At 33.8% G+C, this 288358-nt stretch overlaps 20 protein-coding genes and 1 pseudogene across 38 annotated transcripts; 14 read left to right on the forward strand and 7 right to left on the reverse strand.

The window, feature by feature from the left end:
• Positions 1–2754: 2754 nt before the first annotated feature.
• On the reverse strand, positions 2755–7751 carry LOC130629928 (TNF receptor-associated factor 4-like). Of its 2 annotated transcripts, none has more exons than XM_057443305.1 (6): positions 7628–7751; positions 7330–7554; positions 7148–7199; positions 6971–7075; positions 5883–6010; positions 2755–4125 (listed from the first exon to the last, which is right to left on the reverse strand). In XM_057443305.1, exons 2-6 carry the CDS (start codon positions 7485–7487, stop codon positions 4092–4094), a joined length of 477 nt encoding a protein of 158 aa, XP_057299288.1. In that variant the 5' UTR covers positions 7488–7554; positions 7628–7751; the 3' UTR covers positions 2755–4091. The 2 variants fall into 2 exon arrangements, with proteins under 2 accessions (XP_057299288.1, XP_057299289.1); XM_057443306.1 differs by having other exon boundaries at positions 2755–3982; positions 4048–4125; positions 7330–7717.
• Positions 7752–8584: 833 nt separating this feature from the next.
• Positions 8585–10190, reverse strand: LOC130629896 (uncharacterized). The gene is made up of 2 exons (XM_057443273.1): positions 9879–10190; positions 8585–9820 (listed from the first exon to the last, which is right to left on the reverse strand). The coding sequence occupies exons 1-2, from the start codon at positions 10188–10190 to the stop codon at positions 8585–8587; spliced, it is 1548 nt and encodes a 515-aa protein (XP_057299256.1).
• Positions 10191–23121: 12931 nt separating this feature from the next.
• On the forward strand, positions 23122–30626 carry LOC130629932 (venom allergen 5 2-like). Its single transcript, XM_057443310.1, has 7 exons — positions 23122–23282; positions 27026–27130; positions 27250–27282; positions 28038–28085; positions 29685–29901; positions 30010–30239; positions 30363–30626. Exons 1-7 carry the CDS (start codon positions 23267–23269, stop codon positions 30455–30457), a joined length of 744 nt encoding a protein of 247 aa, XP_057299293.1. The 5' UTR covers positions 23122–23266; the 3' UTR covers positions 30458–30626.
• A 5171-nt stretch (positions 30627–35797) lies between these two features.
• Positions 35798–42514, forward strand: LOC130626997 (uncharacterized). Its single transcript, XM_057441354.1, has 2 exons — positions 35798–36454; positions 41393–42514. The coding sequence occupies exons 1-2, from the start codon at positions 36389–36391 to the stop codon at positions 42134–42136; spliced, it is 810 nt and encodes a 269-aa protein (XP_057297337.1). The 5' UTR covers positions 35798–36388; the 3' UTR covers positions 42137–42514.
• A 13792-nt stretch (positions 42515–56306) lies between these two features.
• LOC130629940 (uncharacterized) lies at positions 56307–93355 on the reverse strand. 8 transcript variants are annotated; one of them, XR_008982029.1, is made up of 12 exons: positions 93203–93355; positions 70075–70294; positions 69819–69908; positions 69592–69645; positions 69478–69507; positions 67087–67140; positions 66689–66751; positions 66145–66331; positions 65975–66055; positions 63652–63762; positions 59197–59303; positions 57312–58704 (listed from the first exon to the last, which is right to left on the reverse strand). XR_008982029.1 is itself a non-coding variant. In XM_057443319.1 (11 exons), the coding sequence occupies exons 1-11, from the start codon at positions 93204–93206 to the stop codon at positions 57013–57015; spliced, it is 1167 nt and encodes a 388-aa protein (XP_057299302.1). In that variant the 5' UTR covers positions 93207–93355; the 3' UTR covers positions 56307–57012. The 8 variants fall into 8 exon arrangements, 6 of the variants coding, with proteins under 6 accessions (XP_057299302.1, XP_057299300.1, XP_057299304.1 ...); XR_008982028.1 differs by having other exon boundaries at positions 59170–59303; XM_057443319.1 differs by lacking the exons at positions 57312–58704; positions 59197–59303 and adding an exon at positions 56307–57285.
• A 150-nt stretch (positions 93356–93505) lies between these two features.
• LOC130629939 (heat shock 70 kDa protein 12A-like) lies at positions 93506–100735 on the forward strand. Its single transcript, XM_057443316.1, has 4 exons — positions 93506–93831; positions 98966–99190; positions 99297–99438; positions 99556–100735. The coding sequence occupies exons 1-4, from the start codon at positions 93547–93549 to the stop codon at positions 100647–100649; spliced, it is 1746 nt and encodes a 581-aa protein (XP_057299299.1). The 5' UTR covers positions 93506–93546; the 3' UTR covers positions 100650–100735.
• A 3778-nt stretch (positions 100736–104513) lies between these two features.
• On the reverse strand, positions 104514–109713 carry LOC130629898 (uncharacterized; annotated as a pseudogene).
• Positions 109714–111475: 1762 nt separating this feature from the next.
• LOC130629899 (zinc finger protein 534-like) lies at positions 111476–111853 on the forward strand. The gene has a single exon (XM_057443276.1). The coding sequence runs from the start codon at positions 111476–111478 to the stop codon at positions 111851–111853; it is 378 nt and encodes a 125-aa protein (XP_057299259.1).
• A 3357-nt stretch (positions 111854–115210) lies between these two features.
• LOC130629943 (heat shock 70 kDa protein 12B-like) lies at positions 115211–119429 on the reverse strand. 3 transcript variants are annotated; one of them, XM_057443326.1, is made up of 4 exons: positions 119157–119429; positions 118240–118464; positions 118016–118157; positions 115211–116422 (listed from the first exon to the last, which is right to left on the reverse strand). In XM_057443326.1, exons 1-4 carry the CDS (start codon positions 119427–119429, stop codon positions 115353–115355), a joined length of 1710 nt encoding a protein of 569 aa, XP_057299309.1. In that variant the 3' UTR covers positions 115211–115352. The 3 variants fall into 3 exon arrangements, with proteins under 3 accessions (XP_057299309.1, XP_057299310.1, XP_057299311.1); XM_057443327.1 differs by lacking the exon at positions 119157–119429 and adding an exon at positions 118627–119061; XM_057443328.1 differs by lacking the exon at positions 119157–119429 and adding an exon at positions 118623–119061.
• A 59-nt stretch (positions 119430–119488) lies between these two features.
• Positions 119489–185462, forward strand: LOC130629944 (uncharacterized). 4 transcript variants are annotated; one of them, XM_057443332.1, is made up of 13 exons: positions 119489–119618; positions 119789–119871; positions 132910–133129; positions 133305–133394; positions 146471–146524; positions 147080–147109; positions 147253–147306; positions 152000–152077; positions 152221–152283; positions 152581–152767; positions 166812–166892; positions 181245–181355; positions 184393–185462. In XM_057443332.1, the coding sequence occupies exons 2-13, from the start codon at positions 119838–119840 to the stop codon at positions 184666–184668; spliced, it is 1278 nt and encodes a 425-aa protein (XP_057299315.1). In that variant the 5' UTR covers positions 119489–119618; positions 119789–119837; the 3' UTR covers positions 184669–185462. The 4 variants fall into 4 exon arrangements, with proteins under 4 accessions (XP_057299315.1, XP_057299314.1, XP_057299312.1 ...); XM_057443331.1 differs by lacking the exon at positions 119489–119618 and adding an exon at positions 119632–119685; XM_057443329.1 differs by lacking the exon at positions 119489–119618 and having other exon boundaries at positions 119709–119871.
• Positions 127224–129362, forward strand: LOC130629945 (uncharacterized). Its single transcript, XM_057443334.1, has 2 exons — positions 127224–128021; positions 128095–129362. Exons 1-2 carry the CDS (start codon positions 127333–127335, stop codon positions 128534–128536), a joined length of 1131 nt encoding a protein of 376 aa, XP_057299317.1. The 5' UTR covers positions 127224–127332; the 3' UTR covers positions 128537–129362.
• LOC130629946 (uncharacterized) lies at positions 129279–130350 on the reverse strand. Its single transcript, XM_057443335.1, has 3 exons — positions 129984–130350; positions 129815–129844; positions 129279–129631 (listed from the first exon to the last, which is right to left on the reverse strand). The coding sequence occupies exons 1-3, from the start codon at positions 130333–130335 to the stop codon at positions 129411–129413; spliced, it is 603 nt and encodes a 200-aa protein (XP_057299318.1). The 5' UTR covers positions 130336–130350; the 3' UTR covers positions 129279–129410.
• An 8806-nt stretch (positions 185463–194268) lies between the features above and the next one.
• LOC130629947 (uncharacterized) lies at positions 194269–199118 on the forward strand. Of its 6 annotated transcripts, none has more exons than XR_008982031.1 (8): positions 194269–194342; positions 195295–195489; positions 195561–195605; positions 196016–196054; positions 196245–196275; positions 196348–196387; positions 196543–197538; positions 198768–199118. XR_008982031.1 is itself a non-coding variant. In XM_057443338.1 (8 exons), the coding sequence occupies exons 2-8, from the start codon at positions 195469–195471 to the stop codon at positions 198777–198779; spliced, it is 261 nt and encodes an 86-aa protein (XP_057299321.1). In that variant the 5' UTR covers positions 194269–194342; positions 195295–195468; the 3' UTR covers positions 198780–199118. The 6 variants fall into 6 exon arrangements, 4 of the variants coding, with proteins under 4 accessions (XP_057299321.1, XP_057299322.1, XP_057299319.1 ...); XM_057443338.1 differs by having other exon boundaries at positions 197466–197538; XM_057443339.1 differs by having other exon boundaries at positions 197466–197532.
• Positions 199119–199667: 549 nt separating this feature from the next.
• Positions 199668–201536, forward strand: LOC130629949 (uncharacterized). Its single transcript, XM_057443340.1, has 3 exons — positions 199668–200241; positions 200569–200619; positions 200757–201536. The coding sequence occupies exons 1-3, from the start codon at positions 200206–200208 to the stop codon at positions 200997–200999; spliced, it is 330 nt and encodes a 109-aa protein (XP_057299323.1). The 5' UTR covers positions 199668–200205; the 3' UTR covers positions 201000–201536.
• A 19025-nt stretch (positions 201537–220561) lies between these two features.
• On the forward strand, positions 220562–221341 carry LOC130629900 (uncharacterized). The gene has a single exon (XM_057443277.1). The coding sequence runs from the start codon at positions 220562–220564 to the stop codon at positions 221339–221341; it is 780 nt and encodes a 259-aa protein (XP_057299260.1).
• Positions 221342–224732: 3391 nt separating this feature from the next.
• On the forward strand, positions 224733–228360 carry LOC130627013 (uncharacterized). Its single transcript, XM_057441356.1, has 6 exons — positions 224733–224806; positions 225319–225470; positions 225828–226069; positions 226994–227197; positions 227555–227702; positions 227941–228360. The coding sequence occupies exons 2-6, from the start codon at positions 225343–225345 to the stop codon at positions 228191–228193; spliced, it is 975 nt and encodes a 324-aa protein (XP_057297339.1). The 5' UTR covers positions 224733–224806; positions 225319–225342; the 3' UTR covers positions 228194–228360.
• A 4255-nt stretch (positions 228361–232615) lies between these two features.
• On the forward strand, positions 232616–239162 carry LOC130629952 (uncharacterized). The gene is made up of 5 exons (XM_057443344.1): positions 232616–232916; positions 233369–233507; positions 235817–236006; positions 236163–236377; positions 238220–239162. Exons 1-5 carry the CDS (start codon positions 232699–232701, stop codon positions 238967–238969), a joined length of 1512 nt encoding a protein of 503 aa, XP_057299327.1. The 5' UTR covers positions 232616–232698; the 3' UTR covers positions 238970–239162.
• A 6285-nt stretch (positions 239163–245447) lies between these two features.
• LOC130627029 (uncharacterized) lies at positions 245448–249787 on the forward strand. The gene is made up of 2 exons (XM_057441357.1): positions 245448–245888; positions 247863–249787. The coding sequence occupies exon 2, from the start codon at positions 248047–248049 to the stop codon at positions 248899–248901; it is 855 nt and encodes a 284-aa protein (XP_057297340.1). The 5' UTR covers positions 245448–245888; positions 247863–248046; the 3' UTR covers positions 248902–249787.
• A 6655-nt stretch (positions 249788–256442) lies between these two features.
• On the reverse strand, positions 256443–257414 carry LOC130629902 (uncharacterized). The gene has a single exon (XM_057443278.1). It carries the CDS (start codon positions 257412–257414, stop codon positions 256443–256445), a length of 972 nt encoding a protein of 323 aa, XP_057299261.1.
• A 13176-nt stretch (positions 257415–270590) lies between these two features.
• LOC130629959 (uncharacterized) lies at positions 270591–274245 on the forward strand. Its single transcript, XM_057443350.1, has 6 exons — positions 270591–270707; positions 271147–271188; positions 271906–272052; positions 272811–272915; positions 273046–273235; positions 273981–274245. Exons 1-6 carry the CDS (start codon positions 270705–270707, stop codon positions 274220–274222), a joined length of 729 nt encoding a protein of 242 aa, XP_057299333.1. The 5' UTR covers positions 270591–270704; the 3' UTR covers positions 274223–274245.
• A 6216-nt stretch (positions 274246–280461) lies between these two features.
• Positions 280462–286273, forward strand: LOC130629966 (lipopolysaccharide-binding protein-like). The gene is made up of 10 exons (XM_057443358.1): positions 280462–280597; positions 281242–281341; positions 281954–282085; positions 282342–282415; positions 282798–282885; positions 283642–283705; positions 285129–285192; positions 285712–285800; positions 285943–286131; positions 286214–286273. The coding sequence occupies exons 1-9, from the start codon at positions 280480–280482 to the stop codon at positions 286036–286038; spliced, it is 825 nt and encodes a 274-aa protein (XP_057299341.1). The 5' UTR covers positions 280462–280479; the 3' UTR covers positions 286039–286131; positions 286214–286273.
• The last annotated feature ends 2085 nt before the right edge of the window (positions 286274–288358 follow it).

Genomic DNA, 288358 nt, shown 5'->3' on the forward strand with positions numbered 1-288358 from the left:
TTTCCAATTTAAGTTTGTTTATAAACATGACAAATTTGAAATTTCCCTAAAAAAGAAAAAGGCATGTAATGTTTAATCTACTTGCCAGTCGCCTTCATATAAAAAGTCAGAAAAATGTTAACAAAGTTGCTGCAGTAAAATTTTCATTTGTGAAATTTGTAATCGTTATCTGCTAAAACGGTCACTTTTATTTTTTATAAAAAGCCAAATATTGTCAACTTGATCTGTAAACTGTAAATTAAATAGAATCTTATGATGGTCAATTTTATATTTGCAAGTCCTGTGACAAGAATATAAAAAAGGTATATTAAACCTTACCAGGCTGTATGTACTATACCAGAAATTTATGAATTCCGAAAATACTTTATAATATTCAAAGATTATAGAAAGTTCTTACAGCTCAGTGGTTACTTTTTAAAAAATGCGCATAATGCAAAAAAGTCAATCACCCTAGAGTTGAAATAAGTATTACACTTTTACAACAAGCACACATTAATGGTCTTGTGGTCTTGCGTAAGTTCGAATATAAATAGCATGTGCACTTTGAGTCTGTGCGTGCCAATATATTTAGACATTTAATATCCGCGGTATGCAGATAACCTGTCTCGTATCCATTTTTAATTTGATTTGATTGTCATTTACCATGTAATCGCAATAGAAATTGACAAGCGAGGACAAGCGAAATATTTGCCCCTATAAACAAAAGCAAATTCTGATTCTAACACAGGTCTGAAATTATTAATTACATGTATCTTCGTTACCAGGCGGTTACCAGTGTTGCTAGATATATGGATCCGAGGGATGAAATACAGACTGAACTTTAAGAAAATATTATTATATTATTATATGGTAATCTTTGAAATTCAAAAAAAAAAAGTAAAGATTGAATTTCTTTCTTCTTTTATTTGTCCCCAAAATATATGAGGTCTATGTTTTAATTGATCACTTTTAATTCTTTACCTTCTTATTGTACCTACTCTTGCTGAAACATCTAGTGATATAACGCAATTTGTTTCAGCGGAGAGTGAAAACAAGTCACTCGATCCGTTTGTTTGTAAATTTTATATTTCCATGCTTGGGCTGCTTTTAAATCTTTTTATGAAAATTAGATTTAAAATTTATGTGAACAAGTTGACTCTGAAAATTGAGACAATATTATTTCGCAAAACTAAATTTAAAAAATAGCTAATTCACGAAATACTTTTTTTGCTACGAGAAATTAATTCTATGCGAAAATTATTCCCCTTAAAGTATATCACATATGATAATAAGTAAGCAGTATTTTTGAGGGTTGCTGGCGGATTTAGTCCTTCCTGTACAACTTTTATTAAACACTTTTTTATATATTTTATAGTTACACTTTGATATTATAGTTAATGTTACAAAAAAGTGTTTCCATGTTTTTAAGTAAAGTTAAATCGTGTAAAATACAAAAATATTCTTAAACTTTAGAGAACATTTTTAATATATAGTTGCATTATTTAATTGTATACAGGGCATACTAACGATGTTATGCAAATCAACGATCCAGTGAAAGTGAATGTTAATTTAACTGTTGTGCATAGTTCCTTTAAATTTAATAGCAAGTCAAATGTACAGGTTATCTCCTTATTATCTCCTACTGAACTTATAGATAATACATTGGCAAAATTTCGTTCAAATGTGCACAATAATCCTGATGTTTTCTCAGACCTAGGAAATGATGGAGTGCAACAGCAAATGGTTGAGGCATGAATTGATTTTAGACCCCTCTAAAGAAACTGTGATGCTTGTGTCTTGAATCAACACTAGTGTTCTGTGCAACCAAAATTTTTATCTTTTGACCAACAAAAATCTTAAGTCAGTGAACTTTAATCTCAGTTAAATCATCAGTGCTGTGTTCTGCACGAATTTGAATTATACCCGAAACATCTTTAGGTTGTTGATGAAAGTGTTTTTGTTCTTTATGAATTTTAAAATTTATAAAATACGAATGCTCTAATACTTAAGTTTTATACTGGTCATAGATTGCCGTATCAAGAGCACGGAAACAATCTTTTGCAAAGACGTGATTTTTTTGACGCACAGCCTTTGCTGTTGTTTGCGACATGAGCGTGGCTATATGTTAAGCAATTACACACAATGTTAAAGAATAATAAATCTCAGGTAATTTCCTGATACCCCCAAATTAATGACATCATTGGCAAAAATGCTAACATTTTTTTGACTCAGTTCTTGCATAATAGCCCCACAATAGAAACAGGGTTACGGAAAGGTTAAGGGTAAAGTTTTAAGGTAAACCAGCGAAAAATTCATTTTTCTTGTATCACTTTTATCCGTAATGTTTAAGGTTTCGTGTCACAATTTTTTAGCCAATTCCTTAATTAGAATCCCAATCATGTGGCTTTTGTTTATCATTGATAAAACGTTAACTTTACACGCCAATTCAACACCTTGAATATGTAACAACCAATAGTTATGCCTATCATGGAAGTTAATTATCGCAAAATATCATTGAAATGATCATTCTTGAGAAATTTCTCGCAAAAACTTTTTTAAAAGAGGACACCCACAGAATTAATTACTCTTCATTTCGTGTTTTTTTTTGACTTGCAAAATGTTCTTTCGCAAAACTTTCTTCCCTTTAAAGCAAGGTCTTAAATAGGCTTAACGTTATAGCCAGCGTGTTCGTTCAGTTTTTACAAACAGTATGACAGTTAACGCTTCAAATCTTTTCTTTTTAATTTTATTTTTAAGTAACAAAAAAAAAAAATGTTTCTCTAAACTATTATTATTACTACGTTTGATAAAAAATTAAGAAAAGTTCAAAAATCTGAAAAGTACTTTACAATCAACACGATCAAAAACATTCGACACATCATATGTTATCTTGTCATCCTTGATATCTAATGCGTATGCAATATTTTTTTTGTAATAAAGGCATTCAGCAACTTCCACCCACTTTTTCACTTTCAAGTAAATAATGGGTCCATCGTTAGAAAACGTAACAAACTCGTCATCCACAATTATGCCGCTCCCAATCTTCTTACGTTTAAATGCTATTTTGTAGAAACAGCTTTCTGCTTGATGGTACTGCGTGTTAATTTGCATTATGTTTAATAAGGCTTCGAATCTTTTTTTAGGAGATAAAATACTTTCAAAATATTCTTCCTTTGCGTCAGCAATTAAAATTTTTAATGATTTTCTCACCTCAACTTCAACATTTATCCACATTATATCAGTTAGGAAAACTTCCTTCTTCATAACAGACACGCAGTCTATAAAAATACGTTCAATTTCTGCTAAAACAATTTTTGTATCCACTTGAACCAACTTTGATCTTAAAGAAGGAAGTTCTTCGTCAAAAATCCAAAATTGATATCGAACTCGTGTACAATGTCTTTGCAACACTGTTCAATTGCGCTGTATCTGCCCGAGTTTGATGATTCTTTAATCATGAGACCAAGTTTCTCTGCGTGCCAATTTGTTTCATCGACAGTTTTCTTTTTTTCTTGGAATTGCATATTTTCAATTTCTTTTTTCATCGCGGTAATTTCACCCAAAGTAAGGGATAAATGATGATGTGAAGAATCACGATAATGCTCTGACAAGCTTTTTCTGGGAGACTCAAATTATTTATATTTAAGACAGGAAAGAGTGAAGGTAGTTAATATAAAACGTATTTACTACTAAGCATACACTTGTTCTTGCAGACATGCGAACAGCACACAAGAAATAAAAGAACTATTCCTTACTAGAAGCTACAAAAAGTTAAAATATGTGGCTGAATGTTACTACATATTATATTTTTAAAACCTCTTTGGACCAGTTGTGTGTTTCAGATGCGGATAAGACGTAGTTATTATTAGGTACCCACACCCATCTGCTACAATACGTAAATGGTTTGAAACAAGAAACTAGATCATACCATAACTTTACAGCCAAACGAAGAAAATTCACATACAGTAGGTTCTTCCTGGCAAAAATTGCGGTGATCCCCTACCTATAAAGATGTCGGGTACATTTGGTATAAAGTTATAATATAGTACAAAAAACATCATAACTTACCACTTGTCTCTCCATCAAATCGTTTGAGCAGTTGTTTGGACATTTTACAGGGTATCTTCCACATACGCGATAATGCAACTATAATCAAGGAAATTTAGGGTAATTTAGTGAAAGCTAATCCGTAAATGATTTACAACCATTGTTAGTTAGATTTTAGTGCGTTCCAGATTAATGATGAGGTAACAAAACTAGTAGTTAGATCTTTTTTCGTCATTTTTAGCTATGAACTAAGAAGTCTATCGGTCAATGCTCTGCGACCGACAGGCTTTTGCACATACGTAGGTATGGAATAGAGTGTTTAAAGTTTATTAGCCGCATTCACTAGCACGCCTACACGACGAAATAATTCATGCCGTGGCCCCCAAAGACACAAAAAATCAATATGTTAACGAAAGCAACGGTCAGCACATCCCCCCTCCCCCCACAGCATTACACCTGTCAAAAAAGGCTAGGTATAAAAAAGATTAATTGCGTAAATCTGATGTAGAATTAGCCTATGCAATTTCTTGGAGATTAACTGTCCTGTCTCAACATATTTTACCAGCATTATAACTGAAATAACTTCTAATGGCAGAGGTTGTAACCTTTTATGTAACGGTTTTTAAAAATTTTTGACTGTAAATTTAATAATCTTGATCTGAAAACAGATGGTTTACAAATCGATAAATGTGAATATCAATGTGATAGAATCAGCTATCACAGGAACAAATAAAAATTTGACTACATGTGATTGTGCTGGTTCATTCTTTATTTCTGGTCCGCTGTTAAGTTCATTCTTACTACAAAGCGTTTAACAATTAAGTACGTTTAGTTCTATAACTGCTAGTTAGGTGGCCAAATCAAATATGCGGCGGTGTATTAAAATTATCTTGTAATTGTTTTCCAGCCATTATTTACATAATTAGTGTTTCTATCAAACGCTATTGTTGTAACAAAAAGCGCTTTTTTATTGCGCATTTTCGCTTGATTTTCTGACGTAGAAAAAAAAGAAAAGACCACATAACGTTTAAAATGATTTCCCATGGCTCATATAGTTGTTTTGTCCATAGATCCATGCTTTGTCTAATTATCATTGTCTGATCATGTAAGGCAAGAAAATTACTTTAGTGGAATGTGTCTACTAGTATCACAATGGTCCTTAATAGAAGCCCAGTAATGGCGAGATGTTAACATTCCCATCTGATTGATGGTTTCGATCGAGTTGTACTTGTTGTTGCTTCTTAGATGAAAAACTCCAAAACAAAAGTTTATGTTATTTCTTTAAAATTCTAAACTTTTAAATGGAAAAGATATTCAAAAATATATTTTCTCTTCCAGGAAACCCACCATGAGTGTTTGTGTAAAACTTGAAACAAAAATTGACGTTGGAGTTTAAAAGAAAACAACTTGTAATACAAACCCGGCTTCAAGTAAGGTCATATTCTAAGGCGTGAGTGTTGTGAAAATATTTTTTAACGTTATTAATTTCTGACTTGATTTCGTAGAAGAAGGATGTTTAATATATTAGGATCATTCTAAAAAACCATATTTTTCATAATAAAAAAGCATTCAACAGAATCTCTTGGCATTTTGTCAGCAAGGATGTGCCGAAAAAGGGCCTAAATATGACCGCTTCCAATTACTTTTTCCACTGAGGCAGCCTTTGTTTTTGTTTTCATGGTTGATTGAAAAAAAAAGTCACATTCTTTATTAACCATAACATTTATTTAAACTGTCAATGGTATATTTTTTTTATTTTTATAAAATAAGAACTAGTTAGTGAATTTCACAATTTTTACAATAATACCCAAATAATATACAGCATTCCTAAATACAAATACGAACTTGATACATACCTGGATTTCTGAGCATAAGAATAGTCCTTTGCAATATTGGCATGCTTCCGGCTTGTACGCACATTTCTCCATGTGGTCTGTGAGCTCGCGCCGTTCAAACGTTCTGTCACAATTCTTAAAATCACAACCTACAATTTGGAATTGGCATAGCTTTTGCAAATGCTCCTGTAATGAATAAAACCTCCTTGGTCAAACATTTTTAAGTTTTCATAGGTGACTTTATTGAAACATTTTTTTTCACTTTTTACTTTACGCAACACTCGTGAGCTTGATAGTCTTTTAAGATGGAAACCACTTCTTAAGAATTCCATATTTGTGCAATAAGGGAATGCGATGCAAAAGTCAGTTTGAATGCCGCATTTTCAAAGGCCCCTTTTCGAAGCTAACTATGTAATGAATTTCATGACAATAGCAAATTCTGCACTATTGTCTTGTGGTTTTTAGTCACTCTGTCTGTGTTCAACTTAAAATGAAATTCCACGTTAAGTAAACCAAATTGAACGAAGTGGCAAGTAGCTACAAAGCAGAATTTTTATTTGGTTTGCCTTAAAAGTCAAATGGACAGAATTTACTCATCATTTTTGCATATCTTAGTATTATAGATTTAGGTGCAAATGTGCTGCAAAAGGCAAATTAACGACGTCAGACTTGCCTAATTGCGCTATTCGCTTTTCCCAAAACGAATTTTGGGAGTAGCCCAGAAGGATATTTCATGAAACATTTGAATGTTTTACTTCCAATGGCATAGGTCCTTTGAGATAGACAGAGTAATTTTTCTTTTTATTGAAAAAAAGATGTTGCCACTCACAATATGAAATTCTTATGGTTTTCCAAAAATGACAACCTGGAACCCAAACAAAGTTTTACAAATTCTCCCTATCAAATAATTTGTGATAAAAGTTTCAAACGCAATATTGCTGCTGTATATTTCCAAACAAATTGAACTGTTTGGTAACCCTTTGGATTAAGGCAGGCAATTATTGGTTATATATATGTTAGGAACGTGTCTACAAACACTATTTTCTAGGTTACCTTGGCAATAAGCCACGGCTTTTGAATTTCCTAAATTAAACAACTATATATCATACCTCCAAATTACCGAGCTCACCAATCCACTCGCAGCCTTTCTCTAAATGTTCACATTTAACTTTCACTGATGAAATGAATGTGTCCATTATCGGGACTGGGTGCACCTGTAAATGCGATATACATGAAGGTGATTTTGTGTATATAGAATGTTAAGTAAGCCGTTATTCTATACTCACATTGTTGTTATTTATTAATTTTCGACATGTTGGACAAACAAAATCCAAACCCCTAAAAAAGTCAAGATAAAGTCATTCCGATACCCTTTGTCTACTGGTTCCAGAATTTCCAACTAAGAAGGAGTTGTTTTTCGTCATAGGACGAAAAATTAACCAATAAAAATCTGCTACAATAGTAGTACCTTTCCCTGCTACTTGTCTCTAGATCTTCTAAACAGATCTTGCACATTCCATGACCGCATTGTAGCTGCATAACATTTTTCATTAAGTTCAGACAGATGACACAATACAGATCTTGTTTCACATCTTCAGCAACTTCAACATTGAACCCTCCAGGCATACTGAAATTCTCCCTTTTAGACCGCCAACTTTAACCGCAATAGAAAATGGATCAAGTTTTTTTTATACTAAAAAAAGGTGAAATGAGGTTTAGGTTTATAAACCTGTTCCTCAGCATTTAGTGTTACACGATATAGAGACCTTGTGACAGAATAATTTCACAAAAGCAGCGTCTTGTTTCTGTTTATAGTTAACTGACGTCGTGAACTCATTGGAAAGGCATGTAAAATATTAAATAAAATCTGTAATTAAAGATCCTTTTACAGCCTTACAGAGCTTTCATTTTAAAGTTTTGTTATTAAAAGATTTCAGAGAGATAAAGAGGCAATTTTTTAATTAAAATCACACAGCAGTAACTGTTCACCCTTCCCCACAATTAAAAGAGTACGAATTGAGACTAGTATACACAATAACATTAGCGTGATAAGGTGAATAACTCATATTCATGTGGTCTTAACTTTCAAGATATCGGTGAATTAGTTGTAAAGCTTGAATTTGTAAAGATGGAGTATCGCCTAAAACTCTTTTTATATCTATCTTATATACACGCGGCAAAAATTGATTACAAAATGTTAGACAAAAGCGACGAGGTGGAAATAATCAAGACAAATAGGCTTACTGACAAAATTAAAAAATAAATGAGAAACCGACAAAAAAATTGGCGACAAGTCTTAACCACACAAAACTTAGAAAAAACCATATATCTGTTTATTATTAAGCAAATATACTTTTATCTTTCCCAATAATATTTTTACTTCATTAAATATCCGACATTCTAACCATATCCTCAAAATGGCATTTTCTAAATCGAAGGGAGAATGGCAACTTTGTTTTTGGTATGCCCATGCGCCTTGAAAAATAATAATATCTCTTCGGTCCCAGACGCCCACTTCTTTTTTCGTAAGGACGCTATGGACACTCTTCGAGGTTTCAAATAAGCCTATGTGCAACCATTTTGAATATACAGAATGCGGCTGTTATTAAATAAGTTCTTATTTTCTTATTCACTTTGTTCAACCGAAAATAAGAGCCTTATTGTCTACGTAATCTCTTCAAGACTTAGGACGCTATTCGAGAAATAAAACTTAGTGAGTGGAGTCATTTTCGGTATTCTAACTTATTAATACAATCTAAGATGGAGTTAACTCGTATTTGAGGGATAGTGAAAACATTTCTATGCAAATCTGCTTTAACGCCTAACCAGATTACTTCTTTTTGTGGATTCCAGACACTTTTATCGTTGTTAACAACGAATCCGCTTTTAAATAAAGTCTCTTGAACAAAATCCGACTGTTTTAAACATGTTTCGTATGAGCTTGCGACTCCTAAACCATAATCAAGGTACACAGAAATACAAATCGCGCTTTTCCTCCAATATTTAACCAGACAACGCATTACTTTTGTAAAAATAAATGGGGCAGAAGTTAAGCCAAAAGGTAGAACAGTGAATACGAAATGTTTTGTTATCCCTTCAAATTTCCAAGAAAATCCAAGATAAGTTTGATGTTCTTCAAACATATCAATACGGTGATAACCTTGCTTCAGATTAAAATGAAACATAAAACTATCCATCTTTAAGTATTCTTCCATGACTCTCCAGTCATCAAATTTTACTTTGTCTTTATATATATGCTTATTTACATGTCTTAAATCCAAGATAAGGCGTTTTTTACCATTACCTTGAGTAGAAACGGATAATGGGTTTACCACGTGAGGAGTGAATGCAGTTTCCCGAATCCTTCCACTCTCAAGCAGTTCTTTTATTGAAGCAGTAACGAATTCTTTTTCCATGAGAGCTGATCTATTATTTTCAAAATGCGCTTTTTCCGGGGTTGAGAAAAATGGAATTTTATAGCCATGTTTTAGGATATCTATAATTGTTCTGTTCGCTTTTATGGATTCCCAAAAGGGAATTTTGTTTTTTAAATTGCCTTTTACACTTTCAAATTTATTATTGGATTTTGATTTACATGTTTTAGACGAAATTAAAGGAAATATTAACTTATCTTTAAATGTACTTTTATCTTTTAGCTTCGGGGCAGTATTTTCGCCAGTGTCCGTTTTTTCCGCAGCTGAAGCAAGCTCCTGTTGGCTTGAAGCTAGTCGCACTGGGGTGAACAACTCGTCTGAAGTCTGATTCAGCATTCCGAAACTGGATTTTATCTGGAGCTTTGGAGATCGTTGACGATACATCCGAAAACTTTGATTTCCTGGTGCGATTAAATGTGTTTTGCTTTTCTCTGATGTCACGATTTTCAGGAGCTTTAATTTTTCGCTCGTCTGCGGAGTCGCTAGCCAGGTCATCTGAGATGTATTCGTCGACGGTACTCCACCCTACAATAGATCTGTCAGCAATTTTAATTAATTTGTTCCTTTTTTCATTATTCGAAACTATCTCCTGTAACATTTTTGTAGATCTGTGCTTTGAGCCTTGTTTTATCAGATCTTCCAACGTCTCAAGGTCACGTCGAATAGATTCATTAAACTCGTATTGTTTTTTGTTCCCCTTAAACTTAAAAGAAAGTTCTGGTTCCTTTTTGAATTTCTTTGCTAGTTTGTGATTATCCTTTTCAAACTTTGTTTGGATATCTTCAAACCTTTTGTCAAAATAATTTTTAATACTAGAAAGAGAAAGACTTTCCTGAGCAGATCTGTCTTCTCTCCGTCTTTTCTGACCTCTTGATACACTTTCGCCACTAGACATGATTTCTTCTCTGTGAATCGTCTAACCCGTACGAATAGAATTGACTTGTGAGTAAAAAAGGGTGGGAAAGTTCTATTCAAGCATGCGCTATCAGGCGCATGCGTAACTTGCCTCGATTACTACGAAAATAAGTTACATTAATGCGGTAGAAAAAAGCTTTTGCAATTTATTGTCCTTCTTGTCATAAACCTCTTGTTGTCATTTTTATTGAAAAAGCTCGCACAATTAATTAAAACTTATGAACGAAATGGACAACAACACAACAAAGGTAAATTGCCCGTAAAGCGATTTTCCACGTCAACAGTAATTTAGGATTTGCCAACCTTAGTCAGGGTGACTATGCCAACCAATATAGCTTTATACCCAGCTATATATAGATATTTTTATTTGACATGTTGCAAACTGTAGGTGTTGGAGAATTTAGTGATCAACCCTTTTTTGTGTTAGACGTAATGAAATATGTAGAAATAACCTTCTTTGTGATTTAGTGGGTGGGATGTATTTTGAAATGATTTGATTAACTTTATTTTCTTATTAAATTTTCACATTGTCAGAGCAGGTAATTTTAGTAGATTTAGCTTTTTAATGTCACTTATACTGCAGTTGTTTGACACTTCGTGAACAGTTTTGAGTTTTTATTTTTTTGATGCGCGTGATTAGGTAGTAATATTGAATAGGGCAGATTATAAAATTCACACTGCTGTGCTGTGTGCTTTTTGATGCATGTTTTTCTGTTGCATGGATTAAAAGAAAAAAAAACAGTAAATTTCTTTCACGGGCATATAGCTAGTTATTACATAATTAATTAAAGACCCAATAGTAAAGTGGTTAACATGAAAAGCGTACACAATTTCTACATGTTAAATTAAAGTTTTGACGATGGCGTAAAAATGTGTTACCAACTATATCTATTTTATGTAAACAAATCGCTGGCTATACAAAATAGCTTTTTAACCCTCTTCGAGAAGAGGAAGATTAAAGTGGATTTTTAATGGCCAAAAAATATTCTGTAGATGACAAAGGTTTAGTCCAACATTTGTTTTGTCACATACTGTATTTTTAATAAAATACACTGAACGTTATAATTCCAAATCCTTGATCATCTGTCTCTACTGGAAATTATGATCACTTGCCGTGTTTACTTGTCAATAATGCCGTTCTTTTCAAAAGCACGAGCTCCAGGGCGCAGAGAATGTAACCCAGTCGGTAAAAGTTCGTCCTAAAAAATCCGGAGGACGACAGTTTTTGTATCCCCTGGACATCCCCTGTTGGCCGCATGTGCAATACTTAATTCTTGTCCTAAGGTTGTCTTTTGACGACGTCCTGTGCGTTATTTAATAAGATCTCTGGAGGAAGTTTGTATTGTATAATCTGATGATATTCCTCATGATACTGCCAAGGGACGTCTTCTATGCGGCAAAAATGTAATATCACAGGCTGTGAGTAACTAACATCCTCAGGATGTTCATAATAGGACCATAATGTATGAAAGTAAAAAAAGTTGAATTTGAAATAAGCATCTAAAAATATTTACAATAAATTTACATAATAAAGAGTATGAATAAATATAGAAATATAATTAGTTCTAACAAATGTTTGAAATCCTAAATTAGATACACATCTGGCTAAAATAAGGTTCCGGGCGCACAGACATCATAAAAACGTTAGTTAAAAATCTTTATAAATTTTACGAAAAAACCTAAAATACGGTTATTTTGTAACAACTTAAAAGTTTTGGATTGCAGAAAATCTATATCAAAATTGCGACAATATATATTATATCATTGGAACGTTTTTTACGTTTTACGTTTTTTTCAAAAATTTGTTGGTGAAATATATCGTAGCATAGGAAACTGAGACACGTAATTTTCCAATTTTAATATCGATGTTGTCAGTGTCGTTGTTGTAACTTTTTATCAACTAGATTTTGCACCTTGGAAGCTATTCTTTTTTTATTTTGTGTAAGATTTGACATTTGACATTTTGTGTAAGATTTTAAGAACATTTTTTTGTATATGCACTGCTGACGTCAGCAAAACATCTAAAGCAACCTATTTTTTCAATGACCTTTTGCCTAAGTGGATTTTTCAACGCACCTTATGGTCTAGTAGTTATATATTGGAAGGATTGTTTGTTAGCTGTGCTAAACATTTCTTTGCTGTGTATTCAACGTGAGGCCTTTTATTACCATTATGATAATAACCCTAGGGTTGCCCAACTAAGAAAAGTGATTTCTGGCAATTGCTAATCACAGATTATTGTAAAAATCTCTGATATAATGTTGGGTAGTTGCGCACTAGACAAGCTTTTATCTGCATTATGTGTTTTAAACAATTACAAATTGTGATTCGTCTCACTAAAGCAGCTCGCAAGTGAGTAAAATGTTACCATATTCATAATAATAACAATCCCATTATGATATAGTGTAAATATAATGCTCTTAATAAACTCCTTACAGAAGTTACTGAGTGTGTTTTTAATAAGACATAAAGGTACATGCAAAAACATGTTGTATTTAAAGTCACTCGGAGAAGTATCTCCAACAAAGAACAGATGCAACAATTGTGATACAATTAAGAAATTATTTAAACCAAAATAATTTTTGATCGTTAAAGCACCTCTTTGAATATTGTATAGGACTTAAAACAAATACTAAACCACTACTTTAAAGGCTGTGCAAAAAAAGCGACGAAAAAACGATTTATTCACATTTTTAGGTGGATGTATTAGTTAAGGTAAGAAGATGAAGTAAGGATCGATAACGAAATGTCTGCTGGAAGATTGTCAAGTACTCAAAGGCACACAATAATACGCATGTGTCTTATTTGCGCTGGAAAACACATTTTTTACTTCAAACATGTCGCTAAAATTCCGAACTATACTGAAATTTTCCACAAAACTTTCTTCATCAAACATTTTTGGTTTTTAATGTACTATTATATAATGTTCTTTTATTCTGTTGTTCATGTAAATATTATTACTTTTTACTGCGTCCATATATTTACTGTGCTACAGTCTTTGTTTAACTAAAACTTTTTGTAAAAAAGTCAAACTTCGTTACAATGCCGAATATTTAGAGGGTTGAACCTTGAAACAATACTATCGTTTATCATTAGACTATCATTAGACTATCATTTATCATTAGAAAACCGTAAATCGTCCTTTGACAGTGGTTTTTAATTTTCGAGAGGCAGATATCAGCCACATCAAGTTTTATGAATTATATTCCAACACAAGGAGAGTTATGGTGGTAGAGGTATGGTGGTAGAGTATATTTTATACCCCTTCCCCACAGAAACCCGTTTGCTACACACACGCGATACCCCTGCTTGAACAGGGGTAAAATGTTAAAACATAGAGCGAGCGATTTATTTCCATGAAATTAATTTATTGCACAGAAATTGTGTGATGCGTTTCTTTATGCCAAACATTTGACTAATGTGGTCGATCTACAATTATTCAAATATTTATTGATAAAGTAACTGTGCTCTCTATTTTGTCAATTTTTAAGGACATAAATTATTCCGAACATTTAAAATTCTGGCATTAATTATTGCGGACGTAAGTTATTGCGTTTCTGTCGACCCTTATGTGTCTAAGCGCGTTCCCGATTTAAAGGCTGGAAATGGCAATTTAGTGAAGCAGTTCTTTAGGCTGATAGTCAGCTCAATTTTAAAAATATTTTTGGTTTGCATCAGACTTGCTGGGCTGGCTTAGGGCTTTTAGGCCACAAAAGTATACCACCAAAAGGCACTTATGTTTACCGAAAGCTTGTTTCAAATATCGTTGAAGAAAATGAAGAAGATTCTGTGCAAAAAACCATCTTCAAATGTCTCTCACATTTTGTGTGCCTGTAGGATCTCCCTTATGCAAGGCAGATACACATACCGACATGACCCTGTGTTAATTGTTTTGGTTAACGCATTAAAACAGTTTTTGTCATCATATGAACCACTTTATATGAACCAGGTTTCCAAGTGCAACAAAATTAATTTCATTCCGACCGGTCAATCACCATTTAAGAAGAGGAATACAAAATGTCCAGGCCTTGTTCACCTTGCTTCCAATTGGGAAATACTGTCGGATTTAGCTTCAGTTTTAGTTGTTCCACCATGCATTGCAATAACGCAACTACGTTCAGACGTGTTATTAATATCTAGTTCTTCCAGGACTGACCTTTCCATGTGAAGAGAACACAAATATTGGCACAAACAAAAGCTTAAAAAATATTCTTCACTTTGTTATTCTCTGAAAAACAATGCCTGGTTCGTGAATATTTTTGCCATTGAGGTGGGTGCAAGGGGTTTCTGTTCCGAGTCAGTATAACACTGTCTTCCTTGCCTTGGTATCCTTAACAATTCCTTACCTTCCCTAATAAAATCTCTAATTTTTGCATACACGAGTGCTTCTTTTTACATCTGGATGTCTCGATACATGTAGTATTACCAGCTTCTCAGAAGTTATGGCACTATGCATCCAACTCTCTCTGCACCCTACGTTACAATCTTCATTAGATAATTTCTTTGAAAGCGAGTAATTGCGAGAGACTAATGGCTACTTCTCCCATATTTGCAACGCTCGTCAAACCGCTCCAGTTGAAAGAAGATGATGTCGTACGGTTCTCATTCATTTTGCAGCTAAAACGTTTTGCTAGTGGCAACGGACATGTGTCGAAAATTACCTCCCGTATTACTGCTTACCGTGGTACCATTTCCATACCTTTAACCGTAGATGGAGAAGTGAATTTTCGTAAATATTTTCAATTAGAAGCTGTTATCAATCATTAACCGGCAACTTAAATAATGGTCACTACACAACCATTGCCTTCGACCAAAAGGTTCACAGGTAGATATATTGCATCGATAGAGCGGTAATTTTCAGTGATAACCACCTTATTAACGGTAACGAATCATGCAGTTTCTTTTTAGAATAGCTGAGGTAAGAGTATTTTAACTAAAATGGGTCAGCAAAGGGGCTTGACTGCACTCAGTCTTGTCTTTGAAGAGTGACGACTACACCTAACAAGTTGAGTTCATCATTGCGGTGGGTAGCCACCTCTTTTTAAATTATTTTCTTATCTTCCGCTACATTATTTTTAATTTGGATGGTAAAGTTATGAATGTCATAAATGTGATATAAGAGTTATTTTTGACTTAATATAGGCATCTTTAAGTAGAAGTTTTTTTTAAACAATTAACCTATTTGCTTTTTTGCTGAGACTGCTCGTTATTTTCAATTTGCAGGGATTTTCTAAGGTCAATAAAAAATGTCACGCTTCTTTCCTGTAAAGTTTTTGAGGCAATCAATGTGCACACATTTTAAAAGAAACTTTTCTTTACCTCGTGGTAGGCCTTGGATTCTAACTGTAAAGGGCCTTTTGGTATTTGCGATTCTTAGCCGGCTACAGTACTGTCATTGTGTACACTAATGATCACGACCCTCCAATTTATGACTTAGCAGAAATAATTTTTGGTTCTAAAATAATCCGTACTCATGTTAAATATGTTGCAGATTGTCACTATTACTATTGCATAAGCATTCCAATGTCCCTGAAACTTCTTCTATTGTAAAACATGAACATTCAATATATTCCCAGAAAGAATTCACGTGTTAGAGATCTTGCTGGTAAAAGATTTTATATCGTTGATAAACACATGAAGCTACACTTGTTTGTTAAAGAAAAACAATTGATTTTATATACTTAATTAACATTTCCTACAGCGATGGTTGCATCACCATAAGTCCTTAACAATGTTTCCCTACACAAAAACAAACTTGAGGAAAATAACCTTACAACCTTTACACAATTGTTTTTAGTTTATGCAAAACATTTATATTCAATTAAAATTTATTTGCTACTTTTTCAACGTGACAGCTCTCGGATACCAAAAAATAGGAAAATAACCCCAAGATATGTCATCTAAGAAAAAAGTCTTCTTTTTCCATGAAGACGTAGTCATAGGAACTTCAGACGCCAATTTGTTGCACAAATTTTCGCTATAAAAACAAATTAGACATTGTACGGACTGTAAACAAACATAAAAGTTTCTAAAGAAGGCAGTCATAATGAAAACGTTCTACATTGCAGTGTATTTTCTTTATATGAAGGTGAACCTTATGATACTGTCTAGCTAATGGTGTACTTTAATTAACATTTTTAACTGAAATAAAGAAGTTTTGTATGGAAGTACTGAGATACGATCTTTCTATCGTGTATATATTTTTTTCTTTTTAGAATTTGGTGGCAAGTGAATTATGCCAAGTTTTATTTCGTAATGGGTTTGAAATTCAACTTTGTAAGTATAATGACAATCACAAGAAGATTTTAATTTTTACAAATCAGACATATGGAAACAATCTGAATGTTGAGGCAGACATCGATGCTAATTACATTCGTCATACAGGAGAAATCGAAATATTACAAACAGGTGTGATCTTATTAAATAACTCTATTAATTGCTGCATATCCGATAGAGAATCTGCTTGTAACAAGAAAAATATTTGCAAAAAAGATAACGCGTTTCAACTTAATCTAATACGAAACAATGTCGCATTTAAAATCACTCGAACGACTGTCTCTAGAAACGAACAAACACAAAGAAAACCATTCCTTTTACGAATTGTAATCAAACTTAAGAACTTCATGCCAGTAAAAAGCAGTACTGTCTGCAACACTAAACCACTTCTTCAAACTTTAATTCGTACATCACAACCAAAGCTAACTCACTGCTTCAAGCACCTGTGCAATAAACCCTTACCAAGAATATCCAGGACGAACAGTTTATGCAAAGTACCAGATGGATGTATCACTCAGGGCAAGCTAAAGAACTCACGATCAAAACCAAAATGTCTGCTAGGACGTTGTCAAGGAATCAAAAAGACAGACACAATCGATAGCGATGTTTTCGACAAAAGTAGAAATTGCGTGGATTCTTCTTTAAAGAATTTACTTTTGCAACTTGAACAGTTAAAGATCTAAATTGAGAAATCATAGTAGCTATATTTATTTGTACTAATATATTCATAGAACCTTTAGATATATATGCAAATAAAAAATTAGGAGTAACATATTGCCCACTATGTCATGTGTCATGATTTAAATCATATGTTCTTTAAAAAAAGAAATTTGCAATGATAAATTTGAAGCGACACAACTAAACAATAAATCAAATAACCATTTACAATGCCTTAACACTAATAAGGAATTCCATTATTCCTGGTTTGAAAAGTATTTTAGGGTTTTACGTATTTTGATGTAAATGTACAGCTGCTTTCTCATCACTACAGTTTTTTTTTTAAAGTTGTAGTTTAATTTGATTCATGATAGTTTGCTCATGTTAAAGGAAAGTTAAAAAGGCGCGAAAAGCTAAAACAATAGACAAGTTACGAGTTTCAATCATTTGTTAAAAATTTATATCGTAAACGGTTTACGGCTATTTTGTACAAAGTAAACAGATCTTTTATTTGCAACAATGGATAATCAAAGTTTAGTAAATATTAACGCTAGTTTTGCTTCACCCTATGGAAGTGGAAAACTCTCTTTTTTTCCAATGAAGTCATTCCTATGGAAGTGGAAAAAGAATCTCTTTCTTTGTCCATTAAAATCATCCGCGATGCGATCAATTGAAAACTTATTCATCTCGTCTTTTTAACTTTAGCACGTGTCAGTTTGTTTTGAATTACATTGGTCGAAGAAACAATTGATATGCTAATTATTATACGTTGCATATTTTATTAGCATGAAGGGAGAGGAAAAACAACACGCAGCTCCTAAATTTTATCGCAAATAAAAGGCCTGCTAATGGATTGTGTAATGCTTTTGTTGTAAAATTCGAGTGAAATTTTAAGAGGTCACAAAAGAGCAATATTTGAATGAAATATTATGTTTTTTACTTTTGATTTTCTTTGTGACATGATTCGCATATCCCCTGTCATCAATACATTATGTGTGTTAGCTCGACATTGTCTCATAGAGCTCGACAAGAAATCGATCACGTTAGTTTATTTCTTTTGTGTCCAACTTGCTGTAGATAATCAGTTTTGATTTGCCTTGTAGGTCTTGCTTTTCTTTTTTTTTGGATTTCAAAATCGAAGTGCTGAAGGAAAAAAAAAGAGAAATAAAAAAACAAAAGACCTTCCACAAAAAAATAAATACATCAAAAAAACTTTTTCAGAAATTGTCAGAGAAACAACATGAAATTGAATTGTTATAAATAGAATGTGAAACATAAACAAACCGCAGGTCATACCAGAGGAAACACATCGCACTTTATTTTCTGTGTTGTTGTGAAATGACATGGAAATTATACTAAATCTCGTGACTTTATTTTTTTTTAAATTTCTATTCCAACATTTTGTCCGACCAACTGTGAATTATATATTAATGCTTTGATCATAGGATCAGGACAATTTGGTGACACCACAAAATTTGTTCAAATAAAAGGCAAGAATCTAACAGTTGCTGTAAAGATACCCGAAAAGCAAGGCTTACTAAAAACTATGTTCAAATAAGGTAATCAACTCGTTTAGGGAAATATACATTTTCCATTTTGGTTTGAACTCTACGAAAAAATGTTGCTCTTATGGATTCCAGGGTGCACCCCTGGAATCCGACACGCCCTGACAATTTTTGTTTAAAAGAAGTTCACTTTTCCAGCTATCAAATTTGTTTGCAAAGGTGTTTGGTAGCTGTGCTAAACATGCACCAAAAGGCATATTGCATAACAATATAAATTATGACAATGTTATTTTTAGATACAAAATGCTTCTCCTTCATTTTACATCAGTTTTTGAAAGTAAAAAACCAATAATTCATGACTTATTCAAATAATGTGTATGCCTAAAAAACAAAAACGTCCTTACGTCAAACATGCTACAGACCCTTTAAAAGATATTGCATGAACGTTTAAGTATCTATTCGTCAGTATATCCTATTTTGTAAAAATAAAGTTTAATATTTTCCGTAAAAAAGTTGCTGGTAAAAAAATTTGTGTGCGATGAATGTAATTTAAACACATGAAGCCATGCATTCTTCGTTTTAAAGAAGAAACATTGAGTCTGTCTACTTAATTGACATTTCCTATAGAGAAAAATACGTGGTCTCCTACATCAAAATCTTAAGGAAAATGACCTTGTAACCTTGTATATATATTAGAACAATTATGTTTAGCTTGTGCAAGCATTCATTTGTCATTTATTTTTATTTTCTACGTGTTCAACATTCTGGCATAGCAAAATTTGGAAAACAAACCCTAAGTATGCCATCTGAAGCTTAGTTTTCATTGGTTGTTAAAATGACCTGCATTTGTCGCACGATTGTTGGGCAACAATATGGAAACACTTTCGTGCGATTGTTGACAACAGAAAAGTTGTTGACAACACATTTTGACGTTTTCAAAGTGAAGGCTACGCCGCGACTCTTGTACAACAAATGTGTTCGGTAAAATAGGTGGCACACCAATTCTGCAAGGAAAACTTCAATAATAAAGTGCAAAAATGTCCAGTTCTATATGAAACATTTGATGCAGAATTTAAGGATAAATAGAAAGAGCAAAACGTTGGTGATTTATTGAATTTATCTTTTAAGCAAGCTAAATCGAAAAAGACTATTTCATAAAGTTCTGCAAGAAACGCTATTCCACCACAATTAAAGAATTCAATATTTCCACAAGGCAAACCATTTAGTCGGAAATATGTCAAAATGACATTTAAAAATAGCCTAAAAACATCGTCCCCAAAACATATTCTTGATTTGTATCCTTTGAGTCTTTCAATTTCAAATATAACACCAAATCCTTCAACGACGCATTCGCGCAATTCCTGCTTTTATTCAAAAACATTGTCGCCCAATTCTTCTATTAACTCCTTGAAAACGTTTTCAGCTGACAACTTCAGCTTACACTAAAAGATATATCATCGACTATTCTTTGTCGATGCCGGTAGCATAGGTGTTTAGAGCAGTAGTTTATTAAAAGTGCTAAACAAAATTTGAAGAGCTGTTTAATGTTACAGACAGTATTACTTTCCCCACATGCGTTTTTTGTTAGAAATAACTCATCGAGTGATTTTAAATTTAACATGGTTTCGCTTTAAATTCAATGCAAAGGTGTTATCTTCTAATAACGCATTTTTCTTGTTACAAATAGATGCTCTTTAGATATGCAGCAATTAATTGCGTTTCGCAACAAGACACAGTACAGTCTGTATTTACAGAAATTAGAAGCCACTGGTTTTAAATGGTTGTTGTACAATAGTCACTAGATTGCTCTTGGCTTCGGAAATGTAGGGAATTTTATTTCTACAATGTGCGCGAAAATTCAAAATTTCTTTAAAATGGCTTCGCTCTGAAACTTAGAAAAGTGTAGAAAAATTAATAAGCAACGTAAACCTATATATTGGGCGGGATAACTATATCTACAATACCCACAATCAAGGGCACAGACCTCGCAAGCTCGGTCTGTACTTTTGATTTCGGGCTTTTTATTTTACAGTACAACATCAAAACCGGTCAGTATCCGTTTTATTAACTGACTGTATCTGATCCGTATCACGTATACAAACAAAGCTATATTTAAGTTGCTATTCTCAAGTCACCAAAGAAGAAAAAACGCATGTTCGATTTTGATACTTTTCGAATTCAAGATCGTTTGATTTTAAAAATTTTAAGTACACAAAACAAATTTGAATTATTGTTTATGTGAATTGAAACGAAAAGATGGTTTTAAGTGAGCCATATTTAAATTTTTGTGTGCTATAAAAATGTTTTTTATTTGTTTACGTTTTCATGTTACCATTTTAATAATGGCTTCCAAAACCGGTTAGTATTGCTTCATACAAAGACCTGTTAAAATAACCCGTAAACAAATTTTTTGTGTCAGTCAGGTAATAAAGTACCATATTAAATTTCTGTTGTCAATTGATTGTTTCAACAATTATAAAGAAAAGAAACATGACGTTTTTCACATTGAGTTTATCACACCCCCTGCAGATGATGAAAACATCAAAGAATTACAAATTATTAATAAATAACTACAATCAATTTAAGAATAACGTAACGGAAATATTCAAACTCTACTCAATTAAGTTAAAAGAAAGCGTCCTATTTTATGATAACAAATGACATTTAAAACTTTTATGCAAGCTCATTCAATGTTAAAATATAATATGCGTTTAGAATACACCATTGTGCTACACCAACAGCAACTTGCGGTTGGGAGTACGACCTTAAGCTCATCACGTATTTTGGTGCAAACATTTACAGTGAATTCAATGGTTAATAATTGCGTGACAACCATTACATGCATACGTGTAAATGGTCTTCACAATATAAATGTGCTTATGATGCAAAAGCTAGGCTTGGTATTGAATTATAAAAATATTTGATATTTAGTCGTAAATAAAACGTTTACGAAATTTTAACAGCTCCGTGATCATGTGCGTTTGTGTCGAATACCATTGTGATATATATTGTACCGACCGGAAATTAAAATGTTAAAATTCAGCGTTAGGTCTTTCTTCTTCCGTCTTAAACACACTTATATTGTAAAGATTATTTGTAAATGGAAAGGCAAAGGTTTTTCTGCAAATATACACCATAGATTCCACTTTAAATTTTTTTCACGAAATGTTCAGGCTATAAGGTCACACTTCAAAATTACAATTTGCTGTTGGTATAGCACAGTGTTGAAGATATTGAATTTTCTCGTATATAAAAAGGTTACACCTACCTGCTTTTTGCTAACGTTTAATGTTGAACAGAAATCGTTTTTAAGGTCAATGTATAAATGTCACGTTTCTCTTGGTTAAACTTTTTGAGGGAATCGATTTGTCATTTTGTTCACTTTTTACCCTGAACCTTCGGATGGTACATTCTATAACACTCCTGTTAGGAAACTCTACTTCATGGAAAATCTGTTATCAAATTAAAGGCTGTTCTATCGACAACAATGACACATGTGTGAGTGGATGACGAATATTTAAGTATATACTTTATACCTTTGACGTTAATTAATTTCATCCAGTCTAACCTTGCAGTAGGAGTTGTTGCAAATCATTTTTGGTATATCAAAATAGATTCCAAACTTTTTTATAATAGCTTCAAATTGCTTTATTTAAGGTACGGGGGAATTTTTTTATTACATAATCACTTAATGAAGCAAAGAAAAAACTGTAAAGTGTGCAGTGAAATATTTTTGCTATTTGGAGTTTTAGTACCAAGCGAGATATGTTACCTTTGTCTGTTTCGTAAGGATTGTATTGGGAAGGGCAAAATAGAGCCCGGATCCACTACCACAATGTTTAGATTATATTTTTAATACCCTCTACTTTTTGGACATAATCAAGTCTCGACTGTTTCCCTAGCAATATTCCCTCAACAACAATTTTATCCACTATTGTACTATTGTACACCTAAGTTTTATATTTTATTACACTTATATTTTATTTTGTACCGTTGAGAATTATAAAATTTTAATTGAGCTTATAAAAACCTTTAAATTTTTCTGATGACCATTGTTCATGCAATAAAAAAACATGTAATTATTATTATTATTATTAAAATGTTTACCCACTATTATCAACATGGGTCCTGCGAAGGGGGTCCTAATGCATTTAAAGCTCTCATTTGAGCTACGAAAGTCGTGAAAGAACAGCCATCGCTCAACTAGACAACTGCTTATGATACCAATCCTATTTTCATTCTGAACGCTAAACAGAAAAGGTAGATTCACACTTATATAGTCTCCGGCATGACTCGGCGGGGCTTGAACCTAAGACATCTCGCACTGGAAGCGAACGCTGTACCACAAAGCTACAAGTGAATAATAAATTTTTATAAAAATGAAGTTTGTGATCTTTTCTTTTTAAGAAAGAAGTTAATCCATTTATATTAAAAATTGCTCTACTTATATCGTCATTATTTCTGTTATCAATCTTTGTGTACCATTTTACGTTGTCATTATCATAATTCAAGGGAACAGTTATTCAATATAATTTTTAGTTTAATTAACAAGCTGCTTGGTTAAAGTTTACATTGAGTAAAGTTGATTGAGTTGTAGGCAAGACACGATTTATTCGAAATGATTTCTTCACCAGGTACGTGACATATTGTTGATTTCTAGTAACAATATAAAGTAATGCTTTTGTTATTCTAACGTACTTACGGTAATTCCGAAAAAAGATGCGTGCGCATTTCTTATGGCTACACAACTCAGGGAAAGTAAACAAACCTTAAATATGTCCGAGTTGCAATGTTATTAATGGGAGTTATGTTAGAAACAATGTTTTTCTACCTATTTAAAAGTTTTCTAAACTTTTTCGTTTCTTCACTGAATAATTGTAATTTGAGGAAACAACACGCAGCAAGACAGACATGTCTTTCCCCACGTTATTGTAGTTAATGCGAAAAAAAAAAATGGCCCAAAAATGTTTAGACATCGACGAAATCCATGTCAGTGCAACATTTTTAATTGATGTCGGCGGATAAGCTGAGAGTGTTCTTATCACTACGTAACAAATCTCTGTAGGGCGATTTTGATACTTTAGTTTCACATTCATATATGTTATTTAAATACATCTTTTATTGCCCTAACATTTTCAAAACAGGCTTTGGCATTCTATCATGAACGTATTTACCTGCTGGGAAAGCCAAGTACCGATTAATGATGAAGCTGAAAAGCAACATTTACTGTCACGAGACGAATATAGAAAAAAGCTTATAGCTAACGAAACTGTTTAGGCGAATCCTTAAACAATTTCACAAAAGTGTATTAAAGAACAAATCTCTTCGCGAAAGTGGCCACCCGTATGTTATAATTACATTGCTAGGTTTCAAACTAATTGCCGCCCCATAAGCAGGCGTAAATAAAAAGATTTTTTTGCTGAGCGAAGTCTTGCGTTTCGTGCTGTCCTACTTAAAAACCAAACAACAGGCATACAGTACTACATGGGCTTTGCTAAGAAAAGGAAGGATAACTTTGTCTAAATTTTAACATGTTTTTACATGAACTAATGCGCTGAAAAACAATGCTCTAGAAAATTCGATTATAAGTAAACCGTCTGAAACTTTAGCGACCAAACATGAAGTTGCATAAAAGTTCAAATCTTAAAGGATGTTGTAAGTGTTGCGGGATTTTGTTGCAGAAATTGAATGGCCCTATTCCATTTGTCACCCTATGCCAAAATATTCTTCCATATCACTGCTGTCAAATTGAATGTTGGACCAAACAGACATAATTTTTAAAACGCACCACCAATACGATTGCAAAATTAAAAAATCAACTCAAAAAAGATTTTGCCTTCTTGTTTGTGTACAAAAAAGTGAAAAAATAAAAATTTACCCTGAAATATGGGAAAAGATTTGGAATAATTTGGTCTTTTTTGGTTCAACAAATTATATCTTGCTTGATAACAGACAAAACTCAATCTTCTAAAATTACAGAAGATCATATTAAAGATGAAGATATTACCACACAAATACACTAATTTGTACCTGCCACACAAAATGAACCATTTTGTACTAAAATGGCAAATCTTAACACAGATGGTCTTCTAAAACAAAATCCATTGGCAGGACAGAAACAAAAAGAAAAACAAAAAGAATCAACGTACAATGGTGTACTCATGTCCATCATGCAAAACGGAGAATGTCGGCCAATCTCAATTGTTTCATGACAATAGTATTGGTTGTAATATTTGCCATATGTTGTTACACGATAAATGTGCACAAATAACTGATAAAAAGAGATTCCACAAAGAAATTCCGAATGGTTATGTATAACCTGCAAGTAATTTTTCTTACGAGCATTTTTTATTCTTCTATATGCATGCTTTAAAATGTTTTTTTAAAGCAAATTTAAAGAGCATATTTGCGAGTTCAATTCATTTTTAAGTTCATAGGTAAGCCTGAACAAAAATAATTTTTATGGTTATAGGAAACTATGCATATTACATACTAATTGCAACTTTAATCATTAAAAAGGGAATTTTTCAGATTTGTCCGGGCTGAAAATATTTTAACAACATTATCAATATTTTTAGGAAATCTTATTGGGAATTCGCACGTATGACTTGGTCGATTAGAATGCGCAAACTTGCAACTCTTTTTGCTTTTGCGACTTCTGATGGGAGAATTTGGTACGCTTCCCTTTTTCCTGCTGCAGTATATAAGATGATATGACGAGCAAGGTATTCCTGCTAAACATTAACTTTCCCATTACATATTTATATGGTGGGACAGAATCTTAAAAGTTGAATGCACGAGCATTTTTTTATCGGATATGCAACATGAGTAGGACAGTAAAACAAATGAAACAAAGGAGTTGGAGTACAGGCAATCAGCACATTTACAATATTGTTGTGTTTATTTTTAAACCAAGTACGTTTTGCAAGTCAGGGTTCTTTTTAATATCCCTGATGTGGTTAAATCTGTTCTGTCTTGTGAGATTCAAACTTTGTCGGGAATAAATGTAAAAAATGTACTTGCACTGCAGAGAATACCTTAAAACGGTGTTCCAGATCTGTTTTTATCAATCAAGGTTTTATTTTCATTAGCATCTTCATAAGCGCACCTTCGCTTGATATTTTCATTCTTCTCCCTAACTTCTTTGGTATGTTACTTCTCCACATCCTTTTATGGTAAGCTAAATCATCAATATGTATAACGCGTCTTTTCTTCCACTATAGCATCGGACTCGGATGGTAGCGACTTTGCCACCGACACTTCTGGTGTAAAACTAGCAATTGCTTCAGCTGATTAACTCCGAAATAATATTATCTAAGTCTTGCAAACCTTCGGATTTTCTAAAATAACAATTATTCATTTACTGAAATATCCAGGGAACAACCTACCCATTTTTAACAGCACTTGAATAGCAAAGGTTGCGAATATGGTACATAAAGTCTGCTTTGAAATGATCTGAACTCACCCTTGACTACACACCAGGACTGCGCAGCATTGTCGTTCTTATGCTTGTGCGGTTAATTAGGCCGATCAGTAAGGGAAAATTTCTAACTTAGCAAACACTGCTATTGTGACATACTACTTCTAATCAGCAGAGTTATAGAGCCTTCGCTAGATGACCAAAGACTAACTAAGCTACACAAAAACATCATCATAGATTAAACTAAAAAGATCCGTAGCAGAGTTAAGTAAACAACTTCATAATGGATCTAAATTTAGCTAAAAAAAAAGTCCTTCTTTGGCGAATTACGTCCGTTTTTCCATTTTGAAAGCCTGTGAGGCTTGCATTGCTTAATTAATAAAAATCTATTTAAATAGACCTTAAACAAACAAACTTCATCAATTTGGTGGCTCGACGTTGATCTAAAGAGGTTGAACTTGGCTCTCAAAACGTTGTTTATCCTAAATATGTGCAGGTGCTTCGTTACTCTCCCATTTTATTCGTCATTTAAAAAATCACCTAATTAGCAGTACGTGCATAGTTAGCAATTTTCGCTGGCAGTAGCTTTAATTAAACAAGAATTAAAATAACAGCCTTACAATGTTTTCAGTTACGTTGCGTCTCTTTAAAATAAAAAAGATTAAAAAAAAGACGTTGGGAAACTCATTGTCTTTTTATTAAAGCCGACCGTAATGCACCAATATCTTTATGAGTTCGTGAAGAAGGCAGCAGGTAGAATATCCGCTTGCAAACATCAACTCTGTGAAATGCTCACGTACATGCGTCCTACATTTTCTTAGTGTATTATTTCGCCTAGGGATGTTTAATCGCGTTAACCATTCCTTTAAAGTATTTGTTAATAACGACGATACATTTTTAAGACTTCTGATTAAAATAACGTGTGAACTATGAGAGCAAACTTTGTTTTTAATTTAGAACGACCAATGAAACGTCGCACCGGCGGATTGTACCATGGAGCTCATGCTCCTAAAGTTACCCTGACTGAGGATCAAGTAGAAGAGATTCACGATGCCTATATCGGTAAACTTACATTAATATTTTTAAAATATGTGTAAGAAAACAAAGGAATGCTTTATTCTTAACCAGTAAAAGAATGTTCATTAAGCACTAACACAATTATAACTTTTATTTCCTTTTAGCTAATCCTCATACATACCTCCCGAAGTATTCAGGTTTGTGTTTTGGATAAATAAGAGTTCCTTTGGTTGCAACTTTTGTGAAAAACCATTTAGATGGTATTATGTAATTTCTACTATGTTCTTGAACATCTGTTTTATGTCTGGTTTGTAAAAAAAAGTTTACTGTTTTTACAGCGGAACCTTTAGAGGAACCAAACGTCCACATATATAGAACCATTTAGCAGGTGGAGTATATCATTTTAGCTTTGTCACATTGTGGACTTTTCCCCCTATTTTATTATTGATTGTATATGATAGATAAGATTGGTTGGATAATTTTAATAGTTTTATCAAAATACTTTCGGGTAATATTCCCATATTTATGTCGAATAACTTGTTGGATATGTAAAGCATGTACTGCACATTATAAGATTGTATTGACTGCTTGAATCCATTGTATTTACTTTATTGTTGAAGAATCCCTTGTTGTTCTTGTAATTTAGTAGAACCTCAGCCTTGGTTTGTTCCTGGTATATTTTTAAAAGTTGCCGAAATGAATGCTCGCCATTTTGTTAAATGTACAGTTGTTCTAGTAAAAATAAAAGAGTGCATGTTCCGCACTTGGTGTTCAGCACACTGTACTTTACCTGTTATCGCCACACAAAATATAATTGTATCATCAAAATTATAATTAGGGAATTTAACTTTAAATATTCCATAAGCTAAATGTTTCTCGATACACGATAATATAATAGCAAGGGACTTGGGAAATATAATTATTTTCATGGAATATTAATATTTTCTCGCAGCTCAGAGGATACCAGTGACAAAACCCATCTACGTATGTGAAGATAAAGGTAACTGACTTCATTCTTTGTTTTTCAAAACATTACATCACGAAGTTTTTTTCTTGGTGTTGGTTTCTTACAAAATAGAGCACACCTCTCCCAGTTAACGTAAAAAAAATCGTATTTTTCTACACCCGTTTTTAAGTTTTTGTTCCTTCTTTGTCCGTACCGATAATTTTCAAGTGTTTCTTCTCCTTTCTTTCTTTTTCTTATTTATCCTGTGCCAAGACCTGTAGCATTTTTAACATCAAGATGAAACACGAACAGACTCCTAATACGACAGACATAATCTTTGAAAGTTGTGGGCTTAGTGGCAGCACCATATAATATCAAAACGGCAATACAGATATTTGTCCTATTTTTAAACTGTGTCTAAAACTCTGGAGAATGAGCATATGAATTATTGTAGAACTGGTAAAAAAAAGTACACAAAAAGATATACAAGTTTATATAGTTTAATGTCAGATTAAGCAATAAATAACGAAGCAGCTTATCCGTATTATAAAGACTCAATTAACCTGAACCTTTTTAATTATCAATTTTTGGTTTTAAATTGCGAGTTCCTAAATGAAATAAAATGCCTAAATTTTAAGACATGGGTTATAGATATGATGAAAATATATGTCGTTGTAATGAGATTAGATTGCTCAGCAAGGCTCCTATAGCATGTTTCATCATCCAGCTACATCATTGGTATTTCATATATGTAATCGCACGTTTACGAGTTCAATTAGGAAATAATCGAACTAGTATTTTTTTTTTGCTTTTAATTTTCCGAGTCCGTTAGGACGAGCATAAATTTATAAAGCAAAAAAATTACAAGTTCGATTATTTCCAATTGCACGAGTAAACGTTCGATTACGAGCTAATCACACAATTTGTAAGAGTAGCACAGGATGTCAATTTCAATGTTTTGATTTTTTTATTACCCGATTTATAATTAGTTCGATTCATTGTAAAGATATCTTTTTTTGACTTATCATAAAACGCGAGAAAATAAATATTTAAATTATCGGCGCTCCTTAAAGAGGAGTGCAATTAAGATATAATAGCACTCCGCACAGTGCAATTACGATATAATTTGCACTGTAGAAGAAGCGCCAAACGCATCGTGTGATTATTATCAGTTATTGCACTTTTTAATAATAAAAAAGTGTTTCGCTACACAAGAAGAGTATTAAAGCTGCAATGGCATAGTATATAGAAATGTATATCTATTTCTTTATTGTTCATTCATGTATTTTTTGTAGTTTGCCAATTTGTTTTAAGGTGATTTACCATATCGTTTACTGAGTCATTTTTACACGTCTCCAAGCACTGTGATCATCATTTTGTTCCGTTTTTGGCAGAATGCCTCATCAAACATACGATTTTGTATTTTATGAGAAGTGCTTTCTAAGAACTATAATAACGAAATATTAAAAAAAATCTGCTTTAAAGTTAAGAAACATCAAATATCAAGGCTGGACTCAAAAGTAAAGTTACTTTTTTTAAAAAAATTACATGACCCAATTGTGGTGATGGATATTGGAACGGGCTTTGAGATTGGGCATGTATTTTACACCTAATTTAGTTAAGGTGTTTATATGCAGCGTTTTTAAAATTTAGAAGCTTGTCTGTATGCTCATAACAAATTACGATCGTACCACAGCGTTGAAACATTAGCTTGGGATGAAAGACTGGTGAAAGACTCGAAGAATTGGGCAATTTATTTACTGGAGAATGATTATTTTGAACATGATAGCTGTTACCCTGATGGTGAGAATTTGTATTTAATGCCATCAGATCCTAATTGGAATCGCATCTATCAAGCTGTTCAAATGTTGTAAGTGCCTTTTTATGACAAAAAGTAAGAAGAGCGCACACTTAAAACAACTGTTTCGTTCCTATGTTAAGTTTATTTTTTTTATTTTATTTTATTACATTCTGCTAGTTACGAAGAAATTGCGAAGTACAATTTTGAACATCCTGAAATTTATGAAACAAACGAACAAGCATTTAAACAGATTGGTCATTTTTCCCAAATTGTTTGGAAGGAAACAAACAAAATTGGATCTTGCGTGGCTTTTGATAATGCATCAAAGAAGACCATAATTGTTTGTAGATATAATATTGGACAGAGTTATGACTTTTCCACTCAAGTTCCGCAGCAAGTTGTAAATGGTGAGAATGTTGTTGTTTTTTATTATTACATTTTAGCAGTAGGCTATAGGTAAGGCAGGGAAATGTAAAGAAAGTTTTTGTTAAAAAAATGTTCGATTGTAAAAAGATTTAACTTGCATCTAGATAATGGCGAATTATTCATTCCACAATGCGAAGATCTTATCTGGGAAAACGATGTTAAGCCAACCTTGCATCGAGTGGATCACTACATGATGTAACAACCTTGCATCAAGTGGATCACTACATGATGTAACTTGTTTGTTAAGTATACCATATTGATACAATAAGTTGGTTCTAAACACTAAATGATAATGGCAATTTTTGAAAATACAAACATGTACAACCCACTTTATTAATTTTTGAAAAAAAGATAAAATTTCCCTTGCTTGTGATATTTGAACATGTTCGAATAGAGTTACATCTGTTGCTGGTGAATATGGAGTCATTTTTATTAAAAACACGACGAAGCTAGACAACTTGTGTATTTACGCAGACCTGCCTACCTATAAATATTTAATTATGAGTAAAAACATTGTATGATACACATGTCTTAATCCTACAATAACAAGACAGCACTGATTGAAATTTTGATTGAAATATTTGTGTACCTTTTACCTACAATAATTTTGTTTCCTGCTCTCGTTATCAACAAATTCTGGAATTTACCTCCATTCCTCAGTCTCCACTCTGTTCGACTTGTACAAGCAAACCAGTGAAAGTCGATTTTGCAACGTTCGCGTTATTGATAACATATAAGAAAAAACATTGAAATTATTATATAAATACAAACTAAAACTGAAAATATTTACCCATTTTGTGGCATTATCATATTTTTATATTCTTTAGACACTTGTCTATATTTAAGCGTGCTTAATATGGGTCACTTATAACTTGAAAAAAGCATAAGGTAATTTTAGTTGAGCATGGGTCATACCTTTCTTATGCCGTATGTTACATGTTATTTTTATAAAAATGACGTTTATAAGCATGTACATGCTCAGGGAAAATTTTAAGCAGGGTTTAAGTGTATTGGTTGGCTTTGGCGGACCCTTTTGATGTTTGTTTTGTGTTATGATTATTTTCATTAGACAGTTTTTTTATGTACAAATAAAAGTTACTACTATACTGTCTGAACTCGCCTCTTGTGATGAAACACAATTGTAGTTGTAATTATTTATAAGTATAACGTAAGCAAACTCTAAGCCTGATTTTGTTACTTTTTACATATTCATAACAATAAAATAGAACAGAAAAAGAATGTTGGAGTAATTTGGCATATTGGTAGTACATTAAATTTATATATTTTGTACTTATCGCATGGCACATAAGTGTTTTCCAAACTCGACGTATTTAAAACGACCGACCTATGGCCACCAACTGGATTAAAAAACCTATCAGTATCCACAGCCACAATGTGAATTGCATCTTTTGTGCGTATTTTCAAGGAACGAAAACTGTGAAGCTAGTCACCTTGATATAAGTTACCCTGCACATTATCTTCCCAATGCTGCAAAAGTAATGGATTGAGTGAAACTTGAACCCAGGATCTCTTGTTCTAGTCACACTGGATCCATCATCTTTGCAGCACTTAGGAAGATAATGTGCAGAGTCACCTATATCTATATATATATATCACATATGCACCGTTGTTTCTATAACATTGTTACTTTGCAGTTGCCAATCTCATTCTGTTGTTCTCCATGTCAACTTTTTCTCCATTATTTGCTCGTTGAGGTTCATAAAACCGAAATTACAGTAATTTTGTTTTAATAAAAAATGAAGTTTGCAATGCTTTCATGCATTTAAAGACCAAGGCTTGTCCGAGGACACAACACAGGTGTTCATAATATTCTAATACGCATGCGCATAACCAGACAACGCATATTACATTATAGTGCAGAATCCGAATAGAAACTTCATTCCCACTTATCGCACATTTTCAGGAACAGCGCTTCTTCTCATATCTTCTCAACAATAGATTAGAACAAAAAAACAACAGTATTGAAGTATTTTGATATATTGGTATGGTGAGATAAAAAAAAAGGTTGCAATCTCGTGGCACTCCCAAGTACTTTGTCACGGAAAAGCATTGACAACAGAAATTTGTTACCTTTTACATATCTGTTCCCACTGGAATTTGATGATCATCTGCCGTGTTTAGATGGCAGTGATGCCATTATTCGCAGCAACACCAGCTCTATACCGCATATAATTTGCAGCAGCACCAGTTCGGAGCGCACAGAATGAAAGCCAAACCTTTGCGATAGCTTTTGCATCGCATTCAAGGTCGTGAAATGATTTCCTTGCAGTTTCTTAGTATATGGCAAAGTTCCCTAAAACGTTGTGGCTTTTATTTATTTTCGCTAAAAGACAAATTAATTATGAATCGGGTTAAAATCTTAAATTAATTGTGCACAAAGTCTTTCGTAATCATGTTACTGGACATTTAGAATTACCAGTGGAGTTATATACACAATATCAACTTCTCTTAAGGCTAACTTTCAATGCTACTAACTAGCTGATGCGAAACAATCCTACCACGCAAACAATATAAACCGTGTGTTCATGAAGTTTAAACTGTCTCCGTAAAATGCAATTATCTCTTTAATTTTGTCTACTGTGAATTATTCTTTCTTAGTGCTCGTTTTTTCAACTAATCTCTTTGCGCCTGTAAAAGCTAACTTAACAATTGAGTGATCTGTTGGCGACAAAAGACCTGCATTATTGTGTCTCTAGCGTATCACGCAAAGTGTAGTAATTATTGTACTTATTAAACAGCCTGCAATTACCAAGTCGTTAAAATAAAGGCACACAAAAAAGGGGTCAGCAGGACAATGTTTAACAGCCGTATATTTAGAGCTACAAACTACCCACTTCTGCCTAGCTCTCCTTTACTTAGAAAGTTTTTAACACTGCTTTTTTACTCCAATTTAACTAACAAAGTCATATTTTAAGATAAAATTGTCAACTTTCTTGTTTATGTCATCGGCAAAACGATAGATTATAAACGTGCTGAACTTCTGTTGAATGTAATTAAATGACTCGTAATCTATCCCCCAGCTGTCAGAATTAGTTATTTTATTCTGTACCCCGCTCCGCAACCTATGCTATGTTGATTTATACTCCAGGAAAACACTAAAAAAATATCATAAATAAACGGTACGTCTCCTTAAAAAACCGTAAAAATAGTTAGAATATTCTGCAAAGCATTAAGCAATGTTTAATGAATTTTAGTATAAACTAGCCGGGGTCAATATTTAAGTACTGTGTATAAAAAATAAACCCACAATATTAGAATAAAAAGTGTTACCTTTTGCAGTGCTTTGTTAATGTAGGGGCGTTAAAGATGAAAGGAAAGATGTATGAATGGTGTACCTACAGGAATAAAGAAACATTGAATAAGAGTGTAGTTGACACTACAAATAAAACTCTTTACTGAGTTAATGCCTGCTGGTCCCCCAGACATTTGTTATTGTCCGTATTAGCTGTGATGCACAGGGGTATCAGTTTTGCCAAAAGGTTATCCAAAGATAAATTTTCTGAATAAACTTAAACCTCATTGTCGCCAGTTTTAAACTGAAGCATTACTCTCTAAGTGGTTAACGTGCATCCCTGAGTATTTATAATTGGTTTTAATAAGAAGAACAAAACAAATAAAAATATAAACAACACGGTGTTTAATATCGACCACCTAAACCAAGAAAAGGAAGTGGTTTTGTCCAAATGACAATTAATAGTATTTCATTACAGTTACGCACTTCCCATCCTGGTAGATGTGGGTAGCCGATTTCAACCCTCTTTTCCTCGGCTTTTTTTCCCGCCAAACGAAGTCAGCACGGTCACAGAGTGAGTAGTAAGAATATGAATGAAACACATAAGCACAAAACAGAAATTACATTTTTATTAAAGAGATATTAAACACAGTAGGTGATGGATGATTAAAAAGAATGATAAAAATTATAAAATGGCAGCTTTGGGAAGTTCCACCACCAACTGTGAGTAATAACCTTGGCTTTTAGTTTGTGAACTTTAACTACATACGGGTATTATAATATAGAAGTCGTTAACCCGTGGAAAAATCGACTGGGTAAGTCACAAGTCAAGGTGTGACCCGCCATTGAGCCGTAAACTGTGTCACACAATTAGGTGGAGCGCTTTAGTACAGGTATACAGTATGTCGTAAATCAAGTGAAGCGCATACACCATTATAGTTTTTCGATTGTAACATATTTTTTAAAAAATAACCTTCCCGCAACGATAGCTGAAATAAAACAGAGTTTACATACCGTTGTTACCCCGTCATAATTTTATTTCGCAGAATAAGTGTATGTGAAAGTTAAAAAATTAATTATGACACTGGGCTGAGCATTTAGTACAGTCAAACAGTGTTGCACAGGCGCTTAGGAAAATGAAACGGTACATTGTAACACAGGGCTGAGCAGTATTAGTACAGTAAACTGAGTTGAAGAGGCGTATAGATAGCGGTAATATCCAGTAAAACTTCATTGCAACTACGGTTTAAATAAAAATACGGGGAACAGCCTGCCATTTTATTTGCAGAAAATTTTTTCAGGAAAATAAAAAAAGATGTTGCCACCTATAGCTATAACCATTTCGCATAAAAATTATATACTGCTTAAGAATATTTTTGTATAGCCAAACTGCATTTTTATATATACTTTCACTTTTTAAGTAGAGATATAGCTAGCTACATGGCTACATTATCAACATAAAAATAAATGTTGGTTAGGATAAAAAGCTCTTATACCATACAGAGTAGTAATAAGGCAGTCTCTAGCTAGCTAGCTAGGTAGCTAACTTCCAAAATCTTCGTTCCTAGCCAAACATCCTAAAACTGGTGCGTTTAAGATCTGTATGTGGCCAAAAAACGTGATAATATATTTATCCTAACATTGAAAACAAACAGAACACAAATATTACAAAAATTTAAAGCTTTCAGAAGATAAAAAGTCAAACAAACCTCATTGCCTGACCATACACGACCATTTTTAAAATCAAAATGGCCTTCGTTCCATCAGCCGCGAAAATCTATTGAATAATAATATAGCGAAAATCTTGGATTCTTTTTGGTCGCGAAAATCTTGGATTGTTTTTTAAAGAATCAAGCGTCGTGATTAGTATACTACGCGCAAGCGATGAAAACAAAGTCGGCAAAAATATATCGCATTTGGTATTGGTGCGCATTTTAAAATTTCGTGTTTCCTCCACGGGACACGGCTTTCGCAGACAGACAGACAGACAGACGACGGATATTATTAAAGAAATACATTATGGGACAAAAAATGTTGGACATAACTTTCGTCGCACAAAACTTTCGTCATCTGCAGACAATTTTTTGGCCATAAATACCGCTCGCGGCTTCCCCTGCCTGCGTATGTTTAAAAAGCTATTTGACATAGCGAGCGATTTTTTTACACAAAATAGATTTATTTGGCAACACATTTTTACACCATCGCCAAAACTTCTCATTTTATATTTAGAAATTGTGTAATGCGTTTTTATGTCAAGCACATTATTATTGGGTCTTTAATTACTTCATCAAACCTACTATACCTAAAAGCTTACACTTGCGAAAAAAATCTTTGACAAAAGTTTAATCGTCAAAAAAGCGACACAAAAAGCTGGATCAATTTTTTTAACAAGCTGTACATCATAGTAAAGATCTTAGAAAATGCATAACGAAGGACTAACTCATTAGTATTTCGTTGCAACGCATGATGACGGATGATAACGAAGTCGTAATGAGTGCCTTGAAGACATTTTGATTTCAAACAATTCTTTTCTTAACACTCAAATGCTCACAGTTCAGAAACATTTGGAATATTTTTTATTTGAGAAATAAAGATCAAATTGCTAAACTTAGACGAAGGTTTCATTTTTACAAATTAGGTTTTATTTTTAAATACATTTATTAATTAATTTATTAATTATCAAGTTCGTTATTCAACGGATATTATAATTAACCTTGGGAACACAAATCGCATCAACAGTTTGAAAACAACGTTCTTACGTTAATTTGAAACTTTCTTTCAAAACGTTGTAAATACAGTTTTAAATGGAACATTTATAGATCGATGATATGTGTATTGAGGAAGATTTAGTTGATAGATAAATTGCGATTGAATTAGATGTGTGCCGTATGGACACTAATGGCATATGTGTGGGTGGATGGATGGGTCAAACAGGACGAACACGTAAGGTTCAACTTTAAACCTTTTAACCTTTATTTTTTCCAGCCATTTCAAATTTGCAGTAAGAGGCGTTGTAATTCCTTTCTGGTATTTCGAAATAAAATAAAACTTCTGAAAGCAATTAATTAAGCCAAGGAAAACCTATAAACTTTATAATGGGGATTTTCTCCTGTTTTATTATGATTTCCGAGCAATATATACATATATATATATATATAAGTTTACAAACACTTTCTCGTAAAATGTAATAGTTATTTCACGACAATAGTGTAAACCTATATAAGAGCGGCAACTAAATGGCTACATGTACTATGTTACATATTGCAATACTTTGTGTAGTAATGATCCAGGTATTTTTCATTTTATTTTTTCGTTTTACTAAAAAAGGTTATTGGATTAAGTAAATGCCATCAAAAAAGGGATGGTTTACCTTTCCCGTCTGTAACTTTTTGCAGTCATTAGTGATGCGTATATTATTGCGGTAGTGTAACGGCTGATTTCTCTATTGTATTTAAATTGCATTGTTATTAGGAAAAAAATTCGGCAGTCCTGAATCTTGCATTTATAATAAGCCGTATGTTTTTTCTTATATGTGGAACTTTGAATTTTATAATAGTTTTTCATGTGGAATAAAATCCAAACATGTTGAAAAGGAAAAAAGACCAACTGAAAATGTAATCATAAAAAAATCACCAATTAATCAAATCACAATTACCCTTCACTGAACAGTCTGTCTTAAAGATAGAGACGAGCAGACTTCATATGGCAAAGCACTTCTCATTTTGTTCTTTCTATTATCATGTCTTGCCAGAAATAAGTTATTAGATGTTTGTGGTATATTGCTTTTCCGTTAACATAAGAAGTATAATGAGCCATGCTCGTTCTTCATAACTCGATGGTTATATTACCGTTTTATATCATTTTCAAGTTTCTTTTATCTCGGAATTTTCCATAGCTTTTAATATGTTTTCGTTCTTGTTATAAACTGTTTTTACTATGCTTGTAGCAACTTCACGGCTTCAGCTGGTGTCGAAGTAATAGATATTAGCGAAATAATAAATTTTAAATGGACATTGTTAAATTGTTTTTATTGTCATTCATTGTTTTTATATAATTTTTTTTGAAACTAGAGAATCAAGACTTCTCATGTTAAATATGCTGAAGGCGGTGTCATAGACAAGACCTTGTATAAAAATTGAACAAACATATACTATTGCATAAGTTTTTATATATTCCTATATCGGATAAATTCTTTTTAATTTCAATGACAAAAGTAGTTTTCGAATATTCCATTTCTACTCGAAAAGCTTTCAAAGGCATCAAACCCTCGAGATCACCTCAATATTTACACAGGCTTTATCATTTACATAACAATTTTCTTTGAAAGTTTTTTACCAGATAATTTTAATAAAATCAAATCGTAATGCTTAAATAATTCTAAAGGCATGGATGATTTACTCAGCGCAGATCTGTTTAATTAGCAAGCTCTCTTTTAACTAATGACTTAGCCACAAACCAAAACATAAAAATCAAGGAAGCTAGGGGAAGACTTCTGCGAAACAGCGTATGTTCAAAAATCGCTGTAAACTTTGTAATTATTGCATCCAATCTATACCGAGAGAGAATTCGTTTACTAAGAAGACCTGCTTTTTGAAGAATTTGTATGCACAAAATATTGTAAATTAAACACATAGCTATGAAGTCATAATTTAAAATATCTAATTGATTTTCTATACTCAATTATCTATTCATATAGCGGTTTATTATCTTTACAAGTGGTTTCCTATGCAAATACAACCTTTAGGAAAACAACGTTATTACCCCTGTTCAGATTTTCTATAGTTATATATTAGAGCGATTGTTTGTTAGCTGTGCTAAAAATTATATTCAACGTGACACCTTTTATTACCATTATGATAATAAACCTAGGGTAGGCCATCTAAGAAAAGTGATTTCTGGTAATTAATGCTAAGCTATATGTTGGGTAGTTGCGCAGTAGAGAAGCTTTCGTTTGCAATATGTGTTTTCACCAATTACAATTTGCGACTCGTCTCACTAACGCAGCTCGCAAGTGAGTAAAATGTTACGGTACATATGCAGTAACAACGAATTCCCTAATTGCATTGAAAGGTCCTTTCTAAATAATGATATAGTCTAAATATAATCCTCTTAATGAACATTCAAAGTTTAAAACTAACGCAATCACGTGCATATGACGTGTATTTTTCGTGTAAAAATCTCATATATAAAATTAATGATCGCATTCTGAAGAAGGTAAACAAACATAAAAATCTCAAGAGATGGAATCGAAAATGATATATTGCAATGTATTTTTGGAAAATGAAAGTAGGTTATGAACATTAATTTTAATTTCAATTTGATTAAGATTTTCAAATAATAGGAAATGGATCTATTGTGCAAAGATTGTGTGACGCGTTTTTTATGTCAAACAATGGATTAATGAGTTCGTCTTTAATTACTTTCATAATTAATTTTGGATGAGTAACTGTGCGCTCTGTTTCGACAGTTTTTAAGAACATTAATTGTTGCGGTCATTTGTAATTTTGGCATTAATTATTGCGGACGTAAGGTATTGCGCTTGTGTAATAATTTGTATCGCAAAATGCAATCTACCTTTGTGAATCTTTATCTTCTGCAATAATTTATGTCGCAATAATTTTTGTCTTCAAAAATTTTTGAAGACAAAAATTATTGCGACATAAGAAAATTCGCAAAAATCTATGCTTTGTTTAAAAAGAGAAGAAAAAACTGGTTCTGTATTTTTTAATGGCCGCATGAGAACGACTAACTCTTTGGTATTTCGTTCCAATGCATGACGGCGTGTAGTTATAAATTTGTAATGTTATATGGGGTGTAAACCTCGTGACATTAAGAATTTCTTAACTGAAACCTCTACAGCTCAGAAACCCTCTGCAGGTATGAAGCACGGTACAATTATCAAAACTATTTTTTTAGGCAAAAAATTTCCGCATAAGTGTCCTTAAGATCTTAGCCATTACAACTCAGAAACTTTTACAGATTAGAAACTATATATTGCTAAGACACGTGTTATGATTACCGAACTATTTCTAATTTGATGGGTTTTTCTTTAGCCAAAACTATGAATCTGATAAAATAAAGATTCAATTGCTCAACAGTTTTCCTCCAACAAAGGTCCCTTTTTCTTTCGGTAAAGCGCGTTAACGACCAATAAACTTAAAATAACTCAGTTCTTAATATCACAGGACCTGCATCCTTCTTAATGTCGGTTTAATTTTAAATACATTTCTTATTTTTTGAGTCACAGCCTTTTGAATTTAGGCTATTTTCCATTTGCACTATATTATTGAATTATCCAATTTTGCCTATCAAATAAAATCAATACTATAAACCTATACATTGCGTGTATATTGGTACGTAATCTTTTAGAAAAGTATTCGCAAGTACACATTTAAGGTACAATACAATATAGTACTCTTTCATTTTATTTTTGTTTAGATTTTTAACGCTCGATCGGTCCAGTATAAATAAAAACGGTGTGGTAAAACTGTTGAAACGCCTTGAACATGTTAATTAAGATTAAATAATATATATTTTTTATTTAGCTCATTGCTTTTTTGCTTCTCAATCACCCTCTTGAGTGTAGATCATTTGTCCATTTATTTCACTGTAAATGCCTTTTCAAACATATGTAATGAGGTTATAAGGTCGTACTCCAACTGCAAGTTGCTGTTGGTGTCGCACAGTAGTGTTGAATAGATAATATAATTTAAAATGTGCTGGCTATGAATGCTATATGTTATCATAAAATAATTTACTTTCTTTTTAATTATTTAAGCCTGCAATTTAGGTATTTCCGCTACATTATTTTTAAATCAATTGTGGTGAATGTCATAAATGTGATATCAGAGTTATTTTTGACTTAATATATTTATCTTTAAGTAGAAGTTTTTTTTAAACAATTAACGTAATTGCTTTTTTGCTGAGACTACCCGTTAACTTCAGTTTGCAGGGATTTTCTTCCTATAAAGTTTTTGAGGCAATCAATGATGTACACACTTTAAAAGCAACTTTTTCACTGCAAAACTTAGATTCTAATTGTAAAGGGCCTCTTGGTACTTGCGTTTCGTACACTACTGATCAAGAGCCTTCACTTTACGACTTAGTAGAAATAATTTTTGTGTCTAACAATAATCCGTTTTTATGTTAAATATGTTGCAGATCGTTCATATGCTATTGCATAAGCATTCCAATCTCTGTTTGTCGGTAAAACATGTACATTCAATATATTTCAAGAAAAATTCATGTAATAGAATCGCTGTTGGTAAAAGATTTTATATCTAACAAATATTGTTGTTAAAACACATAAAGCTATGTACTCTTCCTTCTTAAAGAAAATCAATTGATTTTATATACTTAATTAACATTTCCTGCAGCGGTGGTCGCATCACTATAAGTCTTTAACGACATTTCCCTACACAAAAACAAACTTGAGGAAAATAACCTTACAACCTTATATACGATTGTTTTTAGCTTGCGTAAAACATTCCTTTGCAATTGAAATTTATTCGCTACTTATTTAACGTACCAGCTCTTGGATACAAAAAAATAGGAAAATAACCCTCAGATATGTCAACTAAGAAGAGTGTTTTCTTTTTCCATGAAAACGGATTGTAGTCATAGGAATTTCAGACGCAAATTGCACAAATTTTCGCTATAAAAACGAATTAGACATTGTACAGACTGTGAACAACCATAAAAGTCTCTAAAGAAACCAGTCACAATGAAAACGTTCTATATTGCAGTGTATTTTCTCTACATGAAGGTGAACTAGCTAATGGTGTACTTGGACTAAGATTTTCAACTGAAATTAAGAACAAGTTTTGTATGGAAGTACTGAGATACCAACTTTCTATCGTGTATATATTTTTTTCTTCTTAGAATTTGGTGGCAAGTGAATTATGCCAAGTTTTATTTCGTAATGGGTTTGAAATTCAACTTTGTAAGTATAATGACAATCACAAGAAGATTTTAATTTTTACAAATCAGACATATGGAAACAACTTGAATGTTGAGGCATATATCAATTCTAATTACATTCGTCATACAAGAGAAAACGACATTATACAAACAGGCGTGTTCTTGTTAAAGAACTCTATGAATTGCTGTATATCCGATAGAGAATCTGTTTGTAACAAGAAAAATGTTTGTAAAAAAGATAACGCGTTTCAACTGAATCTAATGCGAAGCAATGTCTCATTTAAAATCACTCGAACGGCTGTCTCTAGACACGAACAAACACAAAAAAACCCATTTCTTTTACGAATTGTAATCAAAGTTAAGGACTTCATGCCAGGAAAAAGCAGTACTGTCTGCAACACTAAACCACCTCTTCAAACTTTATTTCGTACATCACAACCACAGCTAACTCACTGCTTCAAGCACCGGTGCAATAAACCGATGCCCAAAGTATCAACGAAGAAAAGTTTATGCAATCCACCAGATGGATGTATCACTCAGGGCAAGCTAAAGAACTCACGATCAAAAACAAAATGTCTGCTAGGACGTTGTCAAGGAATCAAAAAGACAGACCCAATCGATGATGATGTTTTCGACAAAAGTAGAAATTGCGTGGATTCGTCTTTAAAGAATTTACTTTTGCAACTTAAACAGTTAAAGATCTAAATTGAGAAATCATAGTAGCTATATTTTTTTGTACTAATATATTCATAGAACCTTTAGATATATATGCAAATAAAAAATTAGGAGTAACATATTGCCCACTATGTCATCTGTCATGATTTAAATCATATGTCCTTTAAAGAGAGAAATTTGTAATGATGAATTTGAAGCAACACAACTGAACAGTAAATCAAATATGAACTCTTTCTTTGTCCATTAAAATTATCTGCGATGCGATCAATTGAGGAGTTATTAATCTCGTCTTTTTAACTTTAGCACGTATCAGTTTGTTTTGAATTACATTGGTCAAAGAAACAATTGATATTCTAATTAGTATACGTGAGATAATTCATTAAGAAAGACGAAAAAAACACAACAGCTCCTGAGTTGTCAGCGTTTCTTAAAAAATTGTAACTTTTATCGCAAATAAAAGGCCAGCTAATGGTTTCAGAAGAGTGCCATAATAATAGCCATTTTAATGAACTCTGATTGTGCATTAAAATTGAGTTTAATCACCTTTTTCTATCTTTATGTCTATCCTAAATCTATTTGAAAAATTTTTTCGTCTCCAACTCAGTTTCCGAAACCAAAGTGGGATTGTACAACATAAACAGTACTATTTGACGGCACAGGTATCAACATACGACGTTTAGCTGGTATTAATCAATTTTTAGAGGTACTGCATCATGTCTTTAGTTATTGAACAGTCTTGCTGGTATTCAAAATTGATTTTTGAGGACTAAGGTTGAATTCTAAGTTATTTAGGCTAATCTAAATTCCTAAGCTGTGCGAATTATTGTGTCAATTATTTGAACAAACTATGCTTATGCAAATAACTGTAACTTCCTACACCTAGCAAGCTTCATTTATTGCCTTATTGTCTTATAGAGCTAGACAAGAAATCGGTGAATTTAGTTTTTTTTTTTGTATCCAACTTGGTGTAGATGATTAGTTTTGATTTGCTTTGTGGCATGACTTCCATAGTCTGGATTAATTTTAATTCTAGTTTAGTTTTAATTATTTTTTTTTAATTAATTCCTTAAGAAGGGGACAATTATGCGTCTACAGGCATATTCTGTAGAAGACTATACCTCTAGTTTGTTTCTAAACACCTAACAGGTTGATTTTATCATTGCGGTGGCTAGCAAACTCCTTGTACATTACTTTCTTTGGAAGCTGTGCTAAACATGCATAGAAAAGGCATATTGCATGACATTATAAATTCTGACATTTTCATTTTGGAATACTAAGTGCTTCTCCTTCTTGTTACATCATTTTTAGGAATCTGAAAACCGATACTTCATGACTTATTCAAATAATGTGCATGCGTAGAAAACAAAAACGTCCTTCTGTTAAACATGTTACAGACACTTTCTATCATATTTCGTTTAACTATCCGTTCGTTGGTATATCTTATTTTGTAAAAATAAAGTTTAATATTTGCCGTAAAAGAGTTGCTGGTAAAATAATTTGTGTGCGATGGATGTAATTTAAACACACGAAGCCATGCATTCTTTGTGTTAAAGAAGAAACATTAAATCTGTATTTTTATTTAACATTTAGCGGAGAATGCGTTGTCTCCTACACCAAATCAATCTTTAGGAAAATGACATTGTAACCTTGTATATTTATATACTAGAACAATTATGTTTAGCTTGCGCAAGCATTCTTTTGCCATTTATGGTAATTTGCTCCGTGTTTAACCCTATTATACCTGGGGGGGGTGCCCGCGGCCTCTTTGACTAGGCATAACTTTGGATACACATGCCATTAAGTGCTAAAATTTTGTGACTATTCCTAACATTTATTAGGGCTTTTAATAAAAAAATTTTTGGAAAATTTGGAACTTTGCTAGGGGTATTGCATTTTTTGGACGGGGGTAAATTTTTAAAATTTTGAAAACCGTTGACATTCATGTAAGAATGTTATAAGATGTTGTATTGGGTATATAAATATTTATTTCATGTATGTTGGTTACTAAGTGGTAACCAAGGTGTTGATAAGGTGATATATGGTTACTAGGGACAAAAAGCAGACCAGATTTAAAGGAAATATCGATGCAGCAAATTGACATCATTTCGGATCCCAATGACATTATTATATTGTTTTCCTTACCTCAATTATCTTTAAATGTCCTGTTCTACATATGTGCCAAGTTTAATGACATGAACATCAATATTTCTGGTAGAACGGTTCTTTGTATCTATATCGTTAAAATAACGAATTTTTTTGGCCGAAATGACGTCATTATTTATCCCAATTTTTCATGTGAAACATATATTTTGGTATTCGTTCCACAAATTTAGCAATAATAAAGGCCGTATCATTAGTAACACGCTAGAAATTAAAACGTACTGAAAATTGGGAAGTGACCATTCTTTACATGTGTGACGTCATTTCTAATCCCTATGACGTTATCAAATAAATTTTTACCTTGATTGAGTTTGTACTAACACATTCTCCAACTGAGCCTAGTTTCATCACTTAAGTACAAGTGGTTCAGGATTTATGTTCCGCGGGAACTTTGTGCCCCCCCCGCCCCTTGAGGGTTACAAGGGTCAAAAAAGCTTAGGTATAATAGGGTTAAGTCTCTCGCATATAATGCAAGTATACTATCTAAAGCTTGGCTTCCAATGGTTGCAAAAATGTTGTTCAACTGTTGCACGATTTTTGCGCAACACTAATGAAACACTTTCGTGTGATTGTTGAACAATGGAAAAGTTTATATATATATATATTTCTTTACATATATTGAGTGTACAATAATTGTTTTAGGTAGTGAAAAAATGTTGAAAATATCGAAGACAACAAATGCGTACAACAAATGTGTTCGGTAAAATACAAACTATTTGTTTTTTTAACATGGTAGCGAATTTAGAAGCACAGAAATTATTCAAGGAAAACTTCATAAATAAATTGCAAAATATCCAATTCTATACGACAAATTTTATGAAGAATTTAAGGATAAATGGAAAAAGCAAATTGCATGGAATGCAATTGGTGACTAATTCAATTTATCGTTCAAACAAGCAGAGGATAAATACAAGAGTTTTAGAACCACTTATGGCCGATGGTATAAATCTAAAAAAATGATGCAATTAACGAAATAAATATTTCCACAAGACAAACCATTTAGTAGAAAAAAATGTTAAAAAAATGACTCAAAAATATTGTTTTCAAAACATCTTTTTGATTTGTATCCTTTAAGTCTTTCAATTTCAATTATAACAGCAACGCCTTTAACGACACATTCACGCAACTCCTGCTTTAATCCAAAAACGTTCCAGCTGACAATTCGATTTAAATCGTAACTACTTTAACTTGCCTTAAGAGAATTATCATTGACTATTATTTTTCGATGCCGGCAGCACGGGTTATTTGCATAGGTGGTTAAAGCAGTTATTCAGAGCACTAATGTTTTAAGAGTGCATGCAGAATTCGAAGAGCTGTTTAGTGTTTAGTGTTTTTACTTTGAAAATTTCTTGATTTTGATTACGACCTGTCAAAGGAATTGCTTTCCCAACATTCGTTCTTTGTTAGCTAGAAGTAATTTTTCGAGTGATTTTAAATTTTACATTGTTTTGCTTTAAATTCAATGCAAACGTGTTATCTTCTAATAATGCATTTTACTTGTTACAAATAGATACTCTATTAGATATGCAGCAATTAATTGCGTTTCGCAACAAGACAAGGCCTGTTTGCAATTTCCATGACTGCAACCAGTATTTACAAAAATTAGAAACCGCATTTCTTAACCCTGCATTTCAATGGTTGTCGTACAACAGTCACTAGATAGCTGCACGCTTCGGGAATGTAAGAAATTGTATTTCTATAATGTGCTCGAAAATCCAAAATTTGATTAAAATGTCTCAGCTCTGAAACTTAGAAAAGTGTAGATAAATTAATAAGCAGCGAACACTTCGTTACCTAGCCAAAGGAGAATTGCAGCAAAAATAGCGTTTTACACAGACCAACTGTATGCAAAGTAGTTTAAGAAACCTGTTGTGCTAATGTTTTGAAATTAAGAAACCTAAAACACCTAACAATATTACAGATTGGCACAGCATATGTAGTGGATTTAATTAAAAATGGAATTTTCCACGATGAATAGAAAACATGTATGTATTGAAGCTCTTGCCGACATGGATTCGTCTTATTACATCTACAAACGCTTCCATAGCATGGTTTTGTTAGCTATTTGCGATAGAAAATATTATTTCAGTATTGTTATGGTATAGATAATGATGCTGCATTATTTAATGAAAGTGTGCTTGGTAAAGCTAGTAGTAGAAATGATTGGATTTACCAAAAGTGTTCAGCAGTAACCCAAGGGTAGCACCAGCTCTAATTGGAGATACTGAATTTTCCTCAAAAAATGGTTAAATGGGTCATCTGGCCAATATATTAATTTATTAAGTATTTTTACGCCTCAGGATTAATATTATAACCTGTTTTTTGCATGTGTATTAATCTCAAACAACCTAACTTTAAGATTTGGTAACACACGTAAATATTGAGGAAGCATCCTCAATTGCCACCTACACAGTTAATTAGCTAGGTTCAGTATTCAGTTTCATATAAGGGCCCTTAATCCTAGTCAGCATTACTTCTTTTTCTGAAATAATGCTGACATCAAATAGTTTAATGGTTTTTACTGAATAGAGCCTGCAGTTCCAATAATTTTGCTACATTATCTTTAAGTTGATTGCAGTGGCATGAATGTCATGAATGTCATGTGACTATTATCTTGCCTAACATATGCATCTTTCATCTTGTTTTTTTAAAGGTTAGACCTACCTGGTTTAATGTTAACTACAAACGGATATCGTTTATAAGGTCACTGTATAAATGTCACTTTTCTCTTGTTTATACCTTTTGAGGAAGTCGAAAGAATTTGCACGTTGTTTCATAAGCACGTTATTTTTGTTCGAGGTCCTAGCTTTGTAAGTAAAAAGAGTATTTTTGACGCTTGAGTTGCTTAACTGGTTAAAGTATTCTCATGTTGTACACTGCTTGCACTAAACCTTCGCTTGGAGCATTTGTAGTTGTTGTTAGTAAACTTTACTTCATAGAAAAATTGTTATTAAAATAAGGGCCATTCAATCGATAGAAGTGACACATGTGTCATTGGATTATTCAAACATTTACGATGACGAACATTTAACTTCCAACTTTATACATTTTGACATTCATTAATTTTAGCCGGTCTAATCTTGCAGTAGGACGTGTTAGGACGAGAAAAAAATTTTTTATTACTTAATCATTTAATAAAGCAAAGAAAAAATTGTATTTAAAAAGGGCAAAATAGAGGCAAGATTTATTCCTGGATATAACATGCATAAGTTCACTACAATTGCTTGACAGGTTTCAGGTTTTTTTGAAAATAGGGAGATCCTACCTACTGTGATTTAATACATAAAAGACTTTCTGCAGATCTACAAGATTAGAACATTTTAAAAATATAATTTTTAAAATTTTCAGATACTACTTAAAACGAGTGTTAAAACCGAGGGGCTTTTTACTTTTGCTTTGTCTAGTTATGGTACAGGTATTCCAATTTGTCTTGTATCTTAAGGATTTCATTAAAAGAAATTTCCGCATGCCCTTAAAGAAATCAATACATTCCTCATAAAGGAAAAAAATGTAATTGGCGGCTGATTAATGTTCTATCCGTTGTTTTTGCACAGAACGCTGAGAAAAAAGTTAAACTCGGATTAGACTCTCTGTCGGATACACAAAGTGATTGATTTAACCAATGACATATGCGTGGGTAGGCGGTTAAATCAGCATGAACATCTAAGGGTCAACTTTACCTTCTGACATCAATTATTTTGAGCTTTTTTAGAGTGAAACGCGTAGTAACTAATGTTTGGTATCTCCAAACTGGAAAAAGATAAATTGTGCCATCCATTAATAAAGCAAGGGAAAAAACAAAAATTTCCTATTTGTAATTTGATTACGAAGCAAGATATCTCTATAAGTACGAAGACTTTCTTGTAAACTATAATAGTTGACAGAAGTGCGGGTTAGCATAAACGTAGGCTAAAAACAGTGACTAAATGGCTCAATATACTATGTTACGTAATGTATTACTTTGTTTAGTAATGACAAAGGTATTTTAAGTTGTATTTTCATTTACTTGAAAGATTTTTGTTTTAGCTAAATGTTTTCACTAAATGTTTTTCACTTTCTAATGTCAGGAATTTTGTTCCATATTTATTCCAGTATACTTGGATACAAATATTGCTTCTAGCCCACTAGGAACAAATGATCTGCAAAGAACCTAGAACAACGTTGCAAGTTGCTTCAGCGAACATTGGAAAAAATATGCAGTCAAAAACAGGGAACAGCTAATTTGACTGTGATCCAGGATGTTAAATCTACGACTAGACTGACCTCCATCCCTATATATTTTACCAGAAATCCAATTAGATAAACTATCCTTTAATGCTTGATCTAAATTATTTTTTAAGTACGCTTGGTGTGATTCTAGCTACATTGGTTAGACCCCTTATAACGTAAACAAAAAGACGACCTCAAAAGGGGCACTAATTCACATATTTTAAACATCTTCATTCGAACAAGTCATGTTTCTCAGCTTATAATACAAATAGAAAACCAAGTACTTCATGACTTATTAGCAAAAATCTTTTGTGCCTAAAAAAGCAAGATTGTGCTTATACTAAATGTGATGCAGACCTTTTATGTCTTGTTTATCATTATCACACAAACGTTCAGATATTCCGACGTCGGCACAACTTCTTGTTTTGTAGTAGCTGCATGCAATATCTTCCGAGAAATAATTCGCGCACTTAAATAACTTACTGGTAAAATAATTTGTATACACAAGATATTGTATCAAACACATGCTGCCATGAACTATTCAAGTATCTTTAATTAACTTTTCCTATAGCGAAGTTACATGGTTTAAAAATACCAAATTTAGGAAAATAACTTTTTAGCCTGTTATAGCTATATATAAGAACGACTATTTTAGCTTTCGGTAAATGTACTTTTGCCATTTAATTTCATTTGCTGCAAATTCAATCTATTGACTGTTACCAAAAATAGAAAAATAAACACTAGGGTATGTCATGTAAGAAAAGTGATGTATTGGTAATTGCAGTGCAAGTGTCTCTGTACAGATTTTTGCTGTAAAAACATCGAAGACGTTCTAGAGACGGTATACAAACATGAAAAGGGAAGCCAGTTGCAATGAACACCTTCTATATTGTAGTGTATTTTCTCTATATAAAGGTAAACGTTATAATAGTGTCTTGAGAGACGAATGGTTTACTTTGTCCAAAATTTTTAACTAACATTATAAAGTGTGCGTATGCACGTACTGAAAGTTTTTTCTTCTTTTTAGATTTTGGTGGCAAGTGAAATATGCCAAGTTATGTTTCGTACGGGTTTGGAAGTTCAACAATGTACGTTTCATGGCAATCACACAAAGATTTTAGTGTTCACAAATCAGACATTTGGGACTACTCTGAACGTGGAAGCATACATCGATGCTGAGCTAATTCATAATGCAGCGAAAAGCGACATATTACAAACAGGGGTGGTCTTGCTGGAGAACTCTATAGATTGCTGTATATCTGATAGAGAATCTGTTTGTAACAGAAAAATGAATGCAAAGATGATAAAGCATTCGAATTAAATCTAATGCGAAGCAATGCCGCATTCAAAATCACTCAAAAAATTAGCCCCAATCAAAAACATTTGCAACGGAAATCGATTCTTCTGCGGATCGTTATCAAAATTAAAACTTTGTTAAAAGAAAAAGGCAGTACTGTCTGTGATGTTAAAACACGACCTCAGATTTTGTTTCTTACTTCAAAACCAATACAAAATCAATGCTTCAAACATCTATGCAGTAAACCTTTCCCGCCTGTGTCAAAAAAGAATAGTTTATGCAAACTACCAGGTCGATGTATTCCCCAAGGTAAGCCGAAAAAGTCAAGATCAAAAATAAAGTGTCTACTGAAACGATGCCAAGGAGTGAAACAGGCAGACAAAATCGATGAAGATGTTGTGGGTAAAAGTAAGAATTGCGTGGATTTGTCGTTGAAAGAGTTGCTTTTACAACTAAAAGCCTTAAAGAGATAAACTATTATATACGAAAGATATAAAATAAAAATAGAATATTTTTTGTATCAATATATGAATAAAGCCAATATATCTATTATATGCAAGTCAAGAGTTAAGAATAGTGTATTGCCCTGTGAGTCATGTAGAACACATGAAAAGATATGTCCTTTAAAATCAGATACCTGTTTTATAATAAAGAATGTTATTATTCGTGATTATTTCTTAATACAAAATACATTACAGGTAAAAACATTTAGCTGATGGCGTCATAGGGAACGGAGAATACTTTAATTTTTCACGTGTTACTGATATTACGACTGTGTACCAACAAATTTATATTATCGATATGATTTTAATGGCGTCATTGTAATCAAAATGACGTCATATCTGCGAGTAGGTTTGCTATGTTAGCAATCCATTTTTTCAGAAATTTCATTTAACTTGCTACGTTTGTAGAATATTGCATATGAAAATGGTCAAAGGAACGAAAAAAATATAACAACGTGATTGAGATAAAAAATGACGTCATTCTAAGGGGATCAATATTTCCTTTATATCTGGTCTATTTTTTTGGCCCTAGTTATCATGTTGTGTTTGCAACCCCTTGGTACTTATTTGATGTGAAAAATGCATGTTCTAATTTTTGATAGAACAAATACTCTATTTTACAACGCATTATGTTAACACTTTCCAAATTTAAATAACATTACTCTAAGCCCAAGAATGCAGTGCTCCTCACAAAGTATAAAATTTATCTATTTTTTAAAATTTATTTTAATCCCTCATCAAAGTTTACAAATGCTTTAAAATGTCAGCTCTCAATCACGTGCCCAACACAAGTTATGCCCAGTCACTTTGTGCCTACTATATCGAGATTCGTATTGTTAGCAGGCTTATTATTAGCGAGATTATTGTCAACTGGACGAAATGTCTAGATTAGACTGATTGAGGACGTACAGTCGACTATACGGGCTAGTGATAATTTGTATTACAGGCTAGTGTTTCGTACTTAGTTTAAGGTCAACACATGGAGTTATATATGGGACAATATTCGTACATGGTTTTCGTCGCGTCGTAAATGCTTTTCGTCGTGTCATATCTTTCTTCGTGGTGTAGTTTTTGTCGCGTTGTATCATTCTTTGTGGGGTGGTTTTACGTTTCGTTGAGTCGTATTTGTTTTCGTCGAGGCGTATTTCACCTTGTGGCGTATTTCACTTCGTAGCGAAAATGTTTATGCTTTTTTAACACGAAATTACTAAATTCGTGTAGCGCTTAAAAGAAATCCACTAGAAAGAAAGTAAAATATATTGCGTAAAAGCTTCACGAAATTAGTAATTCCGTGTTAAAAAGCATAACTATTTCGCCACGAAGTGAAATACCCCACGAAGTGACATACGACACGACGAAACATGAGATCACTCCAAGAAGAGTAATACGCCACGACGAAAACCAATACCCTGCGAAGAAAACCACACCACGTAGACAGATACGACACGACCAAAACTATTACGAGTCGAATAAAACCACGCCACGAAAAAAGATACGACACGGCGAAAAGCATTACGACGCGACGAAAACCATACACGAATATTGTCCCACATATAACTCCATATCAACATGCTGACTCGTGTCTGTTTGGAATCGTTTACTGTACTGCACACTGTAATTAATTTGCCGTGCGATTTTACTAGTGACAGTCATTGTGTATTTGTTATCCGTGATGACGATGGGCGCAATAGTTTTTTGGTTATCATTAACATAAAGAAGTACAGTAGTACATCCCGAATATACGGGATTACTGCGTGAGTATAGCAATTTATTTAAGTAATTTGAATGTGAAGAATGAAAGGAGATGTAAACAGGAGTAGTACAAAAAATCACACGGATGAACTTGGTGCTGCAGATATAATTTTTGCTGATGAGATAATTCGAGCCACTTTCATGTGGATTAAGGACAACAAATTTTTCCTTCTAAAAGAATCACACTCTTCATGAAATCAAATAATTATTAAATGTCTTCACAGACTTCAATGGTTTCTTGTGTTGCGAAGGGAGGATTGCGAACGGGTCTCTTTTTTATTATACCATCAATTTGTGCGTCACAGAAAAACGACAGTTATGCTATACGCATGCTAGTGTGGGACACAACAAAGTTCGCAAATCATATTTGCATTGGATTGGATTTACGGATTGGATTCCACAAGGAAGAAGCGTTATCATATCATATCATGGCTGTCGACTCTACCGAATCATACGTTTTTTTTTTTTTGCTTCGAAATGAAATATTTGTGACTGTTAAATTTGTCAGCTGCGCCTAGGAATTGTGGCTTTCTCAAATGATTAATGCAATCTGTTAAAAGGTGCCTGTAAATTGTTGCAAAAGTCTCGATTAACATAGAAAGAAATGTCAACATTATTGGTAAAAATCAAGAGTAGTATTAATACTCTACCAATCAGGTTCTTATAATTGGTAAAAAACTCGAAACTAATATTCAACACACAAGTGTTATATTTAGATACTATATTTCGAAGATTATTTCGTTTTGCAGTGAAGAAAAGCATAAAAAACGGAAAGCTTAGCTATATTTTCAGTTTCCGTTAATCAAAAGCTACAAGATTGTCATGTTTTCCAAGAAGGGCTAAGGGTTTATTAACTATATAATAGCTATTTTCAACCGTTTTATGCAGGAAATCTGCATGATTGCCTAAGAAGCCTTTACGACGGCTTTATATAGCACGGTATAACTTTTAACCTCATAGCAACCATATTAGTATTAAAAATTAGTTTTAAAAACATTGCTGGAGAATCGTTAAAACATAACTACATATATGCAACTTAAATCTATTATTAGATCTATTAAATCTATTACGCTTTTTAGATAAACATTCATCAGCACAATGACAACAAGCAAAACAGCATCGAATTTGTAGACTTAGCGTATTGACCTTGCAAGCCCGGTCTATACTTTTGACCTCGAGTAATATTTGTCGGTATAGATAGACAAAACAGTTTAATTGTATTAAAAGTATATTGTGCACAATTTGTACAAAAAATTGGAAAGTAAAGCTTGGTTCCCACTGTGATTTAAAAGCAACAGCATGCACAATAATTACTGATTAATATTGTGAAAGAGATACAAACTCCAAGTATGGATAGGGAAATATTAGGAAAAAGATTGCGTCTTTTGAAGTGCAAAACAACAAGAGTGCGAAGAAGGTGGTGTTGCGTAGGGGAAATTCTTTCGAAATCGTGGCAAGCATGGTTTCACACTTTGTTTCAGGGACTTTGTAACAACCGAGACTTTTTTTTTGCTATGTTTGACTGAGTCCGCAGACGTCTGACCATCTCTTGAGTCTTATCAGAGAAAGCATTGAAAAGGAAGACACCCGCCTGCGAAAATCAATTCCTGTTGATGTTCACCTCGCTATAACGAGTTGGGTTTTATTTTATCTGTGGCATAGGTTTTATGCCGGAAATTTTAAAACACGAACACGTTCACATATTGCTTTAACTTTAAAATCTCATTTAAAACCTACTTAAAGCACACTTCCAATTTTACTGTTGATTCCACTTTGGCATATATTTTATTTTGTGTGTATACCATCCAGAAATGTATTGAAACGCCTTTTCCAACGCAGATAATATTTAATTTGCTACATTCTTAAAATATAATATGCGATTATATAAGGAAAAAGCAAAGAGTGACTCAGCTATGTTTCCCGCTGAATATCCACAGCTTATTTTGATTAAACCAAGCGCGTTACCCGCAACAAATCCTTTCAAAAAAAGACGCAAAATGGCATACACTGGTGAGCAAGTCATAATGTATGCTAGCTTTTTATATGAACAATGAATGAAAACATATCCTACATGACCAGTATTAAGTCAAAAGTTAGTTCAGCATAACCTTCAGTATAACGTAACAAAATGATTTTTAAAACTCCGTTTATCATATACATATACATGCCATATTCATAGTTATATTACGTTGATAATGTGATACTTTTCTGTTTTCTTTGTGATTGCTAAAAATATAAGCTGTAAAACCAATTTATTTCTCCCTGTTCCGTCTCGTCTTTGTTTGCAGCATGCCGTCATTTTTAAATTCCTAACGCTCGCCTCAGATCACGTGACTATAACCATTGTTTATTAAGAGATTCCCGCTGCTGACATCAGCATGCTGAGACCTTCATCGCTATATATCATGGCATATTATCTTTAACCAACACATGGTGAGTTTTCGTAAACAAAAAATTTTGAAGAGCTAGACATGTCAAATAAGATCCAATCCTGGTAATGCATTCCCTTCTTCACACGAATCTTCATTTTTCTTGAAAATTATGGTTGGTTCAGGACATTATGTGCATATTATTAATTTTAAATACATTATGTGAACATTTAAACATTTACAACGCTTATTACTCCTACAAAACCTGTAACTCATTTATGTGCGCAGTTGATTGCTAGCGAAAGTTTAACCCTATTTGGTGCGGGGTGTTTCGAACCTATTATGGCCGGGCGGAGGGGGTTGGCGGATTTCGCCCCAACCCCCTTCCTCCATAACATCACTGACTTGTCTAAACTGAATCAAACTTGGCACACTAATAGTACGTCATTAAAGATACCAAATGGCAGCGATAAATTTTTGCTTATGTCAGCACTTTTTCTGAGACGTCATCGAAAACTTGCAATTTGTCTAATACACCACTATTTACTTAAAACTCAAATAATTACGTTCTAGAGTACATTTTTTACACTCTGTTTAAAATCTTGGCCGCCCAATAAAAGTTATTTAACATATTTCTGCTGTTTACATAGTTCGAATGAATAAGGCTTAAAAATTGCGCGAAGAAAACAGGTAATCATATTATTCACGTGACCAAAATTTAGACAAAGATTCCCCTCGACCAAATAAAGGGTAATCCAAACGAAAGTTGTTATATTTTCCCTATTATAAGGATTCCATAGAGATTTTTAGGGGTAGTTTCAAGTAATGGCCAATATCTAAATCTCTGAGAGTTAGGGGACCTAAACGTTCGGTATACAGGTGCCAAAAAAATAAATATAAAATATATCATAACCATCAAGCATAGCAATAAAGAATTAATAAAAAAACACGGCAGTGGGCGCCCTAAACCTAATAGGGTTAAGACTATTTAGTTAGCACGTCACAACCAACATGTCTCCACAGTATCCGCACTTATAAAAAACTTTAGTCATGGTTTCCAAATATAGAAACAAGTAGAAAATATAGAAAAAAAAATACAAAAATATTTTTTGCAGATTTTTTAATGCTGAATCTGATTACTAGTGTCGAAAAATCAAATTTTTCACTGGGCTACTTCTTTAAGTATCGTTTTAACCACTTTACTATTATTTAATGCATTTTAATCCATACATGGCATTTCCTGAAAGCGCTGTGACAAAATATTTTGTCAGAAATTCTAAATTTCATTATGCCACAGTTGGCTATAAAGTAGACACTATGGTGTGCCTTAAAATGTGAATTTACTTCACATTTCTGAGACTTAAGACTTACGGTATTTATGTGTTTAGTGGTTTACAGATCGAATTAATGCTAGCATACTTCCATTGTTGATCCACAAATTAAGAATTTCACATGTAAAACCTTTAAATCTTTAAAAATCTTCAAATTTTTTGCCGTTTAAATTTGGAAACCACGTAAAATAGAAAATCTCAAAATTAATGTCTTCGTAGGTATTAGTGCCAGCTAATCTTCAAGCAAAACCAAGTTTTTCCTCTGAGTTTTTCTGCCGACAAATTACTAGTTTTGTTTAATTTTAGCGTGATTTTTTAGGTGAGACACGCTTTGACTAGACGTTGAGCGTTTTAATGTACAACACCGCAAACTAAGAGCACAGACCTACGAAGGCTGTGATATGATCTTTTGCATATCTTGCTTCCATGTGCACCATAAAAATCGAACGGAATGATGATGTCATTAAAAAAGTATTAAATACAGAGAATATTCTTTGTAGTATCTTCTTAAAATCACGTCATCTGTGGATCGTTTCGATCAGCGTTTTAGGCCAAACAAAATTGAATAAGCAAGTTAGATACCACCTAGTCATTAATTATCTCATCAAAAATAACTGTTTGCCTCCAAAACTAAATAATTTTTTAAGTACCATTTAACTAATTTGTCCCGTGACTACAATTTGCAAACATATTTGTTATCTGACTTCCGCCTGCATACTGTAGCTATTAATAGGAAGCACATGTTTCTTCTGTATATCAATATAAGCAGATCATTAAGAGAAGAAAACCTTAATAAAATATTGAACGTGTACAAATTTATTCAAATAAATATATTGGAGAACTAACTTTTTGGTAAGAGTAGGTTTCTCGTGTTAAATAACATTTACTTGAAAAAAATATTTGCGTACCTCTTTAACACGCTGTTTAATAATGATGCATTTTGAAACTTTGAAGAAAAACAGGGTTCACTGTATTTTATTTTAGTGTTTTGCCTTCATGGAAACAGATACTTTTGTTTTTCTGTAAGCGTCGACACGACTCATTCGAGTGACTGTTAACTAATTCAGTTAGAGTAACGTAACATTCAGCTAAGGCATTGAGCTACTTTCGTTTACAAAAAAAAAAAATGTTTTTTGGAAGAAATCATATTGAGCAAGGTTATATCGATCAGCTAGCTTAATACACTAGACTCTCTCTGTCTTGAAATCGCTATCTAAGCAGATAAGTGCAGATATCCAAACAAAAGCATAAACATTGCTTTCAAAATTAAATAAGGAGTGAATTATTAATCTGTGACAACTACTCCCATTACCATAACGTCTTCGCCATTACAATAGGCTTCTTTTGAAAAATATATGCAAGGCCATATCCAATATCTTATCTTGTCTCCAGTACCATCCCGTACTTCGTACTTTTCACTGCAAACACTTTGGTCGTCAAATGATGCATACATTGGTGGAGAGCTTGCATTCATTAACCACGTAACTTGAACACATTCTTCCACATAACGTCTGACACACTTATCACTAGCATCAAAATGATGATAAGGCTTCATCAGCTTCTAATTAAAAATGAAATAATCATAGAACTCTTTTTGTTTAGTGTGTAATTAAAATTCTTCTAAAATAGAACAGAAAAACAAATTTAATCCAACAATAAGAAAAACTGGAGTTAAATAATTCTATACTGTTTACTTATTTTACACGGAGAGAGTAAAAACATTTTAACTTTTTTTTGTCGTACTCACGCTTCAAAGCTTTTTAAGTGTTAGCTCGATAAAAATGTGGTTGCTGAGGGGTGGGGGGCGGGAGGGTGGTTTTGCCTCACAACTATTTTTCCAATGGGAGTAGGAGAGATTATTTTCATGTAATTCTGTTGAAAATTAAAATTACAGTGTGACGTTATAGACACTTGCGTGCGTATGGAATAATCTATTTTGTTTTTTTCGGCATGATTTTTTTAACTTTACTTTTTCAAAAGCTCAAAGTATTTCTAACGGATAAGGGATGAATTTGTGTGCATCTATTTCTGTCAGGTGGTCATTGTCCCAGTATTTAAAAATGATAATTCGACTAAAGTTAATGGCGAAATACTAGGATATCAAAAGTTTTACTCAACTCTGATGTACATAGATACTATAATATATAAGTATAATATATACCTTGCGACAAATGATAATTATAATTATGTCTTTAATAAACATTTATTAACAAAAAAAAAGTTTGTAGTTAATTGAAACACGCTTAATTTAAATAACTGGTGTTGTTTTTTAGACCAGTTATTTTCTACATCTTTTAAATTCCGGTCTGCAGAATATACCACTACTATTTTATGCTACACAATAAATACAAAACCTAAAGATTCTGGCAAATAATCAATTTACATATAAAATAGTCTACATGAAAAAATAGACGCCTTTTTAAAAGAAATGGTCCAACAATATGCCGGTCAACCTTATATGTTAGGATAATTTGCCAAGGTAATATTTTCGTCACACAGCTCCAGTTATTACACTATATTTTATAGAAGCAATTTTATAAGAGCAAAGAATTAAATAAGCACGAAGTAATATCAATTTTTACTGATTTTGTCATTTCTTTGAGCAATACAACAAACCTGGAAAAATTCTTGTTAATTGTTACAGTCGCAATAATATGTAATGTACCGCTAACAAAATACGAACATTTTCAGTCTGAAAAAACGACAAAAATAAGAACACCTCAGACTGACGGAAAATTTTCAACTTTTCAAAAAAAAAAACAACCTCATAAGCCCTGGGACGAGGTGGGGCTATTATTTATTGTTTTTTTTAAAGCTAGACTCACAACAATGCAAGTAACGTTATGCCTATGTTCATTATTTGTCTTATAAATTAAATAAGAATTGTCAAGCGGATAAATATGAAACCTTTCTGATATTATAGATCCTACTAACAGTCGAGTAAATATAGTTTTCCATATATTCAAATCAAATGTATCTAAAGAGAAGTAAAATTTCCAATAACAAGGAAGGAAGAAAAAAGATTTAAAAATTTCCATCATCCTGCTGATTAAAAGTGATCTTAGATTATAACATATTATCGCGGAAGTTAACTACGTTTTATTTGAGAAGGTTCTTTTTATCATCTTGATTTTTCACCTTTGCTGGTCAATTATTTTACTTCCACTTCATTTAAAACGGGCGACGCATTTTTTATCAATACTTGAGAAAAGAAAAGTTTAAGTGGATACTTACTGTTTTAGCTAGACTATTTCTTTCCCTGCAAGCATACGCACTTTGATAAGCAGAAAAAATTTGGTTAAGGCTTAATGGTGCTTGGGTTTTTCTATTTTTACAGGCTAGAGAGTTACTGACTTGTGGCTTTGACTAGCTACTCGTTTAGGCATGTGCGCCTATCGAAAATAAACTTGTGTTTTAGTCATGTTTGTCGTATAAAACTTACGTATCTTTTACTTCCGAAAGGTCTTACTGTTTCTATACTCCTTTCTCTTCTATTTTTCTTTTCTGTCTTTTTCTTACTCTAGGCTTGTTACTTATCGGTTGCCTTCAATATAAAGGATTTGAGCCTTTCGTTGCCTAAAAAAGGTGTCAAATTGTTGGTGTATACAAATTGTTGAATATTTTTAATATTTAAACATCTTTCTAAAACTTTTTCGCTCGTTCATTTGGCACTAGAATAAAAATAAAGATGTAGATCAGGATAAGATAACATCTTCTTAAGCAGGTCCGGTGTCGCGGAAAATAAGTACTCCCCTAAAAAAGTACTCCCCATATTTATTTCCGGGAAAAAGGTACTCCCAAGTATATATTTCCCAGGAAATTGATACTCCCGGGAGTACTCTTATCCTAGGAAATAAAGACTCCTTCGGGAAATAAGTACTTCCGGGAGTATAAATTTCCTAGGAAATAAGCACGCTTAAGACATGAAATAGAAATTGAGGGAATTAATTTTCGCTTATTTGCGGGTTTTCTTTGCCAAGATTTGAACCAGCGAAGTATATTATTTCGAAAAGTTCTTGAAAATTCTTCACAAACCCCTAGGAAAATAAAAGAAACTCGTCCCCAATAGGTCAAAACCAGGAAAATTAGCTCACGCAAAATGCAATTTTTCTGATTTTATTTTTTGACCGGGAAAATGGATTCCCCCTCTTAAGTCAGATTTTGTCAGACTTTTAGACCCCCCTCCCCTATGAAGGCTGCCGTCATATGTGAACGATCCCTAAGTACGAGGGTAAACTGAGCCTTGAAGTATAGTTTTGACAATAATTATGAATTGTTATGAAAGCTATCACGTGATGTAAAAAAAATCGAAATTTTTTTGATGACGTCCCGATTTGGGGAATTTTTGGTACTGGGAGAACAATTCGCGATAACTTTTGATTGGAGGAACCGATTCGCATGAAATTTTGCACAAAGGATCTTTGTTATGAAAACTAACACGTGATGTAAAAAAATCGAAATTTTTTTGATGACGTCACGATTTGGGGAATTTTTGGTACTGGGAGAAAAATTCGCGATAACTTTTGATCGGATGAAGCAATTCGCATGAAATTTTGCACAAAGGATCTTTGTTATGAAAGGTAACACGTGATGTAAAAAAAATTCGAAATTTTTTTGATGACGTCACAATTTGGGGAATTTTTGGTACTGGGAGAACAATTCGCGATAACTTTTGATTGGATGAACCGATTCGCATGAAATTTTGCACAAAGTTTCTTTGTTATGAAAGCTATCACGCGATGTAAAAATATTTCGAAATTTTTTTGATGACGTCACGATTTGGGGAATTTTTGGTACTGGGAGAAAAATTCGCGATAACTTTTGATCGGATGAAGCAATTCGCATGAAATTTTGCACAAAGGATCTTTGTTATGAAAGGTAACACGTGATGTAAAAAAAATTCGAAATTTTTTTGATGACGTCACAATTTGGGGAATTTTTGGTACTGGGAGAACAATTCGCGATAACTTTTGATTGGATGAACCGATTCGCATGAAATTTTGCACAAAGGATCTTTGTTATGAAAGCTATCACGCGATGTAAAAATATTTCGAAATTTTTTTGATGACGTCACGATTTGGGGAATTTTTGGTACTGGGAGAAAAATTCGCGATAACTTTTGATCGGATATAAGCCGTCATTATTAATTTCTAGCGAAATTTTCGACTTTTCAGTCGTCTTGTTAATTAACGTATCTTTAATAGTCCGATTCTGCCGTTCGCACAATCCATTGGCCTGAGAGTGGTAAGCTGAGGTCACCCTTTGGTCTGTCCCTGTCAGTTTAAGCAAGGCATCAGATACTTGGTTCACAAATTCTCTCCCTTGGTTGTTAATTTGTGTCTTAAAACAGCCATGACGACAGATCATTTCGTACAAAAATCTTGCTACAGTTGGGGCAGTTTTGTCTTGAACAGGTTTGGCTTCTGACCATTTTGAAAAATAGTCAATCAATACAATCAAGTGTTTGTAGCCATTCATTTCGGGTAGATTGCATATATCCACCCCAACTTGTTGCATAACATTTGAATCGACATGGATACTTTGAAGTTCAGGTGAGATCTTCTTGACTATTTTCCCTTGTTTTTGGCATTTTTGATAAGTTCGAATATAGTTTTTAACATCATCGACCATACCATGCCAATAAAATCTCTCGGATACTTTTTGGTAGGTCGAGTCGCGTCCTCTATGACCACTCATTGCCACTGACTCGACAGTTTCATTGATGCCCTCGTGTATGTCGTGAATGATGGCATTCTTTCTTTGATTTTCAAAAATAACTCTTCTGGTCCCTTTAAACGTCAGATGACCATCAACAATTGAAAAGTTTTTACTCGATTTCCTAAAGTTACTTTTGTCTCCTTTTTTTTTTATATGAGCAGGGTACTGCCCATTTCTAATATAATCTCTTTAATAATAGCCGTATTCCGTCTGTCTGTCTGTGTGTCCGCGAAAGACGCGTCCCGTAACGGAAACACGAAATTTTGTAAATTACGCGCCGATACCAAATGCGATATATTTTTACCGACTTTGTTTTGACCGCTCGCACGTGGAATACCATTCACAACGCCTGATTCTTTAAAAAAAACCAAGATTGTCGCGACCAGAAAGAATCCAAGATTTTCGCAGAACGAAGGCCATTTTGTTAATGGTCGTGTTTGTGGTCAGTGTGTGAGGTTTGTAGGCCTGTTTGACTTTTTTATCTTCTAAAAGCCTTATATATTTGTAATATTTGTTTTCTGTTTGTTTTCAATGTTAGGATAAATATATTGTCACGTTTTTTAGCCACGTACAGATCTTAAACTCACCAGTTTTAGGATGTTTGGCTAGGAACGAAGATTAGCTAGCTATAGCTACTAGCTGGCTAGAGCCTCACTTATTGCTATTCTGTTTGGTATAAGAGCTTTTTATCCTAGCCAACATTTATTTTTATGTTGAGGCTGTGGCTATTTAGCTAGCTCCTTAAAAAGTGAAAGTATAAAAATGCAGTTTTGCTACAACAATATTCTTAAGCAATATATAATTTTTATGCTAAATGCAGTTAGCTAGATAGATATAGCTACATATTTTATTATTTTTCTGCAAACTTTTTCTGCAAATGAAATGGCTGAGCGATTGTTTTGGCTGGACGAGTAACGACAGGCTGTTCCCTGTGTTTTTATTTAAACCGAAGTTGCAATGAACATTTTTGGAAAAGGGTAATACGCCTTATGCGCCTGTTCAACTGTGTTTAACTGTACTAAGCGGTTAGCCCAGTGTTAAAAACAGACTGTTTTTTGTAAAAGGCAGTTACGCCTATGGGCATGTGCAACACCGTTTACCTGTATATACTAAGGTCAGCCCACCACTGTGACAATTAATTTTTAAACTTTCTTGGGAATCACGCCTGGACTAACCGCTCAGCCCTGTGTCTGCGAGAAAGTTTTTTTCAAAAGGGTATTATTCCTATATGCTGTACAACACGGTTTAACTGTACTAAGCGCTCAGCCCAGTGTCACGATTAATTTTTTAACTTTTAAAAAGACTTATTCCACAAAATAAAATAATATTGACCGATTGTTTTTGCTATGACAGGGTAACAACGGTTTGTAAACTCTGTTTTTATATCAGTTATCGTTGCGGGAAAGTTATTTTTTGAAAAATATGTTACAGTCGCACACTATAATGGTGTATGCGCTTCAAATGATTAACGACATACTGTATACCTGTACTAAAGCGCTCCACCTGATCGTGTGGGACAGTTTACGGCTCTTATTAAGCGCTCCACAGAGTGTTCAATGCCGGATCACACCTTTACTTGTGGCTTAACCTGGCGTTTCGACGCCGGGTTTCCCGGCTAGTTCTCAATATCTTGCAATTTCACATGCTTATTCGTCGACATGTTGATTAAAATTAAGAAGCTTGAATAACATAAACATTCGAATTTTTTCATACACATGCAATGGAGAGTCTTCTTCTAGGAGTGCTTTTTTCCTAGGAAAAAAGTACTCCGTAGCTTTAATCGGGGGAGTACTTATTTCCTAGAGGGAGTACTTTTTTACCAGGATAAAAGTACTCCGGGAGTACTTTTTTTCAGGGAGTACTTATTTTCTGCTACACCGGCATGACAATATAATGTTTAAAAAGACGACATAAAGACGTCCTGAATACGTTTTGATACCTGCAAGGATGTCTTCAATACTTAAGGCGTCATTAAAAGACATCTTTTTCTCGTGTTTTAAAGACGTTTTTATGCTTTACATTTTTGGACGGGTAGAATACGCGTTGAAGAAATTTCTACTTGTCTTTAAAATATTTTTAAATGTTTGCTGGAACTCTGTTTATAGCTACAATTGTCGGTAAACAACATGTTTCTTTAATAACATTTTGTCTAGATCGACAAATCATATATCTGCGCTTCTTTTTATTCTTAGAAATATTGAGTTACCTCAATCAAACATTCTTGTTGTTCTTTACTAGGATATTGTCGAAGTCGTCGAGAGAATTCCCTTTCCATCTCCTGTGGTAAGTTTTTGTCATCATTTTTCTCGAAATATTTCTTTAAAATATAAAAAAATATTAGTGATGTAGGATTTGCAATTGCAGTTGTGGCTTTCACAGAACTTCATCCCTAATTTATCAGATCTTGCATTGGTATTAACAAAAAATAAATATAAAAAAACTGAAAGTAAAACTAACAAAATGCAGAATTGTCGTCATAAAATAAAGAAATTGTTGAAATTCTTATTAGAACCTTGTGTAAAAACAAAGATTACGATGGATAATTTTTGTCAAGACAATTTTTTAATTAACATCACTTTAATAATTTTTTTTTAAATCTTGAAGCTAAATACAGTCTAAACAGTGTCAGACGACCATTCTAAGGACTTTGAGGTCACCCTTGGACAGGTGATCGTCTTTTACATGTAACTCCTTTACGTGAATTTTTAGTATTCGGAAAGCGGATTTTCCCCCAAAAAAGGGTCAAATAAGCGTAAAGGCAGTAGGCATTCACATTTTATAAATTGTAAAACTGCATCTCTTTACAAAGATAGATTATTGTTTAGCGTATTAAAATACTTGTTTGGTTAACGTTTCTCAGAAAATTTGGTTGTCTCCATTAATTTTTGAAGACCATGCTTGAATTTTTAAAAACTAAATCTCCAGTATCTCTGAATGGTTAGTTATGTGAATACGCTTTGGGCACGTACTTCACATGGGTGATCTGTTTAACATAATTTAGAGAAAAAAAAACTGCTAAATTACGCTGTATGTACAGCAGTCATCTGTTGTGGTCAGTTTTTTTTTGCATTTTCACGTTGACAACGCTTCATTTTCGGCGATTCTCTTTTGATTAGCATCATTCATACAAACATATTGCGTATTAATTTTCACAAACACAGTAGCTGTACTTCTTTAAGTCTGTCATGTAGATTTTGCTACCTTCGCAATTTTTCAATTTATTTTTCAGTTTTCCACTAAATTTGTTCTGTCATGGTTGTGAGTGGACGGACGAGATTTATAGATTAAATTGTCACGTGTTATTACATGGTGTGTTACGTGTTGTCATTAAGTTATTTTTGATAATACCTCCATCAAAGTGCTTCTCAAAAATTCATTTCGGCGCCATGGTTTCTCCTTTTTTGACGGAAAACATTTACTTAACGTCAGTTTTTATTTGAAAATTCAGAATTCCATGTCTTTGTTTTAGTTTTGTGCAAAAGATTCTGTTTTTCATAAAAAACACATGACTTATATGAGATGAATATTGTTCCTGGTAATGTCACAATTTGTTTTAGCACAGAGTGAACAAAAGACACTACATTACAAATTTTACTTTCTCGCTGGTTCCAATTTTGTTTCTTTTTATGAAAAATAAATTGGAAATTTATTTGAACAGATTCGACTCACGAAAGACTTTTTTCTTCTTTCTGAAGAAATTCCACATGAAAATTAATACCCTTAAAATATCTAAAAATCACTTTTCTACAATTAATTATGAAGTCATAGTCTGCGGACGAAAAAAAATTTTTCTTCTTAATTTCAAATTACACTGAATTTACAACCCTTTTTTTTTGCTTGTATTATTAAAATGCTTTCAATCTTTTGTTAACTCCTAGTTAAATTTTATGTTTTCGGCGGCACAAAAGTTTCATTTTGCAGTTATAAAAAGCGTTACAAAAAACTGTTTTATTTTTAGGCACTATTTGGAACGGAGGTTGGTATAATTAACAGTTTTATGGTATTGATTTTGAAATATCCTCGATTATAACAGTACAAAATTTCCAAAAATAAATAAAAGGTGTAGAAATAACACATTTTCTGTGCTATAAGTTTAAAGCAATGGGTTAAACCAAGGAGGTGTAAAAAGACAAGAAAGTACATGTCAGCAGTTTCTATTGGAAGTATCCGTTGCTGATTGTAAGGTTGATGTAATTTGATGGAAGTAAATTATCATATAACACATAATTATTGATGGAATCAAATAATTCATATTTTCTGTTATTCTGTAAAAAAAAATCAATGGCACCATGGCAACACCACCAGATCCGCACCTCTGTAATGTGTTTTTTGAAAGTTTTGCTTTGTCGTTAAGACCCTCGTCTTACTCTTTTTATGCAAAAAAAAACAGCAAAAGCAGCGCAACGGATGGGTTTTAAAGGAGTGCATAATCAATAAAAATTTGAATAGAATTTTAATTTACATCACTTAGATGAACCTCCTTCTCGTTTTAAACCTCCTTGGTTACAACAGTAACACTACATAATTACCGTTGGGAGGGTTTCATGTATAGCTTCTCTTGTAGCTTTCTTTCCTTTGCTGATTGTTTCCATGGTCAATGTGTTGGCATTCTAAACAAAAAAATTCTCATGGCAGAAATATTTTTGTAGCAATGATTTCTTTACGAAATAAATTTAAATTAACACCTTATCACACTTACGACGAAGATTGTTTTAAGGATATTACAAACTTCCGGATTTCTGAATTTTTTTCCTTTCAAAAAATATCGAGCGTCAGAATACTGCTCTCTGAACAAAGTTTTACACTTTGATGCAATTTTCTGTGGAAGATATTTATCTGTAAATACCACACCAAACTCTTCTTGTGATGACATCAAAGCGGAATTTCTAGATACGAGTTAAAACGTTTACTTAACCTACCTTATAATAATAATAATATGTGGTAAAATAATAATAAAAACGAAAACTGAAGTTAACTATAAGTAGAAATAGGGAAGATAGTATTTTTATTTGATGTGCTAAACAAGACTTTTTTCTTGGTGAAGTCCATTCTTTTGACAGTGGAGAAAAGTTAAAAATGATTCATTTTATTGAACAAAACAATTTCAACCAATCTAGTTTCAAAGATTCTTTTTTTTAGTTTTTTTTTCTGGAAGTTAAACGAGCTTTTACATGGTCCGCTCTGTTTCCAACATTAATAATAAATTATGCCTTTTTAAAGACAAGTATATCGAAAATACGTACTTCATTTTTAACCTTCTAACTTCATAATATAGCTGTTGTGCCCTGGCTTTTTCTTTCTCAAGGCTGAAATAATATACCAGTCAATAACAACCAGGTGTTTAAGAAAAAGGCAGATAATACACAATTGTACAGTATTGTACATTGCAGAGAACTTAGTAGTTGAACAACCGGCCATATAAACTTCAGTAATGGGCGTGATATCATCTGTTAGTGATAATGAAAATCTTGGACCGCAAAGGAATCGAACCAGCGAATTCTGTTCGATAGCAAGGCGAATTTCCAATTGCCTTTTCTTTTACTACTTAATTTAACACAGATAGTGGTCCGAGAATATCAAGGTAAGTTTACGTTTCTATATATAAAGTTCAAGCATCACTGAGCATTCATTTGGATCTTACCTGTTTGTAAGTTTCGTCATATGGCGCTGCCTGTTAGAAATCTCATGTTGAAACCTAAGAGTAACGATTTTACAGGATAATAATTAGAAATTAGCTGTGAGGCCGTGGGAAAGTCTATATTCGTCACAAAGCTTAAGTTAAAACAAAGCATTGAAAAATAACGCAATAAAATTAACCAAAGTATTCAATGTTTTGAAAAATGAAACTATTTTTACATTTAAAATTTCATTTATTTTGATTCTCTAAATATCTTTTCAAGTAATAAATAGCCAAAACTGATTTCAAGAAAAAACAAAGTAAAAACAACATTCGTAGAAAGAAGAATCGCCCAAAACTTTCGACAAGAGCTTGATACGATTTCATTTTTGATAATTCACCTACGAGGGAGTGTTCAATTAAAAGTCGAAACCACGCAACGTGAATGGCTGATATTTTCTCTCTTCATGTGCTGACATTCTGTGCACTGCCGACACCAAATTTACAGATTTAGTTCTTGGATATAAAAAATTGAAGTTTTTCGCATTTTTTGGCAAAAATCTCCAAATTTATGTGTTTGTGTGAGAAAATTTTGTACTCCTCAATGAAAATGGAGCATGGTAAATCTGTGGTAAAATTAGTACTTAAGGCTACAATAAAAATCAATCAATGTACGCAATATAAGGAAAATTCTAAATTCAGTCCGCCATTTCAGAATGGCAAAAGTGATCAATTTAGCGGACTCGAGATATCGCTGTGTCAGTAAATTTATGATAAATGGCGGGTATCCGTGAAAAAAGAAAATTAAAATGTGTAAAATTACAACGCGCAATCAAAGGACAGTTTCAATCGTGATCTATATTCGTGATATTTTTACGTGAAACAATTACGAAACAAAAGCAGTTCTAGAAAAGAAATATTGTCAACCAATGGAATAGGAAATCTCAAACAGCCGTTCCAAATTCTTCACAAATTGTGAGAAAATACTGAAAACTAATTGCCCTTTTCTGTGTTTAAAATAATTAGATAAAGCTTTTATTTTCATATCCTAACCAGCATAGTTTTGTATTCGAAAAAGTATCAAAGAATGAGTATTAAAGAAAATAGCGTAAAGACGGTTTCAAAGCCAATAGCTCAGATATATTTTCTCAGATAATTTTCCAACATATTAGAAAATTGGTAAAAATTGCTCCTCTTCGCAAGGACTCTAAACAGAAGATGGAGAATTGTTATCCTGTCCTGTCTTAGTCTTTATGACTTTGTTACTGGAGCTCATAGCCCATGAGCAATTCAGGAATAACTGTTCGAGCCAGAAATCTTCACTTACTGACGATATTGGACATGGTGTGGATAATATCAAATTACCTTTACAGCTTTTACAGATGTACTAGGAATGCCAACCTAGTAGATCTATAAAAGCTGTACCTTTAATTTGCCATTATCCATACCATGTTTAATGTACCTGTCAATGCATGTCATGGTAAAAAAAGTCATTCAGCATATTTAATTTTGCTGAGTATGCTAATTAGTGCCGCGTTAAATGTTTAGTACAAGTGAACCATGTCGCATATACGTGCGGAAAGGGCGCAGTGCAGTGATAAATTGAAATAGAACTATGAAAATGTTTTCAACTATGAAAACTGGACTATGAAAATGGTTTCAATGTTTTTCTTTGTATACGTTAGCATGCGACTAAAATATTGTTTGTGACAGGCAAAAGGATGTGTACATTTAAAGTATCTGAATTAATATGTTTTATTTATCCACTTTTTGACATCACGCTATACCGTCAAAGCAGTATTAAAGATTAGTAAAGTCGTAACAATGTACTTCACATTTCTAGAGGCAGTTTGGTCAAATTCTTGAAAGCTGGATCTACTAACCCGTTTTGCAACGGACAGGTGAATGGAGTCATTAAAATATGTCTATATTCTATAATCTCCTAACCGTTTTTCAATAGCACCTGACCCTATATGTATTTTCTTTACCTCTGTTTTAATCTCTACACAATTATAAGCTAAATGTAAACAATTTTTGAAATGAGGTTTCTGTGCTTTTACATGGCGTTGCTGAGCTCATGAAATCATTAGAAAGAATACTAGCCGTGTGATTCGCCGGAAAGTCCCCCTTGTTACGGACATTATGAAACTATACCTTCAATGCGCCATGTATTGAATATGTATGTCAATACTAATATGTCTTACCTATAACTTTTAGCTTGAAACGCTTATTAAAGTCACAAGTGTTCCTCGTCATACACGCAAGTTTAAGACTTCATTTTTTGTCATGGTTAAGTAATTTCTTATTTTACATGCAATGATATGACTAACCTTACTTACATGGTATGAAGCTGAATGTTTTTACACAGACAAAACTAAAATTAATTGTTACGTTCGTTATAAGATATTTACGCACCGAGCAATATCTTTCTGATGATTCGCTTTGCTATGTAAAAGAAGAAAAGAAGAACGGTATTATACATACGATGTGAATTTCTTCGCATATATATAAAAGTTGACAAATCAGTACCTTTCCTGAAGTTCTTTTTCACATTGTTTTCTTTTTATTATTTCTTCGTTTAATCTGAATAAAATAACAGTCAAGCATTACGAATTTTCACTGAAAACAACCCCTAGTTTATTATGTAAACTTTTAATGAAAAAAACAACGAGTGGAATGTCTACATCCATTTCGTGGTTATTTTTATTATTTGTGTTGACGTTTGAACATAAAAATAAAGAAGAAGAAATTTATACTCTTTTTCTTTTTGGGCTAGTCGTTCTTCTAAATTTGCAGTATTGTGTCCGTTTCTCTCGATTTTTTCACCTGATGGAGGTACAGTAATTCTAAATATAGCCAAAAAATCAATTTATATTACAAAATTAAAATAAATGTGGAAAATAAACAAGAGCATAACGAAATAAAGGCAGCAAAAAAAGGAAGGGAAAGACCACAACGCCTGCCTTTTTACTTAAAATATCTTTATTTGGCATTTTAGGATTCCATAATTACCTCTCTTCTTGCATATCACAATCATTTATTGAACTTTCCAAACAAAACATACTCTTGGAATGGATTACATCATCTTTGAAGTTTTTAATTTCTTTTGCTTTATACTGTGTATGCCGAGATGCGAATTGTTGTAATTTAATAATAAAAGAGTCAATTTCAGATTCCAAATATCTTAAAGATGACTTAAAGACTGAGCGTCGACTTAAAACCCACTTTAGCTCTAAAATATAAAAAAAACATATGCTTAAGTAATGCACATCAAAATATTTATATGCATATATTGTCTCTCTTAGCATGATTCACTCTTTTTGCACTGAAGTTGCTTTCGCATCACCACGTTACGCAGTGTTTCAAACATTGTAGCAATTTTACGTTGACAATGTAGCTTAGATTATATTGTATTAGTGTTGTTACATTACAGAAAAGAAAACATCTTTAAAATGCAAAGAAAAACGGTTTTTAGAGAAAAATATTTTCCACAGACAAAAACCTTATTTGTCAAGGTTTGTGCATGTTTCTGAATTTTACTTACAATTAACAGCTCTCTCCAAAAAGGTCTGTTTTTTGAAAACCCGCGACGTGTTTGTTAAATAATTAAGGCAAATCAAATCACCTACATGGGAGAACATATTTCAGTACATATTTTTTTATGCACACAAGACAAAAAATATGCCAAAGTAGCTTGCTTTTTGTAAAAGTAAACATGATGCAGAAGCTAATCTCGCTAATAAAAAGGAGCAACTAAAATACATTCACAATAGTAACACACCCAATTCTGTTGTTTAATTTACATTCGAGAAAAACACAGTGGTGTATGCTTCTTGGCCTGTGACCACAAACGCAAATTTAAAGCAGCTAAATGGTGCGACCAGCAATATTTTTTAAAAAATAATTTTTGTGAGAAAACAATTTCACAAATGTGATCGTTAACGGTACACACGCTTTTTCTTAAGAATATAAAAATTCAAACAGGGCCTAGTCATTATTTTATTTCTCTGTGGTTTTTTATTTCTCTTTTTTTTTTCTAAACAATAGGCCTACTTTTTAGCCTGAAATACCAGCAAACAAATAAGATTCTTATAAAAGCGTGATACAATATAACCAAAATAAGCAAAGAGGCGGCGGTGGTTATCCGCACGAGTGCTAAGGGTTGCGAGTTTATCTCAAAGAGCTCTGGGGTCAAGAATGGGTTGCTAAAGAAGGCAAAACGTGGTTGGGTAGGAAAGCCTTAAATAAAGTCAGAATAGTGTACGCCTTCATGCTTTTTCTTTTATAAGAGTCGCAAAGGGTTGATAGAGTCCGCAGTTTGCGAAAAAACGCCGGCCATTACAAGACTGGGATATCTGCCAGTAATAACAGACCGGATTTCAAAATTATTTTGTGAGTAACTTCTTCTGATAATAAACAAATTCTCCCAATATATGCTAAGATTTACCATTGTAACGTCATATTTTAATATATTTCGTCAAACTAACATTTTTTAAACATAAGCAAGTAAATTCGAAAAAAATTTCAGGACTTTAAATAAATATCTTGCAGGAAATCATGTCCCAAAACCTCAACTTAGTATGGTTAAAATGATTTATCATTTAAATAATACTTGGTGGGTGGCCGTGATTGGTGGAAGTGAATAACGTTTTCGATTACAAAATCTCAAAATCCCTTTTTAAATTGGCTCACAGACAGACAGCGAGTGTTATAATGTAGATTTATAAATTGCATAGATGAAACAAGAATGGAGAATGACACAATGAAAATATGCACATTGGGGTTTGCCCAGTAAAATTCCGAAAATTTGGAAATCGGGTTAATCAAATGTCCAAAACTTTCAGAATGATTTTCCTTGATGAAATATTGTAAGTTTTAAGTTCTAAGTATAATTCTAACGAAGGTTATTAAATTTTAGAGAAATTTAATGGAGGTAGTTTAGAGTAATGACCATTTCTAAGTCTTTAAGAGGTATGGGACCTACATATTTGTAGGTATTTAATCGAACTAGATTTCAAAAAAAGATTGCGAAGCATTCTCACTAGTTGCAAAAAATATAAAACAACAAACATTTCTAAGTTCTTATCTATAAATTGAATTCCTTTATCTTGAAAACAATTTTTGTTCGATACATCTTCACATTTTGGGCTAAAAGGTAGAAGCAATTATGAATATGGGGACAAAGCTATAATGTTATTATTCCGAACATGCTGAGTTCTCTAACGGTGTTTGTAACATAAACATAAAACATAAAAAGATACTATGACAATGTGTAAGTTCAACGGAGGAGCACGAAAAGTAACTTTTTGATAATAACGTCAAACATTGAAAAGCAAAGCCGTTTTAGTACTCCAGTGCAGTAGATTTAAATGGTGTAAATTTTTAAGAATCGGCAACTCGAAAAAAGTGTTCGTTAATATTTTATGTCTTTCAATTTTATTATTTTATGACAGAAATGGCACTATGCAAAAACAAATTTATCTTGCTTTTAAAAAGATACATGCAGTTTGGGAAATATTGACAGTATTATCAACATGGATATCCGGCGTCTCATGTATCCTTAAGGATGAAAATAAATAAAAACAGGTCTGGCCAACCTATCAACTTATTATAATAACGCTTTTATCAGGTATGTAAGTTTCCAAACAGCCCATAAGTATTTACATCTTTGGGTTTTGACATCACTTTGCTAAATATTGAAAATTATTTTTGGTCGTTTTAAGTATTAAAGGGGCACTCCAGTGAAAAAAAATATTTGAAAAAATGTTATTTTGATAAGACAATACATAAAAAGTTAATGTCATGAGTGGAGAAAGTCTTAAGTAATTTTTTTTCATTGGATTTACAAGAATTTGAGGTACCCCACAATGACAAGTAAAGAACAGAAACGCCTTTCTGATGATGAGGGATGGTCACATATGGATTATATTTATTTTGTGGTTTTAAGCTACCTAGCTAGTACAATGCCAGCACTCCAGGGGCACATTTGTTATTAAATAATTAAGTGATAAAGTACAAGAGCTAAATATTTTATTTTTATGTAGCTAGCTACACAAAAGATTTTTCAAGGTATTCTGTCATTTTAAATAAAGATAGCAAGCTAGCAATTTGGACCTCCCATAACAGTGAACAGTCAAGACTTGAGTATATAGCTAGTTAAGTATGCAAGGCATTGCATTTTGGTTAAATATGTTGTCACGACAAACAGAAACCTATATTTCATAAATAAATTTCTGCAAATGTTCAGGTTTCTTTTATTGAACAGAAACCTATTGTTCATAAATAAATTTTTGTGGATTTTCAGGTTTCTTTTATGAAATAACAAAATTTTGGAAATTATAGCCAGAAGTAAAATTTACTTGGAGCCGGAAGACCCAAAGTCTCTGTCCAGGTTAAGACTTAGTAAATGGTAAACTGTGTCACGAGGGGGACACTTAGTGTAATGTGTTACAAATCCAGTGGAGCGCTTATAGCATTAAAGGTACAATACATTTTTCATAAACCAACATTCACAGGACTTATGATGAAGCCTATTGTTACTTCTGCAAAGCAAATACAGTTGTTTAGCATTTTTCATTTTGCATAATAAGTTCCTGTAGATATTCAAAAATTAATTGTGAGTGGCACCAGGCTGAGCGATTAGTGCAAGTAAACGTGTTGCAGATCCAGGTGGACAAAAAAATAACTTCTAACCACTTTGTATTTATGCGGCATAAAATTTAGATTAGGTATTTGGCACTTTGCTTTAGAAGCTCATTCCCACTTTCTCTGGGCTGGATAAGGTATTTGGTCCTAAACCTAGGACGCATTTTATCTGTTTGAATTATTTTAAATCCTGAGAAATCACTTTGAATGTTTTCTGTACACATGGCTTGTCAAAATGATATGCTGTCAAGAACAGTTTATCTGCGTCTCCAAAAATGGCTAAATTCAGGAACTCAAAAACTATGATAGTAGCAAAAAGATTTTTTGGGTTCATTTCATCAAACTGGTCTAAAAACATATAATACTAAGTTTCAAGTCATTATTACAATTTTTACTGAAGTAATAGGACTTTTACTTAGTATAGTTTTAGCAAAGTTTTTCATACCGCTGACACCAAATGGCTGCAGGGATCGGTTTGAAATTAATTTATAATATTTTTATAACAACCTTTTTCTCTTTATGTGTTTTTACTTTCCTGCAAAAGTTGTTGCATAGCTTATGTATATGACATTATGATAAGGACGAAAAAGTTACTGTGCGACATGGGTTTTAAACCTTAAAAATTTCCAGCGAGAAATTTGAAAACTAATAAATGACAAAATCGCAAAAGTTTATCTTAAAAATTTTCAATTTTTGTTAATGTGAAAGTAATCCACTTGAAAAGGTTTCTGAGGTTTTTTATGAAGAAATCTTCCATATTACCCATATGGGGTAACTTGATGAACATTGAATTTTCCCGTAGGTGTTCTGTAGTATGTGTAATATAATTTTAAAAACTGTGATGTAACTATCCTCTTAAGTTTTGACTTTTAACCCAGCTAAAAATCTCAGCCTTGTCCTTTCATACTTTCGAAAAAGTTTAATATTTAAACTTGACCTATTTTACTGAGTATTAAGTAATAAATGCTCGTTCAATCCTAAATCTAGCTACATAGGGTAGCTAAGCTACCTGTAAGAACAACATCAAACAACGTCGAGGCTGTTCTCTTTTGTAAACAAACCTAGTGGTATTTTTGTAAGTACCAAATTTTATGTGTGCATTTCTTGCGCTTATGAGTGTCACCAAAGTGTCACCTGTACGTAAAACCTAAAAATTTATGTCATTGGCTCACTCTTTACGAATGACACCACGTAACAAAAAAAAAACGTGTTTTGCTGTTTCCCCTAACCTCTACCGAGATTTGGTTGTGATATATATCAGAATTAATTGTCTTTAATGATGCAAAGTGACGATGTGTCTTTTACTGTCTCAAAGTAACGTTCTTAGCAAAATATTTTCTTTTTAAAGAAATAAAAAATATATATAATCTCTTTTTTTAACATTCTTTTCATCAAAAAACTTAATCATTTGCTTCAGTAAAGAAACCTTTTTACTTTACAAGCCAATTTAATTTTATTTCACAATTCAGCAATATTTTCCCTCCGCACGCGCTTTTTAGTGCACAAATGCAAACAAATTTTATGTAACGTTGAAATTTTCACCGCGATGGAGGACCATTCAAATGCGTGATCAAAAGATCCAATAATGTTCGGGTCGTGATAAGTTGGTAAAACAGGGGTATAAATATTGTATAAATAAGGTCATAAATGCGTTGCAGAAGCTACTGACTTATAAGTACTTGTATTGACAAAGCTGTTTTAGAAACGGCAGCCTTAAAGAGTTACAAAGATTGAAGAAAATGGGTACATTTACCCCCTGAAAATATTCGGCATGAGCTAGTATAGGGAGGTAATGAAAGTACAGTGGCACTCTTCTACGGTCAAAAACCCCCATTAAAAAACGCTGCTTTTAGACCCCCTAAAAAATCTGTGACGTCACGGATTTCATCCTGCCTCAAATGAGTAAACAAGTCACGTTACATCATCAAAAATGACGGCACTCGACAAAACTGCTGACATCAACAAACGCGCATGCGCAAATCTGTTTGAGTAGAAAGGGAAATTCCCTACTCAAATTGCGACCGCTGTTAGTTGAAGTTTGAATGTACTTATAATAAAGAGAAATGAGTTGGTTCAAGAATGCAATCACTAAGTTATACAGCGCTGTATCAGCGCCAGTAGCAGCAACTCGCGATGCTCTTGCCGATCGCCTGAAGAGCGTGCGAGACACTGTCACTTCTTATTATAACAGGGCGAGGGAGCAAATTGCTGGAAGGGCAACGCTGCACGATGAAATCGAAACCGAAGCGCGAGAGGACTTTTACGATGCTGGAGACGTACAAGACGAATACAGCAGAGTCGAAGACATCAAGCACATGTTCCCACAAGAGAAAAACCGATCCGAAGGCGTCGAAGACAATCAGCACATTTTTGATAAAAATGACACACAGATGTTGGAAGACGGAAATCACGTCAAGACATGGCGGTTCAACAAGAACCTTAATCAGCGACTGGTGGAGGCCATCATGCGAACAAATTACGCACTACATAGACATGAGAGTTAAGGTAGTCTGCAGTTTTACTTGCACCATCTACGAAGCAGGAGGTGGCACGGCTCCGTATCACAAAACCAAGGGAAGCGAAGGATCACTTACGACCCTAGCTGACATCGAGGCATTTGTTGAAAAATGTGAAATGCAGCGATTAGATCTTGGAGATAACGAGTTTTGGGGGAAGGCGTACTTGCCACCAGAAAGAACAATCGAGACCCAAGGATCGTACGAAGGGAAAATAGTCTTCAACCATGTGCAGATCAAGATCATCTCCACAAGGGAGCCCCTGTTAGGCTGTGGACCTTTGTGAGACTGGTTGCGGGGCAAAAGGTGCATCTACAGCTTTGACAAGGAGGATGAAAGAACCGACAATTTGTGTGTCTGGCGATGCCTAGCCGTACACTACCGGGGAGAGCGAAAGCAGCGTGAAAAGCACATCATGCGAGAAGCTCTCGCACTAGCACGCGAGTACTACAATAATCCCCAACTAGAGCGGAAAGAAGTACGTGCTACGAAGCTCGTTGACTTCGAAGGCATAGCGAAACGTTTCAAGATCAACATCAGAGTCTTTGAACCTAAGACCGACTCTGAAAAGGCACCCTGGAGACTTGTGTACGGTCAGAATGAATACATAAAAGATTTAGACACGATCAACCTCGGCATGTTGGGTGGGCACTGTTGTTACATTATGAAGCTAGATGTTTTAACGCAACACTGGGAATGCGAAGCCTGCAAACAGCGATTCACCAGAGCTAAAAACCTAACAAGGCACAAAAAGAACGAGTGCGAGGGAAAAAAGCCGACTATCATCTGCAAAGGCAAGAAGGTCAAGCGCATGCCTAGCATATCAGAGAAGGTATTTTACGACAAAGGCTTCAGCTATGTCGCTTGTAAATGGCTCGAGCACATGTCGAGGGAAACTGGAAGGCACATCCATCACGCGCTATGTGGGCATGGAGGAGAACGAGTCATACGAAATAGTTTTGGGGACGAGGTCTACAAGGTAGACGGCTATGAGCCAGAGACTGAGACAGTCTACGAGTACCACGGTTGCAAGTGGCACGATGCCCCTGCCAAGGAACAAACACGAATAAATATCGATATACGGCCACCAAGTCTAAGGAGGAAGGCATCCGAAAACTTGGCTACAACCTCGTGACAGTGTGGGAGTGTGAGAGCCCACCCAAAGCCAAGAGGTACTTCAAGAAAGAATTTCGACCCTACCCTCACTACATCGTGTTTGAATTCGAGGCCCTCGTGCTCCCTCTGAATCAGCGGCAAACAGCAGACCTGATGTATATATCGGAGCATGTGCCGGCCAGCGTCGCCATTCACGATAGTCTGAACGGAGATCCAACGTTCTTGGAGCACGATGATCCCAAGATCTTGGTTAAACGATTTGTGGAGCAGCTCGAAAAGAGACACGCCCACATCGTGTATGAAGTGGAAAGGATGTACCCAAGACTCGATGATTTTGACATGCTTCCCGACAAGACTCAGAAGGCATGGGACGCGTGGGTAAACCAAGTGTCCGTGATCCGTTTTAACAGCGGGAAGTACGATCTGAACGTGATCAAGCGGCACTTTGTCGATCAAATTGCCAAAGACAATGAAAAAAAGATCAACGTGTGGAAGAAAGACAACAACTACATGTTCCTCACGACCTCGAGGTTTAAATTTCTCGATATCAAAAATTTTCTCGCTCCTGGCATGAGCTATGACCGATTGCAAGGCGTGCAAAAAGGTGCAAAAGGCTTGCACTGAGTGCACAAAGAATGAGGCCTACGAGCTCTTGCAGACGGGCATGGTGGGAGGGCCTGCCATTGTGTTCTGTAGGTACCACGAGAGAGACGTGACGGGTATCAGATCCCACATCTACCAGGAGCCAAGAAAAGTGCAAAACTGTTCTGGGGCTTGACGCGAACATGCTGTACCCGAGTACGTTGATGCAAGACTTTCCTTGTGGGAAGGAGAAGCTGATCAAGGTGCCTACACCGACAGCGAAACACAATCTCGAGCTACTAACACAAGGTGTGCAGAGCGGCAGCTTATTCGGTTTTGCGCAGGTCGACATCGAAGTGCCGAAGGAACTGCATGAAAAGTTTAGCGAAATGTCTCCACTATTCGTGGTCAAGGAGATACCCGACGATCAAATCCCTGAGCACATGCACGAGTACCTGACCGCCACAGGGCGAAAGCGTGTTCCAGGTACGCGTAAGCTCCTAGGGTTGATCAAAGCTGAAAGGATCCTGCTCTATACACCTCTGTTGAAATGGTACCTTGACCATGGCCTGAAAGTGACAGCGTTTCACCAATTTATCAAATATAAGCGAGGTAAACCGTTTGCGTGGTTTCCGGAAGAAATTGCCGATGCACGACAACAAGCCGATAAGGATCCTGACAAGCGTATTTCTGGAGATACGGCAAAGCTGAAAGGGAACTCGTTCTATGGAAAAATGATCGAAGATCTAGCGAGGCACGCGAACACCACCTTTACGAGAGATGAAAAGAAGGTGGATGCAGCGATGAGATCGCCATACCTTGTAGATCTTGAAGAGATAGGTGATGCTTACGAGATCCGAGAAGGAAAGAAAAAGGTGCATATCGACAGAGCGTACCAGTGCGGCATTGCGGTATACCAGCGGGCCAAATTGCGCATGCTTGAGTTCTATTATGACTTCATCGACAAGTACGTGGATTGTCGAGACTTTGAATATATTTACATGGATACGGACAGTGCCTATTTTGCCATCTCTGGAGAAGAGTTGCGAGATGTCGTTCGCCCTGAACTGCTTGACGAGTACGACAAAGACGTGAAAAACCGGCTCGTCACCGATAACTACTCGAGTCGAACAGGAGATCTGTTTAAGCTTGAGTTTATAGGTTTTAGAATGATCGCTGATACAACCAAGTGCTATTTCGTGGTTACGTACGAACAAAACAAGCTGGGCCTCTCGGCGTTTTATGATAAGCGGAAGGTACTCGAGGATGGTATACATACGGTGCCTTTGGAATTGTAAGTCGCGTTGAATAGTTTTTTTTTCTCTCGCAACTTCGAGTCACTCCTCTTCAGTATGAAGCGGTAGCAACAAGATAAAACTCATTTGCTTCATCCATTCAAAAATCTTTATCATTTTTGAATAAGCAAGAGGCTTTCTGCATGATGCGCAAATGAGCTAGCCGGTGTTGCGTGAATTTTCACACAGGTAGTACTCAAGGTGATACTTAATATCCTATATACGAAGCTCGAATTATAGTAAAATTGTGGGAGCAGGCTTAGGTCCTGGCGGAAGGGTAAGGGTGCGCGGGCAAGAGCACGTCCTAGCTGGAAGCGGCCGTCTCGCCCCGGTTTCTCCCACACTGTGCCACGACGGGAAAAATTGTGCCAGTCGAGAAAAATTGTGCCAAATGCCGGTTAAATGTCAGTGCTAGGAACGGCTTCCAAAAGTGCTCACTTAAAAAGGTGGGTTTCGTTATTGTGTAGTACAAGCACGACAATCTGTATAGAGTATAAAGAGCAAGTACGCTAAGCCTGCAAAGCAGGACAACACTGAAAAAACACCTCGGATATGGTGAACCAAAGACTCTGAGTGGTATACTCACAGAATCAAAAACCCTCTGGATTCAAACAACAAAAACAACAAAAACCTAGAGGGTTCCCTTGCAAGGGTTTTGTTTTGAAAAATAAAAATGATGAACGACATAGGCCTCACTGTAGCAATAATCCTTCCGTACGTCTTGATCGTGCTCTACTTTTTGCGCTATAGAAAGATATTAATAAAGATGAGTGAGATTACAGGTATATTTGATGTTGTAGACACACCTGCGGAAGCCTTTCAAGCCAAAGAAAAACCTATCGACAAACGCCAAACCTTGAAGGATGTGATAAGGCAAGGGAAATCGCATCTCTTACCCCAAAAATGTACCGAAGGATTTGTCGACAAAGCTCCTGAGGAGGCGATCGACAAGGCGTACGCCGACTATGTTCAACGAGAGTTCCACGAAAAGGGAGAAAAAACCGCTAAGGCACTCTCTACGCATGCGATTAGCATGTACGCGAAGGCCGTAGGTAATGTTGTTCAACTCGATAGTGCGGCAGGTCTGAAAAAGGACATTGAGGAAGATCCGATTATCAAGGACTCCATGTCGGATTTAGGCATTCTCGTTTACTCTGCCTTTGGAAAATTTCTAGCGCCACTATTGGTTGCTGCTCATACCATTAATCACACTCAGCTCTCCGTGAAGCATGTGTCGAAGACAGATGAAAAGCGAGATGACGAACAGCAAGAAAAAGATGGGGAGCAGCCAGATATTTAACAAATGGAAAACTCAAGATTGAGAAGGCAGCATTGGATGGCAGACGAAGACGAGTACCAGAATGTTTTGAGAAAGACTGCGACGCTAGCCGAACTCTCGCAAAGGCGGAAAAACCACGCATACGCAGAGGAATTTCTAAAAGGGTGGGAAGCCCTGCTTGCGTACGGAACTTACACATCCGAAGGGGAGGTGGACCCCAACTTTTCAGCATCTGAGACTTGGAAGCTGATGCAAGATCCTAAAGACGCACACCTTGACGGCAAGACGAAAAGTTTCAGAAGGCAGATGGTAAACTTTATGCTGGCTCTAAGATGGGTGAAGGGCTGCGGACGCCTCACGCCTGACAAAATCCAAACTGTCCATGAGATCATGATGCGCGGGGAAAAACACAGGGGCGGCAAACCCGTGCTGACGGAGAAATACAGGACGACTGAGGTATACGCTGGCTTTCACGAATTTGCCCCTGTTTCTGCAATCACAAGGTTAGTGACAGACGCCCTGGATCGATACTACTCTACAGAGACTGACGATCCGATATGGAACGCGGTGAGGTTGTTTATAGACTTAATTAACATCCACCCATTCGAAGATGGGAACAAGAGGTTGTGTAGGATAGTTATTTCTCACGTACTTGTGGAGAGTGGGTTGAGCCTCTTTCCAGTTTTACTTAGTTCGTTCCACAAACGCGACAGGCGCCATTACATTCAGGCTGTTAAAAGGTTTGAAGAGATACCATCGTTACTTTACACGATGGTCTGTAGGTCTTTGGTGAAGATATGGGAGAATTTTGAACAAAACTTAGCTCTACTAGAAAAGTCGGAAATTCACTGATTCGTCAGAAGAGCCAGCGCTCTGGGACACTACGAGGAATTTTGTAAAGCTCAAAACTTTACAAAACTAGTACTTAATTTTTAGCTCAAACTTGTTTAAAACAGTACTACTATTTTTCCAACCCATGTGGGCAAGTCTCGAACTAAATAGATGAGTGAAGAACAAACACAATCTAACCAAGTCATAACCAAGAAGAATGAGGGTCGTGTTGCTGCTGGCAAGATACTTGCTGAATGGAATCGCAAGAACAAGGCTGACTTACAGAAGAACGTGGGCAAAAGTACTTCGCAAGATGATCAGGAACCTGTCGCAGGTCCCCACAAGTTCCCGGACAGTGCATATCTCTATGGCGCAGCAGGTATTGCCGTACTTGCCGCTTGCGTGGCAGTCTATTACATACGTAAGCAACCCGTAGCGGCCGTGTCAGCGGAAGGGCGAAGCCCGTCTCAGCAGCACACGCAAAAGCAACGCGAAGAGCGTCAACCTGATATCGACATTTTCAAGATGCGATAACCTATAATAAATGACAACCAATGTGACACCCATGCAAAAAGAAGTCCTCGACATGATCTATGAAACAGTCGTGGATCTAGAATTCACGTTTACCTATACAATGACCGTGAAGAAATTTCTGGGAATCTCTAGCCCAAGCACCAACATGGATACTAACGACGCCCTCAAGATGTTGGCTTACTTTTCAGCGGGGCGCGCTAGTCGCAAAATGGCGGTAGCAAAGGGTTGGATCCCTGCATCTATCGTACCAAAGCCTAAGTAGGTCTATAAGGTTCGTGTCTGCCCAAGGCAAACACGAGTGAAATAAAATGGCTCTAGACATTGTCAAGGAGCCGCATACGGCAATCTTCACCGGGCCTACAAGTTGCGGCAAGACGCAGCGTGTCCTGAATTTGCTTGAGAACGAGTATAGGCAGCATTTCGACAACATTGTCATTCTCTGCCCTACAATCCGCTGGAACAAGACCTATCTCGAGAGGTCCTCGCTATGGAGGGATGACTATGTCTTTCTGATAGAGCCCAAGGAGCAGCTGTTCGAGTGGATCCAAAAACTGTCGTCATTGCTGGCGGGCGAAGAGACGTTGTTTATCGTTGACGATATGATAGCCGATGAGAGTCTCGACAAAACTCGTGGTGCGTTGCTAGAGCTAGCTGTTTCGGGTAGACACAGAAGACATAGCTTGTGGCTGCTAACACAAAGATATAAGAAGATCCCAATAACATTAAGGGATCAAATGAAACAGCTTTTTGTCTGGTATCCGAAGAATCGGAAGGAGTTTGAGCTCATTCATAAAGAGAACGATGTAATTTCAAGTAGGAAAGAAGTTTCCATTATTAAGGCTCAGCTCAAAAAGTCCAAGCATGCTTGCTTGTACGTAAGACTGGAGCATCCTAGAAGTTACAAGATTGTTGGATGCAAGTTAGACTCTTGATATGTAATAAAAGATGGATGATGAGAGCGTAATTAAAGCTGTGTATCAGGCTCTTTTGAGAGCCCATGACAGACTGATAGATGCAGTGCATGATGACGATGACAGCAAACTGGTAAACACGACTCGGGATATTGAAGAGTTATGCGAAAAATATCCATGGCTTCCTCAGCTTGGTGTTCGTTATTGGACCTCGTGATGAGTTCTGTCCCAAGCAACCTGGTTGGAATTATTCCAAAACTACAAGATGAAAAATATTACCATTGAGACCAAGATAAATCGTCTTTTCAGATCCCTTCCAGCCCGTTTTAAACAAACCCGCAAGCAGCTCAGAAATAACAACGGAAATCCCCACGATATCTTCATCTCTCTCGAGGGACTCAAATGGATGGAAAGCAATACAAGAGACCCTGATATTCGAGTTAGACTGCGAGCGCTTATAGATGCATATAGCACAAAGGCTTCGTCTCATTAGATGGTTCCCTGGGACGAGGTAAGTATTAATGTGAACCTGTGGCTCACATTAACTACACATGCTGTTTCAAAATCAAGAGCACCGTTCATGCAACATGATCCCCGGAATTCCAAAAACTCACAAGCAAAATGTCTCTTGTGGTTGATTACTTTGAAGGAAAGCAAGTCCGATCATTCTTTGTTCAGGATAAAGGTCAATGCATCGTTGCCTCCGATGTTTGGAGAGCCGCGGGCTATAAGCGGGAAGCGGGAGTAAAGGCTATTCAGCGATATGTTCCCAACAGGTACAAAATACGGAAAGGTGACGCTGTTGTTCAGCTGCAAAGGGTGGACAGATCTGTCCACCCCCAGCCAGTTACAGTTTTACTGACGGAACCAGACCTTTATTGCTTCCTCTTGAGGTGTGGTAGACCTGAAGCAGCACCTCAGCATAAAGAATGATTATTATTATTATTATTATCATTATTATTATTATTATTATTATTATTATTATTATTATTATTATTATTATTATTATTATTATTATTATTATTATTATTATTATTATTATTATTATTATTATTATTATTATTATTATTATTATTATTATTATTATTATTATTATTATTATTATTATTATTATTATTATTATTATTATTATTATTATTATTATTATTATTATTATTATTATTATTATTATTATTATTATTATTATTATTATTATTATTATTATTATTATTATTATTATTATTATTATTATTATTAATAATAATAATAGTAAAACCTCTGCAACAACCCAATCCAAAAGGATTGGGTTGTTGAAGAGGTTTTACCTCGAGAGGTCCGCAAGCTTGCTGGAATTGTAGAAGAAAATCAAGCGGCGCTGGCTCTCCTCAACGACGACTTGGAGGACAAAGATCGTCAAATTCTTACCCTAGAGGAAGATGTTGACGACTTGGATCGAACGATAGCCGTGCAAGAGCAAGAAATTGAAGAACTACATAAGCGAGCCGTTCCTCGCCTTGAAGACCCTAGAAAGGATAACGGGATGGTTATAATCCAAAAGAATAACGACGATGAATATCCGTATGTCGCTATATGTGGGCAACAAGGCTATGTAGCGCAAAAGATTCGCAACAAGTTAACAAATCATCCCCACGGTCAACTCGTTGTTTTTGCAGAAACTCCAAATGCCATTGTACATTACAACTGGCTCCGAGAGCGTGGATGCATCAAAGTAAATCCCGAACGTCTAAGGCACTTTCGATTAGGTCGTACTTATACACATCAGAGATTGATGAAGCTTGCCGAGATCTAGGATTTTTTTTTTGTAACCTTGATAGATTACAAAAAACTACGCGAAGTTTACCACTCCTTGACATGCTCGGGAGGTACTTGAACATCTTCCGGAATTTCCATGAGTTCTTCTGAAACAAAGCTCCGCTCTGGCCCGTCTTGCAGGTAATATAGCACACGTTTGTTTGGTTGCTGCTCGATGCGATCCAACCTATACGTCTTTTTGCTCCACCAAGCGTCCGTTGCACGTCTTTTCGCATCACCATGCTCTTCTCCAGGCTGAAGCAGGTAGAGATACAGGCCTGTTTCAGACAATGGCTTTTCTTGCTCCTGCGGAGCCGCCAGGCGATCTGGGTGCTGCCCGTCTTTCACAAGCGGTACCTCATCCATCTTAATCGCCTTGTTGGGTTTCATCCCGATCATGGCAGTTTTGGTGTTATTCATGCTTTTGACGATAGTGTACAGATGTTTGACCCATATGCCACTAGTCTCGTCAATGACCAACTCTTGCGCGTCCTGAGGTTTGAAAAGTCTCTCAGCGAGCCCCTTGTTATAGGACTCGACAAAGGCCGTGAAAGTATGGTGGTACTTGGTAGTTGCGCGCTTGAGTTCGACATCTTTTGCTTCTAACAGCTTCGTTACGTCTGACTTGAACTCACTACCGCTGTCGCACTGGAAGATCTTCGGATAGCGTAAAGGTCCTGCTTTGTAAATGTCCTTGATCATGTCAGCAACTTCGCTGGCTTTCTTCGTTCTCAATGGTCTAGCTACCTTGTAGCGCGAGGCTACATCGATCCCTGTGAGGATATAAATGTACACGTTGCTGTAGACTTTGTCATGAGGCATGTAGAGCAAGTCAAATTGGTGCATTTCATTTTTTTAATGGTAAAATGCGGGTAATCAATCCTTTTAGGTCCTCGAATATGTCTGAACCATAAGAGTTGCCTAGACAGCCAGTGTACGACTTTCTTTTTAGGTAGTCCACTCTGCTCAGCGAGCAATTTAACAGCCTTGCAACCAGTCCAGAGATTTTCAGGGGTATAGTAAATACTGCTCAATTTTTCTAACTCCTTCTCTGTGGGAATATGTGTTAATCCTTTCGACATGTTTATTACATGTCGAAAACATTTTACATATAACTCCTGTGGAGACGGGCTTCGCCCTTCCGCTGACAAGGCCGCTAGGCGAACTTGTACGCTGCAAAACCAAGGAGGGCTAGGGATCCTACGATGAACGTCAGCTCGCCGTCTTGTTGTTGCTTGGAAGGTGTGTAAAAATCGGATAGTTTTGGAGCTTTTTCGATCGTTGCGATATAGTACTCCCTTATACTTTCATCGAGCTCCTTCAAGCTCTCTCCAGCTTGCCTTTTAAGCTCTCGTTGATGGTTATACCAATCGATCTTTGCCTGCCGATCTCTTACCCACTGTTGCTGAGCTGCTTGAAGTTGTTCAATTGCTTTATCATGCCTTTTACGCTCGGCCTCACCATGGCCTGACAGCTTAATGAACACGAGATTTGATCCGCTAAAGGCTAATGCATTAATCGCAGCACCAGCCACAAGAACACCTATAGTTGCCATTTATTGTTTAACCTTCTTGCATTCCTTGCACCTGGATGTCCTTTTTTGATGTTTACAAATGCCTCCGCCTCCACATTCCTTGCAATAGGATCTTATTCTTTCATGAGGGCAGATTTGACGGCCCTTGCACTCCTTGCACTCCTTACATTGAGATCTTCGCCTTTCATGAGGGCAGATTTGACTACCCTTGCACTCCTTGCACCTGAATTTCCTTTTTTCATGTGCGCAGATTTGACTGCCCTTGCACTCCTTACACAGGGCCCTCTGCTTTTTATGCGGGCACTTTGTACGTTCCCGTGATGCCTTGTTAACATCGAGGCATTTGATGCATGTTTTTGTCGTTTGACCATTTTTCGTCACCTTGAATGCATCTAGTAAAAGGCTCCTTTTACACTTTGAACAGCTCTTGTTTTCCATATTATTTTGTATTTATCCAATAGGGTAAATACAAAATTGTGGTCACTACCATTTATTTTCAGTATTCCACAGAGTGAAATCTACCATCTAAGATGTTCAGCTGAGCATCCTGAAGTAGGAAAACGTAGCATTTAATATCCCGGTTGTTCCGTCTGCCTTCTTTGTCATATGCAATGTTATACCGTCCGACAATCTCTGTAATTGCCTTCCGGAACCGTGGAGACTATGATCAGGTGATGCTCGGAAATCAACAAGCAGGGCGTATCTCTCTGTGAAGAACTGCCCAATCGTCACCTCCGAATCGTGGCTACCGAATAATTTTACGATCTGCTCGAGGTGATCTTTCGGGAGCATCGCGTGCGTGTAGAGCTCATTAGGCTCACCCTCGACAGTAATCAAGATTTTTTCGATCTTTGGGTTATAAAACACCTCGTTAGTGCCCGAGTAGGCCTTCACTTTTCCAGGGTCTACAAAGAGCAGTAAAACGCCTTTCAAACTTTTTGCACGCGTATCAATTTGCAAATTGTAGCTTGTATCAGCCTTTTTCATCGTGACAACCTTGCTACGGAGTACCCTTTCATAGGGTAGCGCAAAACGACTATACCGTGACATCATAGCGCTCGCGAGACCCTCGTTATTAAGCTTGTCAATCTCTAGTACGATATTAGTGATCTTATACGCGGCATCCGGTGCTTTAGCTGCGGTATTTCCAACGGCTGCCGTACCTCCATCTTTGATAACGTCACCATATGATGCAAAATGTATAACGAATTGCAGCCTGTCGTATAATCCTGCCTGACAGAACGGCAAGTCTCGTGTCAATTCAAACATTTTTCCTAGAGGAATACAAAAGGTGCTGCCATAGGCTGCGACAATCGCTTTTTCCTCGTCCGTGCCTGCATGATCAGTCGCTTTTACATTTAGGGCTCGGATTGTACCGTCGTTGGGATTGATCCCCTCTAGGATCAAGTTGTTTTCCCGATCAAACTTGGGCAACCACGGGTCCTTGTAGGTATCGAGCACCCTGTAGTCGCTAATATTTTGCACCTTGTTGCCATTCAAAGTGATACAAGGATTTTGCACCAAGGATTTACCTATATTGCTGACGATAGTGCGATTCGTGTTTGTTCCCGTAAGTTCCAGATCAAAAAGTAGTTTGATACTGCCTGAAAAAATTACATCGTTCTGTCCCATGTTGGGGATGTCAACATACAAGTCCTCGTTCTGATTAATCGTACTAGGCACATGACTTACACGCTGCTTCTTCCCTTTCAAATCCATCATTGTTTTAATCTCCGCGTAGGGATCGAGCTTATTTCCGAATATGTTACTCATGCTTTATTATTAGCTGATTTTCGTTTTAAATAAATGCAATGCCGATTAATCCAATATACGAAGGAGACGACTTTACGCCAGAGGAAAACATTCCAGACGAAGATGGATCTTTCAGTAGGCTCCAGCCTGATGCCAGCTCCACGCTAACGCCAGATCAGGAGCAAGAGCAGGGTCAATCGCCTAGCGGCTCAGCAAGAGCACGAGACACCACGACAAGACAGAGGGAAGAGCTACTAAAATCAAAGGTCGACGATCCTTACGAACACCTTGGTGAGGAGCTGGGGCAGCCAATCGCGAGATATTACAACGAGTTTGAGGCACGAGGAAACCATCTTCTTTTCGATGGCATAGAGATCACGAAAAGGCATGGTAAATTGAGGAGCGTTGCCGAGATACGAGGAGGTTAGGTACAAATCGCTTGCGAGCCATGGGGTTTACCGACTATACTACACCAAACAAAGGCAGTAAAGCAATGGCTCAGAAACTCCTTAACGAGATTGTTCACGTTGAAGAGAAGGCCGATGATATCGAAATGATGCCTCTGCTCGAGAACGTCCTTGATGAAACGGAGAGCCTGATCGAAGACACTCCCTTTGGCGCCAGCGAAGCCTTCACAGAGCGTGAAAGAAGAGGGCTCAACCTCGAGCTTCAAACACTAAGGGGTAACCTGAAGCACTTGAAAAGCAAGATGATCTTCCACGACAGCAAGATCGCCAAAGCAGAAGCCAAGGTGAAAAGGCTTGAGACAAAGTAAACTACACCTGGAGTATCAGAGGAACAGCAAACTATCTGGAACGAAGACATTGCAAAGGCTAGGGAAGATCTAGAACGACTCCAAGATCAAAAGGAAGTAGTACGAGAAGCACACGGTTTAATATCATCTGACATTCAGAGCCAACTGAAAGCAATTAGGGAAACGCTGATGAAAATCGCAGAAGGCGATAAATCTCTGGCTTAAAAGCTTAGAATCTTGTTCAAGGAGCAAGGGATTACTATAGCAAGCATCGTCTCGGCTGTTGGTTTACTGATTTCCACCATCGTACTCGAGTTACAGGTGGTGGAGGAGCGGGTGCTGCAGCGGCAGGAAGTGCCGCAGGGAAGGGCTTTTTGCAAAAACAGCTGGAAAGGCTTGGAAAATTTTTGAAATATCTGGCAGGTAAGGCAGGTGCGGCGCTACCAGGGATTATTGGCACGGTTGTCTCGTTCTTTTTTAGAGTAGCAGCAAAAGTTGTTGAATACGCAGCCAAACACCTCTACATGACAATCGCTGCAGCCGTCGCTTTTGTTGTGGCCTACGTTGGGAAGAGAGGCAAACTATCGTAAATATTAGTCTAATGTGTTGATCAAAACACACTAGACTTTTTATTTCTTCAACCAAATGTACAGTAAAATAACGACTACCCCAATTGTAATTAAGCCAGCTTTGTTGTCATCGTGTTTTTCGGCCTCTATTACTAGCGTAGTCTGCGTCTCCACCCTGTGCTTCTCATGTTTAGGGATCACGCGGCTCACCTGTGGAGGGCGGCGCTTAATATCAACAATGATGTCAGCCTGCTTCGCGTTAATCTTCGGATTTATACCGATTGAAAAATAATCCTTGCTAAACAAAATTTTGTTCGTGAAATTCACAACATTTCCAATATGAAGGCTCATGTCACATGGGATCATATAGACGCCATGAGCAACACTAAAATCCACCTTGGACCGCGCATATTTCAGCACATTTTGAAATTTGGCAATTTCCTTACCCGTGTCGCTAGGTCTAAATTATCACATCCTCAAATGTCGTCAGGTACAGGCGTTGAGCATCAATTGCGCTGCCTTGGTTTCCAATGATTCCAGATCTTGCATTTGCCTGGCTTTCGAGAATTAGGTAGGCATAGAAGCGCAAGCTTTGGGATAACCGTTCAATACCAATACGAGTGAGGCCCTGGGATTTTTCAATGATCCAGCGACTCCACGAGTCCTCGTCAAGATAGCTAGGGCCTGAACCAGGATAATCTTTGCGATGAAGTTGCCAACTACTGAAGATGGTTTCGTTCCTCCACTCCTGCTCACTACCAGGTACTCCAAACTCGCGAGCCAGTTGCTGGAGTTTTTGTTTGTTGAAGGGGTTGTTTAGACGTCGAAATCTAACTGAGCCCGGTAGAGAAATGTCAAGCTCCGATATAATTTTGCAGATTTGGAAATAGGCGTGAAATAGATACACGGCACAAACCATAGGCAACTCGGACGTAAGATGCTGCATGGAAATACCGCAAGCAGATGTTGCACAGTAGGTAGCAAAATTAAGTTGAGTGGACCAGAGACTGAAAGGGTGGCTGTTCCACTCCTTCACTAACCCGCTAGTGCCAGAATGGAATTCATAGTCAACAAAGATGTCTGGAAATTTCACCCTGAACGAGGACCCTTGAGCATCAATAACGATGTTCTGCACTGAAAGGTCATCCCCCTTAAGTCTCTCTAAATATCTCCCATGGTTGGGTGCATACTTTGCTTTCGGGTTGTATGAGTAAATGCTCATCTTTTCTTTAAGAATAAACATGAGACAGCTGTATGTCACGGATATAGAGAAGCCTACGATTTTTGACGATTACCTAGGGCAGGACACGAGAATTGCCCTGAAATCGATAAGTATCAGGCCCGTATGGCTGAACCTTTACAGCGACAATGATTTTGTCATTCGTAGGACAGGGCCTGATCAGACAGAGACTAGAATTGAAATTATGAACAGTCTATACAAGATAGAGGATTTGGCAACCATCTTCAACAGTCAGGCAGGGGACAAGATCAAATTGTTTGTATTAAAAAATGGACTCTGCAGGCTTAGGGTTAGTGACGGGTATACTGTGGTAATCCATCGACAACTGCAGGAGCTTATGGGGCTACCCTACGACCCTGCAAAAAAGTACTTTACCAAAGGCGACTATGACAGCTTTTACAAAACTGACGTGTACCAAATATTGAGACTCGTTTGCCCCCAGCTGGATGAAGACGATTGCCTACTCGATGGGAAGAAATCAAAAATGCTTGCTTTGCTTCCCACCAAAGAGTTAAACGCATGGGGAGACATGCTTACATGGAGTTTTGACACTCCAATCTACCTTCCTTTGAAAGGCTCAACAGACAGACTGGAGTTCATGCTGACGGACGAGCATCATCATGAAAAGAACGTTTCGTTCGTTGGAATTACGATGCACTTACTCATAGAGTGACATAATGAAGTTATATCCGAGCTTACCGAGTGCTCCTGAGCATGAGCCTGAAGAAAGTCAGGTATACAGACTCAAGAAGATTGAGGAGGTAGAACAGTACTTGCAGGGTGAGATCAAAGGGCGTGACAACCTCGCCAAAAAGTTCAAGATGCATGGTACGTGGGTTAGATTCACTGATCATGAATTGCTAGCTGTAAGTATTATAACTTTAGGTGTTGGGATTGGTAGTATGCTGTCCGAAATAGGTGTACCACTAACTATGGCGATGGGTGGTATCACGATCGCTGTAGGACTAGGGCAGGCAGGTTTACGGAATGCGGGGAAGAGGCTAGACGTTAAGTCAAAGAAGCATGAGGGCATCAGACTCTTAGCAGAGACTAAGTTGAACTCCGTTGTCGACCTCATCTCAAAGGCTGTGGAGAACAGTGTAATTAGTGATTATGAGTTCACCCTAATCATGCAGGAGAAGCAACGCTACATGTTGCTGAAGGAGCAGGTCCGACAACGAACGAGAAAGATCATAGATTCCATCAATGATCGGGAGCGACAGCAGTTTGTCGCAAAGGGGGGTGAGGAGGCCAAAGAGGAGCTTATGAAAAAACTTCAGTCTGCGCAGTATGTCAGCGCTACTTAAAGTCTCCACCTGCTTATTCGTAGATCTAGTGTATTGTTCAAAACACTAGATCAGCTACACAATCTCGAGCACTTCTCCCGTATCTTGATCTATGAGTAAGTCGCCATCATGTACGACACGTCGCTGTTTTTTAACGAGATCCCTCAAATATTGTTCAAGATTTTTCTCCCATGCAATTTTAGCACAAGGCTCGCAGTACGGTCCGTCCGTTTGTGTCGACGCATCCTTATACTTGGCTTTGCGTATGGCTTCCACAAGGTCTATTCGCTTTAACGTAGAGTACCTTTTGAGACCTAAGGCTTTAGCTTCTTGTCGCAGTTTGTCCATTTGTTTATGTGAACAGCGCCAGGCTACATTCTACATGGAGATATGACGGCTGCCTTTCGTTGTATGTGGTATGCGATCTAGAGTCCACCACCACCCCCAATCGGGACACTTCAGATAAAGGTTTTTTGTCTTCCTCATCTACTTGCTTGTTTCCCTTTTCTACTCAAACAGATTTGCGCATGCGCGTTTGTTGATGTCAGCAGTTTTGTCGAGTACCGTCATTTTTTGATGATGTCACGTGACGTGTTTACTCATTTAAAGCATGATGAAATCTGTGACGTCACAGAATTTTTAGGGGGTCTAAAAGCAGCGTTTTTTAATGGGGGGTTTTGACCGTAGAAGAGTGCCCCTGCTTTCATCAAAAAAGCTTCTTTTTTGAAAAACAAAGAATAAAAACTTGAGCGCTACAAAAGATACGGGTGTAAACTAGAAAACTTTTTTCTGTGTATTGGAAATTGGTTTAATGTTATTTTATTTAATATAAAAATGTACAAAACGTTATTTGGTTGTGTTCTGTTGATATAAGTACAAATAATGAAATGAGAAGAAATGAGAAACTTTGATCGCGTTCACTAGCTAAAATGGCATTTTTACGAAGTGGCAATATTTTAATATGGAAGATTATTACCTGGAGATCTCTTTTAAAAGAACTATCTGTGAAGTACGACGAACAAATATAAAAACTCTGATGGCATGGTAAATCACCTGCACTACGTATTTTGTTTGGCCATTTTTGAGTTCTTTTTTTTTTCACAGACGGAATTCTGTGAAAACTTACTTCTTTACACTTCTCTAATCGATTGGAACATCGAAACGCAAAGCAACTAACCATTTTTTAAAGATTTAAACGTAAATTACATACAAAAAGCGATTTAATGTAAGCCAGAGGTCTTAACGTGAACGTTCTCTGCGCTCGCTTAAACTTTCTGCGCGATGTGATGTCATTATTTATAATCGGGTCCAGTCCTAAATGAAATCGCGCCTGTCTGTTTTTTTATGAGAAAAAAATTGAATATGCGAAGGCTTGTACAACAATTTTAAATAAGAAAAACAAGTAAAGTAAGTTTTTTTTTGATTTCTTATGCTTTTCTGAGTACGTATATAACAAAAAAGAAAAAAGTGAGTTTCCCTTTCAGTTACCACAACATAACACATACCCATACTTGTACGCCATGCTATTTTATCCTCTATGCACTTTTAAATACATCAAATTTGCTTTAATTACTTCAATCTGAGGATCAAAACTTTTTTAAAAACTAAAACAAAACAAGTTTAATTCCAGCGGCGTGTGAATCTATAGCTAACAACAACTGATCTATGACTCATATCTTAATTTTATAAACTCAATAGTTCAACACAGATACTGCACGTTTTCCATTAAAAGTTATTAATAACAAAGACGTGCAATACAAAAACAAAGATTCAGGGGAATTCCAGATTCATATGTTGATTGTGTTTAGGAAAAAACCTTGATCGCTTAGTAGAGCGCAAGCACAGCAGTATGAACGTTTCAACGATGAATATCTTTGATCGGATTGAAATTGTGGCAGCCATCGATTTTGGCACAACATACAGTGGATATGCATATTCGTATGCTCACGCTAAAAAAACCATCCATTTAAACGGAGCTTGGGCGAACAACGCCTTTAAAACACCAACCATTATATTATTCGATGCCAACCAAAACTTTAAAGCCTTTGGTCGACACGCTGAGAAGTTTATTTGTGACAATCCTGAATATGATGGATATTATTTTCAAAGATTTAAAATGAAACTTAACAATGAAGTAAGTACTACTGTTTTTGTTGTTGTCTTAGATATAATATTCCTCGCGTAATGCTCACCGTAACTCTTAGTTATAAGAAAGACCTTATACACGCTTTTTTTATGAGAATAGTGTTTTTTCGCTTCAGCCTCATTATTCTTAACTTTTTGACAAATCTCAGCCTCAAATATTCCTAAAAATATTCTTAACATGGCTACAGCCGGAGAACATGTAATTACCCTTAATATGGCTAAAGATGGTTAAAAAATGGTGGAACGTAATTAAACAAAGTGTAAAAGATAGGTGAGCTGAAAATAAAATAAACATACTGTGTAAGAAATTAAGCTTCTAATCAAAATTTGTGCATCACACAAATTTTCATATCTAAAACAGAAGGTCGAGCCTGTGTATATTCTTTGGATATTCTTAATCTTTAACCCATTTATCAGCTTCCTTATAGAGTATATTATTATAAAACAAAGCCTGTACTACTAGTTCGGGTTGCACAATTACTTATTTTCACTTTTGGCGGGAAGAAAAGTTGGGAAAGAGGAGATCTTTGTCTTTTAGTAAATTTTGTTTCTAGTTTAGACAGGCGGAAGATAATGTTTCTTGGACGAATAAATAAAAGTTAAATGTTATATGAATGGATTTATATCAAATTCTGATACCTGAGTCTGGTGTACAGTATATTGTTTTAAAAAACATGGTGGGCAGGTTATGAATCACCACAGTTTAAGTAGTTGGCCTGTTTTCTAAAATATACCAGAACTTAATAATACAGAGAAAAAGAAACAGTGCGCATTTAGGGGTAAATTCGACAGATGTTTGCTGTCTAAGAAACAATATGTATTCAGTTTTGTTTGTCTTGTTCAGTTTGCCTTCATCATTTTTTATAACGTTTCTGTTTAATTATTAAACAAGCTTTATTTACATTCTCAGAATTATTTTTGGTATAATTCTCCTTTCTTAGAATTATTTGTATTTTTCATCATTTTTTATAGCATATAATTCATTTGAACACCTAAATTGTAGATGCAATTTTCTTAATCGCCATTAGATGAGGCCTTTATTGTTCTTGTTGAGTATACTGTCTGCTTGTTTTAATCTGTAAATTTATATATATTTTTTTAATCCTTTAGGTTTTTTGTTGTATTAAGAGTTTATAAAATATACAGTTGCACTTTTGGAATAATCCTGAGCTACATTACACTATAATAACACACGATTTTTGATGAGTGTTTTTAGCGAACACTCATGCTGATAATGCAGAGTGCTCAATCATACAAAGTAGGAGAGCGAAATATAAAAGTAGGAGAGCGAAATATAAACACATCACAGCTATTTCGTTGTATCATCAGCTGGACTAGTGTAGGGGTTTAAACCGCGAACCTTTCGAATCGTGTTTGATGGTATTTAAACCCATTACACCATGTATATAAATTTTTTAATTTAGTAAACATAAGTGTCATACTACGCTTTGGGGAGACAGTGCAAAAGCCGTAAGGAGGGGCGGCTATTTGTGTGCATTGGACACCCATAGGCAGAATCACAAGCGTATAATAATATAAGATATAGAAGAAAAAACAATGAGTTTAAGATAATTTTAGGAAAACTTAAAACAGAAATTAACTTAAAACATAATTTAAAACAGAAGTTTGGTGATCCATTGAAGAATAATATTTACGAAAATTTGAACCCAAAAATAGTGAGCAAATGCAAAAAAAACAGTTTCAAATTTAGGAAGCAGAAAAACGGTCACGTAAATATTTGTATGTTCATGTCTTAGATCATATTTGTATAAATTTTCTAGCTAAAATCTGTCTAAGCAAGACTAACTCCCCAATATTGAAAGAAATACATTCACGTCTTGAAACATTATGCATAATTATGATAATGCACATGAATATGCTCCTGATATGTCGTTTTGTGGTCCTTAATGATGAGAATGCGGTCCTTAAAAACAACTGGACGAACGACCGTATATCTTATTTTAATTTGCTTCACTATATTCGACACAGGTAGCCTTGGTTCTCTCTGTTAAGTCCTAAAGTAATGTATCACTATTACTTTGGCACTTCAATAGTTAACTAGCACAACTGCATTATATTAGAATTTTAAACTATTTGAATTACAAAGTATATATAAAGTGTGTGCCCTAAAATTTAATTGTAATGTCGCCATCATCTTCTTTATTTTTTTATTTTATTTAGTATGCCAATTTGTGTCACATAGAATTTTATTTTTGTTATATCATTACGTCCAATTTTTTTTCAGGTAAAATGGAACTAGATGCTAAAGTATAAGAAGTATCATGCCATCTTGTTATTTTGTTACAATCATTTTACGTAACTTGTATAGTGTGCTAATTTCTGTCAATAATGGACCTAGTTTTGTCTTAGGTTAAGATTTTTTAAGTCCAAAAATCAAACTTTTGATGTTATCAAAATTTCATCTCTGTTTGCAAATGTTTGCTGAAGAGAATTTTTCATTACAGTCTAATATTTTTTGAACCTGCTTTACAATTATGCTTATCTGAGTAACGACTCCAGGGACGGATCTAGGATTTTTTTCTGGTTAGGCAAAAGCTGATAGATTTTTTGGCAAAGTAATGTCAAGGGTTGTGGTGTTGTACGAGGTAAATCGGGCGTTTTGTGTTTTTGCTGTGAAAAGAACTAAAGTTTTCCCGAAAGTAAGGTTTTTAGTTATTAAAAATCCTTCCTAAATTAGAAGTGAGCCAAACAAATAACAGTAACCTCCGTAGTTTTAACACTTTATCCTTGTTAAAACATGCGGATGGAATATGCGTCCGTTTAGCAAATTAGATTCGAAACAGGGTTAGCGTTTCCATAGCTTCTTTGAATGACATACGGGTATTAAGTATCTTCACCTAAGCATCTTTTTACGTTTTACGCACATAATACGAGTAAAAGTAATAAGTTGGGGAGTTGCTTTATTTCAAAATATGCAATAATTCTAATAACTAACATACAACAAAAAATTATATTATAAGACAATTTTAGGAGTAGTAGTCAACAGTAGTGCAAAGTAGAAACATTGTTTGGAAAATTATAGTCTGTGTTAAGAACCTGCAAATGTAAAAAGAAAAGCAGTATATAAAAGTATGAAAGCTTTGCAGTTACACTTACAGTGTAAGATAGCAACAAAAAATAAACATCTACAGAGTATATAGTAATCACCTCTTTATGAAGATAATACAGTTTAGTATTAGGGTTACTGGTGTAGTTTTGCACCAATTTCTATTAAGCATTAATTTTAATGTTATGAAATTCCCACAAGAGTAAGGCAGTTTATTAAGCCAGAGAGACTTAGAAATCAGAAAAATAACATCAAAACATTTAGCATGTTTGTATATTATTTGCCCTCACATGTCCCTGTCAACTATGTTTGAAAAATATTTTAACACTGTTAAATCTTTAAGAAAGTTTTAGTAACTTTAGGCCGATACTGAAGATCCTCATATAAAAAGCAACATATATACAAATCCTACTCATATCCATAAGTTAACATGACATTTTCATTAGTTTGCAGTATGTAATAGAAGGGTTTTTAACATGCAATTCTCGTTGCGATCTGTATTTTTTTACGTGAAAATCATTTGTATCAGTATCATCTTCTTAGTTCCTCTTATGAAACACAACTCTGTGAACTCTATCTGTGACCTTAAGACGCTCAACTAAAAAACTAACAAAATTCCTACTAATACACATACACAGGTAGCTAGTAATACTCTATACCAAACTTAACATATATACACATCAAAACATCTTTTGATGTGTATATATGTTAAGTTTGGTATAGAGAAACAAATTGCCTCAGTTATCTTGTTTAACATTGCGTTTTTATAAACAAACAATGCATTTGATCGAGGTCAAGTTCAAAAATTTTGTTTTGATAAGAAAAAGATTTAAATCACACGTTTTGTAAGAACATCTGGTGATTTACCACTTTTAAGAATAGTTCTTGACACAAAAGTGCCTAAAATCCAGGAGCAGCAAATACTAAAACATTTCAAGTATTACTTACTTTAAGGTAATGGATTTATTGTCTCTTGCAGTGGCAGGATGAAGGTTTGTTCTGAGACAACAACATGGCACACGTGGCCAAAATACTTCTCTCCAGCATTTCCAATTCTTTCAATATATAAAAGCATTTCCAAATTCAAAACTTCTTCATTTAACTTAGGTAACATAAAATTGCTTTGATATTCTAGCCATTTGAAGTGCTTCCTGCAATTTGACCTGAATGTTTCTTTTTTGAAAAAAAGAAACATCCACTTGTCCATGTAACCATACCCGTTTTTCTTCCTATTCCAGAATTTAATTTATTGGAACTTGAAAACCTGCGGACGTTTTAGGCGTTTTTTCTTTCATTTGTGATTTTCATTAATTTGGAATTTTAAAACCCGTAGACGCTTTAGGCGAACCGACATTTTGCCTAAGATCGCCCCGGGTTTGCTAATTTGATTAAAGTATCAAAAATCGATAAAAACGCTGCATCGTCATCATGAAGTCAAAATCGGCAGATGCTGAAAATAATTCATAAAATAAATTTGTTTTTTATGGATTATTTTATCTATAGAATTTTTTTTCTACAATCGTGGTCACAGTATGTTGGGACGAGACAACGAATTTCGAAGTTCGCCACCACAAGTAATTGCATAGGCTCATTCTATATCACATTCACACATCCATTTTAAGTTATTTGGTAAATTCGAAATACTTAAAATGTGCTAATTGTTGCTGACGTCAGCAAGGCCATTAATCGTGAATTTCGGGGCCTTCGTGGTCCACGACGTGATTTAATTCGGTGTGCAGGTGTGCTAAAGAATGTGACTAGCAACTTTTCAACGGTCTCTGCCTGGCCTACTTGTGTGCAAAAGTAGCGACTTTGCATCTTGCCGAGCATTGACTATTAGACTGTTTTGTCCATATTTGGAGAATGAGTACAAAACTGCCTTAGTCTTAATATTTTTGTCCACGATTGTAGGTCACGAAGTTGGGCTTAGGCAAATGCCTAGGCTACCTAACCCTAGATCTGCCCCTGGACCTAAAATTTTCGAGTAATATAATGCCAAGCTACAAGTTTCGATAAAATTGTTATAAAATATAGTATATTTTAAATACACTTTTAGAAAATATCGCGAGAAATGATTCTACGATCTGAAGATGGAAAAGAAATGAAAGCTCTTCAAGTGTTCAGTGAGGCAATACGTTATTTCAAAGATCATTTCTTGGACTCTATCAACAAACGATGTCCAAGTAACATGGTGGACGTAGCTCAAGTAAGATGGGTACTTACTGTTCCAGCCATATGGTCTCATGCGTCGAAACAATTTATGAGGGAAGCAGGAGAAAAGGTATGCAATTCATACAAAAATTGTTTTTACAAAACACATCAAAATTGCCAATGATGTTTGATCATTGATGTCATTAGGAAAATAAGTATTGATATTATATTTATAGGCTGGCATTCCCAAAATAAATTTATCAATTGCTTTGGAACCAGAATGTGCGTCAATCTATTGTCAACACAAAGACGTTGCTGATTTCCAAACAACAATAAAAAATGAACCGGGGACAAAATATCTTGTGCTTGATAATGGAGGTAAAACAAGGATTATGTTGTTGTTGCCGTTGTCGTTGTTGTTTTTGTTGTTGTTGTTGTTGTTGTTGTTGTTGTTGTTGTTGTTGAAATTGCACGGTGTTGTGTACAATTCTTTAGGAGGAACTGTGGACGCAAGTGTTCATCAAATACTTCAAAATGGAAAACTAAGATCATTGCATATGCCATCTGGTGGTGCTTGGGGAGGATCCAATGTTAACGAGGGATTTGAAAAATATTTGGAAAGCATATTCTCAAGTGCTGTCATTCAAAAAGTAAAAACTTTGCATCCTGACCATTGGCTAAAGATGAGAAGAGAGTTTGAAGACATCAAGACAAGTCTGGATGAATGCGTTCAAAATTTCTACAGCATGTCCCTCGCAAATGCTTTCATAAAAATTTACAAGGAAGAAACACACAATGATATTGATCAACGTATAACTTACCTCAACGATAGTAGAGGTTTTTACTTCAATTGTAGTGGAGGTGCCCATATCCAAGGAGGGGAGACACTAAAAATCCCAAGAGGAGTCATTACAGATTTAATAAAGGAAATGTCTACGAAAATCAAACGTCATACGGAAAAACTGCTGAAGAACGAAGAAATCCGTGGTTTGGATTTTGTAAACATGGTTGGCGGCTTTTCAAATTCAAGCATAGTGCGGGATGATATACAATCTTTGATTTCTGATATCCACTGGCCTGAATATTCAGAATTGGCAGTACTTAGAGGTGCTGTCATTGCCGGATGGAATCCTGACTTAATAAGCTCACGAAGAAGTCTGCAGACTTACGGAATACAAACAAACAGGGATTTTGTCAAAGAGAAACATCCAGAAAGGTTAAAATACAAGAATAAGGATGGTGTTTGGAAATGTGGTTCAATCTTTGATACCCTTGTAACGGTAAATGAGGAAGTGGATGTTGGACAAGTAGGAAAAGTATCTAAGACATATCATCCTTTGCTCAGAAATCAGAATAAAGTAACATTCCCGATCTACACGAGTTCGAAAAACAAGGTCAGCTACTGTGATGAGGAAGGTTGCAGAAAAGTTGGCAAAATAACTGTCGATTCGCCAAACGTGGAAAAAGGAATAAACCGAGACATAAAGGTAGATATCATTTTTGGAAACACAGAATTCTTCGTTGATGTTCTTGACGTCAGCAGTGCCAACAGACGACACGCTACTTTTGACTTTTTAAGCACACAATAAACATAAAAATAATGAGAATAATATGAGGGTTGTAATAACATTTATGTAATGTTAATTGAATTCTATTTGAAAAGCCTGCTAAATTACCTTGCTTTCGTGCTCATGTGTCTACGGGTCTTAGTTTTTTACGTTCCCTAGCTAACTAGCGTTTCACGTAGTTGGATTCTCCATGTTTCCTTGTGGTTTAGGTTATAAAATAAAAGCTAGAAACACAAAAAAATACACGTTTTTTTATAAGCAATAAAAAGTTTGGTCAGGTTCAATGTTGCATAAGTATCCTTTTACGTACTCGACTGTTCTTACTTATAAAACACTTCTGATAAAGAGTGCTTAATGCTTTGTTGTCATAGTAAGGACAAACCTCCTTGTATTTGAAATTTAACTCCCATCAATCTAAAATTTTCACGTATTGTTAATTTTTTTTTGAAAATGACCTTCCGTCCATTGCGACCAACTAACCAATATGGCTATCAACGCAACTTGCGTTTCGTTTCGAGCGCTATGAATCTGGGATAGGTTATGTGATATTAGTAAGGATAACTTATGAGTCACGTGTCTAATATCTATATGCTGGTTTGGTCTCAAATGGAAACGGCACGAAATAAAGCTGTCTCGATTACCCAGATTTTCACAGAATATTTAAAAAAAATGACCTTAAAAAAAGTTGGATAAGTGTGGCAAAAATGGGTTCAAAAACGTTGACGTTTTGAAAATTTGATGTACTAGCAGAAAACGCCGAAATTTGTCACGCTCTAATATATTTATGGGAACGAGGAAAATTGCTCCGCTCGCCTTCGCTCTGCTCCGCTAAAACTGATTTATGTATCACGTGGCTAAAATGTGTAGGCAGCTTTATTCTCAACTGGATACGTCGCCATTTACGCTTGTACCATCTTTAAAACAAAAACAAAAACTCCATCGCCGTGTCAAAACATGGTATCTCGCTTAATCAAATATTCAAGAGAAAATGACCAGATTAAACTACTGGGCCGTCGCGTCGAAAATTGACGAAATTAGAAAAGTTTTGAATTATAGTAGGGGCGATTTGCGGAAATGCTATATACTCTCCACCGGACTTCCTTTTCATGTTATATTTGGCTATTCATATGAGGAAATGGGCTCCGCTATATATATATATATATATATATATATATATATATATATATATATATATATATATATATATATATATATATATATATATATATATATATATATATATATATATATATATATATTCCAATGTGGAGAGCAATTGTGAGTGCATATCATATTAACAGGATACCATTACAAAGTTGCAGGATAATCGCGAAATCCCTTTGCCTCGGCAGCCCAGGGACTCGAACCCGGGATCGTCGCATCAGATGCACCGCGGGCTCTTATCCACTGAGCTACGTCGTCGGCAAAAGGATTCGTGAGAATCCAAACAACTTTACAACGCTGTCTCTTATATATACCTAATTTTTTTGTTTTTTTTATAAAGATTTTGGCGAATTACTTTAATGGTATATATTTTCTGCCCATGGACAACATATTCTTCTTCTTTAACATTGTTCATATCGTCCAGAATTATTTTCTTATATTTCTTAGTTTATTAACTCTCCTTATAAGTATTTTTCAGATTTGATACCACTTCTTTGTGAAGCTTTTTTTACTGTCTTGAATTTGGAAATGGCACAGTGCTTCCTACAGAAGCAAGTAAAACAGTGTATATATCAAGAATAGAAGGAAGACTTCGAAAGTCGAGAAAATCACAAAATAAAGCGGTAAAACTTTGCAATTATATATCTTGTATATAATTTTTTAGGATAATGCCTGCCTGAAGGCTTCTCGTATGCTCATCGTGTTCTTGGCTCAACTGAAGTATTTAGGTTGTATTCAGACAGCTCAACCCCTTTCAGATTTGAAACATTCTTTTACAACCATGTTGCCATATGGCTGTGATATTCCAATTGTTCTGGTTAACTCTGAGAGATTGAGCTGTATAAAAGTGGCAATAAAGTTTTACTTGTAGTAACAAAAACAGAACACTGGGTTGGTGGACAAATGTGATAGTTGACAAATAAAGTAAGCACCTTTACATGGTGAAGTAGTCCAACATTATCAAATTGGATTTTTGAAGGATGGACTATGTGGTTTTATTTGTGATGGCTGTGATGTATCTTTGATAAAAGTATAATATATATTATTTAAGCGGAAAAGGTTTCGGAAGTTCAATTCCTTATTTATTTTTTTATTTATTTATGTATTTATTTATTTTTTAAATATTTTTGTGATGTGTGATATGATTGTCAATTTGTAAACAGAGATTGTACTAATTTTGTTGTCTGTAAATTGTGATTTGCTGGAACAAGTCGGTGTTGAGGTCCATGACATTTTCTGATTTTGAAGTGAATTCAGATGATGATTGAATGATAAAGTCACATGGTGTTGAATTCATTTTTTCTTGTGTTATAGACTTTATGGTTACATTTACGATTGGAGTTGTGCTAAACTGAAAAACTGCTGCCTGATTTTGATTTATCGGAAACTGAAGGCGTTGTTCTATAGCTTAATTCAAAGAAAAATCTTAAAAATTTTGTCCATGTGTCTTCCCATATGTCAGTCTTTTTTAGTGTTTTTTCTGCCAATGTCAATTTTGTGTATATTTTGTGTTTTTTAGGTCGGTTTAAATCGGCTAAATATTTTACTTCACTAAACATTTCAGACTGTGTTTTGCCTGTTCTTCTGTACCCAAACATTACCATTTTTCAGAATAAAAATTTTCCATATAATATGTTTTTGTATAACCTTGCCACCTAATCAGGTCTTTACTTTTAAGACAAATACATTACTCAAATTTTCAAAACCGTGTCTGGAAGTCCTGAAAATATAAGTGCTGCTTAAAGAGCTGTTTCTTAAGTCAAATCAAGTTCTTATAAACCCACATTGAAATAGTGTAGACATTTCCGAAAGTTTCTACGAACCATAAAGTATATTTTTTTAAAAATCGAAGCCAGGATAACAACCAAATCGCTTTTTGTTTACACTTTCCCGCTTTACTGCGCCATTATGATATTACGGGAAGTTTACCGGCACCGATAATTTTCTACGAACTCGTCCAGCGGAAGCGCTAACTATCGCCGATATTTTTTGAAATGTCGTATATTATGGGAAAATGTCAGAAAAGCTTGTCCTCACGATGACGACTAGTTTTAACGACGAGGACAAACGTGATTCGGACGAGAAATACCCCACATAGTGCGGGAAAAGTTATAATAAGTTGGGAAATGTTTCAACGCCGGCAAAAATTCTATGAAACGAAATCTTGAAAAACGGCAAACACGCCATTATTTGCCGTCAATGTCGGATTAAAATTTATTATAACTTTTTCTACACTAATTTAACCATGGACAATTGAATTCAGCCGTTAAACACGATTGATTGTCCTCATAGTGTGCGACAAAAGTCCGACGGATTTCTACTGCGTAAGGTCAGTCCTTAACTCGGCCGAGTACAGGAATATTAAGCAGATATTCAGCGAGGTAAAATCAGATATCCGTAATAATCATGCACCTCAGGCGTGAGCGGCTGACAGAATATTTTTGGATATTTGTGCAGTCGTTTGCCGAGAGTCGAATATCTCAGCAGATGTCCGATATCGAATATCTCCTCGAGATATTCGATATCGGACATCAATTCGACACTAAGAAGAGAGTCATAAGCCAGTGCCTATATCGGCGCGCCTGCAAGAGTCTTTTTGATTCTTTTGAAGAGTCATTTGTGAAACTTGCGCGCGAGACAATTTGATTCTTCCGAAGAGTCATTTGTGAAACTTGCGTGGAGTCATTAAACGTTGATTCCCGTTGAGAATCAATAAACTAGACTTATTTGAAGAGTCAAAATTAGTAAGCATTAAAGTTGATCAATATTTATATTTCACACTTTTTAAATTTTATTACAGTTTTTTAATTTTAACATGTTATAAAAATTCGTTCAAAATATATACAAAAATGGTAAAAAGTATTTAATATTTTTTTATATTTCAGTTAATTTTTATTTTTTATTTTTCAGTTAAGCACAGTTTTCCTATTTTAACAGATAGATGTTGTAAAAATTAGTTCAAAATATATACAAAATATATACAAAAGTGTATATAAAAATCTATTAAATTGTTTTTTATTTTTCAGGTAGCACAGTTTTCTCGTTTAAAATATATACAAAAATGTTAAAAACGTATTAAATATTTTTATTATTTTTCCGTTAAGCAACCAAGTGTTAAACTAAAGTTACCCTGATAGTGTTAAAAAAAGAAAAATTATAAATCATAAGCAACTGTTAAGCGAATTTTAGTAATGAAATTATCAAAAAAATAACCACCTGGAGTGCTGGACCAAACTTTACTTGCTTAGCCTTAGTTGCTTATTGAAAAGTGTAAATAAATAAAGTCCTTTAAAATATATTATAAAAATTTGAAAAAAACAACATCATCAAGCAATATTATCCTTTCTTTTTAAAACATGAAGTAGGGATTAACTTCCAAACTTTGTTCAACACTAATAAACATCAATGTTTAATCTAAGTTTGTTTCTTATAAAATATAAATTCTTATAAAATCTTTTTTTTAAATAAATATAAAGTACAAAAAATATAATTAATTACACTTGAGCCTATTGATTAATGATATTACTTTGCTGTTGACTTTTGCAGCATCGTGCAAATTCCGGACATTTTTTTAAAAAAAATGTCAATGTGGCAGTCAGGTTCTATGGATAACATAAATTAAAAAGATAAAATGATGCCAGATAAACTTGAAAGGTAGAAATGAATTCTGAACACTCTGCTACAATGCATCCATCTACGACAACCTTGAACTGTTTGTCAAAAGCGGCTTCAACGATTGTGATCACCTCACTGGCACACATTATTTGAGGTTCTCTCTTAACGTCAAAATTGGAGAACAATGACTTAGCATCCTCCCTCAGTAGTGCCGGTACAAGGATGATTGCCAACGATCCCAAACAAGCTAAAAGCAGATGAGTAACATATACATAAATAAATAACGTATGAAGTAAAAAAAAAAAATCACAAATACTTTATTCAGAGAAACTTTTGCTGGTCCAAAAACCCACAAATTCTTTTGGATAAACATCCGCGACACTAAAACTTTGATGACAAACAATGACCTTTACCTTTATCAGTTTCCTCAGTGATTGAATCAATTGCTGACATTAACGAATCAACCCGGAATGTCTTTGGTGGTGATAATTTCAAAATTGTTTTAACCTTTGTTTCCGAAAAATATTCAGAAAACATAACTGGTAGATCGAGGTAAGTAAGACGGTTGAATTCATCCATTAGCTAAAGTATAAAAGAAGAATGAATTTTGATAAAGCATAAAGCATATCTCTACAATTAGAACACTATTAATCATATCTACCAGCTAAGATCTACTGTTTTGATTACTTTCAAACAAATAGCAACATCGTAATGAAGTTTACCTGTGCAGGATCAACCAGAATTGGATATTCATCATATTATATTAGCAACACTTTTTGACATATTAAGTATTTCAGCTCAACGCAATGGAAAAGTTTTGTCCAAAGCTGTTTTGATAACTGTTTGTTTTCGGTTGTATGGATAAACATTTGCTTGTTGCATTAATTTTTCTTTGTATAAATTAAGTGTTCGCTCATCTTATCCATCTGGGCTAGTGAGGTTAAAATTACTGACACCCCAAACGTTGGTTATTGCATATTGTAAGGATTGACTATGTGTTGCCTTCTGTCGTTTTTGAGCAAATAGCTAATTTGCAGCCTTACACTCAGGAATTTCTATGCATTTCCTTTTTCTGGTGTTTTTGAAGAAGTTTATTATTCTTCTTCTCAGGATAAACTAAATAAAAAAATGCATAACAATGGTTAAAACTAGGTAATTATTAGTAACGTTTTCTTTCGGAAAAGAAAAAATAATAACATGAAATACCTTAGAATCTCGTTCCGTAGGAAATTGCGGCTTTAAATGTGGCCATTTCATCACTAACGCATGGTATATCTCATCGTACTGCCAATCCGTTGGATGACTAATATTATCAAAAAGTTACGATAGCTTCTGATATTTTTTTCATATATTAAAAAATAAAAACTATTACTTATTAATTATACTTGATAACTTCTTCAAACAGTTGCTTATGTATTTCTGTCATTTCACTTGGTTTTGGAATGATCTTTTGGTCCATCTTCAAAACAATCGATGGGCTAATACGACCTATTTTCATAACAAATGGCCTAGGCCAAGGTTGAAAAGTGGAGTTTTTAATGTCTTTAGATAATCCTGAACTTTCACTAGTGTCAATATTGCTGTTGATTTCTGCCTCCGGTATTTCATCATTAGCAGATGAATGAGTTTCATCATTGGCACATGAATTGTCATTATTATTACTAACCACAATATCACTAACTGCACTTTTTTCAACAGAACTTGTGTTAGAGCATATTGCAGAAATTGTTGGGAGAGTCAATTGTGTTGAATGACAGACAAGGTCAACATTTTCTTGGTTAACATGTGGAATTACTGCCAACTTCCGCACTTGATGCAAACAGTTAAGATCATCCAAGTCTATGAATTCCTGAATTTCTTCATCATAGTACTGCTAATTAAAACACTCAGGTAACTTCACAGGTGAATTTGCAAATGATAAACATATGGCCTCAAGTAGTTCTGCTGAATTCAGAATTGATATAATTTTACGCATATTTTTGTAAACAACAACAAATTTCTTTTCTTCAGTGAATGCAATATCCATTATTATTGTTCTATAAAATAAATTTTTTTATTTTATTAAAACTATTGGATTAAACGCATTTAATGAGTTAACAAAAACATTTTACATTTATAACCCCTTTTTGAAAAGAAATTTGACAGCTAAAATGTTTTATCTTGATAAAATATAACATTGTCAAAACATGGATTGTCAATGAAAGAAAGAAAAAAAATGTAACCTGAAAATACCCATATTTAATACATTCTTCAAATTTTAAATAAATACCATCAAGAAAAACACAAGAGTCGACAAATTGGAATAATTCGACAGCTTTATTGTGTCATTATCAAACGAATATATACAAAACAAAAATTAAAAAAAGGTAAAGCAGGTATTAAAACTTATTTTGCACATAATACACAATTTATCACAAAACAGACTAAAGCAATACGTGATGATGCAAGGGTACATAAAATTTTCCGTCAATATAATACATTCCTAATGGATGAAAGTCCGGCAGGTGATCAATTCTAATTAATATATTGTTTTCACTTCTACGAACCAGGTAAGCATGAAAATGTGTGTCAAATTTTTCTATCAAGTTTTTGACGTAACAGAAACGGTGAGTCATTGATGATAAACACTGTAATTATTTCACCCATTTTAAGATTTTTAACATCAACAGAAACAACCACAACACCACCTGAATAAAATTTATTTCCATTGTTTGTTACACCCTGTGCTTCGAGAAGAGTTTGTGCAGCATGTGGTATAATTGGATTTAAGAGATCTTTATACAGTTCTGGAATTTCATTTATTGATTTTTCTTTACAACCAACTGGCATAATGTCATGAGATGAAAAGTATGAGTCTTCCTTGTTGTACAAATACATAAGCATCTGATGATGAATAGCCATAGACTTACATCCATTCATATAATTCCGTGAATTAGTGATTGAATTTTTAAAATAGCTGTGTTTGGATTCAAAACGAAGTGTCTTTATGAGCGGCCCAAATTTCCGAATGCTTGCAGGATAGTGTGTAATGAAATATGCCTTAGGTTTCAATGCTATCTCAGGAAATAAACAACAGTAATTCTTTAAAAAATTTGTAATTAAATGTTCTAAAATCTTAAGATGATTTTCACTAAATGTTGGAGCAGACAATCTCTTTACAATATCAATAAAATCAATCAACAACTTCCACATTTCATCATCTTCATCAACACCAGGACCTATCATCAATGGAAAAAGTTGTAGTAAGTTCCATATCTCGCATGCAGTTTGCTTTACCCTTAACTGTGCAAGGGGCCTTTATTTAATAATCTGTGGCTTATTAGACTTGTCAACCTCGGCATATGGAAAAGAGATAATAAAGTCATTTATTTTACTCAAAGTTGTTTTCTTTTGTTTTATCCAATGGATTATTATATCTGAGAGAAGGTCATTAGCAAATCCTTCTAAAATATCATGTGCTATATCACCTGGTGCACCATTTGTGATGTGATAATATTTAAGATCGTTTAAACACAACTTTGTTAACGAAGCATCCTTTTCAACCTCTAAGACCTGTGCGTCATAGGTTTCATTAGTTCTAACAACATCTTCACAATTGTTGTCCGAAATGGTGGGTTTTACGCGATTACAGAAGCGACAAAAACGTTCTACAGTGGAGAAGTTTTGGTAATATCCTCCAATAACATGGCATGCTAGATTATCTGCCACAAGCATTGATATAAGTACCGTAAGTGACATTTATTCCCTCAGATTCAAGCAATTTTAAGTCATCAAAAAGTGGTGAAAGAATTGATTTGTATGAATATGATTTTATTAATTGAGCATTGCACAACACTGCTAAGTGAATATCCTTTAATCGAGATCTGTGTTCTGGTTTTAAGTTACCAAGTATAAAATAGAATCCAGATATCTTAAATTTATTTGTTTTATTTCCCAAAGGATTGACAACCTGAAAGTCATCATGATAAAAATTATTTGTAAACTGTTTTTGAAAGCAGAAAATATTGGATTGCTTTGAAATAATGATCCATCCGAAAAACTGCGCAAAACCCCATTTTCTCTGTATGCAGTTTCAGAAAAAATATCATTAATGACATCCTTATGGTTTATAATCTGTTTTAATGTTTGTAAAATAGGTACATAATACACACAATCAGACTTTCCCTTCACCGTATCAAATCCAATTACTTTTTCAACTGGTGAAACATAATGATCCTTTTGTTCAATATATCTTTTTAAGGATGCTCCACTTGTAAATTTTAAAAGCGGACTTTCGAACGGACTATCACTTTCTAAGCACATTTTTGTCTCATAGTCTACAACAAAATTTTCATGATTATCTTGAAAAGATTTAATAATTTTTATTTTTTGAGAATATCTGTCTACTTATAAAATATGTGCCATTTTATGAGCTATAAATGATATTGCAGTCTCGGGTACATTATACTTCTCTCTCATTTCAAGTAAACTGTTGGCAACAATGTCATCAAAATTTAGGGATTGGTATGGATTCTCCATAAATGCATGATCTTCAGCACTACTAATAATAAAATCATCAGTACCATCAAGGTTTAAATCAACAGTAGGTACAGTCTCTTGCTCGTCACAAACTTCTTCATTTGAACTGTCATTATTTAATATATTTTGTGTAATATGAATATCTTTAACATTATCAACAAATTGCACAAATTTAGAATTAAATTCCATGTGACTTTTTCTTCTATGTCTTCTAAAACTTTTTTCATTTTTGAACTTGCTAACGCAACCTAAAATTCCACATTTCACAGAAAGGTTTGCATCTATTGAGTGAAAGTTCCATAAATGTTTGATAAGCCAGCTATAACCAACAGTATTTTATTCACATTCAAATTGACAATAAAACTTCATTTCTAAAAATCTATCCAAAAACCTTCTTTCTTGAAAAAGTTTAGCGATGCTAGCAGAGCACTGAGAACTTTAGTTTCTTTTGTTTATTCCGCGCGCTTTATTTTAATTGGCTTAAACGAGTTCCTTTGGTTTACTTATTTATTTGATTTTTTTTTAATTAGAGATTGATTTCTCTACCCTGGTGGTTATACAAAATACTTTCTTATTTTTCTCTTCTTTTCTTAACTTCAATACTTTTTTAATGTCTAAATAATATTATCCTAAAACTGTTTCTGGGTTTTTTTGTATCCAAACATTCTCTGTAAAGTCTCTATACAGGAGAATTTTTCGGCCATGTGACGGCAAAATCTCAAACTAAACGGACAGCCACGGATACGGGTTATTCAAGTTTTCACGTGTTTTTAATTTAATCATATATCTCTTATAATAATACGGAGCTTCTGTCTGTGACTTTTGTGAAGTGGATAAAATTTCTTTGATAAAGTCTATAAAACATCGCCTATAAATTTGTTCTGTAAATTAGCAAACTTTGACGTTAAAGCAATATTGACGTCAAAGGAAAGTATATTAAGATTAGTGAAGCCAATGCATTGCACTTTTAAAATTAAGGCTTAATAACTTGGAAACGGGTGGAAATAACTGACGTCATCTCCTGCGTGGGTAACTAGAGACTACCTGGGACCAAGTTGGGTAAGTTTTCCAAACCTGGGTCACCAAATCCGTTTCGGAATGGACGGGTAAATGACGTCATAAAAAAACCTTTAAACCCTAATATCTCTGCATCCGTTTGTCTCAAGTACACCATCCTATACATTTTCTTGATCAGCGTTTCAAGATCTACACGATGAAGGCAATAGGTACACAAATTTCTTGAAAATAAATTTTTGGGTTTGACAGGCCATTGCTGACGTCAACAAAATTTTTAACACCTTATATCTCCTTAGACTTTTGTCGAATACATATGATCCTATACATTATTGTGATCAGCGTTTTAACCTTTACACGTTATAAGCAACGAATAAACTAAACATGGCCAATTTTTTTTGTACCTGCACTGTTGACGTCAGCAAAAAATCTAAAACAACCTATTTTTCCATTGTCCTTCTGCCTAAGTGGATTTCTCCACGGGCTTTATCAACTAGTTTAATATAATCATAGGATTTTGCCGCGTTTGTAAGCAAATGATAAAACATTGCTGTATGAAGGATCATATACAGGAACACAAAGATGCTGTTTCTAAAAGTTGTGACCAATATCAACAAACATTTCGTGGAAATTGTGAACTAAAACAACACGTCTTGATATCTCATGAGGATTTAAGATACAGTTGTAAACAGTGTGACAAAAAATATCGCAGTAAAAGCGGCTTGGGTATGCACTTAATAGTGGAACATTCTCCTGTTAATATTTTAAATCCTGTAACTGACTCAGTTGAACATCTTCAAGATAACTCATTGCAAACTGGAATGTCCCTGTATACTTGCGATATATGCGAGAGAACATTAAATGGGAAGCATAATTTGTTACGACACAAAAATACGGATAATGGGAAGTGTTAAAGAAATGAAAATCTCTTATAATAATACGGAGCTTCTGTCTGTGACTTTTGCAAAGTGGATAAAATTTCTTTGATAAAGTCTATAAAACATCGCCTATAAATTTGTTCTGTAAATTAGCAAACTTTGACGTTAAAGCAATATTGACGTCAAAGGAAAGTATATTAAGATTAGTGAAGCCATTGCATTGCACTTTTAAATTTAAGGCTTAATAACTTGGAAACGGGTGGAAATAACTGACGTCATCTCCTGCGTGGGTAACTAGGGACTACCTAGGACCAATTTGGGTAAGTTTCCCAAACCTGGGTCCCCAAATCCGTTTCGGAATGGGTGGGTTGATGACGTCATCAAAAAACCTTTAAACCCTAATATCTCGGCAACCGTTTGTCAAAAGTACATAATCCTATACATTTTCTTGATCAGCGTTTCAAGATCGATGCGATAGAGGCAACAGGTATACAAATTTCTAGAAAAAAATTATCGGTTTTGACGGGGCCATTGCTGACGTCAGCAAAATCTTTAAATTCTTATATCTCATTAACATCAAAATTTTTATCCTGCTTTAGTGGATTTTTCCACGGGCTTTATCGACTAGTAATGTTAATAAATTATTTTTGTGTAAATTTTGTGTTCCATTAAAGAGGTTTAAACAACTTAAATACATGAACGATCATGTAAAGTCTTTTCATCAAACTATGTCACCAGTAGAAGATGTGAGAAAAACGAATAACTGCTATCCATGTCAGAAGTGCAATAAAAAATTTAAAACACGAGCTGGAAGGCCATACCATTTAAAGAAAAATCATATTTCATAAAAGCCCTTAATCCAGGGGAAAAACATTGTTAGTGTATTTCTTGTATATATTTTATTTCTTATATTATATTTTTATTTCTTATATTATATTTTTATACATTTTGTTCTTATATAGACTATGCAGAAATTCAGGTTGGGTACATTTGGAATTATGTTCTTAATTTTTGGCAAAATTTCAAACACAACGCAAAGGACCTTCAAAAATTTTGTTGGTGCCATTAAGGGGGACGGGGTCTGTAATTAAAAAAAATCCATTTAGGATCAGAAAGTATCTAAAATTAGTATATGTGCGTATATTTCATTGACAAAAAAGCCTTAAAATAAAGGAGTGATTGTGCAAATTTTTTTAGGGATCTGTTAAGATGGTGAGGGGTCTGACTCTTAATGGCGATATACCGTTGATGACACCTGAAAAATTTTTTTGAAGGCCCCTAAACTAGGTTCATATAAAACTTTTGGTACAGGAATTTTTGGAGAAAGAAAATTTTGGTGGCTGTCGAAAAAAGCTTTATTTTAACAGGAATATAACTTGTTTCTCTTAACCCTATTCGGTCCGAGGGGGGCGGATTCCGCCCCCCCTGACGGTTTTTTTTTTTAACTCCTGATTGCTTTCTTATATGGCTATGATACTTACTGAGTTTCAACATTTATCTATTAGACACCTGCATGCTAAATTTTTAGGTCCCATACCATATAGAGGCTTTGATATTGGCCATTACTCGAAACTACCCCCAAAAATCTCTATGAAATCCTTATAATGGGGGAAATATAATAACTCCTGTTAGGATTATCCATAGAACTTGAAACTTGCAACACAACTTTGTTTCGTCAAGAAGAATCATTTTGAATAATTTTGACACGTGACTAATCCGATTTCCCGATTTTGTCGGATTTTACCCGAAAATCGGGAAAAAACGGATTTTCGGTCAATTTTTGGCAATTTTTTATTCGATCCATGTAAAAACCGGAAGATATGTTAAAAACATTTTATTGAGCTTTTAGAAACTTCAAACAGAATGTAAAAATTCGCTCTAGAACAAAAGTAATTATATTTTAAGCAGATAGTGGCATTTTTAACAATTTTCAAGGTTCTGATGACGTCACAGAAAATGTGCTGACGCAAGCAAAAATTTATTGCCGCCATTTTGTTCTGTTTATGACGTACTATAAGTGTTCCAAGTTTGATTCAATTTGAACAATCCTATGAAAAGTTATTGAGGGGGGGCGGAATCCGCCCCCCCCCCCCCCGGTCATAGTATGTTCGAAAAACCCCGGACCAAATAGGGTTAAGAAACACAAAAAAGGCTATTGTTAGCTAAAGATCAACATTTTTATATATATTTTTGTTGACAAAAGGGAAAATAAAAGTTAATTTCTTGCCCTAGTTTACCTGTTACTTTTTACATTTCCACAGCAATTTGATGCATATATGTGCTTTTTTGTATAATTTTGTGTGATAATATAATTTTATAATTATCCATGGTCATGTTTTTTATACTGGTCTGGAAAGGAAGTTTCTGTCTTGGCAAAAATTTTAAAGGAAAAAAACCTCTATGATTTAACCCTAAAACTTAACACGATAAAAATGTACTCATGCAACACTTTCACGTGAGAAATTTGAAAACTATAGGTTTGGCCTAAAACCCTTTGCAAGTAATTTCTATACAAAGTTTCGCGAAAATTGGTACGCGCAAAATTAGTACAAATAATGTACTAATTGTCTTCTTGTAATTTAGCTGAAAGTCTGGAAACATGTCCGATAACTAAAAAAGGCAGCCAGATTCTTAATAAACATGCAACGAATAGCACAAAAATCATTGAACGCACAACACTTATTGAACGCACGACAATGATTAAACGCACAACAATCATTGAACGCACAACAATCATTGAACGCACGACAATCATTGAACGCACGACAATCATTGAACGCACAACAATCATTGAACGCACAACAATCATTAAACGCACAACAATCATTGAACGCACAACAATCATTGAACGCACAACAATCATTGAACGCACAACAATCATTGAACGCACAACAATCATTGAACGCACAACAATCATTGAACGCACAACAATCATTGAACGCACAACAATCATTGAACGCACAACAATCATATTTTTGTTTTTTCAGCAGTTCGTGTAAAAGTATAGTTTTCTTATCGCTATGTTAAACTTCAACTTTATTAGAACGTTGTTTACTTAACTGTAAAGTTTCACAGTCTTCAACATTGGGGTAGAGAAGATGTGGGGGAATTGATCTGTTTTCTGGTTTCTAATGTAAAGAAGGCGGGGCTTTTTTTACAGTCTCTTGAGATTTGTTTAAAGAGTTTTGTCCTAGATTAAAGTTGCACTTTCTATTTGTCATAAAAAGGTTTAATGACCAGTTTTGTTTTTTTATGCGCAACGTATGTTATTTGTTCATTGTTGTGTATTTACCATAATAAATATCGAGTGTAACTAATAGTCTTGGAAAGGGAGATCTTCTCTGCATGCTATTAACATCTCTAGCGCCAATGGAATAAATATGTAAGAACACATTTTATTTCATTTAAAATGTATTTTATCCTGCCATTTTATTAATATTGTTTTGCTTTACATATAATTAATTAATATTCAATTTAAATGTAATTTTCATTGCAACGTCATTACAGTGCTCATTTGCTTTACATCTTTTCGTGTTTATTGCGTGCTCAAAAAGTCAAAAGTAGCGTGTCGTCTGTTGCCGCTACTAATATCAAGAACATCAACAAAGAATTCGGTATTTCCAAATACGATATCAACCTTTAGTACTCGATTTAAGCCCTTTTCTACGTTTGGTGTCTGGACAATTATCTCTCCAACTTTTTTGCAACCTCCTTCATCACAGTAGCGAACAGTTCTGTTTGAACTGGCGTAAATCGGAAATGATACCTCGCTTTGCGTGCTGAAAGAAGGGCAATATGTTTTTGAGATCATTCCAACTTGCCCAACTTCTACTTCTTCGTTTATTGTCACAACTGTGTGAAAAACGTTATTACACTTAATTTTACCATCTTCGTTTACATATTTCAACCTTTCTGGATGACTTCCTTCAATAAAATCTTCGTTGATTTCTATTCCGTACGTCTTTAAGCTTCTTCGACTGCTTATTAAATTGATATTCCATCCAGTCATGACAGCGCCTTTGAGCACTGCTAATTCTGAATTTTCAGGCCAATGAATATCAGAAATCAACGATTGCACATCCTCGCGCACTATGCTTGAATTTGAAAAACCACCGACCATGTTCACGAAGTCTAAGTCGCGAAGTTCTGCTTTCTCTAGCAACTTCTCCGTGTGGCGTTTGATTTTTGAAGACATTTCTTTGATCAAATCAGTAACGACCTTTCTTGGAATTTTCAAAGTCTCTCCGCCCTGTATAAACGCCCCTTTACTATTATTAAGATCAGAACAACCTTGGCCAATATCTTGGTGTGTTTCTTCCTTGTATATTTTTATGACAGCATTCGTGAGGTACATACTGTAGAATTCTTGAATGCATTCATCTAAACTTATTTTGATTTCTTCAAATTCTCTTCTCATTTTCAACCAATGATCAGGATGTAGGTTTTTTAACTTTTGAATTACTTTTGGCGTAAAAACCTTTTCCAAGTATTTCTCAAACTCTTCGTTAACATTGGAGCCACCCCAAGCACCACCGGATGGCATATGCAATGATCTTAGCTGACCATTCTCCAATATTTGATGAAAACTTGCGTCCACAGTTCCTCCTGAAAATATAAATTGTTGTTTTTGAATTGTTATGCTTCGCAGTCGTAGACAAGTTTAGAACTTATAATTCATTAATGAAGCTTTCCGTGCGCTTTTTACACCATCTCACTAAATTAACAAGTATAATTAAATTTAATTATGCACAGATAAAAAGCTTTACCAAAAGCAAAAAGGTACTTTACGATACCTCATTTCCAAATAAGTTTATCAAGTTAATATCTAATTCATCTTTGATTTCAGGTGTAAACTTTCAAACAAAAAATGTCCTAATATTTTACGTTTTCAATTGTTGGACGTGGTTAAAACCCTCCATGAGAAAGCGTGTCCAGCTTTAAGCACCGCGTGCCTCGCTGGTTCACATTTTCCCTGAAGTTTGTCGCGTTCAGCATAAATACATTGACTAAAAACGATTTCATTACTTCGGAAACTCAGTATTTTTGTCTCTTCAGAAGGACATACCATTTTTAAAATAGAAAACGCAGTTATGATGTGGAATTTCGCTTCACCAGTATTTTAGCAGATAAGGCCCAAACAAAGAATTAAGTTCTTTACCGTAAAAATATTGATCTTCGAAGTTGATGAATAAGTTTCGAACGATCATAACACAACAGAAAAAAAAATTAATTTTTTTGTTTTATTGTTAAAAATGTTAAAAACCGCAATTCTTTGTCGCGGTTTAAATATTTGCACAGGCACACAAAGGATCTTTTCTAACAAATTTCACAGTAGCAAATTTTTTTTTCCCAAAAACTATTTATAGCAAATGTTACAACAGCGCCGTGAACACCCTTTTTATTTTTAGGGAATCTAGAGATTTTAGCATCTAAGGAGGTCCCACCATGATTGAGGACAACGAATTTTTTCTCTCGTATTTCGGCCTTCTTTAATGACTGAAACAGCCTCCTTAAAGTTGTTTTTGTAAGAAATATCAGGCATCGTGTAAAAAGAAAAATGTATAAAGACTGTCTTTTAGGTAAAATGTAAAATGAAACACCCCTTTAAAACATAGGGTTAAAGGATAGGGCAACTCATAAATCCCTAGCAATCTAAGAGGGATATTGTTTCTGTAACTTAGGCTGAACAAGACAAACTTTAGAGAAATTTAAGCCAGCGAGACACATGACGCTTGAAGCTGAAAATACTTTGGAGGGCTCCATCTTAACATTAGAAAACGTAAAGTAGCTATTCGACGCGTTTTTCATTCGAAAGTTCAATCATACAATCATAGATCAATTAGATATAAGAATTAAGTTGACATAAAGTACCTTGAGCTTTTCTTAAACCCTTTTTATTTGTATCTATGTATAGTTAATTATAGTTGTTTTTTTATATAGTGTGATAATGTATATAGCGCATGAGAAACTTCGCTAATAAATATTTTAGACTTTTTTCATGAAATATGAATTGTTTCTTAGATTCAGGGATTCTAAGAATTTTTAAGGATTTCAAAGAATTTTAGAATTTTGTTAGAATCCCTGAACCTTTTCAGGGTATATCAACATGCATATCAAGCAGACTACAACAACGACAAAGACAACAACAAAACGGCGACGACGACGACGGTGTCGACGATGGCATAAGTTAAGTTTTACCTCCATTATCAAGCACAAGGTATTTTGTTCCAGGTTTATTTTTTAGTGCTATCTGAAATTCAGCAACGTCTTTGTGTTGACAATAGATGGACGCACATTCTGGTTCCAAAGCAATTGATAAATTTGCTTTGGGGATGCCAGCCTATATGAAAAATAGAAAAAATATTTTTCCTAGTAATTGAATATTGCTTATTTACAGGAAAACGTTATACGAAGATGCCTGCCTTTTCTCCTGCTTCCCTCATAAATTGTTTCGCCGCATGAGACCATATGGCTGGAACAGTAAGTACCCATTTCACTCGATCTACCTCCATCATGTTATTAGGACTTCTATTGTTGATAGCGTTTAAACAGTGTTCTTTAAAAAAACGTATTGCTTCACTGAAGACTTGAAGAGCTGTCATTAGTTTTCCATCTTCAGATCTTAGAAACATTTCTCGCGATATTCTCTAAGAAAAAGAAAATATATTAACAATATAACATTAAGAAAGATTGAAAGACTGAGTGAAATTGTTTATATATATTCTGACAGATTATAGGAATAATTGATTTGAAGCAAACTTTTTTGATTAACATTTCAACGAACAAAAAGTTAAAGAGAACTCACGTACGGTGTAGCTACAAGTGATATCTCCCAAACAAGATTTTGTAAGGATGTTTTTTTTGGCTGGAATTTGCAACAAGAAATGTTTAGTTTTATATTATCAATGACTACTAAAAATTTTTCTTAGAATTATCTTGAAAGTTTCTTGGGAATTTCTTTGTATTTATACACGTTTTTTACATTTGGTACAAGAGATATATAAGTTTTACCAAGAATTATCTTGTTTTGTTTTTTTAATGTAAACGTAAAAGCGTTCAAGCAAAAAGTAATGTTATCGCTTTTATTAACACAGCCATCAGCTGAGTAAAGTGTTGTTCTTGGTTAGGAGAAAATCGCATTACATCAAACTGTCCCACCGACTTGCTCATAAGTTTAAATTCAATTATTATTCCTTCTCTTTTCAATAGTCCATGTTACAATGTTTTGTAAGTCTGAAATAGCCGAGGTCTCTACATTCAGCATCAACTCTATGTGTATCTTGACGAAAGTTGCGTTAACTCTCTCGACCACTAGACACCAAAAAACAGTAATACTTACTTCATTGTTAAGTTTCATTTTAAATCTTTGAAAATAATATCCATCATATTCAGGATTCTCACACATAAACTTCTCAGCGTGTCGACCAAAGGCTTTAAAGTTTTGGTTGGCATCGAATAATATAATGGTTGGTGTTTTAAAGGCGTTGTTCGCCCAAGCTCTGTTTAAATGGATGGTGCTTTTATCGTAAGCGTACGAGTAAGCATATCCACTGTATGTGGTGCCAAAATCGATAGCTACCACAATTTCAATGCGATCAAAGATATCCATCATTTAAAGTATTATAGCTAATAATACTACTTCGAGATCTACTAAACTTTAAAGTCTTTCGATCAAAGCGTGTTACAATCAACAAAGCAATCTGGTTTTTCCATGTGTGCTTATTATATTTTCTTAATGTAACGTCGCATGTGGCATATATGTTGAACTATCGAGACTATAAATGTGGTTTGTTTTGTTAGGGTAGGTATGAGTCATGGTTTCTTTTTTGCTGAACGTTATTTTCAGAGCGTGTTTTCGTTATGCAGTCGTAAGTCTCGTTTATTTTTTTAATTAAGTCTGCCATTAGATTCTTTCTGTTATTTTTATTCCTGCTTAAAGCAATTTAAATTAAGACGACTCTTTATGTTTAGGCGGTGAAAGAAGTTTTAATAAAACGTAGTTGGTTTTGAAGCACGAGACATGCGTATTAAAGTATCATGGAATGAAAATATGAGTATGTGTTATTTTCTTTCTTAATATTTTAATCGCGTAGCAAGTTGTTTGAAATACAAATGTATCTATTTTTTACTGCTAGTTTACAACGTCTTTGCAAATAAGCCGCATTGCAAATAAGCCGTATTTCCCAAAGCAACCGAGCTAACATATAAAGCAAATAATAATACGCAAAAAGTGTGGGAGAGAACCGAAAAAAAAAAGAAAGAATATTATTGATGTTAGTGGTATATATGTCCATATGTTTGTTTTTCGTTTTACTGACATCTGCAAAAAAATCCTCACAAAGAATCTTTTAAGGAGAGAATTTTGCTAGATTCTCATCACAACATATTTTTTAAAGGTATGATTTTGGAGTTAGGTTGTGCATAATTCGGTAAATCAATCTGGACAATTTTATTTCAATATTTGTAAACAACATTTAAAGCCACATATTCTTAATTGTTTTTTTTGTTTTTTTTTAATGAACAGACCAAAAACAATCGAGAGTATCACCAACTCTCCCTGTCAAGCCAGTAAGAATGTAGATAAATTATGTAGGAAAACTTTCACAATTCTTAATCTTAGTACCTAATGTATTTAAAATTAAGAATTTATCATTTTATCTTTCTCGTGCTTTAATAAAAGAAATGTTTTTTTGACAACCAAAGTTTAGATAAATATTATACTTCACATTTATTATGTTTCCTTTCAAACATTCTTGGCAAACACGACTCATATTCACCAGACACCTTTGAAAGACGCTCTCAAACGTAGAAACTTATTTTGTATATATGTATATACATCTAATTAAATTACATCACCCTCGTGCCCAGTTTTTTTTGTCTTTTTGATATGAGAGAAGACGTTGAATAATACCCTGGTATCGTTGACCGGGTAGTGAAATATTATTGTCTTTCACATTCTCACATAATCTTTACGTTAGTCAGCACTTTTCCAGGTCAGGTTTAAAATGGCGCATGGAGCCGTGGTCAATTATATTTGTAAACAACAAAACCTTGTTTTAAAGCCAGCTAAATTTATAAAAAACGTTTGTTGTTACTTTGTTAGATTTATTGAAATATTAATGACTGGTTCATGGTGTCGCGTTGTACATTAAGAAAGTAAATAGCGGCAGAAAAAAGTAGATTGTTGAAATAAGAAAAAGCGTATGTAGCTAGCCAACAAGGTCTTAAATTTGTTTAGCACGTAGTAGGTGATCAAAAACCTAATGTAGACGTTGATGATAGCTAGTTTTATATATTTTAGTTTGGTATTTTCTTTACATTTAGCTTTTAGCAAAATTTTTTCAAAGAAAAAATTTGCAAAATTAAAGAGGATTGAAAACTTTGTTTCCTTGTTCATCAATGAAATTTCTCCCAAAGACTTTCATGTTTGAAATCGGATTCACAAGAATAAATCCCACAAATTCGTATACTCCTGGGGACACTGTTTGCAAAAAAATTATCATATATTCATTTAAAAATGATGAATTTATTTAAAGAAAGAGAATTTAATTAATAAATTAGGGAAAGGGAGTCTAGTGTCTCTGAGAAATATCTTAATTATATAACTACCTTAACCGTATTCATGCAGGAACGGGTAAAATCAACCTACCCGCAGCTGATGTTATGGTGACTTTACTTTTATGGCATCCTGCAACAGAATTAATCAACACGATTAGGGAAGATTTTTTTAATGTCTATCTGTCAGATAGTGCGTTCAAAAAATTAGCAAATATGAAACTGTATTGACCACTCAATAATGGCACACATTTTTATTTAGACCCTGAGACTCGACATATTTCAATCATGAGGTTGCTCGTAATGTTTTTTCCACATGTTTCTTTGTCAAAATTGATATTCTGTCAAAAATCATTTATCGGTGTCCCTAAAAATGGCCAAAATCAGGAGCTCAAGAACTATGATGAAAGTAAAAATATTTTGCGACTCAATTTTATCAAACCAGCCTAAAAACGTCATACCAAGTTTCAAGTCTTTATTTAAATATTACTTTTAGCAAAAGGTATGGTTTCGAAAGAGAAATATTTTTTTAAAACCCACTTTGCTGGACATTTTTATCTTTATCCCCTTTAGTACATAGACTCATACTTGTTAATGTATCCAAATTAAAGAGGTATTTTAAACAAGATATTTTAAACTTGCTAACTTTGCAAAAAAAATAGTTCTCGTAAAAATTTAAAACTGTTTCAAAAACTATTTTGCACAAAATTTAATTCCCCTAAAGTATCCCTCAATAGTTCTGTTCTTTTACATAACTGAATGTTCAGAAACTTTTGTAAATTATTTGAAACCTTGAAATTTTAGCTCATCACAAATTTCAAGATTACTGAATGTCCATGAAGCAAGACTTCGAGAAATTATACCAATCATAAAAGGTTATTGTCTATATTATAAACTTCATTTCTAATTAATTTATGACCCATAACTTCACTTAAGATTTATCTTGATAACATAGAAGTACTTCGGTTCCATCCCATACCAAGGCAGACTGTTAAAATCTGAAGCTGTCTACATATATCCAGAAGTTATTCTGCCCTTCTCTTCACTCCCTTTCTTTTATAGGATTCAAAACGCCACAAAAATAAAAACTTTTCCATAATCTGGATTTGAAATCTAAACAATGAACCATCTAAGTGCAGCAAACAAAACTTTTTTCAGGAAGTACTTTAGTAGCTAGCTAAATTATATTAAAGTATTACTTATGACGTTCTCGCATAATATGGCCATATATTAACCTAAAATTGCTCCCCTACTAATGGTGTATCCTTAAGCATGATTCTGAAACTGAATTCATAGTTTCTATGCACCCTCTACACCCAAGACTCTTTCCATTGGTGACGTGTAAATAGAAAGATCTAAGGTCATTAATTCTTTAGCCTTCTCTGTGTCAGGTATTTTTGCTGAACTTCTTTTGAATTAGAAAACAATTTGATAAGTCGAAATCCACCAGTGCACACACACACTAAGAACATTTGTTATCAGCTCTAATACAGGGACGACATTTGGACGGGACTTTCACATATCATGCACATAAAAAATTTTCCTAATGTTTCTGCCGCACTAGTCCTACATTCACTCTCAAAATCGGTAGCAGTTTTACGTAGAGCATAATTAGAACAACCTGGTGATGACTTACCACAAAGTAAATGAACTGTCATTCTTAATTCTTTGAAAGGGGGGGATGTATTTCCATTAGACCACCACAGATATCCTAAAAACAATTCTGATGCTTAACAGGAACTTTAATTGATAAAACATTGCTTCGATATCTCCAATTATTGCTATTTTCTCCTGCCGAAATCTTGTAAAAACACCGATTATTTGATTTGTAAGGTCAGGACCCTGCAACAAAGTTTCAATTGAGGATTTACCGTGATAAGTTGCACTACAATCAAACACCAGTTAAAGTTTCTTTTGTTTTTTAGGGTGATAAACACGATGATGTGATTCCACATATGATTTGGTGTTTCCTCTTTGTTCAAATCATTTACTTCCACAGCATATTCTTTTTTGGTCATGAAGTCTACGTAATGTGCATTCATATTTTTGTTTCTCTCCAGCTTCCTCTTTAAATACATGCTCCTTTGAATAGCTTGTTTACGGTTGTTTTGCATTATAACGTTTTCATCAGGAAATAGTAAACGTAGCTGATAATTCCCATCAACTCTTTCTACTTCGGATTCCATTTTATCGAGAAACTTTCTTTCTAACTCTAAGAAGGCCTTGCTTAACTGAGAGGAAGACTCATATTTAGTAGATGGTTGCTCACAAAAATCATGATGGCATATAGATAACATTAACTGCTTCATGCAATCATCCTTAAACTCCCTTTTAATATTAAAATAATAGCTGACTAAAGTTGGTTGGTCTGACCCTTTGACAGCTACCAAACCACATGTTGTAAAAAATTTAAATTTTTACTTGAGGCGATTGGCCCGGCAACACACCATCCAAGGCTTGACTGATATGAACCAGCTATTCTACTGCTTATAACTTTCACAGGCTCTAACGCTGCTCGGCAATTATTAACAAACAAATAGAGATATTTTTGTCATTTTTCGCAAGGTGACCATGTATGTCATCGAGATAACTCCACTTCTTAATTCTCCTTGGAGTTTCTACATCATACGAGTCTACAAGAAGCTCTCTACTACTATGAGTACAAGAAAGACTCACTGAACTGTGTGCCTTTATCGTCTAAATTTCCGTATCATAGTTTTACTTCGTTAAAATATTTGATGTTCTACCCACAACCTGAAAATGGTTCTTTTCGAGTTGAAGGGAGAAAGGCAACTTTGTTTTTTGGGGTTTACCCTCTTCTGCACATTCACATTGAAAAAGAAATAATATTTTTTTCGTCGTAGATGACCCAGACCTTGTTTTTAAGGTCGTTTAATAGCTGGTTATATTCTTTTCTTTGCTTCGCGTTTTTGACAGTTTATCTTGCAATTGGCAGTGAATAGTATAAAGCGTCTTCAGCCAAAAGTAAAACTAACAGTATGGTACCAAATAGTATTATTTTTCCGATTCTCAACTTTTGTAGCTAGTCGATTAGGACAAGTTCACCTTATCCTCTAGACAAAGCATGTTGTGCTACAAATTCTACAAAAAGATGATGTATAGCTTGACTATAAAAATAATGTCATTGTTTAAGAACCGTCCTCCCAGCACTGTACATAATAAAAGAATACAATACCATTCCTAGAGATTTTATTTTCTTTTTGGTATGAGAGCTGGCATGAGTTAGTCGATTCTTTGAGGGGATACATGTTTGTGTTGCGTTGTGTTTAATTTAGTATTATTACTTTTGTTTAAGAAATAATTTCATAACTTTTCAATGTTGTGGTTGTTGAAGAGTTTATTACACAAGAATAAATTTATTAAAAATGTTATTTTAAAATTTATACATCCGACATATTTTAAAAATTTCTGTAGCTTTAAATAAATAAAGACCAGCTAGGTGTATAAGACAGGTATAAAAATTTCTTTCTCCCGTATCCTTATTTTTTCTACACCTTTTTCTACATTTTTTCCGTACCTTTTAAAACCTCCTTGGTTTTATGTATAAAGTTTTTTTTCCTATATCTCCACAATATGGAGTTGAAAGGATGTGCGGAACTTTTTGTTCATTCGTATTTTTCAAACAATAGGCATTTGTATATTTTGAAAGATTCTTAGGTAACATCTTCTGCTGCATAAAAAGGCTGTTGAAAGAATAATGTAAAACTATTTCCGCATACCGCATCATGGCTGCATGATTTTCTAAACATGTCTAAAGAAAAAGAAAAATGCTATTAAAAGTTGAAAGGAGTATTATAAAGATGTTATGCGCTATCTTGGTTGTTATTAACCTTTCTTCAAAAATTACGTCATTTTTCTGCATAAATTTACAAGGGCGTAGCACTGGAACTATATCCGGCGGACAATTAATTATTCATGACGTGTTTAAAGAAGGATTGCTGAAATGGGATATTTTTGGTAAAATATATTAGTATACACGTTTATTTAGTTTCTTAATTTTCCCACTAAAATAAAGGTTTCTTATATAATAAATAGCTAGTTCTAAAAGTTTGAATAGAATTTTCCTGATTGGTGACTCTCTTTCTTTTGCACGCATTGATCACACTAATCTAGAAACTGTTGTCGTATGACTTTCTTTCGGCAGCTCCCCTCCTTTTATTCAATGTTGATACGTTTATAGATGAGGGTTCTTTAGTCACTGCATCCAAAATTTCATCCAAAACAATTTGGACTTCTTTTTCAACTGGTTTTGTTTCGGTGAAACTTGCAGTCCTGATTTTTTTACCATTCCAATTTTTATCGATTGAAACCACCATTTTACACTAGGCTTTGTGCATAGTTAATCCGGCTTTGGTTTTGAAGTGTTTTTGGCAAATACATGAATAAATACCACGCCTTTCTTCCGTAAACGAAGGTCCAGAGAGTTGAACACTATTACCACGATGTTCAACGTTTTTTGTAAGCCTAAACTTGCTTCATTGCACTAAAAATTATCTGTTTCGAATGCAGTATGTAACAAACTGCCCGACGATTGTCAAAACAAGACAAAAACAAACATTTGAAAGAATTCGAATTCTATGTGATGGAATGTTCGAAAGTTCACATGTCTGCAGTACAAATGCAATGACCTTGTAAATTGAGTGTGTGTTTTATTGATGGTTTACTGTGGTGTGTATTATTCCCATTGGGAACTTAGGTACAAAAAACGTAATAAAACTACTTACTTACTAGTGATGATTGTAACATCCTTAATTAATTGTAAGAATTAATTAGAAACAAGTTATTTATGTCAGAAATAGAATGTAGTAGTAAAAATTTTTGAAGATTCCACATGTACGTTTCTTATAAACATGTTTCTTATAAAAGAACGTGTAAAAAGGTATATAATCGTATAACGGAAAAAAATATGGATATATGGTCTGAAAGAAACTCGTAGTATTATTTGAAAAATATTTTAAAAATTTTAAAAGGGGTACTCCACCCTAGAGCGTAATAAAAGTTCTTACCTTCTCCACAGGGCTTCTCTGTTGTCTGTTTTTGCATCTTCAGCATATCTCAGCCCACACCATTCAACCTTATTTCTGCAGCACTTTACCACTTTTTAAACATGCTTTATGAGAGCAACATATTAAAGGCTTGCAAAAAAGAAAAGTTTGACGATAAAAAAACAGCTTTGAAACGGGACTGGCCAAATGTAATAAGATAACAAAGTGATATTTTATCGAAAACTATCGAAAAAATGGTTTGAACGCAGTGTTTTGAATTTGATTAAAGCATAACAACTTTTGTTTACCTCGTCATGTTACGTTAATGCGTGTTTTTTCTCCAACAATGTGTTTGCGGATAACGTTATTTTGCTGCAATAGTAATAAATTTAGGGGCCGTTCACATGGAGGCGGGCTGGCTCGGTTAGGCGGGGTGATTTTCATATGAAGTTTTTTACATCTCGGCCAACCGGGATGAAAAAGTTGTTTACATTTCACGAAAGATTCATAAACAATTTAGACAAAAGAATTTATTTCGAACTTTAAATAATTGATGAGATTTTTTTTTAAATCTATTGTTAATTTCATCTCGCCTAGGCGGGCTGGCTCACCTGTCATATGAACACCTTTTTATTTTTCTATGTGTTTCTTAAGAACAAGGAGATCCTATGGCGAGCCTGAGGGGACAAAATTAAAAAAACTCAAAAAATAAACAAAAAAACTTTTTTCCAAGAAAAAAACATTTTTGATATTAAAATATATTAAAAAATACGAAAAAAAATTTTTTTTCGCTATTTTTTTTCTTTTTAGTTGAAAAAAATTATTACTTTTTTCAAAAAATGTTTTTTTCTTTTTTTGTGGCACCTGTCAATCAATCAATCAAAATTTCGACAAGTATGACTGTTCGGCATTTTATTTAAAATTCCGCGCAAAAATGAAGATGTTAGAAAAACAATGATGGCGGTATATGTTCCACATGTTACAGCTGCAATTACGTTTCTAAATGGTTTAGAAAGAAACAGGTTTTTCCCCTTGAATGAAATCGGGCAGGAAATTTACAACATTCAGTTTGACGAAATTATATGGAATTTAGCATCAATATACTTAGAGTACTTACAAGTGCCTGATATAAGTGATCGTATACCAGAAGTTATTAGGTCACTACAAAATTCTTATGAAGAACTAGTGAAACATCGTTGTCGAGGTGGTGATAAAAGCAATGCTTACATTAGTCCTAGAGCTGTGACTGGTGAGGTTGGCAGACCAAAGTATGAAGTGCCAAAGGAACAAGTCATTAGCTTGAAAAAGATCGGATATCAATGGAAGGACATTGCTCAAATGCTTGGTATTAGTATCAAAACATTCCGTCGTCGTCGTAAAGAATTTGATTTACCTTTTGGAGAAGCAGAATATTCAGACATAACTGATCAACAACTCGATGAAATAGTTCGAGAAGTGCTTTTGATACTCCCAAATTGCGGCGAAAGAATAGTAATAGGTGCAATTACCAGCAAACATATTAAGGTAAAAAGAGAAAGATTGCAACAATCAATCATGAGGGTAGACGCGTTGAGCAGGGTGATGAGACGAAGGAATTGTATACAAAGAAGAAGATACAATGTGAAATCTCCAAATTCGCTGTGGTAAGTAAGTTTCCCTAATTAACAAACGGTGTTTGCGTTATGCCCATATCCATTTCTTAAAATATTCTTTTAGGCATATGGATGGTCATCATAAGTTAATTAGATGGCGCATTGTGTTTCACGGATGTATAGATGGTTATTCAAGATTAGTAACATTTCTCAGATGTAATTCAAATAACAGAAGCACTACCGTATTGGATCTATTTCTGGAAGCCATCAATAAATACAATGTCCCTAGGAGAATTCGCACTGACCACGGTACAGAAAATATTGAAGTGGCACGATGGATGCTGGGACACTTTGGTGTGGCCAGTAAGCCTGTCATAACTGGACTATCAGTGCATAATCAAAGAATCGAAAGGCTTTGGCGCGACTTAGTCATACAGGTGGTTGATTATTTTAAAGGCATTTTTTATTTCATGGAGCAGCAAGAAATGTTAGACCCCGTAAATGATGTAGATTTGTACGCATTGCATAGCGTGTTTTTGCCTAGAATTAATCGTGCTTGCAAGTAATTTGTGAAGCAGTGGAATAATCATCCTTTATCAACTGAAGGCAATAGAACGCCGTATCAGCTGTGGACTCAAGGCATGTATATGAACTGGCATTCTTCTGATAACGGTTTGAGACAGATAATGGAGAAAAATAAAAACATTGGTACACATGGAGTTGAACTTGACGGTCCAGCTCCTTTAATAGATTCGATCAACAACGTAAATGTTCCTGAGATAGCTCTGAATTTACCAGACAATTTTATGCAAAATATTGACCCACTTTCTGAAGACCACAATCACGGAATAAACTTGTACATTCAAACTCGTGAATTATTGGTACATGCGCTATGATAAGCTGATGTACGGTCGAATAACAAACAAACGATTTTAAGCTCTCGCGATGGAACATAAGGGTCAAAAAATTAATTCGGTTGGTGGGTTGGCGTTTATTTGGCACTTGATAGTAGGAGTATGTAAAGTTAAAAAGTTGTTAATTTTTAACAGAGACAAAAATGTATTTAAGTGTATCAAAGAAATACTTTAATCAAAAGTTCACATTTACTCGTATTAAATAACAAAAACTTTAGTAATCACTAAGAAAACATAGTATCCTACACATATATTTTTCACTAACGTAAAAAACTTTCAAGCCTTTTATTGTTATTAGCATTATGAAAATTAGTTAAGTCAATAAGTCTCCTTTTTATATAACGAAAAGTAAAGAAAAACTGCAGAAATGCAAAATAAAACATAATGTCAACATATAATATAACAATCTTTTTATATAATATATAATAATCTTACATAATAATCTTTTTAAACTTCCAGGTTTGTATAACTTTGGACGTTTTAGGACGGCAAAAAGAAAAAAACCATGTATATATATATTACAAACTCACAAACGTCCAAAACCCTGTCCTTGTAATCGTAAGGTAGCATCAATTGCCTTTTTGAAATCGTTATATGCATCATGACAAATTGGAATCGAAAGTATCGAAAGACACGTATCTGCATCAGGCAATGGTTTACCTCTCCTGTTGAACTTTAGAGTAACGCCATTTTCTAAAGGAACTGGCGAAGAGCAACAAAATACTAATAGGTCTTTTGTTGTGATAGCTAAAATAAAAAGAAGCTGCAAATTTTACACCCATAAGAAATACATCAACTTGCAAACAATATTAAAAATACAAATTATAGTCCTATAAAAAATTGGAAAAATCTTCTAGAAAGTAAAAATGTAAAGTAGAATGATGACAGATATTTTAGTAACTTAAAAAAAAATATACAAAATAGAAATACCTTCATCAACTGTATCTTCATTGCCGTTTGCTGAAAGACACAAAATATTACACAAAATGTTATAAAATTTGTAGATACAAAAATAACATTTTTACAAAGTGGATTGCCATTCTAACATTGGAAACAATGATTTTATATATACTGCAGCAAATTTAAAATAATTATATACCTAATGACATAACATAGTCTTTAAAAAACACCAGTGCTTTCTCTTCTGCCTCCTTTATCGCCTTAGGTAACTTAAATTGATTGTAAAGATCTTCAGGCTGAATCACAACGTCAGATGTGGATTGAAATACATCTTTCCAAATGCTTCGATTGTTTTTTAGCACACTGATAAGGGAGATGGTTTCAAAACCTTCTCGTAGTTGCTCTGTTTCTTCATGTCTTATTTTAAAGATGCAATATATAGTTAACAGATACAAAGCTGTGTCCTTGGTCTTAGTTGTAAGCAGGGAATGCCCAAATCCAGCAGCTTTAAGTTCACACTGTAAGAAATCATTACTTTGATATGCAAACATTTTTTTGTCATCATTACATGATCGTATCTGAAAAAAACACGAAAATTTATAAATTTAACATTCTCATCTAAAAATTCATGACATAAAACATTATAAAAAGTCAAATAATAATAAGTTAGAATCAATAGTACTGAATATATACTATAACCACCTGCTGTATTATGTGTCGTAAGTCAAAATCTGGAAAATCTTGATCTGTTACAACATAATATGCTTCTGCAATATCATTAGTAATCAAAAAATGGACATATGCAGGAGATAAACCAATAACTGGTCCTCCGTTATGTAGAATGCTATGTGCAATAATTTTTCCAGCATAGAGATATAACTCACTGTCCAAGTGGCATTCATTGTGAACAGGAACTTTATGATTTATATCTCCCTCAAACAATTGAATGCTTTCTTCTCCACGTATCAATCGATCAAGTAATATGTAAAAATATTCCCTTTTTGGACCATCTGCATCCATGCCTTCTTCTCCATTTTCGAAGGTTACTTCTGGGAAGTAAGATATGTCAATTTGACCACGTTTATGTTGAATTAAAGTGGTTTTTAAATATGTATCTGACCTGTTGATTAAAATTTTTTGTTTGTTCCCTGTTGCCGCATGAATTGTACGAATATTAACCAAATTCTTCATCACAAATTCTGTACTGCAGCCAAGTTTTTTTTCTGATTGTTCAAACACAAGATCCTTTGATGAACTTTGAGATGATGACTCAATTTGGCCTGTCGAAGTATAGTTATTTACATCTTTAATTAATCCAAATGCTGGCGTTTCTAATAATCCATCGTCACTGTCAGATTCAACCTTTTTTTCCTCTTCATAGCAATTGATGAATGCACTAAAATAACTTTTAGTTATGTCAATTAAAGACTTGATATATATGCACCCGTTTATACCAGGAGAAGACAAATGCTTTAAAACTTTTCCATTTATGTTATTTATGCCTGAAGGAATCATTAATTTTTTATGTACAGGTTTCATAAATGAAAATTGATTCTTGCTTGGAAGTTTATCTTGGAACTTTTCAAAAATCGTTTCTCTGATTTCCTCCTCCTGAGCTTCAAGTAAAACTTCGAAGGCATTAACAATAAATCTTGATGATTGTAAATGTTCCTTCAATTCACCTTTCGGTATAACTTTAATCTTTGGTGAAGGAATTAACACAAGATCTTTCATGAATGTTGCAGATTTCCTTCGCTTAGAAGTATTATTATAATAGCTGTTACCCATACCAGCTATTTCGGGAAAAATATATATTGTAGTCATTGTAACTTGGTTTTTAGCTAGATTGTTACTAGCTATATAAGTCACAAAACCAAAAAACTGAAAGTGGTTTGTGAAACAAAATAACGTAGCTTCTTACCATTTTTCTCTTGTCTATTTGGACGGAAGAGTAAATGTACAGCTTCTTCAACATTGTTTGATTCGCTGTTCTGCTCGGGCTTCTTTTTGTGCTGTTCCAAAGCACGAACAAGGTTGCTGAGGCCTTCAAGTGCAGAGCTCATGTTGTTTTCTTTCTGCGCCATTTTAGGAGTGCCACAGGAGGGCGAACAAAGTAATAATTTGCAGAACAGGTTACGCTGTCGAACAAAAATGATTGATTGATAGAGCCTGACCGTCGGACAAAAATGTTCTCCAACTGTTTTTCATTTTTTTTCAAAAAAATGAACAATAAAATAAATCAAATTGTTTTTATATCTTTTTGTTTATTCGTTGTTGTTTTTTCATTATTATTTCTTAAAAATTTCAAAAAATAAGTATTTTCTTCAAAAAAACTGTTTTTTTACAAAAATATTCTTTTTTCAAATAACAAAATATTTTTTTAATTTTGTCCCCTTAGGCGCGCCATAAGATCCCGCTTGACCGAGATCTCGGTACAAACAAGCAAGATCTCGGCAAGGCGGGCTGGTTATCATATGAACACACTTTTATTTTATCATATGTTTCTTAATAGCAACGAGATCCCGCTCAGCCGAGCCAGCCCGCCTTCGTATGAACAGCTCCTTAGCTGCAAAACCTTGCAACCAAATTTTGTTACATGTGCCTGAAAAATGTTAATCATGACTTAAGATATTTATCGCGTCTTAAGATATATATTTCAGTCATCGAAAGAAAAATCTTACAATTATTAAAACAAATAGTCAGAAGTAAAATCATCATAAAAAATGTTATTTGGCCCTGTTTTGTGTCACGAATATAGAACAGCTTTAGGAGCAATATTGTCGAAAATGTATAAATTTTAAAATTTCAGTTAACTGGTCATGATTGGGTCATCTCTTGTCGGCCATAAAGTTGAAAAAATGGACTTTAGACTTTTAAGGATCAAATAGATCCGAGATAAATACTTCCATCCAAGCAAGTATAGAAATTTAATAGTAATTTTAATGTTTTAAAACTGGAGGATGGTTTGGAAACGAATAATTATATTCACCTTAAATGTTATTATATTACAGTTGAAACTGGTTGGATCTTTAGTTTCATAAAAAGATATTTTTAATACAAATTCTATACATAATGCCTTGTTATAATAACCGAAGTCATTTTATCATTTTCAATATTTGTTTTAGAATTCCAATCTACGTTCCACCAAGAATGCACATTAAAATTTGGTTTAAAATGGTTAAGATGCGATGTCGACTCATTTGTAACTAAGTTGGAGTCTTTTGAACGTATTCATACAGGTTATAAAGAAGACGAAATCACAAAGTTTATAAAAACTGTGAAGGACTTCAAAGACATGTTTTGCTGTGATAATCCAAGTTCGGCAAGTAATGTACACGAGGAAAGGTAAGAAGCAAGAAAGTTGAAAATTGATTTAAAAAAATCATTTTTGACCTCGTGCTCTTTAAGCTTCTATCTTATTTTTAATTTTCATTTAATGCGTGTTTTTTCTTCCGTAGTCAGAACTGAAGATGGATTAATGCGTAAATTGCCTTTGCACATATCTATTTCTTATTTTTAGAGTTATTATTTCTTCTAATACTGAAGGCACTCAAAGAGACGATAACAAAACTGCAGAACTGAAGAATTTATTAGCTGAAAGAGAAAAAGAGTTAGTTATATATTTCTCTGCGCGACATCGTTTGCATAGTTTTTATAAAATTTTCTACATATAATTTGTATAATTTGTGTGTGTTGAAAAAGAGTAGCAATAGGTGAATAGATTTTGGTGTGAAACGCGATTTTTTAATCACTAATGTTTTCGTTCATTTACCTGGCAGGTGGTTTTATTAACAAAATAAATTCTGGTTTGTTTCGGTTTTGCGTTGTTCACAGCAAATATTTAACCTATTAAATATGGGGCAAAATTTTGGTTATACACTTAAACCAAATGACTTAATGTGACAACATTCTGATGGAGGTAATATCTGGGATGGACAGTGCAGTCATTAAAATGTTTAAAAATGGGATTACGTATTAAGTTTAAATGGGAACTCCAGTGAAAGACCCATTTTTTCCTTTTCTCTTTTACACGTAGTCAGAAAAGCATAAGGAACCAAAAACAACTAACTTCACTTGTTTTCCTCTTTTAAAATTATTGAACTAGCGTTCGCATATTCAATTCTTTTCTTGTGGAAAAACAGACAGGCGCGACTTCATTTAAGACTAGACCCGATAATAAATAATGACGTCTCATCGTGCAAAAAGTTCAAGCGAGCGCAGAGAACGTTCATGTTAAGACCTCTGGCTTACATTAAATCGCTTATTGAATATACTTTACGTTTAAATCTTTAAAAAGTGGTTAGTTGTTTTCCGTTTGGATGTACCAACCAATCAGAGAAGTGTAAAGAAGTTAGTTTTCACAGAATCCCTTCTGTGAAAAAGAAAGAACTCAGACAAAAATGGCTCAACAAAATACTTCGTGCAGATGATCTACCAAGCGATCAAAGTTTTTATATTTGTTCGTCGCACTTCACAGATATCTTAAAAAGATCTTTAGGTAATAAACTTTCCTAAAATATTGCCAATTCGTAAAAAAGCCATTTTAGTTAGTCAATTTCATTTCATTATTTGTATTTATATCCACACAACACAACCAAATAACGTTTTGTACATTTTTTTATTAAATAAAAGAATATTATACCAATTTCCAATGCAAACACCGATAAAAAAAAATATCTAGTTGACAGGTTTTTTTTTTGTAGCGCTCGTCAGTTTCTATTCTTTGATTTTCAAAAAAGAGGCTTTTTGTTGCAAGGACCTGACGGATATTTTCAGTTGGTATATGTGCCCATTTTATTAGCATCATTTAATCGGCGCTACTTCTATCTTTTTAACAGTTTGGGCAGAACTTACTGGTATCAAAAGAAAGAGACAGCTGACCGAGGACGTTATTCCAACAATTTTTTCTTTCAGTAAGCCTGAAATTTCAAGAAAATCGACATAAAAAAGATTGGAAAATTTCGCTAAAAAACAAATGTGTTTTTAAAATTTATGCTATTGCCAAAATATGAGTTGTGCCTGCGTTATTTCTTAGAAGTTATTCTGATCATATTTTAATAATTTCATTGGTTAAGAAACAAGGCGTTGTGCAATAGTCGAAACGGTAGAAAAATCGGTTGGTCCCAATACTTTTACCAGGTCTGTTAGAACACAATGTGATCCCTTAGAGGCAATTCATCTTAAAAATGTTGAGATACAACCAACGAAGGATGTTTTAAAAGTGAAATTCACGCTCCGGCACGGATGCACGATGTAAGACTACTAAAACCGACCTATCCTTTTCACCGCAAGCTGACGTGACATTCTTGCTGAATGAAAATATGGAAAGTGATCATCATATTGTCTCTGGTGATGAATGCCCTTCTGATGATTCTTTATACTCACCGCAATTACAAATTCCCATCGACGACAAATAAAAATAACAGCGAAGAAGAGTCTTTTGACACTGCTGAATGTAACATAGGGCTCAAAAGCGACGCACAATATCGTGTTTTCTTGTCTTGTCTAAAAACGTGCATAACTCGTGTGGTGAAACGTGGGACTCTTATCAATGTAAATAGTATTTGTCCAAATAAACATGTTTTCAAGTCTCAACCTATCGTAAATGGAAGAGCTGCAGGGAACTTATTACTTTCTGCAGCCATATTTTATTCTGGAAACACATACGCCCGCATTGCTGAAATGATGAGTATGTTGAGGCTTCAGTTTATCTCTAAGTCCACCTTCTATGATATTTAAAGGTCTGTTCATTTCCAAAATTAAACACTTTTTATAGAAAATATCGAAACCATATTTATTAATACAGGGCTTTTGGGCCCTGTGTTACATTCAGCAGTGTCACAAGACTCTTCTTCGCTGTTATTTTCATCATAATTGTCGTCGATGTGAATTTGTAATTGTGGTGAGTATAAAGAATCATCAGAAGGGCATTCATCACCAGAGATGCCATTAAATCAATCAGAACAAGATTTGAAACGTGACTTTTTTATTTTTTTTATTTTATTTAACTTTCTTTAAATGAAACGTATTTTTCATCTTCTGCCGGGTACTTTCTGCCAATACCCCATACTACACAAGAAGAATTCACTCTTCTCACCCCTTTTCCCAATCGGCAGTTTATCTACCAAGTGAACTGTTTATAACCAGCGTAACGGTAAGATCTATATAGAAAAATAAGGGAGGCATTATTGTCAGTTTTTCCCTTTTTTCTCTCAGACAAAAGAAGGGCTTGGGAACGAGGTTGAACTACATACTCATTTTTTAGATCTAAAGTGTCTCCTCTCTATTCATGCAATGCAGACAACGCAGTTTCTAAAATAGCTTTTGTCAAAACAACCACTTGAAAATCAGCACCTTCTGTAACGCATTTATGACCTATGGTAATGAAAAGAGTGACTTTTATTTATACTACAATATTTATACCTTCGTTTTACCAACTTTTCATTTCGACACGAACATTATTCGGATCTTTCGATCACGCATTTCAATGGTTCTCCATCACTGAGAAAATTCAACATTACATAAGATTTGTTGGCATTAGTGTGCATGCGGAGGAATTATATTGCTGAACCGTGAAATAAAAATAAATTTGGCTTGTGAAGTAAGAAAGAAGTGATGGAAGATTATTTTACCAAAGCAAAAGATAAAGTTTTTTGATGAAAAGAATGTAAAAGAAAAGCGATGAAATATTTTTTTTTAAAAAAAATTATATTTGCTGTATATCTCCTAGCTACCTTGGAAAGACTCATCAGGAATTTCGTTTGATTCGACACAGCACACGCTTTCAGTATCGGTTTCCATTGCTTTACAATTTCCACATTCACACCAATTTGTATTACCCGTACGTGGCTCAGCGTCAGTTAAAGAAACCTCGTCACTTTCTACACCGTTACTAACTTCTCCCTCGTCAGACACAAGAGGTTCAAGGTCGTATGGCTGTAGCCTTGTAAATTCATTTTTATTAAGAGAATTATCCGATTCTGAGCTTTCTAAGTTATAATCTTCGTCATTGTTACAAGACATCTTATCAACTAACAATGCAAACAGTAAGTAAACAAAACTTTTAGAAGGCGTGCTGCCGAGCTCACAGATTTTCTGCACGATGTGACGTATGCTCATTTATTTGGACCTAGTCCTTTTGGCTTTACGCGACCCTGAAAATTATTTGAAATTGAAGATGTTTCCAGGCGCGGTTTAAGGTAGAAATAAAATTTTTTAACGATTGTAAAAAGTTTATTTTGACATATTTATGTATTGTCTTATTCACTGGAGTGTCCCTTTACTACATTCTGATAATTATAATAATGTGAAGGTAAAAGGGGCAAGAAAATGTTAGTTCTTTTCACTTCTTCCTAGCAATGGGTGATTAGGAATAAATAACAACTCAATATAGAGATATTGGTATTCTCGCCTCGTTGGCTTGGCAAAGCATATATACAATACACTTCTCGCCTCGCCGACTTGGCAAAGCACATATACAATACGATTCTCGCCTTGTTAACTTGGCAAAGCACATCTCCAATACAATTCTCGCCTTGTTGGCTTGGCAAAACACATACACAATACAACACCGCTTCGTGGGCTTGGCAAAGCACATATACAATACAATTCTCCCCTTGTTGGCTTGGCAAAGCACATACACAATACACATTCTCGCCACTTTGGCTTGGCAAAGAACATATACAATACAACACCGCCTCGTTGGCTTGGCAAAGCACATATACAATACACTGATATTCTCGCCTCGTTGGCTTGGCAAAGCACATATACAATACACTAGCCCAATATGTAACAATTTCTGATTAACTTCACAACTATGATGAACGGATGATCAGCACCTGGATAAAAAAACTTCTCTAGCCCATGGAGCCAAACGTGGGAGCTTTATAGCCTATTTTTTAGAGAAGAAAAACCGTGAAGATGACCTTTTGTTATGACGTGCATCTTACAATATATATCTTTGTTGTCTGTTTTCCACGATTACATGAAAAAATAAAAGATATGAAGAACATTAAACACTGTTAGCAAAAGTTTGCGACGCTAAGGCCAACTGACGATCGAGGAAGAACCTTTGCGAGAATCGCCTGAAATACTAACTTACTGCGCATGTGCAGTCAGACCTGCAAAGCATTGCGGTACAGAATCTGAAAACAAACTTAGTTGCCAGCAATTAGCGATGGTGGAAACCTCGCTTGTCTTTTCTTATAAATTATGTAAATCATTAGAAATATGAAATGATTCGTATATATTTTACGGTGATTGTGATGACACAGGAATTATGCATATTAACCGGTTATTATACATAATGACAATAACCGTAACTCTAACTATTACACATGATATGGGGAGGGTATGCACAATTTCCAATTAATCGTATTCCCCGTAACAAATTATGCAACATATTTTAATAACGTATGTAGCAAATGATAATGCGCGAAGTAATAAATATCATCGGAAAGATCATATATAATAATACGCCAGTTCCGTGTCTCTGTGACAGGCAAAGTGGATGTCTTCATTTTCCTTTGATATTGCCGAAAAATGCATGTCTAATATGGTAAATATTCAGACATTACGGCGCGACGTCAATAACACCACTTTAACGTCAATATCCTATATTAAATTAATGAAGCCATTACAGTGCACCTAAAACTTTGAGGCTAAATAACTTGGAAACGAGTTGGTGACGTCAATGATTTTTCACCGCGTGGGTAACTAGGGACCACCTTGGACCAATTTGGGTAAGTTTCCCAAACCTGGGTCCCCGAATCCGTTTTGGAATGGACGGGTTGATGACGTCATCAAAAAATCTTTAAACCCTAATATCTCTGCAACCAAAGATATATGATCCTATACATTTTCTTGATCATCGTTTCAAGGTCTATACGATGAAGGTAACAGGGATATAAATTTCTGAAAATTTTTTTTTGTGTTTTAACGGGCCATTGCTGACGTCAGCAAAATTTTAAAACCCTTTTATGTCTTTTGTTGTTCGTAGAAAAGTTATGATCCTATATTATTTTGATCAGCGTTTCAACCTCTACACGTTACAGGCAACGAATAAACTAAATTTTGCCAATTTTTTTTTTTTTTTTTGGATTTGCAATGCTGACGACAGCAAACCAACATTTTCAATGTCCTATTGCCTAAGTGGATTTCTCCACGGGTCTTTATCGACTAGTCTCTATAATAATACGCTAAGTGTGTCCGTGTGTCTGTGACAGGCAAATTGGATGTCTTCATTTTCCTTTGATGTTGCCGAAAAATGCATCTCTAATATGTCAAATTTTTTGACGTTATGGCGAGACGAAAATAACACTACTTTAACTGTAATGGCTTCATTAATTTAATATAGGATATATTGCATTAATGAAGCCATTACAGTGCACCTAACACTTTGTGGCCAAATAATTTGGAAACGAGGTGGTGACGTCAATGATTTTTCACCGCGTGGGTAACTTTATGTAGGTTTTCCAAACCTGGGTCACCGAATCCGTTTCCGAATGGACGGGTTAATGACGTCATTAAAAAACCTTTAAACCTTAATATCTCTGCATCCGTTTGTCAAAAGTACACGATCCCATATATTTTCTTGATCAGCGTTTCAAGATCTATACGATGAAGGCAAAAGGCATACAAATTTCTAAAAAAAAATTTCTTTGGTGTTCTGAGAGGTCTTTTCTGACGTCAGTAAAATTTAAATGATGGTTGTTTTTCTCTGTTATCCTGCCTAAGTGGATTTTTCCACGGGCTTTTTCGACTAGTCTCTTATAATAATACGGAGAGTGTGTCCGTCTGTCTGTGACAGGCAAAGTGGATGTGTTCGTTTTCCTTTGATGCAGCCGAAATTTCATTTGAAGTCTCCGAAAAAGTTATATCCATTTTGCCAGTGGGTTTACTTTGTTTACATCACGTGATGAAAATGGAGCAACTTGATTTGCTGAAATAAATTTAACGGCTTTCTTTACAAAAATGGTGTCCCTCGACACCGAAATAAACAACAACGAAAGAACGGTCCCTTTGTCTTGAACAAAGTACAAAAAGTAATTTAGACAAAGAAAAGTCAAAGAAATGAAGTAAGAAGTGGTAGCTAGAGCTAGAAGTAAAGGAGTAAAGTTAGAAGTTGAAAATAAAGGATGGAGTTTGAAGTGGATTTGAAATCACAAAGAGTAAGAACCTTGATGTTTTCAGACATTTAGTTTTTATGTCACTGGAGCAAGCAGACTTGCATTTTCCAAGAAAAGCCTCAAATTCTTGAAGATTTATATTTTAGCGCTTTTTTTTTAAAAAAAACCTAGCCACCATATTTGTTTACATTTTCTTGCATAATTAATGTCTCCCCTGGCGCGTAATTAATGTGTTTGTCCTAAAATTTAAAATCCTACATAAAGCTGTTAGCTGAGTAACAACTGGAAAACTTTGGTTTGTTGAACTCACTTCTCACTGTAATGGTCTGTAATGTTATTATTTTTACATTACTATTGTTTCTCTTTATAAGTGTTTTACTAAGCATAAAGATCTAGCTTTAGTTTTAGCTAAGTGTTCCAAGTTTAATTATATTTAACTAGGCGTCTTAGCTACTGTTAGCTAGCTAATGTTAGCCTGTAAGTCAAGCTCCTCATCCCATGGCTAGCTCTAACCTATGACTTATGTTGTTATTCCTCTTTTTTATTATCTATAGCTAGCTACCTTAGTTTACAATCTACTCTTCTTTTATGAGCAAGAATTATGACGTAACAAGCTAGCTATCTACCTAAAAAATCTTTCAAAGACTTAAACTTTTGCAGGGTAGTAGGGTGTATTTTTATGCCCATAAGAGTTTAATTATTTTTACATTTCCTGTAAACTTTACAAGGGGACCACATGCAATATGACAAGTGGAATAAATTCTTTCAGAAATTAAAGTGTGTGTGTTAAGTTATTTTTTATTGTTTTGTTTCTGACATCCTGTTAAACTTTTGTCAGCTTATATGCATGTAAAATGCCAGGCTATTTTTACAGGGGCTGTAGCAACCTCGTTCCCCGTGCATCTTGTATCTTTTCTGACCCCGGGACGGCGATACGAACATGACCCTGGAGGAGGCCTCGTCTCGTGACCCTCCAATACACAGTATTTCTGTGTGTAATATTTAATGAGATATGTCTCAATGTACCAAAGTTTTATATATAACCTTGCAGAGCTAAGCGAGATCGGCGTTTTACGTCACAGATACGTGCGGCGAGTTTGTTTTGATTCCTCTCATCGCAACACAAACTTCTCGCATATTGCCTTAATACTTAACACATATTACTTAACTGAAACTGAATTCATATAAGTATTTACTTCAGAAGTATTTTTTTTTTTTTTACATTTGTGGCCTCAACATTTCCAAAAAGCCACCTATTACTGATAAATTCTGCTTTTTCTTTTCTTAATGACATGTTTTTAAAACGCCTTGCAGCTTTTTTATTTTTTACTTAACAAGCTCACATTTAATTTACACACACATTTATGCAAAAACAAGGTTTTTTCTGTTTAAAACATAAATAATCCAAAAATTTTATCAAAAGCATTATGCTGGTTTGAAAATGGAGAAAAAGTCTACGTGTGATTTGTTTTCTCGATTTAATGTATCACTGCCTTAATAGTTTAGAAAGAATTGGTATGCGACTTTACCAACAGCAAAGTATTGCTACCTTGAGAAAAAAATGTTTCGGGAATAATTTTTTGAGGAAATTATTTTGGGGATTTTGGACCAAAATTAGTTTCATAAATTCGCACTTTTTAGAGCTCATCAAAATTCTGCTGCTGTTCAAAAATCGATTTTTTATTGATATATACATCTATTTATTGTTATCATTCTGCTTGGAAAATATTTAAAATGCAAAACTAGCTAACCGTGAAGATTAATTTAGTATTCTCATCAGAGCATCCTATCACAAAAAGATATCAGCAAAGAGATATTCCTTACAACTAAATTTTTTGTTTACTGGCATAATTTTAGGTTGAATCTTATCTGACATTTCTGGGGTTAGAATAGCTTTTAAAATTTTCTGAATCTGTATCTTGGTCAAAATTGATATGCTGTCAAAACGGCTTATCGGCGTCTCTGAAAAGGGCTATATTCTGAAACTCAGAAAGTATGATGATAATAGAACTATTTTTTGGCTTAATTTCATCAAACCAATCTAAAACCATATCATGCCAAATCTCAACTCAATATTTCAATTTTTACTGTATACTCGGTTTAGACTTTTTTTGTTATTTTTTATGTTCACTGCTTTTTAATTTTTATTAAATCTCTTGAGATAATATATCACAGTGGTGAGCTGTTAAATATCTACCACCATCTTCAGTACATCCTAATTTAACCATATGCCTGATTGAGCGCTCAATCAAATTTGATTAAGTTCGATTTTCTGAAATTTCTTCATAGCGTGTTAAAAAAAGGCCTAGCAAGAATCAGTATAAGAAAATCTTCCTACCTTTTTCTCTTCCTCAAAATGGCTTTGTAAATTTTTTGGTTTAAAAGTACTCCTTAACAAGTTTTAAGTCAATAACTTTATTTTTTACTGAAGCAATTGCACTTTGAATTTTCGTGAATTAGGCCGGGTAAAGGTGCATTCAATGATAAAATGGCTCCGACGGTTACCTACTGACTTTTTATATCTTTTATAGTAACCAAAGCATATAAGGTAATAAAACATGCCCACTAATAACAACCTGATATAATTTAAAATGTAATGTATATATATTTTGTAAAAAAAACATTTTCGATATTTTGTGCAAAATTATTTTGTCTATAAAGGACATGGGCAGCAATTTTATGCAACGTCATTCTTTGCAGAAAGCTGGAAATTAAACCTGGCCACTTGGAAACAAGTTGAGTTTCTTTCTTTTTTCTTATCTTGATAGTTTGCTAGGTATAGTGTGATAGCTAGCTAGCTAGCTACTTTTCTAGTTTTATTAAACTTTCCCAGCTATTGAAATATTGTCATGTAAGCAGTATTACTTTATGATGTCTTATTTTATACTCTCATTGCTAGTAATGCTTTTTATTAAATTTTTTACTTTGAAAAAAAATTGATACTGCTGATACACCCCCTCCGCCATTTTAATTCGAACAGCTTCCTCCTGTTGGTCACAGACTCACCGCCTCGCCAAAATGTTTTGTATGACGCAATAATTATTTGACATATCCGCGCCAATCAGGTTTCATATCGGACCAGCCTCCTCCAGGGCCATGTTCGTATCGCCGTCCCGTGGTCAGAAAAGATACAAGATGCCCTGGGGACGAGGTTGGGGTTGTAGACATTTGATAAAATTTATGAGAGGATGGTATGGTTATCCGTTTATATTGTTTGTCTTGCTTGCTTGGTCTTTATTGATCTGCAAAAGGCGTTTGATACTGTAGACCATGCAATTCTTTTATCTAAATTAAATCATTATGGGATTAGAGGTTTTCCTAAGCAATGGTTTAAATCATACCTTCTCAATCGTAACCAGTATGTGTCTATCAATGGCCACAGTTCTAATCTCAAATCTATTCCAAATGGCGTACCACAAGGCTCTGTTCTGGGACCCCTCCTTTTCTTACTCTATATCAATGACATCTTTGATGCAGTAACTAACTCGGAAACTTTCCTATTTGCTGATGACACCTGTCTCCTATTTTCTCATAAAGATCTTACCATTATCAAAAAGAAAGTTAACCTTGATCTAAAGCTCTTACTACAATGGCCAAAACAGAAGTTATCCTTTTCAGAAATATCAGGAAAAAAATTAACTATGACATCAAGTTGAAACTAGGTGGTAAACGTCTCTCACTCTCATCACCTGGGGATTTACTTAAATGAAAATTTAAGCTGGTTCTATCATTATAACACTCTTGCTCTTAAACTTCGTAGAGTCAATGGTATTCTCTCAAAATTACGTTGTTACTTATCTCGGAAAACCCTACGCACTGTATATTTTGCCCTTTTTCAGTGTCATCTATCATATGCAACTCAAGTCTGGGGTCAAAATCTTCCACTCAACTCTCGTATTTTTAAACTACAAAAATCTGCAGTTCGCCTCATAACTTTTTCTGATTACTATGCCCACTCTCAACCACCCTTTGATACTCTAAATATACCTCCCCTTGCTGATATAACTTTCACATTAAACGTTCTCTTAGTGTATAAAACAACTTATCTCCTTCGTATATACAAAATTCTTTCAATCTGACTTCTCTGCCAAATACTCATGTAACTAGAGGATGCTCCTACAAACTTCTTTCTATACCATCTATTAGGACTTCAACATATGGTACGGATTCCATTCACTATCAAGCAATAAAAACTGGAACTCTCTCCAAAAGCATTTCAATTCTATTGATCGTACCTCACTTAGTCTTTCTAGACTTAAATTATTTACCTGTACATTTCTCAAAAAAATCAAAACTCATAAAATTAAATTTTTTTTGCATATTGCACATTTTGTTTATAAACAAAAACAGTTTTGAAACTATGCCTAACGGTGACCCCCTTAGATTAGCTTTTGCTAGTTGTCGGTCTCCTGACTGCTATAGCTTGTATTGTATTATTTTTATTTTTCAACATACAACTTTATATACATTTACACATTTATACACTTATATATTATATACTGTACAATCTATATAGCAGCAAATACTACTTGCAAAGTGCTGTTTTTTGAAATTTTATATAAACTTTTATAGAAATAGACCACATGCAATATACTGAAAGAACAGATTTTTGTAGAATTACACTTAAGCTTTTGTGCAAGCTGGTGTGCTTTTATATTTATATTTTATATATAACACACACTTCGTATTATTATATGAGATTATAACTTTTGTTGGGAAAAACTATTTATTGCATTTTTGCTGGAAGAAGATTTCAGGGTTTCACGTTTTTGTTTTTGTTGAGAATTTTACAAAATTTTGTAGGGATAAATGTTTGCTGATAATAAAAAAATACTTAACGTTCTGACTGAAACTGTTTTTGTTTTTTATGTTATGTAATCTAAGAGGCGAGGACTGTATACACTGAAATGACAGATTTTTCATAACCTCTTTGTGGAAGATTAATGGGTAATGGCAATATACGACATACTGTGAATGAAATTATTTTTGTTGATTTAGATGTGTTTCTCAAAAACCAATCTGTTTTATATTTTGTGTAAGCTTTTGTTTACGAATCATATACAATGTTTCCAAAATAATGATCTTTTTTTATTCAAGTTTATTCTTTTCTTATTGATTTTTTGACATTTAGGTTCAAAATTGTTCATAAAGGGCAGTACGGATCATCATACTAAAAAAAAATTTGTGTTCTTAACTGGATGATTTTTACATTTTTGTGGGGGAGGATGGTATGCAACTGAAATGACTGATTTTTGTAGATTTAAATTTGATGTTTTCCAAACTGTCTTTTTCATTTTTTTTGTATAAGCTTTTAAGGGAAAGACAATATTTAAAATGTGTAAATAACTTATTTTTGTTGATTTGTGCTAACTTTTGCAGGCCAACTTTTTGACATTTCAGGAATAAAATACTGAGGGTATTCTTGTAAGATGTATATATTTGAGAAGGGTTATTTATGGCATTGTTTTTATCCGTGTTGTGACTGTTGGTGTTGTAACTGTCAGTGTTCTCTTACTGTCAGTGTTCTTACTTTCGGTTTTGTAAGTATTGGTGTTGTGAGTGTCGATGTTGCGAGTGTCGTTGTTGTAACATTTTATCAACTAGATTTTGCACCTTGGAAGCTGTTCTTTTTTGTTTTGCTTAAGATTTGACATTTGACGTCTTGTGTAAGATTTTAAGAACATTCTGTTTTGTATATGCGCTGCTGACGTTAGCAAAACATCTAAAGCAACCTATTTTTTAATGGCATTTTTCCTAAGTGGATTTTTCCACGGGCCTTATCGACTAGTCTCCTATAATAATACAGAGAGTGTGTCCATCTGTCTATGACAGGCAAAGTGGATGTGTTCATATTCCCTTGATGTGGCCGAAAAATTGATGTGTAATTTGGTAATCTTCCTGACGTTTCAGACGACGTCAATTCATTAAGACTTGACGTCGTTTAATAAGATTTGTGAAGCCATTGCATTCCAGTTAAAACCCTGTGGCCAAATAACTTGGAAACGAGGTCAAAAACATATGATCCTATATATTATTTTGATCAGCGTTTCAAGCTCTACAAAATAGCGGCAACGGATAAACAAATTTTCAAAAATAAATATTGTGTGCATTGACAGGTCCTTGAAGACGTCATCAAAATTCAAGTGGTGGTTCTTTTTTCCATTGTTCTCCTGAAGTGCTTTTCCCCAGAGGTGTTATTGACTAGTTTCTTTTTAATACAGAGCATTACACACGAAAAAAGAGGGTGTTTATAATTTAACTTAATAATAACTTCCAAAAAGCTTATGATGGTGGACACTGCTTTTCTTTTCGTCACGCAAGGATTACAAAAACTTCAAACTTTTTTGTGTCATATTGTAACGAGTTAAGTCTGTACAATAATAGACGTAATTTATTATTTGAACGTCAACTAAGTGGTGCCATGAAATGCGCCAAAAATATTTTAACGTTGCTCAAAACATCGACGATGCACGACGGGAAAAATCTTGTTAGCACGGGTAACTTTGTATAATATTTGTTGAATACATCATTGGGCTATAATTTTGCATTCTTACTTTAGATTAAAAGAGCAAAGGGCCAAAATCATTGAATATGAAAAAGAACTTGAAGAAAGGTATCACGCGTAACAGTTTTCATGTATCTCCCAAAAATGATACGCCACTTTAGTATACCTGTATGTGAGTTTTGCAGAGTGGATTTCATTATTACAAATTTCCTTAACAAAGTCTATAAAATATCGCCTATAAAACTGGGCTGTGATATTTACAGACGGTTGACGTCAAAATAATATTGATGTTAACGAAGTTTATTTAAATTTGTGGAGACATCACGCTGTACTTATAAAACACTTGAAAACGAATGAAGATAGCTGATGTCATCACCCGCATAACTAGAGACCAGCTAAGATTAAATTTAGTCAAATTGTCCAAGAAAGAACCTATCCAACAGATTTAGATACCACGGCTTAATTACGTTAGGGAAATTTAAGTACTTTAAAATTCGAACATAAGTTTCTGAACAAAAAATCTTTTGCATATGAGCTCATTGGGGATGCCATCAATTTTATTATTATTGTTCCCCCCCATGAATCGACATTTTTCTGGGGAAAGTTAAACAAGTCTTTTAAATAAGGTTATATCATGCAGAAATATATTCTTTATCTTTACAGCACAACAAGTCATCAGACAGACCTTAACAAGTATGTAGCTTTCTTTCTTTCTTTCTTTCTTTCTTTCTTTTGAAAATGCGCTAGTCCTATTTTCTAAGGTAGTGTAATACCACATAAAACATATAACATATAACCTTAAAAACAAACTTTAATTGCCTTTTTAAATGTTTTAGTTTTCAACAAGAGCTCAGTAGGAGGCAGTTGTATATAAAAGAAATAAAAGAAAGGTGAGACTAGAATAAATTTTTAACTACGCTTTAAAACCCACCTTTCATTAAAACAACTTTGTTGTGTTCGTTCTCCTGATGAAATATGGAAACACCACGGTAGGCTGGAAACAAGGTTGGTACTCAGCCACATGATCGGCCAAATGATAGAGGGTACTAAACCCGAGAGTATAGGTGTGCCGATCTGAATTGATAAAATTTTTTTGCTTTTACACTGCGCAATAAATTTATCTAATTCCACAACCTGCTAGGCAAACACTTCAGCAACATATATACACTGTTATCAATCTTGTCCTGTTGTTCAAAATCAATATATATGTATAAATATAAAACTATAAAGCAGTTAAAAACGGTAGACAAAATCAAATAAAAAAATCGGAAAATGACATACAAAAGGAACAATTGAAAGTGAAATGACAGACAAATATAAAATAAAAACCATGCAAAAATAGAAAAAATGGACAAAAGAGAACAAAAGATAACATGCAAAAACTACTTAAAATAATCTTTAACTAAAGGTGAAAAATATATTTCTTGTTGAATATCCAGTGGAAGGTTGTTATAAACCTTTGCTACTGAAAACTTTACATTCATTTGACCATATTTCGACTTGAACAGTGAAGCTTGATCATATCTTGATCATATCTATATGGTGGTTGTTTCGAATATATTTTTGATGGTTAAGCACATGAAAATAATTTGAAAAATCATCGATCATATTTTATTTACTTATTTTTATTTCATTAATATTTTTACAGGTTCTAAATATCAGTTAAAAATAAACTGTTCTTCCTATAAAGTCACTGACTGTAAAAATGTCGATGTTGTAGTTATCAACAATATTTTTAATATAATCCTTGTTTAAAGCCAATCCACGAACCTTTTGGTGAATCATACTCATTTTTTTTTTAAAAAAAAGGTAAATTATCTAATTCAGGTAAATTATACGGACCATTTGGTCCTGGAAAAGTTTCTATATCTCCTCCAAGTAATAATAACAGAAGTAAAAAGTTCATTTTTCTCTTTAAACGTCCACGAGATGTAATATTTAAAAAAGGTTGCAAAGCATTACGCAAGTTGCAAGCAAAATTGAAACCAGCCAATAGTTGTCCCTAGTGTTTTTTGTTTCTCTTTGATATAATACGACGAGGTGCTTACATCTTACTGCAACTGATATCTGGAAATACACCAAAACTGAATATCATAGACGTAGAAAACCCTGGGGACGAGGTTCTAAAATAAACTCATCGCGGATCAACAACAACTCGTTGCGCAAAAGTAGTGATTTTTTTGGCAAAAATACAATATATGTATGCGGAATATTTCTTTTCAGAAGGTACGAGAAATTTAGATCGCCCGAAACTAAACAAAAACGATTACCGAGAAATTTCTTAAAACCTCTTTCCACAGAATTATAAAATTAAATATTGATAATAATCACAATTTTGTAAATGTTGTAAATTTTGAAAAAATTATTGCAAGGTTTGAGTGTTGAAAAATTTATCAACATGCGAAAGTAGGTAAACAAAGTAGAACTTCCAGGTAAAGGCACTGTCTGATAAAAGATAACAGTTCTTTTAAGAACTTCGCTACCACATAGTAAGTTTATTTTAATTTTTGTAGATTTTTGAATCATTGTTGGCTTATCGGCATCCTCGTGTATATTTTCCCCTGTTAGTTTTGGATTGGTGACTTAATTTATTGCCACGATGCCACAAAATAAAGAAGCAACTTGAGTTTTAGGAAATATTTAAAAATTGCATAATAATATTTAAAAAGAAAGAGTTTTGTTAATCATTATGAATTGAATTTTCTTCTTCTGACTGTACAGCTAGAGGTAGCTAGCTAATGATTCGATTAAAGGATGACAGCAAAAATAATTTTCCATGATGGCCACAGGCACCAAAAAGTAATTTAGTTAGCTAGCTACATCAAACCAAGGAAAAAACGTAAATATAACTTTCAAATCATCCATTCCTTCGCAACTCACTCACTTTTCTTCTGCTGCATGGAAAGGATACCACAAACATGCCAATTCAAGCTGATAATTTGGTACTTTAAAATCTTTTTAATGAAGCCATAAATATAACACGTTTTTGCGCATTATGAACGGTCAAATTAATATAATGTGCCTTCAAAAGTATATACAAGCTTTCCTAGTCCAAATATTAAGAGAAATGGCATGCCAACTAAGCCAGTTACTATCAGGACTTGGTATAAACTATGTAGTTGTGTTTGGTCTGTAAAATACACGATAATTCCAATTAGCCGATAGCCGTTTTCTGATTGCTTGAGTGTAGTTCCCAGTCTTTCGCTCCCGGCAAACGGAAAATCGGGAAATCACTGGGGGGGGGGGGGTGATACGAAAGACGGGGGCAGGGGGGTACAAAGCCTATTTATTGGCATTTTTAGCTAACTTTTATTAGAGCTGCTCGGTCCAAACTTATTTGTTCTAGTAGACAAAAAAATAACCTACCCTTTCGTGAAAAAATATTATTCTTATTTCTTTACCCTGATTTGATATAATTTTTTTCTATCGAAGTTTTGAGAATCTCAATAATTCTCTTGGTATACCTCGCGTGTAGCAAACGTGCTCCACAATTTCGTTTTTCTGTTGGACACAGCATAATTTCGGAATGATTTCGGAATCACGCCAGAACCAGATAAACAACGAAAACATGCCCGGAAGCTAATTTAGTTTGAAGGTGATGTTGTTCGGTTCATAAGTCCCCTTTGACCTTTTTCTCTCCTAAATACTTTGTATCTATAGGAATATTTATTTTGTTGTTTTTACATGTTAAGATGAATATATCGTCGTGTTTTCTAGCAATGTATAAATCTTAAACAAACCAATGTTCAGATTTTAGCTAGGAACGTAGATTTCAAGGCAGCATTCTGCTAGGAAGCTATAGCTAGCCTTATTTATTCCCATTCTCTAAAGTTTTTACTTAGTTTGGTATATCAATATTTTTTTTGTTTTGGTTGTGGCTAGCTCTTCATAGCCATCTCTGGCAAAAAGTGAAAGTAGCCAAATGCAGTTTTGAGCTAGATACAACAAAATTATTATGCTAACTGCAGTTAGGTAGGTAACCTTTTATTACTGTTATGAAAACTTATTCTGAAAAATTAAATGGCTGAGTGATATTTTTAACTGGACAGGGTAACAACAAGCTTTTTCCTGTGTTTTATTTAAACCGAAGTTGCAAAACATTTTTTTGGAAAAGGGTAATATGTCTATATGCCCGTTTAACTCTGTTTAACTGTACTAACCGCTCAGCCATGTGTTGTCTATATTATAATACCCGTATACGTCTGTCCGTCCGTCTCTCTGTCACGCAAAATGGTAGCTTAGCTGCGCAATTTTTCCACGGGCTAAGGACTAGTTATATATATTATTACACCATAATTGAGTTAAGTGGCAGGAGATGCAGGGCGATATGCTTGGAATTGAAGGACATTATATCAAACATCAAAAGCAGACCAAGGAAATGCATGGGTAGGCTGGTGAGATGGGATACAGCTATAATCACATTGAAAGCGTTAACATACGGGTGGTTTGCAATACTATCCATCACTTGGCCCAAACAATAAAGGCATCTAAAAACTTGTTTATATTACATATTCTCTTATTTTTGTAATATTTTCTATGGCGTTCTTTGTTGTGTTAACAACTGTAACAAAGAACGAAAGAAACGTTTTTACAGTGAAAATTATGTTCTAAGTTTACTTTGACGATTTGTCGAACTTTTGTTTTAACGTCTTCTCTTTCATTGCACATTACAAAATCATAAAGAAGTGGTCTTTTCATAAGTGGCCTTTATTTCGAGATAACATTAAAGTTTAGTTTGTTTTGCCTATGTAAGAAAAACGTTTTTAGCTTCTTCAAAATTTTTATTCCTTCCCTCAGTGATACTTATGTTGTAGAACATTTTGAGAGTAACATGGTGATTTCTATCTGTGCGACATTTACCGTTTTGATCATCTATTTTGGTGCGACATTTGCTGTTGCGAAATTTACCGTTGATCATCGATTATGGTGCGACATTTGCTGTTGCGACATTTACCGTTGAGTTTGCGACATTTACTGTTGACTTGCGACATTTACCGGCGACGTTGCGGCATTTACCGTTGATTGCGACATATCACGTTGATTGCGACATATCCTGGTGTAACATATATATATTTTTTTGAATCTCGTTAATACCATAAAGGAAATGGTTTCTATCAAAAAATGTTTTGTTTTCTGCAAATTGCAGCAAGCTGAAATAATTTCTTGGACTATTGACTTCTGTATTTTTGAGGCCAGACAATGTTCTCCTGTATTGCTCCTATAAACAGTCATTGTACGTTAATATTTCGCTAGAAATAAGTTTAGTCTTCTTTTTTAACCTTTTGTTATTTGTCATATCACATTTCATTCAAATAGAAATAGAATTTGGTAAAGTTTACAATGAAGAAATTATACCACAAAAATCTTGGCGCAAGGGTAGCTGCACAAAAGAGTTCTTGCATTGTAGATTTGGTGCGATATTGTACATACCTTCTGTTAACATGTCTGTTTCCGATAAATTTTTTCTTCTTAATGACCACATTGAACTAAAAAAATGTGATACCACATCAAATTTAATACAAACCTTTTTTTACCTTTTAATATTTTTCCAATACATTCTTTTTTGCTATTTAAATGTTTTAGCTATAATAACGAGCGGCATAAGAAGAATTTACACATAGCACACTTAAAACACAGGAAACTTTTAACTATGTTATGCAGGTACACACCTTTTGGAAACTATCTAGGACTTCTGGTTTTTGTTTGTCTTGTTACCTGCTCCTTGGCTTATGAATCGAAGTTTTTTTTATTTACTTTCACTTCTTTTTAATACACTTAAAAATCATTACCCCGGAATTTTTCAGCCTAAACGAACAGAATATCAGGGCCCAACAACTTTTAGATGAAATCAAAAATTTACAAATGAGGTTAGTACGATTTGTTTTTTATAAAATCATTTTTTAATGATCATTGGCAAATGATAGTGTATACGAAAAATTTTTGGTTTGTCATTTCAAACAATAGTTGGAAATGAAAAGTAAAACATGTTCAACATTTTTCTTCATTTATAAAGGAAAAACTGCCAGGTTTGTTATTATCAAGGAGATATAAATTGCATTTGCTTTATCAGTTTCAATGATATTAAAAATAATCCTTGAAAAATGATCATTGATACCCTACTTCAGCCTTTAGCAAGTGTTTAATACTTTTTGTATTCCGTCTAGGAATTCAAGACTTTTGTCATCACAAGAAGAAGGCGGTGTGCAATTTAAGGATAAATACCTGCCAGGAAAAATTGCATCTTTGTTTAAAACACTGTTCAGGGAGCATTATAGTGATGCACGATACTTTCTGAAAGAAAAAAATTGCACCGATGATCAAATTTATTATCATCTTGGAAATGTGCTCTGGGTAAGTGGAATGATTTTAATATTTGTTTTTTCAATATAAATATTAAAAATAAATATAGCACGAATTTTTGTTAAGTAAGTTATACTTGACCGCGCGGAGGTTAAGTTGAAAATATATTTCTCAAAAGAATTTAAATCACTTATAACCACACCGTCAGTTCGCGATATGGAGTTACTGTTAAATAAATACCATGTTTTGTGAGTACTTACGCACAGAATCATGATTTTGTAATATTCTATATGGTCTTTCCTCACAAGATTTTACACAAAATGTAAAACACAATAGTTACTGGGAAACAAAAAATCAATACTTTTGGCATTTTGCATATTTTCTTTTCCCATAAAATCTAACACATCAATTTTTTGTCTAGAAAAATATGCCTTTTCGATATATTGCATATATACCGTACTTCCCTAAAAATTTACACTAAGTATGAAAATTTATAGCTTACAAGGTGTCTATTGTATCGTACCGTCTCCAACGGACGTTTAGGGTGGCAGTAACCCTTTTTTAGCTGTCACTCAGTGTATTATTTATACCATTTTTTTAATACTTCCTAAAAATACCACTAATATCTATATTAAGGTAAACCACAAGTAAAAGTGTTACCCAGCATTTAAAACCCCTGTGGTGCAATAAATTAGAACCGTAAATTGTGCCACACATTCAGGTGGAGCACTTTTGTACAGGTATACCTATGTCGGCGAAAGTTCAAAAATGAATGTTACTCTGGGCAGCGTTCTCAGTACAGGTAAACAATGTCGCACATTCATGTAGGTACAATATCTTTTTCGAAAAAAACTTTACCGCAACTTCGGTTTAACAGAAACCCAGGAAACAACCCGTCGTTAAGGTGGCAGCAACCCTCTTATGGCTGTCCAAGTAGCTGAATTATTTAGTCAGTGTTTTAATTATATCTTTTTTTTACTATTTCCTAAAAATATAGGCCTTAATACATAATAAAATGATTTTAAAAAAATCGGCATCTACGAGCTCCACCTTTTTACCATCTCGTTATTTTTCATCAGCTTCTGTTTTTAAATGAACCTTGGGTTAAACCTGTTAAAACGATGTGCGGAGTTTTTTTGTTCATTCATATTTTTTCAACAATAGCCTTTTGTTTTTTCAAAAGATTCTTTGTTAGCATCCCCTGCAGCATCAAAGGCTGTTAAAGAAAAATATTCCGAATAAAAAGATTTCCGCACACCATATCATGGCTGCATGATTCATCAAGCATGTCTGAAAATTTTCAAGTAAAACGAAAATGCTATCGAAAATTAAAGGTCGTGCAGTGTAGCATAATGAAGATTGTCTTAAATTTCTACTTAATGTGCCATCTTAGTTGTTATTAACGTTTCTCTTTAATAATAACGTCACTTCTTTTTGTACAATTTCGCAAGCGCGTAGACTAAAGCTATATCCAGCAGAAGTAATTAATTATTCATGAATTTTAATTTAAAGAGGAATTGTTGAGGCTAAATATTTTTGGTGAAAGATAATAGCATTATAGCCATAAAATCGTGATAAGTATGTTATAACAGAAAAAATATGGTTATATAGTCTGAAAATAACCTTTCGTAACTAATTAGTAAAGAAAAATCCGATTTTTAAAAGGATTACTTCCATCTTAAGAAAAAAATTAAACATTCACCATTAATAACTTTGTAAAACAATTAAAATCAGTCTACCGCATGGTCTATCTGTAACAACACATATTTACAAGTATTTGTAAATTAAGAGTAAATTAATTAATTAATTGTACAAGTAAATTAATTTATGCGTAAAAAATTGAATAATAACAGAAAAACAATAATGGCGGCTAAGTTTATGTGCGAAAGGGACGCTGGAATGTTTATGTTCTGCTGGTCTGAATTTATTTTTGTGAAAAATAAAATATTTGGCATTGTTAGTATAGCTTACCGTGCAAACAAAATTAAATAGCTTTTAGTTGTACTCTTTTTTTTTGCAGTGCAGTTGAGGAGGTAGCTACTAGACTAGAGCTAGAAAGGCTAGCTATGCTAGCTTTTGTGCACATGGTGTAGTAAAAAACACAATGTAGCTAGGTTTGCTCGAACACATGTTTAGCAGCTATCTAGCTAGCTCAAATACAACACAAGGTATATACAGGTATACATAACTAATCCTATTTCTCCAGAACAGACCTTCTTTTACACTCTAGCTAATATTCTTTCTAAGGGAGGCAGAACACAAAAACATAAAAATAAATAAAAAATAAGCATAAACAAAAAAATAAAATCACATGCTGTTGATTTGGTTAAAAAAGGTTAAAAAACTGGATTAAGAAGTTCATACCATTTAATTAAGCAAATAGTTATACGCTTAATTAATCTGCACGTACCTTCTAATTAGTCTTAATTAATCGGTTACAGATTAAATAGCAATCGGTTACTGATTTTAAATAACAATCGATTACAGATTAAATAACAATTTTCTCTGACTGCGTGAAATGTAACATCCTATGTTTTATGACTTTTAATCTCTTAGTAAAGCAACAAACATAAAATTATTGAAAAAGGTCAATTGGTTTGACCTTAGTGGCCATTTAGTTGTAAATGAGTTTCCAGGGACCCGTTTTGTGAAAAAGCAAAAGTGCAATATGATGAAAAAGAAAGATGAAAAAGAAAGATATTGAGCTAAAACTTGTTAGGAGATGCTTTTAGGCTGGTCTGATGGGATTGGCATAAAAAATGATTCTCTAATAGCTATACTTTCCGAATTTCAAAATTTAAGCATTTAAAGCAGGGCGATAAGTTTTTTATAGACAATTATAAATTTTGACCTAACAATAACAAGTTAGGTAAAAAATTTTGACAATACGATTTTATTTAGGTGTATATGCACGTTACAACAACAGTAACAGACAAAAGGAGCCGGTTATTATATATACGTTCAAACGTATATATCTGATCTCTATCTGACACATGGTTACGTTGATGACGTTTAATGACTCAATACTAGTATAATATATAGCTACACGCGACCATAATGCCGGCGTGATAAAGCCTCAACTTAGATTTATAGAGGTTTATGTCAGCAATAAGTCGCCTGCAAGACAAAAATGGAATTAGAAAGACTGCATGTTCCTAAAAAGATACTAAAAACTTAACTAGCTATAGCTAGGCATCTTCAGTGTAATTCTAATCACAAAACCCTCTGATAATTCTGTGGCTAGCTGAAAGTACTTTCACTTTTAACTATAATATAAAATAAAGATCGCTAAAAATCATAACTATACCTTGGTTGGCACAAACCTTGTAGCTACAAAAGTACGTCTTAGGCCTTTGCTAGCTAGCTAGCTATAGATGGATGAAAACTTTAAAATAAATATAAATTTAAAATTTGTATGTAGCCAAAAAACAACACTGCAATCATATTCTCTCGAAGCAAAAACTCCAAACACTTTAGCTAACTTGTTTCTGATTAAAAATAAAACATAAATTATTGCAATACAGTGTTCTCGGCGGTCCGCATGCAATTCTTAACATAATGACCAAACTTTGAATAAATTAAAAATCAGCACGAATCGTGCTGATTTTAACCAGCCTGGCCAAGGTCATTTCTTCGCGCCGTCTCGGATATCAAAAAAGCGAAAAATTGCCCTGGGAAGGAGGATGAGAATGGTATGCAACTGAAATGACTGATTTTTGTAGATTTACATTTAATGTGGCTTTTTATATTTCTGTATAAGCTTTTAAGGGAAAGACAATATTTAAAATGTGTAAAGAACTTATTTTGATTGATTTGTGCTAACTCTTGCAGGCCTCCTTTTTGACATTTCAGAATAAATTACTGAGGGTTTTCAATATCATCACTTATAAGATGTACATATTTGAGATGCGTTATTTCTGACATTGTTATTATCCGTGTTGTGACTGTTGCTGTTCTTACTGTCGGTTTTGTGAGTATTGGTGTTGTGAGTGTCGATGTTGTGAGTGTCGTTGTTGTAACTTTTTATGAACTAGATTTTGCACCTTGGAAGCTATTCTTTTTTATTTTCTGTCAGATTTGACATTTGACATTTTGTGAAAGATTTTAAGAACATTTTTTTGTATAGGCATTGCTCACGTCAGCAAAACATCTAAAGTAAATTATTTTTTTAATGGCCTTTTGCCTAAGTGGATTTTTCCACGGGCCTTATCGACTACTATATTATAAAGTTGACAATAAATTTATTAATGAAATGGTTTAATATGTAAGAAACTGCCGAATTATCCTGCGACTAACTTCGCATGTTGTTCTATTAGGCTGGCACAAGATTCAGTTATTTTCTTTAATTCACCGTAAAAATTTAATCTCAATGTACTTGTTGTATTAGGGGGTGAAAAATAGAAACAACGGTAACATGTGACCGCAAAAAGAATAAAAAACCCTGCAATTTTGACATAAGTACGTCGAGAATGTTTCATTAAGGGGTAGTGGCTTGTGAAATACCGTTAAAACCGTTAAAAACAGAAACAAATGATGCTGTACTTCGTCAAACAATAGTTTTTCGCAACAAAAATCTCTATATTAATAAGCCAGTTCCGTGTGTCTGTAACAGGCAAAGTTGATATCGTCATTTTCCTTTGATGTTGCCGAAAAAAATCTTTGATGTTGCCGAAAAAATTATGTCTTCTTTGTCGTGAAAAGCCGCGAGTTTTGTGTGGTTTGTTAAATGAAGTTCTAGCACAAAGTAACGGAAATTGTGTTTGCAAAAAAGATGGCTGTCCTTTTTAAGCATTTGTCTTCTCTTGCCTTCAAAATAAATCTTTACAAAAGCATTTAAAAAGGGGCATGGTATATAAATGAAGTATAGAAAGGTTTCTGTAAGGTTTGTTTATGTTTTTTAAAGTTTTGATGATATTATTGATGCGAGACATGTTTGTTAGCTAGCATCAACCACACCAACAACAACTAGCTAGGTAGCTAGGAATTTATAAATATGTAGCCATGTTCTTTATACCTAGCTAAGTCTCCAGTTTATATTTAAGTGACCAGCTATTAGCTGCTGTAGCTACCTTATGTTAGCTTCAGTTTTATGTTGCTTTTTACATGTAAGCTAATCTTAGTGGTCTTTGCTAAGAATGTGACTGTAACTTATTTTAATTGACATTTTAAGCTTAAATTAACAAGCCACAACAACTTTTAAAAAAGTATTACATAATATTTAAGAAGAGTTTAAGGACTGTTTTTAAGCAAATAATGTATTTTTCACAATTTGTGTATGCAAATAATGTATTTTTCACATTTTGTGTAACTAAACTTATATACATCGGTTACATGCAATATGACGAAACGATTTTTATTTAACGTGTAGTAATTCTGGTACCTTAAGTGTAGTGATTTTTGTTGTTCTAGATGTTCTAACTAAAATGTTTTTGTTTATGGCATTTTGTCTCAATTAAGAAAAGTTTCAACTTTTTTGAGGGAGTACAACACCGAAAAAACTTGTGTTTTTTTATATTTTGTTTAAATTCTTACCGGGCAGGACTCTGTACAACATACCGAAATGACTGATCCCTCTCTATTTATAAATTTGATGCGTTCCAAATCACAGTTTTTTGAAATTTTGGGTAATATTTAATGAGTACAAGATGCAAATACTGATTTTTGTTGAATCAGAAGTATTTCCTACAACCATTCTTTTTTTACACTTTTGTGGAGAAAAAGTGTATGCAATATCATCAGAATAACTGATTTTGTTGCAAACTGTTTTTCTTTTTCAAATTTTGGATTGAAATATTGTTATAAGGGCATATATCAATAGACATATATATACCAAAATAGTTAAATTCTGCAAACTTTGATTTTGTCGTTCACCTCTCATCTTTTATATTTTGATTAAACTTTTGAGGAAAACCATAGGAATTATTTAGAATTTGTATTTTGTGTTGCAAATTTAGTGCAAAAATTTAACTGTTGTGAGGGAGGACCATATGCAATTATATATACTAAAAATAATAATTTGATATTCTACAAGTTGTATTTTTGTATGCACTTAAATGACTGCTTTTTCTGAGTTGAATTTGATGGGTTTCATATCAACTTTGTGGAAGATTTTATGGCTGAAGACAATATAGAACATGCCAATTGAACTGATTTTTGTTCATATTTTGATTTGCTCCTCATAAACCTTTGTGTTCTACATTTATTGTAAACTTTTGTGAGGAAGGACCATATATATATACAATGTTTTCAAAATAATGATTTTTGTTGATTTGAAATTTACTCCTTGCATATTGCTTTTTCGACATTTCAGGTTAAAATGTTTGGTAAAGTCAGTACGGATCATTAGACAAAAAATTGTTTTGTTAACCGGTTAATTTTTACATTTTGTGCATATTTTTGCGGGAGAGGATGGTATGCAACCGAATAAATGATTTTTCAAAGTTTAACTTTTTGTTTTTAGGTGTTTTGTGTTTGTTTAAGTTTGGCTTTTTGATATTGTTTAAAATGCGTAAAGAACTTATTTCATAGATCTGTGCTTACTGTTGCAAGCCTTTCTTTTCGACACTTTAGATTAAAATATTGAAGGTTTTCAACATAATCACATAATAAGATGTATACATATTTGAGATATGTGTTATTTCTGACATTATTATTATTATTGTTGTCGTAACTGTCTGGGTTGTGACTGTCAATGTTGTAACTTTCTACTAACTAGATTTTACACCTTGCACGCCGTTGTTTTTCATATTTTGTCTGAAGTTTTGTTGGGAGGATTTCATGCGATTTGACATTTGATATTTTGTGTTAGATTTTAAGAACTTTTTTGTTAAATTATGACTTATATACTTTCTTTTTATGCATTTTCAGATTATTTTTTTTAGTAAAAGGCATATTCAATATACTGAAATATTTGCTGATGTCATCAAAATTCAAATGACAGAACTTTTCAATTGTTTTTCTGCCTAAGTGGATTTTTCCACGGGCCTAATCGACTAGTCTATATAATAATACGCTAATTCCGTGTGTCTGTCTGTCACTTTTGCAAAGTGGATTACATTCTTCAAAATTTTCTTTAACAAATTCTATAAAACATCGCCTATAAAATTGTTCTGTAATTTACCAAACTTTACCGATAAAATAGTATTGACGTCAAAGGAAAGTTAATTAAGATTAGTGAAGCCATTACAATGCACTTAAAACTTTGAGGCCAAATAACTTGGAAACGATGTGGTGACGTCAATGTTTTTTCACCGCGTGGGTAACTAGGGACCACCTAGGATCAATTTGAGTAATTTTCCCAAACCCGGATCCCCGAATCCGTTTCGGAATGGACGGGTTGATGACGTCATTAAAAACCTTTAAACCCTAATATCTCTGCAACCGTTTGTCAAAAGTACATGATCCTATACATTTTCTTGCTCAGCGTTTCAAGATCTATACGATGAAGGCAACAGGCATACACACTTCTGAAAAAAACATTTTGTGTTCTGACATGTCTCTGCTGACGTCATCAAAATTTTAATGACGGTTGTTTTCTCTGTTATCCTGTCTAAGTGGATTTTTCCACGGGCCTTATCGACTACTCTATACAATAATACGCCAGTTCTGTATGTCTGTGACTTTTGCAAAGTGGATAAAATTTCTTTGATAAAGTCTATAAAACATCGTCTATAAATTTGTTCTGTGAATTACCAAACTTTGACGTTAAAGTAATATTGACGTCAAAGGAAAGTGTATTAAGATTAGTGAAGCCATTGCATTGCACTTTTAAATTTAAGGCTAAATAACTTGGAAACGAGGTGGTGACGTCAATGATTTTTCACCGCGTGGGTAACTAGGGACCACCTGGGACCGATTTGGTAAGTTTTCTAAACCTGGGTCCCCGAATCCGTTTCGGAATGGATTTCAGTTTCAGCAGAATCACTTACTACACCTTAACGTTTCACCTCTTTATATTTCTTATGATAGCTGCTCATTACATAGCTCCAAGAGAACATGAAAATATATTACCACGTTCTCTCTAGCTAGCCATGTGTAAATCTTAAACAAATCAATTTTAAGATTGTAGCCAAGAATGTAGACTTCGAGGCAGCATTGAAGCTAGCTAGTTAGCTATACCTAGCCGTATTTATTCCCATTATTTTAAAGTTGATTCAGTTTTGTATATCAATATTTATTTTTGTGCTGGGGTTATGGCTATCTAGCTATAGCTCTTGAGCTACCTTTGGGTAAAAAGCGAAAGTAGTCACACGCAGTTTTTAGCTAGCTACAACAAATTTCTTATTCAATAATTTTATAAGGCTAAGTGTAGATAAGTAACTACACATTTTATTACTGTCATAAAAACTTATTCCGCAAAGTAAATTTTGTTAGCTAGACTGGGATATTGATGGACTGTTTCCTGTGTTGTAATTTAAACCGTTGTGATAAAGTTTTTTTGAAAATTGGTATTACGTGTGACACGGTTTACCTGTTTTACACGTTCAATCTCGTGTTAACAAAGAGCTGTTTTGTGTGTTTTTTATTTACGTTGTGATAAGTCTTTTTTACAAAAGGCTATTACGCCTATAGGATGTGTGACACAGTTTAGCTGTAGTAAATGCTCATTCCATTGTCTATTGAAACTTATTCTGCAAAGTAAAATAATATTGACCCCTTTTTTTGCCATGGCGGGGTAGCATAGGGTTGTAAACTGTGCTAAAAGGGTTTTAGGCATAAACCGTGTGCAACACGATTTACCTGTACTAAGAGTTCAGTGCAGTGTTAACGACGGGCTGTTTCCTGTGTTTCTGTTTAACCAAAGTTGCGTTAAAGTTTTTCTCGGAAAAGGGTATTACGCCTATATGGGTGTGGAACATTGTTTATTTGTACTAAGCGCTCAGCCTGAAGTAAAATTCAATTTGGAACTTTCACTGGAAACATTCTCCGAAAAATAAAAAAGATTGGCGGACTGTTTCTCCTATGATGGGGTAGCAATGAGTTGTAAACTGTGTTTTTTATATTTTTAAAAAAATACATTGTAACTGAAACACTAAAATGTTTTGGCCGCCTTACTAGATTCACGACATACTGCATACCTGTACTAAAACGCACCACCGGAACGTGAGACACTGTTTGTTTGTTATTAGGCGCTGCACTGGGCGTTAAATTTTGTAAAATTTGTTTATAAGGTGCAAATGGTAACTTTGAAGAATGTCAATCAGATAAACTGTCCTATCCATGATTTTTTTTGTTTACGTTTTTAGTGGTGCCTTTTCGATTATTGTTATTACGCCTACGCAAATACAAGGGAGAGAATTCTTCTGTTAATTTATTTAAACCTGCAACTGATGTACTTGGACCTGCAAACTACAGTTTACTACGAAAGTTGATAGACCATGAGAACGCAAAGAAATTGTTTATGGATAGGCTAGGAGTCCTCGAAATGAAAATGCTTTCTTTTATTTTATTTACATAGGGCATACAATGCTAGCATTCTCAAAAGGATGTGAGTTTGAGCGTCAGCGCGAAAAAACCCTTATTCGGCGCGATGTGTTTTTAGCGAAGATGAAAGAAATGCTTTTTCAAACGAAGCCAAGTGGAGACTAACGGGGGTTGGGGGGAGACGAAAGGTACCTGGCTAAGTGAAAACTGTCTACTGCACTAAAAGTCAAAATACGTTCAACAGTCGTATGAAGGAACAGAGCATAATGCTCCTCACAGATGTTTCGATACGAATGTCTTCTTGTTAGAGCTTTGCTCTTGGTTAAGTTGGATAAAGAAAGTTGTTGTGCCTGGCACTGCGAATTTTCGAATTAAAAGTAGATGAAGTGGAGTGGTATAAGCTGCTCTTTTTAAATCAACGATTTTAGCTTAAAAGAATGGTTTACTTTCAAAGTCCTCGAAAAGTACTATTTTTTGGTGAACTTTGTTTATCGATGGATGGTGTTTAGGTAGAAGTAGATTTTGTAATGTTTGTAATGTGTTTTTAGCTAGTTAGAATGTAGATAAATTGTGCAGAAATTCTTTCATACTATTTTTGTTAGTTATATAAAAAGGGAAAATGCCTTACTCAAATAAGAAATGTCATTTATATTTTATAAAATATAATTTTATGTTGTCTGGCATAAATTTTTATTTATACTTTTTTCCTTACATGTACGCTTTCATAAAACAATACTCTAATTTTTTTAAATCTTATTCGGCTGGTCACCAAAAATCTATTGAAATATGCTTTCCAGCGTAGAGCTGGCCGAGTGATATACAAAAATTTGTAGTTCTTTAATAAAGGCCTCTTGGATTGAGGGTTAAAATACTCAAGAATTTTTTCAAAACGTGCAGAAATTTTTACCTCAACACAGAGTGTGTAAACCGGTCACTTTATAAAACATGTCATTTTAAGTATACCTGCTTTAAAATCTCAGTATAAAATTGGCTAATGTATGGACCTATCCCTGCTTGGTTTTCCTCATCTTGGTTTTAATGCATTTTTAAAATGGGATTTTAAGCGCCTCGTGTACTTTTAACCCGCATTTCTTAGTGGCTTTGTAAAAAAATGGACTAATTTGTTTAAATTCATGTATCTGCCCGAATTACTGTCAAGTTTTACGTTCTAGCTTACAGTTGTTCTCAAAAAACAAGTTGGGGCAATATTCCCCCTTCCCTGTGGCCTTTACCGAGCCTAAAAAGCCTGGGTCCTATGGGGTTAAAGACATCTAGATGACTTTAACCAAGTTATTTTATTTTGGTCATGCAGTGCAAAACGAACATAAGAAATGGTTTAGGAAAAAATGATGAAATAACTAAAATTTTTCATAATAATATATGATTACACCCCTTTTTTATGCCACGCTCAGAACATTAAAGGCTTTGTCAAGACCAGGAAGTACTAAAATGCTTCCTTAACTATAAAATAACAAAATACGGAAAGATTCAGAATAATTTAAAATTATTTTGAGATTTAAATTTACAAAATTTAAGAACATTTAAAGAAAACTGTACGTACGTTTAGAGAAGAGCTAGTCTCGCTAAAACTAAGCACTTGTCTTTCCAGTATGGATAAAAAGACTCCAAAGAAAATATTTCTTGTTTCGGAACAGCCGTTGAAAGAGTTCTGTATGTAACAACCTTTTGTCACAGCAGCTACATCGGAAATCTTCAAAGGTTTAAATGACACATCAAAGAGATTATGGTCCTTCTTTGATTTTTTGCCTCGTTTTTCAAGATCATCTAGTTTAAAATGACCACTCACATGGTACATGGCATATTGGTCATCGCAAACCTAACTACTACTTCCAGCCGAAGTAACAATGCTGCTATGTGTTTGCAAGTCTCTGACATGCTAGCCATGCACTAACAATGTGCAGACTTAATTTTGCCATTACCTTTTGCCCCACAAACCTAAAGGCTATGTGGAGGGTCATTTATACGCTGTGATGGACGAAAATCCGCCTATGAAACGATAAAAGATGTTCAACACCAGGTTGCCTGACTGTAAGCTTAGCCACGTAATCTTTACGTAAATCTACCTCAACCTCCCATGCTGTTTTAATGACCGGGACATTATTTTTGCTAGCTGCAGATACCCCAGCTACTTATTCACATTTTATCCTGCTAATCTTCAGACCTCTCAACCTCAAATACCTCTTTAACCCTATTCGGTCCGGGGGGGGGGGGGGGGGGGGGGCGGATTCCGCCCCCCCTGACGGTTTTTTTTTAATAACTCCTGATTGCTTTGTTATATAGCTATGATACTTACTGAGTTTCAACATTTATCTATTAGACACCTGCATGCTAAATTTTTAGGTCCCACACCTTTCAGAAGCTTTGATATTGGCCATTACTCGAAACTACCCCTAAAATCTTTATGAAATCCTTATAATGGGGAAAATATAATAACTCCTGTTAGGATTATCCTTAGAACTTGAAACTTGCAACACAACTTTGGTTCATCAAGAAGAATCATTTTGAATATTTCTGACACGTGACTAATCCGATTTCCCGATTTTCTCGGATTTTACCCGAAAATCGGAAAAGAACGGATTTTCGGGCAATTTTTGGCAATTTTTTATTTGATCCATGTAAAAACCGGAAGATATGTTAAAAAAAATTATTTAGCTTTCAGAAACTTCAAACAGAATGTAAAAATTCGCTCTAGAACAAAAGTAATTATATTTTAAGCAGATAGTGGCATTTTTAACAGTTTTCAAGCTTCTGATGACGTCACAGAAAATGTGCTGACGTAAGCAAAAATTTATTGCCACCGTTTTGTTCCTTTTATGACATACTATAAGTGTGCCAAGTTTGATTCAATTTGAACAATCCTATGAAAAGTTATTGAGGGGGGGCGGAATCCGCCCCCTCCCCCGGTCATAGTATGTTCGAAAAACCCCGGACCGAATAGGGTTAACTCGCCTACCTTTATCCACACTATCATTTCAAACTCCATAATAATCTAATAACATCAACTACGTTCTGAAAAAAACCTTTATGCAACTTTTTTTGTTCCTTTTTTTATAACTAACTTCGGTTAGTTTTGTTTACATAATCTTGTTCCAGCCTTTTTTAATAGTGCAGTCTCGCGTTATGTCGAATAGGTGCATAGTTCTGAATAAAAAAAGAGAAAAGTTATCTTCAGGGCATCAACTCTGTTTTTAACCTTTGAGCATTTTTAATTTATTTTATCACATGGTTGAGTTTTGTTTGCAGATAAGCTAATCTATACGAAATATATGCTACATTTTTACTTTCCACCAAAGAACGAGTATTTTTTATTTTAAAGTGCAAAAGAGCTTATTTCTAAAGACTGGTCGAGTAAAGTTATTGTTTTGTTGAAGAACAAGATTTTAATGCAACATTTACTTCTTGGTTAAAAAATTATTTTTATGAAACTGACAAAAATACTCACAGTTCATATATTCTTTTGTTGGCACAGTATGATCAAAGGGTCATTAAAAGTTAGTATTCTTTTTGGCGGTGTGTAAATTATATTAAATATCAGTAAATTAAAAGTTTATTTTGACGAGGAAACAGGACAATACGAGAAGCTATAATTGATAAAAAATGCTATGTTACTAGCTTTCAGAAGCCAATTAATATTTCTAATTTTAAAGTCATCGTTGTTGCTTAGACTGCCTTAATGTAAATAATCTTGTATATTTGTATTTTAAAAAAATATAGCCAGCTAGCTAGCTATTTCGAAAAAGTTTAAAGTTTATTTCATGAGTAGGAGTGATTTATTAAATAAATAAATGCTTCTATTGATTGAAAAAGGATATCAATTACATGTAGGGAACTTTTCTGTCATTTTTAGTTACGTTTGGATGTCCAATGTGATATTCAAGATGATTTTAAACGTTGTTTGTGTCCTTAGTGCTCATTATTTTCACCACCATGGCTTGACTTTTGTGTATGTCACTAAAATCAATAATCAACAGTCATTATATTTTACTTGTCACTTTGCCATAACTAGCGTATATTTTGTCGTTTTTTCGAATAAAATTGGTTGATTTTACACAGACAAAGTAAAGACGTCTCCAAGACGTTTTCTGGTTGAAAGACGTTAAGACGCGGTAAAGACTAGAAAAGCCATCTTTCAGACGTCAAATGGATCCTTTCATTAGAAGGAAAATAAACTTTGGCAGCATTAAATCTTATAGTTCAGCAGAGCGACGTGCTTTTATTCTTATATTGAACTACTCTTTATACGTCTTTTAGAAGTTTAGCTCCGTCGTTATGGTGCTCACTTTCTTGTCGGTATATAAACAGACAGAAAAATCAGCGCAGAGGTTTTGGAGGCGTAACCAACATTACACCAACACCAACAACAAATTTAAATAGAATTTAAATAAACATCGCTTAGTTGCTTCACACTCTATTTATTTCTTCTTTGCCAGAATATTTTTTCTGATTTTTTGGGAAACCAACCTAAAAATTTAAGCAGCGCAAGACTTTTGTTTCATTGTTGTCATCTAAACGAGAAAAGTTAGTTAAACAAAAATTTTAAATGACATGCACAACAAACAAGAATCAAATGAAAAACAGACACATAATAAACAAACTATGACATTGTTTGTAAGGATTCAATCATGTAAAAATAGTTATCACTTTTATTAAGGGTGCTATCGAATTGACCAAGGAAGCAGTTAAAGAAGGACAGATGGCTGCAAAGGAAGCTATACTTAAAGCGCTTTCACTGGTAAATATATTATTTGTACTTTGCATCTTTTTTGTTGTTGAAGTAATATAGAAACTAGCTATATACCCGTAAAAGATCCCACTATATTTCTTATCCAAATCATGTAAGAAATATCAAAATTATGCACCAAAAACAACAACACAGCAGCGGAAATTATGCATTATACCACGTCTGAAACAAAATGTCTAAAAATATAAGCAAACATATCGAAAAACTAAAAACTAAAAAGTGTCAAACAATTAGGTGTCCAACAACTGAATTATGGATATGTAAAAGCTAAATCTACATTGCTTAGTAAAGTGAAAAGAAAGTCAAGAAAAAAGAATTTTATCAGATTAAATACTAAAAAGATCACAAAGTTTCAATATCCTGCAGTTTGCAAATTCATTATCTATCCTACTGCATACAGTCACCCTGCCAAATAAATAGTTAATTAATCTTAAATGTAAAAAAGAAGGCTTTGCGAGTTGTGATTCCTAAGTTATTTCATAGTGCACATTGCCTTTATTTACCGATGAAATCTTAACAAAAATCAACTGCTTGCCAGGTGTCAAATCTAGTTCTCAAAAAAAAATTGTTTTAGTACATTGCGTATGGTGATCCCTTCCTAAATTTAAACACCATATATAAACAATAACAAAAAAAGCAACAAATATCAGATCCTTTCCTGCTATCATTTACAAACTTTTAACCTGGAAATTTTAAAATCCATCGTTTCAACCTATTAATTATATAAAATGCAACTAGAAACCAATTATTTCGTTCCTTTAAATGCCATATGCCATCCTCTTATTCGTATGATTCATACTGTCCTTTACCACTAATTTTAATCCGAAATGTGCAGTAAGTAACGTAAATTTAATTTCGAGAGAGAGAGATTTTTTGAGATTGCATTTCTCCTTAAATCTTACCCAAAATGCCATAAAAACACTGGAAAACATCAACCTTAAGTCAATCATTTCAGTATATTGCATATAGTCCTATCCCAAGAACATTTACAAAACATTTACAAAAAATTCAATTACGACAGCATAATTATTACAGCCTCCTTTCAAACATTTTGATCTGAATTACAAAAAGGAGCAGATTAGTAAAAGTAAATTTTAAAATCAACATAAAACAGTTATTTTGGTAATAGCATATCATCTTCTTTCCACGAAGTGTGAAATCTTAAAATTAATTACAATTTGCATTTTTATATAGACTTTAAAGTATTGTCATGAACTTTTAGAATAAAAATATGTTGACCAATCTATTGCATCCATCTTGTCAATAAAATTAATGTAATCTGATTGTCTTTTTTTTAATAAACTTGGTTTCTGTGATCATCTCCCAAATTATTTCGATCATTGTCCTACGACAAAAGCCGCGAAAAGGTAACCCAAATAAACTCGCTTTTTTATGTACCTAGATTTATATTATAATATTTAATGACAATGACTGAACAGATAAGTTGTCATGTCTCCAAAATTATGGATACTGCATAGCAATCATATTTACTTAGTTCCCATAAACACCTATTAGACACTTGTCTGCCAAATCGTTAGGTAACATACCTCCCAGAGCCCTAGATATATATTTAAAACTAACCGTAAAACTATAATGGAAAATAACTTTTGTTGGGACTAATGTTAAAATTTGAAACTTACATAATTTTTTTTCATCAAAAAGGAATCATTCCGAAGTTTACACACGTGATTAACTCGATGTCCCCATATTTTTTGATTTTATTCAAAACCCTAAACAAATCGGATTGTCTGACAATCGTTAGGCATTTTGATTTGCAAAGAATAGAATAAAACGGAACAAATGATAAAAAAGATTTATTGAGCTATTGAGCAAACAGTAGTAGTATTGGACATGGGGGTACCACCACACTTTTACAGCTAGCTATAAAGGGTGAGCTGGAACACACCATGTCCTATACTACTGTGATGTCGGTTACATCTGATGGTCAATGCGTTTAAGACTTAAGGAAATAACTTGTATGTATAGTATAGATGAATAAACTTACAGATAGAGAAATGTTGGAATTGGGTGATGAGGATTTACTTGATTATATATAGTCTCATATGGATGATTATTTTGGTGATACTGATGAGAAGGATGATAACGATGATATAGATTGTGCTTGTGTATGGATAAGAAAAGAGCATAACATTATCTAAACTAGTTTATTAGTCTGGCTACGATCACCACGTTTGATTATTACATTATGCTTGTTCATAAGTTTAGCAACATCACCATAAAACTCCTTACCAGCATCACAAATCAATGTTTTGGGGAATTTTAATTTGATATTAACATATATCCTATCAAAGGCTTCCACAGTTTCTTTTGGGCTTTTACTGGTTAGTTGATATGCTTATTTGTACCTACTAGCTACATCTACAACAGAGAGAGTGTATTTATATGTTTCTCCTCTGTACTTATCATGTGGAAGATTCAAGATATCTACCTGATGTATATCATTAGGTGTAGCATAAATAGAATATGAGAAATTAGGTCTTAGAACATACTTTGGTGTTGGTAGATATATTTGATACAGTGATTGTTTCAGTAGCCATTTTTCTGCTTATTCATTAGTTGTACCAGCTTTTTTAGCTAACTTACTTATTGCACTTTTACCTCTCCAGTAGCCAGTATCAGAGTAGTAAATCTGATTGAAGTTATCATTCATTCTTATAATATAAGTAGTTAAAAAACATACAGCAATTCATGGCAAACACTACTTTTTTTCTATTGCGTTTTTAAAATTGAGTATTTCATCCATAATTGTTTTTTGATAATTTTTTTCGATAGTTGATTTCATTTTATGGTCACGGTTTCTAATGCCATTAATTACTTCAATATAAAGATTCTGCAGTTTACCAAATTTATTTGAATCTATGACGAAACCGTCAGTTAATAATTTACTGATAAGTAGTTGGAATTTACCAATAGAAGTGGTCAACTTGTTTAATAACTCAACAGTTTTAGCAATTTTTTTTTATACCCTTTGAATAAAATGTTAATACAGATGATACGGCTGCTGCTACAGTGGCAACGCATGCCGGCGCAGCCTCACGAGGTATGCCAACAGCAGTAAAACTACTACCAACACCAGATACTCCTGTTAGTGTAGAAACTACAGATGCTGAAGTAGATACATTGCTTAATTTTTCACGTTTTCTTGAATATTTGCCTTGCTTGCCCTCGTACTTCATTCTTAAATTAATCAAGTCTTCATGATACTTTTTCACGGTCTCAATATGAAATTGATCAGGTGAATTCATTTATGCAGCGTTAGGTAATGTAGGGTATATATGCTCGGTCATATATATATAGAGATTATAAAAAATGGCAGAAGAAAAATGGGAAGTTCCAGATGTTGATGAATTTAATAAAGATACTGAAGAAGATGAAAATTTTAACTTTATAAATCTTGATGTATCAATTAATAAGGTAGATGAATTAAATCTTCAGGAAAAGGAAATAAAAAAACAGAAAAAAATGAGTAATATTGATAAAGAGGCATTAAAAGAAATAGAGAAATGGAAAAAGCTAGCAAAAGAAAAGCAAACGGTGGCTAAAGATATAGTAAGGATACTGAGGAAGGAATATAAAAGAATAATGAGAGGTGATACAGTAATAGTTACATTGAAAGATGCTGCTGAAAAAGTGTATGCGGGTATTTCTTTGATGGGGATGAAATTTCATTTGAGAGTGAAAAAAAAACTAAATTATTAACAGGTACAGGTAAATGGAAAACACCTAAAAAATATAGTGATATATATGGTAGAGTTTTGATCCAGATTCATCTATATTAAAAGATGAAAAAGAAAAAGAAGAAAGAAGAAAGAACTGAGAAGGCTACTGAACTACTACAGGGATATTATAATAAATTAGGATCAGAATCAGGCCATGATAATAAAGGCTTTGACATGGTAATGGATGAGTTTACAAAAGCACCAGAATCATCGAAAGGAGTACATGATTTTGCACACACTATAGATACATCCTTTAATGTTGATGAAAATACATTTCTTCTTAATAAAGAACTAAAATTAAGAAATAATGCATTTAAGAAACTCATAGATAGAATTAAAGCTGTATACGATAGAATAAAAAAAATAGGCAAAAGAAGGAGTACATAAAGCTTAAGGTAATGGAAAAAGATGAGAGCTATACCGAGGAACAGAAACAGGAGGTCAGAGATAGAATAGATGAAGAAAATGAAGATCTTAAAAAAAGTAATGAGGATCTCAGTAAGTTAAAAGTCGAATATTAAAATCAAATGCAACAAATTAAACATTCACTTTCACATTTTGTAGATAAAGAAACCGGTGCACTGGGTGAAATGATTAAAAACTTCTTCCGTGAGTAGAGTGGGATACCACTTTCGCTTATAGGCGGTTTAGTTATGATCCCGCAAAAACACAAAGAACCGGCTCGTTTCCAATACAATTCGGGTTTTTTTATAACAACTAACATAACGGACTTCGGAAATAGTGTAGATGGTGAGGCTATCCTGCGTCGTCTTGAAGTTTTCGAAACTAAGACACTTCGAGTAAAGGACAATAGCATAACAAGTAAGTATCTCATGAGAATAAATGATAACAATGGTGTAAATCAATATGCATAAAAATAAGTGGTGACTTTTTTCCCTTAGAGTGGATGAGAATGCACTGCATGGAAATATTTGTGTACGTTACCAACCAGTTGAAAGAGATCTCGCTTTTCATCAGCGAAACCAATGTTGCGAAGAAAAATCAAGTAGGCGCTGTGTACAACGACGTTAGCATTGAAAGCATCTAGCAGTGGTTTAAGCACACGAGTTCAGATTGAGAATGCAGTTCCGCAAGAGGCTTTCGACTATGCCATTATTGCGGCCGACGATAGGGATGGCATTTTGTATCATGCGCTTACCCTTGATCATGAACTGTTTGACATAGAAAACAAGTTAGACAGTGCTGAATATATGCGCAAAATGTACGAGATAGCCGCTGGGGCATGGGAGAAAATCTGCTCATTAATTAATAACGATGAGACCTTGGTAGCATTCAAACGCCGGAAAAGGATCAACTGGCAGGGTAGTGACACGTTCTACGACACGTGGTTGCTTGTTATAAACTCTGCCGCGATTGCTTCCCGACGAAAGAAATGAAGGAGCTCTACCCTGATTGGGCACAACTAATTGAACAAGACGAAGACGAAGACGAAGGAGAAGGTAGTAGCCACGACCGCGAAGAAAACGAGGAAGAAGAAGAGGAAACAAACGAAGTGGAGGAAGGTCATAGGGAAGAAGAAGAAACAGAAGAACATGAAATCAATGCCCAGTCGACAAAACTTGTTTCCACTGTTAAGCAGGAATATATGCCGTTTTGTCCAACAAATAACAATACTGCTTTTATCGACCGCGTGTCAAATGATGAATGTGTTCCTGAACTTTTTTCAGTAAAGTTTCCGCTCGATTGTGATGTTATCTGCATTAGTTCGGACGAAGAAGACAATTAAAAAAAAACTTTTTTGCCTTTTACTTCCCTCATATCCCACCACATACTCCTTTTCTAAAGTAACATGCGAAAAGCGGTTTTCTCTACAGAAATAGGTTACCAAGTGTTACAACGTGTTACAAGGCGTTACAATCAGCATGTCCATGCGTTACAAGGCGTAACAAGAATCACTCTAGCCATTTCCAAAAATTTCAAAGTTATTTCTTCATGGAAATAGGTTACAAAGCGTTACAACGTGTTGCAAGGCGTTACAATCAGAAAGTCCATGCGTTACAGAGCGTTACAAAAATCACTTTAGCCATTTAAATAGGAATGGGGACGAGTGTGCGTTTAATGAATGTCACATTTGCGCCATTATTTGCATACTTAAAGGCTTACGGCGTGTAGGTTTCACTTAAATTGTGTGGACGCTTATGTGTACGTTAAAATGGTGAATGAAGAGGCAGTTGTGGTAAACGTTTCGGATAACGAGGTTTTACGGTTCTCACATTCCTGTTCAACGCTGGCAATTTCCGTGGAAAAAAATATTGTTTGCCTATCAGATGATGAAGTTTTCCTAACTATACCGATAGCGGCTTTGAAGGGAGAACCAAGTTTTTGCGAACCGCCTTCACACACGAGGGTACTTAATACACCAGATTATTGGCCAAATCGTAAGAGGAAAAAAAGCCTTTATGTGTACGCCGGTTTTGACTGTAACAAAGTTAAAAGACTATTTGAATATTCTGGTTTTCAAAAATCTTTGTAAATTTACAAAGTTATTTTTATCATAAATACAATTTAAACTTCGCTCTAACCGCCAATGTACTAGCTTTACGGCTACAATGAAAGGAGTAGTTAGGATCTGCGAGAATGGAAGTCCATTTTGCATTGCCATATTTTTGTAGCCCAGCTTGTATGAACTTGTCCTCCATGGCACTAAAACTAACTTTTTCTGTCTCGGTTGAACAGGTGTTTCGTGTTCCAAAGTACTTCCAGACGTTTTCACATTTTTGGTGTTACTATTGATTTCGCTTACAGTTAAAGTACACGTTGTTTGATCTCGTAATTTATCCATACGTACCTGGCTTTTGCAGCTATATTGCGCGATTCAGTCTTCTGGTAATGAACTTTAGCTACCTGCGAAGTGTGTTTTTGATCTTGAGAAAGAATTGCTTGTTCTTTTGTTTCTAAGTGTGCAACACTTTCGGTTTTGATGATTTGCCTATATCGTGTAGGATTTGTATACTTACCAATTGCTAGATAAACAATTCTACCGAATACGTCCGAAATGCGCGTCACCTGCTTACCATTTCGACACACTAGTAGATAATCGTTGGTGGGGTTTAATCTTCGTTGTACATTGTCAATGTATTCGTTTATTAGTGTGAGTACATCTATGGAAAAATAGAGAGAGTCAAATCCGTATTTCTCTACAGTTTTGAAGACATTCTGATCTATAAAACCATCCTCTTTCACGCCTTTAATCATTGTTACTGTAAGAGTTTGATACGTCATGGGTCTTGAAGCCTTCACCATTAAAAACAATACAGCTACTATGAAGGAAGTCGAAAATGATAAATTGTGTGCTGCGACACATGCACTTGCGTTTTTAGCATTTAACACGATTTGTTTATATTTGTTACTATGGTATGGTATCACCTTTTGTAAATCATATAGTGTCGCCCAACAGTCTATACTGTTTAGATATTCAACATTTAAGATACACTTCCATTCAGCTTTCATTTTACGAATGAGGAATTTCTTAACACGGTGCAAATAAATCTCTGCAGCAACAAATACCGAGAAATTTATTTTCAGTCGTACCTGTGCTCCATCAGTAATCAAGCATGTGCCCAATAGCATTCATGTAGCCAATTATTCCTGAGAAGCCAACCTTCCATTGGTCTCTCAATAAATCTACGAAATCAGAAAGCATATTAATAGAGCCAACACAGTAGTCGATAACAGGGAATGGTACTTCCCATACCGAAGGAGAATCCTCGCAGCAATATTTGGCATACTTTGAAACTCTACAAGTTATTTGATCGGCCTGAGAATGATCTTTACCACCACCACCTGGACATTTTAACCATGTCCTAAATGCAACTGCCAAGTTACATGTTTTAGCAAAAAACAGGATTGAAAATGTAGAGGCGCGCTTTCTTTGTGGATCTTTTATGCAATTTCTCGTACTGAAGTGGGGAAGTACTTCGTCGATATTCGGTCTTTTATCACAATAATAAAACCATCCATGACGGTTATAGACATGTTTTCTACACCCTCTTTTACTTCCATACGACTCGCCGTCACAATCAGCCACAGCCTTAAGTTAAGCCTTTTCATTCTCATTGAGGCTCCCAATCCCTCTTTCCACGCAGGCTTTTGCAAGACTCGTTTTGTCATTCCGCTTTCTTTAAAGTTCTCTAGAAACAAAATTTATAGAAAGTTTATAACAATATTAGTTTTTAACAAAGCATAGAAAGTAGGATAAAAAAGAATTCATTTGAATAAAAGAAGAGTTCTATTTACTATAAATTTAAAGTTAGAACAACTTACCTTATACTTTACTTCGTATACAAAGTATTAGTTGAGAAACTTCTCATTAAAACAATTCCTTTTTATAATGAAGGACGCTCTCCATAGCAGAGTTAAGGTAGCAGCGAAAACGGAATTATTTTCAAGTGGCACAATATAAATTAGACTGCAGAGTATTCATAATTAAATAACTATTCCTCAATGTATAAAGAATTCAACGAAACAAACAGAGTGGAACGATATATACCGTCACATAAATTCCAACAAATTCCCTATGGGAACGACACGTTGTGAGTAACAATAGAACAATACATTCCGCTTTTATAACATTTTTTTAATAAGTTGTTAAAGAACACCAAGTTCCTTAATAATGGTTTTTTTTAAAAAGTTGGAACATGTAAAGTATTTAATGTGTTTAGGGTGTAAGATAATCGCACATAGAATCACGGACCATTATAATTTTATACGCTATATAATAATAATAATAGTATTTTTCTATTTTTTATTTCTATCGTCATATGATGACGTCATAGGTCATATACCAAGTTTTATTCCATGACAGCTACTAGCACCAAGGTTCTCAAATATCGAGTTGTCAAAAAATTTTGAATTCTGATTGATTTCCATTTTCTCCCTAGAGAAATCCTTTGTCTCCATAACACCTGTAAATGTTCCTAATAAAATCTTTGTTTGGATTGTTTGTGCAGTGAAGAAGCTTTTACTTGCGATGTGTCTCTTTCAACAATTACAAATTTTGATTCCTTTCACTAACGCAACTCGCAAGTGAGTAAAATGTTACGGTATATATATATAAAGAAAAGTGAATTCCCTAATGGAATTAAAGCTCGTTTTATACATAATGATATATTCTAAATATAAATCAACTTAATGGCTCCTTAAGGGAGCCATTGACGTAACGGAATATTCAAATTCAGGACAACAGGACAAATTCTCATTCTTTTAATGACTAGTACTGTTAATAGTTTTAAAAAAGATAAAAAAACGAGATTTTCCAAAAAAAAAAATTTTCTTCAATAATTGTCTCATTATGACATCATCACTTCCTGTGATGACATGTCAACCCAAATATTTTGTCACTAATGAAGTCACAACATATTGATACTTCTTTGTGACAAGTTTCGTCACTGAAATCCAAACAGAACAAAACTTACAGCCAATACTTCAAGGTTAAAAAAGCCCATATCAAGTAGGGTTAAGGGAGAATGATGTTGTTCTAGATAAGAATGAACGAGACAGATTGAAAAAGGATCTACAAAATAAACCATATTCTAAACTTATACTGAGATGTTACCAACCCACTAGTTATTATTTGTTGCAATTTGTTAAAATCCTGCTAAGGTTTGTTAGGCGCAAGTGTGACGCTAGTTATACGCTAGTCATAATTTGTTAATTAATAATATAATGATTGAATACGCTAACTTCACTTTGTTATCAGCAATTATTTTTGCAATTATATATCCATGTTATAAGTTGCGTAAGATTTTTTGTCTTATAAATATAGTAATGGATTTCAAGATACTTGATGAACTAACTAATTTAGAACAGAATGTTGCCAAAGAATTAAAATCACCATCAATTGAAGAACCAATGGAAGAAGAATTGATCCTGAAAAAAATAGACTGATTAATTGTGAGCTATCTGGTAACTCTACACAGTATCTAGGTAAAGAATACATAGGACAACAAATAAGAGAAATGGATGTTATTAATAATATGTCAGCTAAATATAAAGGCTACTTGAGTGGTCAAATGACTAAATTATTAGGGTAAATCTCTAATTAACTTATATTCTAATTTGGCATGTGGAGTATTAGGTGTCAGCAATCAACAAGAATTAAATGATGACTTAGAAGATGATCCATTCCTTAATACCGCTCTACTAAGATTTAAATGTGATATGTACTATCAATTTGGTGCAATGTTAGCGCCAGTTAGTGTTACTATGATTACAGGTAGCCATTATGTAAAACATTCTAGTACTACTAATAATGGAACAACCAGTAGTGGAACAACAAAAACCAGAACCACTATTTTCCTATACCTGTACCAGCATCAAGAAAACCAATCCATGCACCAAGAACTGATATAGTGCAATTGCAAAAGGCTCTAAGGGATTCAACTAAGTAATTTGAGTTGGGAGTTTACAGGTAGCATCGGAACAAATATAGTGTAGCTCAATGGATTTCTGAGGGATCTGGATGGACTATTGTTTCAGTTGATCACATTTTTTTAACATAACCAAATACAAGCCATTTAAACAGTTCCGGCTATATTGAACTACCTACAGAATTACAAAATATTTTAAAGGGGTTAATTAATCTACAAAATCAAGACAATGAATGCTTTTGATGGTGCCATATTAGGGACCTAAACCCACAAGATAGGAACCCTAAACGAATAAAGAAATGTGACAAAGAATACATTAATAAATTGGATTACTCTGAAATTGAATTCCCAGTAGCCATCAAACAGTATAACAAGATCGAAAAACAAAACAAAATCAGAATAAATGTGCTCGGCTATGAAGATAAACAACCATTTCCAATATATGTATCAAAAGAGAAATTCGAAGACCATATGGAACTATTGTTAATAACAAAGGGTGAAAACAAACATTATGTTCTTATCAATAATTTAATAGTTTCATGTAGAATCAATTAAAACATAAGGAAAGAAAACACTTCTGTATGTACTGTCTACAATGTTTCTCGTCAAAAGATATACTATCAAAGCATACGGAAAACTGTATAGTTATCAATGGTGAGCAAGCTATAAGAATGCCAGAAAAGGGTGACAACACATTTGTGATATATGATATCAAAAGTAAGCACTTCAATAAGGACATGGTAATGACTAAGGCTGATAAAATAGATTTCAAGAATGCAGATAGTTGTCATATTTGTGTTAAAACGTGTGTTGATAAAGATATTAGAGTAAGAGATCATTGTCACGTTGACTGGTGAATATAGAGGATCGGTTCATCAAGAGGAAGAGAATATTAACCATAAAATAACTGATAAGATACCTGTAATTTTCCATAATCTAAGAAGATATGATAGCAACAGATTGGTAAAATTGTCAAAAAGCACTCATATAAGACTAAGGATGGTGAGGTAAAGGAAATGAACATTAACGTAATACCCAATAATATGGAGAAATACATGGCCTTCATGCTTGGTAATAATCTGACTTGCATTGATAGTTTCCAGTTTATGAGTTCAAGTCTTGAAAAGTTGACAGATAATCTATCTAACGAATCTTTCAAATATACCAAAGAAGATTTCGGAGATGGAGTAAAATTCGACTTGATGATCAAGTATCCTTATCACTACATGGATTGTTTCGAAAGATTTGATGAGACACAGTTACCCAATAAAAATGACCTCTACAGCTTACTATATGGTGAACAGATTACAGATGAACAATATGAACATGCAAAGTCAGTTTGGAACGAGTTTGGTATGTGGACAATGGGAGAGTATCATGGTTTGTACCTAAAATCAGATGTATTAATATTAGCTGACTAGTGGATAAGGCCCGTGGAAAAATCCACTTAGGCAAAATAACAGAGAAAAAGAACCGTCATTTAAATGGCCCGTCAGCAATGGCCCGTCAAGACCTTAAAATTTTTTTTTAGGAAATTTGTATATGTGTTGCCTTCATCGTATAGATCTTGAAACGCTGAGCAAGAAAATGCATAGGATCATGTACTTTTGATAAATGGTTGCAGAGATATTAGGGTTTAAAGGTTTTTTGATGACGTCATCAACCCGTCCATTCCGAATCGGATTCGGCGGCCCAGGTTTGGGAAAATAACCCAAATTGGTCCTAGGTGGTCCCTAGTTACCCACGCGGTGAAAAATCATTGACGTCACCACCTCGTTTCCAAGTTATTTGGCCTCATAGTTTTAGGTGCACTGTAATGGCTTCATTAATTTAATATAGGATATTGACGTTAAAGTAGTGTTATTGACGTCGCGCCGTAACGTCAGAAAATTTGACATATTAGAGATGCATTTTTCGGCAACATCAAAGGAAAATGAAGACATCCACTTTGCCTGTTACAGACACACAATCAGACACACTCTCCGTATTATTATAAGAGACTAGTCGATAAATCTCGTGGAGTAATCCACTTAGGCAGAAGGACAATGGAAAAATAGGTTGTTTTAGTTTTTTTGCTGACGTCAGCAGTGCAAATACAAAATAAATATATTTTTTTAGAAATTTGTATACCTGTTGCCTTCATCGTATAGATCTTGAAATGCTGATCAAGAAAATGTATATGTTCATGTATCTTTGACAAACGGTTGCAGAGATATCAAGGTTTAAAGGTTTTTTGATGACGTCATCAAACCGTCCATTCCGAAACGGATTCGGGGACCCAGGTTTGGAAAACTTACCCAAATTGGTCCCAGGTTGTCCCTAGTTACCCACGCGGTGAAAAAACATTGATGTCACCACCTCGTTTCCAAGTTATTTGGCCTCAAAGTTTTAAGTGCATTGTAATGACTTCACTAATCTTAATTAACTTTCCTTTGACGTCAATACTATTTTATCGGTAAAGTTTGGTAAATTGCAGAACAATTTTATAGGCGATGTTTTATAGAATTTGTTAAAGAAAATTTTGAAGAATGTAATCCACTTTGCAAAAGTGACAGACAGACACACGGAACTGGCGTATTATTATATAGATGTATTTGAGAAATTCAGAAGTACATGCTTACGGTGTTACAAGCTTGACCCATGCCATTATTTTACATCTCCTGGACTATCTTGGGATGCTATGTTGAAATTGACTAATGTAGAACTTGAATTGATGACAGATATTGACATGTTCCAGTTTAATGAGAAGGGATTATGAGGAGGTGTGTCATATATTGCCAACACATATGGGAAAGCTAATAATAAGTAGATGAAAGATAATAACAAGGAGTGGCCATCAAGGTATCTTATGTATCTGGACCCTAATAATCTATATGGTTATGGAATATCACAGTATTTACTAACAGGTGGATTTAGATTGTTAACAGAAAAAGAAATAAAAAAATATAACCTAGCTAAGTATGAAGATGATAGTAGTAAAGGATTGATATGAGAGGTTGATTTAGAATATCCAGAAAAACTACATGACTCACATAATGACTATTCATTAGCACCAGAGAAGACCAAAGTGACCAAAGATATGTTATCAGACTATTGTAGGGGATTCGAGAAGGATTTCTTTAAACTAATGAATAACAGTGTATTTACTATGGAGAACATTAGAACAAATGAATGTGGAGCTTGTAACTAGCAAATCCAAATTACTGAAATTAGCATCGAAAACAACATATGCATCATCTAAGATCTTTAACGAGAATTTAAGGAAACACTAACACTAAACAGGCCGGCGTATGTGGGTATGTCTATTCTTGATCTTTCTAAGACACTGATGTATGACTTCCACTATAACTACATTAATATAAAAAAATATTCTGATAAGGCTAGGCTGTTGTTTAGAGATACTGACTCTCTAACATATGAGATTGAAGCTGATGACGTATACAAGGACTTTTGGAGTGATAAGGATAAATTTGATAATAGTGATTATCCAAAGACTTCACCATTCTATGACACATCAAACAAGAAGTGTATAGGTAGGATAAAGGATGAGGCGGCTGGTGTAACAAACCTTGAATTTGTTGGTTTGAAGTCCAAGATGTATAGCTATATTAAGGATAATTGTAAGTGTGGGAAGACAACAAAAGGTATCAAGAAGAACATTACTAAGAATAACATCAAGCATGTAGACTATAGAAATGTATTATTGGGAACTATAAACTAGGAAAACCATTAGAATTCAAGACCATATTCTTGGATGTGTAGGTGGCACATCTTCCTCACTAGGCCCACGGGTTGGAAGCTATGTGATCAATAAGGCGTCACTCAGCTTCGGCACACCTTCCTCACTAGCCCCACGGCCCTACACCCCGCCAGCCATGAGACAACTTATAACATATTTTAACTTCATATAAAGCATTTCACTCAATAATACTCAATAATACTCAATAAAGAATACTCATTTGTTCTTTGTATGTGTTACTTTATATTATGCTAAACTTAAACTAAATTAATTTCAAAGGCCGAGGAGATTTCGATAATTTTTATGCTGTGTTAAAAGAAGACACATTTTGATTTTTGTCGATTTCATTTTAATGACTGAAATGGCCATCGCAAGTATCACAAAACTATATTAGAGTTTGATTAAAGAGAAAAAAAGGTTTAGTGCAACATCCTCTTGGCGATTGCAAGCGATGCAAATTTTATTTTTATTTCAGAAACATTGCGAGAAAAATGATGACAAGGATTTACCGAATCAAATGGAAAAGGAAATCTTTCGCAGACTTCGACAGTATCCTAGTCGAGAAAAACAAAAATATATAACTGAGGTATGATTTATCTATTCTCTTTCTTGCTAAAACTAGATGTGAGATCTAAGATCAAGTCATCCATTCGTTATATTTTTTAAAAGATGAACAAGGCACTTGTAGTCGACCGCCCCTTAGTTTATATTTAATCATAGAATTATATCTTGCTATATCAAATTCAATTTAAACATTATCTCTTTTCAAGAAAATTTATGACCAGATTTTAAAGAACTTAATACAGTAAAGCAAAATTTGAGGATTAAGTAGATTTACAGGACATACAAGCATAGGGGATGTGGGAATCATTTCTTTGCGAGCATACATTCTAAAACACGTGCTTATACTATTCTTGTGAAGAACACTATTTAGTTCCTCATGTTAAAGTAATATTCATTGGTTAAAAATTCTAATTTGGCTTGTTCCTAAAATTGGGTTATTAGGGACTTTGAAATATGCGCGTGATCGGGACAATGATAATTTCGTTACACCGGTCTCATCTTAACCGCCTTAGTAATATGCCCATGTGTGCGATGCTTATGAATCGAATTTGAAAAATTGAATTGTTTATAATCCGCGACATTTAAACGTAGCAAATGTTTATGGGGCGCCGTTGTGGACAATATTTTATGTTGTAATATATGTTCTAATTTTTAAAGAAACTTTTCCATTTTACAATACACGTTCTAATTTTTTACCAAACTCTTGAATTTAAGTTTCAACTTTTAAATATATCTTTTATTGTTAAATAAAACTATTCTACTTTAACCCTATTAAGCCCTGGGAGGGGGCATAATGGCCCACGGCATATTTAATGTGCTGTAACTTCTTTTGGAATGCTTTATATTCCTTGCCCTTCCGTGACTTTTCCTAACTTTTATCTGGTATTACGGATATTAAAAAATGTTTGGAAAAATATCAGTCGTTATAACGGGGCTAAGGCATTTTTTGCAGGGGGTAAGGAGTATATATATGATGTATATATATGATGTTTTTTCAATTTTTATATATAACTTGAGTATTTGGTGGAATGTATGAAGTATTGTATTTATTATTTGGTAAAAAAAAACAGGTGGTATATTTTGCAGACCGGAATTTGAGAAAATACAGACCAGCTATTAGAGCCAAGTACGTAATCAATTTTATAGTGTTTTTTTTCAAGTTTTTATATAGCTTGAATATTTGTTGACATGTGTTAAATATTGAAATTATTATTAATTAAAAAACAGGTGGTATAATTTGCTGACCAGAATTTGATAAAATACAGACCAGATATATGAATCAAGTAAATTATCAATTATATAGTTTTTTTCAGGGTTTTTTTATACACAGTGTTTATATTGTAGTTTATTACTCAAAATAACGTTTGTTAATATTATTTTTGTACATATTTTCTTGTTCAGAAATTATTTTTAGATTTGTTCCGTGTTTTTCATGAGATGTAGATTTAGGCGGTTCCTTTTATCTGTGACGTCATACAAAGGTGATGTTGTCATAATAAAGTTTAATTATGTGTCTAACAGAAAAATACTAATACTGACTAGTCGTTAGCCCGAGGAAAAATCCACGGGTTCGCCCGTCGCAGCTAAGCTACCATTTTGCGTGACAGACAGACGGACGGACGGACGGACGTATACGGGCATTATTCTAATACTAATAACTAGCAACTTTCAAGTGCTAATTGTTAGCTGACTTTTGTGAACAAAATCATAGAAAGTCTATTTATAATCCCAGTATTTCATTTAGTAATAGTCTTCTGATCGTAAACAAATTCTCCCAACACGGCCTAATATTTACCATTTATTTAGTCGTTACTAAAGTTATTAAATATAATTGTGAACAAATTTTGGTAAAATATACTTATTTCAGAGATATCTATTCAAAACTTGTAGTTTTCAAGTACCACTTTTCATCTATGACGTCATACTCAAAGTGATGACGTCATATTGTTTTGCTGTTAGTTGTCTTTGGTTTTGCAAACGTTGAAAATACATTACATTCATTGGCCACAGACAATCTAAAATCAGAGCTAGCAAAATTAGGAGATGAATTAATGGTTCTATACGTCATACTGCTTGTAGCATAGTTCACTTTAATGCTGCTTTCAATATTGTTTCGTATCAGGGCTACTGGTGTTGATGAAACAGATAAGGTGGAGGAGGAGGAGGAGAAGGAGGAAGGACTGCAGTCTATTGCTGCAGCAAACGTAACAAGAGATTGGTCAAAGCTGGGAAATGCTGCACGGGAGTGAGATCTATGTCTGGACAAAATAGGGTCACCTAACGTATTCACGTTTTGACTCAAGTCTTGAAGAAGCTTGTTTGCCTGTTTAGCAATGTTGGAGAGTGACTTTCTGATATCCGTATGACTATTATTTCCAGAATCACCATTTGACGAAGCCATTTTTAACTATGATCAATTGAAAAGGATATATACAAGATGCTGGAATATATAAGATATAAAGAGTTTTTTCCAGTATGGCGCCTTCTAATGTTTGAATTTTACAAATCGAATTCAACAAAATGCAGCCTTTCTAATTCACCTTAGATGTCATTGCCAAAATAAGTTTAGAAAAGCTGAAATAGTTTATGTATCGCCTACTAAATATGATACTGTTTGTGTGTGTTTTGTTTTGTTCGTATTTTTGTTTTCTCACAAATCTTCAAACCGCAGATTCTTGTTATGATTAATTTTCGTAATCAAAATGAAACGTTGCAATGACGTCAGATAAAGTCGTGATCCGTCGCACACGCTACCGTTGAACGACATCGTTTTAAAGTTGCAACTGCAAATTCGCTTTGTGCTAACCCGACGCGCGACGTAATAAAGCAACTTTAATCTGAGAATACTTCTACATTGTCATTATTTAACACATATTCTAACTGAAAAAGGAACTGCTGATTTTATTTTTTCTTACAACATCTTTTTTGTTCACAAATTTACTGCTCGGTAAATTTATGACAATACATCGCTTAATCCATCACACATATTACAATGTTTATTTTTACTGTTTCTTTTTTTAACTTACTATTGTTTGAATAGTCGTTTTATTTTTACTTAGAAAATAATGAAACGCTATCAGTGGGCAGATGGCAGTAACAAAAGCTTCAGACGTTATGTGGAAGAATGTGTTCGAGTCACGTGGTTAATGAATGCAAGCTCTCCACCAATGTATGCATCATTTGACGACCAAAATGTTTGCAGTGAAAAGCACGAAGTACGGGATGGTACTGGAGACAAGATAAGATATTGGATATGGCCTTGCATTTATTTTTCAGAACAAGCCTACTGTAATCACGAAGATGTTTTGGTAATGGGAGTAGTTGTCGCGGAGTAGAAGTTTATCTTATTTTGATTACAGTATTGTTCATGATACGAATGTGGGTTACGGTCGAAGTAACTAAAAATAAAAGTTTAAATGATTCAAAATAAAATCGTCTGAGCTATTCAAATGCGCAGAAATTCTTTTCTTTGCCTAGGGATAGGTTTCGTGTCAGGGCTACTGGTGTTGATGAAGCAGATTTCATGTTTCATGTTTTAATAGAATAATGCTGTCCCTTATAGAGTTCAAATTTATTCGCAATTGCACTTCTTGAAAGTACAATTTAAAAAGTTGCACTCCTTATGGAATGCTAAAACAGCAACAAAAAAAAGAGTTCCATTTGTTTGCATTTACTTTTTATATGTAAACACATATTTACTTCTTATGTGCACTTGAATATAGCTATGTTTATTTTTATTAAATTTAACTGCAACAAATGCATCGTCCAATCAAACTACTTTAATGACTTTTAACTTGTTAATTTTGTTAGTGTTTTCAGTTTTTCGCCCTTTTTCAATTTCCTATGAAATTACACACAACGTCATATAGCTTCACAATTATTCTAAAAATATATATATAAAAACTAATTGAATGCATTTTAACGAATAGTAATAAAATTCTTTATTGTTGTTAAGTCAAATTGTGTCCTGTTATTTGGTTTATTGTCTAGTTAAAAATCGTAATAGCACACTTCCTACTACCTACCCTTCTTATCGCTTAGTTTGTGTTCGGTAAATTTTATATATGATGGCCGTAAGAAGCACATTTTGTTTAATAAAATAAACCATGATTTTGAACTTCTAAGAGAAGCATCTTTATTTTGCGAAACAGTGGCCATATGCTATCCTCGTTATTATTCCCGTTCCTACTTTCATTTGACAAGGTTTTTTATTTTTAAGTATACCTTGGACCTGGTCTGTAAATAACAATAAGTCTGGTGTGGAAAATATACTTCTAAAGAATCAAGTAATACCACATAATTGTTTTTGCAAACTAATACGTAGTGCCACCATGTTTTTGAGTATTCTTATCTTGTTATGACCGTTTCTTACTATATTCCTGATGACTTATACCCATATCTGTGATGTAATTTAGCGTATGCGCAATAGGTTTTTTTTTCAGTATGTTATAACCCTTCTCGCCTGGCTTAAATTTAGGGATTTTTTAAAAGTTCTAACCGGCACCTATAAAATTGTTATAAAATGAGATCTTTACATTCTAAAATTTATTTAAATTTATATTTTTGAAGAGCTTAGTGAATTTGAAACAGATATATACTAAAAAAACACATAAAGTGCGTAAATCTAAGCCTGCAAATAATTTAAAAAAGATTTTTATAAAAAAATAGCAAAAAAAAAGACTTCAGATAAAATGTTATATATGAACAGGGTTAAAACTGATACATGTAACATATTGCTGAAAAAATTGAAAACATAAAAAATAAATAATCAAGATTTTCAACAATAAAAATAGTATAAATAATAAATGGGCAATAAATGAACAATAAAAAATACTATACCGGTTCCTTAAGGATCCCCAAAGGGAGACCATAATGGCAGCCAGTACGGTCGTGTTCTACGCTTTACTATTATTCTTGTTGTTGTTTTGCGGAAATATTGAAACTGTTGAATGCGAAAGAAAGAATGTTTTAGTAGAACTGTTAAAGAGAAAAGGATTGAATGTATTACATCAAAATATTCGTGGCTTATTAGCAAATTTTAGTGGTTTACAGGCACTTTTTCATCGCATCCAAACATAGATGTGTTTACGTTATCAGAAACTCATATTTCAACCGCGGAAGATGTCATCAGCAGTATGATATCCCAGGTTACAATTTTGAAAAAAAAATCGTAATACTGGTAAGGAGGAGGTGTAGCGTTTTATAAAAAACAACATAAACTATGTTAGGCGAACAGATTTGGAGATTTGTAAACTCGAAAGCGTTGTTATAGAAATTGTCGTTAAAAATTCGCAAAACGTTCTTGTAGCAACACATTATAGGCCTCCAAACGGCACAAAACACTTGCCGAGTAATTACAATGAGTTATTACAGAAATCATTATCGCCTTGTTGTGTGGAGTCTAAAGATGTTATACTCATAGGAGGTATGAATGTCAACTACTTAAATTCACGAAATAATAGAGAAGTTAAGGCAATTAATCAACAAAATGGTTTGACACAAATAATTAAAAAACCAACGCGCAGGACACAAAATATTTAATCGACATTATAGCAACGAACAACCCTGGCTCAATCGCTGAACACGACGTCATACCGACTAGTCTCAGTGACCATGATTTAGTAGGTTGCGTACGAAAATTAAACAACAAAAAGTCAAAAACAGTCAAAACCAGGAATTATGCCAAATACAACCCTGATAATATGAATCGTGATTTTGAACAAGTGAATTGGTTGCCGGTATTATCTTTATCAAACGTTAATGATGCTGTTAACACATTCAATGGCATTGTAAAATATATTTCCGACAAACATGCACCCATCATTCAAAAAAGAGTGAAAGGTCGCCCATGCGCATGGCTTAACGAAAACTTGAAATCTATAATGAACTAGCGTGATCAACTTTTACGAAATTCTAGAAAAAACAGCAGTGCAAGTGATTGGAGGAAATATGAGGACTTAAGAAATAAATGCAACAACATGCAAAAGAATGATAAGGCTTAAACATCACAAGAACGTAATAGGCGAAAACCACACAAATCCCAACGGTTTCTGGAAAGCAGTGAAAACTATATTTTCGACAAAGCCTAACACAAAAAATGCGACTAATAACGAGAAGGATAATCAAACTCGCGCCATTGCTTTCCGTGATTACTTTTTAACAGTCGTAAATAATCTGAAGTCATCCGCATTGAAGAACTTTATCTGGAAACCGTCAAATCACATTTGCTCCAGAACTAGAAAATCTTTTAATTTTCAACATGTGTCTAAAGTTTTTATTAAAGATTTTCTTAAAAAGAAATTAAAGAGACAGAAATTCACTGGGCTTGATGAACTCCCCCCTGGAATGCTTAAAGATTGCGCGCAACATTTATTGTTCCGTTACATCACAATATTAACCAGTCTTTGCGCTCCAGTGTAGTCCCGAACGCATAAAAACAAGCAAAAATCGTCCCACTTTTTAAATCAGAAGACACAAACAAACCTGAAAATTATCTTCCAATTTCAGTGTTGCCAATACTCTCTAAATCATTGGAAAAACCAGTACACACGCAATTAATGGAATTCTTAGAAAATGAGAAATTACTAAATGACTCCCAATTTGGCTATAGAGCTTAACGTTTAACACATCTTGCAACAACACTACTTGTTGACAAAGTAAGACAAGCTGCCGAGAACGGAAAGTTAGTTGGAGCGCTGTTCCTGGATTTAAGTATAGCGTCCGATACGAACAGTCACGATGTAGTCTTAAGAAAACTTTCATCATACGTTGTTGAAAATGTAGAATTGTTGTGGTTCACAGATTATCTTTTTAACCGATCACAAGTTGTTGAAGTTGGCAATCGAACATCAGCAAGTTTTAATTTTGTGAGTGGAGGGCCGCAAGGATCGATACTCAGTCCTATGCTATTTTTAATATTTTTTAATGACTTCCGGGTGTAACCGTAAATAATTACTCCCCGAATAAAATTACTCCCCCAGTAATAATTTCCTGGGAAATTATTACTCTTGGAGTGGTAATTTCCCAGGAAATTATTACTCCCACACGGAAATTATTACTCCCTTGAAATCACTCTTTTATAAATGGGGGAGTACTTTTTTCCCAGTAAAAACTAACTCCCACGAATGAGGGAGTACTTTTTTCCCTGTAAAACTTCTCATGAAGACATTCCATTGCAAGTTCGAATGTGCGAGCTTCCTTTCTTCATAATTTTTATTCATATTTTTTTCATACTTTGTTTTATCGGTTTTCTAATCTTAAGCAGTTCTTTTTGTATGTTTTTTAGAGCGTCAAGCTTCATTTATTTTTACTTTGTTTGATACATTTTTTAAACTCAAACGTTTATTTTATCTGCAACAAAATACTATGTTTTACTTTATCCGATAAGTTCTTAAACTCAAGGTCAAAAGTTTGTTATTTTATTCTTTAAAGCTCTAATAATCTATTATTTATTTCATTTATGAATTTTTAAGCTCAAGCAGTTCATGTTTTCCAGATTTAAAATTTCAAGTTCCAAAAAGTTTTTTCTCTCGTGATTTGTTAACTATAATCATTTTGTTTCACTTTTTTTTTTTTGTTAAATTTATTTCCTATTCATTTATTACAGTTTTTTGTTATAACGTTGTAGTTATCGTGAGAAAATAGATTATCAAATGATTTTGAAATGATTATTCTAAAGTCAAGTTAAGCATCATAGATGTGGTTGGCCATTTATATATATATATATATATATATATATATATATATATATATATATATATATATATATATATATATATATATATATATATATATATATATATATATATATATATATATATATATATATATATATATATATATATATATATATATATATATATATATATATATATATATATATATATATATATATATATATATATATATATATATATATATATATATATATATATATATATATATATATATATATATATATATATATATATATATATATATATATATATATATATATATATATATATATATATATATATATATATATATATATATATATATATATATTTTTTTATTGGTCCCACTGAAAAAGGGAAGCCAGACCCACACCGCCGGATGTTTAACTCTTCTGGTAGTCCATTGTAAGTCCTCTTAATAAATTATTTTTATAAATAGCATAATAATGGTCATTTTCTATTTATTAAGTTAGTGGAGAAAAAACTTCCTGCGGGAAGTAATAATTTTCTGGTAAATAGATACTCCCGGGAGTAACAATATCCCGGGAAATAGGTACTGGGGAGTACTTATTTCCTAGTAAATAATTACTGGGGAGTAAACTTTTAGGGGAGTATGTTTTTACGGTCACACCGGAACACGTTGAGAGAGGTAAGTGTATTCAATTTGCTGACGATGCCGTCATCTATGTTGCAAATGCTGACCCCTGTATAATGGAAACAACATTGAACGATGAATTAGAAAACGTATCCATTTACTTGAACGATAACAAATTTATTCTGAATCTAAAGAAAGGAAAAACAAACTGTGCTATTTGGAACATCTAAAAGATTATCCCATAAAAATGCCAAAAATATAATCCAATTGGCAATGCAGAGTCAACCTATTCATCATTCGACGTTTTACATATATTTGGAAAGCAAACTGGATTCATCACTAACTCTGGTTGCCAATTTCGAGAAACCATATAAGAACGCTGCCGGAAGAAAAATGCGACCATTTCTGAGTTTTGAAGCTGCATGTAAAATTCTATCAGATGGTAATTGAACCCATTTTTTGTATAGTTCTCTTTCAAATTTAAAATTAACGATGACCCAACGTTGCAATCAATAGAAAATCGAGCCAGACAAATAGTTGGAGAAAAAAATACGATCCGGAGTATTATAAGAAATATGAAAGGAAGGCATGCGTTTTGGTAAAAGCTGTCTGAGGAACACCGTCTGTGAAAATTTCAATTAACACAAGCATTTAATTAACACACGGATAAATATGTTGGTGAAATTACCACGTATAAAATTGGACTTCGAAAAAAGATCCTTCAAATATCTTGGTGCAGCATTATACAATGACTTACCATTAAATATACGTTGTTGCGATAACTTATTTCAGTTCAAAAAATTAGTTTCAACATTTTATGTAAATATTCGCTTTTAAAATATGTTTTATATGTTTTTAGTAATTATTTAAGTAGCTTCTGTTTCTAACTTTTGTGCATTCTAGTTTCACATTTTTCTTTTTTCTCTGTTTCTTTTTTCTTGGTATGTACATGCGTTTTATATTCATTTGTTTAGCTAACTCATGAGCAGTTTTTAGTAAGTAGTTTTTGCTTATTTTTTTCTTTCTTTTATATCTTTTTAATGACAGGACACACAATGATAGCAGTAGTTCATTCAATAATAATAATAATAATAATAATAATAATAATAATAATAATAATAATAATAATAATAATAATAATAATAATAATAATAATAATAATAATAATAATAATAATAATAATAATAATAATAATAATAATAATAATAATAATAATAATAATAATAATAATAACTATATTCATGGACTGTTTTGTTACATGTCGGCAGGGCTGATTTGTTACATCCGGGCGGGATTGCTACATAAATAGGGCTGTTTTGTCACATCGGGTTGTTTTGTTACGGGAGATCGGGCGGTTTTGCTACCATTCCGGCTGTTTTGTTACCGTGCATAATTTCAAGATGGCAGCGTGATTGGCGCAGCGACACTCCAACAGTAGTTTAGCAAATCTTTTTGGTTAAGTTTGGGGCCTGTGCTGTATTGTAAACAAAACTCTCTCTACAATAAGTTGTTCAAAGTTTATGCTGGCTAGCTAACTGTGTTTTGCTTTGGTTTATATCGCCAGTTTTCATTTAGCTGGCAGCAACACTCGTGTAGATAGCTAGCTCTAGCTAGCTATCTCAATGAAAGTATTTTATGTTTGTTTTACTATTATTAAAAAACGTTGTGGAATAGGTGAAATAGCTAGCTAACTTACCCAGTTACAAAAGCTATAGCTAGCTCGTTAGTTGTAGAAGCTATCTAGCTAGGTTCTTGTAGCTAATTGTAGTGTTTAAAATCATCAGAAGACCAGAGCAGTGTTCAATTTCCCTTGGCTGGCTGGTCATATATATTGCGGCGCCAAGCCTTTATCAGTCTTAGGGTTAAAAAAGTTTAAAAAATGTTGCTGCTTTTATGACTTGTCTGAAAGTTTGTTACATGTAACTAGGGTAATTAGCCATGATCCACATTCCCTTGGAGGTTCATCTGGATGGGGGGGAGCTATGGTAACTTTCAATAACCAGCATATATAATAGCCGCATTACAAAATTGAACCGGCGTCTCCTGCACAAAGTATGTGAGTTATGTGACCTCCCAAAAATGTATCGAGTGTGTTAAAAGTAACCTTGGAAAAAGTATCTGCTATATAGAGCATTCTATAAGAGCTAGTTTTTTTGACTAAAATATGGACATATTGGATACAATATAATTTTTTTTCTTTTAATTCATTTACCCGAAATACAATGTCTTTCCTGTACCACATTTACTTTGTCGTCGTGAAAAAATATAATATACAAATATTTATTCCAAAAACACCAAACTAATTTGTGACAATATTGTGTTGTGTTCACTTCTCTGTGAAGTGTCTAGAGCTAGCATACTGGAACAATGTGCAATATTTCATGTTTTTATAAAAATAAGATAGCATAGCTTCATAAATGTACAACACAAGACATTTCATTCCTAGCCAAACAATTATGGTAGGCATAAATGCTTTTCAAATCATGGATATTAAATATTTATTATCTTTTCATTCTTTTTATATAAAAGTGTTAATTTATATAGTTCTTTTATTGCTTGTGACAACTTCATAAGTTTGTCTGCATCAACATTTCTGGTATTGAACACATTTGTTTCTGGACATTTATAACTTTATTTATATATATTAAGCTGTGAATTTCTATATTACAATTTATATACATCATAGCTGGTCTTTGAATACCATTTGTACCTTGCACAGTGAAGTCGTTTGTTTAAAGGCATTATACAATATTTTTTATATATACATCAATGACGTTCTTTATCTGTAAAAATGTCATAACTTTTGTTGACATCAGTGTGTGAAAAATCATGTTAAAACACAGAAGCTTTTGAATGCAAAAAACATCTTTATATTTATTTTTTATTACTTGGCTGATACACGGAAGAGTTATATGAAAAATGCAATGGTTTGATTTGTTTATGGCTCATAAAACAGGGATTTTTATGCACCCATTCTTTGGTTTTTGGAGGGCAATAATATAATGATACCATAACACAAGATAATATCTATAATTTTTTTTATTATTTGCATATTCTTTAATATTTCTTTAAGAACAAATGAACAGCTGATTTGCCATAGAGAGTATATATGCGCTACTGGATACGGTGGTAGATGCAATTATATATTATATATGTAATGTACTCTTTAAATGATATAAAACTGTCTTTAAAAGCTCTGCTAAAATTCAGACAATATTGACATCGAAAAACAAATGCCAGCTACCACCACTAAGTCAATCCGGCGTATACATTATCCCATGCAAATGCGGCAAAAAATATTTTGGGGAGACGAAGTTGGGAATCGCTACCCTCTTCGAACAACACAAAGACACCAACATTAAAGAAAAGTGGAGCGCATCAGGAGATTCATTTTACTCTAGTTCTTGTAATGCTGGTTATGATTGGGACAATGCGAAAATGCTTAAACAAGAATTTAATAAATTTGATTGTAAGGTACGACGTCGATTTGATGTCAATGTAATGACAACCGTCAAAAAAATTTTTATAGTCTGATGAAGACCTCCAATATGGAGGTCGAAATATTACCATAAAAATATATATGCTGAACGACCATGTATATGTTTCTTTAAAGTATATGTAATGTACATTTTCTACTCAACTTAAAAAACGATTATCTTTTTCATATTTTGGACATATATATATCTTTCACTGATCCCAAGTTTTAATTTTCCTGTATTCATACGTCATATGCAATTATGAAATTCTGTGTGTATTTGCACATTTTTGAGATTCTTAATTGCGTAAGGTATATAAATACAGTATTTTTCAAAAAATGAAATTAGAAGAACTACAAAATAACATAATTTTGTAGATCGTTTTTCACTGAAACAGCAAAAAAAATTGTTGTCCAACACAAAATACACAAGGGTTTCGACTTGTACTCTAGGTTTACCTGTACTTTAAGCACTCGATCTCCCATTAAAAGTTGACCAAATAGCTAAAATTGTGTTGTTTGAAATAACGTATTATGCATAATCTCTTCATAAGTTTATTAAAAAATATAATGTTACATATATATATAAATCAAATTGCAAAAGTCAACACGTATTTCTGGTTTATAACTATTACATATCCAAAACCTCTAGTGTAAAGTTCTATCCCGCATAAAATTTCAATGTGCTATATTCTCTTTTATTGACCTTTTCACAGTTTAAGTTGTTCACTTATTTTCTGTATTAAAAAAGGAAGTAAACAGAGTGAATTTAATAAGACCATGGGCATTATGAATATTTTGTATTTTCTAAAAAAATGGTTTTAAGGCATGAAAATTTAGTAAGTTATTGCCAGTAACCCTACTTAAAACATATGTGAATGATTTGTAACTTTTCTTAATTCATAACAGTTTACTTCCATTTTTCAATTCTCTAAAAAGAGCATTGTAACAAAAGAAAGATTTATTTAAACAATAGTTAGTTAAAACTGTGAACTCTTGTATTGCCTAATTTATTTAATGTTTTTTAACATCATTTTTATTTTTTTATTATGTATATGTTTTGTGACAACTGCTATTTTATATATAAAGGTCAGCCATGTTTGATGTTTGGTGCCTTATTGTCTATCCTTATTCATAGGAATTACTTTTTCTTAGTTATAAAGATAAAGAACCAATATTGAACTAAACTGCTAAGTTGACATGAACGCTGCTAGAAAATATCCAGTGAGTGAATTCATTTTTTATGGGGAAATGGGAAATTGATTTTCAATATAATAAACTAGTCGATAAGGCCTGTGGAGAAATCCACTTAGGCAGGAGGGACAATGTAAAAATTGGTTATTTTAGACCTTTTGCTGATGTCAGCAGTGCATATGAAAAAACAAATTGACGAAATTCATTTTATCCGTTGTCTCTACGACACGCTCATGAAGAGAATGTATGTGATCATGTGATTTTGATGAACGGTTAATGATATATAAGGGTTTAAAAAATATGCTGACGTCAGCAAAGACCCGCGAAAACGAACAAAATTAATTTTTAGAAATTTGTATACCTGTTGGCTTCAACGTATAGGTCTTTAAACGCTGATCAAGAAAATGTATAGGATCATGTACTTTTGACAAACGGTTACGGAAATATGGGGGTTTAATTGATTTTTGATGACGTTATCAACCCGTCCATTCCGAAACGGATTCAGGGACCCAGGTTTGGGAAAATTACCCAAATTGGTCCTATCTGGTCCCACGCGGGGAAAAATCATTGACACCACCTCGTTTCCAAGTTATTTGGCCTCAAATATTTAAGTGCACTGTAATGGCTTCATTAATTTAATATAGGATATTGACGTTAGTAGTAGTGTTATTGACGTCGCGCCGTAATGTCATAAAATTTAACATACGAGACATACTTTTTTCGGCGACGTCAGAGAAAATTTTGGCGACATCAAAGGAAAATGACGATATCCACTATGACCGTCACATACACTTCGTATTATTATAAGAGATAGAAACGTTTTATGTAGTTATTTATATAACAAATATAGGTATACAAATTATTATATTGCAGCTTTTGGTAATGGTACACAAATGTTGCCCAAAAACTCTAATTCAAGATATTTTAAACTTTGTTTCTAATCCGTAAATAGTATCTGAATAGTTTTTCTACTATATTTAAGCATTGATGGAACACATTCCAACTGCTTGGCGAGATTCGTGAACCATGCCCATCCCGGTGTGCCAATTGTAAAATAGTGTTACTGGTTCGTGACAAAGTGCCGTATCTAGGCTTAAAGTCTCTAAAACTCATAAAGACTAATGAAGAGCTTAGATACGATTATGGTGACAAATGCATGTTGTCTTTGAGAAAGCAGGTAATTTATTAACTCTAAGGAACTTTACTGTTATTTTGCTTCCAAATATTTACTGCATTTTTTTCTTATAGAAGAACTTGTGTGTGCCATTACATTTAAAAGATATAGAGAATCAGGTAGAAATCATTATTTCTTGTAGTGTACAAAAGTAAAAAGTAAAAAATTTAAAGATCCAGAGAAGCAAATATTCTCACCAGGATTCTATAATTTCAATTCAAGTTATTAATTGATGTCAAATATTCTTGCACACAAGGCAGTTGTTTGGATTTTTGTGATCACAAATAAGAAATGTAGTGTTTGTATTCTTGAGCTGTGATTTAAGAGAAGCTTCATTGTGAATTCACGTTTTCTATATTTGCACAAACAAAGTCAATTTTTTTCTTGCCTACTGCATGTTAAACTCGCATATTATCAAGGCTCAAAAAAAATTAGTGTGTTCAAGGTTCTGCTTCTGTTCTTTCTTCCACTACAAGTTATATAAAAATAAACATCATATATATATATGATGTTTATCTTTTATTCTTAGCTAAAAAAGATCTCCCATGCAAGTATTCTGAAACTGAAGGTATGTATTACATCTCTGAATTTCATTTCCTAATAATAAACTAGTAGCAAGCGCTGTTTTTATGTTGCATATTTCCTGAGATGTTAATATATAAAACTAGCATTCTTGTTTATTGAATTTTTGTACGATTGCTTAATTAATAACTAAAAGTTTTGCTTGTTATTTCAATTTATCAATGATTTCATTGTAGGAAGGGCAAAAAACTGTAATTGAGGTAGAAGGTGAGCACACTTACAATGAGAAGTATAACCTTTCATCAATAAACGTGTATTGTGACACAATTATTTTTATAGTATTAAAACAGCCTTACATGATTATCAGAGATCGTGAAAAGTAAGTAGCGCTCTTCTTTCTTGTGTAGTTTTAACGTGTTCAGTAAATAAAAATAATAATGATTTGGCTTTATTACAACCTGAATCTCATGATTAAATTTGAATTGTTACCGTTAACGTATTGTTAATATGCCTGTTTCTTTATTATGTTTTTAGTTTGTTCAAGCCATTAATATATAAGACGAAGATCCCTAACCTTCCCTAATCCTTCACTTTGAAAAGGGTTGTCTGTTTGAAATCGACAAGGAAATCACAAGACATGACTCGTGTGATACAAGGCATCTTAACAGTTCACATCTAAATTAGTATTCTCTATGGTGCTCTTTTTTATTCCTAGGGTCACTATTTTAAAGTAAGAGTCTGTGTGTTTTAATTTTATGCTAACTACAACTTCTTAACTGTTTCTGGAAAAGTATTACTTGGTGCTTTGCAGCTAGTGGGCGGCAAAAAACTTTTTTTATGGTATGACAAATCAACAACGTAGAAAATGCCTAGATGTATTTTCTACAATTCCTGCATTACACGTTGTTTTTTGAAAGATAACCGTATTTTGACCTGAGCCTCAATTTTCTTTGCAAAATGACTGAATATAGGCTCAAATTTTCTTATTTTTTCTCTTAATTTTTATTCCTCTTTGTTTTCTTTATAAATAACTACTATATTTTATCGACATTTGAAATAACATTTTTTTGAAGAAAAAAAGACCTCTTTTGTTATTTTGGGATAAAACTTTGTTAGTAATTAATTCCACAATTTTGAATACATTTTGCCTCCAGAGATCCATGAATGCTGTATAGCTACTTTACGGAAAAAAAAGAAACTTGATTGTGTTCTTCTGAAATTACGGATATTTTGGTAACTGTAAATCTAAATATCAAGGTCTTTAAAAATTGAATCTTGACAAGCTGAAACCGGGGATTTTCCTAAAATGTTTTTACGATTTCAAGGTTTTTGAGCGTCATCTAATAATCTACACATTTGTAAAAGAAAGCGCAAAAGTATTCGTTTTATCATAACTCCAACAACGTCTCTTAAGATCCTTTCTATTAATGTTAACGTAATAAATATGTTCTTCCTAGACCTCAAGATGTTGCCGATGATGGCTTTTGTGAATGTTGCAAGATACGTTACACATCACTACAACATGTATATGTATGCTATGACACCTTTTTTTCTTGTAGATCAAATCTGTTTCTTGGATACAAGAATTATATCCATGGAAAAATAAAAATGATAGTTTTTTGACAGAAAGACTCGTTTAGCTATTGTTATTGTTTTGATAGCCCCTAGACAGTGATCGTCATAAAAGCTTCGTTACTAAAAAAAAAAATTATGATAAAGTAGACCAGTTGATAGCTAAAGAAGTTGGTTGTGGCGACTTTGTCGAAGCATGCATGAAGAAAGCTGCTAAAAAGTATGTACTTAGAAATAATAGGAAATGTGATTTTAGAGAGGTATGTTATATTATAAGTAGTTACATGAAACTACACATTTAGTATGTTGTATTAGTTCATCAAAGTGATAATAGTATGACACATTAACAGAAGTGAATGTCAGTGATTTAGAACAACTCTTACGAGGAAAAGTATTAGAAGCAGATATGTTTTATTCTTTCTCAGTCATAATATATAATAGTCTTTTTATTTTAACTATTAGGTTTTGATAAAGAAAAATAAATCTTCAGGACATTCTCCAAATAAATAATTAGCTATCATTTTTTGCGTGCATTTCCGAATATATGTGAAAAAACGCTAATATTTTTTCATCTCACGCTAATATTTTTGCTTCATAGTTTTTGGGCGTCAGTTTTTTTACTTTGATTTCTAAGTGATATCCGTCGTTTCGTAGTTCATAAGCAAAAACGATATGTCCTAATTAGAGTTATGATTTGTTCCATTCGCTCTTTTTGCATCAGCATCATGTCAAGTACCTATCTGTTTTTAATAAAAATTTCTGGTGCTGTGTATGAAAGAAGATTGGTCCAAACTCCAGTTAATCTGCTAACGACAAGATGATCTCATCGTTGGACTAGCATTCAGATTCGCGTGCAAATTCACTTATATCAAGTAGAGTAAAAAAAAAATCTAGGATGCTAGTTAGTAATAGGACGTTAACTTTTGAGTAAGCTGGTTTTAAATAGAAGCGTCTACAGTGATAAATTTAATTGTAAGTATTTTTAGTCTTTAAGTTACCTAGTTAGTAAACCAGCTACACAGTTTAAACAGTAGTTGCAATACGAATTACAACTTATTATTATTATTCAGTACAGTTTAAAGGTGTTAAAAACTTAAAGTAGTAGTATTATATGACAATATATAATGACCACATACACTTATCGGTTAAAAATTGATAATCCGTATTATAATCTACATCGATTTTAGGTGCTGGCTTAATTGCAAAGATGATTCACTAGCGAAAGTGTAGGGAGTCAGAACACTATATATGGAATAGGAACATCTGGTTCAGAGCTGCCAAAATTTATCTGTTCTTCCATCCACGATATTTATTGAACATTTGCAACAAACATGCATCAAACATTCGCAATAAGATGAAAATAAATTTACACAAGTTATTGACTTGATCAATTCATGGCTTGAAATTCATTAAAAGTATTATAGAACATTCAATTTATTGTTAGATTATGCTATAAATGTTTTTCTATTTACAAAACATAGCATTTTAATTGTAATTCATATTTCTTCTTATTGGAAAAAAGATTATATTTTATTATATATTTTTGGCTCTTTACAAAGACAAGCTTGTCACGCATGTCAGAAAATTTGAGTGAGGAACAATGATGTTTTATGATCTCGCACGTTTGTGTCTAAAATACTACCTCGTAGCCAAAACAATTTACCTAGGACTTGTGACCAATTTAGCCTGCTAGCATTTTAACAAAGTTTAAAAACAAATTGATGGTGTAGCTATAAGCTTCCCCTTAGGGCCTCCCTTAGCAAGTATTTTGAAAAGTTGTCCTACAGAATTTACGCCTATCTTTTATAGACGTTATGTAGACGTGAAGGTGATTCCTTAGTAAATAATTTATTTAGGAAATCTACGTTTGGTGGTGTTGTTGTTGTAATAATTGTATTAGTGTATGAAAAACTTTCCATGATTCCTAGTAGATATTGCACGAAAGGATATCGACTTTGATAGTTTGATGAAAGAAGAAGCTGAACATTTTAACTTTGAAACTATTTTTTCAGTTTGCTTTTAGGCGGCTAGCTAATTATTTCATTGGCCAGGTTGGTCATGTCAAACTCTGTCTATTTGTCACGCTTCCTCAAGTTTACCCGCAAGCTCAGAACCCTTTCTCATTCTTTAACAAAAATAGTCAAATATGTTTTCCATCCTGGAATTTGGCATTGGAAATCTACGAGTGATGATGTGAATTAATCCCAACATCACTCGTGAATTCTCAAGGCGTTTTTAGGTAGAAACGTACGATGAGCGATTTTTGTTACACATGATAGTACGTAGTTCATGGACAAATAGCATGTGTTCGCAACACGAATTATTTTTCACGCACAAGTAAAAGGACAGTCTTTTATACGTGAAATTTTTAGTTTTTATAAGGTGAGGTTTTTCTTGCAAGCAACACTTTTCCCATTGGAATTTTTCTCATTATTAAGTGATCGATAAATATAACTTAAAATTGGTAGTATTTATTAACATGGCTCTGAATTTGTAACAACCATATTAACACTGACATTGGCCAGCATAAAAATAATCTTTCCCTTATAATCTCTTGATCCAAACAAAATTCTCCCTAGATGTTTCTTCTGTAATATTGAATCCAGGTATAAAGTCCGTAGCTTCATGCGATATACTCCTGTTAAGCGACCTTTAATTACTGTAAGTAGCGGATCTGCTTCTGTTTAAATCTGCAGTTTTTGATTCTTTTTATAAGATGCTAGTTTTTTTAAGGTTTCGTTTCCTTACTTTGACGTTAAATAATCATATCTTTTCTGAATTTAATCGCGATTCCTGATTAATCCTGAAAATTTTGTAACTGAGAAAATATATTTTGGTAAGCTGTAAATACAACTTATGGGAGGTGTATAAAAAACGCATTTAGCACCGCTCATACATTGCATATTGTGCTATTCACATGGAAGGCAAATAAACTTGAAAATTAGCTTTAACCTGAGATTAACTAAATGACATTTTCACATTTTTCAGGAAACTGTAAGTACAGCAAGTAGTGTGCCACAGCAAAAATCTTTATTTAGAGTAAGTAGTAGGTTTAATTTTTTGGTACGCTCTCCAAAGATTATCAGAGGTACAATGTGTATAATGTATTGCCGTGAATGTTCTTTGAAGAAATATCATTTAAAAATACTTATTTTTATTTCTTTCTGTTATACTAGGGCAAGAGAAGAAGTTTATTTTGCGATAAAGATGTTCAACTGCTACGTCAAAAGTGCTCGTATATTATTGCTAATGGTCCATTAACGAAACAAGGTGTCACTAAGGCGTTGGAAGGGGAAGATATACTAAAAAATTTACTTTTGTACAAATTCGTACTCGTTTGCACTACGAAAGAAAACAACTATGAACACATCTGTTCCATGAACTTATGCCAGTCATTAAAACGAATAACTCTTCGTTAAAATTATTAAACATGTTAATGTTCTGCTTTTGTTTCTTTACTAATTGTTCTTATAATTGATGTTGCATGTTATCCCAGAGGCAGCACTGCTAACACGCACGATACTGTACTTTCCTAACTTTGACGACGATTATAATACTGAGTTAATTTTTGACAACTAGTTTTAATTAATGAAACTAAGTTTTGCTAAGCTGACATTTTCTTTAAATACAACCTTGATTAGACAAAATGTGTTTTCTTGCTTAATTTCATTTTGTGTATATAACGCTTGATGCACTGCTTTCTAAAGTTTATATTTTGTTTATGAGCTGTAAAGGCATTGGTCTTCTCTACTACATCCTATGTAGGATTCTGTTTTAGCAAACTTGAATCTTCTTGTTATTACACCCTCTACTTTCGTAATTTGTATAAGCACGTGTTTTACGAACTCGTTTAAAAGTTAGAATTCAATTTAAAGTTTTCAGAGCATGCTTCATAGCATTATTATTGTACTTTTAACCACACGTTTTTAAAGAAAAAATTAGCTTTAATGTAGACTGAAATATCTCGTGTTTGTATATAGTGGAAAATTTTGTGTATAATGTAAATATAAATTGAGATATGGATCAGGGACACGTACACTACTACCTACACTTTATTGGACTTGTCTACTACTTTTCCGACATGCATACCTGAACTATTAAACTATTTATTAAAGTAATGGTTGCTGAAAATATCGACATTGCTGTTGCTGAAAGTATCATAGGTGAAGTCATTGGTCAAGAAGCCTTTTCTTCGACGAATAAAATTTTAGCAAAAAGTATTTGTATATGATATTAGTAAATTGGTTTGGCCTTGTTCGTTTCGGTTGATATTCTTAACAGTATCGAAAATTTAAAAAGTCTGGCGCTCACCATAGGCAAACTAGTGGTCTCTTAGGCCGTCGCTTGAGCTGTTGTGAAAAAACTTACACGTCCGCAGATAACCGAATCGGAAAAAGTTGCACCACAGGTTGAAATATAAAAATCGCATATAAAGCAATTGCATGATAACAAAACTTACGCTAATTTAATAATCGCTAGCCATGCACTTGTGGTATGCGGACAGCCGCCTCATGTAACAAGCCGCCGCCTAAGAGACTGCTTATAAACCCGAGGTAATTTTACGAAGACTGTCCAAATCTGCTACGGAAGGTGTAGTGGCATTTTCTATACTCTTTCTCTCTCTCCTGTTACTATAGGAAGAGTTCTGATACCAAATTCGCTTTGGTTTAATGTTAAAAACGCAGGTCAAATAGTTATCAGTCTTTTCTAACTTGCAAATAAAAACTCACAGCAGAATATAATACTCTCAACCTCCAAATAAAATACTCTTGTCGCGTATGTAGGGCTTAGATTTTGTCACTTGTAACAAGCAACCAAATTTAAAATTATTGAATCCGTTACATGAAATTAGTTTGAGGCATACAATCTATGTACTCTTTGCTTTTGTGTCATCAATACGTTTTATATGTACTTTGTGTAGGCATTTTGGTTATGCAACATCTGCATCCGATCTATCAATCCTGCTACAATAAACTAGTACAACTGATACAAAACTGTGAGCCCTGCTACAAGAAACTATTCTTGTAATACAAACTAGTCCACTAATATAATGTTATCCCGCCCCGTTTAAAACCGTCAATCCTATTTCGAAAAGTCAGTTTCAGTAGTAGAGACCAATGGACTAATTTTTTCATCATTTTATCTCGTATTTACTTGTCGTAAACGATTTTGGTCAAACATGTTACAATATCGCCCCCTTTATAACCGTCAATCCTATTTCGAAAAGTCAGTTTCAGTAGTACAGACTAGTGGACCAATACAGTCCTGCTATTTTTATTCATCATTTTATCTCGTATTTACTTGTCGTAAGCAATTTTGGTCATACATGTAACAACCCCGCCCGGTTTGAAACCATCAATCCTATTACGGAAGGTCAGTTTCAGTAGTAGAGACTAATGGACTAATACAGTCCTGCTATTTTTATTCATCATTTTATCTCGTATATACTTGTCGTAAGTGATTTTGGTCAAACATGTAACAACCCCACCTGGTGTGAAGCCATCAATCCTATTACGGAAAGTCAGTTTTAGTAGTAGAGACTAATGGACTAATATAATCCTGCTATTTTGTTCATCATTTTATCTCGTATATACTTGTCGTAAGTGATTTTGGTCAATCATGTAACAATCTCGCCCGGTTTGAAACCATCAATCCTGTTACGAAAAGTCAGTTTCTGCTGAACTAGTCGACTAAAATGTTGAAAGAAGTAGTAGGATTCTACTACTTCTTTCAACATTTTATCTCATATTTACTTGTCTTAAACGATTTTTGTCAATCAATGCTACAATCCCGACCGGTGGAACACCATCAATCCTATTACAGAAAACTTGTCTCAGTGATACAAACTAGAATAATATATAATGTTAATATATCTTTCAACACTTTGTCTTTTATTTACGATAAACGATATTGGTCGTAAACATGATATATAATGCTGTAAAAACAAACATGAATGCGAGTTGCCGTGGTCAGGAAATACACTATCCTGTGAAAGTGTTTTGGGCATTGTTGGTTCCCAACAGCATAACAGTTTCAATATCTATGTTTTGGTTTAGTTAAATTAAGTAGTAAGTAATAAAAAAGATTCACACGACAACGCAACCTCCATACCAGGACCTGTAGCGTTTTCTGAGATGACAATGAAACGCTACAGGCCCTGAAAAAAATTGCTTTCTGTCTCTTGTATCATTCCCTTTGATTTTACGACTATTATGTAAAATAATATTTTCACCATCGATTCCGGGATCAATGAAACCAAACAAGGCAGTTAATATTTCAATACTTGACATGCCTGCATAACGTAGTTAGTATACTGTTGGCGTTTGGTAACGAGTTCTTCCTTCTTCTTAATAAGGTCTTCTGCTCCTGTATTATTGTCCTTAGTATTACTATCAACAATGTCAAAATCGATTTCAGAAATATTACTAGCATTGTTTTCAGGTTCAACGGACAATTTACATGCTTTTCTTGGTGATAAACGCTACATTGGAGCTTTTCGGAGCCTTTCCTATTGAATATTGTTTTCTTACGCGAGCACAAAGTTTTTGCTCCCCTTGTCTCGTTTTCATGTGATTACGTAATCTTTTTATGAAAGTATTATTTCTGCTCATGTTCGTATATTTGACAAGAGAATAACGGAGAGTCGTATGACACTCAAATCTAGTAATGACGTAAACGGCAAACCTCATTATAAAGCAACCTGGAAGAAAAGAAGAGTTGAAGTTGAAAATAAATTTCGTTCTACTTCAGTTATTTGCAAACTTTATACAAATCTCGTTTCAGGCATTATTAATCTTGTATACAATGACCACTTTAATACTGCTGTTCCGCGGCAGACAATTAACTTGTTTTAACGGCTTGTTTAATTATGTGTCCTCTTTTATAAACAGTTATCAAAAATTATCTTTTCTTTTAATTTTATGGACATGATATACAAAATGTACCTTAAACAGGTTTAAACAGGTTTAAAAATGCATGAAATTAGAGAAAGGTGCATTTCCCAAAGATGATATCCTGTTTCGTTAATTAAAACTACAGTGGAAAAATTTATCGAATTGATATTTTTACCGATATCATTAGCAGAGTCTGTGTCTGTACCACCCAGTTTACTTTTGTTACTCAATACAAAATAGAGTATTCCCCTCTTTCCCCAATTTATTCATTTGTTATAAGCTAAATCAATGAAATGTTTTACTGCGAAGGTGCAAATTAATGCAAGCGTGATTTTAATCCGTAGGTGGTTCTACTAACTTAAATAAAATGCTTATCTTGTTTTGAGATTTCGAGAATACAATATAGACAACGTTTACTGTACGTGTAAGATATTTCGGGAATAGTATTTTTATTTTGTCGGCAATAGTATTTTTATTTCGGTTTAATTTTCTTTTAACTACTAGGTTTATTTTAATATTTTATGTATCATGGTTTTATTTTATTTCCTACTAAAAAAAAAAAAGAAAGACAGAAAGAAAGAAAGAAAGAAAAAAAGAAAAGAGAGAAAGAGAGTCAGAGAAATAGAACATTGAACATAACATTGAACCATCAGATCGTTGACGTCTGAAAGGACATTTTCCGCCAATCTAGAGGTGTAAACTTCCAAAATGTCCGCGAAATTCATATGTAATTTTCTATTTAAGTAATAGCGCTAAATTTCATAACTTGATGACTAGTTAAAGTTATGCTTCGTTAATTTTATGTTACAAGGTAAAATACACTAATACTACAGCGCTCTTTCTTGTTGCGCAACATAATTGAAGTGCTCAACGCTCGAAGTCCGGAAGACATTACACCTGCAGACGCCCCACTGGATGTGCAGAATATCTGTCCTTAAGTCTAACCAACATATGTGAACGATTTACCTGCAACTAAACAGTCCGTCAACTTGCCGTTAAAGGCTGGGTAAAACATTTCGATGTGGCTTAAAGTTTCGATGCACTATAATAATACCAATACCCGTATATTACTTATGCGCTAGAAAAATGTTATACAGTTGAAAAGAAATATATAAAGGACGGTATAACCTGTGAATTTCCGTATTTTTTTAGAAACAAGGTGTTGATAAATAGAAAACCTCATTATAATCGCACATATGATTGTAGTAATAACAACCGTTCAAATAAATTGCATTCCATCATACTAACAAGTGAACATGGATGCATGAAATAACAATGCGGGAAATATGTACGATATGCTGACAAAAATGTCCTACAATCATTCCGTGCTTAGCTCTCGTTGAGGTCGGACGTATCTAAAACGCTCCGGTCTTGGCGCGCTAAGTCGAAGAAAGAAAAAAGAAGACTAAAGCTTGAAGAGCTCCTGCTTTGACAGCTAAGTCCTTTTTGATTTATTATATACTGTACTGCCTTCTTTACTTCATTTATATCTTTTCATTTCTTTAATTTGTTGTTTTGTAAGTTTTTTAAATTATTGTTTTTGTTAATAAATTGTTTTTATCCCAGTCAGTTTTTTATCCATCTATCATCTAATATGGTAGCTTTGCTGTGTTGTGGGTTCCTGCTGCTCCTTCTGTGTAACATCATAAGGAAATGGGCTTGCCTCAGATCCTTCAAACATAGTTTTGGAAGAGCACATAACCGTAGAATGATCTCTCTACGACTTAAAAATAACTTAGAAAACCTAAAAATAACAAAGGTAAATCATGTCGTATTTTGGGAATGTCTTATAAAAAAATCAATTGATATTAAATATCTTGATATATTGAACAGCTTGATGATAAATCATCTTAAAAAAAAACATTTATTATCATTAGAGTGAAATCATCTTCAGGTTTTACAAAATAACTTCATACCAATTAGCCTCCATGACCATTTCGCTGTCAGCGGTATAAAAAACCATAATTTTGCCCTATAACTTTAGTAAAAATTAAAATAATGAATTGAAACATGGTATTATGTTTTGGACTGGTTTGGTGCAATAGACAAGATGTTCTTCCTACTATCGTCATAGTGCCCGAATTCCCGAAGTGACCCATTCCTCAAGAAAATGATAAACTGTTTTTGGCTGCATATTAATTTTGAAAAAGCCTCACGTACAAAAAACATGAAGCGTTTCTCATTATTGAAATCAGCCAGATATAGTCTAACAAAACATGTCCTAGGTTTAAGATCAAATGATTTAACCAGTTCGGAGAAATTGCATGTGTTTTCTCAGGCTTGACGCAGAATATTTAAGTTCATGGCATTAAAGTATGGTTAAATAGAGTTAAAGGCTGAAATACGCGATCCTTTTAAATGGAAGATAAGATTCTTGTATTTTGAAAAAAATTATATGCATTTTTATCCGTCATTTCAAAATAAAACATGGATAGAAACTTTGTAGTCACCTCACAATAAGCCTCAGATTTAGTTACATATGGCTACAGATAAAAATATTTGTCGGGTGTATTTGTGAGCAGGCCATCTGTGATATACCTAAGACACCGAGTATTTTAATTTCCAGATATTTTTAATTGTAACATATTGTAAACAGAGCGAAAATTAAATCTAGATTTTCTGCACACTCGGGCGAACGATGTGCAGTCGCGGTTGTTGTTTAAACTAACGAATCAAAAAGCACAAAATTACAAAACCGTGGAAATAAAAAACTTGTCGGCTGCATGTAGGAACAAATATCGGAAGGGTTAAAAAATTTGGAAATTTTTTCGGATAGGCAACTTACCTTTTGACCACGGTGAAAGGTTAAACTGGATACCTTAGTTAATAATTTCTAGTATCAGAAAAAATTCGTGCTAATTAGAAATCGTCTGAAACCAGTGATATCGTTATGACGTACACTGATGGCTTCGCAATGACGCTTAAAGCAACCTTTAGAAAGCACCTGGAAATGTTGTCTAACCCTGTAGCCCATTTAAGTTTGAGTTCCTTTCGATGACTTTTCACTCCAGTCTTAGCGACTGTCTGAAATGTAAAGTCTGTCGCTGTGGACTAGATTTTCAGTGTTTTTTGTTTCGTTATGTAAGTTCGTGAGGGTGAATGATATACGCTTCAATCAACTCCAAAATTTTGTAAAATATTTACAGAAATCTGTATCACTGAGAGGTCAATAGTAAACGTGGTTGGTTGATTGCTAGTTCTGAGCTGTGTCCGAAAAATCCCCTGTTTTCTAGAAATGAACGAAGCTATATGCGTTTTCTTTCTGATCTTTTCAACTCATTTCTATTAAAGTTTTGTTGTCGTGTGTAGGCATCCAGTTCCGACAGTTTATTTGATTTACGGTCCGTGTACATGAGCTGATCTCGGGTTTTCATTTTCGTTTTACATCTTTGTCTAGGCAAGGTCATGTGTTCTTCTTGACACATCTCTTTAAAGGAAAAAGGAAAAAAGAGCGTGTTGATTGAACACATCTGCTAAAACATTTTTTAGATAATTCAAGGTTGTGAACGTCGAGGTTGAATTAAAAAGTTTCAATTGGCATTTATGTTACTACTGATGCTAGTTACATTGTTGGTTAAAACAATATCAATCAGTGTTTTGGTTGTTGAATAGACGCGTATTTTAATAATTGTTTAAAGTCTTTAATTTCAAAATTGTCCTTCATTCTTAGATGATCACTATTTTGTAGATAATCAGTGATATATTCACGAACATCGTGGTTTCGTCAATATCTTCCTTTTCAACAATTATCATTTAAGGTGAGATAGTTGTTAAAAAGTTTTTAATAGATGTTCAGAAGAATTCGGAGGCTTGCAAATGATACAAGAAGTAAAAGATTTTGATTTTCTTGGTAGATTGCCTTAATTGCCCTGAAGACATGCCTGCCTATAAAATTTATTCTGTTTCTGATGTACATTTCTACTGTCGTTTTGAAACAAAATAATGTTGAGATCGGTTATACTGTTTCATTCGAGAAAGGTACTGACAAAGTAAATACGTCGAAATTTTTTATTAGTAAGCAAATCCATAACTTTACCATATTGTCGTTACAATCCACGAATACTTTGATAAAACAGTTTTAAGCCCTTTTTCAATCCAAAATCTTTAATTTTGTCTCGTGTTATCCCAGGATGCGTTCCTGTGAATCCGTAAACAAGTACAAAAGTAAACACATACATTGTTTTGATGCTCTCAAAACAGGGTTTGTTAAACACATTTCCATAATTGAAAGATTTTGGAAGTCTATGCTAATACTAACGTTATTAAGTTACCGAAATGAAGTTTATTTAACCATGAAGTTGCAATAAGTAATAGTGATTACTTAAGAAAGATTGGAACGACCGCTATTATGTCTTTCTGAACCGCCTTTTCAGCTCATCTTATCGGTTATTGAGCTTCACAGACATATCACATGTCATATAGCTTTAGGTTGCTCTATCTTATAATATCTATAGTAATTCCTCCCATTTAACCTCTCAGCTGTTTCAACAAAGCTTAAATCACTATTAAAAACGCTTTGAGTTTGAGAATTCTTAAATTTCGGTTGCGTTCTACTACCACCTAATATTACCACTAATTATGATAACCACTAATTATTATTTCAGAATAATACGTGACAGTGGAAATTTCTTGACACCGGTTGGGTGGAAACACCTTTAAAAGTGACAGCTAAGGAGGTTTTTTACACTACTTTCATGATACAAAAAGATTTTTAGCAAAAATTTTGTCCAAACGTAAAAATAGTCATGTAAAAAAGTGGCATGTTTTGGGTGAAATTTTCTTGAATTTTTCAGCTAATCCCCAATTCCAGAGAAAAATAAATAACAAATACAATTAAAATTACTGAGAAGAACAAAATACTACAAAAAAAAGTAAACAATGACAAAAAAAACCGACGCGTGAGGCAGCTAGCGACTAATTTAATAATCGCACGATTTGTAACAAAACAGCCCGATGGTGCATTTTATAATAATAATAATAATAATAATAATAATAATAATAATAATAATAATAATAATAATAATAATAATAATAATAATAATAATAATAATAATAATAATAATAATAATAATAATAATAATAATAATAATAATAATAATAATAATAATAATAATAATAATAATAATAATAATAATAATAATAATAATAATAATAATAATAATAATAATAATAATAATAATAATAATAATAATAATCTAACAATAACAATCTGATTTTACTTGGGGTTGTGGCAATCTAGCTGTTATATATCTCTCGCTAAAAAGTAAAAGTAGCGAAATACAGTTGGCTGCAACAAAACTTTCAAATATTCCTTATTATGCCAAATTCATTTAGATAGCTATCTACATCTACTAGTTTTGCAATATAACAAAATTCTGAAGTTTATTGATGATACAACAGTCTCTTTAATAATAGCCGTCGTCTGTATGTCTGTGTGTCCGCAAAAGTCGTGTCCTGTTGCGGAAACACGAAATTTTTAAAATACGCACGAAAAATACGCGCTGTTCCCGCACTGTGGAGAAGACTCCATATTATTTTCCCGCTTTTGGCGTATTACACAGTTCCAAAACGAAGTAATCAACGAGCCTTATTTCACAGACTCTATTGTTTCTTTGCACTTTGCCCCGGGTTGCTGTCGGTTTGCAACGTTGGAAACAAATCGCGCTTCGGCGAAAGAGAATTGAACGGACCGAAGATAGCAAGAAGACTGAGCTAGGTGTCAAGGAAAGTTTCTTTACTATAATTTACATCGTTTCTTGTTTTTTTATACTTCTGAGAAGACTTTTTGTATATACTTTTCGGCCCTGTTTTTTTTTCTTTGCATACTTTTACATTACCTATAGCTAGCTAGCTAGCCTGTTAGCAGGCGAATTTCTTTGTCACATAAATATTTAATATTTCGTTTTAAGTTGGCCAGGGTGAACATGAATGTTCCTCCAGATAATCAATTTTATTGGAACATAACTAACTGCAAAAATTGTTCCCCATGAAAACGCTGTTGTAAATGTTGATCATAATTATGCAATTCCCCCACTTATATAATGATATGAATGTTTTTGACGCACGCAGAAGACTTGATGCTCAACGTCACGTCGGAAGACCGGGCGTCAAAACGCCGTGGTTAGCCACAAATCAAGGTGTGACCCGACGTTGAACACTCTGTGGAGCGCTTAATAAGAGCCATAATAACGATCACCTGATCGGAGTGCTTTAGTACAGGTATACAGTATGTCGTAAATCAAGTGAAGCGCATACATCGTTATAGTGTTACGACTGTAACATATTTTTCAAAAAATAACTTTCCTGCAACGATAGCTGAAATATCAATGTTATTTTATTTTGCGGGATAAGTTTTTGTGAAAGTTAAAAAAATTAATCATGACACCAGGCTGAGCGCTTAGGATAGTTGAACGGTGTTGCACAGGCGTATAGGGGTAATACCCTTTTAAAGAAATATTTATCGCGGACTCTGTTTAAATAAAAAAACACAGGAAACAATCCATTGCCAACACAGGGCTGAGCGGTTAGTCCAGGTAAACAGTGTTGCACATCCGTACCGGCGTGATTACCAAGAAAGTTTAAAAATTGTCACAGTGGATTGACCCCTTAGTACAGATAAACCACATCGCACATGCACTTAGGCGTAACAGCCTTTTCCAAAACAAACAGTCTGTTGTTAACACTGGGCTAAGCGCGTAGTTGAGTTAAGCAAAGTTAGACAGGTGTAGTACCCTTTTCCAAAAAAGTTTCATTGCAGCTTTGGTTTAAATAAAAACACAGGGACAGCCTGTTGTTACCCTTTCAGCTCAAACAATCGCTCAGCCATTTTATTTGCAGAATAAGTTTTCAGAAAAATAATAAAAGATGTAGATACTTAGTTAACTGCATTATTGAGCATATGAATTATTGCTTAATAACGTTGTTGTAGCCAAACTGCATTTTTATACTCTCACTTTTTAGTCAAAGATAGGAGCTAGCTAAATGGCTACAGCCTCAACATAAAAATAAATGTTGGGTAGGATAAAAAGCTCTTATAATATACATAATAGTAATAAGTAAGGCTGTGGCTAGGTAGCCTTCAAAATCTTCGTTCCTAGCCAAAAATCCTATCACTGGTGCGTTTAAGATCTCTACGTGGCTAAAAAACGTGACATTATATTTATCTTAACATTGAAAACAAACAGAAAACAAATAGTTCAAAAATATGAAGATACAAAAGTCAAACAGGCCTACAAACCTCATACACTAACTACACATGACCATTTTTAAAATTGAAATTGTCTTCGTTCGTCCAGACGCGAAAAACGTGGTTTGATTGTCAAAACAAAGTCGGTAAAAATATATCGCATTTAGTATTGGTGGGCATTTTAAAAAATTCGTGTTTCCGCAACGGGACACGGCTTTCACGGACACACAGACAGACGGAATACGGCTATTATTGCTCCTTTTTCTAACGAACGTCAAGTTGGATGTGTTGCAATGTTGTTGAAAAATATGTCCCTTAAGGACGGTCTTTGTAATGGTACAAGGTCAATGGCTCGTCATCTGCGTCCAAATGTTATCGATTGTGAAATTCTTACTGGTACTCGTAGAGGTGATCGTGTGTTAATTCCGAGTGTTTCCCTCTGTCCAAATGATACAAATCTACCCTTTCAAATTAAACACACCCAGTTTCCTTTAAGAATGTCTTACGCGTTGACTATAAATACAAGGCCAAACTTTTAAGAAAGTTGGTATATTTTACGTAGACCTTGCTTTAGTCATGGCCAACTTAAAGTTGCATGCTCGGTCATTCCAAGCAGTTAAGGTACGAGTTGTTAATGCCTTTAAGCAAGGTTATGTAGGGGATAGGTGTTTTACAAAAAATATTGTTTTTCCACAAGTATTATAATTTTTCATGTTTCGCTTTTATGCAACATGTCGCATGTAACATAGACCCTGCAATAACATTTTGATAAGCAACTTACCATTTTGATTTAGTGCTTATCAAAATTTTGTATTGTTAACGTGACCATTATACAACTATGTTAGGTGGTTGATGGGTTTCAGGGTTCTCATGCCTTAATGGGTGTGTTGACAGTGTTATCATGTTCTGTTTCAAGCTTTTATTAGAGGTAGTTCCTCAACTTCAATGATTAAAGTGTGTGTTTACGCCTGAACAAGTGCCGTGTCTACTTGATCTTTGTGGCACACAGTTGTCACACGCAGTGTTGCTGAATTAAGTTGTATATCCTCTTAAAAGAACCTCTATCTCCTACACTGCAAAATATTGCTGCCTGTGAGAATTTGCGTCACATTTTATTGTGCCAATGTATGTTTTTCTTCTTTCATAGGTGGGGTGCCAAAAGGGATGTCAATTTTAGCTGGATTTATAAATAAACAAATTTTTCGAACTTATAATTACATACACAGAATTTTAATTTTAGAAATTTAAAAAATGACTTTCAAAAACACATTTTTTTTTTTTTATAGCCCTTTTTAATTTAAAGAACTTTTTTCCACTAAATGCTCTTCGTTGAAGTCCAGTTAAAGTTCACAAACTGAAAGCCAGGGTTGCCTAATGGACATTCTTTCTGCAGGAATTTTATATAGTCTGCTATTGTTAAGAAAATCACTATTTATGTAGCTGTACATGTATATTCAGTTGCACAAATTCTATCTCCCTTAATATTCATGCAACTTCATTAAAATAATTTATTTTTAGGCTACCTAAAGATGTCCAGATTTAATAAATTTGAAAATTCTACAACACCTTTACCAATGGTTACAACGCCTTTTATTACAATGCCTGCAGTAATAACACGCCAGTTATGTCTGAGACAGACAGAACTGGCGTATTATTATATAGACCAGTCGATAAGGCCGTGGAAAAATCCACTGAGGCAGTATAAAAATGAAAAAGAAGCCTTATTTGAATTTTGATGACGTCAGCAACCTATCCACAAAAAAAATAATTCAAAAGCTTGTTTTCACGTTGCCTCTATCGCGTAGAGCTTAAAGCGCTGATAAAGAAAATGTATATGATCATGTGCTTTTGATGAGCGGTTAATGAGATATAAGGGTTTGAAGGTTTTTTGATGACGTCATCAATCCGTCCATTCCGAAACGGATTTGGGGACCTAGGTTTGGGAAACTTACCCAAGTTGGTCCCAGGTGGTCCCTAGTTACCCACGCGGTGAAAAATCATTGACGTCACCACCTCGTTTCCAAGTTATTTGGCCTCAAAGTTTTAAGTGCACTGTAATGGCTTCACTAATTTTAATTAACTTTCCTTTGACGTCAATACTATTTTAACGTTAAAGTTTGCTAAATTACAGAACAATTTTATAGGCGATGTTTTACAGAATTTGTTAAAGAAAATTGTAAAGAATATAATCCACTTTGCAAAAGTCACAGACAGACAGACAGACAGACAGAACTGGCGTATTATTATATAGACTAGTCGATAAGGCCCGTGGAAAAATCCACTTAAGCAGAAGGACAATGGAAAAGTAGGTTGTTTTAGATTTTTTGCTGACGTCAGCAGTGCAGTTACAAAAATATTTGGCAAAATTTAGTTTATTCGTTGCCTGTACTATGCAGATGTTAAAACGCTGACCAAGAAAATGTATATGATCATATCTTTTTGATAAGCAGTTAATGAGACATAAGGGTTTTAACATTTTGCTGATGTCAGCAATGGCCGGTCGAACCCCCCAAATTTTTTTTAGAAATTTGTATACCTGCTGCCTTCATTGTATAGGTCTTGAAACGCTTATCAAGAAAATGTATAGGATCGCGTATTTTATTGATAATAGTTTTAGCTTTATAGATATTTCGAAGAATAAAATGAATTATCCGTAGTAGTCATTTACTCCATAAGCATCTTACAGCCCTAATTGTCAAAAATGCAAAGTGCAATAGCCAAAAGGTATTGTGTTTTAGACTGTTCTAAGGGAATTGGCACAAACAGTAAATATTTATTACCTATACTTTCTGAGTTTTAAAAATTTAAGCCTGTAATATGAAGCTGATTCTTTTGTGGCCAAAGTGCACGGTAAAAATATTACCTTTACGCCACATATTACCTCATATAAGACACTACTATAACCCTTCGGTTGAGAATTTATCTCTGCCGTTGTTCCTTTTTTCCGCATAGAAACTTTAAGCTGTCATTGTGTATGATAGACCATGTTTTAGTCAGATTGATACGACAAGCTAAATCTTCATACAGATAGCATTTAATCAAGAAAAATGCTAATGAAAATTTTCTGCCATGTAGAGACCCTTATTAAAATGTAGAATTTTTATCTTCGAAATATCCCATTGCTTTCCTTAAAATACCAAATTTCTCTACTCAATGAAATGTTTTTTCTCTGACTCTGAGCATAGTCATAAGAAAAAGAGAGTGTGAGGAATCGCGCGGCTCTATTGTTTATGTTTTTGTTAGCAGAATATACCACGTACCCAGCGCTTTGACTGCACGCTTGTGTTGAAAAATGGCGCATTTAAGTGGTTAGTTACTGTAAACATAGGAATAACAAACATTTAAACAGAATTATATTCAACATCCCTGGCGAAAATTGCTCTATACACGGTTGCACAGTTTCACGAAGGGCTAAATATAAAGGTCTATCTATTTTTAAAGTTCCTGCTGGTGAGAATCAATTTGACAAGTCGTGGAGAGAAAATATAGTTGCTGTTGTGATAAGAGATAGGGAAGTTGATCATGCTCCAAATGATAGAATTCAAAGGGAGAAAGTATATATTTGTGAAAAGCACTTCAGCGAATGTCAAATGAATCATAATCACTCTAGCAAAACCACACTTGAAATATTTATCACCGTCGAAAACTGGTGTTTCCTCAGAAGTGAGAAGCATTGTAATTCCCTTAACATTTTTATTTGCAAATTTTGCTACTACCAATGTCACATCAATTCAATTGTTTTCTCTCCTTTGGAAAGCAGTTGGCGTACTGGAGAGAAAATGTGGCAAAAAATTTGTTGGTGTCACAAGTGATGGAGCATCGTCAAACCTACGAATGTACCATATGCACCTACTTCATCTCAGATCCACCACACTTAATTAAAACAGCCCGCAATTGCCTGAGTAATTCTCTTGCAGGAAGATGTACCAAAAGCATGTGGAATGATGGAAGTTATATCACCTGGAACCATATTTCAAAGTTATTCCTTGATGACTTAGACTGTGAATTACATCTTGTTCCCAAAATAACAAATGCCCCATCAAGCTCACACCATATTCAGTCATGAATGTACGTCTGACAGCACAAGTGTTAAGCGAATCTGTCTTTAACCCTCTTCAATTGTATAGACCACCATAAGCTAAAGCAACTGCCAAATATTGTAATATGTTCGACAAATTTTTGACTGTCTCAATGTCAAGAATACCAAAGAAGCAGCAATTAAACTTAAACCATTTATTAAACCGTACACATCTGTTGATGATGAAAGATTCTTATGGTTGACCGAAACATTTCTGGGATATTTCAAAACATTGAAATCCTTCAATTGCTGATAGGCCTAGTAATTTCACAGATAATGCTAGAGCAAATATGTTTGTCTCATGGCAAACCTACCAAGGAATTAAAATCACTGTCCATTCTACTGTTGAATTAATTTAGTATTTAATTAATAATGGAGTTCCATATGTACTGACAGAAAGATTTTGTCAAGATCACCTGGAAAACTACTTTGGTCATAGGAAAGATAACCCGTGATTTGGGTTATAATGACAACACAATTAGAACACAAAAGATTTTCCGACCCATAGCTGGTAACTGTCATGAAATTGATGTTAAAACTGTGCCATGCTGTAAGAGCAATTAAACACAATTGGAAAAAAGAGGAAACTAAAAATGGTTTTTTTTATAGCCACACATTTATAAAAACATTAAATTGGCTTAATAAGCAAGAACAAGCACTGTATTCCAAATGATGACAGGTAATATCAATTTAAAGCTTTTATCTGCTTAACACAAACATTGATAAAAAATATTTTAAAATACCTTATAACCTATATACACTACCTGGACCTTTTTGTAGATATCATGTGTCAAAATAATATTGTTTTAAAATTTGCTGCTATAAAAATAGCAGTTTCAACAGGTTTATAGTCACTGTTCTGGACTGTTGGTGTCAATGTCCATCTGAAAGATTGCTTGAAGATTTCTTGATTTCAGTGCGTAGAGATCGAGCTTTTTTCTGTTTTGATGCAATTTTGTGGAGCTCACATTTATCTTTCACAAATGAAAAAACACGAACACGAACATAAAGCATGATGAGATGCTCAAGTAAGTTCATTGCTAATTCTTTTGTGACTTTTTCAGTTGAGTGTGATGTTATTTTGTTGTAACTACAAAGGACAACAGAGTTCTCAAGCAGGTCTGAAACAATTTTCTTACCATCAATTGTATGGTGAAAATTAGCAGTCGCAGCACGGACTTCAAGTTCTGCACAACAGAAAATTCTGAAAACATCATCGGTTACTGACAATAACCCTCCTTGATATTTACTAAATCGGAATTTTAATCGTCTTCCACAAGACACGACTTTCCAGCTAATAAGATGTCCAAACTTTGAACACCACTAAGATATTGAATTATGTTTCTTTCTTTGGGTGAGAAATTCACATGGGAAGGAAATTCTACAGTGTTTTCTTTTACAGTTGAATTAGTGAGATGAGCAAGTATGTGGTTAGTCACTTCAAAACCAAGGAGAATAGAGCTTCAATTTGATAAATTTCTGAAAACAATATTTTCAGACACAGATTTGTAGAAGGCCGGATAAAACTTTTCAGCATCGCCTTTAAAACTACCAATCACATCTCTGACAAAACTATAGGAAAAGTTTGTATCGTTGTTTATAATAACATAATTGAATTTAATTTCGTATGTATGGCCAAGGCCGTTCACGTGGTTTTTAAAGTGTTTAAAGGGCGTACAAGGCATGGAAGCGCTCAATTAGTTTTTGAACCGTACACGTTAAAACTGTTTGTCCACAATTCACTTAAAATGACTGAGCAACAAGAAGCGTCAATGGACACAAATAACGCTGAACCCGACATACTACAACATCTAACAAACTACTTTGACCGTAAATTCCAAGAACAGAACGAAAATCTAGAACAGAGGCTTACCACTGGATCGAAAAACTTGGAAAAACGTCTTCTGGAGCAGCACAAGATCAGTAAAACCGAATTTAAATTCAGAGGTAATAAAATACAACATAAATTCAATAGCGATTTAATTCAAAGCCTAGAAATAATAAAACAACTAGTAAAAGATGGTTCGATTACAAGATCTTCCTAAAAGATTGATAATGTCATAGATGATCTCCACAAGCGAAACAAATGTATCCGTTTCGCAGATAAATCTCCGGCTGGATGGGCTGCTGTCTACGAATACTTATCCAACGATCTTGCCAGCGATTCAGAGGATGACAAAAAGATGAAGGCTGCGGAAAACCGGGCTCTGAACAAGAAAAAGGCGACCAAGAGAAAGTCAACCTTCGAGCATGTTCCACGTCGGCCCCCATACCAGTCTTCCTCATTCACACACCCTTTGCAGCATCAAAAATTTTATCCCCTTCGGCTCACAATCTGCACCTCCGGGGAGGCCTATCTTTGGGCTATCTCAACAGCAACCAAGATTCGCGAATCAATACCAGCGAAGTTACCAACAGCCACAACAGCGATCTCTGTGTTTCGGATGCAGAAAACAAGGACATTGGCGAAAGTACTGCCCTGACCTCAAACAACCCTAAAGAAAAGGCAAAAGTTAAGTGTGATACTGTTTCTACTGTATATAATTTTTCTGAATGCAATAGGTCTTATTCGCGCCAAGCTAATCCTCCACATACCGTGAAGGGCAATCTCAGGCCGTGTCTACCTTACTGGGAGAACATAGGCACTAATAAAACTATTTTAGAACTTGTAAAATACGGATACAAAATTCCCTTTTTCACCACCCCTAAAAAGGCTTCTTTCAAAAACAACTGTTCGGTTCTTGACAATGAAGATTTTGTAAATAAGGAATTACACGAGTTACTTAAAACCGGAAGAATAAAAGAGATGGCTACTGAGCCACACGTGGTTAATCCACTGAGCGTTAGTTCGTCCAAAAGTAAGAAGAGACTTATTCTTGACCTGAGACATGTAAACAAACACGTGTACAAACAAAAAACCACATTCGATGATTGGAAGATTTTCGGAGAATTTGTTGTGGAAAGTGGTTTCATGTTTAATTTTGACATAAAACAAGGCTATCATCACATAGAAATTGCTCCAGAGCATCATAAATATTTAGGATTTTCTTGGTTGACAAATGGCGAAAAAAGGTATTTTGTTTTTACAGTCCTACCGTTTGGTCTCTCTTCTGCCCCCTTTATTTTCACAGAAGCAATGCGAGTCCTCGTAAAGCACTGGCGGGGACATGCTATAAAATTTGCATGTTTTGTTGATGACGGCGCTGGCACAAGCAATACCTATGAATCGACTCTGAGGGCGCCAAATTTCGTCCGAGACTCGCTTAAGAAGTCTGGGTTTGTCGCAAACAACGACAAGTCTCTGTGGGGTCCCACTCAAAACATGACATGGCTCGGCGTTGGTCTAGATCTGAAGAAAAAACTTTTTTCTATACCTTCCCAGCGATTAATTTCTACTCTTTCGAGTTTACAATTCATTCTTGATTCCCTACCGTACACGTCAGCGCGAAAATTAGCAAAATTTTGCGGAAAAATCATATCCATAAAATTTGTTATAGGCAATTTGGCCCAACTGAAAATTAGACGAGTTTATTATCTTATTGAATCGCGAATATCATGGGACTCCCGAATGAACATGTCACACGCTTCAGAAGCTGTGAAAGAACTGTTCTTTTGGAAGAACAATCTGCTAAAACACACTGAGAGACCAATGACACGGGGATTTCCCCTGGTTAATCGTTTGTTCTGATGCGAGCGATACAGGGCTGGGTGCACACACGTGGCACAAGAATAGAATGCATATTTCTATTAAGAATTTCACACTAACGGAAAGCCTAATGCACTCCACGTGGAGAGAGCTATACGCTATACAATATTCGCTACAATCAATAAAATCAGTTTTATGCAACAAAACAGTACTTTGGAAGACAGATAATTACGCGAGCCATTGTATAATACAAAGAGGCAGCTCAAAGGAAAACTTACAGATATTGGCAGAAAATATTTTTGATATTTGTAAGAATCAAAAAATAGATTTAAATGTCGAATGGGTCCTAAGAAACCAAATTCGATACGCTGATAAATTAAGTCGTTATACGGACACGGACAATTGGGAAATCACAAAAAGCTTTTTCGAATACCTAAACAGGCTCTGGGGTCCATTCACCGTAGATAGGTTTGCTAATGACGAAAACAAAAAGGTGAGCAGGTTCAACTCAAAATATTATTGTCCGGAAACTGAATGCGTAAACGCCTTTAATACCTCGTGGGAAAACGAAAATAATTTACTCGTGCCCCCGATTCAAACTATATCAAAGGTTTTAAAACACATGCAGACCTGTAAAGCTTCGGGCACACTGGTGGCCCCATACTGGCCTTCGTCAGCGTTTTGGCCATTTTTAACTGATTCAACAGGGGACTTCAAAAAATTTATTAAAAACTTCAGGATCTTTGACAATCCAAATTTATGCGTTACTCAAGGAGAGTGCAAAAAATCCGCCATAGGTTCAAAGCATTTTAAAAGCAAAATAATAGCTTTCAAACTGCAATTTACATAAACCGAAACCACAGGGACAGCGACGGTGTCGTCACTGGACTAAGACATGCAGTCACTGGACAAACAAAAAACTCTTAAAATCAATAGGCAATGTTTCTTACATTTTAGAACTCTTTACAAGTCATTTTACGCAACATTTGGAAAACGAAACTTTGAGGCATTTAGCAGAAGATCTACCAGAATATATCTTAAATTCCAGGGCGAATAACACGATAAAAACGTACTATTATTCTTTTAATTCATGAAATGCATGGTGTCAAAAATATTCTGCATCAAAATTACCAGCTCTACCGCTAACAGTTGCGTTGTACATACTTAACCTAACCCAAATGAACAATTCTTATCCTAAAATCGAAATCGCATTCTACGCTATCCAGTATTTTCACAATTTGACAGGCTACAATAGCCCATGCGACCACACTTTACCAAAAAATATGCTCGAAGCCGCTAAACGCCTACTACAACATCAAACTCGCAAGAAAGACATAATTACGGTTGAACATTTGCACGCATTACATAAACAACTTGTTAAAAGCGAAGCTGTTAACCTTTACAAAGTTAGAACTTTTAATATCTTTTTCTTGGGATTCTGTGGCTTTCTTAGGTTTTCGGAAATTAGTAATCTGAAAAGATGTGACGTCAATTACAAAAATAGCTTTATGAAACTGTTCATAGCGAAAAGCAAAACAGATATCTACAGAGAAGGACACTGGGTTTACATCAGCGCTTGCGGAAATGGGATCTGCCCAGTATATAATTTAACTGAGTATATGAAATATGTACCTGCTGAGCCTGATTCCTATCTGTTTAGAGCGGTCACAGTTACATCAAACAACAAATTCGGAAGTTTTAAAAAGATGAATCGCCAAATCAGGTACACAACAACGAGAGAAAATGCACTCGATGCACTGCCATCAATCGGATTGGATAGGAGAAGATTTGGACTCCACAGCCTACGTGCTGGAGGAGCAACAGCAGCGGCAAATGCAGACGTCCCAGACCGTCTTTTTAAACGACATGGTAGATGGCGTTCGGAGACAGCCAAAGATGGTTATGTGGAGGACGACGCAGAGCATTTACTATCTGTTACAAGGAATCTAGGCCTTTGAAACACCTACTAACCCTAACTTTTTCGTACATAACTACTACTACTAGTCGAAGTTCTTTGAGTCTTCCCTGTCGCAAAAATAAGAAAATAAATAAGGTTATTTTCGGTTGAGGGCAGCGAATTAGAAAATAATTGACAAATTCATTTCTGGTCTTCTCACTATAGCATTCATCTTTAGAAAGTTTACTTGTACTTAACTATGCTTGCTTACTTGGGCTCACTTCTTAAAGTAAAGCGGATGTAGCTTGGTTTCAGCAGTAGTGAGGTTGTTGTCATTTAACTGGTTTTGTGACTGACGATGTTTCGCATTTCGGTGTCTTGTAAGTGTCCGTGCTGTCTTAAACCGGCCACCCTTATTTAAGAAACATATCGGCTTGTGAACAATAGGAACGCATTATAGACGGCCCGGAATTACCAGACTATCTCTTTTTCTTATGACTATGCTCTGAGAGGTGAGATTAAAAGACCTAATTACATTTCAAATCAATAAATCTGCTTTTACCAATGTTATTTCATTTTTGATTTTTACGAAAAAGATCAAGGAAGCCCTTTTTAATCTTTGATTTGGAACACTTGTCAATGTATACAGCCGACTCAATGTATACAGCCGACTCATTGTTTACAACTCACTTAGGTTAGGTTACTTCTGCAAAGTTATTTGATTAAATCCCAACTCTGTGTGCTAATTGTCGCTGATAAAATTTCGGGACGTGGATTATTCCGTAAAGATGACGTGTTAGAAAGTGCGACCAGCGTTTTTTTAAAGCGCAACTCAACCTACGTATATAAAAAAAGAAACACTTTCGCAGCCTACCGGGTGCAGAGCATTCGGGTGTTGAAAAATAGCCGAAAAAGTGTAATTGTTTTATTATTTTCGTGAGGTGATGCAGTTATAAAATTTATGAATCAGCCCAGAATTAGCTTAATTCAGAAATTCTTATAATTTTAAGAACGAATACATGCCATAAAAAATGTTTTTAACAAATATAACTAACTATAGCTGTAAAAATAGCTGTTTCTTTTCGCATCTGTTAATTAATAACATTCACAAACTTTTTAGCGTCCAAAAACTCTGTCAATAACTACTTAATCCTCAGTGTTATTATTAAATAGGCTCATAACAATAGCCAATCAGTGTAAATCCAGTGAAAGTTAATAAATGATTTTCCATGCCTAGTAAAAAAAACCTATAAAAGAGAGACAAACAGTCCTGGGATCGAGGTTGTAATCTGATTTTTACTAAGCTGTAACTTGGATTGTGGCTGCCACCACTAGCTAAAAAGCAAAAGTACCCAAACGCTAGGCCGCAACAAAATTTTCAAAATTATTTAGTATATATGCTAACTAAACGCGGTTAGGTAACCAATAGTCACCTTTACTGTAACATAAACTTGGCCTACATGGTTTATTCATTGCTCATAATTTATTTGCAGGCTGTGTTTTTATTTAAACTGACCATAGAGACCTCCATGAACCGACGATAAAATTTGAAACTTTAACGAAAACTTATTTTAAATAATAAAATTACTGTGTAGCTAACTATTTTATTTAAACGGGGTAACGAAAATTTTTTTGCTGTGTTTTAATTAAATTAAAGTGGCGAATATTTTTTGAAAAGAACGTTACGTCTGAAAAGACGTACTGCTGCAAGCCCTTCACACATACGCACGAAATGGTTTATCAATGCTAATCACTCAACTCGCTGTCATTGACGATTATTTTGAACTTCCACAGGAAATTATTCCGCAAAACAACAATTGCGTGGTGACTGTCTTTTCTAATACGGGGGTAACGACTAGTTGTAGTCTGTGTTTTTACATCAAAAATTAAAATGAAACAAAAAATTAAAAAGGAAACGGTAAGTAATTTCTAAAGATAACATTTATTATTATAAACATCTTTTATAACATTTTATAAAAACATTTCATAAGAACATTGTTAGGCTAAGGGCTCAAAGATTCAAAATTTAATGTTCTTATAAAAAAATCCATACGACAATTTGAAAAAGAATAAAGAGTATTTGCATTGTGACGAAAAATCTTGTATTAGATTTATACGATCGTAAAAATTATTTGTAAAACATACGTATATTTTGATTTACAATGAAATCATGATTTGAGTGAAGTACAAAAAAACAGCTCAAGCTATTTAAAAGAGATATAATTCCTTAGAGTCCAGAGTTCAAGTTAGGGCGCGATTGTTTGTTGTTTAAAGTTTCTTGTCGAATATCAATTACTGTGTGAAGATCACAAAATATGTGCGACATTTCAGCCTTCACGTCATTAAATAGATCTTCATCGAAATTACGAATGCCGATAATGTGATCAACGTTCTAGTTGTCAAAATGCTTCCGTACAAAATTTACAAAATTGCTTATCAAAAAAACAAACCGTGTAACTTGGCCAAAATTTATAAAACTTATACCTGGGAGGATGCAAAAATAAAATCAGAAACAAGGCAGGAATCCTTGCGTGCAAGTTTGTCAAAAATTTCTCCATGCTTTAAAATTTCATTTCTTAAACACTTTAAAATTCAATGCAATCGAAAGCGATGAGAGATCATCACCCCAGTGGGGACTAAGCTTAGTTGAGAAAAAGAATACATAAAATATTGCGACTAGCTATATAAGGAACTTTGCTAACATAAACAAAACTAGTAGTAACGTAACTAGTAGTAACGTAAGTTCAGCTAAAAGATATCGAAAGTCTTCTCTGTCGCACTCTCCTGTCTGCACGGATTAGCTAGTGTATATTTCCACAAATAAGCAACACTTTACGAATCAAAGTATATCTTAGGTAACTCTAAAATAATTTTTGCAGTTTAAAGAGACATCAGCTTTCTGTTTTAGCTCGTTGAGCCAGCACCAAGAAATGTCTATTAAAGAAGTTTTAAATCCAGTAAAATACGCAATTTGAACGAACTCGAATTCAGTGTGATAAAAATGAATTGCTAAATCTCCTATTAAACATTTTTTGTGTCTAACGGACACCTTTTCTAACATTCCTTACAGTTAAATACCTTATAGGAGAACTAAATATCCCAAAAAGACGAGAGTTTTGGTGGCCAACAACCTCCACTCTGTTTTTGTTTGTTGAATTCTCAAGATAGATATACGTCTGTCGCGGAAAAAGGGAAATGTAGTGCAGGGACATCTTACGTCAATCAATACAGTAGTACCTCTGATCTATTACAACTTTGATCAAATATCAACACAAATTACTGTCATCAACTCTATTTTATACTATAATTCACAGATGAAATAGTTTAGGCATAGTAGATTCTTGTTCAATTTCGTATGAATATACTACATAGCTTTTTTTAAAGACATTATTTATTAAAAAAGAACTATTTTTAAACACAATGTTGTATCTGTCTTAAAAACGCATAGTACTTGTCATGCTTGTGAATGTGGTAGTTGTTCATTGAGCGAATGCGAAACAAGTGATACAGAGTCGAAAATACATATGTAAGTATACTTGATCTTTGTCATGTGTTTTGCAACAGATATACAGATTATATTGAAATGATTATTAAAGATTAGCTCATTCCATATTACCTTTGATACAACCTTCATTTTTTCCATACAATCTTCAATGAAAGCTTTATTTTATTTAATATGACGTCTCTGACTGATCAAGTCGAATGTGAAACAAAGTAAATTCTTGAGTAAAAAATATTTTTAAAAAAGCAATTCGTATCAAAATCATGTGTTATATTTTAGCTGTTTATTTCGCAAGAACAATAACAAGATATTTAATTTGTCTTCATAACGTTTTTTTCCTAATTGTTTGTTTTCAGGTGTTAGAAGTTACAAAATTAATTGCTATTAAGCCTGTAGGCAAGAATTTTATTTTCAGCCTTCTCCGTAACGAGATGTTTTATTACGCGAACACGAATTAATTATAGTTTAAACTTCATTATAATTTTTTTTGCCTAAAGAAATTGTTTTGTTTGGTATTTTAAATTTTCTTTATTTAGCTAATTACGTTGTTAAATCTCATCATGATGTTGAGAGTATTGTTGCATCTTGTCATTATACAGCTCGTGGGTGGGCAGTTTAATCCCGCATGCTTTTACGTGTATCCTGTGATGACGTCAGGCCAAGCATTTTGCAACGACGCTGATCAAAAGTAAATAAGGTTTATATTACCATAACTGTGTCATCCTTGGAAAGTTTGAAACTCGCCTCTTTGTCTCAACCTGAATATTGATCGCTTTAGGTTCTTTTAATTTTTGCTCAATGTTGAACTTCACGGATTTTTTTTTTCGTGATCTACGGCTTCCCTCAATCATTCTCTTAGATAGATTTTTGACATATTTCTTTTTAATAATTTAATGTATCTTACAAGATAAAACTTGAAATTTTCTTATTACAATGGCCGAAAAATAATAAAAACTTAAAATAAAATATCAAATGATGCAACATTATTCGAGTCTGTAGAAATCGTAAAATTCTAGTTTTGTTTTTGTCTTTAATTTTCATGTAGGTTGCTGGTGGGTGATTTTGATGGATCTGGTCGAAGTGATTTGCTTTGTCGTCAAAATGGCAGCATCGAAATCTTTTACAACTTGTTAAAACGACAAAAACAAACGTTAGATTTCTGTCAGATTAAAAACTCGCAGTTAACCGCAGCGGATTTTAATGGTGATAAAAAACAAGACTTATTATGTCGGGCTAATGATGGCAAAATGAAGGTTTTGTTGGCTGATGAAACTGGAAAGTTCAAAGGTGTAAAAATTTATTTGTTTATATATATTTATGTACTCAAGAAATATGTATGCACTAGAAAAATCCACGGTTCGCCCATTTTAATTATTGGGGTCCTCAGATTTTCGCCTATCGTAATGTCGCATTATTTCGTGAAATCATGTTCGCCTTTTAGCATGAAGGTATAGAATACTTTGCAAGCTGCCGCGCAACCATTTTGAACAGATAGGCGACGGGTATTATTAACTAGTCGTTGGCCCGTGAAAATTACGCGGGTTTGTTTGTCGTACTTATTCTGGTCATTAAAATTTCGTCTGCTGTGTACATATTCCGAGGATCGCTATTTCGTGCATTCTTAACATAAAGTAGCGATTTGTCTACTGGGTCTTAGGATCATTTTTTCCTTGCTACTTTAATAACTACTGAGAAACATATGTAAAAATGCTTTTGGTAAAATTGTTATAAAAACCTTTTTCGGCGAATATATTCTTTCAAGGGTCTAGGAAAGTACGTTACTTTAAAAATATCATTCGCAGTTTTTGACATATTTTTTTAATGAAAATATTTGGAAGGAGAGGGGGTTATAAGATTTACAGCCACATGGAACCTTGACAGCTATAAAATAAGAAGTCCTTTAGCGATTTATTTTTAAAGCGAAGAAATCGTGGAAGTATTATGTTTATATTTCATAACACAGGTCCAACCTTAGAAAGTAACATAAACGAAACAAATATTTTAGTTCTGTTCATTCACATTTTTGTGTTGACGTGTCTTCAGAGGTATACACTGTCGATACACACAGTGAAGTTTTACTCAAAGAAATGCTTTGAATTCTTTACAATAAAATTCTATAATTCAAATGCTCGTGAAATTCGATAATGCTTAACTGAATATACAGTATATATTTTATAAAGCTATAAAACTTAACACCATATCTGTCACTAGACAGTGCGGAGAATGTAAAAGCAATCGACACATGCGATTCAAAATCTTATGTCGGTGATTTCAACGGTGACGGACGTGCAGAAATATTCTGTCGGCATTCCGACGGAAAAGTCTCACTATCTCGCATGAATACAAAAGGAACATTTGATGGAACAGAACCGATGAAATGGGACTGGTGTGACAAGGAGGATGAATTACATGCAGGTAGGATTAATGCTACTTATACTCCGCACCATTTTATTGTATTGTTTTTCTTCGACATTCTTTCGTCTTTGAACCCGATTTCTGGCCACCGTTATCTCGAAGTTGAATGAAAACTAGATAGGGCTAATAGATGTCATGTCGGTACGCCGTTGCTACCTCGCCACGCAACTCCTTTGAAGGTTAGAGGTTAAACAGATTGTTACCAGTTAAAAAGCGTGCATCGAGTTCAGAAAACCAAGGAGATGTATATATAATATTTACTTTATTTCCTAATAATTATCAAATGTTGACAAAATAAATAGTTGATTTTTTTCATCGTCAGTTATTTAAAGAATTTTTCATCCTAATTTTTCATAGGTGACTTCAATGGCGATGGACGCACGGATTTGTTATGTCGATCGTCAAATAACAAAGTTTCAATCGCTCTGGCGAACTCTATGGGAAAATTTAATCGTACTTGGAGCCGAGAATGGGACTGGTGCAATCAAGATGGCGTTTATTTGATGTAAGCGATATATTTATAAGAAAAGTTTTTTTAAGAGACACGGTGCCTCATAAAATCGTCACGAAATGTTTTATTTTTTACCACTTTCAAATACAAAATTTTCTGACTACGTTTTAAAACTATTAAAAAGAGTGGCCAATTTAACGTGAAAAGCTGTCAGGATTTTACGATTTTACCAAGTGTGTCAATCAAACTTAAAAAAAAGCTGTCAACGATTCCTTTATTAATTTCTTTCCAGTGTGACAGATTTCAATGGCGATGGATACGACGACTTGTTTTGCTACAATTCCAATCTGCACGAGAAATCGTCGGTGGCTTTCAACACCCCATACTTATATTTCAAGAACGGCATGAAGTATCAGTTTCATTTTTGCACTCGAGGTGGTATCGATCGTTTCTTTGTCGGATTTTTTAATGACGACAAAAGAGCCGACATCGTATGCCAAACGGCAATCGGTAAACCGCATATCGGTTTTAGCCACTGCGCCTAAATATGCACAATTACGCCCATGGTGTTTGCACCTGAACACAAGTGGTAAATTATACTGTGATACAAAGTTGTGATTTGATTTGATTTTTTTACATTATGACTTCACATTGTAACCATATTCATTAACACAAATTTTTATTTGATATAGCTGATATGATATATCATACAACAGTTTCTTGATTAATATCAAAACACTTCATACACAACTCGGTGTAGCTTGTTCTTTGATGCTTTGTTGTTCGCACCTAAAACAATTTTTTAGCAACAAGAAAAATGTGAAATTGTAACATTTCGTTGCTTGAATAAACTTCCGCTATGAAATTAATGAAAAAAAAACTGTCAACAAGCCATTAAACACATAAAATTTAGAGAAAAAACTCTGCGAGCTACTAATATTTCCATATCACATTTCTTTTCATTAAACATTCTACCCTTAAAATGGTTCTTTTCGTATAAAAGGGAGAACGACAACTTAGTTTAACAGAGTTGCCCTGATCTGCGCATGCGTATTGAAAAACCTATAACTTTTTTCTTCGTTCTTGATGACCAGTCTTTTTTTCGTAACATAACTATTTTCATTATGTAAACACTTTTTGAAGAATTTTTTTATCCATATATGGCCAAGAATAACTATATATTTTCAAGAATATATGAACTATAATCATGCTAGTCTGTTTCATCTTTTACATTACCTTAGTGCGTTCCTGCAATATAGACATTATTCTCACCTTTTAAGAAGCAGATAATATTTGTGTTTCCATAGACTAATATCGATATTTTTAGGATTAACTCAAATAATTACATTCCACCGTTCAAAGGCAGATTAAACGGTGAATTTGCTGCGAAATGTCTTTTGGATTTCCACGGAAGCCAAAAAACATGTGGCGAATTTAAAATACTGAATGTAAATTTTCTCCAAAATAAAACACTGTTTTTATTGCGTTCTGATTGGCTAAAATTTTGCAGCGAAATATTTCGGCACAATTCTATAATTCCGTCTATAGGACGTTTACATTAAGTTTATTTTGCGTCTTTGAAAGACGCGTTGCTGTTAAACCGGGTATAAACTTTATTTATTTTAGTATGATTTTTTTTTTGAAAATAAAGTTCAAACATTGTCTAATAATTCTCTATTAGTTTTATTTAATAACCCCCTAAAACCCATCTTTAATGTTTTAGTGAATCAAGCTATGACTTTAGTAACAACAAAGACTTTAAACGAAGAAACTGTATATGTTTAGTAGGTTTGCACACTTTTTTTAATTTTCGTGCATTTTGTTTTTTGGATTTTTTTATTTTTTTACAGATACAGGAAAGAAAGGCAGGAAGAATCGAGAAAAAAGCAAACTAAATGAAGTTTAAATGATGTTTATAACTTGGGTTATTTATTGCGATCATTCTTTGTCTTTTGACTAGGCTATTTTTTTCTTGCACAATTTATGTTTCTTACGACATAGTGACACTTTCTTATAGAAACGTTCTTTGTGTGGATGGATATAAAGTATGAAATATTTCAACTTGTCAGCGAAGCAAAGTTTCTCTAGTCAAAACCACAGCAAACGAAACTGTTGTTATGCCCCACTTTGTAATAATTGCCCCACTTTATAATATTTGCCCCACTTTGTAATTATCTTGCCCCACTTTGTAATACATGCCCCACTTTGTAATAACTTTTGCCCCACTTTGTGATTTCGGAGCTGCCCCACTTTGTAATAATGTCTTGCCCCACTTTGTAATTTTTGGTTATTCGCATGCTGACCAATATGCAATTTTTATGACGTTATCTTTTGTTATGTTATCGGTGTTCTGGATGCTCTGTCTTGTTATTTGCAATGAAACGCGTGTCACACGTTAGTAGAATGATTACTTTTAATTTTTTTATAAGCAAGCGTTGTAACATCACATGCACTGGCTTTCTTTTTGTGAAAAAATGTACTAGCTGAAGTGTTTTTATATCATAACATAACATTAAAATAATACAACCACGTTTCAATAAGATACAATATATACAGTAGGTTATGTGTTTTTCGTACTATAACATAACATAAGAAATATAACATGTAGCAATCTTAACATAACATGCAGACTAATCAGTTCGAGGATTTCGACGTGCTCTTTTATAGCAAGCAACGTGGCAAAAAGGCTTAGTGATAGTCACCTCGGGTATATCTACAAATCAAACCCAAATAAAGAGAGCACTACTTCTAAATAGAATGAAAGAAAGATAAAAAATTGTGAACAAAGATACGACAATTTCTACCTGTGTGATTTATTGGAAACAATTCACTTGTCAAAAAACATAAATGAAAACTATCAAAAATAAAAGCTAAAATAAATAAAAGACTAAAAATCACTTCTTTAATTTTCTATTATAGAAACCATTGTGTTGAAACCATAGACCAGCAGTTGTAAATTTAGCCATGCTGTGTTCCATTTCGGATGGTTCAGGATGGTCTTAATCATGGCGAGAAATAACATCGAGTAAGGACAGTACATAACGATACGTTTTTCTTTGATATTCAACTTGCATATTTTTCATGTCGACCAGATTGACTTGATGGATATGATGAACCTGGAAAGCAAACAATACTTTCTTTAAATTGTCTCATTATTTAGCGTAATTAACACAAGTCAACTGTCGATAACAAGAAAGGTAATACAGAAATAAACTCGAGGGCGAGGTTTTCTTCCCCATGCTTTTACATTTAATTTATATGATCACAGTATGAATAGAACCTACCTCATTCGCAGTGACTGTTTTAGGAACTGCTTTATTATTGAATTTAACAGTGAACTTTTTAAACCTAGCACCTTTTGATGTTATATTGAGAATTTTTCTGCCACTGATTCCGGCATATTCGTCCGCAGCTCTGTGTCTTAGTTTTTTATATCCAGCGGATTTTTTTTGAATGTTTTTGCTATCTCTTTATTCAGTTAACTTTTTTCAAAACTCGTTTACTTTGAAAAATAATTAATCCCTTCGAACCTAATGTCAAATCATTTTTAATTTCCAGAATTTGATGTACGCGCATCTGTGAGTGGCAGTTCTGTCTTTCACTGGGATTTTGGATTGTCCATCGTTCATTATCAACTCCGCTATTATCTCATACTAATCTTCTCGCATGGGATGAATATAACTTAAACATACGAGCCTTAAAATTCCATAACAAAATCAGAATAAGAAATTTGCGAAACAAGTCCGGTCCAAAAACTATTCCCAAAATCAAAATCCGTTAAAGTGAGTATATGTCGATGTCCAAAAGCTTATCCTATCCAGTCTAGTCCAAAACCCAAGTGTATTTGTGTAAGTAATAAATTATTTTCGGCTAGCGGTAAAATGACGGAACGTTTTGCAACTAAAGCTATTCTGTAATTCCTTATACTCAAATTATTCATTCCTCTTTTTCTTTTTTTTCTACACAGTCACACACACGATAGTACTTTAAATTATTTCCTGTCAAAAGAACCCCCAAAGCGTTAGTTATTCAAACAATGCACGGAAAGTTTTTATAAATAAGCCACAAAAACGTTTATTACTGGAAAAACAACATGGAATATTAACTACTGCTTTAGATAAACCTTTTTTAATGTCGTTATGACAACGTTGTGCCCAACCGTAAAATCAACGTTAAGTTGACGTGGAATTGACGTTAAATTGACGTTGAATTGACGTTAAATTGACGTTGATTTGACTATCTTGGAATGTTCAATGTGAACTTTCTATTGCAAATTGTAAGAAAAATGCGAAACAAAAATTGTGAGGAAAATTCTGTGGTTCCCAAATTATGGGGACCACAGAAGAAATCCTTTCGCTGGCACTATGTTAGCTCACCAGCAACCATTCCCAGTAGAAAAGGACACACCGGGTGACTTGTTAAACCTTCAACATAGACATTTTTTAATATTTAATGTTAAAATGAATAAAAACGATTATTTCACACGTAATTTAGCATTAACCTGTTTATTGTGTTTTTACACGACTAAGTTTGAAAATTGAAACCTGCCACAAAAGTAATGAATAACGTTGGCTTTGAGGCTCCCATTAACATAAACCCGGTCACGGTAATTTTACACACAATACATTATATCCAATGTTTCAAAAACTTTGAAATATCAAACCCATGAGAAAATGTTGCCAAATATTTTTTAGCTGTTTCTGGATTTTTTTACATGATAGAGCACTTCAAGCTGATTTTGAAACGTCCATAGCATTTAACAGTAGCTCAAACTCCGACGGTTCATCACAATGACGCCATTATTGTCAAAAAGGAACATATGTATCTTAGCAACCAGAAAATAAATAACATAACACGCGAATGCATTTGAGAATTTAGCAATTACAAGTTTCTACAAGGTAGAATCATTTTTAATTGGATTCACTTTAAATAAAAAATATTAAAATCAAAGTAGCAAATATTATACGGCCATGTTGATGAAACGTGTAAAAGCAAAAATGAAAACGACAACAAACCATATTCATTAACGCGAATAAAATCACCATAAACGATGGGTGTATTTCTACGATCTTCTTCCGCGATTGCTAGTCGATTGGTGTTCGTGAGTCACGCAGTGTGGAGTTTGAGAGAAACGATTTATCGTGTGTACCATGCAAACAAGACGGAAGCAGAAAACAGCGTGTATTGGACACTTACTATTATTATTGGTTTCATGGCGTTGGAAGGAATCTATACTCTGGTTATTAGAAAGGGGCAGGAGTATAAGTTGTAAGATGTTGTGTTTATTTATTTGTTGTTTTTCTTACCCAAAGAAAAAATTGATGTTTTAAAATATATATTATAAAGAACATTTTTTTCCCTAAAAAAGTGTTCATGGTCGCAGCTTCCAGGGTAGCAGCATTTTAGGTGCTTTTAATAGTTGTAATAAATAAATAGAATAAAAATACGTTGCGGGCAAAGGAGAACTCTAATGCACGCCTAGATACCACTGGAAGCTGCAGCAAAGAACACCATATAAAAAGCAGCCTTAATCAATGTCAAAATTGTCGCTATTTTTTTTAAAAAAAAAATCAGGAAGTTTATCTTTTGAAAGTTTTAGTTGATTTCCCGCGACATAAAGCTGGAGATATATGCAATTAAAAACAATAAATCTTAAAAAAATATTCCCACAAAGATAAAAATGACGGCTAGTTTATTAGCTATAAGAAAATTATTTTTAGTTTCTGGCCAACTGGATTCTTCTACTTGACCATAATGATTCCTATCACGTGCATACTTGAGATATTCTTACTGGACGAGGAACTGAAATGCGTAAATGTACAAGAAACAAACGCAAAGTACAACAACACTCAAACACAAGTAAGGAACGTAATAATTCATCTTGTATTCTGTCTACTATACTTTACTCTTCTTGTACACAAGTACAAGCGCACAGCGCTTTGAATGAAAATGTTTTAGATTTTAACAAGGACGTACTTTAAATACAGTGTTTTCGGTTCATTAGAACTCATCAAAGATAGGGATGAAACGTGTTACTAAAAGCATATTTGGTGGCTGAGTTAACTTAGTGTCCAAGGAAACTTTTAAATTTCTTGCCTACCCAAACTTTTAAATGCACAATTTCATTGCAATCTGACTTTTGTCTATTCAGGTCTTTGTTTGTAGGACCAACGAAATGAGATTAACGTAGGGTGACACACAATTGTGGCAAAAGTTTTTTAGACAGCAAAGAATGCTGATTAGCTATGTCATTAATTTTTTTCTATCCTAATTGCAATTAGAAAATGTTTGTTTATTTGTTCACATTTTTTGGCGTGCCATTGCGTCCAGTGGCGGCAATAATACCAGTGGCGGATTTAGGGTATGTCAAGCTAGTCAGGTGGACGTATTTAAATTTCGTCAAAAGCCTTGTTGTTGCAATTTCAAAAAAGTATTTCGCTTAAGCACAAAATCTTTCAGGATGGCTTTCGTAATATACTCTAGGTCGAATTTCTACAGAATTTCTACACATAATGCACACATGCATGTATTATATAGTTGAGTGCATATTTATCAATGATATGGCGTAATACGTAAGAAACTGCTTAATTATCCTGCGACTTACTTCGCATGTTTTTTTTATTAGGGGGCACAAAATTCAGTTATTTGCTTTAATTCACTGTAAAAATTGTAGCGTATACCCCTTAATTCAATCTCGCTGTACTTCGACTTATTTGTTGTATTAGGGGGTGAAAAATATAAATAATGATAACATGTGACCAACCCCCGCAATTTTAACGCAAGTAAGTCAAATAAGGCGAGAATATTCATTAAGGCGCAGTGACTTGTGAAATACCGTTAAAAACCGTTAAAAAGAAAAACAAATGATGCTTTACTTTGTCGCACAATAGTTTTTCGCAACAAAAATAAAATAATAAATAACATATTTACTTTTGAAGATTTGTTATCAAGGTCATAAAACAGCGAAGAAATAAGAACTTGACAAAAATTGTACAACTACCCCCTGATAAATTTATTGCGACTGACTTGTTAAGAGATTTTCATGCTAAACTGAATATGAAACTTTTTGAACCCGTAGCTAGCAATGTGTGGTGTTCGTACAGTTTTTTTGTCAGCTGGAGAAAGAAAACGCATGATGCTCTTAGCTAAGTTAGCTAAGTTAGATAAAGAAAGTTGTTGTGCATGGCACTACGAATTTTCGAATTAAAAGCAGATGAGAAGTAGAATTAGCCGCTCTTTTTAAATCAACGATTTTAGCTTAAAAGAATGGTTTACTTTACAAGACCTCGAAAAAAAACCTTTTTCTGGTGAACTTTGTTTATCGACGGATGGTGTTTAGGTAGAAGTAGATTTTGTTATGTATTTAATGTGTTTTTAGCTAGTTAGAATGCAGATAAATTGTGCAAAAAAACTTTTGTACTATTTTTGAACTAGTAAGATAAAAAAATCAGTGAGCTATAAAATTTTTGTTAGTTATATAAAAATGCCTTACTCACAAAAAAATGTAATTTATATTTCATAGAATATAACTTTATGTTGACTTAAAATTTTAATCTTCCTTTTTTCTCACACACACGCTTTCATAAAACGGTACTCTTATTCGGCTGCTCACCAAAAACCTATTGAAATATGCTCTCCAGCGTAGAGTAAGCTGTGCACTTTACAAAAATTTGTAGTTCTTAAAAAAATGACTTCTGGATAGAGGGTTAAAAGACTCAACATTTTTTTCAAAGCGTGCAGAAATTTTGGCCTAAACACGGTGTGCAAACATGTCATTTTAAGTAAACTAACTTTAAATCTCAGTATAAAACTGGCTAATATATAGACCTGTCCCTGCTTGGTTTTCCTCATATTGGCTTTAATGTATTTTTAAAATGGGATTTTTTGCGCTAAGTAAAAAACGCCCTTAAAAGCCTTGCGTTTTTTAACGCCCATTTCTTAGTGACTTTGCAAAAAAATGGACTAACTTGTTTAATTTCCTGTGCCCGCCCCTGAATACTTGTTGCTCTGTCTATTCAATTGCTTTTAGAGCATGGCTAAATGTTTAAAATCACAGATATGGACCTCCTGAATATTTTAATGCAGATGAGAAAAACATTTCTGTACAGAAATTTTCTTGACGTCCATTTACCTTTATGTTACGTAATTAGATACGTATTTCTCTGCAGGCGCTTGTCAAATTTTGCAACCTGGTCACGTTAACAAACAAGGATGATCAGAAACTTCGTTCCGCAGTTGAAATCGGGATGCTTGGTGCCTTAGTCATAGGACGCTGGCTATTACCTAGAGGAGAAATAACACGTGATCAACTTTCTGCATTGCTACTGGCTTACATAAGCAATGGTGCTGATGTGATTGGTTAGTTTTTTGAAAATTAAATTATGTAAAGAAAACTTTTTTGTGGATTATTAGTATTTATTTAATTAGATAACGTCTTTCTTTTTCATCTGTCTGTACGTTTTAAAGTTAAAACAAAAGATGAATGCAGTAATTACTGCAGCGTTTTTATTCTAGAATTTCTTAACACGTGGAACGATTTTCCTGTCTTGCGGACCAAAGAAGTCACGATAACTGTGTTAGTTATTTATTCGTGGAGTTTGCTTCAGTTTGCTGTCGTGACAACAAAAACAACAGACGAATACGAAGCCGAAGCAGATGAAGATGAAATTGAAGAAGCTCCCACTACCATATTTGATCTTAATCACAACGAACCTGAGGCAATCCCAGAGGTTAGATATGCTAACTTTCTAGTCCTTTAAACATCTTAGTGAGTAAACGAAAAAAAAATTGAGGCGATAAGTTAAAAAAACAATTGAATATTTTGTAACATAAGCATTTTCCCGCCAATTTATGAAGTTGACACAAAGCATCATATCGAGAATTCTCCGAAGCCAGCAAGCTTAACCCTATTCGGTCCGGGGTTTTTCGAACATACTATGACCGGGGGGGGCGGATTCCGCCCCCCCCTCAATAACTTTTTATAGGATTGTTCAAATTGAATCAAACTTGACACACTTATAGTACGTCATAAAAGGAACAAAATGGCGGCAATAAATTTTTGCTTGCGTCAGCACATTTTCTGTGACGTCATCGGAAGCTTGAAAATTGTTAAAAATGCCACTATCTGCTTAAAATATAATTACTTTTGCTCTAGAGCGAATTTTTACATTCTGTTTTAAGTTTCTGAAAGCTAAATAAAATTTTTTTAACATATCTTCCGGTTTTTACATGGATCGAATAAAAAATTGCCAAAAATTGCCCGAAAATCCGTTTTTTTCCGATTTTGCGGGTAAAATCCGAAAAAATCGGGAAATCGGATTAGTCACGTGTCAAAATTATTCGAAATGGTTCTTCTTGATGAAACAAAGTTGTGTTGCAAGTTTCAAGTTCTAAGGATAATCCTAACAGGAGTTATTATATTTTCCCCATTATAAGGATTTCATAGAGATTTTAGGGGTAGTTTTGAGTAATGGCTAATATCAAAGCCTCTGAAAGGTGTGGGACCTAAAAATTTAGCATGCAGGTGTCTAATAGATAAATGTTGAAACTCAGTAAGTATCATAGCCATATAAGAAAGCAATCAGGAGTTATTAAAAAAAAACCGTCAGGGGGGGCGGAATCCGCCCCCCCCCGGACCGAATAGGGTTAAGAAGTGGTAGAGGTAGTAATACATATGTTAGGTAAGCAAGATTTTACACGGTGAGTCGCACGTCTGCTCCTCGAGTAATTTACGCCAAGGCTCACAAAAGCTCTGAAATTTGCTGAAATGACTGAATTGACGTCAGCAACCATTAGCACATATTAAGAGTTTGGATCTAACGAAATAACGTAACATGCTACGTGCTAAGTTTGCTGTGAGCTTTACAATTTTAATACGCGTCAACTTAGTAAATATCCTATATAATTTCTTGTGACATCTGCCACCTTGTCTCTCTATATTTCGCGGGAAATTGTATCTATTCTATGCGCCTACAAAACTACTAGCACTTTTTATAATTGACGCATGATGCTCAGTGATTTTGCCACGTTATCTTATGTCAATTTTTTTACTGCGTTAAACACAATGGTCCAAGAATTGACCTGCAAATAACCACTAAAAAATAAACCAATATCCTCAAATAAATTAAAACAAAAGAACAGATATGTAATGAAAAAGAACGTTTTAAGAAAATATTATATGATGATCAGTTGTGACCTGACGTGATATTTTTTTTTTTTTTGCGTTGGGAACAGTGTTCAAGTGCAACTCATATGCAGAGACAAAATATTTAAACTACAGACCGGAACGATTAAAGAAATCAAGAAAAGATCAACGCTAAAATTTTTAAAACGTGTTTTAAACAGAGAAAATCGTAGTTAGGACCAAACAATCCAAATGCAGTGTCTGTTTTGTATTTTTAAAATTCCATACGTAAGGGTAAACAGCAAATTTGATCAATGTGGTTTTCCTTTTTTTGCCTGCTTTTCTTGTGAGAATGCACAAAGGAACTTTGTAAACATCCACAAACTATCTATATGCGGTTTTTCTTGTCGTTTTTCTTGTCGTATAATTTTAAATCCACTCCATTTAGCTAACGAAACCGAAACCTACAAGAAAGAAGCAGAACTATGATCCAACCATACCTCGATATGTTCAGAAACTTATGAGAAATAAACCTAAACAAATAGTTGGTAAAAGAAGTCGATTCAACCCGCAATTGAGGTCAAGAACATCCTCCCTAAAAAGTCGGTCATACACGAATGATAGCTTGAAAATGAAACCGAAATTTCGAAAAAGAAAATCATTTCGCATGCGAGCAGCTACCAACGCTTCAGCTAAAAGTAACTCATCTCAAGTGAAATCAGGTAAGGACAAAAAAATTCGTTTTGATGAAGAGGCATCGGTCTCTCACGAACCAACAGCTCAATACCTCCAAAGTCTCGCAAAATATGAAAGATGGGAGGAATTCGCGGAGTCGCTACGACAAGCTCAAGAGCGCGGATTCTCCACCCCTCTTGAAGACAGCACAGAAGAGATCACTAAAGAGGGAGAGAACAACGGTTTTTTTAACAAGTTATGCTTGAGATTCAACCAGGACGTATTTCAAACAGTCATCCTAATGCTGAGTTTAGAGCTACCGTACTTGGTGGCGAGAATTTGTTTCACAATCGTATACGACGTTTCAAGCATCACTATGGTGTTTTACACGACGAAGAATGTTATCATGATCATATTCCTGGTGTACCGCTTATGGGTGATATTCTCTGGTAAGACAGAAGCTGATGAACTAGCGGCTGATAACGAATATTCCGAAGAGCAAGACGTGATGACTTTGAAATAAACAAGAATATGTTTGTTGGACGTTTGCATTATGGTAATTGCTTAAGATATTTGCAGTGTATAAGTTTTGCACTTGTTTGAACGACACAATTCCTTAACAAGAAAACAAGAACGAATGTTATAATAATAACAACAGTGATGTATTATACAAATATTCTTTTTGCTTTCCCTGGCTGTGAAAAACCAAAACAACATATTTAGTAATTTTAATGGAAACTAGACACATTAATGTACATGGACAAATTATGACTAATTGATATTTTCATAATCTGCTACTAGATGTATAAAATATTTTACTTCAATGCGCTTTGAAATAGATCGCCAGAATCTTTTTTAGATTATAGCAATGCAAAGGTAATTACAAATTCTCATTTTTATGTAACAATCTCGCTCACTTTTAAAGACTTTTTTTACAGATAGAAAAAATAACTTATTTGTTTTTGTTCCAAAATATACATCAGCAAACCTGCAATCTTGGACAGTGTGAATGGGATTTTGAAGTGAAATAACGTCCCCCCTGTCCCCCACCTCCCACCCACAAAAAAATGCTGTTTGAGCCTTGTCATCATCCCAGCAATGTATAGAGGGTGGGGAGGGGTGGTAGGGAAGGGTGAGATTTGTGTTGCTAAAGACCAGTATTTACACTGTCCAATATTGTCTTCGAGGCAGGACAATTGGGTAATGTGCTAATAAGAAATAAAATTTACTAAAATCTGCTTTCCTGCTGCTGCTGTGGTGCTTTAATCAAATGACACATGGCACATAGCATATGACACAACCTCATTTTCAAACTGACCTCTTTGTTCATGCGAGGTTGTAAAAAACAGAATGAACAAAGATTGTTTCAGCCTCGATGAAGCATAAAAATACAAACAAAGAAGTCGTAAAATAAAAAAATGAAAACAAATCACAAAAGAACGAGTCCAGAAAAAACATTGCAGCTGTAACTGTGAAGCACATGATGAAACGCAGTGATTGATTACAACCTTATGTGCTCCGATAGACCTGTTTACATACTTAAGTGCAGTCAATCTGATCTTGAAAAAGTCCCTACTAGAGAAGCTTTTGAAGAATTGCTCATGCTTTTGGAGGATAGCCAGCATTTTCATTTATCCCTAAAACGGAGCCGTATGAGTAGGTGGAAGTATGTGAACAATTTGTGGGGTTACGACGCGTCGTGGTTGTACACTTTCAGGCTTCACACTACCTGTTATGCCTATCAAAAAGGCACAGAGGAAGATACTGAATATCTAACTTCCCCTAGTCATCTCTCCTTAGCTAATTCATAGCCAAAAGAAAGGCTTCCCAACAACGTGAATCACTGCTACAAGTCCCACCACCTACCCGGCATATGGCGGCGAAAAAGACGAAAACAAAATTTGACCTGATAAAATTATGTGACATTGTGACAGAGAAAAATATTCACAATGAGTTTTTTGCGAACATTATATTACATCTGTTTGTTTTGGCCAAGCAACAGAAAGAAGCTGGTAAAACAGACTTGTTCTAAATGGTGCTCAGAATGTCAGAGAAACTCAGAATCGGGTTAATTAATAGGTATGGAGCACGCTTGCAGAAAGCACCAGTGACTTGCTCCAAGCACCCTTGAAATTTTAAAGAAAGCTGCGACGTTGCTTGCCTTTGTTCCGATTAGTGGAACAGAAGTGCTTTACACACTTAAGAATTAACGCAACTGTTTTGTCTATACCGAGAAGTACTATCCAAAGTCAAAAGTATAGATCGAGCTTGCGAGGTCGATACGCTGACCGAGGGTAATATTCACAATATAACTATAATGATAATATTATTTATATCAACTGATAGCTATTTTGTTTCGGTTTGTAAAAAACAGAATTATTTTCTAAAGAGTTACTCATGGAAAGGCTGCAAAAACCAGGCTTTTATAAAGAAAAAAACGAAGAAGAGTCCATAACAGAAATTCGACGCCGTTCTGCTTGTTGCTTATTGTTCCTGTAAATGTTGATATTACAAACGCAGTGGATGCAATCCTCTGGTGAAGATATGAGGTTAAAAGTTATACCGTGATGCATAAAGCCCACAGTGAAGTCTTTTTAGCCAATCAGCGCAGCAATGTTCCAGTTTAAAACCGGTTAAAAATAGCTATCAGTTAATAATGAGCGATATTAATGTTTAAGCTTGTTGGTTGGTTAGCCATGAAAAATGCCCTACAGTTTGAAAGAAAGGGAAATAACAGCTAAAATTTCGTGCTCACGACTCTGTGAACTTTTGTACACGCTTTACCTCTCCAGGTACATTTGCCTAGTTTGATGAAGAAAAAACAGAATTTGTCATTCTAAATGACCTAAGATGGTAAGGAAATTAATGCCATTGCTTGACTTTTTAAATTCGACCGAAGGCCTGCCTGTTCACCTACAAGCACCGAGAAAGCACAATGCAGAAGGCTTGTTGTGGGACAAATGTACACCTGTGTTTGCCACATTAAGTTGTCGCTTGCAAAAATACTATTCAAGAGGAGAGGGAAATAAAAAGAAAACTAAAAAGATGGACACTCGATGGCTTTTATTTTCAATTTTCCATATTGATTCAGCTGCCTAAAGACATTAAAAGTTGTGATTCCTGTTTTTTGCAAAGATGATAATAAAGCTTTAAAAACGCATTTTAAAAGATACGAATTGATGGTATAGTGATACTTATCACCGCTATCTCAATATCCAGTCTAGCACTGTCCACAATATGTCTCAGAGTTTATGTCGAGTTCATACTTGTACTAGAGGTTGGGATCCTACTCAGGGGCGCATTTACACACTGGCAAACTCGGCGCTCGCATAAGCAGAAATTTTGACGCACAACGCGTTTTCTTGAATCTTTACAAATGGGTTCCCTTTCCACTTCGTCATAAGTTGTGTTGTCATCTCTCCTACTTCGCCGAGTGTTACGGTACCGATTTAACATTTCTTCCTGTTTAATATACAGTCATATACCTATAGGCTTTCATCTGGTTCCGTTTAATCTGGTAAACTCGACGAGAATCTTTTCTCTCCAAATGAGGAGTGCTTTTCGCCGATTTAGCTAAATTTACAGCAGTTTATATAACCCAATGGCAGTCACATTTATCGCGATCATTGTTTTTTACCACCGTTGACCGTAGTATCTGACATTCTCGACGAAGAAAGATGGGCATGTCATCCCAAAGTCACATTAATACAGGTATCTTAAAATAACTTCATTAATGTTATTTTTGAATGCCACAGCTAGTTCTTTAGTTTCTTTCCGTTCATTATGGTGTCAGCTATAGACAAGTACAGGAGGATAGCTACGTGTTTAATTGAGGTGCAATGTGGACCATCAATATATCAGGTAAGAACATTTTTGTCAGATCGAAATGAAAAATGTGTGCTACATTAGGTAACTCTACTAGGTGGCTAGCCGGCTAGTTGCTGAAAAATAAAGAGGCATAAAATTTGGGCATAAAAAAGGCATAAATGTAATGATTAGCTAGCCAACTTAATTAGCCAGCTTTTGGATAATGTGGGGTTATAATCTCCAGTAGGATTAAAAGTTTTTCAAAGGGTTTTGACTAGCTGCATATATATTGGACAAATTTTTGAACAAAAGGCACTTCTTAACCTCTGAAGCATTTAGGAAATATATATATTTTTTGCCTTAACAACTACCTACATAGCTTTTAGCTAGCTACGTACCTAAATTTTAAATTATTTTTCTTAAAAGTTAAAAAAGAATTGTTTACCTATTGCTGTTTCAGAATTTTTAATTTTCTTCAAAAACGCTTTACCGCCCTCTTTTAAAATGCCTAAATTCTGAAACTTAAAAAAGTATACTCCATAAAAAATTACTTGTTGTGCTAATATTATCAGACAGGTCTAAAATTTATGGCTGATTTCTTGTTTTTTTTTCGTTTTTTAATATATGAGCTGTCAAATGAGATATTAAAAGTCTTCAAACACAAAAAATATGGCATTCAAAGTAGTAATAGCAATTCTCTTGAAAATTCAAGCACACTTAACAAAATCCAAGTACGAAAAGGGTTAAGCCTGCACTAACTTGCTTTTTTTCTCTGAGTGATGAAATAAATCTTTATATATAAGTTGGTGCAAATATTGAAGGGTATTTAGCTTTTATGTATTTTGATTTTTCTTTTTCGTACCTCCTTCAAATTGACGCCTTATTCAAGTATCATAAGCACCAGTTTAAAGCTTGTGCTGAAATGATATTCTTGTTCCTTCCTGAGATTTTTTTCTAGATCAGCTGTGATCAACGTAGCCAGCATTTTTCAAACAAGTGCAGGAGATGCCGAAACATTCAAATAGTTTTTTTTTTATTGAGCAACTAATGATATGTTGAACTAATTCGTTATTTATTTTGATTGCTTTTAAACATTAATATATTCTCACTTCTTATTAATCTTGTTTGGAAGTTATTTATATTTATTGTAAGGTCTTGCGATAAGGAATTTACAAAATTTTGTAGATTGTTTTTTTAAACTGTTTAAGTCTGTTTTTAGAATACTATATAAGTATAAATATAAACATTTATTAATTACATTGTATGTAATATAGCTATGGTTCAAAAATACATGTTATTTTCGGTGCTAATTGTGAATTTAGTTTTAAATTTTCTTGATGTTTATATTCCCTATATTCTTTGGCTTGAAGGTCTTCTTCAAATAGTGTGCTAAAATTTATTTTATATAGCTTGTTCTAATTGGTTAGCATTAGCAATTTGATCAATTTGACTGTGATCTTCAGTTTATCCATGACTAATTCTAAGATTCCTAGTTGCTAGTTTAGTTAATTTTAAAAAGCATAAGCCAAAAAAGGTTGCTTGTTTATTAATATAAGCCTTGATTTCAAAAAGTAGTATTTTTTTTAATTCTGGATTTTAGAGGTTTTAATCTAATTTGACCCCCCTGACGAGTTTTTTTTAATAACTCCTGATTGCTTTCTTATATGGCTATGATACTTACTGAGTTTCAACATTTATCTATTACACACCTGCATGCTAAATTTTTAGGTCCCATACCTTTCAGAGGCTTTGATATTGGCCATTACTCGAAACTACCCCTAAAATCTCTATGAAATCCTTAATGGGGAAAATGTAATAACTCCTGTTAGGATTATCCTTAGTACTTGAAACTTGCAACACAACTTTGTTTCATCAAGAAGAATCATTTTGAATAATTTTGACACGTGACTAATCCGATTTCCCGATTTTGTCCGATTTTACCCGAAAATCGGAAAAAAACGGATTTTCGGGCAATTTTTGGCAATTTTTTATCCGATCCATGTAAAAACCGGAAGATATGTTAAACAAATTTTATTTAGCTTTCAGAAACTTTAAACAGAATGTAAAAATTCGCTCTAGAACAAAAGTAATTATATTTTAAGCAGATAGTGGCATTTTTAACAATTTTCAAGCTTCTGGTGACGTCACAGAAAATGTGCTGACGCAAGCAAAAATTTATTGCCGACATTTTGTTCCTTTTATGACGTACTGTAAGTGTGCCAAGTTTGATTCAATTTGAACAATCCTATGAAAAGTTATTGAGGGGGGGGGGGGGGGGAATCCGCCCCCCCCCCCCCCCCGGTCATAATATGTTCAAAAAACCCCGGACCGAATAGGGTTAATTAAAAATCTGTGAAAATTATAGATTTTTGTCCAGTCTCTACCAGTCCAAGTTCCTCTCCTCGTCTGATATGCAATAAGAGACAACGGGATCTGAGATCGAGGTTGGACTCGTAGGTAATTCCTATTTTAGATGTCATGGAGAGAATTGAGTGCAGATTATTAATTCAAAAAAAGTGTACAATGATTGACACTTCACAAAATATCGTTTGTCTGCTGCAAACAATTTCATTAGTCGATATTGCTATGTAACTCTAATTGTTTTGAAGTGTGATTGAGGACTATAACATTGACCGTCATCACAGCTTATCAGGAATAATAAATTGTACCAAAACAAGATTAAATGGTCAACATAGAATTTAATTAAATAATGAGATTATGTTTTACAAAATAATTAATAAAGCCGCTAAAGCCTGTGTCACACCTATGAAATAGATGCTGATGCAGAAGCAAGTTGATGTGAACATGACTGAAGCAAATGAGGAAAATTTTGAAGCAAGAATACCAAAAAAAATTGATATTCTTGCTTCATTACTGCATCTGCTTCACGCTTGTTTCATGATTTTGTAGTGTGAGCAGGTGATGTAAGGTGCGCAAGTGAAGCTAATTGTAAAAAAAACAAAAAAACAAATTCTTTCCACAAACCAATGCTAAAGAATGATATAAAGTTTGAACTTGAAATTCTGTCTCCAAACAACATTTCTTAAACCAGCGTATGGTAAACACCATGTTGTTCACAATGCTTAACAATTTCGCGAGCTCATACTTTTTTTGAAATAATTAGAGTTTTTCCTCGTCGCTTGCGCCGTCATTTTTTCAACAACAAATATCCCAATATCATAACTAAATACTCCTCTTCATCCATGCTTATCAAAAGAATGCAAGTGATCTTCTTGCGCTAGTGTGAGCTACTTGCTTCACCTCTTGCTTCACTTCTTTCTTCACACTAACTGCGCATGCATACTTTACTTGCTTCTGCATCTGATTCTTTAGTGTGACACAGGCTTAAGTATTTCGCTCTCCATCTCTGATTAATCTTTCATTATTTTATACACTTTCAGCAAGAATTATATGCTGTAAAACAGCACTTTAGAAGCTACAAAAAACAAAAATCCCGCCTTGTCTTTCTCTTTACCTAATTAGGAATTTTAAGACGAGGGAGTGTTATTTAAAAACTTTTTGGCGATCACATTAAACGTTGAAGCGTTTTAATAAAAACACATTGAGTTGTCAGTTGTTTAAAAAGGGTGGGAGCATTAAAATCGAAAAAACAAGAGTAAGAAAATTAACAAAAAGTAAGAATGTGTTTGTTTTAAATATTTCAGAATGTTGTATACAGTCGAGTCCCGCTACCTCGAACTCCCCTTTGACCGCATAAAAGTTCGAGATTGCACGATTATTAAGATAATAACGAAAATCAATTGTAAATGTCAAGCCGCTTGAAGGTTGAAAGAGAAATCTTGAACCCTTGAAAGTTATATCACGTCGCACTAAGCTAATTTCTTTTGGTGTTTTTGGAAACAACAGAATAATTTTTTAAGAATATTCTTAGATAGGATACAAAGTTATGCAAGTTTTTAAGCGTTTTTTTAACATGCACTTAATGCTGGGTTGATAAAAGAGCGTATATCTGTATATGTAAAAGGTGGATATCTCAACATTAGAAAAAAAAATTATGGGAAAGAGTTATTAATGGCTAAAGACGTTCTGTGCAGTTCTGTTTACAAAACTAATAATTCTTAAAAAAAATTATACACACAATTCCTTTTAGTTGACGATACGTACGGTTGATGATAGATAGATAGATGTGCATATTTTACATGGCTAGCCTCACAAATATAGAGGGATATACCCTGTCTATTATTTCCAGGAGGGGCCATGGCGTAGATGCAGAGTCCTAGAGTATTTAATGCTCATTTTGAGCTACGCAGACCCAATTAGAGCCCGCGCTCTACTAGACAACTCCCGGCAACATCCAACGGCCCACACAGTGTGCCATCTTCCCAATTTCCCTCCCCTGGCTTGGGTTAACCCGGGGCTATGGTAACATTCACTTGCCCATGTTGAATCGCCGTCAAGAGGAATCGAACCCCGGTCTCCCGTACAGAGTACGAGAGCTATAACCACTAATCTACGGCGCCACATTCGATAAACGGTCCGAGATCGGACACTTTCAAACGGAGTTTCCCTATCTCTACGGTTGACGATACGTACGGTTGACGATACGTACGGTTGACGATACGTACGGTTGACGATACGTATGGTTGACGATACGTACGGTTGACGATACGTACGGTTGACGATACGTACGGTTGACGATACGTACGGTTGACGATACGTACGGTTGAGGATACGTACGGTTGACGATACGTACGGTTGAGGATATGAACGGTTGACGATACTTACGGTTGAGGAAATTTCCATACATTCATTCAATTTTATGGCTGTCCAAATAATAAAAAAATTCAAAGCACATATATTTTGTAGCATGCATTCCCTCTTTTAATACTTATGGCGATAAACATTCCTCCATTTGAAGAGTTTTTTGTGAATTTAACATTAATCTTTTTTCTTTATACTTTTTATATCTAATTTAATATGTAATAACGTGTACCGTTAATAAACTAATCCATAAATTTTGTTCAACTTTATATGTCCGTGCAGATAAAATAAAAGAGAAAGAGACACAACGCGATAATTTTTATTTAAAATCACATTGTTAAAACAAACAATGTGGAGAAGGCGCGTCACTGGGTTCAAGTTTTTTTTGCGTGTTTATCGCAAAACTGCTAATTAGCGATGCTTTTAGAAAAGAATTCCAACAATTTTATTTATAAAACATTTAACATGTTCGGCCTGTTTTTATTTTGTTCTTATATTTTGAGTTCATGTTCAAATATATCAGTGCTCCATTTCCTACTTTGTGTCAATAAAATCGCGCTCTTTTTCACCTTGACATGAAATTTCTCAATTTAATGGGACTTCTCAATTTTACCCGCAGGTAACAATTTTAACAATTGCAATTTGTACAAAGTAGCTACTTTTAGAGAGAGCAAATTTCGTGTACTTAAACAAATCCCGCTGAAAAAGCGAAAATAAATCCCGCGAAATAAATCTCGCGAAAGAAAATTAACACCATTACGAAGGCTCATGGGGAAATACTTTGTGTCAAATATATACTTTAAAAACATTATATTTTCCTTGATTCTCTCCTTAAATGGAAGTAACGGTAATCAAAAACCAAAATAATGTTGTTTTTTCTTATTTAGAATATGACTTGCAGTACCAGTCTTGTGTTATTAAATCATCTCACCCTACTTCCAGCTGCAGCTGTAATCGGTACCTTACAGCTCTACACGTATTACCGAACTGGAAAGTTTACGCTGTTATCGCCCTTTTCTTTTTTAGCAGACAATGACAGAAAACGAACATTGATTATATTGACATGGTGCGATGGCTGATACCTTTATAGATGTGCAAATTGATAAAGACAATGTAAAAATTTGGGAAGGACATTGGGTGTTTGATCCCATTAGAAATGTGTTAGCTGTGGTGGAGCTTGGTGTAATCTTTTATCCCATCTTCATATGCCTTCATTCTCGATACGTAGTATCAGCAGCAATTATCGGGCTTTTTTACACTTTGTTTATAAAAATTGCGTCTGCAGTTAGAAAGTTTGTTTGCGCTGAATTGTTTTTAGATACAGTCACTTTTTATTTTATTTTGCGAAACCTTCTCTGCTTACTTGGAATTATGGCAAAATTTCTGCAACAAGTTACCGCTAAAATCAAGAAACGTACTTTCGAAGAAAAAGATGAAAATAAACATGTTTTAAAACAGTATCAATACAAATACGTCCGAAAATTATTGAATCACTCCCAATTTGAAACCTCGTCGCCAAAGTTGTTTCAGAAATACGTTTGGAAAAATGATCCAAAGTTTAAATACTCTACGCTTGTTCTAGCTTCACTTACGATCGTTTTAATAATTATGTATAAAATAACTGTCGAAATGTTTTACTTCATACCTTTAATTATGGATTTAGCAGGAGTAATACGAGTTTCTTTGGTTGTAGGCTTACTTTTCAGCTTACTTACGTATATAACACAGATATTTTTCTTCCTAAAAACACATGAAAAGGATATAAAAGATGTATACAAAAAAGGGGTGAAAACAGACATCAACTTCAGCGAGAGCATTATCCTGCGACATTATTTATACTTTCCGGGTTTATTAGCTTCATTTATGACATTTGGACTGATAATTTTTTTTCCTAACTTTATTTATGATTATTATTGTTTCCGTTGATTGTGAAAGTATTCAAGTCGAAAACCATTGATTCATCTTATGGATTTATACGAAATATTAAAATTTATCATATCGTCCTTTATTTTACCATGTTTCACAATCTACTTTTGGGTGTGTGCATCTGTTTGTCTACAGTTTTACTATCGACTGTCGTCAATGTTCTCTGTTTGGGACGAATTGATCGATTGATGATGAACCCAAAATACTTTCAGTTTTTCTATCGTGGAAATTTAGCCTATCTTTCGCTTTTAAAAGTCGAAGGAAAGCATAAAAATCCCGTCATAAGATGCTTCTGTGAGATTCTGCTAACAGATGCAGCCATGCATAAAACGTCCAGCAAGTCATGGAACCATGGACTTCAGTTCCTCCAAAATACTCAAAAATGGCATTCACTCGTTGGCACCTTGCCTATCAAATGATAAAAAACCCGTCACTAGTGGAATATAGAAGGAAGGTCTCTATTACGCATGATATTAATATTTCTAAATATATTTAAAAAAATATTTAGGACAACAGAACGCCTTAAAGAAGTCGATGCTTGGAATTTGGTATTAGAGTTTTAATGAACACGCAATTTTGAGTGACTTTACAAACAATCTATTTATAAACTTTTCACGTGATCGATATTCGCGTAGCTACTTGGATAGCTGACTTTGTAATATGTAAAGAAGTACACGCACATTCAACTAGAATTGGACTTGTGTATTTTTTTACATCTCTGAGTGTTATTAATTTTGCAAACGACGTTTACAACATGTTAAACTTAACTATTTTACCCTTACGCGACCTATACAAACTATTTTTTTAGTATGTACAAAATATTCAGTGTTAAGTATTCACTTAAGGGATGACATTGAGGTACCACGTGCTTGCATTATAAAACTCTTTGAATTTTTTGTTTGACCACTCCATAACCATGTTTGGTTTACCATTCTGTGGAAAAATTCAGATTACATTTACGCAGTACTGCGTTCATTCCGTACATACAAATTAATAATATTTAAGATGTTGCAATGACTAGAAAGTGCTACCAAGCTCCTATAATGTATTGCATGATCTCGAAAGCGAAAACATGCAGCGTGCGGGATTTGAACCAGCAACCATTGGGTTAGCGACCCACTGCTATGAGTTTGCAATTGCACAATACATTGTAGCAGTAGTAACTGCAATATAACTCGACCTTCTTTCATATAACAGTGAAGAGGATTATCAGGTTTTTCATTCCGCCGTCTTGACGCAAAACCTTGAATAAACTCATCTGATGAGAAAACAATAATAATTCGGGAAAACTAACACTCCATCGCAGCTTATTTTGCGAATGGTGGAGGTAAACATTACACTTTTATGAGAGTTTATTAAGGAGAAAATACGTTCTTTCGTGATAACTTTTCATGCCGCGTTTTGTTTTTAATGAAAAGTATACATAAGTTGTATCTTATTATTATTTTTATTAACGTTTCCTGAGAATTTGAAAGAAATTGATCGACGGAAATTAAAAAACTGTAGAAAACACGCTTTCGTCTCTAACAAACTCTTATAAAAACGCGTTAGGTTATTGTAAAACGATGGAAAGCCGTAGGAACGCATGTACAATTGAATTATTGTAAAGGTGTATTATGCTCCGACGCGCACTGAATCAGCACTGAATCAACAAAATCAGACGGTGCGCAGCAATTACACTTTTGTATATCCCCTACACGTCAAATGGCTACGTTTTTTTAAATTTTTTGTATAGTTTCCAGTTATTAATTTTATTCAACGATTAACTTAAATAAGTATAAAATGTTTAATGAGGCCAACTTTTATGTGAGGTGTGAGAATCCATGATCACGAGATCATCACACATTTTCTCTTTATCAAGATTAGGATGCTAAACTGTCATGTAATAATATGTTGTAAAGTTTTCTTTTAAGTAAAACGAAGAAATTGACGTTGTTCAAAATTTTGCTATATTAGTGTGCGTATTTCACATAAGCACAATCAATTTCAATTTTACAGAAAAACAAAAAAATGCTTTGTGTGTGAATTTTAAAATAAACCACGATTCAAGATTTGTAAATTATAGATGTTTAATTGCTGCTGCACGTATCATAAACAATTTAATTCGTATCCTCACCCAGTATTTTTGTAATCTTTGAATTGTTTTCACGTTACTGCTCAACACAGGTAGAAAAATAAATAATTATAAGAGATTGTTCCAGCTTTCTTTAGCATTTAAGTATTGTAAAGGATTTATCTAATTTTTATTTAAATTTTTGTTAGGATATGGTGTTGAGGCATATTTTTGTGGCAATTATAATTGTAATGAAGTATCATTATTTGTATTTAGTTGGGAAATTTGTTGTTGTTGTTGTCAAACATGGCTTCATTTTCAAGAGTCACTCTATTTTACCCTTAATTGTGCTTGTGCATACTCGCGCATACCTGTATTCTGTCTCTGCGCAATTTTATGTCTATGCTACGGTCACACGAATTGCAACATACAACTCAAGCTACCGACTTGTCTTTATATCGTTTGTTTTTGTGCAAAATGGATGCGCTGCTGGTATATTTAGGACAGGTGGATAAGGATGTACGAATTATGCAGCAATTTCCTTGACTTTTTTAATTTGCCAACGGTAGATATTTTTAAATTCTTGTTTCTCAAGCGACAATAAAAAGAAATAAAAAAATATAACTTTAAAGTCAGATCGGGCAACGTTATCAACAATTGGTCGTGTCGTTTTTAGAATTTGTAAGTATTCAGAGCTCCCTAAAATCGCTCTCAAATATTTCTATACATACAGTTTTTATGAAACAATTTTCAAATGCTGTTCCATTTTACAACACATTCTTAATCCAATCCTACGTAACTTTTGATTTTCCAAATTGCATCAAACTTGGCACACTTAAAGTACGTCATAAAAGGAACAAAACGCAGCAATAATTTTTTCCTTATGTCAGCAATTTTAACCTGAATAGCGTTAAGATATTGTTTGAGTAAGTGATAACACAATATTACCGCAACAATATAATCTTAGGATAAAACTAGTTGAGATATTGCTGTGCTTGCACAACTTTCGAAGCTCAAATGGAAGCTTTAAGTGCACTAATACCCCCTTCGCAAGACCCTCGTAGATAACAGTACTAAAAAGGCTATCCTGGGTAAACAATTTTAGTAACTAGTCGGTGAACCGTGGATAAATACACGGTTTTGCCCTTTATTTATTTACCGCATTTTGTTTTTCTCGCTACTGCAGTTACCATTTTGCGTAAGAGACAGACGTATACGGGTATTTTAACATAGACTAGTCGTTAGCCCGTGGAAAAATCCACGGGTTTGCCCGTCGCAGCTAAGCTACCATTTTGCGTGACAGACAGACGGACGGACAGACGTATACGGGCATTATAATATAGACTAGTCGTTGCCCGTGGAAAAATCCACGGGGTCGCCCGTCCTTTAAATTTACCCGTGGCAACAAAGTGGATAAGAATATATCGCATTTGATATTCGTGTTTCCGTAACATCATTTTCTAACTTAGCGGGGGTCCGCGCAGAGACAGACAGACGACGGCTATTATTATAGAGATTAAATCGTTCTTTGTGCTAAGGTTGAAATGATGATGACCAGAATATGTACGAAGCCGGGGTAAGCCACAAGTCAAGGTGTGACCATGCGTTGAACGCCCTGAGGAGTGTCTAATAAGAGTCGTAAACTGTGCCACACGGTCAGGTGGGTGCTTTAGTACAAGTATGCAGTATGCCGTAAATCAAGTAAAGCGCATACACCGTTATAGTGTTGCAACTGTCACATATTTTTCAAAAAGTAACTTTCCCACAACAAAAGCTGAAATAAAAACAGAGTTTACAAACCGTTGTTACTCCGTCATAGCAAAAAAATTAGCCAATATTATTTTATTTTGCAGAATAAATTTCAGTAAACGTTAAAAAATTAATCGTGACATCGGGCTAAGTGTTTACCACAGTTAAACAGAGTTGAAGAGGCGTGTAGGCACAATACCCTTTTGAAAATATTTTCTCGCAGACTCTGTTTAAATAAAAACACAAGAAACAGTCCATTATCAACACGGGGTTGAGCGGTTAGCCCAGGTAAACAGTGTTGCACACCCTTACAGACGTGATTCTCGAGAAAGTTTAAAAATTAATTGTCAGTGGGCTGACCCCTTAATACAGGTAAACCACATCGCACATGCTCGAGGCGTAACAGCTTTTCCAAAAAAACAGGCCATTGTTAACACTGAGCTTAGCACTTAGTACAGGTATAATGTGTCGCACATGCCTCTAAGCTTAATAGCCTTTTCCAAAATGCTTCAGTTTAAATGAAAACACAGGAAACAGACAACAGACCGTCGTTTAACAACACGGGATAGGCACATAGCACAGGTACTCTGTGTCTCATTATTAAACTTTTGACTTTTGCTAAATTTTATATCACAGTAAAGTAGTAGCTAAACTGTATTTGGTTACTTTTACATTTTAGCTAGAGGTAGCTAACCCCAGTTCACAACCAAGTAAAAATCAGATTGGCAAAGTTAACACAAAAATCAGAAATGTTAGCTAACATCTACGTTGGTAGCCAGAATCTTAAAATTGGTTTTGTTTAATATTAATATATGGCTAGAGAACGTGACAGTAAGAGGCAAATAAAACTAATACAAATCTTTAGGTGGCTGAATAGCTATAAAGTATAGGTGAATAAACATGTAAACAAATAATAAAAATACCCGAAAGTAAGAGAAACTGCAATCTTGTTAGAATACAAATAGAAGTATCAGAAAGAAAAATTAAAGCAAACAGTTAAGAAACTTTTCGTTCTCCAGCCATGAGTTGGTTCAATCTGCTTGCCAAAGTTCGGACCGATAACGTAAAAATCGTTGCTAAGAATATAAAGAGCTTTAGTTTCTGATTGGTCATTTATATAAAACTCCGCTCCTGATTGGACCTTTATTATAGTGGCAATTGTCCCTGTGCCGGTGGGGGGCCGACGGGTTTCTCGTCCCTGCGTATTTTGTATTTCGTGCGTGGTTAACACAAGTCGCTTTTGACGCACAAACAGACAGACGACGGCTATTATTATAGAGATAATTATGTATTTTTTGAGTTTTCATTAACACACGCCGTCTATTTCTGGTGTTGTAGTAAAAATATCAATGCACAGAAGGTTATTTTCCTCCTACGTTCGTAAAAGAAGAAATATGCTCCAAGTGGAAACCAGATTAAAAATGGGAGCAATCTTGTTCCCAGGCTTCTTTTGTTTTCACTGTTCCCCATCTACATATGTCAGAATGTAAAAGAGAAGAAGAGAAAATTTTTCTTAAGCCCAGTACGAAATTGCGTTTTACCATATAACGAATTACCGGAAACGTCCTCTATAGGCCTTGGAATTATACAAATTTACGAACAAGTCGACTCATAAACTTTCACGGTTGGAATTAGGCATGGGGAACAATAGCATTAAATTGGTTATCCAGAATAAGACTATATTAGTATTTCTAACAGAGAAGTCACATAATTACCCATTTTTTGTCACAATTTATTTTGTTTCGGTCTCGGCAACACATAATTGGGGCTAAGTATCTTTAAACCAATTCTCTGTAAAGTTTCAGATTACGCTTGATATTTCTGTTTTCTCCTGCAATAAAATTTTACATGGTGGGGATATATGTTTATTATTGTGAAAAATAATGAATCAACTTTTCCCAAAGTTATTTACTTATTTTGTTTCAAAAATTTAGAATTTTAAGAATAACCTACAATAAGCTACAATGTAATATTTAATCTATGAGTTTCAACAAAAAAGTCAAGAAATTAGGGAGCATTTGACAGTATTAATAATGCACCAAAACAGAATTTCCTAAAGCTAAAACATATCAAAAATTCACACGTATGCTGATTTCGCTATACTGAATCCTGAAAATATAAGTTTCAAAAAACATGAAATTCGGGAAAGTCTATTATGTGGTTTCATATCCCTAAAAAGCCAATGAGTCTGTCGTTTTGCCTTTCAAGAGTAGTTTCGATGAGCTCAGCAAGCGCAGGAGTTATCAGAACATAACTGCAAATTTTTTTAACAAAATCGCACTTGTATAGTGCCTCTTCAGTATGTATCATAAATTAGTCATACTACTATTGTAAGTTCATGAAACACAACGAAAAAGGTTATTCGTGTAACGAAAATGACAAAGCCCTAAAGGCCCTGCGGATGGAAATTTTTTATGCGCCGTTAAAAGGATAACGGGAGGAGGGCTATAATTTTTAAAACAAAATAGTTAAGGATAGGAAATTCCAAAATTGAAGTACGTTAATTTTGCTAAAGAATATGCTCTCAGAATTGTATAAAACCTACCTTTAAGTTTCTCCTAGAAGTTTGATATTTCCTTCCCGTTGTAAGGTTTTTGAAAATATGTTATGTTTCTGTCTACCAACCGACCCATTTAGGTTATAAAACCAGGGTCGGTAAGTGGGAAAAAATGGTAAAAAGGATTAAGTGATGCTAAGTGTTTTTGGTTCTGGAAACATAATTACTTTCGCAGATAGGAAAATCCTGAGGAAAAATCCAGCCAACTCACTGACTTATTTTTGCAAGGACTTTAGGACGCAAATATAATTAATTCGGTTTAGATTTTGCACAGGAAAAACATAGAAAACATAATTTTATGTTGATATATATCCTATATAAATATTTTTAATGGTGGCACAAACGTGTGGAAATTAACGGCTTCTCCGAGAATATGCAAAAAATGCATAGATTGGCATAAAAAATTTTTGACGGAGAGAGTGACCTTTAATGGCAATAAATCCTAACGGCGCACAAAAAAATTTGAAGGTCCTAACTTCATTTAATATATACCTTTTAATTGTACAAATAACTTCACCTTTTTGCAATAAATGTAAACCTTGATATCGGACCTGGGCCAATTTTTTGACTGGCTAATTGCCTACCCTACAAAACTACGAACTTGTAAACAGAACAGTCGGATTTTTGTTCATTTTACCTACTATATTAGTTTCTGGTTCTAACTACTACAGAACTATAGCTATCTAGTCGAGATATATTTCCGTTCCTTGGCATACTCAAAGTGTAGGTAATGGGTTCCGCAATTTCGCTTGGCTCTTTCCCTTGCGAAGAAAAATCTAACTGTTAAGAGCTGTAGACAAGGGGCCTTTGACACGGTTTTCGAAATGTAGGAAACACAAAACTGCGCCGACTATGGTAAGGTGCCGAGAAGGAGGTTGGATTTTAGACCTTATTAAATGGCCTCGAATTGCTTTATTTTTGGTGCTTCTCGGTATTTAAAATTAGAGACATAACATAACAATTCTTCACTATTTTGAAATAACCACTGACTTTATATAGTTAACAATAAATCTGGAAATACAAGTTACTTTTACACAACATTGTACTTACAAATACAACCCGAAATATCGTGTCCAAATTTTACATAATTATTAAAACTCATTAAGCACCAGAAGCAACCCACTTAGATCGTGACTTTTATTGTCAATTGATTTTCATACATTCACTTATACAGTCATAGTTTTAAATATCTGTAATATAAACTCTATTAATATTTGAACTGATAAATTTCCGTGTAGGCGTTTTGCTGCCGTCAGTTTGTACTGTGAATTTCCGGCGGATAGATGTTAAACGTATCAATTTACGGTACAGTTTCCTGCGCAAATCCTTTTGAAAGAATATATATATCAACGGATCCAAGATATAATTTATCTGCCAGCATATCATTACAACTTTCTCTTCCAATATACCACCTTCCTCCGTTATTTCGAATCTGTAAGCGTAAAATACGTCAGGAGCAATCACGAATAAAACAAACGTCAAAATAATTAAGAAGGAAATTAGAATGAGTTGATTGCTTGTGTTGGATTGATTTGAAGTCCTTCTTTCTTCTTTAGCCTTGGTCGTTCTGAAAACGTATGTATATGTGAGTATAGCGGTTACCAAGATCACAGCGTCCAAGATTAGGTAGATAAACTTGTACCATACAGTTAGGAAAATTTTATAATCAATAAAGTAAAAGGGTAGAGCAATTATTACGCCTGACACCCAAATTACTAGCAATGCTAATATTAGTCTTCTTTTGCTGACGACCTTGCGGTAATTAAAAATAAAAACACATGCCATTAGTCGATTTAGAGTCAATAAAAACAAGACCATATAATAAACAAGGAACAGACCAGCGATAGTGACGTCACAGTACGATAGAAATTTAGAATCTTCATCAAAGCCTGACAATTCACCAATCAAGTAAACTTCTTCCATAATGGGTATCATTATCTCGGTTATACTCATCGATGTTACGATTATTGTTTGGTTGGATGGTGGATGATTGTCGCATGGCTGATGCATTAAGAATATTCCAAGTGTATTTAAAAAAATGGCAAATATCAATATTACAGCCGACACTATATCAGGAATTTCATGATTAGTGTTTGATTGAGGAAGATATAAAGAATCGTTCGCAAAATTGGTAGCCAGCGAACTACTGTTCATCTTCGCAAGATATGCGCTTTAAACCTTTCCAAAATAATTTTTCTGGTTTTTGTTATAAACATAAATAATGTCTTTACTTCCCTAAAACTTGCACTCTATCACATTAATATACCTTAATCAACGGTAGCTAACGCCAACTTACGGCCCACGCCTCAAGCTGACGTATGTATATATTCATTACACTTTCTTGTCTTAACAGTCAATGTGAATTGTTCTATCATATTTCTGATACTCTATTAAGGTAGAAATGTTAGACTATGTTACAAAAAAACAATTGATCAGTGAACACACTAAGTACATTGCGTGCACTAAATATATTGCATGTACTTACTGTATTCACTTTTCAATTGTTTTTTTGAAAGCTTACTAAATAAATTATATTCATCTTCACAGAAATAAACTTAGAAAAGGCGTGTTTCTAATTATTTCTTTTTCCGAAGATTGTTAAGGAAGTGTATTTCAGAAATTACTGCTTTTTGGCAATACTTGATCTAGCAGTTTAGGTTAACATGACTAATGTAGACTTGCATGATGCTGCATTTCGCATGTGGAAACGATACGGAAACAATTTTTCTAATATGCATGTCATTTCCTTGAGAGAAATGTTTGGTAGGAAAGGCTATTAAAATAATTTACACTGGCAGATTTGCTGGTGGAAAAAACCACTTAGGCAAAGGATCAGTGGGAATGATCCGTCATTTGATTTTTGACGAGGTTAGTAATGAGCCGTCGATGCAGAAACAACTTTGTTTAAAAGTCGGGCCCCCACTGGCACAGGGACAATTCCCGCTAAAATAAAGGTCCAATCAGGAGCGGAGTTTTATATTAATGACCAATCAGAAAGTAAAGCTCTTTATATTTCTTAGCAACGATTTTTACGTTATCGGTCCGAAATTTGTCAAACAGATCGAACCAACTCATTGCTGGAGAAAGAAAAGTTTCTTAATTGTTTGCTTTATGTTTTCGTTCTGATACTTCTATTTGTATTCTAACAAGATTGCAGTTTCATTTAAAACTACTTTCGGGTATTTTTTCTATTTTTTTACATGTTTATTCACCTATACTTTATAGTTAGCTAGCTAGCTAAGCTACCTATTCAGCCACCTAAAGCTTTGTATTAGTTTTATTTGCCTCTTACTGTCACGTTCTCTAGCCATATATTAATCTTAAACAAAAGTCAATTTTAAGATTCTGGCTACCAACGTAGATGTTAGCTAACATTTCTGATTTTTGTGTTATGTTATCTTCGCCAATCTGATTTTTACTTGGTTGTGAACTGGGGTTAGCTACCTCTAGCTAAAATGTTAAAGTAACCCAATACAGTTGGCTGCAACAGAATTTTTAAGTAATCTCTTTCATACTAAATGCAATTAAGTAGTTAGCTACCACTTTACTGTAATATAAACTTTAGCAAAAGTCAAAAGTTTATTAATGAGACACGCAGTACCTGTGCTATATGTGCCTATCCCGTGTTGTTAAACGACGGTCTGTTTCCTGTGTTTTTATTTAAACTGAAGTATTTTGGAAAAGGCTGTTAAGCTTTAGGCACGTGCGACACATTTTACCTGTACTAAGCGCTAAGCTCAGTGTTAACAACGGACTGTTTTTGTGGAAAAGGCTGTTACGCCTAGGCGCATGTGCGATGTGGTTTACCTGTATTAAGGGGTCAGCCCACTGTGACATTAAATTTTTAAACTTTCTCGGGAATCACGCCTGTACGGATGTGCAACATTGTTTACCTGTACTAACCGCTTAACCCCGTGTTAGCAATGGATTGTTTCTTGTGTTTTTATTTAAACAGAGTCTGCGAGAAAGTTTTTTTCAAAAGGGTATTGTCCCTACACGCCTGTTCAACTCTGTTTAACTGTACTAAGTGCTTAGCCCCATGTCACGATTAATTTCTTAACGTTTACTGAAATTTATTCTGCAAAATAAAATAATATTGACAATTTTTTTTTGCTATGACGGAGTAACAACGGTTTGTAAACTCTGTTTTTATTTTACCTTTTGTTGCGGGAAAGTTATTTTTTGAAAATTATGTGACAGTCGCAACACTATAATGGTGTATGCGCTTCACTTAATTTACGACATACTGTATACCAGTGCTAAAGCGCTCCACCTTATCATGTGGCACAGTTCACGGCTCTTTTTAAGCGCTCCATAGAGTGTTTAACACCGGATCACACCTTGACCTTTGGCTTACCCCGGCGTTTCGACGCCGGGTTTCCCGGATAGTGTATAATAAACATACAAAATATCCAACTTTTTTATGGCTATACCATTGACGTCTTGAAGTGAAAAAGAACATTTTGTACACATAACAAACTTTCTTTTTTGTACTATATAGCAAAAATTTTTGATACGGCAATATGTTACATATGTTTTAACCAGGACAGTACTGTAACTTTTTATAAAGTTCCTTCCCCTGTAATAAGTCACCAAGTAGTGCTATACACTGCGGATAGAGTCATTTAATGATATATTTTTAACATATTTTATAATATTTGTTAGGGGTAATCTTCAGTTTTTTCTATAGTTTTTAGAATAGTGTTTTGACAATTCTTACTTGCTTTAATGAGTCTTAATAGACCTGTGGGCTTGTTCTATCAAGTTCTTAAATTATTTTGTTTTCTTGAAAAATAATTATTATTGTTAATATTTAATATTTTTAACTGGGAGAAAACGATTGTACGTAATGGATATAAATAAAAAAGTTATTATTTTATGATTTTTATTACATCCTTAACCCATGCACATACAACATTGGCCAGTATACCTGAAATACGGATTATTATTATGTCGTTATTGTACAACCTTGGCTGCAAGGCTTGATCTCGCTGTCCTAAATTATCATAAAGACAAAAAAAACTGGAGTCGAGGTTGCATATAATAAGTAATACGGGATTTAATATTGTCGTATTAATAAGAATATGGCATTTTTTATCCCGTATTCTCACTAATACGGGATCTTATTTTGTCGCATAAGTAACAATACGGATTTTTATTATGCGGTAAAAGTACGATTACGGAATTTAGTATTTGTGAGAATGCGTGTAGTCCGTTACCTTCCGTATAAATTAGGATATGATCGTATACGCCAGTACTCACATTTGCGTAAATGCAGAAAAATAGTTTATCCGTATTTTCAGAGTCCCAATACGGGATAATACGTAACTTGAATACTGATTTAATACGAGATTAGAAAATTGTCGTATCTTTCCGTATTTTAATAATAACGGAGATAGAACATACGTATTCAGACACGTTTCACACAGTGTAAAACGCTGCTCAAGAAAACTTATTGGATCATTTAATAAGCTGTGGAAGGGATATCATGTTTTCGATGATTTCATCAACCCATTGGTTTTAAATCGGATAAATTGTCCGAATTTTAGATCACTTGACAAATTTTGGTCTGAAATAGTCCTGCGCGGTGAAACCTAATTGATATCACCACCCCGTTTCTTATTTGTTAGGCCTTTGAATTGTAAGTAAATTGAAACGGCTTCATTAATTTAAATTAGCCTATTGACATCCAAGTTTATGTTATTGATTCGCCAAGCTTAATATGTCACTTAACATATAAAAGATGTATTATTCGCCTTTTTCGAAACAAAATGAAGATATATACATTGCCTGTCACAGATGGACAGACAAAATTAGTGTATTAATAGATGTTAAAGTCTGTTCATATGGATATGGATGTTAAATTTAGCTTATCTATTGCAATTTTTGTGTAGAGCATCAAACGATGATCAATAAAATGTATAGGATCTTAAAACTTTGACAAATGATTTAAGATATTGGAATTTAAATATTTTAAAATATTAAAAAATTTCAATACTTGGCAGTTTATGTAAACTGAAATGACTAATGTGGAGCAGACAGGATATCGCATTTCTCATAAAAAAATTCTAGCTTACTTGTTCTTTTTCATGAGGAGATATTTAATAGAAAAGGCTTAATATTACAATTGTGTTTTTGACTTCATAAAAAAATAAAAATAAAGAGTACTTTAAAATATCAGCAATCTCAAATTATGTTTGTGTACCATCAATATATCAATTTCTTTCTACCATGCGGTTGAAAGGCATCACGACAAGTGACATTAATTCTACTTTCGCAGTAATGTAACCTTGAAAAAACAAGCACTGCAAATCAACTCACAGATAACTCAACACACGTATCGTCAGCATAGAATTACTTTAACTTACCGACCCAAAATACTTACTTGCAGTGATATTGCAGTCATACATTTAATTTTAATTAAGGTATGCAATTAGCATAAATGGTTTTCCTTTTCTCAACAATAGAATTGTAATTAAGTCATTAACAAAGAATACTCTTATATCGCATCATATATTATTTGGTATTGCGGCATATATATTTTCGCTCATCTTGGCCCAAAAAAAACAGGAAGTAAACAAATAAAAATGCAGTGCAAACTAATAAACAACTGCCATCACTAATGTATTATTTTGAAGAAGCTCTACGTATCAGAACTAGTTTAAAGATAGAAACCTTCAGAAACTAGTACATAGATTTTTATGCTCTCAGTCCTGATTGGCAAGAACATCAGTAGGAGCCTAAGCTATAACATCATGTCAACGACATTAAGAGTCTTGTGAAGCACGCAAACATTTTGAAATGTGGCTCACTTTGTCCTTTTATATCCATGTGAGACGTGATCACGAAAGTTAATGGCATAACAGCCATCAAAGTTTATTAGGTGTCCCGTTGTACAACAACGCGATCAAAAAAAAAATTCTGCTTTTATAGTTTAATAGTTAACCACATTCACAAGCTAAATAAGACGCAGATACATTTAATTTTTGATAACAAGAATAATTAAAGTTGAACAGATCACATTTGTGCATCGTACTATTCTTCCTGCAAGTGTACAAAATGATACAGATAAAATCATACAGATAAAAATGTCATATAGTACGTCAAAAATTACTGTTATCAAGTAAAACACATTCTATACAATGAAAATGTATTTGTAAAATCATGAAAAAAAATGAAGTAATTATAAACTGCTTGTTAATCCGGTCACGTGTTATTGAAATTTTTTTCTCCGCTCGTCACGTACGCTTTATTGATGTTTGCATTAATAGATTTCTGCATTGGGATACCGTTACTTGAAGTTTGCCGAACCGTAAATTCATGGTGAGAGGATTTTAAACAAGCAAATTTACTAAAGAGTTTCTTGCGAAGTTCGTTCTGAAAGAATATATATATTAACGGATCCAAAATATAATTTATCTGCCAGCATAACATTACAATCTTTTCTTCAAGCGTACCACCCTCCTCCGTTATAGCAAACCTGTACGCGTAGTATATATCAGGAAAAGTTACAAATAAAACAAACGTTAAGATAATTAAGAAGGAGATTAGTATGAGTTTATTGCTTGTGTTGGATTGATTGGAGGTCTTTATCCTTTTTTCTCTGTCTTTTGTTGTTTTAAAAATATACGTGTATGTGACTATAGCAGATATCAGATTGATAGCATCCAAGGTTAAGTAGATGAACTTGTACCATATTTTAAAAAATGTGTTAAATTCGATAAAGTAAAATGGCAGAGTAATGATGATGCCTAAAATCCAAATTGTTAACAATGCTGATAAGAGTCTCCTTTTGCTTACTACGGTTCGGTAATTATAAATAAAAACGCTCGCCATTAACCTATTCAGGGTTAATAAACACAAGACCAGATAATAAACCAAGAACAGTCCAGCGATGGTGACGTCACAATTAGATGAAAACTTAGAACCTTCATTGAACCCTGACAATTCGCCAATCAAGTGAACTCCTTCCATTATGGATATCATTATTACTAAAGCGCTCACTGCAACAACAACTATGGTATGATTGGATGGTGGCTGATTGCCACATGTCTTATACAGTAAGTATATTCCTAGTGCGTTTAAAAAAATAGCACAAGATAAAATTACGGCGGACACTGCATCAGGAATTGCAAAATTGGTATTTAAATGATAAAGAGATGAGGAACCGTTAAAGATAACGCTATTCATCGAGCTGTTATCCATTTTTCTCTGCTAACTACTCTGGTGAGCGTAACGAAACAATCACGAAGCCTTTTTTCGTTGATTTTTAGTGCTCCAGCGATTGTCAGATTTAAAAATATATTTTAAAAAACTACGTTAACTGACGTTCTTTTGGATGACTTGAATATATCAAATAGAATTTATATTGCATTTAACGATTAGTTTAGCATATTTTTAATTCCCAATTGACACATGGTGTTTATAGATAATTATTTAAAATAAAAACAATTGTTTTATAAATAAAAAAGGTCTTTCCATCGCACATATATTTGCTATTTAAAACGCCACTGTGCTATTTAAAACATTACACATAATTAAATTACTTATTTAGTAGAGGTGTGTTTTAAATGGCTTCTTTCAATACTGACGTACAATAAGCACATTTTTCGAGCTATCTAAAGCTGTGATGATTTTCACTTTTTTTAATTGAACATGACTTTAAATAGAGCGTAAGAAGAAGCGTCGTTTCTATGGAAATATCGCTATGATCAGAATATTTAAACTACAATCCCGGTGAAAAATAATGTCAGTAAACCCTTCTTACACGTGCAGCAAGAGCAAGATAAGTACAAAGCCCCCTTTCCCCCAGTATCAATGTTCAAAAGCTGTGTTAACACGTTTCCAAACATTGATAATGGGGGAGAGGGGGTAAAAAAGGATTGTACTGCACTTTTTGTAGCTTAGTGCCAATATATTTTGACCGAGATTGTCTCTGAAATTTTAGACTTAGAATTTTTTTGCCAATTTTTGCAGTATTTTTTTTTACTTAATTTTTAAATTAATTCTAAAGGTGGGTACTATATATATGTTTTGAAGTATGTACCAGCATTGCTTCTTTTGTGCTATGCTAAAATTGGAAACAATAGAAATGGTAAAACAATGGAGCAGTTTTCGATAATCGCGTGACATAATTTTCCGTGAAAAGTTGTAGTTAATGAATACGTTATTGTTACTAATTTTTGTGAGTATTAATTTTAACGCACTTGTGCCAAAAAAATTATTTGCGCGCAAAATTTAGTACAGAAGCAACGCGCAAAATGTTTTGAGTGAAAAGTACTACGTGCAAAAAAACATATATTATGTACGCATTTTCAAGAAAGAAAAGGTACACGTACATGTATTTCGTCAAAAATTCAGAAAATTAGTACTAATAAGGTAGTGCTTAGCTCTGTAAGGGAAGATCAAACTGAAAAAAGACCTTGTTTATGTTTGTTTTGCATGTAACGTTGGCACTTGTGCAAAAGCACAAAGGTGCCAGAACAAAATATTAAGTTTTTAAAGATATTTAGCTGTAATTTCCATGCGTCACAGTGCGTCACTCGTTTTTTTGCATGTGTTTAACTGTTAAATGTATGCGGCAAAAAGTGGTGTTTGGCGTAAAAATTAAAAAAAAGAAATAGACAAAAAAATTTAGTCGGAAAAGAAGTTAGTTCGTAAAAAAACAAGTCCGAAACTAAAAATGTAAAGTTTTTTGCTCTGGAAAATTAGAAAATAAATAAGGTTACTTTTAATCGGCAAGTTAGAAAATAGTAATCTGGAAATTGAGATATACATCTTTACCAAATTTAGCCAATCGAATCGTTTTAAATAAGAATACTTTAAAACACTTCAAGCATGTGATTTGACTAAATAACCCGATATTTTAATTACTCTCATATTTAGTAAAAAGCATAAAATATGTCATAACAAAATGTCAACTTTAACTTAAACATTTTCGAATCATTTTTCAACTTTGGGCTACTAACAGTTAAAATGTCGTGTATTTGTTCTCTGATAAATACTTCATCATCTTATTGTTCGTTTTCGTAATGTTTGCGACGCTAGCTAGATTATAGTGGTATTTTTTAACAAACCTGCCACCTAATCAAGCTTACGTTGTGTTAACTCTTTTTGGACCGGGGGCCCAATTTTTAAGTAATAACTTCTGAAGTATTTCATGTGTTTACCAAGCATTTTATTTTTTAGTATGTTTCTAGTAGGATTTTTTTTAGTCCAAAGTTTATGTTCCACGGTTTCTTCTATATAAAGAGTTAATTTTTGGACAGGATGACGTTATCCAAGTCATCTTAATTCCACATATGCTCCAATGTGTCAATAAACATTTGTGCCAATTTTTGTTGCAACATTATTTCTTCTTTACTATTTTTGGAGGGGGCCTGTTCAGAGTGGGGTTTATATTTCTCATATATAGTTAAAAGTAAGTGTCAACAACAACAAGCTGAAAGGAATGTAGCGTCCAACATTTTACCAGTCACTTTGCATATACATGCTTTACCTGGTACAAATTACGTTTTTTTTAGAATCATTGATGATGTTGATTCAGCTAAATCGAATCACGTACTGAGATTTAATAATTTATGTTTTGAAAAGGTTAACAAACTTAAGCTCGACAGCACCATGAAATATATTTTTTTATAGGATTTTTTTTTTCTATTTTAGAAACATACATTCTTACAATTAGATAAATGAAAGCAGAAGTGTAAAAGGTGCTCTCTCAACTCATACCTGAGTAATATCTTGTTAAAGTTTAAAATTGCTTGTTATTTAAGAAAACGCATAAGCGATAGGACAGTAACCAAAAAGTAGTATCAGAAAAATATTTAAGAGGAAAGAAATATGAATAATAGCTTGCTCACTGACGATTTTGTTAACGTTTCTTTTTCAGTCCTTCAATCAAATACTAACCATGAGATTCTTGATACAGTGTCGGCTGTAATATTAATATGTGCTGTTTTATTAAATGCACTTGAAATATATTAAATGCATCAGCCGTGCGACAATCATCCACCATTCAACCAAACAATGATCGTAAAATCGATAAGTTTAGCCAAGATAATGATACCCATTATGGAAGGAGTTTAATTGATTGGTGAATTGTCAGGCTTTGATGAAGATTCTAAATTTTTATCATACTGTGGCGTTGCCACCGCTGGTCTGTTTTTTGTTTATTATTTAGTTTTGTTTTTATTAACTTTAAATCAACTGATTGCGTGTGTTTTTATTTACGATTACCAAATCCTTATGAACAAACACAGACTTACAACAGTACTACTACTGTTCTGGCTTTCAGGCATTGTAGTTGCGCTACCATTTCACTTTATCACCTTTGACACATTTGTCGGAAAGGCGCTTTGCATCACAACTCAAGTAATGGAACGCCAACACAGAAATTCATTAATTTAAATATCAATGAAGCTTACATCATTGATGCTGAAAACATTATATCGTAGTTCCTATGATTCTTTGCGTAGGATATTGTACCTCAAAAAAGCGGGAAGATTGTTTAATTGTTTTGGAGGGAAGAAGAGCAATAAGGCTTCACTACGTAATCGCTGCAATGAATACAATGAAATAAATTTCAGTTATTTTAAGTCTTCTTTGCTCATGGAAGTAAATTATTTATTTGTATACAAATATACGAATATATGTTCTTTAGTAAAGTATAAGCTTTTAACTTGGTGTTATATTTTGTTTATGTTTCTTGGTAACAGTTGAAAACATGTAGATTCGTATATTAAATGCTAAACATATCAGTTCTTGAAAAAAAAAAGATTTCCTATACAATTAGTTCTTTCAATTTTTGGTTATCAATGTTTGTAGATGCAATATCAAAACCTACAACGTTTTTAACTTGTTCTAAAAAGAAAATCGTACTTTATTGCAGTACACGTCTCCGAAATTTTGTTACACAATGTTGCGATGTTTCGCTCAAAATTTATCTTTTCTGCGAGAAGAAAAAGATTTGTTGCGTTCTAACGTTTGATTTTTGTTGGTTGTTTTAATGTTTGCTACAGTTTGCAAAAAGATTTTTTTTTCCGTTTTAAGTGTATTGTCAGTTTGTTAACCCACCTGTTTAAAACCCGCAACGCACATCAGAACAATCCTAGGAACTTGTTGCAAGGGAACAGAACTCGTACAAACAAGACATTTGATTAAGTGCAAAGATTTATCTTACCATGAATACAGTAACATAAATTGGTATAACTGTTTTTAAATTACGGCGTCATCCACAAACAATGTAAATATATTTTTTAGAGATACACGTTTTCTTATACAAACCAGAAGTCCTGAGGGATTAGAAATGGGATATCATCAACTTGAAATTAATGAACATTCAAGACCTTTTGTTAAATTTGCTAGCTGTTCTACAACATATCAAAGAAATAGGCTTGTGTTTTAACAAAAAAAATGTGAGTTTGCGAGAAGCACGATATCGCGTTTTTAGATATTGTTAAGAGGGTGTTAAAGTATGCCATAATTTCTAGCGATCATGCACAGACCAATGGTCATTGCTGTTGAAATGGACATTCAAACTGGTTTGAAATTGACGTGGTAGGATTAAAATTTTGAAGCATGTTTTCGCTAGAGGATGCAAGCATTTTGGATTCTGATCAACAAATTCAACTTTTATTGAAGACGTAGGTAACAAACTTGACGATCCTGTTATAAATCTATCCAATAAAAGCAACTGATTTTGTACAACTTCTAGTATAGTGATTAAGATATGTGCTGATTATTCAGTCCTGTGGACATGTCTCATTAAAAAAAATCTGTTCAATTAGTGTTTCTGCAATTGGAGTACAAGTTGAATAAAGTGAATCAATCATACTTTCACTCAATTTCTGCCAAAATGACCCTATACCTTTAACAATATATTTCAATGACTCGATTCTTTCTTATGTTTATGATATCCATTAACCGACGTTCTTTTACTGCTACAGTATCCTCTATTTCTTCAGTTTCATTTAACAATGATCGTGGTTGTTTATATTCGTTTTTAACATCACTTTTCTTTTTATCGGCCTCCTAACAGAATAGGACGGTTATTATCTTCATCACCAACTAAATTAATATTAGCAACTTATTGAGTATTGAAAGGACTTTCAAATAAAACATCGTCGTCTTGGTCATCCTCAAAGATTTTGATCTTTAAGTTTGTGAACAAACTGGACAAAATGGACTTCTTTCTTATTTTGAGATAAATGCGAATATGTTTCAGATTATGTTCTTTAGCAGAACTCTTTAATGTCAAATCATCACTTAGCATATCACCAGAGAATCTACCAACACATGTTTCAAACAGTGACAATGAACCCAAAACTGGATGGTTATCCTTTGGAAAAAAGGTTTTATGCATTTGTTTTTTTATACCACTCATAGTAATGTCCCGAGGTAAGGAAAGTTTTCTGGATCCACCAGTACATTTCACATAAGAATATTTTTTTAATCTCTCATTAAAGTTCTGCAAACCAGCAATTACAGTAAATGAAAGTTTATTTGGTTTCTCCATTGCATGACCATTTCTAATGGCAGCAGCTAATTCAGCCTTAACTTTATCTTTTTCACAGTCAGATAATTTGGCTTTACCATGTTTTGTATAAGCTCTGGCAGCAAGGATATCTCCTATTGCTGTCAAACCCATTGATTCTATCTTTTCGTCAGTGGATGCATTAATAGCTTCACCATCCATCTGAAACAGACAATAGAAATAATAATAAAATGTTTGGATATATATTATTGGGCACCAAGTGGCAAGAAAATAAAATTAATAGTAGCTAATATCTTGTTGGTACTCAAAGCATCCACTGCAGGATTGTCCACACCTCTTTTAATCAGAAATTGGCAGATCTATAAAATAACAAAAAAGGGTGGGATCAGACAGGACAGCTTAGCTAGCTAAACTTTTCAGTTTTGATAGCTATGCAGCTAGCTACAAAGTAAATCACAAGATTTGGATATCTGAATACGGAAATGACACACTTTATATCCCAATTACTTACCTCTTCGACCGACACTGTTGCCATAATCAATATAGTCCTTTCTGTGTCCGTGTCAAAGGAAAGCAATGTCTTGTTAAACTCAATTTGTTACAATGTCATTATTCAAAATTGCAGCCGTTAGAGAAAATACGACATTAATATTAAAATATAGGCTTAAAAAGTCTTCTTTGCTTCTGGTATTATTAGTTATACGTAGACGCCACAAAACCATGTGGTTAATCCCTAGGACGTCCTAGCGATCTCTAGGACGTCCTAGATATACTTAGGACGTCTTAGAGATACTTAGGGTGTCTTAGATCCCCGTAGGACGTTCTAGATATTCCTAGGATGTCCTAGAGAACCTGTAGGACGTCGTAGAGACTCTTAGAACGTCCTAGAGAACCTGTGGGACGTCCTTAGAGCCACGTAGGACAGTCTAGATATTCGTAGAAGGTCCTAGAGAATCGGTAAGACGTCCTAGATATTCTTAGGACGTCTTAGAGGCACTTAGGAGGTCATAGAGCCCCGTAGGTCATCCTAGACACCCTGTAAGACGTCCTAGAGGACTGCAGGACGTGTTAAAAGTCTGCAGGACGTCCTAGAGTTTTTTAGGACGTGCTAGAAGTTTGCAGGACGTCCTAGACACCCATAGGACGTCCTACAGATCCGCAGGACGTCATAAAGAAACTGTGAAAGTAGTGGTGCGATTTTTGGCAGATATGACGCTACGTAGATACCAATTATAGGTGATATCAATGTTAATCTCACATCTAACATAGCACAATACGAGTAAAATCTTTGTATTCTTAATTTCTTTCTACAAATACGGTAAAGTTTAAAAATGGATGTATTGAAAATATTACGGCAGGCCACAGTGTGTAGTCTTTGTGGAAAAAATGACAGGTACATAATGAATGGATTAAAAAAACAAAAAATAGAAGTGACTTGGAAATAAAAATTAAATTAGTTGTTTGCTAGTGATTTTATTTTTAAAAGATACGAATGATAATTTTGCTTTGATGAATTTAATTAATTCTTCTTGAGTTTTTTGTCATAGAAAGCAAATATTAGCCATGCATAGAATTAATATTTATTTGAAAAATCGCGTGCTTTTAACAAGTAGATACGAAATCAACAAACGCATAAACAAAGTCTTTCTAAATTCTAGACAAGATGATTTTTTAAGCACGTGCGAAATACACAAATCAGAGACAAAAATGGCGCAGGTGGGCAGACTATTGTGAATTTTTTTAACATGGTGGCTAACAACGAAATTTGTCATCGCCGTTTTATATTATGTTTTCATTCAAATAACCTAAATGTTTTTTCATAAGATACTTTTTTAAATTTTAATGTTCCTGTGTTACTATCAAAAACAAGTATAAATACTAAAACGTGTTAATTAAATTTTATTTTCGACCCTAATTAAATAAAGTGAAGACAAGTTTCTATTACAGCAGAGATGGTAAGTGCTTTAAATTTGCCGGTACATGCGTACCCTTTCAAAATTAATCAAAGTTTAAATTTACTTTTACAATCTGACTTCGTGTGTAGAAACTTTCCTGTACGGAGCTTTCGCTAATGGGCTCATGTTCGCGAAAGTTTTAAATTTCGTGAGCAGGAACTTTCGCGAATTGAAGCAATTAATTTTTCGCGTTTACAGAATTGAACCAATGCTCTTTTTCAATGTTAATTTGGGCAACATTCGTAAAAGGTCTGCGCTGCTTAAAGTACTTATATTTAATGATTAAGAATAAAGAAACATACAGATATTCACCCACCTTATCCATTTGATTTAGTCAACAAATACACATGAGTTCCAGATAACTAATTAGTATAAGCTATTTCCTTGCCGCTTATAAGTTGTTTTATTGTATTTGACTGAATCTTTTTCTTTTTTTTAGATTTCTAAATTTATTATTCTCGCCCTTGTTGGTATTTGCCTGGTAAGTTGATGGAGCAATATTTTTATTTTATTTTATCTCATGCAGAAAAGTAACGAGACGTAAAATTTAGGTCGTTCATTAATGATAATTTATGTCGCGTAGAGCCTACACGCTTTTTCAAAAGAAATCACTTTATAAAAAAGTGAGTAGTCGATTGCCAGAAAATTAAGAAACTTTAACTAAATCAATTTTTTTAAAGTAACTAAGAAACGCATTTATACATGCCTCTCATCAATCAATATCACCTGGAAATTAGACGAATTTCAACAGAACATACATTATTTTGGATGATAAATAAAAGGCGAAGAAATTATTTTATCTTTTCTTCTATATAAATTAAGAAACTTGTTAAGAAACTTTGTCTAGTAAAATGGCCGTTTGCTTCTTTTCTTATAAAAAAATGTTTAATATTGTTATCAACGTCAAAACCAATTCTGGAGAAAAGGGGATTCTTTCAGAACACACAAAGTCATCAAAATTAGCTTTAAGACAATTCGGATTGCTAATGTTGTCAAGTTGTATTTAACCTCAGTCCCCACCAATCACCAATTACAAGTGTCCCACAGCCTCGACTTAATCTCGACTTTCAAGGCAGGATTAATGAGACTTCTCCTTAATTAAAAAATATACGTAGACATTAAATAAACTATATTAAATAACATCTCCCAAGGTTTATTCAATAAAACAAAGTTAATTTCCTATTTATTTTTTTTGTAGGCAAAGAAAGCCATATTGCCAATTGAGGAAGGTGGCGAAAAATTTGAAGAGAAAATTGAAACCGACGTTGAAGCTGGTACTGAAATGTACGAAACACCAGATCACTGCGGTCGCAAAGCTGTCCGACAACTTATTCACACTAAATCAGTGAGTTTGAGATAAATTATTCATTCAGCATGTTACGTTGGAATCCAATTAGATTCAATTTAAATTCAAGTCATTCAGTTATGCGCAGTAAAATATTGCAATAAAACGCCATCGGGACAGGCAAGCTGTGTCTTTTTCTACAAAAAGAAAAACAATAAATTGCAAATGTGCTGTTTTTTATTCAACAACGTCAACAATACTCAAGAATTGACAAAAACTTGGAAACAAAAATTGAACGAAAATGTTGATCAACGTCTTTGGTAAAATTTGCATAAACCTCTTGAAATTATTGATTGATTATATAACCAATTGTTGGGTGTGTCCGCTATAAAAAGGTCATTTTTTGTAAATTGGAACCTTAAAATGACGCCCGATATGGTGTCTACTACATAAAGGTTTTGTTATCAAAAAAGATGTCAGCTATGTTTTACTGTCGTTACTATATAAGATACAGTATGGAGCGCAAAGACATGCTTTCAGGGTAGAGCAAAAAGTTACAGTCCACCCTCTCTAATTCAAATTTTATGGGTGGAAGGAAGAGGATATGGTGGATTTAAAATTTGAATTAGAGAGAGGTTTAAATTGTGGAAAGTTAAGCGTTGTGAATATACTTTGAGTAAAACCAAGAACAAAGAACAAATTTACATTGTTGGTTGGTTACAATGTTTAAAATAATAATGCGTCTCTCAGTCGCCATTATTCACAAAAGAATCAGTGTAAGAATTTTTGCTTGATTAACCTCAATCTTTTCTGTGCAGGGGCTTTGTGCTGACAGAGTAAAAGGCGAGAAGACATGTGTCATTACACCAAGTGATCCTGCTGTTGATAGATCTGTACATGATGTTGAGAATGGTCTAGAAAAGGTGAGTTTTTGGTATGGAAAACTTAAATAAAATTAAGAGAGTAATTAGTTATTTTCACAGTATTTAATAACACATAGTGACTGCTCTGTTACTTTGTTACTCTGTTTGTTTCGCACATATTTTCATATAGAGCAAAGGAAAATTCCCGTATCATAAAGTCGTCGAAGTTACGAACAAAATCATGTTGGTTCCTTTCCCAAATCCAGAAAATTTGCCTAAGGCGATCCGTAAATTTTGTAAAGGACGAACCATTGTCAAAGGTGTTATCGAGAACAAAGAAGAGAAAGAACTTGAAGAAAAAGCCTTAGAAATTGCGAAAGGTTAGTGCTTAAATGAAACGCTAAATTTTAGCTATGCAAAAAATGAAATGAAAATGGACTGCTGTATATTTACTAGTAGACTGAAAATACTAATTGGAATACAATAACACAACACAATAAAGGTAGCTCATCCAACTTTTTGTATACCAGTGTTAGACTGATGTTTAAAAAAAAAACTTTTATTTACTTTAATAAAAATTACCTTATTCGCACAAGTCGATAGAGAATTTCCCACTATCTTCCTTTAACGTATACTAACTAAAAAACAACTGAATTTTCTCATAAATTTTTCATTGATCAATTCCTTTGGAGGTTTCTCTTTTAGGACTTTCCTAAGGACTTCAATTTTGTGAGTTTGGCAGATCTTGTAGACAGCATTAAATGATAGACCTTTTAGTTTCTGCCAACAAGTTTTGTTTGAAACACCAAGAACAACTAGTTGCTCCAAATTTGTTTAGCGAATTACTTTTGGGACAGGACAGAGAAGTGAAATGATGCTGTAACCTTCAATTACTATCAATAATTATGACGGAACCCTTCTTAACTTTTTGCAACTTAAAGACTTTAAACAGTATAAAGGGTGGTTCTGATTGTTCCTGAATTGTGAAAGAAATCTAAAAGCTAGAAATTTTCGTACGATGCTCTCTTTACTTACTTTAAATTTAATTGATAACTTCTTTTACATTTCATTATTTGGCTTTTATGTATTCTCCATACAAACCATTGTTTAAATTACTTTTTTTAGCTGCCAAGAAGAATTCTCGCAAACGAGCTGTTATCAGAGAATTCATTGCGTGCACTGGAAGTTCAACAATGGTTATTATGACATGTCCAGGAGAAAAACTTGAGGTGAAATGCAAGATCAGATCATCCTCATGCACGTACCATGTCACCTGTCCTATGGAATTGCAGAAAGGTGGCTTCGACTGCAAAGGTCTTCATAAATTCAACAGCGCAATCTGTTGCGATTATAAATGCCGTAAATAAATAAATGAACATTTTGTCTAGAACACTTGTATTTATTTTTGAACTTAAATCTGTTGCTGCGGGCGAAAAGTTTCCCTAATTTGCGAAGTATTTTAGGATTACTATGCCCTTTTCCCTAAAGTAATTTTGTTCTACAAAAACAGATACTTAAAGAGCAAAAAAACGGCCTAACGGGATGCGCAGTTGTATTATTTAAAGTTCTACGACAAATATTTTGTTTTCCCTGCGAAAATAAAAAGGTAAAGTATTTCCAACTCTAATTTTTTTCCCGCGGAAAAGTAATTTATAAACCAATCATAATTTTCGTTTCCACATAATTAAAGCATAACATTAAAAATAGTGGACGGTGAATATCCAAGATTTCCGCAAAAAGAGCACCGTTCATTGTTATCCGTCTGGATATTTTAAGCGGCAATACGGCATTTTAGGCATTCTGATGGGCTTAGCGCTCTTGACGACGGCCCGATATTTTGCGGTATTGCCCGTCGTCAAGAATAATGGTAGCTAAATATGTAAACAAGCACGAAAAAAATATTTAAGATGCATTGGAAATGATTATATATCTAACTTCTACAATATTTATTTATCGATAAAAACATTTTCATAGGATAGAAACAAAACAATGTCAACTTTAACAGTTACGATAACCAGATTCAGCAACATTTCGTCGGATGCTTCTTCAACATTAGTTAACTAGCTACATTGTCCATAAAAAAACGATGATCTGATATCCAGTTTTGTCAAAAATTCTAAATTAAGGGCGACGGAATCATAAAAAATACATCTCCTCTCATTTGCAGATTCGTTCCTTCAGCTTTGTGGTCACCGAGTCAATGTAAAACACGTTTAAGCCCATGTTATTCTTGGCTAGATTGCTAGTTAAAAAAATTACTTCAATATTCGTTGCGCCTCAACTTTACACATTATTCTGTACGTGTCGAAAATCGAAATGCTTTTGTTTACAAAGTTTTATTCTATAGGGACTTTCGAATTCAAATAGGATTTTTGTTTTTAGACAGGACTGTTTCGATTGCACCGTTTCAGTCATTGCACAGACCTCGCAAGCTCGGTCGGCACTTAGACCTCGGTAATCAGTTATTATTGTATCAGAAACATTTATGTAGAAAAATTTATTTTTTCAATTTCCACTTAAGAACAAGACAGAAAGAATTAACAAAACTTGATTGGAGATTATTTTAATTATCAATATAATTATCAATTTTAATTATCAATTTGTTTTTCTTTTGTTGTTATACCAATAAAAAAAACCGAAAAAAAAATAAAACAGGGAATTTATTTAACTTTCATTGTGTTCAGTGAAAAAGATAATTCACCTACAAACAAGTTCGACTTTTATACAAATCCCTTGAGTTTTCTTTCTCTTCATAGTCGAGCCGGAGTTCGTTCTCACTCAATTTTTGCTTGATATTGTTGACTATTTCTTGCAAGCAATTTACGATCGTTTTCATCATTTTGTACCCTTTTTCGTTCATTATAAGGGTATACTTTATTTGCAGCACTTTTATTTTTTTTTAGTTTACAAAAATAATATCGTCTAAAATCGTCTTCTTCTGCATTAAGGAAGAAGAACATAAGGGAAGTGACTTATAATTGGCTGGCCCAACTTGAGCAAAAATTACCTTTGGTTGTACCCATAAAAAGATGTCTGTTAACATTTATCTGCTCAACGCCCCTTCTAAGGAGGCGTCTATTACAGGAGGCGTTAATAACTATAGATATGCGTTTTTTAAACATTTCGGTTTTAGGGGGTTTATTAGAGGGAATATTTAAAAAAGACGTTTGTTAGAGGATTTACGGACACTCCTTTCGAGAGATCTTATCCAATGTTAAGTGATACACATTGGGAGCCCTGTTAGACGGTGGGTGATTTGATAAGATATTCCAAAAATAAAAAAATAAAAATTGAATATTAATTTATTTTTTGAATGATAAACGCTAAATTGTGTCAAATTAAATTAAAACAAGATAGCTGCACAGCTATGAAGCTATTGCACCAATGTTACAACGGAGCTAGGTGTTTTTTGTTACTGAGGATACACAAAGCCTATTTCTAATCATCAACGTATTGCAAACAAATAAAAACTCAAGCCTCTCTTGCCTAGCATTTGCAATAGGTAAAGCTAGACTCATTACTAAAAATTGCTTTTATTACTTTTCAGAAACGCAAGACTAAAATATAATGAATTAGAAAAGAAGTTAATAATGTTTCTAATAAAAGTTAAAAGCTGTACCATTAAAAGCATGTTTTAATATAACAAAATCCCTGCATAAGAGCTAATTTATGTCAATAAAATATATACAGCATCGAGAAAACACTTTAAGGCTTGGAAAATAAGAAATTCATTAAGAAAACAAAAGGTTGACTTTGCAATTTAGGAAGCATAACTAATGCTTGGTGCTTGTTTTACAGAGGAAAAATTAAGCAGGGTGGCTAAATTGTAGAACCCTCCTGTTTAGTCATTGAGCAGTGAGCTTAATAATAATATGCATATTTTATTTAAACTGGTAGCCGAATTGTTATTGTGTGCCAAGGACGCCTGAAAAAGAATGACAGGTAGAAAATCTACGGACGTATACACCAGAACAGCTACGTAGTGAGTGCCAGATGGCAATATATACATACAGACAGCTAGCTAGCTATTTTGTGCTTTTCTCTTAAGTTTCCATTTAGTTTGGTATACGTCCCTTTTGGGCTAGCCATTGTTACTTCTTGTGTTGTTTTTTACCAACCTGAAGCTAGCCACAAAGTAGTAGGGAAGCATATACAGCTTTTGTAATAACAACCTGCCAATTTTAGCCATGATGCTTTTTTCATACACCATAATTTATTGTGTTTGCTTCACAGAAGTAGAATAAAATATTTTTTATCATATTTTTTTATATATATATATTATCTATATATTTTTTCCTATTTTTTTTATTTAATGACGTCAACAAACCATCTACAATAAAAAATTAGTACCTTGTTTTCATGTTTCCTCCATTGTGTAGGGCTTACACTGCTGGTCAAGAAAATGTATATGATCGTGTGGTGTTGATGAGGCGAGTAATGAAATATAAGGTTTTAAAAATTTTGCTGACGTCAGCAATGGCCTGTCAAAACCCCAATTTTTTTTTAGAAATTTGTATAACTGACCCCATCAACCCGTTCATTCCGAAAGGGATTCGGGACCCGGATTTGGGAAACTTACCCATATTGGTCCCAAAAAATGGAAAAAGCCATTAAAAAAATGGGTTGTTTTAGATGTTTTGCTGACGTAAGCAATGCATGTGCAAAAAAATGTTCTTATAATCTTACACAAAATTTCAAATGTCAAATCTTTCACAAAATAAAAAAAGAACAACTTGCAAGGTGCAAAATCTAGTTGATAAAAAGTTACAACAATGAAAAAATCAACAAAATCAAATCAACAAAAATAAGTTCTTTACACATTGTAAATATTGTCTTTCCTTTAAAAGCTTATACAAAAATATGAAAAAGCCATAGTTTAGAAAACAATAAATGTAAATCAACAAAAATCAGTCATTTCAATTGCATACCATTCTCTCTCACAAGAATTTACACAAAAATGTAAAAATCAACCAGTTAAGAACACAAAAAATTTTCTTTTTTAGTATGATGATCCGTACTACCCTTTACCAACAATTCTGAACCTAAATGTCAAAAAATCAATAAGCAAAGAATAAACTTGAATTAAAAAAGATCATTATTTTGGAAACATTGTATACGGTTCGTAAACAAAAGTTTACACAAAATGTAAAACAGATTGGTTTTTGAGAAACACATCTAAATCAACAAAAATGATTTCATTCAGCATGTCGTATATTGCCATTACCCATCAATCTTCCACAAAAAGGTTATGAAACACATCAGTCATTTCAGTGCACACAGTCATCGCCCATTAGATTACAAAATCAGAAACAAAACAAAAGTAAGTAACTTAACACACACACTTTAAGTTCTATAAAATTCGTTCCACTTGTCATTTTGCATGTGGTCCCCCTTGTAAAGTGCACAGTTAATGTGAAAAAAATTATAGATGAATTCCAGCGTGACGTCATTTGTTTACTTTTAAGCGGTAAGCTTCTTGACTCTGGCTTTTGCGTGGCAGGAAAAAAGATGCTAGGATTTGGTAACGGGGACATCGTTGGGGTTATAGACTATTATCAAGTGTAGGTTGATGCCTTCTGATTTATTTGAATTCATTAAATGTCATAAGAATGCCTTCTTCGTACCACTGAAAATGTAAACAACAGAATTCATCTATACTCTATGGGCATAAAAATACATCCTACTATCCTGCAAAAGTTCAAGTCTTTGAAAAGTTTTGTAGGTAGCTAGCTAGCTTGTTACATCATAATTCGTGCTCATAAAAGAAGAGAAATTTGGAAACTATAGTAGTTAGCTATAGATAATTAAAAAAGAGGAATAACAACAGAAGTCATAGGTTAGAGCTAGCCATAGGATGGGGAGCAGGACTTGGAGGCTAACATTAGCTACTAAAGCTAGCTATTTATGCTTAGTAAAATACATATAAAGAGAAGCAATAGCAATGTAAAAATAATAACATTACAGTTCAACAAACCAAAGTTTTCCGTTTTTTAGTCAGCCAAAAGCTTTATATAGCATTTTGAATTTTAGGACAATACATTAGTTACGCGCCAGGGCACAAGAACTAATGTAAAAAAAACGTAAACAAATATAGCTACATACGCGGTAAAATATAAAACTGCGCCTTTTCCTGGAAAATGCGAGTCTACTTGCTCCAGTAACATAAAAACCAAACGTCTAAAAATATCAAAGTTCTTACTCTTTGTGATTTCAACTCCACTTCAAACTCTAACCTTTGTTTTCTACTTCTCACTTCACTTTTCACTTCTTCACTTGGACTTTTTTCTTTTTTAATATGCTTTTTTGAACCACTTATTTTACTTTTTTCAAGATCGTTCTTTTGTGGGTTTTTTGTCAGCGAGAGGACACCATTTTTCGAAAGTTAGCCATTACATTTATTTCAGCAAATCAAATTGAGTCGTTTTCATCACGTGATGTAACCAAAGTAAATCCGCTAGCAAAATGGACATAATTTTTTCGGCGACTTTAAAGAGAATTTCGGCAACATCAAAGGAAAATGACGATATCAACTTTGCCTGTCACAGACACACGGAACTGGCGTATTATTATATAGATACTTTTCTACGTTCATTTTTCGAAATTAACAAAGTTTTTTTTCTAATTACCCGCCATATGTACGCAGCCCACGCTGTAGAATTGACATGATCCCATCTACTAAGCGTTACAACGCTCAAACAAGAATAACAGGCGAATCAACCTTTAAATTAGTAAACGGCGACAGTTAGATAAGCATTTTTGCTAATGTAATGTTAACGCACAAAGTTTCACACACACATCAAATTTTTAGACCCTTTCACGAAAGTTTATGCCTTAGAAAATTCTAAAAAAAAACTTATATTAGCGAAAGTTTTTCCCACAACATATTTCAAACTTTTTCATCTGCGAAATTGTATGCCCTAAATCAATGCGCGGGTCTTTTTCTAGGTAAAGCACTAACTTTAAGCCTACTGATGGTTGCATTGCGTCATACATGTTTATTAAAAGTAGATAATATGTTCCTCCCACTCGTAAAGCTTTATATTCAAGATTTCTTTTTATATTCCTTTTATTTGCGAAAGAATTGCATTGTTTTTCTTATTCGCAAAAGTCAATTAAAAAAAATGCCTGATTTTTTTGCGGCTGTCAATACTGTGCTCCTTGCAGTAGTCGCGGCTAACTAAAGTTTCCCAGTGGGTATTTCTTCCTAAGTTTTTTTTTCAGAAATTAGCTGCACTAGTAAAAAGAAATTATAAATGGATTTTTTTATAAGTATAATTTGAAGTAGGTGCTTTTTGTTTGGTTATAATACATATATATTAAGCAACCTAAAGGTTATTACAGCTGCCACGTCAACATTAAAACAGTAGCTCAGTGACAAGAGTGACAAGTGACTAAAATCTTTATTTAAACAGAGTCATATATAAACAGAAAAAACTGCTTCTATGACAAAAACAAAAAAACTCATAAGGAAATCTTTTAGTTAAAACACACTGCGTGCAACTGTGTCAACACACCTATCCTTTCACTTGAAAATATGTTTGTTCAGAAGTTATTAATTTTCAGTAGAAAATAGGTTTGAGCTTTTTTGAAAATATTCTTTATGTCACGCAAAGTTTGAAGCAAGATGGGATATCCTGTATTCTTCACATTAGTCTGCTGGTGTATATTCGTCATCGCATTGAGCGCTCAAAATGTTCCCCATGGAGCTCGTGTGCGAGTCACAACTAAGGGATTGCAATACGGTAAGACATTTTTCAAAGTTAACCAAAATGAAACAGTAGCAAATTATTTACGCTAAGGTAGTTTAATAAATACGAATTTACTATTAAACCAGCCTACGATAATTCAGCGCTATTTATTAAATAATATTATTCACTTTTTTATTTTCTTATCTCGCATTTTTCTCTTTTCTTTTCTAGTCCACAAACAATTTAAGTTTGATTCTGGAGGTCAATCTTAAGTTTCATTTCTCCCACTTGTCACTTTAAATTACTAAGTTATTTAATAGACCTAAAAAAGACAATTACTACTTTGTTAATGCTAATTTTCGCGCGTTTTTAATTTTGCGGATTAAAAAAAATACTACTACATATTTAAAAAAATTAAGTAGATCAAAGAAAATAAAAATTGCTTTTATAAAAGTTGGGTTAAACTTTGACGAATTATAGACTTCTATTTCACACGAATTAACATTTGGAAAAGGTATATTAAAAAGCATTTGACGAATTTGGAAAACATCTGCGGTAACTATTAGCTGCACAAAATATGACCACCAAGCTATATCTGCCCTAACAAAACATAAAGAATTTATAAAAAACAGCCTTCTTCATTGGTTATTTAAACAAGCTTGAAATCTCTTTAATGTAAAAATCGTATTTGGATTTAGGTGCAAGTCTTGGCGTAAAAAAACTTCAACAAGAACTAACAAATAAAGCAATACCGTCTCAGAGTGGAATCGGAGGAGATGTAACGTGGAATGCACAGAAGTAAGTACATAACCTTAAATTGAGTGGTTCTTTTGAGTTTAGACATTCAAAGCGTCTAAGTAAATGGGTTAATAAGCAAACCAAAACATGAGGCCCCATCAGTTTCCTTTCTCACGCTCGTGCTAGCGTTTATTTCTGAAATTATCAACTATGCTTTATATACGAAAAAAGTGTTTTCGGCTTTTACGGAAAAGCATAATAGATGTACACGCAGCCATTTTCACATTTCTTAATTATTCACAAAGAATAACTGCGTGGTTTTAACGAGTGATAAATACAACCAGTATATTCCGGTAACTTTTATTTCATAACGGAACTCATTCTTGCTTATTCTTTTTAATATAGGAGTATATTATTAACCCCAATGGTATTCTTTAATTGACGGCGTGAAAATGCTGGCCATAGTGATTAGTCTTAATTGATCATTTTAAAATTTTAAACCAACATCGTGTTTTTATTTGGTAAAAGAAAAAAAAATATCCCAAGATTTAACGAAATAGAACCAGAAGTATTGTGTCATTTGCTTTAGAATACACATCCTTTTAACTTGGCTTTGACAGCAAGAAAAATACAAGATTCTTTTCGTGAATTGTCATACTGTTTAATTTTCAGCATTTTTATCTACTACGTCCGTGTGGGAAGATATTCTGTTCAACCTCTCGCAGGAAATGGTTTAAGATTTATCGTTCAAGATATATCAGTGTCTGCTAAAGGAAAAGTTTCGGTGAAATACCGAAAAGGATGGTAAGACACTTTCGACAGTTCCTATATTTTTTCATTTTTCTGTACAAATACTTCTTATGAATACTTCTGATTAATATTTGTCATAAATTTTCGGCACACACGGCACACACGTATTCTTTCACCGTAATTTAATAAAAGTCTAGAACGAGTGAGCTCTACAACGAAAATGAGATGAAAAGTCCTTTGTGCTTTAACTTGTGCTGTTATTAAATCGAAGTCAATTTTTTTGTTTCTTTTATTCTCGATCCTTTTCTAGGATAAAAGTCGGAGACACCACAAACATCCAAGCAAAAGCCAATGGTATTGGCTTCACTGTTGACATTAAAATTGGTAACACTTCTTTATTTTGTTATTGCTGAGAATCGACAAGAAGAATTCTTGCAAGTTTTAAACCTTAACAGATTTCAATACATATTTTAAAACGCAAAAAGAAAAATCAAATCATTTTATTTTCAACTAAAAATTAAGGTTCAAAAAATGTTCTCGTATAAGTTATTGTACATGTTCATTTTTTGTTGACAATTTTCTATGCATTAAGATCTTGGCATATAGCGCATCAGAAACATTAGCCCCATTTTCTGGAATAACCAAGAAGGTACTTCTCGCTTCGCAGTTGCTTTCTTCAGTATCTTGTTAGAGGAGATATATTGACAATGAAGTATATGTTTTTAATAGGTTAAAGCCTTTCTGTTAATATGCTGTTTTTCTTAAGACGCAAAAAGTGGAAAGCCTGTATTGACTGCACAGTCCTGTTCAGCTGGAATTTCGGATCTCGATTTGGATTTCTCCGGTGGATTGTCGTAAGTTCTTTAATCATCTCAAATATAATTTATCCTGTTCAAAATCTGCGCTTTTTTTTCTTTTTTCCATTTAATTTTATACTTTCTTTTTCGTCTTAGCAGAGCCAAAAACTGGAAGATTTTAAATGATTATATCGATTCAACGTTTTTGCAAAAATCATTATAATAATACGAAGTCCGTCTGTGACAGACAAAGTGGATCATATATTTTTTTAAATTTTCTTTAAAAGCGTCTATAATACACCCTCTAATGAATAATCTGCGTAATTTATTAATGTTTTTTTAGGTATTGTGATAAGAAGCACAATAAATTTAAGTGGATTTCTTCCATGGGTTTAAATAACTAGTGTATTTATAAACTTACGGCACAAAGAGAATAATACTTGCAACATCCCACGATTTATAACTGTTTATACAAAACAAACTTCCAAATATTTGTTTTCATTATTAAAGCTGTGCCAACAATAAGTAGAGATCTGTATTACCAAGTTTAAAGTTGGGTGACGTGAAGGGTAAGCACAAAAACTACATTAAAAACAAAAAAACTTCTTTTTTCAAGTGCATTCTAAAAAAAAATTAATTGTTTTGATGTTGAGAAATATAAGAGGAATTAGGTTTTTCATAACCAACATTTTGTCTAAAAAATTTACATTTTGTTTGTTTCATTATTTGAACTAGCTTTCCAAACTGCACTTTTTCTGTTTATTAGTTCTTTACCCCTCGTCTTCCATAACTAATACTTATTTTGTAATTTAGATGGCTTTACAATATTTTCTCTTCATTGCTGGAGGGCAAGCTAAAAGGAGTTTTAAAATCTGCGGTAAGGCGGCAAAGTGTTATACTATCTTTGCATTTTGTGTTGCATCTGAAGACGCAACTCATTGATAATCTTCTATCAACATTTTAAGGTTACTATTCCAGCATCACGTCATAGCTGTCCATTCAACACTCCAACATATCCGTTTTATACGGTACCGGTATTTTTTAAGGGGAACGTAAATGTTCGTACAACGGATGCAAATATGTATTGTTTACTTAAGGCTTCATGATACAAGAATGATTTTTACTTCTGACTAGGCGAAAAGTTCTCTGCGTGTTATAGAAAAACGTTTAAGCTGGGATGCCCAACGTTACCAAACCTGAACCATCTAGGTCTTTTCTGTAACCTCTAGTCATAAGAACAGTCCTAATATTTACTGGAAAGAAGTAAAATTTTTAAAGTTCAACTTTAGATGGTTCAAGGAGTCTGTTGTGTTCATTTCATAAAAAAAAAATAAGAATAGTGCAGAAAAGACCGTGAAATAACACTCGAGACGAGGTTCTCGAAACAACACAGGGAATATACACCCAAACAGTTTTACAAAAACACGCCAGTATAAGAAGAATAAGAAAAGCCTGTGGCTCAAATCGTTGCTTAAAAATTGTAAAACAACTTGAATCTAAATTTTGTTAAAGATAAGAACATTTTCTTTCAAATACTAGTAATTGTACTTGCTTGTGAAAGGTAATATTTATTATTATTTAAATCGACGCCATTGTTGCTATTATCGCAACGCAACATTTCGCCGAAATATAAAAAACTAGTCGTTAGCCAGTGGAAAAATCCACTGGGTTGCCCGTCCTTTAAATTAACCCGTTGCAACAAAGTGGACAGAAGTATATCGCATTTGGTATTGATGCACATTTTAAAAATTTCGTGTTTCCGTTACGGGACACGGCTTTCGCGGACACACAGACAGACAGACGACGGGTAATATTAAAGAGACGTGGAAAAATCCACGGGTTCGCCCGTCCTTTTTATACCGCATTGCGTGCTTCTCGCTATTTGCGCAGCTTAGCTACCATTTTGTGTGACAGACGGACAGACGTATACGGGTATTATAATATATATAAGTAACAGAATGAAGTTAAAATTTGTGTTCTTACTGTAAGGCTCGAAAATTAGAGAAACTAGCTACACAAAACAAATTTAACTGACTCTTAAAACAGATTTACTGGTTTTTCTAAGAATGCGTGTATTACTTACTTTAGAAGAATATCTTGCTAAAAATTCAAAATCGTAACAGTTCGTTGTTAGGTCCGCTGCTTTGCTTCTCTTGGTGAGAACAAAATTGTTTTACGCTTATTCTAATGACAGCACCGCTCTTATTTTTAGTAAAGTCGTGATTTTTTTTATTTATCTATTCTCTCTTTTTGTCTCTGATAGACTTTCCTTTCTCAGACCTTGTGTTTCCTTTCTTTAGTTGTGCAACGAGGGAAAGAATCTCATCGATCAGGAACTAAATAGATTCCTCCATAATTTTCCAGGTAAGTTTGCAGCTCTAAGTAATAGATAATACAATATTGAAGAACTAAATAAAGAGGAGATAACTAAAAAGAAAACAATATTACAAACAATAAAACTAGGAAAATACAATACTTTACATTTAAATGTGATGAAGTGCATACTTTTTTGTTTTTGAATTTAATTTTAAAAAAAAAGGAACATACCATTACTGCATTTCAAGCAAATAAAACTTTGGTTAAACTTAATCCAGAAATCACCAATAGAAGAACATAGAGAACACTGTTTGCCATTAAAAAATACAGCACGGCGTAAAAACAAGAAAATGGCATCATATTTTGATACATCTAAACTCACTTCTACTCCTAATATTGTCAAAAAAAAAAAAAACATTCAAGCATTATTGGAAAAAAGAAACATCGGTAGAAAAGACATACAAAATCAAATGTCATTGTGAAAATCCTGGACCAACGCTAAATCAAACATTCCAAAAACCAAGTGGTATAATTTCTTGCTCCCATCACGTTAATGTATCATTTTAGTACGACAGAATATTGAAAATTGGGCACTCATTGATTATTCTTTCGAAAAGACAATTGCAACCCATTCGTCATTGGATTTACTTTTAAGAGTAAGTACACATTGTTAAAAGTTTGGCACGAAAGCAAATAAGAACAGTATCTGATATAGAAAAAATATAAGTTTACTGGGAGTCGCCTTATTACTTTTATTTTTCTTCCTACGCATCCCTTAATACGATATTAAAAATGTAGGGCGAATTTTTGAACCCATACAAGCCTGCACTTGGCAAATTACCATCTGATTTATATGCCGCAACACCCAGCGCGCAAAAGATGGTCTATGTTTGAATCAGCGACTTTACTATCAACAGTGCTGGAAAGGTATTCCATGAATCTGGGTTACTAAAAAATGTTATTTCGCCTAAGATGACATCTGACTTGGTAAGTTTGTTACCGTTGTTGTTGTTGTTGTGACTATATTGTTGTCGTTCGTGGTTTAAAGTATAATTGGTGTTCTTACTAGATACCTCCATCTGTACGACCGTTCTTGAACACCAAAAGTTTTGAACAGCTTATTCCAGAGGTAAGCGATACACTTTTTATAACAATACGATCTGTACGCGATGTAAGTAGACTTCTGCAGTTCCAATTTAACCAATGCAAAAGATATCCAAATAGCAAAAATCATTTCGATTATTGTGACGTCCATACATGGCGCTGCTATTGTTCATTTAGCTCTACAAACAGTACCCAGACCAGCCAATAGAATTTGATCTCGAAACGTATCAAGCACCCACCTGTGATATTACTACCGGCAATGCTGACATTCACTTGTATGTAAAAGCAACCATCAATGTATTAAATGCAGATGACACGAAAACTTCTCTATTTTACGTCAAGGCTGTAAGTGCCATTGTGTTAGGTTGTCTAAGCTGGACACATTTGCAGAGAGTGTGATGGGGCTCATACAACTTGAAAGCACTGTGGTCAAGTTAAAGAGATTGCGTCACAGCAAACTTTGTTCATTAAATTAATAAATGTTTAGATAATCTAAATTGCGAATGCTGAAAAACCCACATTTCTTTGACTTTAACCCTATTAGCACCTTAAAGTGCCCGCGGCTTTTTCTTTTTAGAATATCTTTTTTGTACTCAATAATAGACCCTGAAATTTTGTGACTTTTCCTAACTTTTATTGGACTTTCTGATTCTAAACAAATTTTGGGGATTTTTTTGGAACATTTTCGGGGGAAAGCCATTTGTGAACAGGGGGTAAAATATTTAAAGTAAATTATTTTTTTGTTATCTCCTTCTATGCTAATTCTTTAGTAAAAAAATATTCAGTTGATAAACATTTAAAAGTAATCACAAGTGTAAGATAAAATCAGGTCCAGATGTGTAATTTACAGACCAGATTACCTTTTATCTTTGATGACGTCACTACAGGTGGCAATGCCGTCATAACACTCAAATTAATAGTCAATCTTATTCTTATTGTGATTAATTCTTCATTTTGGGAAATATACTTACTTTTGAAACAAAAAAAGAAGAAATTGATGTTTTGAATTAGAAAAAAAACATTTTTTATTGTGATCAAATTTCATATTCTCCTAACATATATCTAAAAATTAGACTTTATTTCATAATTATAAAATCTTTGTACATATTTTACATAACTGTCTACTTTCAAAACATAGCATACTCTATGGGACATTTTTCATTAATACATAAAAAAATCAACTACCCTTTGTTTTTGATGACGTCACAACAGGTGGCAATGACGTCATTACACCCAAATTATAAATTATTCGTATTCCTATTGTATTGAATTATAAGTGTGCCATGTTTTATAGCAAAATGATTTGTAGTTCACAAGTAATTTATAAAAATGTGACTGCAGGCACTTTAGCTTTTAAGACAGAGGACATTAGGTGTGTAGTTATTAATTTAGTGATTAAATCTGATTCTCAAACCGAAATTGTACGATTACTTTCCGAAAAATAATAAAAATAATACAATCTCAAATTATTGCTGTACCTGAGAAGCAAATTATATTGTGATTTAGAATATCAACGCTGTGGCATCTGCTGGTATTAAATCATCGAATGAAAAATTAATCGTTTTTGGAAACGTCGCAAATTTTTCGTAAGTTAATTGTAGTATTGTAATTAGTAGCACGAAAGAAAAATCACAGGCCTAAATATCAAATAAAAGTGACAAAAGTAATAATTAGAAATAATTATACATCTTGATAGTATAGCGGGGACATAAAATACGATTTTAATTTAACGACGACAACAACGAAACCACAACAACTTTGCTTTGACTGAAGGACTTACTCTCTGTTAGAGGATAAAAAACTGAAAAATAACAGAAAGGCTTTTCTAAAAACCAATAAATACATCGTTCTCGTAACTTTAGAACATAGATGCTAAGAAAATCAGCCATATTTAAGCTTTTTATGTTTCTATCAACTATACATCTTAAACGTGTGGAAAGGTCTACATTGTTCCATTGTTTTAAGCCTGTTTTTAAGTTCGGAAATTTATGATGACGTGATTGTGGACAGTTCACAGGATTAGCCCCTCCCCTCGCTTTTAAAGCCTCTCAAAATTATATATCATAAACTTCTAAAGCAAAAGAGCGAGAACGAAAAAATAATTAAAACA

This window comes from Hydractinia symbiolongicarpus, chromosome 2 (genome assembly GCF_029227915.1).
Source record: "Hydractinia symbiolongicarpus strain clone_291-10 chromosome 2, HSymV2.1, whole genome shotgun sequence".
In the NCBI taxonomy this organism is placed as follows: Eukaryota; Metazoa; Cnidaria; class Hydrozoa; order Anthoathecata; family Hydractiniidae; genus Hydractinia; species Hydractinia symbiolongicarpus.

Coding starts and splice junctions, on each gene's coding strand:
- LOC130626997 (XM_057441354.1), top strand. CDS start 36,389: ATGTGTGCCGTATGGACACTAATGGCATATGTGTGGGTGGATGGATGG. Junction 36,455..41,392: donor GGGTCAAACAGGACGAACAC/GTAAGGTTCAAC, acceptor TTTTCTTCTTAG/AATTTGGTGGCAAGTGAATT.
- LOC130629959 (XM_057443350.1), top strand. Junction 272,053..272,810: donor AACTTATTCACACTAAATCA/GTGAGTTTGAGA, acceptor TTTTCTGTGCAG/GGGCTTTGTGCTGACAGAGT. Junction 273,236..273,980: donor AGCCTTAGAAATTGCGAAAG/GTTAGTGCTTAA, acceptor TACTTTTTTTAG/CTGCCAAGAAGAATTCTCGC.
- LOC130629943 (XM_057443326.1), bottom strand. CDS start 119,429: ATGATGGATATCTTTGATCGCATTGAAATTGTGGTAGCTATCGATTTT. Junction 118,465..119,156: donor AAATGAAACTTAACAATGAA/GTAAGTATTACT, acceptor TCTTTTTCTTAG/AGAATATCGCGAGAAATGTT. Junction 118,158..118,239: donor TGAGGGAAGCAGGAGAAAAG/GCAGGCATCTTC, acceptor TTTTTCATATAG/GCTGGCATCCCCAAAGCAAA.
- LOC130627013 (XM_057441356.1), top strand. CDS start 225,343: ATGATGTTGAGAGTATTGTTGCATCTTGTCATTATACAGCTCGTGGGT. Junction 225,471..225,827: donor TGCAACGACGCTGATCAAAA/GTAAATAAGGTT, acceptor ATTTTCATGTAG/GTTGCTGGTGGGTGATTTTG. Junction 227,703..227,940: donor CAAGATGGCGTTTATTTGAT/GTAAGCGATATA, acceptor ATTTCTTTCCAG/TGTGACAGATTTCAATGGCG.
- LOC130627029 (XM_057441357.1), top strand. CDS start 248,047: ATGGCTGATACCTTTATAGATGTGCAAATTGATAAAGACAATGTAAAA.
- LOC130629940 (XM_057443317.1), bottom strand. Junction 69,646..69,818: donor CTAGCCCAAAAAGAAAAAGA/GTATAAATTTCT, acceptor TATTTTATTCAG/ATTAAACGAAGAAATAATAA. Junction 63,763..65,974: donor TACATGAAACCCTCCCAACG/GTAATTATGTAG, acceptor TATATTTTAAAG/AAATATTTCGAGAAAAATGA.
- LOC130629949 (XM_057443340.1), top strand. CDS start 200,206: ATGCGATATACTCCTGTTAAGCGACCTTTAATTACT. Junction 200,242..200,568: donor TTAAGCGACCTTTAATTACT/GTAAGTAGCGGA, acceptor CACATTTTTCAG/GAAACTGTAAGTACAGCAAG. Junction 200,620..200,756: donor AGCAAAAATCTTTATTTAGA/GTAAGTAGTAGG, acceptor CTGTTATACTAG/GGCAAGAGAAGAAGTTTATT.
- LOC130629946 (XM_057443335.1), bottom strand. CDS start 130,335: ATGTTTGCATATCAAAGTAATGATTTCTTACAGTGTGAACTTAAAGCT. Junction 129,845..129,983: donor AGACTATGTTATGTCATTAG/GTATATAATTAT, acceptor TGTGTCTTTCAG/CAAACGGCAATGAAGATACA. Junction 129,632..129,814: donor TGAAGATACAGTTGATGAAG/GTATTTCTATTT, acceptor TTTTTATTTTAG/CTATCACAACAAAAGACCTA.
- LOC130629900 (XM_057443277.1), top strand. CDS start 220,562: ATGAACAATTCTTATCCTAAAATCGAAATCGCATTCTACGCTATCCAG.
- LOC130629952 (XM_057443344.1), top strand. CDS start 232,699: ATGGGTGTATTTCTACGATCTTCTTCCGCGATTGCTAGTCGATTGGTG. Junction 232,917..233,368: donor AAGGGGCAGGAGTATAAGTT/GTAAGATGTTGT, acceptor AATTATTTTTAG/TTTCTGGCCAACTGGATTCT. Junction 233,508..235,816: donor ACAACAACACTCAAACACAA/GTAAGGAACGTA, acceptor ATTTCTCTGCAG/GCGCTTGTCAAATTTTGCAA.
- LOC130629966 (XM_057443358.1), top strand. CDS start 280,480: ATGGGATATCCTGTATTCTTCACATTAGTCTGCTGGTGTATATTCGTC. Junction 281,342..281,953: donor GTAACGTGGAATGCACAGAA/GTAAGTACATAA, acceptor TTTAATTTTCAG/CATTTTTATCTACTACGTCC. Junction 285,801..285,942: donor CATTGGATTTACTTTTAAGA/GTAAGTACACAT, acceptor TTAAAAATGTAG/GGCGAATTTTTGAACCCATA.
- LOC130629902 (XM_057443278.1), bottom strand. CDS start 257,414: ATGAACAGTAGTTCGCTGGCTACCAATTTTGCGAACGATTCTTTATAT.
- LOC130629928 (XM_057443305.1), bottom strand. CDS start 7,487: ATGCCTGGAGGGTTCAATGTTGAAGTTGCTGAAGATGTGAAACAAGAT. Junction 7,200..7,329: donor GAGACAAGTAGCAGGGAAAG/GTACTACTATTG, acceptor TGACTTTTTTAG/GGGTTTGGATTTTGTTTGTC. Junction 6,011..6,970: donor GTGAGCTCGGTAATTTGGAG/GTATGATATATA, acceptor TCCAAATTGTAG/GTTGTGATTTTAAGAATTGT.
- LOC130629896 (XM_057443273.1), bottom strand. CDS start 10,190: ATGTCTAGTGGCGAAAGTGTATCAAGAGGTCAGAAAAGACGGAGAGAA. Junction 9,821..9,878: donor CAAAAATGTTACAGGAGATA/GTTTCGAATAAT, acceptor GATCTATTGTAG/GGTGGAGTACCGTCGACGAA.
- LOC130629899 (XM_057443276.1), top strand. CDS start 111,476: ATGATAAAACATTGCTGTATGAAGGATCATATACAGGAACACAAAGAT.
- LOC130629945 (XM_057443334.1), top strand. CDS start 127,333: ATGATGGCGGTATATGTTCCACATGTTACAGCTGCAATTACGTTTCTA. Junction 128,022..128,094: donor AAATCTCCAAATTCGCTGTG/GTAAGTAAGTTT, acceptor ATATTCTTTTAG/GCATATGGATGGTCATCATA.
- LOC130629947 (XM_057443336.1), top strand. CDS start 195,469: ATGTTGTCTTTGAGAAAGCAG. Junction 195,490..195,560: donor TGTTGTCTTTGAGAAAGCAG/GTAATTTATTAA, acceptor TTTTTCTTATAG/AAGAACTTGTGTGTGCCATT. Junction 196,055..196,244: donor CAAGTATTCTGAAACTGAAG/GTATGTATTACA, acceptor ATTTCATTGTAG/GAAGGGCAAAAAACTGTAAT.
- LOC130629939 (XM_057443316.1), top strand. CDS start 93,547: ATGAACGTTTCAACGATGAATATCTTTGATCGGATTGAAATTGTGGCA. Junction 93,832..98,965: donor AAATGAAACTTAACAATGAA/GTAAGTACTACT, acceptor ATACACTTTTAG/AAAATATCGCGAGAAATGAT. Junction 99,191..99,296: donor TGAGGGAAGCAGGAGAAAAG/GTATGCAATTCA, acceptor TTATATTTATAG/GCTGGCATTCCCAAAATAAA.
- LOC130629944 (XM_057443332.1), top strand. CDS start 119,838: ATGCGTATTAAAGTATCATGGAATGAAAATATGA. Junction 152,078..152,220: donor CTTTTAACTATGTTATGCAG/GTACACACCTTT, acceptor GGAATTTTTCAG/CCTAAACGAACAGAATATCA. Junction 181,356..184,392: donor AACAAAAATATATAACTGAG/GTATGATTTATC, acceptor ATTTTTACTTAG/AAAATAATGAAACGCTATCA.
- LOC130629932 (XM_057443310.1), top strand. Junction 27,283..28,037: donor ATACCTCCCGAAGTATTCAG/GTTTGTGTTTTG, acceptor ATTTTCTCGCAG/CTCAGAGGATACCAGTGACA. Junction 30,240..30,362: donor TCCGCAGCAAGTTGTAAATG/GTGAGAATGTTG, acceptor ACTTGCATCTAG/ATAATGGCGAATTATTCATT.